At 40.3% G+C, this 288,358-nt stretch overlaps 3 protein-coding genes, 1 long non-coding RNA gene and 1 pseudogene across 5 annotated transcripts; 4 read left to right on the top strand and 1 right to left on the bottom strand.

Annotated features, from left to right (window-relative positions):
- Positions 1–35,748: 35,748 nt before the first annotated feature.
- Positions 35,749–47,226, top strand: LOC128625879 (uncharacterized). The gene is made up of 3 exons (XR_008389744.1): positions 35,749–35,876; positions 43,076–43,186; positions 47,154–47,226. It is a non-coding gene; the product is annotated as an uncharacterized LOC128625879 (long non-coding RNA).
- A 37,263-nt stretch (positions 47,227–84,489) lies between these two features.
- On the top strand, positions 84,490–227,194 carry DDAH1 (dimethylarginine dimethylaminohydrolase 1). 2 transcript variants are annotated; one of them, XM_037136541.2, is made up of 6 exons: positions 84,490–85,137; positions 185,617–185,716; positions 192,029–192,102; positions 192,874–192,993; positions 221,681–221,824; positions 223,988–227,194. In XM_037136541.2, exons 1-6 carry the CDS (start codon positions 84,835–84,837, stop codon positions 224,102–224,104), a joined length of 858 nt encoding a protein of 285 aa, XP_036992436.1. In that variant the 5' UTR covers positions 84,490–84,834; the 3' UTR covers positions 224,105–227,194. The 2 variants fall into 2 exon arrangements, with proteins under 2 accessions (XP_036992436.1, XP_053511417.1); XM_053655442.1 differs by lacking the exon at positions 84,490–85,137 and adding an exon at positions 85,595–85,739.
- LOC128625863 (ubiquitin-40S ribosomal protein S27a-like) lies at positions 91,303–91,755 on the bottom strand (annotated as a pseudogene).
- A 33,786-nt stretch (positions 227,195–260,980) lies between the features above and the next one.
- On the top strand, positions 260,981–272,373 carry BCL10 (BCL10 immune signaling adaptor). Its single transcript, XM_037163976.2, has 3 exons — positions 260,981–261,319; positions 267,849–268,137; positions 269,748–272,373. The coding sequence occupies exons 1-3, from the start codon at positions 261,263–261,265 to the stop codon at positions 270,095–270,097; spliced, it is 696 nt and encodes a 231-aa protein (XP_037019871.2). The 5' UTR covers positions 260,981–261,262; the 3' UTR covers positions 270,098–272,373.
- A 7,634-nt stretch (positions 272,374–280,007) lies between these two features.
- On the top strand, positions 280,008–287,409 carry CUNH1orf52 (chromosome unknown C1orf52 homolog). Its single transcript, XM_037163977.2, has 3 exons — positions 280,008–280,313; positions 280,947–281,145; positions 286,105–287,409. Exons 1-3 carry the CDS (start codon positions 280,038–280,040, stop codon positions 286,176–286,178), a joined length of 549 nt encoding a protein of 182 aa, XP_037019872.1. The 5' UTR covers positions 280,008–280,037; the 3' UTR covers positions 286,179–287,409.
- The last annotated feature ends 949 nt before the right edge of the window (positions 287,410–288,358 follow it).

Below are 288,358 nucleotides of genomic sequence, written 5' to 3'. Positions count from 1 at the left end.
TGAATTGACAATATTTATTAAGTTTAAAAAAATAAAATAAAACTGTTCCATTGTCCGTTGGCTTGCATATTTTTGGAAACTACTCAGCTTTCACTTTTATTTGCTCCTCCATAGCTTATAAGTCTTCCTCTGGCTGCTTCTAATATTTTCTCTGTATTTAAGCAATTTGATAATTACGTGCCTTGGTATCATTTATTTATTTTTTTATCTTGGTTGGGATTCACAGAGATTCTTGGGTTTTTAGGTTTGTATTTTCTGAAATCTGGGAAATTTCTCACCATCATTTCTTTTTTTTAATATTAAATTTTATTTAGTTATTTTTCAAGTACATTTTTTTTTAATCTATTTCTCCCATCCCACCCTACCCCCCCACCCGGTCTCCCCCCTCCCTCCCATTCCCCCCACCCCAGTCCTCATCTCTGTGTCTTTCATACTTGTTCCTCAAAATCCCTCCCCCTTTTTCCCCTTAAGTTCCCTTCCCTCTCCCCTCTGGTCCTTGCCCACTTGTTCTCTATTTCAGTGTCTTTGTTTTTATTCTGTTGCTTGTTTGTTTTATTCTTTAGCTTCCTGTCAAAGGTGAGATCATGTGGTATTTGTCCTTCAGTGCCTGGCCTATTTCACTCAGCATAATGCTTTCCAGTTCCATCCATGTTGTTGCAAAAAGTAGTAGCTCCTTCTTTCTCTCTGCTGCATAGAATTCCATTGTGTATATGTACCACAATTTTTTGATCCATTTCACCATCATTTCTTTACATTTTTTTTTCTGTCTGTTCCTTCCCTTCTGGGACTTCAGTCTCACATGTGATAGACTATTATTTTACAAGCCATAAAAGCTCTGCATAGATTTGTCTGTCCTTTTTTTTCCTCTCTGTGATTCATTTTGTATTTTGTAAATTCCCATATCCTTAAATTCACTGATCTTTTTTCCTTCGGTGTCTTATTTGCTATTAATCATATTCAATGAAATTTTTATTGTTCATCTCTAGAAGTTCTATTTGATTCTTTACAAAATATCTTCTACTTCTCTGCTCATTATATTTAGTTGTACTTCAAATATTTGCACATTGCTATAATAGCTCTTTCAGTATTATTATCTTCTGGCATCATTATCTGCTATTTCTAGGGTTTTTTTCCTATTGGTTAATTTTTTCCTGATTCCAGATTACATTTTCCTGCTTTTTGGAATGTCTAGTAATTTTTTATTGGAAGCTGAGTATTATGAATATTACATTTTTGAGTTTCTAGATTTGCTGTCATTCCTTAAACAGTGTGGGGTTTTGTTTTGGCAAGTAGTTAACATATGTACAGATCAGTTTGACTCGTTTTCAAGGTCTTAAACTCTTCTAGGGCAGGTCTAGAGCAGCCTTCACTAAAGAAAGAGTTCAGCCTTACTGCCAAGATGCGACTTCACTGGTGTCTCTGCTAAATGACCTGGGATGTCACTGAGGTCTTGCTACTCTACTAGTCAAAGTCAAAAGTCAGAGATGCAATTTAAAATGAGATGGTCGCAAATGGCTTCACCAAGGTAATAGTTTACACACAAGTGCTTTTCTTTTGCCTTTAAGAACTGGAGCAATGGGTATGAATTTTTTAATAGTATTAATATATAATGTCAAATTGCTTTCCAGAATATCACAGTATTTTGTACCTCTACTAACAGTTTAGAAAAGCACCTACTTTACAGTATTCTTGCCAGTGTTGAGTATTATGTTTAATAAACTAACTATAGTATAAGCTGTTGGAAGGAATATCATGCAGCAGTCAAGAATCATGTTCTTTTTGAAAACTAGTAACTTGGGAGAAAGGTAGCAAAACCATGTTAATTGAGCAAAAGCAGGACAAAAAACATTCCATATACATTAAGATCTCACTTTTATATAAATACATATACATATTTTTCTCTGCTAATAACATTTATCTGTTGATAATGGGATTAGGAATGATTTTTATATTCTCATTATTTTCTCTTTAGCATATCTTTTATTCTGAAAACTACCTTAAACTATGAGGTACCTGAGAAATGAGTATACAGAAAAGAAAGGGCTTTGCACAGAACATGGAAATACCTGAGAGCAAGAAAACCTACATACACAGAAACCATGTACCCACAACACACTGTGCCTGGAGTTACACCCCTCAGAGTCTGTGTGGGCCATCAGAAGGTGTGTCTTGGCAATGCTCCCAGCTAACTGGAAACTTGTAAAGGCTGCATAATTGGTCAGCCTATGTCCATGGAAGGGAAGTGGCTATCTGTCTTGGACTGGTTTTATTTGTTGGGACTGATTTGGATCATGCATTTTCCTTGATTCCCATTTTATGCATTAACACAGAATGTATTAGTTTGCTAGCACTGCCATAATAAAAGATCACAAGTCAGGTGGCTTAAAGAGCAGAAATTTATTCCCTCATAATTTTGGAGACTGGAAGTCCAAGATCAATGTGTCGGAGGGCTTGTTTCTTCTGAGGCCTCTCCTTGGCTCGCAGATGGCCTTCTTCCTCTCTTCATAGGGTCTGCCCGCTGCACAGGTCTGTGTACAAATTTCTTCTTAGAAGGACACCAGACACATTAGATTAGGGCCCACTCAGATGACTTAGTTTTAACTTAACTACCTCTTTAATGATCTTATCTCTAAATACACTCACATTGTGAGGTGCAGGGGTGTGAGGACTGCAACATGTAAATTTTGAGGAGACACAGTTCAGTTCATATTAAGTTCATATTCAGTTCAAATTAATATTGAGTAAATGTAGCTCTTGTCTTCAAACTGCTCAGGGATGTAGCAAAGGCAGAAAACTAATGTTTTGTTTTGTTTTTGTTTTCGTTTTATCAAGCATACATCCTAGATGCAAAGTGCCTGATGTCGAATTCCAGCTCTCTCATTTAAGAGTTGTTTGACCTAGGACAAGATATCTTATCTTGCCTCTCTACACTTCAATATCTTCAGCTCTCAAAAAGGGAAAATATAAACACGTATCTCATAGGTCCATTGCAAGCATTCAGTGACTTAATTGACGCAGATCTTGTGAGCATTGCTTGTCATATAGCTATGTACTAAGTGCTCAGTAAAAGTTTAGATGTTATTGTTATGTCAAATACTCATTTGTGTAGCTATTTATTAAACACTGTACTTGACAGAAAAATATATAGTGGTGAACACAAAAGATAGTGTCTGTCTTCAATGAGGAGGAATTTTGCCCCTGAATCTATGTGCTGTTTTTATTTATGTTGAGGAAGCTTTCTTTCTCCTCTTAAAAGTTCCCTGTAGGAATCTTTTTCTAAGGGATTCTGAACAGTCACAGCATGCTCAATTTCTCTGCCCTTCCCTTATTGTGGGTGCTGACTCTCACATATGGTTTGTAGATTTTAGGGAGAGGTAAAGTCCAAAAAAGAAAGCCGAAGTGACAAATCCTAAATATTCTCTATGATTATCAACTGTTTCTCTATCCCTTAAACAACACACACACACACACACACACACACACACACACACACACACACACACACACTCTTCCACCCTTTTAGATTTGCTTGACACATTTTCTAAATCCACATGCCCAGATTCTTCACCTAGATAGTGAGTGCTGTCTTGTGAGGTTGTGGTATCTACTACATTAAGCAGAATGCTTTGATGACTAAAAATATGGATGATGTATCTGTCCTTTGTCTACCAGTTCTCTCACCCTCATTTGGGAACATGTGCTTTGGGTATTTTTTTCAAGCAAGGGCTTGTACTGATCTACCTCATACATTAATTCTAGCTGAAGTAATACTTTGGGGAAGGAATATGATCCCAAAATAACCATCAGGAGAAGTGTGTCATGAAAGGTCATGGCAATGGGGCAGAGGATATTGGATGGGAAAGTTCTAAAAATAGGAAGCAAAAGATCAAAGGACTAGCAGCGACAAGGGACCTTTTTTTTGGCTTTGAGTCACAGAAGAAGGAGGCAGCGTTCCCTGGGCTGCTGGCCTTCCGCAGGACCTGCCACTCACACCACACTTGCAGAACTGCAGGGGGTGGGAGCTTGGTGAGCACATTTTTCTGTCCTGGGTGCTGACTGCCTTTAAATCATTTTGTTAAAAAATGTATTTATATAATGCTTCAAAATTTGTCAAAAATAAGTAACATTATGGAGAATTTTACCTAACTGCCCCACTCCTAATATTGTAAGAAAAAGTCTAAATGTTTCTGATTAAGAATACTTCATTTCAGCTTTCTTCTGGACTAGATCGTTAGGTTTAAAAGCTAACATTGATTTTTTTGTTGTCCCCTACATTGTGCCTGATGATTAAGTGTTTGCAAAGCCAAGCCTGAATTTTTTGTGTATACACCATAAAAGGGGCTGGCAGGTTCACTCACATCAGAGTCTATCAGCCACTTGTGTGTTCTGTGGGATGGCGTATGGGTGGATCTGGCTGCAGTTGAAGAAAGTGGTATTTTAGAAATGCTGTCCAATGCTCTCCTCTGATACATATAGCTTTGATAATAATAAGGTGGGTAGATTGAGTGATGTTGAATACATGGGCCTCTTGGGTGAATTTTGACAGACGATTGTATTTGCATGTGAGTGTGTGCGTGTGTGTGTGTGTGTGTGGTTTTGTTTCTAATTCCACAGACTAGGAGATCAGAAAATCTGGGATTACTCCCACAATCTCTCTAAAGGTCAGTTTCTTCAACAGTAAAATAAGCAATAAGCATGTTGACACTTGACTTTGAGATAATAAATGTGTGCAAAAGCTTACAAACTGTACAGTGTTGTACAAATGTCCCTTTCAAATCACATGGTTGTCAGAGAACCAGTCAATGTGTTGAAGAAGAATTCCCCTTTCCTATTCAAAAGCCTTCTTTTCATTCATTCTCAAACTGTTGACTTCACTCCAGTGTGCAAGGCACAGCGCCAGGTGCCAAGAAGTATTCAAAGGTGAGTCATACCCAGATCCTGCCCTCAAAGAACTTAGGGTATCAGAATGCAGCTAAACCACTGAAAACAACACAGCTTAATTTTTAAAATTTAGGCTTCAAGTGACTGCATACATGAGTATAATATCATATTTACAAAGTAATTTAGATTGTATGTCAACAGTAACTGAAATATAAAAATGCTTTAAGAATGACTGAGCAGTCCCTCTTAAATATTTAAGTAATAATGTACATGTTCATTAACATATATTAGCCTGTTCATAGACTAATTAACATGTATGCCATGATCAAGAATATTAAGACATTCACATAAAAGGAAAGGTGTCTTAATTCAAGCTAGGCCTTTTGGGGGGCCACAGTGATTAATGATGATTGACAGCATGCTAATCCCAGCCCTTGTAGAGTGATCAGTCTTCATTAGGCTCCCAAACCAAAACAGACCTGAAAACAATGGGTTGTCTGGCCCTACAGCCAGTTTCTCCATTTGTTTTGATTTGAGTCTTTCTTAGCCTGAATCCATGAGTGAAAGCCTCCTTTGTTTAACAGTTTAGTTGCGGTGCATTTAACAAACCTGGGACTTTATTCTAAAAACAATGACAAAGCTGAGAATTCCCCAGGAGACTGGGAATCCTAATATTTATGTCAGGAAAATTAAGCAGTTATAATCCTGAAAATTATGTAGTTTGTTGCTGATGTAATGAAAATAGGCTTTGGCTAATAAAATTTCTAGCCATTTGAAAATTGTGAGAAAATCTTACCATTGTAAAATTTTAACTTAAAGCACAGTCTCAGAAATACGGCTTCGGAAATATCCCTTGAATAAAAATATTAAACATCTTCTGAAAATAATAGAAATGAAGTGATTCTGATCTCTTCTTCTAGTAGAAGAAAGCTGCTTCAGAGATCAGAAATCTCAGTTTCCCTTTCAGGATAAGCAGGAGGGCCTGTACACTGGTCTTGAGTCGGCCGCTCCTTTGAGTATTAATAGCTTCAAATCAGTGTGAGAGATCTTAAACTGGTCCTTCGGAAAAAAGAAGCCATTGTGAGTTTGGAAGAAAGAAATGTCTCATTTAATGTTCAGAATAATGGTTGAAAACTATTAGGGTGATCTGTGGGTGCTAACACTTGGCTAATGATTACCGCAGAAGGAGGGGAAGAGAAATGGAATTCCTGTGTGAGCAACAAGGATAACCTTCAAGTGAAGATGCCCATGATAGGTGCAGAGGCTGGTTACCTCATGAGGTCAAGACCTCCAGCCAGAATTTTCAGAAAGTGCCTCCGCAGAGGGAGTCCAGCAGCCTGGATTCAACCCTCCAATCTACACGCTCTCTGCCTAAAATGCCTCAGAAGAAAGAGTTCGGATCTGCATCACAGACCCAGTTACAGACTCATTATGGCTACCCAGGATGCCTCTGTTGCCTGCTGCCTCTCGGTAACAGTACCACCCTTATTACTGCTGGTCCCTAGATTCAGCCTATTTGTACAACAGACATTTATGGAGCCTCTGGTCTCTACTGCCTGCCTGGTATGAAGAATCTCCTCAGGCCTCTAACCTCTGATTTATGCTTCAACAAAGTGCAGTGAGCTTCTGCAGGCCTATGATGGGGTACTTTCTACTGGTTAGATTGGCAACACTGTGCTTCGCTGGTACCCTCTGGGTCCCCAGTGGCTTCTGGCCGCATATTCACAGTAAGGACCCAAGCCACTCCCTGGTTCTCGCCGAGCACCCAAAATGCTTTAGGAGAGTCCAGAAGTTTTCATCGTGAATTGGTCAGTGATGACAACTCTTTCAGAAGACTGATTAGCTTTAGGAACAAAAGGCAGGATCAGGGATTCATTTCCCGGCATTTATGGCATATACTGCTGTGTACCAAACCACTCCAAAACTTAGGAACTTCAACCAGTACCCATTTATTTTATCTCATGGATCCTGTGAGTCAGGAATTTGGGCAGAGCTCATCTGGGAGATTCTTCTGTTCCTCCTGAGATGGCTGAGGTCACTCAGTTGTACTCAGCTGGTAGATGTGCTGGTCAAGAGAGCCCAAGATGATTTTATTCACACACCTGGCACCTTTGTGGGGATGGCTGGGTTGTGTGAGCTCAGCTGGGACTGCCCACCAGAGCACCTGCACATGCTGTCCGCAGCACCACAGTCTCAGGGTGGCTGGACTTCTTGCACGGAGGCTGAGCAAGCATCCCAAGAAAACAGGGAAGAAGCTGCAATAGCCTTTCCTGACCTAGCCTCTGAAGTCATGCAGCATTACCTCTGCGGCATTATGTTGGTTACAAGAGAGTCATACGCCATCCCAGATTCAAGGGGAGGGAAGTAAGCTTCATTTCTTGATGGGAGGCCACATTGTAGAAGAGCTTGAGGGATATTATTGCAACCATCTTTGGAAAATATAATCTTCCATTTTGGCTTCTAACTGTGTCTCATTCACTTACTGCCTCTGCATACCTGATTCCTCAAGTCAGTTACTGTGCCTACTCAGAAGCCAACCTTCTTCCCTCCCCTCCTTTCCCTTTTCCCTAGTAAAAAAAGAAAGGAAAGGAAAGAACCTTCCTAAAACACAAGGCAGACTAAATAGGTACTTAGTTAGAACCAGTAAAATGTTACAAGTATAGCAAGAAGAAATAATCATGACAAGAAGAATTAAAGGAAGCTTTATTGAGGAGATGGCCATAATGCTGGATTTTGGTGGGCATGTAGAATTTTGACAGATTGAGAATAGGGCAGAAAGGCATGTCATTTCTACATGAGTAAAAGTACAGAAATGTAGGAAGGTATGTTGCATGAGGAACAGGTAAGACTGCTAAAGAATTGAAGCTTTCAGACTTTGTAACCACCAAAAAGTCAGATTTTCAAACTATTTTAGGGAGACAACTCTGGTAGCAATGTGGAAGATTCATTGGAGAGGTGAGATTTTGGAGCGGGTGGGAGAAATGGCCAATGTGTATAGGAGGTAATTTAGTATATTTAAAAAGAAAAAAGGAGAAGGCTTTCTTTCTCTCCTGATCTACGGGAGAAACAGAAGCAGCACCTCTCCAGAGGTGATGGCTTACACTGTCAAGGTTCATCACTAGGCCTGGCCCTTCCTTCAGCAAAAACTTGTCCAGGTGTATTTGGATTGGGTACTTGGTAGAACTAGTTATTCCCTTGAGGTTTTGTTCCACCTGCCATCCCCCAGCCCAGTGAATCTGTGCTTCAGCAGTCTTAGAAACCCGTCTTCAATGTTGCAAGTCCACCCCAAACCCTCACCCCAGCTAAGAAGGGGTGTCCAACCTGCAGCCCATGGGCCACATGCAGCCCAGATGACTGTGAACGTGGCCCAACACAAAATCATAAATTTACTTAAAACATTATTAGAGTTTTTTGTGATCACATGTCCCATTGTATTTAATGTGTGGTTCAAGACAACTCTTCTTCTTCCAGTGTGGCCCAGAGATGCCAAAAGCTTGCACACCCCTGAGAGACTGTCTCCTGTTTGTTCCATCACTCCCTCAAGCTCTCTGCTGCAACCAGGCACAACGTCTCACCACTTCCTAGCAGGCCAAGTCCTGTCCATCTGCCACGACTTAGCATGTGATCGCTCAGCCTACAGAGCCCTTTCTGTCAGCCTGTTCTCCGCTGGACAAGTTTGCAGTCATCAGTTATTACCCAAATGAAATGTCATCTCTGCGAAGCATGTAGGCTGCTATCTTCTGGTCCCCCGTGACGTTCCGTCTTCCATTGTAACATCCATCCCATTATCATGTCGGATGCATTTCATCTTTATTTAGTGGATTCAATTGAGCCCTTTGAAGGAACAGGCCATGTTTTATGAGAGACTAGTGTTTCTCACAAGAGTTGGTGGTCAGTAAATGTTACATGAAGAAAAGAAGTAGGACCTTCATTTAACTCTCATTAATGTAAGTGTTGGTCTGTGCTTCTGATGCAGAAGCCCTGACACTCATTGAACAAGCACTTAGTACCAATCCATGCAGAATAGTGGCATGTAAGGCTGCTCAGAAGAGGCTGGGTTTCTGTTGACATAAGGTTATGAAAGTAATCTGGAAAATCAACCAGATCCCAGAGTAGTGGAGCTCTAGTCAGAAATCTGGTTTATTTTAACAAGCAGTTTCCCAGAGGTATCATGAACAGCCCAATCATGGTGTCTCTTATACACAGTAACTATTAAAACAGGCAATGCCTTGCCTGGTTCCAGAGCTGCAGATCAGCCCTGTGGAGTTGCCTGGATTCATCAGTAACATTCTCTTCTGCTGAAAGGCTAGCACTAATGGGTGGTTTAGGTCATTGTCAACTTCTGTGGTCTCCTTCTAAAACTTAAGGTCACACTTTCATAAAATTGTGGGGAACTCAGCTTACACATACACTAAGCCCTAAAGAATGCTCTGTGGGCAGAGCTCAGCTTACTTGGGAGAACTTTGTTGGCACAGTGTTTCAGGGCCTGGGTACATGGGATGTTTTTTTCTTTGGCCAAGATATGCCTTATATAACCAGAGCAGTGCTAGGGTGTCGGCGGTGGTGCTCCGCTATGGTTAGAACAGATAGATGCTGCCTTCAAAGCCTCAGACTGGTGTAAATGTGCTCATGGAGCATCTGTACACTGTACCTTTTTAAAATTTTTTACACCCTTGAGGTGTATGCTGGGCTTATTAAACAAGAGTCTGTAAAGGTGTAATGTTTTTATCCTTGTGAGTGAAAGGTTTTTATTGAATTTTATCCATTACTTAGCACCCATTCTGCCTCTTTTTGGTTTCAGATAGTTTCACTCTCTGGTGACAGATGTGAAAATGATCGTTTAAAAGTTTATCACCAATTCATCCCAACACCGAATAATCCTCCCTTACAGCTGTCCTTAAAGAGGGAGTTCCCCTATTCCATCCAAGGATCTTTAAGGACTTGAAGCACCGTAGCTGGTGGGGTCAGGATGGGGGGTGGGGCGTGGGGATGGAGGTAAACTTTAGACTGTTTGCAGCTGGCATATGTCCTAATGCTGCTGCTCAGCCATGTGACCAGAGCCTCTCTGGGCCTCAGCTTTTCTTGGGATCAATTTGATACAGATAACATGATACAACCACTAAAAGATGCTCGATTAGTTTCTGTCCTTTCTTCTTTGACAGGTTGATAGGGATGGGAAGGGAGGACATAAGAAGCAGAAACTTCAACTAAAAAGGTAGGAAACAGTTTCAGATGAGCATATCTAAAATTAGAATATGTAAATAGGATCTAAATGATGGTAATTTGACTTGCAGGAATGCATCTATTTTACCAGGCAGTGGCAATTTGGTGATACTGCAGCGACATTTATACTCGCCGTTGTTTTAAAGGGCCCTTGACTCTATAGCTTGTCAGGCATCGTAGACATTTCTGTTGTAGAAGTCAGAGGTCTAGAATTAAAGGTCTACAGGTTCCAGTGAATGAGCTCCCAGTCAAGTGTCAGTGATGTAAGACTTGTCTGTAATTACAAAGTATTACCTAATTACTCCTCAAAGAGACAAAAATAAGTTCATGCCACTGAAATTTCATCCATGTGATTAAATGAGAAATAAAAGATAGCTCTGAAGCAGATTAATACTGAATATTTTCATAATACCTTCTATTAAAGCTTAATCAAAGGCACTTCATTCTCCTAACTCCTTTTTTCATCTTTGATTTCTGAAGCTTTTGAAACTTTTCTAAGTGAATGATTTAAAGTACAAAGAAAACACCATAGATATGTATCTGGCTAAATATCCTAGAACCAAGCTTACAGAAGTAAGAGAAAAGATAACAGCCCTTGATGACGGAAGCAGAGACCAAACATCTTTCGCCTTCTACTTCATGACCTGAATCTCACACAAGAGGTGTGAGTGGGAGAGCCTCCAGACCGGCAGCATGGACACCATCTGGAAACCTGTTAGTCACGTAATTCTCAGGATCTCCTGAACGAGGCGCTCCAGGGTGGTCCCAGCCACTCTTGTTTCAACAAGCCCTCCAGGGAACTGATGATGGTCAGTCCTGAGAACTGTTAGTCCAGAAGAGATTTTGAAAAATAGAAAAACACAAACCTTCAGAGTGTCATTGTTATCGAAACTGTATTCCATGCTTAAAGAGAAACAAACAAAAAAATGAACCAACTGTAAAATTCTTAGATAAATCCACCTTTAGACCAGAGAGCTTTCCAAAAGTCAGTGCCCCTATAGAATGGTTGTATTTGGAACACTCTCAAAAAGGTCACTTCTCATACCCTACTCCAGAATGTTTTAACTGCCCAAGTTACGTTACAACCTACAAATGTTTGGTGGAAGCAGATCTATGAAATAGTTACCTACAGGTAGGGTTGGATGCCCAGGTGTTTTTAGAGTACTCTGAGTTACACAAAATGAAAAAGTTTTCCTTGCTGAGAAGTGTTACAAAAAAGAGAATGTGTTGGATTTATGCAGCCCAGTGCTGTGCAGAACTCCTCAGGGCACTTCACCCATGCACATGTAGTTTCGATTTTCCAAAGGGGGAGGTACTCTTTTGTGTAGGGTGGTTCTTTTAGTTTATCGTGTCTCTCAAACTACTTTGACCATGGAAACCTTTTTCTGCGGAGCATCCCCTGGGACCAGAATTCTTCAGAATCTACTTTGGGAAATGCTGATCTGAAGTATAGAATGCTAGACTGTCTAGCTGAAAGCATTTTCTAGAAATCAACCAGTTAAATCCCTCAGTTCTGAGCACCTTGCTTGCTTAAACAGGAGGAGCCACTTTCCACATCTTGTTGGTGCAGTAACTAACTCTTGCAGATGTGAGAATCTTTTTCCAACACCAGATTTCGGAGTTAAACCCCTCTCTCCTGCACACGTACACATGCGTGAAATTAGGTAAATTGTTTCACACTCGTCAGTTAGAAAAGCGGCCTGACAATGGATAATACCTCAAGCTTTGGAGTCAGATTCCAGGCTTATTTACTATTTATTAATAGTAAAACCAAAGGGTTTCTTAAACTATACAAATCTCACTTTCTTTTATGCAAAATTGGGATAACAGTTGTATCTGTTTTAAGGGTGGCAATAAAAGGTAAATAAAACAATCTCTATGACATAGCATGGTGCTTGCCACTCTGTGCTTAATGAATGTTAGCTGCTGTTTTATTAGTTAAAAAATTACATAGTAGACAAAAGTTACAAACACAAATACACAGTGCTTTTAAAGAATTTGTATTTTATTAGATCAAATTAAACTGCCCATGCATTTGTGAGGGGGGGATTATTATTGTACATATAGGAACAAGACATCATTTATTCATTCTATAATGTTTGATGTGCAAATCACTTTGCAGATCCTTTGCAGTGACCTCAACATTTGGGGTTTACTGATGACAGGTTAGGAACCAATGGCCTGTGTCAACCTATTTTTTGTCTAAAAATAGACTGTCTATTTTTGAAAACATTTACATGAGGGGTGAGCGTTCAGCCTTTTTCGTTCCTGTGTTTAAACTCCCTTGTGGTTAATTTGTCCTGTGTCTGCCTGGGCACACTGGGGGCCCACGCAGCCAATCAGCGGCTTCCTCATAGTCACGTCTCATTCAGAGGAAAGCTCCTTCCTGAAGAAACCTCTCTATTTATCAGTTAACACTGTTGCAGGTCCTGTATGTCAGTAAACACCTTTGGAAAGATAAGAGACCTTTGAAATGTCTTCTGTCACTGCAAGGAACTTATACTGTAGTTGAAGGAACAAATTAATTATTTGAGAGTATCCAAGTGCTATAGTGATGGCATTGGTTGAAAATGAAGTTGACATTCAGAAAAGGACAAAATCAACGTGGGAGAATTTTTGCAAAGCTCCATGTAGAAGAAAGCATGGTTAGTGCAAAGACACTGAATTGGGAATCAGAATTTAAGTTCTAATCCAGGCTTTGAAACAAATTCACTGTGTGACCTTGGCTAGGTTTCAACTTCTCTAGATCTTAGTTTTCTGACCTGTCAAGTGAATAACCAACCTGATTAGTTGCCTGCTGCCCCTCAGGGTGGGAGACATTCCTCCCCAACGTGCATTCTCACACCCAGTGCTCATCCCGCCCTCCGATGTGGCCCCATTCTTCAGATGAGAGCACTGAGGCTCAGCAAGCTTATGTAACCACATAGCAGGTAAGCTTTTCTAGTCCTCCCGTCCGGTTTTCCCCACTCTGGCCTCTTTTCTCTTAATTGAAAGGCCAAAGTTCTCTTTTGAGGGTATGGGAAGAGTTTAAGCTGGACCTTCAGAAATGGGTGAGGGCAGAGATTGAGTTGCACTGTGGGTCTAACTCAGTCCCCAGAGTACATGATAATTTATAGTGCAGCTCCCTCCTTGAATCCCCAAAAGCCTATAATATGAGGTTACTTCTGTTCCCAAACACCAGCATTATTATGGAGATCAGCTGAACAGGAAGTTAGTTTGTTGCTCATTCATTAACCTTTTCTTTTTTAAGCATTTCTTTTCTTTCTTTTTTTTTTTTTAACTCTTGGGCCATTTTTAAATTGCTTTTTTCTTAAATTCTTGCTTTTCTCAAATAAAACTCTGCCTGCTAACATGTATACAGAAAGACCATGTCTCCCCACCTCTTTCAATCATTAGCCTGTAAGTCATCCGTGTTTGGACTTTTCACAACAGGGTGACTACATTGACTTTCATTTGCTTCTACCCCACCAAGAGTTCAGACCTCTTCTATAGGTGACTTTTCTATCTCTAATCAGTGTTGTTTGCCTTCTCTCTTTGTGTGGTCTGCTTGAGGCTGATCATCTAGAGATAGAAGAGCCAGTAATTATAATCCTGAAGGTTTACTGAGCGCTCACTTTGTTTCAGGTACCATTCAAAGTGTGTCATGTTTAATCCTCACAACCACTGCCAAATTTAGAAATGACTACTGTCCCCATATTGCAAACAAGGAAATTGAGATGAAAATAATCTGTCCAAAGCTGCAGTCATTTAGCAGAGTCAAGAGTCAAACTCAGAGAGTTTGGCACCAAAACCTGAACCAACTCTTGTACCTCCTCCCCCCACTCCCCAAAAGAGAAAAGTGAGATATATGTGGGAGGGTCAGTCTCCTGCTCCTCCCCATTCCTCTTTCTGCTTCTCCTCCTCTTCCCGACCATCACCATCATCATTATCACCATCATCTTTTTCAGGCTGAGCTGATTTAGGTGGAGTTTATTTGAGTAGTGTGGGAAGGTTAATTATTTAGGCTAGGAGAAAATTAGCAGCAAGAGAAGGAAATTAAGAAAGGGAACATTCTGGATATAGACTTACATCTCATATACACCTCTTTCCCGAATGGAGAGTTGTTTCCTGACCAGTTTCTTAGTGAAAGAGGCCATTCACAGCTAGGAAAAGCTCACCCCACCGCTGGCGGGATTCGACTACCTCTATGACCACAGTTGGTAGGGTTGGAGAAATTAATAGCTTACTCTCATTTCTAACATATTTTAATAATTGACAGAATAAAAATTGATCCTTATCTTTAAAACAGCTTTAGGAAATTACTCCCTCTATCTTATTACCTCTGCTGTGTCTTTCTGTCATGATAAAATCCTGTGTCTGATGTTTTCTCTGCCCTGCTAATAGGAGGGCTTTAAATTATTAAAGGACAGGAATGTGAAAGCTATTTCTCTCCTTGCTGCTTTGGGAGCTGGTTGACTTTTTGAGGTTTCCTCTCTCTGCCTTGGAAAGGCTCATTTTCTGTTGGAAGGCTCGTCCCAGCCATGCTTTGTGCTAAGGAACATGAAAGGTAAGCGTTTAGGCTGCCTAATGAAGCAGAGGAATGTTTGGCAGGGGAAGGGGGCTGTTGACCTTACTTAAAATATTTTTTGCAAATATTTCATATAATGTAGGTTTTGCAGCTCCTTCTCCGACTCCTCCCCCACTTTTAAATAAATGGGTAGAATTATAGTGTGTGAAGAGGAAGTTAGAAAATGAACCCCACTGTTCCTATCTCCAGAGGCATCTGTGCGGGTGTGCAGAGTGAATGGGCCCTTTGGGAATTCTAAGAGAATCCTCTAGAGCCAAATTCCTCCACCAGGGCAAACTTCCATCAGCTGTGTAAATAGTGTGGCAACATGTAGAAGCCACAGGCAGTTTCCTGATAGTCAGCTACTGTGTCCAGGTAGTTAAAAGGATTCATGTTCCATCCATCCTGAGGTTTGCAGGGTGTGAGTTGAGTCTTGTAGTCCCTAATGAGAGGGTGGGTAGAAATTTTCTCTCCACTTTATTTAGTGTGAGGAAAGGCACTCTGATGAAGGAAGGTAGGTGTAGCAAATAAAACCGTTGGTGTTTGCGTGAAGTAGAAAACTGTGACTGCAAATCAGAGACAGAATTGGGCACTCACTGGCAGACTTTCATTGCAGCTCAAGAAATTCCTGGGACTAGGCTCTGAGTTGTTTATTTAGCTGTTCTTTAGAATGTGAACTTGAATACAATTCACGTACCTAGTTGCTTTTCCCTATAGCATGTGAAAGAAGGGGCAACCCTGAAGGCTTTCTGTCCCTCCAGGAGCACGGCCTGTGCCTGAGCCTCCGCTGCGTGTTAGTTTGCAGCTGCATTAACCTCAGTTCTTCCCCATGTAGAAGTCTGGATGCTTGCCCCAGCTCCTGGATCTGAAGTTGTTTTGCTTTTCTTATGCTTATTTTGCAGTCTTCATCCCTCTGACATCCAATTTGTTTAGCTTAAATGAATAGGCATAGAGACAAACAGCTAAGTACAAGCAGTCCTCTATGTACATCTGTACATAATGCATTCCTGAAAATATGACCAAATCTGCAATACTGAAATAATTGATCTGTTGCAAATAGCCTTTAATTACATGTTTCTAGCATTTTGTTTGTGCTCTTTAATTCTTCCCCTTTACCACTGGACACAGGGTATAATGACTCAAGTCAAACCATCATTCAGTTGAGGCAAAGGTTTCTCTGATTTTGGCTTGGCCACTGTTTTCCATCTTTATTTTAATTGTATTGTTTATGAGACTTACCCTTCTTTTCAATGGTATCAGTAATTTATATTTCCATTTTAAGCCCCACTTTTCTACATGTATGTAGATAAAACCCATCAAAGTATTCAAATAATTAAACAAGTACTCTCATACAAAGATGGCACCACGCTGCCCAAACAGAACCACTGTACCCACCAATCATCCAGTTTCACCATGGCTAATTCAAGTGCTGTGTTTTTCCTTTATTTAGACTTCTCTCAACTTGATTAAACCATCCCGGGCATTACTAGATGCCAGGATTGCATGCTGTGTGGGTATGTTTTTTTGAAATGGTCGATTTTTTGGCATTGGTTGAAGGTCCAGACAGCAGCAATTGGTTGAAGACAGGTGCAGATGCAGTCGCTTGCTTCCCGTGCGCGTCATGAACAAGTCTCCCTCCTCCCAGTCTAGGAGAAGCCTGTCACCCAGAGAGATCTCAGAGTGTCCTTCATATATTTTAGTTGTTGTTTTCGAAACAATAGAATGTTTGAACTGTTGTTATTGTTGTTTTAAGGCTCAATGTATTAGATATGTATATAGATAGTTATGACTAATGATTTAAATAAGAGTAATTATAGGAAGGAGAGAGGAAATGGAAACCAATGGGAGGCCTGAGTCATTATTTCCATTTTGTTACCACATTTACTGGCTCCTTAGGAGGATAATCTGGAGATATATTATATAACACATTAATGGCATATAAAAATAAATCTGAGACGCACTGTAGTGTAATCATTAACAGCATGGACTTTAAAGGAAGGCAGTTTGGATCCCAGCTCTACCACTTTCTAAGTGTATGATCTTTGGTGAGTTATTTAACCTTGCTGAACTTCAGTATCCTCAGAGAAAAAAAAAACACACAGGAATAATTATACCCATCTCTAAAGATCATTATAAAGATTAAACATATATTTTATAAACTTTTGTGAAATCACCCAGTGTTAGCCAACAAACATTGGTTTGTTATCGTGATTTTCTGCTGTGGTCTGAAAACCTGTGTTTTCCCATTTTATCTTTAATGGTTATTGGCCAAATAATAATACTAACTTTTGTGAAAGGGGAATGGAGAATGGCTAGAGGGCATATGTGTGCAAGTTACTTAGGATTAGGCAAGGTGGGCATGATTATTGGTGTTACTTTTCCTGTTTGTGAGTGACTTTTCAAAAAATTTCATCTTTATTATATTTTTTTCCATTAACATTTAGCCCCCTTACACCTCCTTTCCCCAGCAATCACCTCACTGTTGACCATGTCCATGAGTCCTTTTTCCTCTGGGCTCAGTCCCTCCAACCCCTCACCTCTAACCCCTCATCCTGTTCTCCATCTAGGAGTCGAGGTAAGGGTCAGCAGACAAGCTTTAACTGGGTTCAATTTGCACAGGAATACAGGGTGTATAGGTAAAGCTCATCAATCATTGTCAGGCAGAAAGGATTTAACAACAAATAACATTCAGAGAACTCTGAGGGCTTAGTCTGAGTCAGGGTCAGACAGTTAAAGGGCCATAAAACTTTGGTGAACAAACTCACTTCCTGCTTGGACCCTTATAATTTAAATTGAGGGTATTAGCAAAGTAGGTTTCATAGGATTTTATGCATTCTTCCTTAGGCCTGATCACCCCAGGGTGCCCACCCTTTCCAGCACAGGGCTGCACCCACCTCCAGCATTGTTTCAGGCTTAAGTCAAACAGGGGAAGTAAGGCAGCCAAGGGATTAGGAGACTTCTTGCAGACAGAAAGAGGACTCAGGCTATGTCAAAACCAAGGGGTGAGGGGCCATCACCCCCTTTTTCTATAGGCCCCCAGTCCTTCCCTCAGGGCCCCTTCATGACTGTGCCTATCTTAGGTCATCTCTCTTTTGAGGAATCTTACCCATCATTGGCTAACCAGTCATCCACCCAGGGCCAAGCAGGGTGAAGAGGAAGGGGGCAGATGTGGTGCTCCTACAAGGAAGATAAGCTTTGTCTCCTAAGTGGCTTATGGTCCCCAGGTCCTTTACTCAGCCTTAGCCATGGGGGTTACAGCTTCTGAAACCAGGCAGGGCGGTTTTCAACAATGGGGTGCTTATGTTCTTTCAAATTAGTGTCTTGGGTTCCTTCAGCTATATTCCCAGAAGTGGGATCACTGGGTCAAAGGCAGATCCATTTTTAATTTTTTGAAGTAGCTTCCTGTGTTTTCCCCAGTGGCTGCACCAATCTGAATTCCCACCAAGAGTACAAAAGGGTTCCCCTTTTTCCACGTCCTTGCCAGCACTTGTTATTTGTTGATTTATTTTTAAGTATTTTTTATCGATTATGCTGTTACAGTTTTTCCAATTTTCCCCCTTTATTCCCCCTCCACCTTGCTCCCCAACCCTCTAGCATTTCCCCCCTCCCCCTTAGTTCATGTCTGTGGGTTGTACATACAAGTTCTTTGAGTCCTCTCTTTCCTATGCCATTTTTTATCTCTCCCCGTCTACCTTATGCCTACTAACTATGCTTCTTCTTTCCTGTATCTTCCCTCCTATTCCTCCCTTCCCCCTCCCCACTGAAATCCCTCCATGTGATCTCCATTTCTCTGATTCTGTTTCTGTTCTGGCTGTTTGCTTAGTTTTTGTTTTCATTGTTTTTCTTTTCTTTTAGGTTCATTTATTGATAGTTACGGGTTTGTTGTCATTTTACTGTTCATATTTTTTATCTTCTTTTTCTCAGATAAGTCCCCTTAATGTTTCATATAATGGCTTAGTGATGATGAACTCCTTTAACGTGACCTTATCTGAGAAGCATTTTATCTGCCTTCCATTTTAAATAAAAGTTTTGCTGGATACAGTAATCTTGGATGTAGGTCCTTGCCTTTCATGACTTCAAATACTTCTTGACAGCCCCTTCTGGCCTGCAAGGTTTCTTTTGAGAAATCAGCTGATAGATATCCTATTGGGCACTCCTTTGTAGGTAACTGTCCCCTTTCCTTTTGCTTCTTTTAGCATTTTCTCTTTATATTTAATCTTGGGTAACTTAATGATGATATGCCTTGGTGTGTCCTCTTTTGGTCCAACTTCTTTGGGACTCTCTGGACTTCCTGGACCTCCTGGAAGTCTATTTCCTTCACCAGATTGGGGAAGTGTTTCTTCATTAGTCAGGTAAGTTTTCAATTTCTTGCTGTTGTTCTCCTTCTGGCACCCCTATAATTTGGATATTGGAACATTTCAAGTCATCCCAGAGGTTCCTAAGTGTCTCTTCATTTTTCTGAATTCTTGTTTTTTCCTTTTCTTCTGTATGGATGTTTATTTCCTTCTTTTGTTTCAAATTGTTGCTTTGAGTTCTGGTTTCCTTCCTGTCACTTTTGGTTCCCTGAATAGCTTGCTTTATTTCACTTTGGGTATTCTTCATTTGTTCTCTTATTTTTGACCGAGCTCAACCAGATCTGTGAGCATTCTGATTACTGGAGCTTTAAATTCTCCATCAGATAGATTGGCTATCTCTTCCTCACTTAGCTCTCTTTCTGAGGCTTTGCTCTGTTCTTTCATTTGGGCCATATTTCCTTGTCTTGGTCCAGCTGATAGATTGTAAGGGGGTGGAGCCTTGGGTATTTACCTGGGTAGGGCAACCCTCTTTGCTGTGCTGCAGTGCTGCTTGTTGGGGAGGGACCAGAGACTGAGCAGTGCAGCTCACCTGCTTGACTCTAGCACACTTTCCATCAGACTCTCATGTGAGGCTGGGAGTATCTCCCACCACAGCAACCCAAGCTGTAGCCCACAGTCAGCTCTGAGTCCCTGTTTCCCCTTAAGTCAAGCCCTTCTGTGCAGCCTGCCCCCAAGGTCCACTACCTTGCTTAGGTGTTTCTGAGTCGGCCCTCCTAGTCTGCTGCCTTACTGATCTGGTTGTTATGATTGATTTTTTTCTTTAATTCCTTGGTTGTCTGAGTTCCATACAGTTTGACTTTCTGGTACTTTTGGTTGTTTATTGATTTTAGATTGGTTGTTATCCTCCTTTTGTTTGTGTGAGGAAGCAAAGGGTTTTTACCTAAGCCTCCATCTTGGTGTGAGATGATATCTCATTGTGGTTTTAATCGGCATTTCTCTGATGATTACTGATGTTGAGTGTCTTTTCAAATGTCCGTTGGCCATCTGTATATCATCTTTGGAGAAGTGTCTGTTCAGGTCCTTTGCCCATTTTTAAATTAAGTGTTTTTTTTATGTTGAGTTCTGTAAGTGCTTTATAAATTTTGGATATTAAACCCTTATCAGATGTATTGGCAAATATGTTCTCCCACTCTGTGGGTTGTCTTTTTATTTTGGTAATGATTTACTTACTGTGCAAAAACTTTTAGTTTGATGTAGTCCTATTTGTTTATTTTTTCTTTTGTTTCCCTTGCCTGGGGAGATATATCTGATAAAATATTGCTACAAGCAATGTCTAAGATTTTGTTGCCTATGTTTTCTTCTATGATGTTTATGATTTTGGATTTAACATTTAACTCTTTGATTCATTTTGAATTTATTCTTGTGTGTGGGGTAAGAAGGTGGTCTAGTTTCATTTTTCTGCATGAGTCTGTCCAGTTTTCCCAATACCTTTTACTGAGCAGACTCTTTAGTGCATCATGTGTGCGTGCTTACTCTCCATCAAATATTAATTGACTGTAAGGTATGGGTTTATTTCTGGGTCTCTATTCTGTTCCATTGATCTATGTGTCTGTTTTTATGCCAGCACCATGCTGTTTTGATTACTATGGTCATATAGTATAGTTTGATATTAGGTGGCATGATTTCTTCAACTATTTTCTTTTTCTGGATCACTGTTGCTATGTGGGGCATTTTGTAGTTCCATGTAAAATTTTAAAATATTTGTTCTAGTTCTGTGAAATACTTCATTAGAATTGAAATAGGAATTGCACTGAATCTGTAAATTGTTTTGGGTAGTATGGACATTTTAAAAATGTTAATTCTTCTTATCCATGAACATGATATGTGCTTCCACTTATTTGTATCTTCTTCTATTTCTTTTTCAGTGTCTTATAATTTTTTGAGCACAGGTCTTTTACATTATTTGTTAGGTTTATTCTTAGGTATTTTATTTTTTTGTAGCAATTGTGAATGATATTGTTTTCTTATTTATTTATTTATTTATTTATTTATTTATTTATTTATAGAGAGGGGAAGGGAAGGGGAAAGAGAGGGAGAGAAACATCAATGTGTGGTTGTCTCTCAAGGGCCACCTCCTAGGGACCTGGCCCACAACCCAAGGACGTGCCTTGACTGGGAATCTAACCAGCCACCCTTTGGTCTAAAGGCCAGCACTCAACCCACTGAGCCACACCAGTCAGAGCAGTATTGTTTTGTTAGTTCGCTATTGGCATAGAAAAATGCAACTAATTTGTAGATACTGATTTTTGTATCTGGCTACTTTGCTAAATTCATTTATCAGTTCTAGTAGTTTCTTGGTGGAATCTTTGGGATTCTCCATGTACAGTATCATGTCATCTGCAAATAATGACAGTTTTATTTCTTTCTTTACAATTTGGATGCCTTTTATTTCTTCTGTCTGATTGCTGTGGCTAGGCCTTCTGGTACTATGCTGAATAAGAGAGGTGAAAGCTTACATTCCTCTTCTTCCTGACCTTAAGGGGAACATTTGTAGTTTTTGCCCATTGACTATGATGCCAGCAGTGGGGTTGTCATATATGGCCTTCATTATGTTTAGGTATGTTTCCTCTAATCTCACTTTTCTGAGAGTCTTTATCATAAATGGGTGCTGGTTTTTATCAAATGACTTTTCCTGTATCTACCGATATGATCATGTGTTTTTTATCCTTCATTTCATTTATGTGGTATATAACATTTATTGATTTACCAGTGTTGTACCCACCTTGCATTCCCAGAATAAATTTCATTTGATCATGGTGTATGATCTTTCCGAAGCATTGTTGTATTCGGTTTTATAATATTTTGTTGAGAATTTAAGCCTCTGTGTTCATTAGGGATATAGTCCTATAATTTTCTTTCTTTGTGGTGTCTTTATCTGGTTTTGGAATTAGGATATTGCTGGCCTTGTAAAATGAGTTTGGGAGCCTTCACTCCTCTTGATTTTTACAAAATAGTTTAAGAAGAAGAGGTGTTAGTTCTTCTCAGAATGTTTAGTAAAATTCACCCATGAAGCTTTCTGGTCCAGGGCTTTTGTTTCCTGGGAGTGTTTTAATTACTGCTTCAATTTCATTAGGTGTAACCTATATATTCAGATTCTCTGATTCTTCCTGATTTAGTTTCAGAAGATTGAACATTTCTAGGAATTTATCCATTTTGTCTAGGTTGTCCAGTTTGTTAGCATATAGTTTTGTTCATAATATTTCTCACAATCCTTTGTATGTTTTTGGTATCAGTTGTTATTTCTCCTCTTTCATTTCTGATTTTATTTATTTGGGTCCTTTCTCTTTTTTTCTTAATGAGTCTGGTTAAATGTTTGTCAAACATTCAAACATTTTGAATGTTTATCTTTATCATTCTTTATCTTTTCACTATATAAAGATAAATTCTTTATCTTTATCACCAAGCCATTCTTTATCTTTTTTTTTCTTCTTCTTAAAGCAAGCCCTTTAACATTTGTTTCAGTACTGGTTTGGTGTTAACAAACTCCCTTAACTTTTTCCTGTCTGGGAATCTCCTTATCTCTCCTTCAATTTTAAATGATAGCCTTGCCGGGTGAAATAGCCTTGGGTGTAGGTTCTTGCTTTTCATCACCTTGAATATATCACTCCACTCTCTTCTTGCCTAAAATGTTTCTGTTGAGAAACATAACATTTTTTTGTCTAGGAAAAAAGAAAATCAGATGACAGTCTAATTGGTGTTCCCTTGTATGTAACTACCTCTTTTCTTTTGTGGTTTTTAGGATTCTCTCCTTGTCTTTAAGCCTTGTCATTGTGATTATGATGTATCTTGGTGTAGGCCCCTTTGGATCCGACTTGTTTGAGACTCTCTGAGCTTCCTGGACTTGTGTATCTTTTTTTTCTTTACCAGATTAGTTAAGCTTTCAGTCATGATTTCTTCAAATAGGTTCTCAATCCCTTGCTCTCTCTCTCTCTTCTCTTTCTGGTATTCCCATGATGCAGATGTTGTTACATTTCATGTTGTCTTAAATGTTTCTTAAGATCTCCTCATTTTTGAAAAAAATTTTTTCTTTTTGCTTCTCTTCCTGGGTGTTTTTTTCTATCTTGTCTTCCAAAACACTGATTTCATCCTCTACTTCATCTTTCCTACTGTTTATTTCTTTTAATGTGTTATTTATTTCAGATATTGCATTCTTTATTTCTAACTGGTCCTCTTTTATGGTTCCTATATTTTTTTCCATGCTGTTGAGTATCCTTATAATCATTCCTCTGAACTCTCTATCTGATAAACTGCTTGCCTCCTTTTTATTTATTTCTTATTCTGGAGAATTCTCTCGTTCTTTCACTGGGGGGTCTGTTTGTTTGTCTTCTCATTTGGTTGCATCTTTGTATTTTCTACCTTAGTTATTAAACTGACCAGTGATATAGCCTCAAGCTGTATCAGTAGCCAGTTTAAGCTCCACAGGGTGGGGAAGAGTCAATTCTGTCGGCAGGGCTATTGCTTCCCCTCAGGCTGATGCCACTTGAAGGGGAGTGGTCCTCCTGAGAAAGATGGCTTCTGCAATATGGGGAATGACGCAGCACAGAGATCTTGGCACCATTTCCTTTATTTCTCTCCCCAGAGCCACCAACCCCAGACTGTCCTCCAGCATCTCTAGTCCACTCTGCTCTCCCTCTGCTGGAGCCCAGGGTATGTGGCTGCAAATGAAATTTTGTGCATTGGTCCTTTAAAAGGCTCTCTGCATCTCTAGCCATCTCTCCCTGGCAGATAGAAACCCTGCTGCTTTTCTCACGACTGAGTGTTTTCTGGATTCCTTTCTGGCTCTGGTGCTACAGGCTCTGGAGAGCCCAACCTAGGATTTAGACCCCACATTTCTCAGGGGGTACCCCTCCTGCTACTGAACTATCCCTCCAGAACATCAGCGGCTGCCCATGGGAGCCCAGCCATCTCTCCTGTGACTCCTCTGAACTCCCTCCCACTCTCATTGTGGTGAAGAAGTTTCTTCTGTCTGTCCTTGGTTTTAAGGCTTCTCCTCAGCTAGTGTTCAGTTGGTTATTCAGGATGATTTCTCTACAATTTAGTTGTAATTCCAGATTGGTTCTGGGAGGAGGTTAGTATAGCTTCCACTTAATCCTCTGCTATCTTGGATCCTGCTGAGTGGCTTTTCATAAATTAATATGTTGGCTGAGGGTCTGCATGGACAGGGAATTGTTTCCACTAAAAAACTGGAAAACCAGTAACCTGGTTCTCGGATCCTCACATCTTATCACCATTTATCTGGATTTATGTTGTTGGATGATTTTCAGAAATTGAGATATGAGGTGACATATACTGCCTGGCTTCTTGTGGCAGGGATTCCAAGCCAGATAGTTGGGAATAGAACTTGCAGAGGAAGTTTGAGAGGGTACAGAATTCTGATGTCCTCAGAACCTAAGCAGGAATGGACTAAGGAAACACATTTTAAAATTACATAGATTCTTTCATGTCTGAGCTATAAGCTCTTAGGATTGGTCACTCTTGGTGTCTTTTCAAAGGTCAAAACATAAAAGCAGTTTGTTAGACTCTCCTGTGAAATGTTGTCATATTTAAAAATGCCAGTTTCTAATACGACCTCCCTTAGAATTATGGACAATGTTTAGGCCATGGATTCAAACTCAACTTCTGATGTGATTTAGGCAAAAGGAGTCTTTATTAATCCTGAACCTCAGTTGATTCCATTATAAATTGTGTATTTAATACTTACATCCAAGAATTGTCTTAAAAACTAAATGAGAAAATATGTTTCAAATTTTTGAAAATTCTCCCATGAAAATGAAGAATTTCTGTAGTAGATCACAGGGTTTTGCTATCTTTTATTAAAAAAACATAAACAAATAAGTGAACAAACACAAACCTGCACAGCATCATTTCCTAATGTCTGAGACTATAATAATGAAGAATACAAACAAAGCCCTGTGAAATACTTTTATTTTTCAATATAACACTTTCCTGCGAAATATCTGGGCAAGGGCCAAGGCCAAGAAATATTTAGGTTTCCTTCAACAACTTCCCCTCCAGTCAATGGCAAGAACAAACTGACAAAAAAAATTTCACTTTAGCACACAGGGCATTTCTTCTATTTGTTGCTTAGGAGGTTTATTGTAGGTGGAAGGTTTGGTTTAGCTTAAGTTCTAAATTGCCTCCTTTAACAAAATTTTTAATCTTAGAGAAATACAAAGTCTATCATTCAGAAAAAGTGCAGCTGTCTAGGCCCATCAAGTTGTGCAAATATGTATGGAGTTACAGTCTGGATCTCAAAGAAACGTAACACTGGTGGAGAGATAAAGTACCCATAACCCTCTCATAAGATAATAAGCAGCGGTTTAATCTGAGAATGCAAAAATGTATGATAGTTCAGAGAAACAAGAGGTTCTTTACATCTGACACTCAGAAAAGACTTAACAGTGAGGGGGTGTTTGAGCCAGGCGTTGAAGCATAGCTGTCTTTGGACCTGTGGAGTGAGAAGGAACACGTATTTCTGGTATAGGAGAAATTGAGGCCAAGGCACAGGTGAGGGTAAAGGTAAAGAGCATGAAAGGAATGAAGTAAAACTAAAAGTTGAACCCTAGGCCAAAGGAAAAGGGAACATAGCATATAGGAAAAAGCACTGACTTGGTATAAAATGGGATGACGTATTTCTTTGAAAAGAATTACCTTTTTCCCCTCAATTTAATGTTTTTGGAATAAAAAAAATCTTACAGTCAGTATGTTTATTTAGTGTAATATTCTTTTGTTGCCTAAAAGATTATTGAATGAATGATACTGATACAGGGTGCAGCCGGGGGGGGCCCCCAAAAATATTTGGAATAGTGTCCAGAATTCAAAGTGTATAGGAATATTGAAGAGACATATAAGATGTCCCCCCCCCCCCAGGGGGAAGAAACGAATGGAGCCAGGCCATTGAGAGCTGTTTTGCATAGCAACAGTTTTGGAGCTAACCTCTGGAATGGTTATTTAACATATGTATAACCTTTAACTGGTTTCATAGATATGTTAAATAGCAGTGGCCAAGTTTGGAGCCAGGGAGAAGGGAGTAGCCAGGGACTCAGGATGTAACTAGGTGCTGCACGCCTGAGGGAGAAGGGCTTCGGGACTCAGGATGTAACCAAGGGCTGCTCTCCTGAGTGAGAAGGGCTTGGACTCAGAATGTAACAAGGGGCTGCACCCCTGAGTGAGAGGGCCTGTGTGAGAGCTTGGAGAAGACTGGCTCCGGGACATGAGGGGAGAACTGCCCAGGTGAAAGGGAAAACCACGCCGTTTGGGGCAGAATGGAGATCCCTGCAGCCAGGTGAAGAAGAAAGCCACATGCTTTTGGTGGAGTGCGGACTCCTGCAGCTTTGGTAGAAGAGGCCCTCACAGTTTTGGGGTGCTCCCTTTGGCTGCGTGGCCTGGAAAGCAGGAGAGACTTTGACTGGAACTGGGTACAAAGAACTCTTGCCAGTGGACCGTGAGAGGGTAACACAGTACTTTGGATTAACTGGAGATCCTGCACAGTGACACACCTGACGGAGCCAGTGGCCTGCAACACAGACGTGTGCTCTTTTCCTGATTTACGGTACCCGGAGTTGGGACAGTGGGAGAAGGGAGCGCTGTGTGAGTGTAGGTGTACAACCTAAAAGACTTTGATATTTTAGTGGAGGCATTAGGCCTGAATAGCATTAAATAAACATTTTGTTTCCTTTTCACAAATCTCTGGCATTGAGAGATGTCTTTCCAATTGACGGCGGACAGAAGAGCCCAGTAGATTTTAGTATTTTGTTTTGGGGAGAGGCCCCTGTTGTATAGCAGTTTTGGGCATCCCTAGGTGGGCCAAATAATTGTATTGCCCCTCCCTCGGACCTCTTGTTCGGTAACAATATATCCACAATTGGTGGAAATATTTTAATATTACAAATACCCACTTTATAAGATTTTTGGGGAAATAAGTAAAATGATAAGATATAAAGCACTGGTCACATAGTGTGTTCAATAAACTTACTATTTTTATAAAAATAAAGTTGATCTGAGTTTGATATGCAATGGAGAAGTATAGGAGGATTTTCAAAGGGAGGAGAAAATAAATCAAATTATGACATTGACACCTCCTGCCAAAAATTTCAAAAGTCAATTTATGAATGGAACCCATCTTGGACACTATTACACTATTCATGAAGGGTTAGTCTGGGGGTGAACCAGTGAACGTGACATACCTGTGATTTGCCTTGGAAATGCTGCAGCGGGACTTGCTAATGGATGGGGTTCAGAAAAGGGAGAAACAGATATGACCAAGAGGATTGTACTATTAACAGAAATAGAAGATATGGATGTGATATTGTGGTTTATAATAAAAGTAGGTATTTGTTCATTCAGACCACAGCTCCCAAAGCCCATGGAATTTCCTAAGCATCGAGAATGACAAAGGTGTCCCCTCTTATGTTAATGAGGAGGTTTTCGAGCCTCACCTAAAGATGGGGGCTGTTTGCCAGGAGTACCGATCGGGTAATTAAAGGGTTTGAAGTTTCAGTCCCACTTCTGACCTCCAGGGAGAGGAAATGGCCTGCAGGCTGAGTCGATCACCAGCGGCAAACGATTTAATCAACCACGCCTGCGTAATGAAGCCTCCATAACAACCTGAGAGGGTAGGGTTCAGAGAGCTTCCAAGTCAGTGAACACCTGGCGGCGTGGGGAGGCTGGCCCGTGCCTTCCCACCAGAAGAAGCCTTAGACTGTCTGTGCCTTCCTCCACACCTTGCCCTCTGCATCTCTTCCATCTGGCTGTTCCTGAATTATATCCTTTTATAATAAACTGGTAATCTAGTAAGTGAAATGTTTCTCTGAGTTCTGTGAGCCACCCTAGCAAATTGAACCCAAGGAGGAGGTCATGGGAACCTCCAGTCTGTAGACAGCCATTCAGAAGCACAGGTAATGACCTTGGCTTCTGACTGGCACCTGAAAGGGGGTGGAGGTAGGAGTACTCTTGTAGGACTGAACCCTTAACCTGTGGAATCTGGTGATAGCTCTTGGTAGATTATGGCATAATTGAGTTGAAGTAGGATACTAGCTGGTGTCCTGAGGATTGCTTGATGGTGTGGGGGTAATCAGGAGATTTTTACAGGAGAAACATCAGGTGTGGAGACAAAACTGGTAGGTTTGATTTCACACACATCGAATCCAATTCCAGGTGGAGATATTAGGAGGCATTTCAAAACCTGTAATTTCATTTTAGGAAAGAGATGGGGCTAAAGATAAAATTTTAGAGTCATTTTTACTTAGGTGATAGGTGAAGCCATGGATTCAGATGTTTGCTAAAGCAAGGTAATGTAGAGGGAAAAGAGAAGAGAATTAAAAATGCAAACTCTAGAGAAAAACAGCATGTAGACAGTTCATTAAAAAGAAAACAAAGGAACCAGAAAAAGAAGAATATGGGAGTTTGGAGGAGAACTAGAAAAGAACTATGATTCTGAATCCAAAGGAAAAAGAAAGAGAAAAACTAGTTAACAGTGCTAAGTATAATTGATCTCAAAGTCACACATGGACAAATTGGTATGAAGGTCTACCTCTTTTTTTTTCCATTGAGATACAATTGACATAGGATGTATTAGCTACAGGTGCACAACATGATTCAATATTTGCATATATAATGCACAGCATGGTGACTATAGTTAGTTCTACTGTCTTGTGTCTTTGAAAGTTGCTAAAGGAGTTGATCTTCAAAGTTCTATTAAAACGTACCACAAAATATACCCCCCTCCTTGCACACCTGAGTTGTCCTTGGATATCTCCTGGCCTTCAGCTGCCAGCTTTTTGCTGCTTTCACTTTTCGCTTTTCAGCAGTTTCTGACCCCTTTCATTCTGACCGGCATTTCTTTGTTTGCTTCATTAACGTGGAGTGTTTTTGTTTTGCTGGGTTTTGTTTACTCTCCTGCCTGTTTGCGTGTGGGAAAATGCAGAGCACAGACTGTCTAAGGCAGCCCCTGAAGTAATCCAACCCTGGTGCTTAGAAATATCTGAGAAAGAAGTGAAACCAAGCCCACCTGGGCCAATCGTTGGGGCAGCCCCGGGTTCTCCTTCTAGGGTAATCCAACACTAATTTAATATCATGTGAGTTAGGCTCTAAGCACAAACTTACCCTGATTCACCTTAAAATTTCCTAGAAAAGATTTTATTGCCTCTCACATAAAACCTTCCAACTCCTCCTCAGCTCTTCCCACTATTGTTGATGTTTCTATTTCCATGTTGTTTTTGGTTTTATAATTTGGTTATAATTGGTTTTGTCTTTGCCTCGTAACTCAGGGTCTTATAAATAAGCTCATCTCCACTGAATTCTGAAAAACTTTGTGTGACTTATGTTGAATGCATTACATATTTGCAGACAGTGGTAGTCTCGGATTTGTCATAAGCACATTTTCATATGACGATGTGTTATACATCGCCTGCCTGTTGGCAGTTCTAGTGTGGGAAATTTGTGGGCAGGGTTTAGGTTTGGTTTTGATTTTCCTGCTAGCTGAGATTGTGTCTCCGTTCAAGGCAGCACCACATACGGGACTCTGTGAATGCGTCAGTTTTAAGTGCAAAAGCAGAATTGGCTTTACCAAAGAGAAAGAGCACTTATTCTTTTGTTTGCTTGGTTTTGTTTCTACTTTTAATAATGGGCTTGATGAAAAAATGCCCTTGATAATGAAAGAAAATTAAGACTTTTGAATGAGAGCAGTTGGAAGATTCCAGGGCCCAAAAGTCTGGATCGAGACTTGGGCATTCTAGTTTTAGAAAGCTTCCCTAAATTTTTAATGCACACCAAAAAGTTTGATGATAGCTGTTTTTATGTTCTAGAATAAGTTACAAAATACTAGGCACAAGTAGGAAACTCTTAAAAATTACATTAACTAGATGTCCTCTAATTTACAATTACTTGCAGCATATAGGCATGTACTAAACTAATTGAGTAAAGACTTTAAAAGACGGACTGGACTTTCTGAAAATTTGTGGAAGAATAGAGAACTTTCAGATAACTGAAAAACAGCCAATATCACATCAAAGTTTTGTTGTTTTGGTTGTTTTTTCTTTTAAAGCAATAGAGGAGATCCAGGCAACTAACTGTAGGCTGTGTGCTTAATTTCCATTGCTGAAAAAAATACACAGCACTGGGAATATCCTCCCTATGTTCACTTGGTAAGTGAGCAACTGTTCTTCAACCCTACTTAGAGCGAAAGGAAATGGCTGAAAATAGAGCGTGAGGGATTTAGGTTAGAATGTAAGACTTTTTATGACTGGGAGGAATATTGGAACAACTTCGTAAGAAACATTGCGCAACCTTTCTCTAGAGGTCTTTAAAAATAGGGTAGATTTTCGTGTCTGGTTTAGATCGGGTGCTGTCCTAAGGTGAAGAAAAGCCAAAATGCTTTATTTTATGCCTCATATATATATTTTGAAGACCTTTTAAAGTCTATTTCCTCATTTTAAATACTGGAAACCAAGAATTTGTGTTGTAATGTGGCATTATTAATTTTTTAAATATTCTTTCAGCTCAAGTGAGTTTTTCATTGCAAAACAATACATTCATATCGTGTTGCATTAAGACTTTCATCTCATTTCCATGGACAAAAAGAACTGTTCATCGGACCCCACCCCCACCTCCATTTCCCTTTTGCTTTGGTGCACTGTGTTTTCGGTCACATGTGTACACAACGAAGTTCAAATGAGTGGTCACAGGAACGTTTTCTGGCAGGCTATGGCAAATCAAGTATATGCTACATAATGTATAATAATTACACACGGAGAAAAGAGGCAGAGGGCCCAGAAGCTCTTGGCAGCTGTGCTGTCTGGTTAGAAAAGGAAGCAAGTTACACAGTTTGGACATTCAGTTCTGAGACATTATTCCTGAGTCAACAGGATTTTAATTATGTATGTGGCCTAGAAGAGACATTTACGCAAGAAGAACATATTGTTGTTGAATGTGTTTGTGATTTTGTTCATGGTTAACACTGGAAAGAAGCCAAAAGTAATTTCTGAAGGTACATGACTAAATCCAAGGGACACCGAGTAAGTGGCAGAAAATAACCAATATCCTGACTTTCTCTTTCCACTCCCTTTCTCAATACAATTTCTTTTCTTTTATAGTTATCTTTTGGCAATATATATAGTTATTTGTTTATATTTATATTTCCTCCTCCCACACACAGAACATTTACACATTTCAAATCACACTATTTAGATAGAAATAAGTGTTAAATATTACTTTATTTTTTAGTATCTTGTTCCCTTGTCATGATGTTGCAGTCACTTAAAGTCACAGGTTTTTGTTTATAAGTTTGTTGTGTCCTCGTGCATATTTTAGTCTAGTTTTGGAGGACGTTTGAGGTTACTGCACTGAACTGAGATGCTGCATGAGGACTAAAGAGACTCTTCAGAATTATGGGGGGTAACTTTCACTTTTTTGGTGGATTAGAGAGAATAAAGGGACCTGAATAAGGCAAAGAATTAAGCTTTGCAGAAAGTAAGGTTTTCTTTCTGTGATTCCACTCATTGATTCATTCACCAATTCACTGATTGATTTAATTCATTCATTCATTCAATATTTACTAAACACCTACAGCATCAATCCTATTATTTAGGTCTCAGCAGTAAACCTATAATTATCTTGTTTATTTGTTGTTTTGTTTTTTGTTTAAATTTTTTTTATTCCCCACCTAAAGACTTTTTTTTCATCCTCACCTGAGGACATTTTTTTAACTTGCTCCTGGAGAGAGAGGAATGAAGAAAGGGAGAGAGAAAGAGAAACATCGATATGAGAGAGAAACATCGACGTGCTGCCTGGCATACGCTCCCAGATCGAGCACCTTACGTGCCCTGGCAGCGATTGGACCCGCAGCCTGGGCATGTGCCCTGCTCTGGAGTGAAACCCACAGTGCTTTAGCTCAGGGCAGCGCCCCCACCGACTGCACCGTATCAGCCAGGGCCCTTGTTTTGTTTTAACTTGGCTTAACTTACTTTTTCCACACCCTTTCACATGTGCTGCAGTGATAATGACATTTTCTGCTTTCAATGGCTAACATTTATCAAGCGGTTACCAGACATTGTCCTAAGGTCTTTTTATAAATTGTCTTATTTCATTTTCACCGTAAGCGACCTTATGAGGTAGTTCTTAGGAACCGCCTCATTTAAATAGAAAGGAAACAGGTTGGGGAGGACACGGTCACATCCCTAAGGTCACATCCCTAACGAGTGAGCCCAGGCTGTGGGGAGCAGAGCCTTTCCTCATACATGTGTTATACTACCTCCCATCACCATTGGTTCTATGATTTGTTTTTACTTGGAGTATTTCTTTATATACACATTCTCAAGGTCACCACTATGCCTCACTAAATGATCATCTTCTGTTTTTATCTCTTACCTCCTTGAAAATCCACCTGTAGTTTTAATGAAAACAATAAATTGCTTGAGTTTCTAGTTATTTTAGGTTTTGCAGCACTTCTTAAGGCAGTCTTAATTCTCTCTTGAAGTTTTGTAAAGTGACCAAATCCATGTGGCACATTTGTAAAGTAAATTATTTTTAGAATATAAAATGATTTCTTCCTCTAATGTCCTTATAGAGAAAATCAATCTTTTTTTGGAGTGATTTGAGTAACCAGAAATACTGAAAACCCTGAGAGATTCACTGGTGAAGGGAAGAAAGTGCAGAATGTACCGAAGTATGTACAGTATTGGTTTTCTCCAACTTAGCAAAAGATTGCAAAACAGACTTCGGGAAACTTAGAAATGACAACTATGATTTTATAAGCATGAGAACTCGAGTCATGTTTCTTAATGTCATATTATTCAGTTATATCTTTAAAAAAAACCTCCTTTCAAGATGAGCCAGATCTGCCAAACCAACATATCATCTTGGAGCAATTAAAGGCTTTAGAGTTTCCCCATCTGGACTCTTATTTCCAGCTGACAGATTTTGAAGGTTCCCCAAGGGTAACTATTTGGTAGATGTCATGTACCTTTTAATATAGGGCTTGCAAAAAGCAAATGATCACTTTGTTAGAACCTGGGGGCTCGTACTCAACCTTGCTTTGCGCACCCCAGAGTTAGCATTTAAAATGGCTGGAGACATTTAAAAACTAGGTTCTCCCTTCATATCTTAGCTCCACCACTTGCTACATAGCTGTGTGATCTTGGGAAAGTTCCTTAAACTCATAGTTCTTTGTGTTTTGCTTCTATAGAATGGGAATAACTGTCATATAAAAATTTTGTGAAATAATATAATCTATGGGAGCACATGACAGAGTGCCTGGATTATAATAAACATCCAATAAATGTTAGATCTTATCTTCCCCAATAGTGGTGAAATTAAAGGTGCCATGTTGAACTTAGTTCTTTTATACAACCTTCCTAGAATTATTTGGTATTCATACTCTACTTTGTGGTTTCAGGACCCTCAGAGACCTCAAGGCTTTTGGTATTATTATTAGTTACTCAAAGCACAAAAGGTTGTTTTTTTCTACATGGGCATTGGAGGTAAAAGTCACTTTATATTCTAATATAATATATTTTGCATTAATCTTTATGAATATGCTATGTTGAATTTGGCCAAATTCTACTGATTTTAAAGAGAATAAAGAGCACAGATGAACAGTTTCTGACTTCTAGTTCTGAAGCTGGGGGGCTTCATTAATGAGCTATGCAGACCCCGGGTCCCCAGCAGGCAGGGAGAGCACACCAGCAGAGGTCATGGGCTCTGGACTGGGAGAGGCTACACATGTGTGGATCAAAGGGAGGTTGCTGGTCCTGTGATTCCCAAACTGTGTCTCCCAAATTGTTATCTGTAGTAATAGTCATGACCTACCAATAATAATCCTCTAGGCAAACAAGTTTGGAAAGTCCTGGGTGAATTGTGGGTAAATGGCTCTCTTTACTGTACAACCGATAAGTAACTGGCCTTAGTCTGAATTCCAGCCCTGCCTCTTCCCAGCTGTGTGACTTCCAGCAGATTGGTTAACTTTTTCAGCTGGTTTCCTCAGTTGTAAAGTGGGGATACCTTTTTTGTACCGTTGTAGAATGGTACCTTTTTTTGGCTTATTATGAGTTAAATAAGTGAAAACTTGGTGCCTGACTCATAGTAAGTACTATATAAGTGTAACTCTTATTAATGTCATGCAGGGAGCATAGGAGCAGGGTCATTGAAACCAAGCTGTGGACTTTGGGCCACAAAACTTAACACCTTTGAGACACTAAAGATTATCTATAAAATGGGGGCAAAAAAACCTAATTTTTAGCTCGTCGTGAGCAATGTGATGCACACCAGAGATATTGAAAATGTAAAGCATGTTGTAGTGTGAAAAGTACATGGTAGGTATACAGTGAATGGTAGGTATTATTATTCCCAAGTTTCTATTAAGATTACTCACTGCAATACCTAAAAGCTGGATTGATGACATTATGAGACATACACAAACTGAGTATAAAATCAGTAGAAAGCAACTTGTATGCAGACATGTGGAAGATCTGAGCTCCTTTTCCCCATTGTTCAGAAACAGTGAAGAGAATTGAAATGGACTTCTGCTAGTGGGCTCTGTGTTTTTTACAGGGTAGAATGCAGGGTGGGTTCAAGCCTAAGGAGCTTGAGGATTGGGAGAGGCCTGGGTCATAGGACAGAACCGTGATCCCAAAAGGTTAACTGTGATAATAGGCATCTAGAAGTCTTCAAATAAGGCTTCACTCGTCAAATAAATTTAGAATGTCCTGGATGAAACATAGTTAAGTGGCTTTCTTTACTGTGGTAAAGACATTCAGGTTCTTTGATACATGATACTTTAATACTGATTTTGAAATTTTAGGAAAGGAATATTATTTGCAGCATTTCCTAAATCAGTCATTTTCTTCTTTCCTCATAAAATGTCATAGGAACCGGAATGCCTTAGACGCACACTTTGGAAGAACTGACCTAGAGCAGCTGTGCATCCTTCTGTCCGTTTCAGTCCTTAGTTCTCCCCAAAGGTTGTTAGTGGCCTGCTAACACCACTCCAGCTTTCTTATTATCAGCAGGATTCAGGCTTGACTTGTTTCTAGCAATAAGGTGGCACATGTAAACCTTTATCAGGCTGAACTATATGGCATGCTGATATTTGACCGGTTTGGGCCTACTAAAATGACAATATCCTATGGTTCAATCTAATAGGACAGTGACTACAAATGCCACCTGTGTCCACACGGTTCGAGTATGTCTCCCTGACAACACCTGAAGGAGGGCAATTTATGTGTAGTGACTGGGTTCTCCTGTTTTGTGTCTTCATTTAACAAATATCAATGAAAAGCTTTTTATATACCATGGACGATACTGACCATGGCAAGATCCCTGTAAAACATTACCTTTGTTCCTCTCATTTTAGCAATGAAATACAAGCTGCAAAACATTTGGAGGAAAGTACTACTAAAGAAGAGATGACATCTGAACTGTCCTTTTAGACCCTGGATGCCACTACCTCCAATGCTTCTGGGTTTTCCAGGTGCCTGGGTCAGCGGTTTCCACCCACTCTGAGACTCCCAGGGCTGCTCCCATGGAGCTGAAGCTGGAATCGCGTGCTCCCGAAGGCCCCATGGACGTGAGCTCCCTGGTAGCTTTGGGGGTGGGTGTTGTGGGGGATGTGCCTGAGCAGTGCTTGGCACTTGCTTCCTACCAGGCCAAGGTACATGGAGATGGCTGCCTCTCCAAGGGCATTACAAGTGAAAGTGAATAATTAATTAAAATTCACTCACTCATGTATTCTTTCCCCTAGTGCACCATTATGGAGTGTCCCCGAAATGTGCCCAGTTCACTGTGTTAGTTGGGGGATGCAGCAGTGGACGAGCTATGCACCCTGCCTGCCTGCCTGTCTGCCCTCTGCAATTCAGAGTCTCGGGAGGAAGGCAAAGGTCAGTAGGCACCGGGGTTGGGCGTGGTGAGCACCAGGGTGGGTGAGTCAGGGGAGGCTGTGTGAAGGAAGTCCGGTGCGGGTGGGGAACAGGAGGGCATGTTGAGAGTTGTGTAGTCAAGTTTCCTGCTCTGTGTGGGAAGAAGTATGTACAGCGTTCTTACCCCGCCTGCCAAAGGAGGGGTCCAGTCCCGAAGACAGTTCTCGGAGGGTCGTTCTTATCAATAGGGTCTGTTTCGCCACCCAGAGAATGCACGCAGTGATGTTTAGTGCTTTAAAACACTTCTCTCAACAGCAACCTGTCAGCTCTGTAGGCAGCATCAAGAAAAAGTATGAGGAGGGCCCATTTCCATTTACTCAACATGCAAAAATCTAAATTTACAAAGCAGATCTATTAAGGTGGAATACACAGTCTACTTCAAAATTAGTCTTCTCAGTGTGTTCAGCTTACTGGGTTCTGACCCACCGGTCAGATTTATCAGGTAGAAGACCTCAGTGTTAGGGAATCCTTGTTCACACTGCAGGATGATTCTCCATTTTCCCAGCTGGAGCCACCACACAGTGTCTGTAATAATTACCCTTTTGGGTAATTAGTGTCTGATCTTCTCTTCAAAAGTTAAATTTATTGCTCAGTCCCAAGGAGCCGAGGGCCCAGGGCCTGACTCTGCGTTTGCTCGCATGCTGCGCGCAGCCCGTTTTGTGACTCTGAAGTGAGCTGGGTCTGTTCCGGAAAAACCCAGACTCTCACTCTTAATGTTGCATTCTAATAAGTATTATTATCTTTTCTTTAAAAAAAATTGGGGATGGAGAGTGGGAAGCCAAAAGAAAGGAGGTAGCTTAATTTTTAAGTTGGAAAGATTGTGGAAAATGTTACTTAAAAAGAAGAAAGGGTTACATGACTAGTCTCATTTTTTAAAAAATTACTATTCTCCAGTGTAAGATAACATAAAAATGGTCATAATTTAGCTTAGGAAAAGACGCAGGGTCCTTTTATTAGCATTCATTTATTTCCTTGAATAATTTCAAATGAGTACCCATATTATTGAATTATAACATTTTATTTTTTAAATAGCATTTTGAGGTTACTTAAAGGGCCAGGTAGAATAGTGTTTCTCAAACTCCAGTTCAAGACCCATTAATGAGTACAAAAATTGTCATGATTGATATTTTATACAAATGAAGAAACAGAATAGCAAAGCCCAGAGTGTATCATCATACTTTGTAAGGGTAGGTTTTGTTTCATGAAATTTTGTTGCATATATATAGATATATACTTACACATGTATTTGTTTCATATATATATTTGCACATACTTATATATCCACATAAAGAGCATATCAATGTATACATGTGAGCATACTGAATCAAAATTTTTAAATTCTAAATGTATTTCTTACTGTACAATACAGACAAAAAGTCTGAGAAATCCTAAAATGGAGAATATTCAAAGTTCAAGGTAAAAAATAAAGTGACAATGTCACTCTACACCCTAACTGTGATTTTTAAATACTAAATATATTTACTAAAGCAGTGTCTTCAGCCTTAGCAAATTCACAGTTATAATAAACAAAAGAGGCATTCAGGCAGAATGTATTCATATATGTGTATATATATGGGCATACAGACATCTACCTATAAGTAGAATTTTAGAAACCTTTAAATATATTTAAAGCCTTTAAAATATAATTAGAAATAGAATTTCCTGATTCTATGAATAACCAACCATTTTTAATAATGTAAAATCAAAGGCCCAGTTATGCTGATACTTTAACAGTGTTCACTCATTCATATACTAAGCTAAGGGCCAGTATGAAAAAAAGCACAGGTAGTTGCTACTTGTTTAGTGTGAAGCCTATTTAGCACCTACCCTCTCATTAGCTTGAGGCTATAGAAGATGGTCTGTGTGATGCAGTTGGAATCCAAAAACATTCTGGGCTTCATTTAAAGGTTGAGAAGAGACGATCATATCCCTCATCTTAATGATTTCGGTCCTCTGAGCTCTCTCTGATCTGACCTGCTGAACTTTGTGTTACTGTTTTGCCCATTCTTCATCATGGGCCATATAGGCTTTCCCGAGAACTCTCAGTACTAAAAACATTCCAGACATTCCTTAACACAATGTCCCTGAAAAGGCTGGTTTCTTAAGATCCTGCAGGAGCGCTGCCTGCCTTCATGGTTCACGGATAGCATAGCACACGCCTTGTACTAGCCGATGGGCCAGACGGCGGCAGCTGCCTCTCTGCTCTGAAAGACTTGCGGTTCTCAATCGGGAGTCCACCACACTTGCTTTTAGAGGGCTAAATGAGGACACTTGGGATTTTCGGTAAAGAAGAATCAATCAGTGGGGCCGAGTTTCCAGCAGCACAGCAAAGCCACACAGAGATTGTATATCTTGGTATGATGGGTATTTTCTTTGGAAAGAGGAATTTAAATGAAGTTTCCTATAGCAAAGTCTTGGCCCCCCCAAATCTGAGAGTCTCAAAGTTAATTTTTTAAAAATTCAAGAAATAGAAATTCTACACTGGGACTCTTATTTGCTGCCTTTCTTATAAAAATAATTACGGGACAATTCATTTCCGTCTTTTTCCCTCTTGCTATTTCCGATTCTGCCTCCTCCCTCCCTCCCTCCCTCCCTCCCTCCCTCCCTCCCTCCCTCCCTCCCTCCCTCCCATCCTCCTCCCTTTGCTCCTCATACACTTCATTTAAGTTCTAAGTTCTGTTCTCTCCTTCCAGGGGCGTCCCACCTTTTGGCGTTTCTGGGCTATACTGGACAACGAGTTGTCTTGGGCCACACATTAAATACACAAACACTAACAAAAACTGATGAGCCAAAAAAAGTTAAGTACATTCACAGTTTTGTGCTGGGCCACATTCACAGTGATCCTGGGCCACACGCACCCCACAGGCCTAGAGCTGGACACCCCTGCTTAGACCAAGAAATACTGATATCAAACATCCCAGGGTTGCAGGTTTTCAAGAAGACAAACCAAAAACACTTTTGCCCTGGCAGGGTGGCTCAGTTCACTGGGGCATCGTCCCAATCAAACCAAAAGTTTGCAGGTTTGATTCCCAGTCAGGGCACATACCAGAGCTGAGGGTTCCACCCCTGGTTGGGGCATGTGGGGAGGCAATGAATGGATGCCTCTCTCACATTCATGTTTCTTCCCTCTCTCCCCCTTCCTCTCTCTCTAAAATCAATAAATGTATCACTGGGCGAGGATTCAAAAAAGAAACTTTTTTCTTGTATGACTGGGTCCCTTCACATTCTTCCCGGCTTATGGGGGATTCACCGATGGCCTCAGTGAATTCTCCCGACGCCCTCTTTCTTACTCAACCCCTTCTCTTGGTTTCCACGCTCCTTGATAAATACAGCCAAACTCAATATCTTTCTTGGAATCACAAAGCCCTGGTGCAAAGTTTTACACATAATTCTCACTCCAGGAAATGAGTTCTTGACCAAGGGGTATCAGCGGTGATGACCTGCGTGGATCTGGGTGACCTGACCAGTGGAGTTTGTCCTCAGGCCCTATTTTTTCTTGGTGACCCATGAGATGCTGAACAGATTACAAGTGCTCTACACTCAGCATGCATTTGCCAATGAAGTGTGACTCACGGCCCAGGGATGCCTCACAGAATGGGGAGATGATTAAGAAGCTGAGGGGTCATTTCACACCCCAAATGTACAGTCTGTAGCTGGAGGGCACACTGTCAGCTTCAGGGATAAGCACTGTTCTCTCCTCATCTCTCCCTCCACGCAGCTGTGGGCTGTGGCTCACTGAAAATGGGGCTGAAATGAGAGTGAGGAGCACCTACGGTGGTGCATGATCCAGAAATGTTTGTCGAAGGAACAGAAGTGATCAGTACCAATCCCTGTAGAACTCACAAGAAAATCCCCTTGGACTGGCTCTTTGGGGACACTGTGTAGAGTGTCTGAAATCGCAGCTGCAGTCCTGTGGCACCAGCAACACCTAGCCTCTGAGATGTCAAGGTGCAGACACGTCGCTCAACAGCAGACAGCATTTCCTGAGACCTGAATGCCACTCAGCTGTGCTTCCCATCCCTGCCCGTCTCATTAGTACCTGTCTGAGCTATGTGGGTGGCCAGAAATTATTTCAGTGTAAAGTGTTTTATTAAGTGACAGTCCCTTTCAGGCTGCTCTTCCACAAGCAGCCTGAAAGAGACAGAAACAATGAATTGGAAGAACGTTACTTTCACTCTAAAAAAAAAAAATGAGAGTGAGGCGGGCAGCACTTTTCCTACAGCATGTATAGGACACTCACATACGTGTCCATGTCCTTTGTTGCCATATTTGTCAGTCAATTTTCTAGTTCACCTAACCAGAAGGCCTTCTGACTTTGGCATCTGCCGCAGAACTTTCAAATGTCAGCTCTGAAACAGAGAAACTCACCCAGTCAAGTCCTATAAGACGTCATCACCTAAAAATACCCCTAGTGGATTATTGGGAGCAGGAAATGAAGCCGAGATAGCAAATTCACACTGACTTTTCAAAGAGTCACCATGGAGTGTTTACAAGGATCCCACAGATGACTAAAATTAGTTTATTCTGCACGGCATTATCCACTGCTGACTCAAGATGGTGAGACAAGCAGTGTTAAGCTGTGAGCTCACCAGGAAGCTCATTCCCTAAAGTTATTCTTTGGCAGGGAAAGACCCCTAGTTCACATCAGCAGACGGAGGATGGTGTATAAATAGCAACTTGTTACGCCATCACTCAGAAGCTGTGTTTTGCTTTTGCTTCTAGTTCTCTCTTTCTTGCAGGAAAGTTCTCTCTTTCCTGCTAAGTCTGTTGGTTGTCAGTGCTCAAGAGTGTGGTGTGTACGTGCAGCTCGCTTCGTTGTGCGACACTGTAATTAGAAAACAGAGATGCTAAGTGATTTGGTAAGGGTTACCCAGCAATTCATTGACACTCCAGACTGAGTTTTTAGTCCTATCATTTTCAAACACTTGTAAACAAACTGAACCTTTGCTCTTTCTCCTATGGGGTGATCTAAGTGTAGGGGGTCAACTAATTAGGAACATGTTCAGATAGGTGTGGGCAGAGAAGAATGTGCAAACACATGTGGCGTTGAGGTGGTTTCTGTGTTATATGTATACTAAAAAATGGTTTTCTGTATATTTAAGGGCAAGTTTATCAGAATGAAGCCAAATCTAAACTCTACTAAAAGTCACTGTTTTTGTTGACTCACTCAAGTAGGGAATTCAATAAAGAAAAAAAGTCATACAAATGAACTATTTCACCGAATTGGCAAATTAATAAAAGAAAGGGTTCCCGCATTTCTGTGTCAGCCCATAACCTGTTTTGTTGTTCTCTCTTCGTGGCTGATTTTATATTCCTTTCCTTACAGATTTTCCATGGCATTCACTTCAGGACACAAATTGATATTCATGTGTGCCAAAATCACTTCGATTCTAAGTCCTTTGATTTCTCAGTAGGTGCCCATTCTCTGCCGCTGATAACTTTGCCCCATCTGTTTAATCCATTTTCTGGTTTCTTAAGCACTGGGATTACTTCTTCAGTGACAAAGCCTTTAAACTATGCATCACTGATTTTCTATTTTTGAAGCCCTGGAATTTTCCTTATTGGGACACTGAGTGCTTCGTTTCTAATTAGGCTTTTCTTCTTACTCATATTTGGCTTTGCTTTATCAATAAATTACACAACCAATAATTGGAAACAGGATTGTGGAGTGTGCTGCAAACATGTTCCCAGAGATGTATGCGGGAGAAAGGAGTGTTGAGAGAGAGATGAGGTTGGAACTGCGAGGCAAGCAAGATGACGATCAGCCTTGATAATGTAATGGGAAGTCGTTAATACTTAAAGAATTTAAACCTCATTTGAGATATGTTTGTTGATTTTTTTAGAGAGTGAGGAAGCAAGGGGTGGAGGGGAAGAGAGAGCAAGAAAGAGAGAGAGAGAGAAATATCAATTGGTTGGCTCCCATATACACCCTGACTGGAGCTCGAACCCACAACCAATGCATGTGCCCTGACCCTGAGAATAGACTCCGCATTCCTTTTGGTGTACTAGATGATGCCACAATCAACTGAGCCACCCAGCCAGTGCAGAAGTTGTTCTTTTTTAAAAAAAGTATTTAATTTATTTATTTTTAGAGAGAGGGGAAGGGAAGGAGAAAGAGTGGGAGAGAAACATCAGTGTGTGGTTGCCTCTCATATGTACCCTGCTGGGACCTGGCCTACAACCCAGGCATGTGCCCTGACTGGGAATTGAACCGGTGACCCTTTGCTTCATAGTCCCGTGCTCAATCTACTGAGCTACACCAGCCAGGGCAGAAGTTATTCATTTTTAAATAATAGCTAGATTCTTATCCATGGTAGTAGTTCCATTTTGTCAGCAGATGACATTTTTAGCAGAAACTCTCCCATTTTATAGGACGTTTTGTTTAAAATAACCTTTGTACTAAGAAACATCTTTAGAAAAAGCCATTGGACCCATTAGGTCATAAAACCAGGGTGTAATGCTCCAGGAGTCAAGCATCTTCTGAGATACTGTTTTAATGCCCCCACCTCCATGACGTGTTTTCAATCACCCCACCTTGGAACCCTGCCTCCATGCTCCCAACTGTCACAGCACTTGGAGATAATCCAGATAAGGCACGAAGTACAGAGCCTGGGGTAAAGAAAGCATTCAACCAAGGTTTTTATTATTATCCCTGCCTCTTTGTAGCATACATCACCTTCTGCTGGAAAGTCTGGTGCATCGTTTTATCCTCAGCGCTTACTTGCACTTTCTTGGCACTTGCTAAGCCTGTATTGAATGAATAATAGATTTTCAGTCCTACTCAGGTATCTTTGTACCCTCAGGCCCGACACTCAGTACACATTTAATGAATGTGGGGATAATGAACACCTGATGAATGGATGTAAACAAAAATTCCATTGTAACTCTTTTGAAAGGCTGTCAAATTTCAGCCTTTGTATTCACAGGGTTAACTTTCTTAATCTCTTGTTAGCATCAAAGGCGTTAAACAACAACACTTTACTCCTGAGCCCAGTTTCTGTAAATGATGTGCTGGTTATTTAAATAACTAGCCAAGTAGCTTCATTGGATCTTCCTGTGTGTAGAGTAAAATAAAGGTTAATATTTATGGAGCATTTGCTTTGTGCCAGGCTCTGTTCTGAGCACTTTATATGCCATTACTTATTTAATTCTCTCTGCAGCCTATTCTAATGATGAGGCGCCATGGGACAATGAGGTTCAATCCCTTGCTCCAGGTCAGGCTCTTGCCAGATACTGAATTACATGCAGCCAGAGCTGGGCTGAAGTTGCAGGTGAGTTATGGTTTGATGGCACATATCTTCCTCTTCATGCAAAATGCAAACAGGAGGGCAAATGCCAGAATCAATCCAGCTACGATACTGCTGCACAGGGGCTTAATGTGTCTCTTAAATATACTCAAGCTCTCAGCTTTTCTCTTTACTGTAGGTGTCCCTGGTAGAGAAGGAAAGGAGGGCTGGAGAAGCTGTTACTTAGCTTCTGAGCACAGAAAAGTTTTACTTAGAGACTTTGACTCCATATCTTTATGAATATCTTCCCTGCTCCAGCAATAAGGATTGTCCTGCTTCATCTGCTCCCATTTCCCCTCTCACACTCATCTCTCCCAGGTCTTTCCTCAGCTTTGAAATTTCCACTGTCCTGCCCTCTGTCAGGGCCCACTCACCACTGACGAGGCAGCTTAGTACTTCTTCCTTGAAGCCTTCCTTGACCATCGTGGACAAGTGTCAGGTCCCTACAACTCCCTATATGTACTTCTATCATTATGATTGTTGGTTTAATTGTCTCTGCCGCTAGAATGCAAGCTCATCAAAGGTGGGTACCCCATCTGTTCACTGGTGTCCTGAGATGTGCCAGCACAATTCTGGACACATAGCAGGTGTTCATAAATGCCAGTTGAATGAACAAATGAATGAGTAAGTGAAAATGTTCCCCCTTACAGTCCATTCCCCTCTAAAAGTATCACATAAACCAGCCTCAGGGACCATGCACCTCCACCTTGAGCATTTAGATGCTCAAGATGGGCTGGAAGGACACAGGTTAATATAACAAGTTAAGGATGTTATTTCTTTGTCCCTGCACAACAGAGAAAAAATATCCCACTGCTATCCAACCCAAGGCCATAGGAGTAAATAATTTTCAATGAGGAAAAAAGAAAGTAAGCCTGAAGAATTTGTGGCTGGAAAAAACTGTTTCAAACAGCACTTTATGTTTTTTCTCTGTGGGCTTGTTGTATAAATTATGTGTGAAACAAATATGTGATAGAGAGATTCAGTGTAATTACTTGTTCTCAAATGTTTGGTTTACCATGCCTCTTAATACCACATACAGTAGCTTAGCACAGAATTAAATTCTGCCCTTAAGGCAGGATTAGCATTTAGAGTTTCTTGTTTCTGTAGTTTAAATGTTTTTATCCCAATATTTGTACTTTTCCATTTAGAATAAATGCACTGAGTGTGTGGGGGGAATATAAATAGCATGGAATTTTTATGATTCAACTCATCGTCCTTATTGGTTTGTGGTCGATTTTTATGGATACTAATTTTCTTTAATCACTCATCTGTAATTAGTTACAAGAACACAGAAAAATTGCTGGACCACTCTCCTCTCTAATGAATCTAGTATCCTCTCTGTGCCAATAATCAAGGTCTTTCATTTTATAAAAGAAAATAATGTCCTTCAGCCTTTACTCTCAAAATGCACAGACTTCATGGGATTGCATTATGTGGCATGATTAGAGAGAAAGGTTTTTCTCTGCTGCCACATATAGCAGGAATGAGGGGGATAAATCATGGATCTGATTAACTGGGCAATCTCTTTACCCTACATCAGTGGTAGAGCACTAATTTATTCACTCAACATCCACTAGCATTCACTGTGCCTAGAATGTACCAGAAGCTGCTATTTACTGGCAAGATAAAAAGGACTAAGACATGGTCTCCGTCCTTCAGGGACTTATGATAGAGTGGGAGACAGTTGAATGCAATTGCAACCAAACAAGACAAGTCTTATTCAGGAGTCTATTCAAAGTGCAGCAAGGCTGTAGGAGAACCATGTGCACTGGCTGAGGAAGTTGGGAATATGGATTTACAGAGGAGGAGAGAGCACTGAGCGGAGACATGCGGCAGCCAGAGTATGCCAGCAGCTGGGGTGGGCGGATCACTCTGGCAGCCAGTATGGCCGGGAGGCCATGGGGGCAGTGCCTCAGTGTTTGGGCAAAATGACATGAAGCCAGATCTGGAACAGCAGAGGTGGGAGTCAGGCTGTGAGCGGTGATGAGGAGACAAAAGCAGCGGGACCTGGTGATTGGCCAGGTGGCACATGTGACACCTTCTGTGCTATCATCCACAAATCCGGACTGACTCAAATTTCCAAGCGTGGTCATGGCCACCTATGGCCCCTCAACAGAAATTAGGTTGAGCCTTTTGCTCAAATTAATTTGAAGGCAAAAAGATGAATTTAGCCAAATGTTAGAATATTTTGATGACATTAAATGGGATATTTTCAAAATAGATTGTCCTTTTGAGGGAGGGATATTTATCTGTGTTAATCAATTAAAGCCTAACTCTAGAGAGCTAATTCTAACACTTCCAATGGAACAGGACTGAGGCTCAGTCATGGTTCTCATCCGTGTCCCCCTTCATTCTTTCAGAGCCACTCAGAAATCCCCAAGGGGATTGTCAAAGTCAGTGTAAATCTGCGATGCCAGACCTATTTTCCTATATTTCCTATATTTAGCCTATATTTTCTATTTAATTGTATATCAGCATTTATTTTTTCTGTGCTTATGTTCAAGTAAATACCTACCTATATCTGTTTTCATAACTTTTTAAAATTTCAGGAAGGAAATTTGCTCAAGCCACTTTAATCTACTATCGTCCCCTGCATTCTGCTGATGAGATCCCTTCTTTGTGCCTCAGCATGGGCCATTTTTCTCTCTGAATTGTCTCCTCTTAGAAATCCATGATCCCCTTTTTCAGAATGTGGCTCAAAATTAAATTTCTAGAAATTTAGTCATTATTCCAATTGTTCCTTTGTTTCTTGATGACATTTAAAGAACTTACTAAATCAGACTGCATGTTTCTGTTTAAGTCTTCTTAAGCATGTTCATGTACATATTTTGGGCATTTTCAAACAGTGTCATCCTTAACCTAGTTTGAGTGTTCAGTAGATGGTTAACCTTAACTGATGAACAGGAAATGGGTATACAATTTTGTCTACCCTAATTTCGAGTTTACCTTTAAAATTTTAGGATGTTTTCTACAACCCAAAATACATGTGCCATCAGGGCCTCACCCCTATCCCTAACTTCTCAGTACAGTTCTTTTAAAAAAAAAACTGTAAAGGTATTTTATATGCACAGAAAAGTAGAGAACATAACAAACCAGGATTTTAAAGGGCAAATAACCTGTCATATATTTTAGATACTTGATTTCTGTTAGAAAGAAAGAAAATATAACAGATAATCGCTATGCCTTTTGCAACCTTCTCTCACACTCTCTTTCTCCTTTTCTTCCCAGAAGCAACCATAATCCTTAAATTGACACTTTACTTCTCATCTCCACTCCTATACTTTTATTAAATGTGTACCTGTCAATAATCAATGTATATATTAATATTTGTGCTTTAAATTTTACCTGAATGGTGTCTTCACAATCTAGACTTTATTTTCTCCAATCTGAGGAACTCTGTATTTTAATAAAAAATATAATATAATCTATTTACATGTATTGTGACTATTGAGATGTTTGTAATTATTTCTAGCATCTTACTTAGAATTTTTTGTTTACCAAAACAAGCATTTTTCAATGCTTTTTTTCTTCTTCATAGTCATTTTATGACTAATTGTTTCTTTATTTCCTTTTTGTTTCCGCACTGATCTGGATAATACACACCACTTATTTTCCTAATGTTACCACTTTAGATTTTAAAATACACATTATTTTAAAAATTCCAAGTCTGTACTCACATTCTCAATTTCAATCTCTTGGTATCCATCTAAACATTTTTTTCCGTATGTGAATACAAACATCTATTTTTCCCATTTCCTTCTTTTACAAAAAAATGGCTATACTATACATGTTCTTCTATAGTTTATTTTTCTCAAAAGTATCTTTTGACATCTCTCTATGCCAGTAATATGGTGCTGTCTCAGTTTTGTTATGCATACACAGCAATGATGATCTCTAATATTTGTAGAGTTATTACTGTGTGCCAAGAGCTTATTTTATCTATAATTTACAGAAAACACATGTGGAAAAAAGCACCATTTTGGAGATGAGGAACCTGAGGCTTACAGAGGTATGAGTTAAATGACCCCCAAAGATGTCCATGTCCAAATCCCTGGAACCCGAGAATGTGTTACTTTACCTGACAAAAGAGACTTTGTAGATGGGATTAAGTTAAAACCTAGAGATGGGGAGATTGTCCTGGACTATCTAATACTTGAGTCCTTAGAAGTGGAACATTTTCCTGCTGGGTTAGAGGAATGTGATGGTGGAAACAGGGTCAGAGAGATGGCAGGGGGAGAAGGATTCAGTGCCCCCTTTCTGGTTTTGAAATACAAGGATCTGTGTGTAAGGACTAGGAACTAAAGGCAGCCCTCAGCTAGCCATCAGCAGGGAAAGAGAAACCTCAGCCCTTACAACAAGATGGAATTGGGTTCTGCCAACACTTGAATGACCAAGGAATGAAATTCCTAAACTATAAGAAGGACCTCAAGCCTTCAGACACATGGATGTTAGCCCCAGGAGACCCACTGTGGATCTTTAACTTACTGAACTGTAAGATAATAAACTTGGCCCTGGCTGGTGTAGCTCAGTGGATTGAGCGCAGGCCTGTGAACCAAAGGATTGCAGTTCGATTCCCAGTCAAAACACATGGGTTGCAGGCCAGTTCCCAGCAGGGGGTGCATGAGAGGCAACCATACACTGATATTCCTTTCCCTATCTCCTTCCCTTCCCCTCTAAAGATAAATAAATAAAATCTTTTCAAATAAATAAATAAATAAACTTGTGTTGTTTTACAACTCTAACACTGCAGTAATTTGAATGCTGCAATAAGAAACAGCTACATGTGGCCACTATTACTATTAGTGTTAGTATTTGAATGGGAACTCAGTCTCAGGTGGTTTGACTCCAGGCTGGGTATGTGGCTAAATTGTGATTTATTTAATGAGTCCATTTTGATGAACATGTACATTATTTTCAATTTACAGTATTTCAGACCATGGGGTTTTCTCATACTTGTATTTTCAAATACTTTGATAGAATTTCTATAGGGAAGTTTCAAAAAAGTGTAAGTACTGGGTCAAAGGACAATCACATTAGCCCTGGCCTCTGTGGTTTAGCTGGTTGGAGCATTGTTCCATAACTGATGGGTAGCAGGTTCAATCCTGGTCAGGGCACTTGCCTCAGCTACATATTCTGTCCCTCTTCTGGATACATACAATCTCTGGTCTGGGCATGTATGATCATCAGTACAGGTATCAACATGTACAGGAGGCACCAATTGATGCTTCTTGCTTGCATTAATATTTCTCTATTTCCTTTCCTCTCTCCCTTCTTTTCTCTCAAAAAAGCAATGAAAAATGTTCTTGGTGAGAGTAAAAAATAAATTTTTAAAGGATAATCACATTAAACTTTCTTGTTTTTGTCTAGAAGATCTACCCATTGATGTTAATACTGTGTTAAAATCCCCTATTATGACTGTATTTCTGTCAGTCTCTCCCCTTATGTCCATCAAGATTTGCTTTATATATTTAGGTGCCCCTATGTTGGGAGCATAAATATTTACCAGAGTTGTATCTTCTTGTCGGATCGCTACCTTTATCACTATGTAGTGTCTGTCTTTGTCTCTTTCTATAGCCTTTGTTTTAAAGTCCATTTTGTCAGATGTAAGTATTGCTACCCCAGCTTTTTCTTCTATTTTCGTTTGCATGAAATATCTTCCTCTATCCCTTTACTTTTAGTTTGTGTGTCTCCTTTGTCCTTAGGTGAGCCTCTCGTAGACAGCCTGTATGTGAGTCTTACTTTAGAAATACTTTCTAAATGCAGCAAATATATGATATGGGTCTTGCTTTATAAATACTGCCAGGTTGCCTTGCAAAATGTTCCCAATGCAGCTCTTAGACAAGAATTCAAATAAACAGGAAAAGCATGAACAAAAAGTATGGCTGGCTCTGGCTCATCGGTGACCATTTTAGCAAAGCAAAGAAGTGAATTTTTCTCCTTCACTTCAACTGGAGACGCTGTAGACGTCTGTTCCAAAGAGTCCCTCTGGGTTTGTCTTCTCTATATGCTTTGTGGATAAATTCAGTTTGTGCTTTTACTTTTGGGTCTTGCTTTTTGCCCTTTGAGGCAATAAAGACTGATGAAAATAAATAGCCTTTTAAGCAAGTATCCCTTGTACTACACATGCATTCTAAAATGCTCTATTACTTCAACTGAAGCTAAAGTTTCCCATGTGCACAATGAGATAGTTTAAAGTACTAATAGCATTTCATTAATTTTGAATGATAGGCTTTCCAGCAGGGCCCTGGAACCCAACTCTTGGAAGAAATCACCATTTAAAAAAAATTAGCATAGCAACCAGCTCAAGTGCATGGGCTCTGTGACTACCTGTTGTTTTATGGCAGCCAGCAAAGCAGGCCCCTTAAGATTTAATGACCAGTTCCTCACATGACTCTACATCAGAACAAACCTCTTCACATTAAGGGATCCCAGGCTCTGAAAGACAAGAAGTCTTTTTTGCTAGAAATAACTTTTCTTTGGGCGTCTTAAGTCGATTCTTTTATCTGGAAAGTAGTCTCTTTCAGTGCTGGCAAGCACCAATGCTTTTGTTGAGCTTGTAGATCTGATAATATATTTTCTTTTTTCCCACGCTCACTCTTTTGTTTCAGAACTTCTTTTGCTCTTACTCTATCTACTGCCTCGGAGATTCTGGTTTTCTCCTGAGACTGTGTTTTTCCGTCTTTAGAGTTGTGAAACCTTTTTTTCAGTTGTTATACTTGTTTCTGTGCCCTTGTGCTCTACTTCCAGGTCCAAACATTGTTATAAACATTCTCTTAGCTGTGAAATGGAGAGATGTCTCACTAAAGAGGTTTGTTTGTTTACTCATTTATTTTTGCTTCATGTTTACCTAGGAGATCAGAATGGAAAAGTTGAATTCTTAAAAGTTTTAGGGTATTTATAATGAATGTTAACACGAATATTTACTTTTTAAAAAAAAACTTTAAGTTAAAGTTCTCAGGGCCTTTCTTTCAGGTAGGTGCTATTATTATCCCCATTCCACTGTTGAGGATAGGCTTTAATCCAATCAAGGCTTTAAGAGGTTAGACAACATGTTCAAGGCTATGTAGTAGTAAATGATATGGGGGAGGGGTGTGCAGGGTGGAGGGGAATGAAGGGGGGGGAATAGAACAACTGTAATGGCATAATTAATAAAATATATTTAAAAAAACAAAACAGAATCAAATACAGGCTTGTTTGACCAGTCTGTACTCTTAACAACTATATGAGAATGTTCTTTGGTAAGCAATCATTCATAAGCAATATTTCCAAGAATATTTTTAAACAGAAAAATTAAAGCCAGGCCTACTTAGTAGTGGTGAAGTAGAAAGAACACTGGATAAGGGTCAAAAGAGGGAGCCCTCGCTGTGTCCCCAACTAGCTGAACAAGTCCCCAAGTCCCTGGGCAAGTCAGCTCACCAGCGCTGACTTTGGCCTTTGTTTTCCCCATTTGTAAAAGTGTCAATCTTCTAGTATTCTTTAAATAAACTTGATTTCCTCTTCTTTAATTTTTTCCTATACTAAGATAGATGGAACCTGCCACTCCCATGTCATTTGTGACAGTTAAGGCTGGTACTGGATGAGTCAGTTGGCACAGGGTTACTTGTCCTGAAAGAAAAAGAAAAAAGCAATGACTAAAATGCCAACCCCCTGGCAGAAAGCAAGCTAAGCATAATGACTCAAGCTCAAAGCCTAGAAAATCTTGGCAGAAATGAAGTGGATATATACTTCTGTCTCTAATTTTCTCTGTGTATGTTCATTATCGACCATGGAAATGTGGATAAGTGTGTGGCTCATCATATAATCATCATCTCTAACTTGCTCAAGCCATTGTGAACTAATACTGCTCCTGAACTGTCTTTGCCCAGTCATAAATGAGATCCAGCCATTGAGAATAGTTGTTAACTTTCTCAGGCATGTATCTTCATTCTATCGCATAGCTCTTTTAAAATCCCATGTGTTATGTACTGGATTGTGTCCTCCCCAAGTTTATATGTTCAAGTCCTAAACCCTAGTACCTCAGAATGTGACAATTTGGAGATAGGACCTTTAAAAACGTAACTAAGGTAAAATGAGATCATATCGATGGGCCCTAATACAGTCCGACTGGTGTCCTTGTAAGAAGACAAGATTGACATGTACACATAGATGGAGGGATGACCATGTAGAGAAACAAGAAGGCGGCCAACAGCAAGCCAAGGAGAGAGGCCTCAGAAGAAAACTTTTTAACACCTTGACCCTGAACTAGCCACCAGAACTGTGAGAAAATACGTTTCTGTTGTTTAAGGTATCCAATCTGTGGTAGTTTGTTATGGCAGTGAGCTACTGTACCATGTTTTAAATCCAAAGTTGTTGTAAGTTTTCTCCTCTACTTCCCCAAAGATCTTCACCTTCATTTTTTTCTTTTCTCCTTTTTTTGAGTTACCTATTCTTTCCTTAATAAGTCATAGTCAAGTGTCAAGCTTCATCTACTTATTAGGGTAGAGTGATTTTATTATTACTGTTTATAGGGTAGCCAATGTTAGATGAATCTTGACTGGTACTTACATATAGCTTATATTTCTACACCTATGTAAAATCATTGTCTTGTCGCTGACTCATCTGTGTGTGTGTCAGGTATTAAATAGATCCTTTAATTTTATAAGTTATAAAATAAAACAATGAACTATATATATATAACTGATTTCTCACCCTGGACACCCAACCCCAGGTTTTTTTCTCCTGTTTCTTACTTACCATCTTGATGCAATGGCAGCCACAGCAGCAGCCATTAGGGCTCAGGTTGTCAGATGGGAACTTAGGGAGCCGTTCCTGACCTTTTCTTTTCCTTGCCAGTGTCCTAATCATTACTCACTTCTGTTCATTCTTCCTTTAAAATATGTGATGGCAAAAGACTTGTAATATTAAACTATAATATTAAATTTAAATAGGAAATGTTGACATGGACTCATGAATAAAAATATATACAGGTATGTCTATCTTTTATCTATCTATCTATCTATATCTATCTATCTATCTATCTATCTATCCTAGCTCTCTCCACTAAAAGAACACAGAAGCTATGATATTCCTCTAATAATAAACACACCATGAAGCCAGATTTTGGGTTCTACTCACCATTACTTACTAAAAAGAGCAATGACCTTTGGAGAAATAGCTGATTCTAGGTGTTAAACAGGAGAACTACAAGGTGAGTTTAGGATATCTTTTTGTGCCAGAAACCAAGGAAGAAAGTGTTCAGTGATTTATGGGGACATGTTAAAACGACTCAGGAGCTAGTTTGAAAAGGCTTCCATTAGACAAATTTGGACAATTTGAAGATGACTATAATTAACTGTAAAACATTGAAAATCAAAAACATGAAGATAAAGAGAAAAAAGTCACTTGCATCATTGGAAATGACTATTTGATAAATCTTTATTCTGAAATTTGTAGTAAAGGGGAAATAACTAAACATTTACCTAGATTTCTAGGAGGAAATGTGTATCATCCTAGTTGATGAGGAAAAATTTCATCTGTAGAAAAGAATGCCAAAGAAGGAGTGGTAGTATTTGAAAGTCACTATTTTTTATCCCCCAATGAAATAATTGATTCAGGGTTATCAATGGTAAAGAACTGGATATTCACACAGTGACAAAGTATCACAACACAGATTACTTACTAATTGCCAAGGGCACAAATGAGAGATCTGGCAATTACCTCTTTGACCAAGTAATCAATCTTAGCATTAATAATGTGAGGTTCTTGCATTATGTTCCTTCTGGCGTGATGCAGATAAAATTCTCATAATCATTTATAAACTATTCTTGCTAAAAAATATTTAACCTGAATCTAGTTAACCCTTTAGACCTGAAACATAGGAATTATAGGGAATCAAAGAGCAATCCAATGATAAGAAAGCCTAGAGAGGAACCCAAATGTAAAATATTCTGTAAAGCAACTTTTTTGGATTTTTCCAAAGGTCATTATCAGTGAGAAAGAAGTGTAGGGGTGACTTGTTTAGATTAGAAGAGACTGAAGACTAGAACAAACAAATACAATATACAAATTTTGATTGGGCCTCAGCTTGATAAAAACAGCTAAATATTTTAGAGAGAATTGAAGGGAATTTGAATATGAACTTGTAAATTAAATGCTATAATATTATGTGATATTAAGAAACTAATATTAGTTTTCTTAAATGTGATAATGACATTGGGGTGATATAGAAAAAAATCTTATTTTTAGGAGATGAGTATTGTGGTCTGAGTATGTAGGTGTGAATAGTCATGATCTCTACAACTTTCAGACTACACACAACCTTTTAATAAGGTAGCCACAGAATGTCATTCCCATTTGAAATCTCTCAATGCTTCCCATTGTATTTAGAAAGAAACCCAGACTCCTTGACATAGCTTTGTAAGCTGAAGGTCTGGGCTAGTCCCTCTGACATCATTTTATGTCACCCACTTTCTGAATTATTACATTCTCATAACTTCATTGTCCCTCCTGTCTGGACTTCCTTTTCCCTTGGTATTCATGTTATTCAACCCAGATGTCACCTTCTCAGAAGTTTTTCTTCACCTCCCAACCAATGTTTTCCTCCCATTAGCTTATATTCTGCTTCATGTTCTTGTGATCACTTACCACTGTCTGATATTTCACGTATCAGTGACTGGCATGAGCTTATCTGTTTATTGAAAACTCCATGAGAGCAGCCATCTTGTCTACTTTATATTCTAAGTATATGTGACAGAACCTCATACATTTCATTTGCTTGGTATGTATTTGTCAAATCGATGAATGAACTTTACAGATGGACAAAAGAACACCTACAAAATTCAGTAGATTTCAACTTTTTAAAAACAGAGAACTCTTTTATCAAACATAGTATTTGGTTTTAACTTATTCACTTGTATATTTGATTACTTCTTTTTTCCTTATTTCTTGACAATTAGTAAGATTCTATACACATAAAATTCTTAGCAAATACTTAGCTATTTAGAGAGTTTTTGTTCAATAAGAGCTGCCACCAAGGGGAAATCAATCCTTTGACCATTGGCTGTGGATAGTGAGAAAGTCTGGCTGGAGAAGAAGCAGACCTAACCCCAGGGACAACAGCAGATGAGACTTGCTGAGTGTTCTGGCAGTCTGGCTCCTCTGGGGCTTCCCTGCAACTCTGCAGGAAAAGACGGTAGGAAGCAGGAGAGGCAGGGCCATCATCTGGAGCACCCAGAGGAGAAGCAGCAGAAGAAGGCTCTTTAATACTGGCCTAGGCTGCAGCAAGAAGTAGTTCTGGGCCTGTGGCTGCAGCACTACAGAAAGGATGGTGGCGGTGGTGGTGATAACAATGGTGTTGCCACAGGAACAATACTCAGGAAGGGGCTGACCTGTGAAGCAGCCTCCCACCATGCTCAAGCCATGGAACCTGGGAAGGAGGCAGTGGTTGCAGAGGCAAGTAAGCGGTGGAGAGGTGTGTGACCCCTCACACTCTCCCAGGGGACATGAAGGGACGTGGGGACCTGTTATGTCAGTAGTAGGGCATGTGTAATCTCAGCCCAGGCAATTGATCGTGTTGTTATTTGGGTTTTATTTATTTTTCAGCATCATTTTCAAGAAGTAAACATACCTAGAGATAATAGAGATGTTGGAGTTAGCAAGCAAGAACTTTATAGCTGCACTTATATATGTGTTTAAAGATTTTTTATTCAAGCAAGCAGAGAGTAAGCTTAGGTAGTTTTCCAGGATGGTCAAATATTGACTTTATTTAATTGATTTAAAAGGCAATTAACTATTTTAAGCAATAGTAGTAACAACTTATTGTGAGGCTTTTAAAATTTGTAGAAATACATTGTATGAAAATAATAGGGCAAAGGACAAGTTGAGGAACAGAAAGTATCCTTTTTAATACATGTACTGATACAATATGAAATCACAATGGACTACTAAATTAAGTATGGATATTGCAATAGTTAGATCAGCCATTAAAAATAAAACAAAAAGATACAGATTTTTATCTAACAGAGGCATAGAATAGAATATTCTGTTCCAAAGACGAATTGGATTCTTAACAAATCCAAAAGAAGGAAGGAAAGAAGAAACAAAGTAACAAAAAGTACAGATGGGAGAAAACAAATAGCAATGTATTACATAAATTAAATATTAAAAAATGTATTAAATGTAACTGGACTAAACATCCTAATTAAAATTCAGAGATTATAAAACTGAACAAAAAGATAAGAAAGAACTCTATACAATTTATAATTGCCCAGTATTAGCACAAAGATATAATAGGTTAGAAGCTACAGGGGAAAAAGGAATGTATTTCTATTTTATTCCACTGTTCTATTTGTCTATCCCTTTACCAGTACCACAAAGACTTTATTATTGTAGTTGAATTTAACAAGGTACTCAGTCGACTCATATGCATATTAAATTTGAGGAACAGCGGGTATATAGCCCTTTTGAGGTGTTTAACAGTGATAAAAGGAAACATTTATTACATATGTACCAATGAATGAGGACATGAAGCATTAATGTCTACCAAAAACTCAGCTCTATAATTAAGAGGAAAAAATAACTTCTGTTTACCCACATGTTTGCCATTTCCCCGTACTCTTCACTTTTCAAGAGTACTCTCCTTTGGTCTGAGTTTCCATTTGGTACCACTTTCTTCAATCTAAAGAACTTCCTTAAACATTTCTTATAGCACTGGCCTATGGTTGACAACTTCTGTTGGCTTTTGTTTATTTGGCAATGTCTCTCTCTCTCTCCCCCCTATTTTTAAAGGATTAATTCACTAGTTTTCTAATTCTAGGTTAAGAGGTTTTAGTTATTATTTTCATCACTTTAAAGATGTTATTCCATGGTCTTTAGGCTTGTCGAGAAGTCAATATTATTCTCCTATGTTTTAGACAGAATGCGTCTTTTTTTCTGTGGACGCTATTGAGAATTTTTTCTTTGATCCTTGCTTTTCAGAAATTTGACTGTGATGCACTTGGTATGTTTTTTATAATGTAGCACGTGGGGTCCTTCACAGGCTCTACCTGTGCGTTGGGTGAGCCAATCCTTCAGTGAAGTCACAACTGCTGTCCCAAGGGCTGTTCCTCAGGATTGCTTCACAATTCATACTAGAGAAAAAGGAGAATAGGATGCTTAGAGAGGAGGGCAAATACTAGCAAGGGGGTGGGGGAAACAGAATTCTAAGTCTGTTTTAAAATCTCATTAGGCTTCACTTTTTATGAAATATAATTTGAAAAGATATATTTATTTTTAGAAAGAAAGTCATACAACACTTATGGGTTAGTTCACCTAGGGAGATGCTGATAATTATATTTGATTTGCCAGTAATTCTAATTCTAGCTCCAAAAAGCAAAATGCAGGCACTAAAGAATAAAACTTTACTTGAAATTTCTGGGCAAAGAAAGACCTTCCTGTCTCTCAGGTCACCTGGTATGGGAATACAGGCACTTGAAGAAAGGATATCATTGATAATTTTTTAAAAATAATATTCGGGTTGAGCATGGGCCTGTAAACCAAAGGGTCATAGTTCGATTCCTAGTCGGGGCACATGCCTGAGTAGTAGGCCAGGTCCCCAGTAGGGGACACTTGAGAGGCAACCACACACTGATGTTTCTCTCCCTCTCTCTCCTTCCCTTCCCCTCTCTCTAAAAATAAATGAATAAACTGTAAAAAATTTAAAACTTAATAATAATAATAATAATATTTGATATAAGAGATTATGTTTTTGTAATCTTAAGGGTCTTTTTGTTTGCTTGTTTTACATAGAAAACTGAGCTTGCCTTGAATCTACAAATGATATTCGGGTTACAATTGCATTCAACAATGTACCATACACTTCCTAATCATCTAAATATTTGCAGTCACTATGTATCTTCATTAAAATATATGTTTACATTATACTTTAAATATGTATTTTGAGGGAATGTTCTCATATTTCACAAGAATAGAAAGTTTCTCTAAGGTTTCTCAATAATGAGGATGGAAACCTTGCTAACATCTGAATCATGTTCATTGTTAAAAAGAAAACCGGGGCCGTTTCAACTCTCAGTGCCCTTTCTGAGCATAGAATGATAGAGTACTGATGTGAGAAAGACTGCTGTTTAAAAAAATATTCAAAGTGTGGCTAAGTATCATAGTCCTTCGTCTTTGGAAATACTGTGGCTTTCAGGGTCACTGGCCGTGTGTCACATGCCAGCAGAGAGCGCAGTTCATCAGCTGTGGATGTTCTTTGCACTCTTGGTGTTGTTCATGGCTGTTCCTCTATCTCCTGCGCTGTAGGACACTTTTCATTTAGAAAAACCCTTGTGTTTACAATGACTGTGCTTCATTACTGGGTCTGTGGTTGGCCTTCCAGCTGTCCCCCAGCCTGAGCTCACGGGAAAGAGGCCGCAGTCGTCAGTGTCATGGTGCTGTTTTCTTAGGTTAAAGTAAAAAAATGGGTGGTATCCAAGAAACTTCTAGTTTCAAAAAATTATTTTTGCCTGTTTTGAATTAACAAAGCTGAAGCACAAGCTATGAGTAATGTTTATAAATAGCCTTGCATCTTCTATGAGGACTGTGCTCAATGTTCACACCTGTAAGAAGATACCATGTGTCATATTAGTTTGGTAGTATTAATGTTTCTACAGAATGATGGCAGGAAGACAAACTGCTTTTTGCTTCTTATTGGTTATTATTGATTGATGATCCTGTGAGGGCTTATGATAAGCCATTTGAAATTGCTATTTGTGCAGGCAATTTTATATGGCTCTAGGTAGGAGATAAGATATACTTTTTATTAGTTCTCTCTACTTCATTGTGAGCCCGCCACAAGTATTCTAAGTTAATACATGTACTTTAAAAATTGGAACTTGGAAGGCAAGATTTGTTTGTTCTCACGCTTGCTCTGTTTTTACTGTTCATTACTGCTCCTTCACCCTCAAGGAAATGAAGCCTCTAGAATCGGGACATCTCCTGACATTTGCCATTCTGTAGCCCCTTTGAGGTGAACAAGTGCAAATACAAACATTACTTACTCTCTTGTGTGATCAAGTCATCTTTAGCTCAGTCTAACAATAATCTGAACTTGCAGCTGCTCCTTTATGGGAGTTTATGACTTGTTTTGTCTATAAAGAAGACAGCCCCATCCTAGAACTACATTAGAAGAATTGAAATGCTTCCCCCCTCTCCCTCTTCCACATTTCTCCAGTTGCAATTCCATCTGCACAGAGAAGGAGCTCTGGCAGCTTCTGCCAAGACTTTCAGTAGGAAATGCCTTTAAAAGAGCAACAGCTATGTTGAAGACCAACTTTCTAAAATTGTAATTAGGTACATTAAATTTTAGATGTTATCCCTTACAGCTAAAAGTAAACATTTGGTTTAATCATGTTGATCAAAATGTATTTGCATTCAAGTGTTCCTATATATCAGTACTTCTGGGTGGATTTAAATTATATTGACAGAAAATATCCATTTCCTCACATATTCAAATACAAAGTGGGTTTTAGAACCTGGTCTACAGCGTGGTTATTTTTTTTTAATGTAATTCAGCCAAGGCTGATCTTGGTTTTCCTTTATTCTTTAAGCCAGAAGCAATTACTTTTCATTTCAGGATTAAGCAGCTATACCACTGCCACTCATTGCTGAGGCTCCTGGTTTCAGCATGTCTCCTTGGTTCCCAGCCAGGCCTGGGTGTGCAGGTAGCAGCTGTGCCTGGGAGTGCCTCTCCAGCCCGCATTCCTTGGCTATGAATTTTGCAACCCTGTTTATCTGATGAAGACCTCTCTATAGAGAGTTGCTCATGACATTGTCACACAGACCTTAATGAATGATATGGAAAGATACTGAGTATTTTTCCTCCTGGAATGCCAACCAATCCTGACTTACAAGTCCCTTCACTCTGGCTGATTACCACCCAGGCCTGGTACTAAGATCCAAGGAGACCTGGTGTGCATAAACCAAAGTCTGACAGGAAGCCCATGACTTCTCTCTGCGAGGCTGTCACCCAGGCCCGTTTGGAAATTTTCAGCAATTACGTTTGCTCAAGCATTGACTCTCATGTCTCTGCACTAATTATTTCAACGTGTACTTTTAATTTCCAAGTGTCATCACCAACTTCAGCACATGGAGACCCCTCTTCCTTCTCTTGAAACTCATGACTGGGGGGTAGCTGGGGATGATGGCTTCTGAGCACACTTTCTCACTATTTCATGTGTCCTCATTTTGCTTTCCCAATCCAAACGCTAAATTCCTTGAGAGAAGAGACCCTGAAAACTGGTATCCCCTTATGTAGACACATAGACAGAAATAAAATTTGGACAGAGAAACCTTTTGTTGCTCCTAATAACCCAGAAAATTTGCTTTGACACGTTCAGAAGACTCTAGATCATCTGCTGTAATATATAACTCCTCTCCTTTTCCCTGCCTGCCCTCTGCTGGAACTGCTAATGAGCAAAAAGATTGTCAAAGCAGAGCATTGTAGAAGGAAAGTAGGAAAACAAGAGGCTTTTCTTACTGAAAAGCTAGGTGAATAACTGTGGTTTTTGAGTTCACAATATGGATGTTTGAAGCTCCTCATTATGTGCCTTGGATAACTAGCAGCCTCAACACAAGACTCCTTATTGTTTCAACTATGCGCAGGGATGTGGTTCTGCCTACTGATGTGAGATAGACCAAATGACCTTGCACGTCCTCCTCTTCCTCTGGGCTTGTTTCATCTCCAGAACCATCCAATAGATGGCAGTTGGCTGAGCCAGGCATGTAGTATCCCTGCCCACACACAAATGCTCTCCCTGTTCACCAGACTCCCAAACCTTTACCACCTCATATATAACAGGCATTTGTTTACAAGGATCCGGCAAGACTGCCAGTTTGGTAATGCAATGCGGCAGATAAGTTTGAAACTCTAGACTGGTTTCCTGTATCAAAGGGCAGCAGGATGTAACAGCTGCTGAGGCAGCCCATTTGCCCTTGGAGAAAAGGAAGAGTGTCCAGTCACAGGATGACCTCTTCCTCCTGCTGGCTCAAGGGTGTTGTGGGCAGTCCACCTCCTGCTCTTGGCCAAAACAACCTTGGTATCTGGCTGTTACGAAAAAGAGGGGAAAAGGGAAGAAAATATGTGTGGAAGGGTTTTTTTTTTGGCCTTTTTATTATTAAAAGAGGGCACTCTCTGGAGAGGCACAATCCATTAGCTGGATCCATTTCAGTATCTACAGTTAATTAACTTAGGCAGCTTTAATGCGCTTTTATTATGTAGCCTTTAAGAGCTGTTCTGGTAACTATTCATCCCATAAATACTAGAACTACTTTACATGTAGAATATCCTTTTTGGAAGAGTGAATCTGGATTATTAACCAGATATTAATTTGCACACAACCCTGCCCAGACAATGCAAAAATGCTTCTATACGTTTCAAAGAGGAAAAAAAACTGCTGAACTATAACACTGCATTTTAAGTCAATGGATAAGTCAGTCTGGTTGCTACTGAAAACATAATTTTGAAAATCAGTTTTACAATACTATGGATGGAATAATTGATTTCCTCATTTCATTCTGCAAGTTAAACACTAGACTTAGAATTACTAGAAGAAACAGCACAGCTAGCCAATGAAACCTTTCTTATAAAATGATAGCACTTTAATTTGTTATATGCATTAGCATTTGTTCATACCTAAGATTTCATCAGCCAATTTTCTACTTAAAAAATAAATCTTGGGAAAAAACAGTGGAGAATGCTGAGTTCCAAAAGCAATGTTGTGAAAGGCGGCAGCCAGTCTAGCATGTTGGGCGCATGTTTAACTAAAATGCAGTCAATAACTATGTGGCCACTTGTATAAACCCACATTTTTTTACATGTCTACCTTATGAACTGACTCTCTTGGAATGTCATACTTTTAAAGAAAAAATATTTAAATTTCACTATTTAAGAGGTGTGCTGTATTTGTTCAAAATTACAGCAACCTCTGATATTATTTTAAAATATTTATTTTGCCACTTTGACAAACTTCTAACTACTCTTAGGTTTTAATTTTGTTTACAGTAGTACATTTCAACAGCTGGCTGCAGATTAAATGAGTATTAGTACTTTGTGATTCTTTTATTAATTAGTTGCTTTTGAAAAGTATTCAAGTAAAAGTCACTTTAAATTTGAAATTTTAAGAACCACCAAATAAGTGTTCATTTTACATCATTCATTTATTTCATTCATTCAAGAAAATTATATGTAACACACACCAGGACTGACTTATTCATGGACAAGGTAATGTCGCACCTGGGGCCCGCAGTACATTTAGGGCCTGTGCAGATATTTTAATGTTTTAATCAGAAGAAAAAAAAGAGATTTTTGGTTAAAGAAAGTGTTTATAAAATATCCACAAAATATGATTTTTAATATTTTTATGGAGGAAGACATCTATGAAAGCTAAAGTTTCCAAGACCATAAAAATCACAATGCAACTTATGCCAAATTTCACTAAACTAGATTTTACAGATAAAAAAATGCTAAGGCACAATTTTTATGTCCAAAGCACTTAACTAATGAAGAAAATAGACATAAAACAGTTCCTAATGTGGTTTGTTTAAAGTTGTTTGAAATAGTAATTATAGCTTGAAGAACATGAGTTTCACTACAAAATGTAGTGAAGGTTTCATCCTTGTTTCAGTTCAACTTATACAAAAATAGGGTTTGCATGTATTTTAACGATACATAGCACGGGTATAGATCTGTTTATTTCAAATGCTGCTGATATTGCCATCCAGATCTGTGAGTCAAAATGTCCATTTTTTGAAACACATTTCCCCACCGTGGCCACAGAGGACATGGCAGGTCCTAGGGACTGATGGTCCAATGAGGAAAATGAGAATTAAGGTTTGATTCTTCCTAGCTTAGCAAGGCTTACTTATGTCCTTCTGAGTTTTACTGAGGCCTCAGAAATGAAACAGAATCTTGGCTGCACTTTCTGTCTTCATAAAATTTCTCATTTATGTGAGAGTCGACATTTATTTTTTCACGTGCTGTTTCGGATGCTGTAATTGGTGTAGTCAGAATGTTCTTCACAACCTAAACCTTCCTTGTTAATGTTTGGGTCCACTTCCGTATTTGTTGGTTGTCAGTTGAAGAATGATTTTTGATCATTTTTTTGTTTTTTGGGCAACTTTACCTGCATCATCTTATGCACACCAAAGCTTTTTGAAGAAGGCATTATAGGAGATTAGAAAAAGCACTACTCAGAGGCTCAGACAGACCTGGGTATGAGTCAGAATTCTGTCACTCAAACTGTATGACCTTGGTCAAGTCATTTATCTCATTTCATCTCAGCTTCCTCATCTATAAAATGGGGGCTGTTACAGAGTTGCTGTAGGAAATGGAATGATGTGTGTTATTCTACTAGACTATAATAGAGGCTAAGTAGCTAGATGATATTATTATTTTTCATATTTCACAAATTAGGAACCTGAAACAAATATATTAAATGACTTTGGCCACCATCAAGGGGCTATGGCACCCAGTTATTACTGAAAAATTATAGCCTTAAACTGATCAAGATTTTCTGAGAATGAGGTTGTAGGACACAAAGGACAGAAGCAAAGTGTACAGGAAAAGCACTGATACAAAAGCAACCCGATAATCCATCTGTATCTATTGAGCACCTTGTAAATATAAGGTACTGTGTGCACAAGTGGGCCACCTTGGGTTGCCAGGGACAGAATTCCAACTTGCCCACACAAAATGAAATTTTTGTTGGGTGCTATAAGCCAAACACAGGATGCAGGGGACTGGTCCTGGTGACGTCTGTATTCAGTTGCAGGAACACTTTTAGGGCTCACACTCTCTATTTTTGACTCATGTTTCTGGCTCTTATTGCAGATGGCTTTTTCCATGCCATGGAGAACCTGCTCCTAGCAATTTTGTTCTTTCATCCCCCCTCAGCAGCAATTCTACCAGCAGTGAGAGAGGATTTCTTCCTCTTGGGCTCCAGCTGGAAAACAATCCAGAGTTACTTGCATTGGATCAATCTAGGTCACTACTTCTCCCAAAGCCAATTACCAAACCAACAAGATGGGGTGATATGACAGGTGTGATCAAGAGCCCGTGTCCACTCTTGTCATTAGAGTGTGTGTGTGTTTGGCTGTTTTATGGAGGGAGGTGAATTGAGAAAACATAGATAGTAACCTTTACTTTCTATGAAATGTAATAAAGAAATCAGTATTTTCATGGTAGGGTTGATTTAAAGGGTCAAATGGCTAGAATCTCCAGATGTCTGGTTAGGGTACTACCAGGCCCAAGTGGACATGTCACATGGGTTTTGCATCCAAGAAGAAAAGCCTATCACACTTTTGTCTCCCAATATGTTAGCTCATAGAATACAAACTTAAATTTATTTCCTAGTATGTATATCTTTTAATGGAAAAAGTTATAAACACTTGGGTACTATCCCAGAAAAATCAGAACTCTACAGAGGACGACTGGAGGCTGGACCACAGACTGACATCCCTGTTGTTTGAGGAACTGCAGGATGTTTCATCCTGTGGGAATGCATTATTTTAACAGCTTGCTTAATGCTTTTCCTTCCTGTGGAGTGGGCTGGGGATGGGAGCTCTCAGCAGCCTTATAAATTGAATTATATAGTAAATGAACTTCTGTTACAGTCCTCGCTGGGATTATTTAAGATATTGAACTGTTTGCTCTTGGCTCCAGTACTTCAATGTCCACTCACCATTACATTAATGGGAGAACTATTGCATTAGAGATCTGGGGAACCTGTGACTGGGTGAAGAGTCAGTGTTTTGACTTTTTTGCCAACATCATCACTTCCCTACTCATTTCACATTTCTCCTGCCAGCTGGGCCCTCAACTCAAGGTTACCTTGATTACTTTCAGGTTGTAAATCTTTTTAAACTATTATTTACCTCAATATGTCCATGTCTTTCCAGAGTGCCCAGCCCCACCCTGATGTTTCCAGTATGCACCCGGCACCATGAATAGTTATTACAATATTATCTGCTGTATTCCCTATGTTGCACTTATATCTCTGTCACTGTTTTATGAAGTGTACGATTGTCTGACCACTCTGCTGTACACCTGAAGTGTATATTTTTCAATTAATATTGAAAAATAAAATTTTGAAAAATTTATTTAAGTTTGTCTTTTTTGCCAACTTACTTGTTCTTCTTTCTGTCTGAAAATTAGAGGTATCCCTACTCTTTTTCAACACTAAATTCTTCCCTCTTTCACTTTCTTAGAGAACTAACTCCAGCCATTACTTCATCTTCTATTTGCATCTTCCACTATCCCTCTCCTCTGCATCCTTCTCCACTTACCTACCTCTAAGACCATGCCCTTGAGATATTATCAAAAGAGATAGCATTATGTGGAGGTACTCTGTTACTCTAAAGTGGAATATAACTACGGAACAGCATTGTTATCCTGTCTTTCTTTTTCATCCTATAATCATCTCAAAATATTTTGACTATAAAGTATATATATTCAATATACAGATCATGCAACATAGAAATGTACACTTGAAACCTATATGATTCTATTAACCAATGTAGATGCAAGAAAAAGGCAGTAGACAATAAGAACTGTCTACATTGTCACAGGGATTATTAAAGAACCAGCTGAGAAAGCAATTTAATACACTGCTCATACTCCTTCATCTTCTTCAAATTGTGCCTGCACAAATGTCAATTTATGCTGTAATTATTGTAATCAGCAGTCTTCTTTCAGTATAACCAGTGATTTCAATATAATCTTGTTTTCTAAGTAAAATAGAAAACAAGATTATAGCTCAGTTGGTTAGAGTGTTGTCTAAGCACACCAAAGTTGTGGGTTCAATCCTTACTCAGAGCACATGAAAGAATCAATCAAGGAATACATAAATGAGTGGAATAACAAATCAATGTTTATCTTTCTCTATTTCTAAAATCAACAAATATTTTTTAAAATTTTTATTTATAATTTCTTGAAGTGGTAGCACATTCACATAGTTCAAGTATCAAAAAGTATAAGAAGATAAACAACAATACCTTCTTTCCACTTCTGACTTTAATCTGCCAGGTTCTTATCCCCCTAAACCAGGTTATAACATTATTAGTTTCTCAATTACTTCCCTTCCTCTCTCTCTGAATTTAATAAATGTATCCTCAGGTGAGGATTAAAAAAATAATAACAAAATCCTGGGGTATATGATATGTAATGTTCCTAAAACAACTGGATGTTTAATTGGCTGAAGTAAATTGTTGAAAAAGTTATTATCTTTGCTCACGGGAGAGGCACTGACCCCTTTCAAATGAATGACTAGGTCTTCTCAGTGGTTGCTGGCCTGGACCACCAAGTGAGGAAAGTTGAAGGAGAGAACACTGATATTACCGAGAGAGCACTTCTGAATCTGTGGCCATTATCTTTCCATCAAACGTATTTCATGCAAGGTACTTTAGCTCTGAAAGTTCAGATTCATTGAACTATGAAAGTAAAGAATACGTATGAATGATGTTTAAAAAATTAATTTAAAAATAATAATAAATAATAAAGTATTGCTTGATTTTTTACTTCCTCACCATTGAACTTGTATAATATCTTAAAATGTATCTCCTAATATACTATTTTGGGGTCCATATCTTTGTTTATTATTCTTTTATGTACTTGTTCTTTCCTGCCAGATTCAAGAAGTTTGGGGGCTGGAGCACATTCATTTTGCATCTGCAGTGCTGGCATTCAGTAGGCACTTGATGGTTGAATGAACGAATAAATATACAGTCTTACTGATATGTTAAAGGCAAAAATATCATGGTGCCCTATAAGAAAATCCTAACCAATGCTTATAGAAAATGCTTCACAGGAGGTTTCAAACTCTGAGTTGCAAGTGTGTTTGTTATTCAGCTCCTGATTGACTTGTAAGAGCTGGATTCTGTCAGGGCAATTCTCCGTGAGCCTTTTGATTCTTTGGAAAGGTTTCTATTTTGTAGATTTTTTGGTGTAAGTGGTTTGAAAACTCTGCTGGACATTTTCATACTAAGGCATGTCCTTGAGGATCTTTTGTGTTTAAGAGCATTTTATGTCCTACATTTTAAAGTGTAGATGACAGCTCTCAATTCAATGAACTTTTAGGCTTACTTCCAGAAAGCCACATTTCTTATGCTTCGTGGTAAAGTTACATAGCTATAGAAATGGGCCCGTGGAAGTCTGCCTTCAGCTAGAACCTCAGATCCACACTTGCTTGCCCTCTAGAGAGGCAGAGAGACAGCAGGGTGACCTCTACCCTTCTGTAGTTACATCTCTTTCTCATGTGTCTTTCCAAAACCTGTTCTTTTACGATGAGAAATTTGCAGAAAAAAATCATTAATATTTTTTACCTGAAAGAATTCACTTTCCAAATGAAAGGGGCTAATTTTGGAAGGTTTGGGTTGTGTCAGTGAGGCACTAGTGAGACAGATTTTGTAATTAGACCCATTATCTTTTGTTAATTTGGTTTACCCTGAACAAAGTAGATAAAACAAATGCTTGAACTGCAGCTATTCGAATGTGCTTACATAAATATGGCCTCGTAATAATTTGTTTTCAGAGTTCATTGGCTTTAATTGTCCTACGGGTACTGTTAAAATGTGTCTGTTGATATATCTAATGTGTTAGTATTCATATTCTATAGTATCTTGAGATCCAATGTACAGCATGATGACTGTGCTTTTACTGTATTGTGTCATGGAAATTTGCTAGGAGAAAAGACTGCAGATATTCTCACCACAAAAATGAAATAGTAATGTGTTAGGAGATGCATATGTTAACTAGCTTGATTGTGGTGATCATTTCACTATGTACATGGATAGCAAAACATCATGCTTTACTCCTTAAAAATACACAATTGCCATTTCAAAAAAACAACAAAATTTGCAATAGATTGATTGAATGCAGAAGGAGATGTGAAAATCTGTCCTTCACTTTGCAAAAATGCAAAGCAATGCCACTAGGTACATGGGTGGGTTTTTTGTGGGTGAGGCTATGTTTAGTTTTTCACGAAAATGCATTATTTGTGTTCACCTTAATGAGCATTGTCACAACTCTGTATTCAACACATAACCCTGATACTTCTCTCAATATAAATTATACATTGCTCTTAGTGACATGTGGCTGAAGGCAAAATTTAAATCCAAGAGAATTTGCTGAACCTCAGTTCTGATGCCATTTCTTGTAAGGTTTAGAGAGAAAAATAATAGAAGTCCTGGAATATTTCTCCCAGCCCAGAACTTTATAGTTATTTTGTAGTCACCAAATCTGTAAAATTTCTGAATATGCCCTCCTGCAGAAAAGTGTCTTAGTTAAATAATTAATTAAGCTCTTTTAAAAACCAGCAGTTCCCTGTGGGTTGCTTCTATAATTGTCTCTTCACTCATCAGCTAAAGGTCTACCTAAGCTAACTTGTTTCACAATGTGTTGTTTTACTTCATTCTTGCGATTGTTTACTATATAGCTCATGTGTCTCTGTTTTGTGTTAGCATCTGCTCAGAACTGTAAGGTCCCAGAAGACAAGACCAGAGTGTACTTAATTTCTTTTCCATGGAGCCTACACTGTATCATATAATACTAAATAGGCAACTATTTTTAGTGTGATGATGATAAAGACATGAATCTGTAGCTGTCTGATAGGATGTGAAGTTAACACACAAAAAAGCAGCTTATTGAAGCTCTGGTTGTTGTATCAATTGCTAAGTAGAGCTTAGTATTATGTGAAGGCAGTGACAAAAATGTTCAAAATAGCCAATGACTTCTGAGGCACAGGTCCATGTCCCCTAAGTAGCCTGCCTGCTTTTGCCCTAGGGCCATTCTTCTTCAGAGGGGCTGAAAAGGAGGCCGGATCAGCCAGTTTTCTAAATACCTATAGTTCCGGTAATAAGGGTACCCAAAGAGAAGCTGGCAATGATCACTAAATCATTATTTTGATGGCTTATTGTGGACTTTAAATCTTGATGGTCAATTTGCATTAACAAATCAACATTCACTGAATGCATGGTTTGTAGAACCATGAGAGATTCCTTTTCCTCTCAAAAGCTCAGTATGGTATGCCTGACTGCATCCACAAGAGAAAATTAAATAGTTCATCTTGATGCACTAGCAGAAGTTGGAGGAGGCAGCCTTAAAGACAAAGCAATTTCCCGGAACTGAAGAATTTAACTTTTGTTCTAGCCCTCCCTTCTTTCATCCCTGTCAGCAGGAAAACTGTCACGGTTGATTCCAAATGAATCATCCAGGCCTTTCCCCCTCTAAAGTCACTTATCTGTCACTTTGTGAAAATTGCCACTGGTCCTCAGTGGTATGCAGTATTAGCTCAGATGTCCCACACAATTCATCGTATACCACAGAAGTTGAAATAAACACATTATATGTAATGTATGTGCTAAATAAATAAACAACATTTCTCCTAAACTGGCTATGTATCAATAAGCTCAGCAGTGTTATAGTTAAGGTCTGAAGCCACAGCCTTTGGTTACTTTGCTGCCAGTGTTCTTCCAAGAGAAACTAAGAAATGTTTGGCTTAGAGACAACCTTGAAAAAGTACTGAGAAATTCATTTTGCCAAGTCTATTAATATTACCTCTACTTATAAGACCCACATATTCCTTGACGTTTTTAAAATATTTGTAAAGTGTGCTTATGATAACATTACTTTCTGCTCTAAAACCACCACAGATCCCTTAAGTACTCGTGTCTTCAGGATAGAGGCAGAGCATGTCTACCCCTGGAGTGCTCGTCTGTGACCGGACGTGGTCACAGTCTAACGTGAATCACGATCAGGGTTATGACTCCTACAGTCAGAGCAAGTGGTAGGCTTACCGACCTGGAGCTGAGCGATAGGTAAGAAAGGACACCTTGCACAGGTGCTGGTACTGAGTCCCCACATTCCTTATTCAGGTTCATAATCCTTTACCTGTAATTCAGAAAGCCAGAGGGCTCTGGAAAGCAGAGCTTTTAGTAACAAATTTGGTGGCTTAAATTAATGAGAAGTTTGTAATCCTTATTTTACTAGCCCCATCTCACTAAATGGGAATGTTAATCTATGGGATTATGAGGTCTGCCCCAGACCCCCTGGGAGGGGGTGTTGTATAACTATATATACTCACCATATTACCTTTCAAAAATCCAAAATGTCTAAGTCTCAAAACACATATGGCACTAAAGGTTTTAGGTAGGGAATTGTGCATTGTGCCTTCCCTTTCAATATTAAAGACTTTTACAAAATCCCCAGAAGAAGTAGTATATTGAACCTCCCATCACCTCTGTGGGGTAGTTAGTTGTTCTCATAACACCTTGATCAAATTATATTATAATACTTATGAAATACTAATAGGTTTATTTAAACTAGTGTCTTCTAGATTAGACGAACAACTCTTCCAGGGAAAAAAACTATCTATCTTTAGAAATAATGTTTATGCTCCTTGAAAAAAATTGGAAAGTATATAAAAGTTAGAAGAAAATAAAATTTGTATCTAATCCCACTACTTAAAACTAACCAAAGTTACTATAATATTTTGTTGTCTTTTTTCCTATGTATAATTTTATTTTTTATAGATTTTATTTATTTATTTTTAGAGAGAGGGGAAGGGAGGGAGAAAAAGAGGGAGAGAAACATCAATGTGTGGTTCCCTCTCATGTGTCCCCTACTGGGGACCTGGCCTGCAACCCAGGCATGTGCCCTGAGAGGGAATCGAGCCTGTGACCCTTTTGTTTGCAGGCCAGTATTCAATCCACTGAGCCATACCAGCCAGGGTCCTATGTATAATTTTAAAATGCAACTGGTATCATAAATACTAAAGCACTATTGTCTTTTTCCCCAGTTTTATTGGCATAATTGACATACTATATTGTATTAAGGTTAAGGTGTATAACATAATGACTTGATATATATATATATATATATGACTTGATATATATATATTTTCTTATTGTAGGGCTGCCTTCTTGTTCCCAATTAATTAAGTAGAAAAACTGTTTCTTAAGCAGATTATTAACTATAGTGCCAAGCATACTTAGTCACTCAATAAAAAGAGAATTGAATTGATTCAAATTATTTTCATCAACTAAGGTCCTAGCTCAAATTGGTTTATTATGTTTGATTGGACACTTAGGAGTAATCTGAAAGAATAAACTCCAGAGCAGTACATCTTGGCTGTGGAAGGGAGCAGGTTAAGCCGAGGCTGACAGGGACAATGCAGTGATGGGAGTTGCTAACCAGTGTGTGAGTTAGGAGGGATGTGAAAGAACTAAGATGAATTTCAATGATGTTATAGTTTGACCTACTGATGGAAGTGTTGAGCTGTCTGCAATGGTTTCATTCTCCTACCCTTCTGAAGAAGTTGCTGTTAAGTCACATGTTCTGTTTTCTCTTTTAATTGTTCACAGTTGTTCCTATGAGAGCAGACATGTGCTCTTTGAATTTAATTGAGTGTCTGCTTTAGAACAATGTGACAAAGAAATATTATCTTCTTAGATTCCAGTATGTGTTAAGATGAGTATACTCATTTCTGGAAATTCCCAAGTCAGATCTATGTGAACTCTTCCAGGAAATGTGATTAGGCCAACCCAACAACGCTCCCCCAAGCAGATGAAGCTGGAAACACCACTTTACCCTGAAGGTAGTAAGACAAGACTCAGCAAACTGAATGAGCAATATTTAATTGTCTGGCATTTTGCTGATGCTCACATGGCTCTACCGCCAGAATGCCTGTTTTGCTCTGTGGCCAAACCTACTCTACTTTCACACTGTGTGAACATTGCCATAATTCTCAAAAAACAATTAGTGGTGCAAACACTGGTCATGGTAATATTAGTATTCAGCTAATTTAATTTAATTAAGCATTTAATTTCCTTCTGGTGTTTTTTTTTTCAATGAAAGGGAAGCAAGAGGGAGGGAAAATAATCTCAGGTTTTTAACTATATTAAGCTTTTTATTTGCTACCTCTTGGGTTATAGCAAACCACAAATCTTTTAAAAGCAAAATTAAAGTAAAACAGAAATTATGTTTAAACTTTCAAAAGGCAATGAAACTCTAACTCCTTTAGCAAGGTGTATTAGTTTCACTATATTCCTTAGAATAAATATTATAAAAAAATATAAAATTATATAGACTACAGCCCTGGCTGGTGTGGCTCAGTGGATTGAGTGCCAGCCTGTCAACGAAGGTTCACTGGTTCCATTCCCAGTCAGGGCACATGCCTGGGTTGCCAGCCACATTCTCGGTAGGGGGCGCTTGAGAGGCAAGCACACATTGATGTTTCTCTCCATTTTTCTCCCTCCTTTCCCCTCTCTAAAAATAAATAAATAAATAAATAAATAAATGATTTTTAAAAAATTATATAGAATGCCATTTTATAGAGTAATATAATTGAGGATTATTCCCCAAAATGTTAGCAGCCCCTTCTTTATCAATTATATTCATCAGTCTTTCCTGGAAATGCTCAGCTTCTTCCCCTGATGTCCTCCTCACTAGTCAGTGATAATTTCTGATGAGAATCAGAACAATATCACAATAAAGCAGATATTACAATATTGTAAAGCTCAAGAAATATTAACTAACTCATGAAAGTGAGTATAAAACTAAAAAGATAATCCCTAATTTTAATTAGGCTGTCAGAGAAAGTTCTTGGCCAAAAGCAAATTGAAGTTGAAACCTCTTCCCTTTTTTGTTAAGATGCATTGTGTGGCCTTTTGTGGGAACTCATAGGTTTTCCATAACAGCAAAATTCTGATTTTTTTTTTATGTAGTAGTCCCTCTTTACATGTGAGGATATGTTCTAAAACCTTTCGATGTGTGAAATTGTGGATAATAGTGAACCCTATATACACTCTTTTTTCCTATACATAGCGTACCTTTGAAAAAGTTTGATTTACAAATTAGGCACAGTAGGAGATTAACAACTAGAATAAAACCACAGCACATGGGCTCTACCTCCAGAATGCCCGTTGGAGCCCATATTGTAACAATATACTATAATAAAGTCATATGAATGTGGCCTCTCTCTCTGTCTTTGATAACTGATCTGATCATCAGGATGATGCTAAGTGACTAAGGGGTGGGCAGCCTGCGGAGATGCTGGGCAAAGGGATGATTCACATTACGGGCAGGACGTAGCTGGATGGTGCAAGATTTCACTACACTATTCAGAGCAGCTCACAATTTTTAAATTGTGGTAAAACGTATGATATTTTTTAATTTCTGGAATTTCCATTTAACTTTTTTGGATGGTTGTTAATCTCTAATCACTAAAATTGCAGAACGTGAAGCCATGGATATGGGCATGGGGGGACTACTTGATAATAACTAAAGGGATGCATCTATCACAGGAAAATAATTGTTTTCCAAGATATTTATCTTGGGTTTTTTCTTTCTATATATTTTTAAAAGTCTTTTTTTTTAAAGATTTTTAGTTTTTTCCACTTTCAGGTTGACAGATGGCATAGCTCATCAGTTTTTTCAATTATACTAAATACATTAAAAATAACAAGAACTAAGCAGAAAACCGAAGTCTGTATACTACTAGAGTATAAACATATAAAACATCCCATACCAATAAATTATAGATAATCTGTGCTATATTTTATGTTAATGCATGTACTAATTTGATGAGGTGTTTGAATAAATTCTGGAAAATTTAGCAAGTAGCTACTTATGTGAGCTATATGAACACAAATTACCATGTTCCTCCACCTGTCACATAAAAGTTGAAATATGTATAATGGAGATAGTAGTGTGAATCATATATCATTTTTAAAGAGTTAGAAAATCTTGGCATGGGTTGGTCTTGATTTACATTTAAACTACACTTTTGTCTGTACTATGTACAATGTGTTATGTATATTTTCTGCAGATAATGTTTCCTTAGGGTGATTTCTGAATCTAGATGATTCTCACATAAGACATCATTAGGTCTGTAGCAGGCACTCTTCTAGGTGTAGAAAACCCTGGAAGAGGCCAGAGGGCAGGCTGCTCCTTAGTGCACTCCCCATCGTTGGGGAAACATGGCTGGTGGGGCCCTTACGCTGTATCAGGCTCTCAGCTGGGCGCTGACCCTCAGTTTCCTCACTTTTAAAATGAAGTTAACCATGTCACCCACTTTCCAGCCGTAGCATGTGGATTTTTTTCTTTTATTTCCTCAGACACATTAAGCTCCCTCTCACCATTTGCCTTGGATCGTATGTTCCCATAGTTTGGAATATTCTCTCCAATTTTAGTTATACCTACCAATACTTCAATCTCAGCTCAAAAGTCACCTCCTTAGGGAAGTCTTCCTTGATCTCCCAAATACATGGAATTTCTGTTATATATGCTCAGGGTACCCTGTTTTTTGCCTCTATAGCACTTAGTTTATAGGTATTTAATTATGTGATTGTTTGCTTTATAGCTCTCTTCCCTACTAGGCCTAGCACTAGTCGATAAGTAGTGATAGTTGTATAAATAAATATGTATGAATGGACCCCAATTCAACTCATAAAAGATTAGCAAAACCTCAGGAAATGAAAGGCAAATTCTCTGGAAGAGTCCTATAACTACTCTATTGGAATAATAACAGAACTTGAAGAGTAAGAGTGTGTCTGATTAATGATGGGCACTCCTTTCATCAAGAGGCATTGTCTGCAGTATGGCCATTACCAGAGGGAAAGGGATGGGGGGCGAGGAAGAGGAGGGCAGTGACAGAAAGAAGACTAAACTTGGGGTGGTGAGTACACAATACAATATACAGGTGATGTAGTATAGAATGATACCCCTGAAACCTATATAATTTTATTAACCAATGTTGCCCCAAGAAATTCAATTTTAATAAAAAGAGTGTTCTCTATTTCCTCTCTCTTTGGGTCTGGACAGGCCTGTGACTGCTTTTGCTGATACAGAATGGCAACAGTGATGCAGGCTAGTTCCCTGCAGCCCTTAAACGGCCTGGCAGCATCCACATCTCATTTCTGAGACGCCAACCACCACTCCAAAGTGAGACTACTCTGAGACCACTCTGAGACCGCCTATAATGAGAAGTCCAAGCCACACCCAGGCCCTGGAGGAAGAGAATTAAGTGGAGAGAGAGAGACCAAGGAACACTGAGGCCCAGGAGATGTGAGTGAGGAAACCACTGTGGGAGCGAATCCTCCAACTTCAGCTGCCCCAGCTGATTTCTTGTGGGTCGGAGATTTCTAGACAAGCCCTCCCCAAATTCCTGATCCACAAATCATTGGTAAAATTAAATGATTGTTTTTAACCATTAAGTTTCAGGGCAGTTTATTATGCAATGATAGATCACTGGAACAAAGAGTGAGAATAGTAAATTCATAATGAAGAGGAGCTGAGGAAAGATAATTCAGAAGAGAAAACAGGTGAAATAGGGAAATGTGTAAAAACCACCTCAAGGTGAGAGTTCAGGTAATGAGGATAGTGAGGCTGTCTCCCTAAAACCAGTAGAACTTATAAATTCCCTATTTATTCATTATGCAAGTGCTAATTTACAAGACCCCTACTATTGGGTTGGCCAAAAAATTCATTTGGGTTTTTCCATAAGATGGCTCTAGCAGTGCTTAGTTAGCTTTAACTTTATTCAAAACAATTTGGTTAGACTGTATTGTGACAACTATCATATTGGCATGATTTTTTTAAAAAAACTTATTGAAATTGGTAAGTTTTTGTGTAGCCAGTTTAATAAAAAAATGAAAATATGCAACATTTTCAGCATAATATGCTTTATTACTTCAAGAAAGGTAAAAATACAACTGAAACACAAAGACTTGTGTGGTGTATGGAGAAGGTGCTGTGACAGATCAAATGTATTGACAGTGGTCTGCAAAGTTTCGTGCTGGAGATTTCTCACTGGACGATGTTCCACGGTCAGGTAGACCAGTTGAGGTTGCTAGTGATCAAATGGAGACCCTGAGAACAATCAATGTTATACCTTGTGGGAGATAGCCAACATACTCAAAATATCCAAGACAATAAAGTTAAAGGGGAAAACAAAATATGTGTCTTTTATTTTATGGAAAAAACTAAATGGACTTTTTGGCCAACCCAATATAATTTTGTAGTGGTGCTGGCAAGAAAAAAATGTGGCGAAATAATCTGACACTATTTTTTATATGACCTGTATTTGTAAGAGCTGTGCCTCTACTTTGTCAAGCATATGGAATATAGGTAACCTAATTTGTTAAAGTGCAGTAAATGTTCACCAACATTCAATACAAGAAAGTTCCCATTTATCAGGGGACATTGGGCAACAATTTTTGTTGTAATGGGATTCGACCCTAGAATGGATAAGTAAAGCTTTCCACAGCCATGAATGAAATGGGAGCGAGGAAAGGGAGTATTGCCTGGCTTTGCATATTCTCTTCCTTTTCTCCTTCTCCTACTTGTTCTTGTTCACCATCATTATCACAGAAGCCAGTAACATTTGTTGAGTACTTATTCTATCTGTACACTACAAATCTCTACATGGATCATCTGATTCATTTTTATAACACCATAAGGTAGGTGTCATCTTTATTTTACCAAGGAAGGAAATCAAAGTTCTGTGTATAAAACTGATCGGCTAGAATCATACGGGAGTAAGTGGTAGAGACAGGATTTGAACAAAAGCCTGGCTGATTCCTCAGTATCTTAACTAGTGGGAAGGAGAGAGAAATCATGTTTCATATGTTGTTTAATTTCTATTTTATTTTTATCCTCTTCACATCCATCTGAGATTGGGATTACTATATTCCCATTTTACACATGAAGGTCTGAGTCACAGAAAGGTTAAACAGAGTGTGCACTGTCACACAGCTGTGGTACAGCCAGGATTCAAACCCCAACTGTGAACTCTCTACAACCCCAGGGCAATTAACAGGCTTTTGGAGCAACAGAATCATAGACTCTTGGAACTGGAAGGGGACTTGGCATAATCCTCTTATTTTGCAAGAACTGAAACCCATTCTTATGAAGGTGGGCAGATGAAAGTAGGGAGAAGTGAATGCCACTCATTGCTTTAAACCATTCTCTAAATATCTGAATTGAGGATTCAGCAGTAAAAAGATGTGTTCCTCAGACTAGCAAATAATACAGTACCGTGTGATGGGAGGGCAGTTAGGGACACGGTGATATCACATGCATGCTGGGGGACCCGGGGAAGGCTTCCTGGAAGGAGTGAAGCCTTCACTGTGTCTTAAGGGGGATTAGGAGTTACCAAAGCAGGGATGGCTCAACTGCATTCCGGGCTACAGAACAGCGCATGCAGAGGCCCACGTACGAGATTAGGGCAGTGACCAGACTGAGGATGGGGGAGGGAGTCTTGTGGTCCATGGTAACACACTGGGACTTCATTATGAGGGTACCGAGAAGCCACTGGAGGATTTCGCTGGAGAGTGACATGGTCGTACTTGCAGTTTAGGAAGACCATTCTGGATAGGCAGGTTGTTGAAATAATCCAGGAGACCGATAATTATATTCCAGACCAGGTGGTGGCAGAGTAGGTGAAGGGTCATGGAAAGATTTGAGTCATTTTAAGGAGAGTAATTTGTCAGAACATGACGAGTGATTAAATGGATGCAAAAGAGAAACTGAAATTAAGGTAACACTCAGATTACTGGCTTGAGCAATTCTCTGTGTGAATAGAAGAGAGAATAGAAGGGGAGAAGGAGCAATTCTGGGAAGAAAAGCATAAATTCAGCTTTGCGCATGTTGACTTTGAAGTTCCTGTGGGGCAGCCAAGCAGGGGCATCTTCTAGGCTGTTCTGAAACTCAGAAAAGAGCATAGGACCACAAACGAAGACTTAGGCATTGTTAGGATGGGTGTGGTATTTGAAGTCACAGGCTTAGATTAGTTCTCCCACAGGAGGGAGTATGTAATGCTACAGGAAGGGAAAATGAGAGAAGGTGGAGAGAGCAGTATTGCTGATGTAAAAGAGGAAAGCAGGAGGCAGGGTGCCCAGGACATGTGTGTGCTGATGCTGTGTTAAAACAACTGTGGGTTCAAACCACGAGAGCAAACCTGGCAATGCCCTGGTATTGCAAAACTCACATTTCATTGTTTTTCATGAGGAAACAAAACAACTTAATTTCATAAGGAAATGAAGAGGGCTAATCAGAACCCTGGAGGAGTGCATGGACACACACACATATATATAACAATTTCAAATGTAAAGAACGTTTTTCTTTTCTTCATTTAGACTATTTAAAAATTGAAAGAGCTTTTCCCTTAATCTATTTCCTCCCCCACAGACATACATTTGGGTGAGAAAAAAATCATTAAAAATACTTCTGGAGAGATAATGCTGCAAAAAGCTCTGAGAAACTGAAAAGAATTATAAAAGTTCAGGGCTACATTAACCTCTGGATACCATCATAATCCATCACAAACTTGTTGTTCAAACTCAGTACATGTACACAGTACTTCGTACTTCCCAGTATACTTGGATGATCTCATTAGCCCCTAATGTGGTTGCAATGAGATAGATGGCTCTGGCATCCACGGGCTGTTCCACTGCTAAGAGAAAGTAATAGGCAGCATAAGAGAGGCAGGCAGGAAGTGTTACAGAAATTCAGAAAAAAGAACTATTGCTTGTGTAGGAGGGTGTGCAAAGAAAAAAGGCTGAGCTTTGAAGCGCTAAGAGCACTTACTGAGTGCTTTCAATGTGCACATTACTGAGGTAGACACTTTATTTGTTATCTCATTTGAAGAACTTGGGTGTGTTTTGAGTGATAGGAGTGGGCATTTTACCCAGAGGGAGGTGGAAACTTTGGTATTCATCATAGTGCTTGGCACTAAATACACAATAGCTATTAATATTAAGCTAACCACTAATATTAATTGAATACTTGCTGATGCCAGTGTATGCAATGACCTTTGGTACATGCTGCCACTTTTCAGCCTCAAAACATCTCAGAGAACATGGTATTGTAAGTCTTACTTACACATCAATTCAAGTGAGTCACCCTGGTAAAATACAAATGGCATACTTGCTAAGAATTTCAAAAAGAATGTTTAATAAAGGATATAAGGGGGGCCCCCAAAAGCTGGGGTTATCTTCCAAAGGGCAGGCCCCCTATCACACGGCCTTCCCCCACTAGGCGAGTGTTCCAGAAACCCACCTGTATCAGTGTGCAAGCTGGTGGTGTTCTGAGAAGCTGCACTCGGCTTCAGTGCATTTTTTAAAAAGACTCTTTCAACACGTTTGCCCATTTCATGATGGGTGATTTATGAACACACCTGTCCACACTGCACTGAGTGTTCAGAAGTTTGTAACCAAAAATGGCATCACCCCCATGCCCTACCCTCCCTATTCGCCCAGTCTCGCCCCTGAGAGAATTTTTTTTGTTGCTGTTCCCCCAGATGAAAAAAGTCCTCAAAGGGTAAGATTTCACCAATGTGGAAGCAGTGAAACAAAAAACAGCAGAAGTACTAAAAGGCAAAGAAAATCGACAAGTTCAAAACCTGTTTTGAGCAGTGGAAAAAAGTCTTGATAGGTGTATTGCATCGAATGGAGAGTACTTGAAAGGTGAAAATTTTAAACATGTAAGAGTAAATACACATTTTTAATAAATAAATTCTGGGCTTTTTAGGTCCTCCCTCATATGTTTTTGGAGGCATAGACAATATAAATATGCCCAAGGGATGTCAGGGCACCCAGGACTAGCAAAAACAGGGAGTCACTGCCACGCCTGGGTGTAGATAATTCAAGGAGCATCATCAAACAGTTCAAGCTGAAGTGCAGTAAACTGACCATTTCTTTCCAGATCATAGAAGTTAGGAATTCTAACTTCACTGCTTGTCAACATCTTTACATCAAACTTGTACTGGATGGGTGTTATGTCAGACCGGATGACCACCTCTGCAGCTACTCTGATCAACATTCAGAATGACAGCATTTGCAATACAAGCAAACACTGTGAGGAGCTGGAGAGAGTGGATGGCCCTGGTGGAGCCTCCTTGTGCACTAAATATTGCTAAATGCTGTTTCCGAAAACAGAGTTGCCTTTTTTTCGTTGCATTTTTTAAAGAATATTCAGCCCTGGCTGGTATGGCTCAATGGTTTGAGCATCGACCTGTGAACCAAAGGGTCACTGGTTCCATTCCCAGTCAGGGCACATGCCTGGGTTGTGGGCCAGGTCCTCAGTAGGAGGTGTGTGAAAGGCAAATGATGGATGTTTTTCTCCCTCTCTTTCTCCCTCCCTTCTCCTCTCCCTAAAAATAAATAAATAAAATCTTTTAAAACAAGAATATTCATAATATCTTGTGCTAAAAGTGGACTTGGAAATATGTGCTACTTATTTCCATCAGGTGGTTGCATTGGGTTATTAGAACCCAGCCAGAAACCACCAGCAAGAAGCTGTGATTATAGGAGGATGCAGCTGTTGCTAGAACCAAGAAAGAGCAGGAATGCAGTGAGAGGAATTAATATGTTGACCTTTCCCTCCTCTTGCCCTCTAATCTTCTGTGTCTCCCATTGGCCAAAGCCAGCAATAATGAGATCCCCGCTAAGACCGTCCATGAAGGTCTGTCCTCCAGGGTTTACAGCAAGACAGAAATGGTGGAGCATGAGTCCACCACTGAGTCCACCATGAGTCTATGGTGGAGCACAGCAAGTTTATACAACTAGAATGGAGGAAGGCCAGGCGTCAAAGTCAGGTACACGATGCCTTAGTCACTGCTTTTACAGATTCCTCTGCCATACACATTTTAGGGACTTGGTAATTGTTTGTTTAATGAATGAATTCCCAGATGGAAGTTGAGGAAACCAAGGTTAGGAGGCTACATATCTTGACTTTAGGGACCAGAGCCCTGGCTACCATGAAAGCAGCTATCTTCAGGTCTGTAACCCAATGCTTGCACATTCGACCAAACATCACTCACCCTTTGGAAGTCAAAGGAATTCTGTGCCAATGGGGTTCTGTCACAGCAAAGGTTTATGTGTGAAATTTAATGACTCTCATGTGGGGACACTTAGGACTTAGTGTCAGATTACAGACTCATGGTGCTTACTTGATTCAGTATTTCTAGCACTTGGGATGGATAAGCACACCCTTGAGTCCTTGATCTCTTTCAGGATTCCCACCCCAAACACCCATCACCAATCAACGTAAATCTTGCATTTACTTCAAGAAAGCAATAAGGCAAGAATGTCTCTGTTAAATCCTGAAATAATTGTTACTTAAAATTGACTTCAAAGGCAGGTACCAGCAATATTATCAATGAAAAAGAAAAAAATATTTATCAGTCAGTGTTCAGCCAGGAAAAGAGAACAGCTCTAGTTATTTCAAATAGAAGGACTTTAAATGGGGAATTAATCACAAAGGTTTTGAAGTGTGTGGAAGAGCAAAAGAAGCAATCGACCAGAAGCCCCACACTCTCATTCACAAGTACACGCAGTGCCTAGCACAGTACCTTGCATGTAGTAAGGGCTCAGTTAATGTGTATTAAATCTATGATTAAATATATGGGTGGGATTTGGTCTGTCAATCCAGGAAGACAATTGGTTCTGTTGAAAGCATCGAGATGCCCGTGTGACTCTGATTATTCAATAAATGTGTGGATATGTGGTTTGGCCTTTGGTGGAAAATCGTGTTCAAAGCCATCTGTTTTGTCAAAGAATGATACTCATTAAGTACCTACTAGGTGCTAGGTACTATTATAAGCACTTCTCAAAACACTTTGAAGTATTGATTTAGCCTTTATAATAACCCTAGGATGATGTATTAATCATTTCCCATTTTACAGATGAAGATTAAACTGAGGCAAAAAAGCTTTTAAGTAACACGTCTAAGATCATACAATAATAAAAATAGGAGAGCCAAGCTTCTAGCCACAAAGTCAGGCTCCAGAAGCTGTACTCATTCTCCATACCATGAGTTTCTCCATTGCTCAAGTGATAAAAGCTCAGGGCACCTATCTACCTTTACTTCTCATTTTCCCCATTGCACTCTGGGGGAGAAACCAGCTATTTCCATGACCTCTTTCATCTTCCTTCTGGGCGCATGGAGGCTACATTTTCCAGACCTTCCCCATGGCTATTATAGCTATGTCACTGAGTTCTAGCCAGAGAATGTGAGCAGGGGTGATGAGCATCAAGTCTCTCACACATAGCACTGCCTGTTCTTTCTCATTCTTTCAGCCTGAGGAAAGTGAGCATAGTGAACTTGATGCCAAATTTTGAAGAGCCAGAGCCACCATATGGAAGAAGGCTGGACCCTGAATGTTGGAGAAAAGTTGAGAACCAATTGGGAACATGTGTGTGAGAACTTCAAGAGAACAAGAGATGCCCTTCTATCAGCCGTGTGCCATGTACGTGTTGGAGTTGTTTTGTTATAGCAGCTAGAGTTACCTTAACTGATACATGCATGAATTGACTTGATCTATTGTTCTTTGAGCATGTGTATGGCTTTAGCCCTTGCTTTTCATTAGAATTCCTAATTATTAACATTCTAAAATTATTCAATGCCTAAATAAAGTCCAATTGCCTTTAAGTAGCTTTCTTCCATTCCCATTAGCCACAGTGAGCATCTTTCCCCCAACTTCCTGTAGCATTTTGCTGCCTCTCCCTGTTATATACCCTATTATATCTCCAATTTTGGGTATCTTGTTTTCCCAGTGAGATTGTGAGCTCTTGCTTTTATGCTTGCTGGTCAAGGATCATGTTTATATGCTTTTTGTGTAATTCAGAAGCACATATTATGCCTTGGGAATTTTCAATAAGTATTTGTGGGGGAAATAAATTTATAAGTATATTAGACTAAATGAAATCCATTTTCCTAAAAACAGTACTTCATTGCTCAAGCAGGAAGGCATATAAATGATAATTGACTGCAGTTGGTGTTTTTATTATTCTCTTCACTGATATACACATTCTAACGATTTTTGACAACTGCTTGGAGGAGACAGAAGGCGTACTTATCAAATTCCAGATGACACAAAGTGAGAGGTAATAAATAATGCACAAGAGGACAGAATCAAAACTAGGCAAGTTGGGATGAACCAGATAACATTTAATAGGGATAAGTACAAATTAAGACTTTTAAAACCAGCAGCCCAATTTAATATGGTCGACATCAATGTTTAGGGAAAAACTTGCAGATCTTAATTGGCTTCAAGGCTGACATGAGCCCAAAGTGGTATACAGGACTGTTCATAGTTAGGCTCAGGGCACTGGGTGTCAGCCAAAGCATTAAGGTTGCCAGGTAGAGGCCAACTGGTAGAGGCTCCATCCAACTGGAGGTGGATGGAGCCTCAATTTGGGATAGAGGTGTGAACAAAGTTCCATATTTTAACCTGGGGAAGCTCAGCACATGGCCAATGTTCCCCTGCAGCACTGGTTGGAATGCACTGTCTGAGCACACCATTCAGTGATTTCTGACACTAAGTTGGTGCCAGTGGGGAAGCCTGGGTCCCCTTAAGTTTTGCCTCAGAAGTAGAACCTAGTAAAAAGGTTCGTTATTTTCCTTTTGGTCCCATTCCCCAGTGTTGGGGTCAGAGCTGTCCTTCACTTATGACCCTTAATTTTTTTGAAGATTTTATTTATTTATTTTTTACAGAGAGGGGAAGGGAGGAAGAAAGAGAGGAAGAGAAACATCAATGTGTGGTGGCCTCTCGCACACCCCCTGCTGGGGACCTGGCCCACAACCCAGGCATGTACCCTGACTGGGAATCAAACCAGCAACCCTTTGGTTCGCAGGCTGGCACTCAGTCCACTCAGCCACACCAGCTAGAGCAAGACCTTTAATTTTTGAAGGCCAGAAATGTCACATAGTCTGGGTAAATTTAAGTTTTACCCTTGGGAAAAGGGAGAGAAAGCGGATTACATCTCCTCTGGGCTCACTTGGCACAACTGTCCCAACATCCTCAGATAGATCTGCTTCTAGAAACCCTTACTTCCCAAAATCTAGGATTAAGGTTCTCGTAAGAAGGTTGTGACCTGATTCTTGACACCAGACCACCAAAAAAGCAAATACAATATTAGTCAGTACTATTAGAAGCCTAGCATCTGGAACAAAGTTTCTGCTGTAGTCTGTGTGGTGTCAGACCACACAGGGAGAATTGTTTCTTTTCAGGATACCATGATTTAAAAGTATTATTGGTGTGTATCAAAAGGAAGATGACCAGAATGTTGAAGGGACTTAGAAACCAAATATCTTCTTACTTTTTGCTGGTTCCAGCTCAAGGACTGGAAGGTGTCAGGATGGTGGGTGGGAAGAGAGTGTGGTCCAGGACATCCAAACCGTCTTCAGACGTGTGAGTGGGCTCTGGTGAGGGAAAACTAGCATGTTAGGTAATGTCAGGAGGCAGAACTCGAACCAGTGGGATATAAGCCCAAAATGAAGACTCTTCAAAAGTGGAATACACTTTCTAAGTACATGAGGTTTAAAATGCTTAAGTAAAGATCAGTGACTGCCATAGATGTTTTCACTGTAATTCAAGGAGTAGGAAGTTAGATGAACGGGTTCCCAGGGTCCCATTCGAATCTAATGTTCTAGCATCCAATCAATCTTTAAATTAGAAATGTTCTACAGAATGTGAAGAAAAGATGACCACCTGAGATTATTTTGTAGTTACAATCTGGTTTTTAAAGTGGATATCTCTCTCATCCCCCCAAAAATCAGAACCCATGGGTTATTTAATCTGGGGCATGTACGATGTGAAAAAAGTTTAGTGCTAGTAAGAAGGGAAAGGCCCTCCTCGCGGGCTATGGTAAAAGAAACTTTCAACAGACACCACGGGAATTCCACAGAGTTGTCCAGGTGTGAGAGGAAGGTCGAGGAGGAGGTTAGAAACCCTCTCACTCAATGAGGAGGAATTGCGATGCTGCTACACCTACCTCAGACACTGCACAAGGTGAGCACGTGTCTATTGGGACGAAAGCACGTTTGGTCTTTGCCTCCCTTCCTCTGTGGGTTCTGCAGACAAACATGCCAGAGTCACATTGTTTGTGATTGTCCTTGAAATACTGTTGAGTATCTATGCGTCTTTTTTTCTCTTTGTATGTGTTTCGTGGACTCTTCCTCTTTCTCAAACACAGGAATTCAATCTTTTCATAACCTCGCATCTCATGTGGGGTAAGGGGCCATTTGAAAAGAAAGTCAAGATAATGTGAACTTGGGTGAGGAGACAGTCTCACCTTAAGAACTGGGGGGTGGAGGGTTCTACGTGCTGGGCAACCTGAGAACAGGAGAGTAGGGAGAGAGGTCAAAGTATGTACCCACAAAAGAATAATTCCATCGTTTGCCACCTGACCACCAAGAAGCCCTCCAGCTGCCATCTCCGAGTTCGCCTAGGAGAGGTGTAGTGTGCACCTGCGCCGGAATGCGGGGAGCGGCAGGTCCGGGTTCCCGGACTGTTAGCGAAACAGGTTCCCGCACCTGCGCCCACCTCTCACACTTCCCGCTCCACAGTGGCCTCCCCCAGCCCCACGCCCGGAGCGGTGCTCGCCACGTCCACTCCCCCGCGGCTGCAGCAAAACCCCGGAGCGCGGGGTGGGCGCGCGGGCTGCGCCCGGGGCTCTGGGCATGCTCAGTCGCGCGGGCAGGGCTCCGGGCGCGAGCGGGCGGCTTTAGCACCACGTTCGCCGGCTGCCAAGCGGAGCCGCCGGGCGCTCGCAGGCTTGGCGCGCGCTGCTCGCGGGAGGACCTGCCGCTGCCCGGTGCCGCCGCCTCGCCGCTGCCTGGAGCCATGGCATCTCTCGGCCATCCCGCCGCCTTCGGCCGAGCCACCCACGCCGTGGTTCGGGCGCTGCCGGAGTCCCTCTGCCAGCACGCGCTGAGACGCACCAAGGGCGACGAGGTGGATTTCGCCCGCGCGGAGCGGCAGTATCAGCTCTACGTGGGCGTGTTGGGTAGTAAACTGGGGCTGCAGGTGGTGACGCTGCCGGCCGACGAGAGCCTACCGGACAGCGTGTTCGTGGAGGACGTGGCCGTGGTTTGCGAGGAGACGGCCCTCATCACCCGACCAGGGGCGCCGAGCCGGAGGAAGGAGGTAACTGCCCGCCGGGCGACGCGAGGGGCGCGGCCGGGGTCGCGCGCGGGGCGCTCCCCTGATGCTCCAGATGGAGCTGCCCCGGGAATCTCGGAACCGGCCCCCCCCCCCCCCCCGCCGGCTAGTTCAAAACTTCCCAGTTCGGGGCGAGGGTGTGTATAAGCGAGGTAGAGAGAGAGAGAGAAGCTCCTTGTTCACGCCTCCCTGCAGCTGGCGCAGCAGGGGTGCCTTGGAGAGGACCCGATTGAGTGGGGTTGTGCAGACTCGGGCAGGTGGGTGGGGTGCGGAATCCATCTTACGAACATTTTTATTTGTAAAGATTACAAAGCAGCAAAGACAGTACACCCCAGAGTGTTTGCCAGGGAAGGGCGCTGCTCTAAACAAGCGGGTGGAGGCTGGGCGAGGACTCCAGGGAGTAATGACGCCTGGTGACACTGGACCCCCCAAGTCCTGCCTAGAGCTGGGAGTAGGGCGGGTCAGATGAATTAACGGGGTGTCGGTGCCCACGGACGTAGGATGCCTCAAGTTACTTTTCAGTGGTTGAGAGCGAGTCCGAAGATAGGGACTGGGAAGTGAACGAATACGAGGAGAGTGGTTTGCTGGTGAGCGGGGGTCGAACGTGAGCATGAAATAGGCGAAGTTGAAAAGCTGTGCTAGGCTTTCAATGTGTGCGCGCGCGTCTGTGTGTGTTTAATTAGAAATGGTCGTTTTGCAAATTCCATAGTTTTCATCCTCAATATTTTTAAATTCGTAACAATTAGATCTTTTTGTGTTCTCAAGGGATAGTGACTACTTTAAAATATTGCAGCTGTGAACATGGCCGTGATTGCTTTAGACACAAGGTAGGCTTGTGGGAAGAGACAAATAGGGTGAGATTGGATTTAAAAATGCCATATGGGCTGGGATTTCTCTCTTTGCCCCTGAGAGCTCAGGCTCAAGACTCTGTGTTGCTATTGGCATGAAGTGGCATTGCAGAAAGCTGGTGGTTTCTTTCATATCTGGAGGGTTAGAGGTTTTTTTCTCCTATTTTGCCTTTATTCAGTTCACTTTGCAAATGCCTCATAGAGCATATTCTACACATGCTTCATTGCTTGGTTGATAGAACCTTACATGTTCTGAGGGAAGCATATTCCATTTATTTCTCAATGAGATAATCAGCATTTTTTTCACTGTGGCCTTAGCAGAAAACCAAAAGAGTAACAGGTCTGATTCTCCTAGTTCTTTTATCCCCTTTGCCATGCCTCTCCATCTTTGTCTGTGAGATGACCCACTCTGGTTTAAAGTGGTAAGCATACAACTCCATTTGAATACTTTCTAATGTGTCCTAGGCCATATAGCAGAGCTGTGGTTTGTACTTAAAGGGGTAAAATAGATTTGAAAAGCCCTCTCAAAATAGTACTCATTTAATGAGCATAGTAGTTCAATTTCATGTTAAGAGACTGTCACGTATTTAATCATCCATTTCATTTTATTCCTATAATAAAACCTTCCAAATTTGGGCCTTCCTGATAACTAAAGTGGGCAATAATCTTTCTTCCCTGTCAAATTTTTGAGGCATATATTTTAAATTGAGTTTACTCTTACATCAGCCTGATGGTCCACTGCCAGAGGCCATGTAATGTAGTGGATAAGAACATGAGACTGTATCTAATTCTGTGATGTTGGGAAGTATCTCCTGCCTCAGTTTTCTCATCTGTAAAGTGGACATATACCTACATGATGGAGTTGTTGTAATGAGTGTATTGATACAGTTGAAATTTATAGGACAGAACCTTTTATGAACATTAGTTATTGTTCATTTAACAATGGGTCATGGAAGATTTACATTCTTGAGCAGTCAGAAGTCTCATGTACACCAATGTAACTAACAGGACATTTTCCCGTCCCAGGGTGAAGGGGAGTCATCTTCATGACTTAAGTTCCAGCCTAATCTATGTAGCGCTGCCTCCCAGTTCGAGTTTCCTGCTGGTGTGAGGTCTCTCCAAAAAACACCTTTGCCATTGCGCGTGATCTGGGTCACCAGAGTAACAGACCTTCCGGCCAAGTCAGTTGGGCATGGGTGCTTCTGGAAAGCAGGCCAGGCAGGGTGACCAGCTCTGTTTGAACTCTTTCAGAGCACCAGGTCTCATCCTCAGTGGTGTTAATACATGCTTGTTGAGTGACTGAATAAATGAGTGAATGAAATGCTAATTAGCTAATACCAACAAGCTGATAATAATTAAGGCCCTTGTTGGAGTGTTTTTAGGTATATTTTTAATGAGACACCTGCCTCTCTGCCTGTGAAATTCCACAGCCAAGCATTATTTTCAAATTATTATCATTGATCCCCTTGCCTACTGTCTCCTCACTTTCCAGTCCATTCTCCATATGTGGCCAAGCTGGTTTTCCTAAAACTCAAATCTGATCCTGTCCCACCTATGATTAAAAGTCTTGAGGGGCCTTTAATGACCTTGACAAACCCATTGAGCTTAGTTCTCTTTGCTCTTCCAGCTTCAGCTGCACCTCTGACCCCACCCCAGGTGCCTCAAGCTCACCATGGTGTTGCTTTTCTGGGTATGCGTTTGTCCTTTGCCTGGGATGCTCTTCTCCCCTCCTCTCCTCCACTTTACCTCATTGTACTCGTGCTTCAGTTCTTCGTTTACTATTCCCATTAATGTTATTAGCAAATCTTTATTGGGTGCTTGCCATTTACCAGACATTCTGCCAGATTTATGACATGAATTTCAATGCGTGCTCACATCATCCCTTTAAGCTCAGTATAGCATTATTCCTATTTTAAAGTTAATGAAATTGAGACTTAGATTAAATAAATTGGCCAAGGTTGTATAGATTGAAACCAGTGAAACCATGATTTGAACTCAGGTTTGTAGGACTGTAAAGCTCTAGTCCCAATCAGTGTGATATTAGATATCACTTTCCCAAACATGAGATTCGTTCTCCTTTGACGAGTGCCTATAACCAACCCTTTGTCCTCCATTTTATGGTACTTATCACACCACATGGTAATTGCCTGCTTACCTTTCTGTATCTCCCACTATTAAGAAAATTGTGAGGGCAGGGGTCATGTCTGCCTTGTTCAACATTTTATCCCCAAGGCCTTGCACACAATAGCCATGCAACAAGTACATTTTTGAGCAAATGTGTCGGCGATTTTAGACCAACCTAGTTTTTCTTCATCGTGACATAGCTGGTGTTTTGCAAGCATTCCCACGCAGTAGAATCCCAAAACTTTCATTACAAGTGTAGATGTTTCTCTTTCTCTCCCTTTCCCTATCTCTCCCTTTTGTTGTTGTTTTGTTTTAATAAAATCGCTGAGAATTTTCTCCTTAATCAAAGCATCATGTTATGTTTAACGACTTTTCTTCTTCCTTGGAAGAAAGGATTGAGAACAGAACTTCTTCGCCACAGTCAGGCCTCCAGAGGTTAGTAGATCACAGGTCCTGTCTGCAGGAAGCTTGAGTTTTAGTGAAGAAACTGCCTATCCAGAAAGTCAGCAAAGGTTAATTGTCTAATAACTTTGTATCTCCAGGCATATGAATATTTTAATATGTTTAATACTTTGGAAATAAATACATTAGCCTTGGTAAACCAATCACATTTTAATTGATTCCAACTCACTTTTTGGAGAGAAAGTCAATTTCTAAATGTCAGAGTCCTATAAACAAATATCTAAATACTGAAGTAAGATAAGTGACAGGGTGTGAGGATTTTTTTTAAACTAAAAATTTGAGATAGATTATACCTGCCTGAAGTACCAAATTTAAAAGGCACAAGAGGACATGCCTCTGGAAATTATGCCTCACTCTCCATCCCCCCACTCTCGTACCTGACTACTCAGTTCCTTTCTGCAGAGGCAACTACTAATGACATTTGCTTCACTTTCCTTCTAGAAGGTTTTTAGTGCCTAATACATGACCATCTGACAAAGCTTACGCAGGCAGAACTGTGAAATAGATCCTGTGCCCTCTCGCCCTTCTTTCACAGCTCTTCTGTCCTTTCCCGGGTACCAAGTATTAGTGTCAGATACTCCATCCAAGGGGAAGAACACACAAACTCATCCTTACAAAGTGATAATGGCTTTAATTACCCTTTCCCAGAGCATTTGCATCATTAGGGACCTCTTAGGAAGAAAGCAGTGTCTAGCACAAGGTAATAAATTTCCAAAGTAGATTAGACATGGGGTGGGGCATAAGGGCATAAACGGAAGGGATGAACAATACATATTTGGATAGAAAGTCCCCTTCTTAAGGGGACTTTCATATTTTGGTCCTACATATTTTGGTCCTGGAGCCTGAGCAAAAATCCACTTCCTAGTAATATTTGTATTATTTCTTCTTTGGTCAGGAAAAAAGCATAATTGTGCTGATCCTAGAGACAAGGTGAGCATCAAGATCATGTCTAATGACTAGTTAGCATGTGGCAAGTTGTATGTGTGTGTGAATCCCAAAAGGTGGTACTTATCATTATTAAATCTATTTAAAAGACAACAAAACTGAGACTTAGGTAACAAAGGTTAAATAACTTGTCCAAAATCACATAGCTAATAAGTGACAGATCTGAGGTCTTCCTGAGAATGTGAAGGTCATTTTTGTTTGAAGTACTTATTTCCAGTTGTGGTTAATCATTATAGAACATTAAATCAATATATTAAAGTAGCATAACTAACCGAATCTCATTTTACACATTAACAATATAGGATCTAACTTGGATATTAACCAAGTGAATTATTTTACTTCCATTCTCTAGGTTGTTTCCATTTTAGTTAAAAATAATAATTCAGTCATTTACCTGAAACCCCCAAATTGCCTGGGCACAGTTGTACATAGTTGTGTCTTACTTACCAGAAGACTGGATGACTGCTTTTTTAAATACACATACTTCCTTAAACTGCTGTGTAACTTCAGGTGAGAAAACTACCATGAGCTATAGTTAGAAATCACTTTCTCACCAGCATGGAAAGGGAATCTGCTGGAGGCTCCTCACACAGCAGCAGATTAGTGCTCCTTGATAAATGGTCCCCTCCAGCCGGTGAGAACAATTGCTGCCTTTCGGCTTATTTTTCAGCTCTCCTACATGGCCTTAGCAATAAGCATTTGCAAATTGATGTCTCTTGAAAACTGGGATGCATCCAGTAATGTAATCTATTCCCATGCAGTTGATCTTGAAAGCCTTGAAATAAAGAACATGATGAGTAGGGAGTAACTTCTATTAGATACTATTAGCGAAAATGAGCTTTCTGCAGGGATTCCTAGAATCATTAGAGAATCATTATAAGACTAAGGAGGCAGGGATGGATCTCTTGTAATTCAGATATGCTGGAAAATTGGTTTTGCATGTTTTTTATTTCTTAATGAGCTCGGATTTTTTCAAAATTAATTTTATTATAGTAATGGTAGGTATCCATCTGTTAATATAAACCACAACACACAAAAATCTACTTAAGATTTTTCAACAAATAGATTTACTTTCTACTGTCTTTCATCATAAATTAATTATTCATGGCCTCTTATGAACCTCAATATAAATTTGGAGATGCAGGTTTAAAAAGTGAGTTGTGGTTATTATTTATTTTATGGCGTTCATTATTAAAATCCGTAGCCACTTCAGAAAGCCCAGTTTTCTGACTGGAGATCTGGACATATGTTACAGTTCATTCCCCCATGAAGACAATTGTAACCAAAGGTAAAATAACTGAAATCTAATGAGAGAGTGAAAAGTTTCATTTATATCTTCAGCAGAACACAGTGTGTTCATTGTTCACCCCAAGTGGTCAATAAATATTTATTTATTGTAACGAAGTCCCTGATGTTTCATCAAAATGCTCCCCTGATCTCTGAGGCTGGCTTTCATTGCTTTCTCTAAACTGGTATTAGGTATTAAATTGTCAGCGTCCTTAGGCTCATTTCATAATCAGGCACTTTTCTTTCAAATGGACTGGCAGATTCGTAATCTCAAACAACAAATTCCATTAAAAAATGCATGTATGTAATGCCATCTTAAGTTCACTTCGTCGTTGTCAAATAATTTAATATTTGAAACTGTGCAGTGTCTTCCTGAAGCTGAGTGCTGCAGAGGCAGTGGCATCACGTGGAAAGGAATAAATCACCAGGCTTCGTTTATTTATTTTTTAATTTTTAGTTCATGTGCTTTGTTAACCTACACACAATTACTTGTCCTCAAGTTCGTCCAAGCAGTAGGTCAGACAACAGTAGCTGCAATAATGGCTGGCAGTAAAAACTCCAGCACCACATTCATATGAAGGGCACCCCCAATGAAGGCAACTCATTTTGCCATTTTCATTCACTTTGTAGTATTTCGGAACAGCCGGCTTAACCTTCTTTCTCTTATGCTTATTCTTCTTGGGAGTGGTATAAGACTTCTTTCTTCTCTTAGCACCATCACGAAGTTTCAGCACAAGATGAAGAATGGACTCTTCTGAATGTTGTAGTCAGACAGAGAATGTCCATCTTCCAGCTGCTTGCCAGCACAGATCAGTCTTTGCTGCTCAGGAGTTCTTTCCTTATCCTGGACCTTGGCCTTTACATTTCCTATTGTATGTGAGGGTTCAGCTTCGGGAGTGATGGTCTTCCCCATAAGGGTTTTCATGAAAATCTGCATCTTGGTGGCAATTTCACTGCAGATGGTGGATCAGAAAGGAAGAAAAATCACCAGACTTTAAAATGTCTAGATCATCCAGGCAGATATGTCCAGAGAAATCAGCGCAACAGAGTATGAAGATAGAAGTACAAAATATTACAGGGTTGGTTTGATTTTTCCCAACAAATTCATGTGGGCAAATGTGACTTAGTTATATTAGCAAATTAAAGAAAAACAACTTTTAAGCACACCCCTTTTTGCAGCTGGATGGTCATATAGTGGTAAGTTCTCATTCAAGTGAAGGTGAACACATCAATATTTTTCTTGATTTGAATATGTATAAATAAATAAACCTTTGCTTCATTTAAAAATTTACCTTAATTCCTTTGTTCTTATTTTGTTTAAAAATATTATAGTTTTCTAATTTGCTTATCGCAGTAATTATGAGTGCCATGATTGCATTAAAATTACTGTGCTCTTTAAAGGTGAAGGAATAAGAGTTGTATCACTCATACATGTTTGTGCATTCAGCAACTGTCTACTACCTGCCAGACTCAATGTTTGGAGCTGGGGAGATGTAAATGAATTAGATTTGACTGTTGCCCACAAGGACCTCACAGTCAGGGAGGTAGACTGATGGCAGACGCTCACAGAGCAAGAGGACTGGTTTCACGACAGAGCTCTGTCTGGTGCTATGGAAACTGCAGTAAGTGTGTCTGACCCATGCCAGGACTCCTCAGAAGAAGCAGCTTTTGAGCTAGAAGTAACCAGGGGAAGGCAGAGAGGGGCCTCCTTCGGAGAGAGAGAGCATTATCAGATAGGATGAGGGTGATAGTACAGTAAGGACTCTAATCTCATTAAGGTTGGGAAGGATGAAGGATTGAAAAAAGCCCTCCCATACCCTCTCAGATCTCTGAGATTTTTGGATACCCAGGTCCAAGTTCACCAAGAGAACCTCATCTTTAACTGTATTTCCTGTTTTGGGCCTAGAGAGATTAGGGGCCTAGCACACCTCATTCCTAACTGTACTCCCATCTTTTCTCTTCTTGCCCGCTCCATAAGGGTCTGGCACCCCTTCCATGATTCTTCACTAGCACAGTCTGGAACGGTGTAACCAACCCTGAGGTGGACTCCAAGTTTGAGACTCATTTCCTGAGGTTGTAGAATGATGTCATTGGACTGGACAGTAGTATTTCCCCTTTGGTCACAATTTGCCACATTAGGGCATGTCAGGCAAATCTGGCATCTGTAATATGTAGGTATACAGTTGACCTTTAAGCACTGGGGGAGTTAGAGGGGCTGACCCCTGAGTGGTCGAAAATCCATTTATAACTTTGACTCCCCCCAAACTCAGTCATCTCTCAGTGTCTGCAGGGGATTGGTTCCAAGATGCCTGTGGATGTCAAAATCCACAGATGCTTCAGTCCCTTTTTTAAAATGGCATACAATAATGCATATAGTCAGCCCTCTGCATCTGCAGATTCCCAGCCATAGATGGAAAATACTGATCTGTGGTTGATTGAATTTACAGACGCAAAACCTGGGGATACAGAGGGCCAACTGTATATTTATTGAAAGAAATCCACATACAAGAAGACCCACACTGTTCAAACCCATGTTGTTCAAAGGTCAATGGCAGGCAAGGGAAACTATTTTCTATTTGATATTGAAATGTATTTTATTCACAAGTCTTCATCTTGTCAGTAGACATCACTGAATCTCACACTAATAAATCAAGTGCAGCCTAAATTAAGCGTGAACCTGTAATTATGGGTTGCATTTTGTACTTGCTAGAAAGCAGCATGGTAGGGATAGAACACTGTTCTAGGGGTTAGGGAACCATAGTTTGGGTTTTTTTTTAGTGATATGGTGTAATATTCATTCCAGCTGGGAGAGGCTATGCTTTCGCTTTGGAAACACAGGGTGTGTTTGGGGTGGACATGGAAGGTGAGAAGGAAAAAAGGAGATGGGGAAAATGGAAGAAGAAATTATGATAACTTATGTTCACAATGTGGGATTATGGCTTGATGAATAAAAATATTGAATTTTATTCAGCCTAAGACATTATACTTATCCTACTTAATTAACCAGTTGTATAAACTCATGCCTTACTAATGATAACCCATTATGAAATGAAGTTGAATTTGCTAACTCTATTTCAAAAGCCCTGCTTGCTCAGCTAATTATAGCTCATCTAATAAATAACTTTTCCTGTAGAAAACTTTAAGTAAAAGTCATTGAAAGAGCATGAGTCCTAGACCCACAGAATTTCTACCATCACACACCACTTTCGTCAGTGTATCCTGCTGGATGTTTCTGTGGTCAATTTAAATCAGTGGCTCAAAGGAATGAAGAGCAAGTGGGAACAAGTTATGTGCTGTAAGTTGTGTTTTTCTGTTGTAACTAAAAGGTTCAACTTGCCCAGGGCAGTTCTTGCTTATAAACCCACCACACATGTGCTGATTTCCATTCCTGGAGCTAAAATTGAGTTCCATTTTCAAGTCAAAAACTTTGACTTGGGTCTTCCAAAATGCGTAAAGTTATGTTTCTGAGTGAACACAAAAAAGTAAAAGATAACTGTTTCAATGTCAGCTTTCTGTAGTAAGCTCTGCACAAATTAAATTGTGAACACAAGTTTGATGTAATTCTTTTAAACTTGCACATAATGCTTGTGGTAAACATAGACATTTTTAGCCTGAAATGACTAGGAAAACCTGGAATTAATTAAATTATCTTGTTGCAATTATAAGATAATAATAGAAAAAAATTCATTTTATTTTCTTAATCATTATTTTTTTAGTCATAAAGGAACTTTCACTTTATGAAGAAAGAACAATATAACTGCAGTTTGATGTCATATTTTAGGCCATTTGTGATGTAAATGTACTTTACAGTTCAAGAGGTTTATGTGGAGAAATTGAAACCTAGTGCTTTATTTTGGGATACTCAAACCATTTTGCCCTTGCTTTTGGTGACTCCTCCTGCAGGTCCCTCAACTTCCAGCTCCCCTTTCTCTGAGAAAATGGTGGTAAGGAGAGGGACCCTAGTTCAAAGGGGGACTGACCAGAGATAAACTGCCATTTGACTCTGAATGGAGCACAGCTTCAAAACCAGTTTTTTTGTATGGTTGTGTTTCCTGTGTGTTTTCAGATTGCTGCTTTCCACCGCTATAGTGGGGTCATGAAATCAGTTTAGTGGATCAGGACCAGCTCGTTCATTTTTAATGCAATAGAATCAATAGAAAATGTCATAGTTGGCTCAGTACTGTTTTATAAAACTCTTTTCATTTGTATACAAATGTGTTTGTATGTGTACTGATTGGGTATGTAAAATACATTTGTTACTCTGGCTCATGGGTGAGAAGAAAACCATGAAAAGCCTTTCAAACACATGGTGCCACTTGGCTTCTCCATAGAAGTTCTAGAGGGCCATGCCCATTTCCCAGCATGCCTGCGTGTTCTGGGAATCGTGCTCAAAATTGCAAATGTTTCTTTAGCATATCAGGTCATGCTTGATTTCTGCTTGCCTAGGTTCACTCCTTACAGTGGTGATATCCTGGCCATTTGGACCCCTGCCCATCCAGCAAAAAAAAGAAGGAAAGAAAAATAAAGGAGGAGGAAGATGGTGGTCTTTATCATTTGCTAGAAACTGATTCTAACTCTGCTTCTTTGGTGACATTCTAAACCAATTAAAGGAAGATTACATTGATTAAGACAGGAAAGCATAGTTTCCATCTGAACTTGCATCTTTCTTCTTTTTTTTTTGAGGGTCAGTGCAAGGGAAGCAGCACATCCTGAACCCCACGCCCCCTTGCTTCAGGATGGGTTGCGTTCTTACATCTTTCTACCAGCAGCCTGCGGGTCCAGGGTCAGGATTTGGTGATGCGCACTCTTGGAATCTGGGTGGAAACTCAGAACATTTTTTTGTTGTTGTTGTTTAAAGAAACCCAGAATGTGTGAAAAACACATAATGTGCTAAAACAATTATAATGTTTGTCATTCTCAGACCACACTGCCTTTAGGCCTAGGAAGGGACCTTGAAAAATACTGTTTGTATCATATCTCTTTACACTTCTGCAATACTAAATAGGTGGAAATCCACCGCTAAGCCTTTACAGGAGAACGCCCGAGGGAAATTCAATTTTTTTCCCCAGGTAGCCTATTTCAGCTATATTTGATGGTGATAGTGCTCATCAAGTGTGAGACATTTAGACTGATGTACAGGTTGTGGTTCATTCTCACAGTGTATTTGACTGGTTATAACGAGTGGGTCTGTGGCTGCGGGGAAACAGCATCAATTTTCAGTGTAACCCCCTTTCCATAGCCGAGCAGCCATTACTAAAAGTGGAGTGCACTCCTTCACACGTGCTCTTTTGGCCCCTGTAGAAGGAGTGGTTTGAAGATTTTGGTAAGAGAGTTTAATGACTGGCAAACAAGGTGTGGCTGTGACTGGAGAAATTGTGAGTTTGTAGGACAAGGGCTCGGAATTGTGTGTCTTGGAGCTATACTTGCCTGAGGTAAAAATGGGGAGTGAGATTGTCATGTCTGTGTCTGCATTTTTCTTTGTGAGCACTGAGCTGGATAACCGAGCCCTCTGAGTGGTTTGCAAGAAAAATGAGGATTAATATTGTTCTGAACTGGACTCCAGAGAGAAGCTTCTTAGGGAGGGGGAGGGTGACAGGGATTTACATTAGAGCATTTTCTTGAACTTAAATGCAGAAAAACATACAAGATCTAGCTTGCTGGCCTCAGCACGGCCGAGAGCTCCATTGTGATCTGGTACACACTCCCTGAAACACTTGCCTGCCCTGAGGTCAGCCTGATGACTGGGAATTCTGCAAATGTGACAGCTACCATCCTTTGGCCTGTTTTTAAAACACACACACACACACACACACACACACACACACACTCACAGAATTTATATTCATTCTAAGTAAGGTTTGGATAAAATCAGTTTTCTCACAATACCTGCCTTGTGAATGATGCCTGGTAGTAATGTGGGTCATCAAAAGTGATTAGAGGGGTTCTTGAGTTACATTGTCTTGGTGGGTCACTCCTGGGCCAGGAGAAAAATATTTTACATAAAGTGCACTTTTTCACTGTACTCTTTCAGTCTGTGGTCACCTCCATGTTGCCCTCCCTTCCTCTTCACCCTTTTCTGGAGCTGTCAGTGGAAGAGAAGGAGAGCAGGCAGCTCCTGGGCCTTCCCTACCCTCCTCTGCTCACCTGTTCGTGGGTGTTCCTCTAACACCATGGATTTTTTTTTAGCTTTATTCTTTTTTTTTTAAGATTTTATTTATTTATCTTTAGAGGGAAAGGGAAGGGGAGGCTGAGCTTTATTCTTTTTTTAAAAAATTTTATTTAGTTATTTTTCAAGTACAGTTTTTTGTCTATTTCTCCCATCCCAGCCTCCCCCGCCCCTTGCTCCCCACCTCCCTCCCATTTCCACCCCCCTTAGTTCTCATCCCTGTGTCCTTCCTATTTGTTCCTCCAAATCCCTCCCCTTTTTTCCCCTTAACTTCCCTTCCTTCTCCCCTCTGGTCACTGTCCCCTTGTTCTCTATTTCAGTGTCTTTGTTTTTTTTTTTTTCTGCTTGCTTGTTTGTTCTGTTGTTTAGCTTCCTGTTAAAGGTGAGATCATATGGTATTTGTCTTTCAGCACCTGGCCTATTTCACTCAGCATAATGCTTTCCAGTTCCATCCATGTTGTTGCAAAAGGTAGTAGCTCCTTCTTTCTCTCTGCAGCATAGAATTCCATTGTGTATATGTACCACAATTTTTTGATCCATTCATTTACTGATGGGCACCTAGGTTGCTTCCAACTCTTGGCTATTGTAAATTGTGCTGCTATGAACATTGTAACACCATGGATTTATCCTTACATTCTGGGTCTGCATTGCAATTGTCAAATTAAGACTTTCAACTCAAAAGTGGATCATGAAGTCCACCTAGTGGGTCACTCCATTTTTTATTTGCTTTTTTGTAAATGAACTAGAATCAAACTGAAAAAATTGCAATATCAGAGTGCATTCATTACTTGTAAGACAGCCAGGGTTTTTTTGTGTATGTGTATGTGTGTGCGTGTAACCTTTGTCCCTTTTATACACATACATGCACATACCTGTTCCCTTGGGCGTTGCAGATTCCAGTGCAAAGTGTATTTCTTACTGTGCGTCATTGTCATTGAAGTCTGCTTATCTAGGAGACCAAGATAAAACTTACATAAATGCTATCTTTAGCTTTTGTTGACAATCTTTGCCAGTTGTTGCAGCAACAGTTGAATTTTGGTGTGTGTCAGTGTCTGAGACACTTGACTTTTATTGAGTAAACAGACAGTTTGGTCTCAGACACTCCTTTTGTTACCTAGCAGGAGGGTAAAGCCACCTGTCTCAATGCAGCAAAATGCAGGAAATGGAGAGGAAGAGAAGGAAAGTGAAGGGTGGAAACATGGTGAAAAATAGGTGGGAAGTCTCAGGCTCTTTTCAGTGAATAGACATTTTCAGGTATGAAGGATTCCCTTACATAAATGTAATAGAGTATTTACATATGCTTAGAAGTGATATGTTCATTTGTAAACCAAATTATGACATTGTGTTATTACAGCCCAAGATGGCAGCTGTTCAGAAAGCTGAAAAGGGCCATATCAGACCCCAGAACATGTTCATGTTTTGTTGACCCCAGCCTCATTTCTCCCGACTCTGCATACCCGTGCTCCCCAGGATCTGCCCACTTGCATCCGACTCAGCTCGCTCCATTCCCCAAGTCCATGGTCACTTGAGGTGTCACATTATCTCAGGCACTTCAGTCATCATCATCATATCCCCAGCATGTGCACCTCTCTCACAGAGCCTGGTATCTAGAGACACACGCTCTGAAACTGGCTCTGGAGGCAGTCTGACTCCTGTGCCACACTCCTTGAGCTGTACTTCTTCTTTCCTTGTGTGTACCCTGCGGGGTGGAAGAGGACAGCTGTGAATTCAAATCGTGGTCTCACTGCTTATTAGCTGTGTGGTCTTGAGTAAGTTGAGCTTCAGTTCATCATCAGTAAAAAATTGACATGGTTTTGACTGTCCTATAACTTAGTTATGATGATTAGAAGCATTAAATATGTTAAAGTGCCTATCAGTACCACGCAAAAGTAGCTCTTCCGTCTGAGGTCAACCTTCCTCTTTCTGCTGTTATCCACTTTGCTGTTCTAGAGGGCAGTCATTCAAATCCCTAAGGATCAAGGCTGTGATCTTGCTACTTTCTCTCCCTTGGAAACTGGAGATCTCTATCCCTTTGTCTGTGTGGCCTTGCTGCCTGTGGCCTGCCCAGACCTTGAGACTCTGCCCAGCAGTCGGGATTCGTGGCTCTTATATTTTGGACTCCTGTGCTCTACCTGGGGGGTTGGCCACATGCTGGGGGGTTGTTTAGCATCTGCTTGAGCCTCAGTGCACAGTCAGGCCAGTTCCCCAGCACCCGTACTACCCTAAAAGCAGATCTAATGTGGGCACTGGCCTTCTCTCCACCTCACCTTTTTAGGAGTAAGTCATCACAGTCATCTGAATCACCTTCTCTATCATTTCTCTTCATACTTCTACTCTTCTCAGTGAATGAATACTTATAGAATGTTTGCCTTTAAACTTATCATTGATCTTGAACTGGTTGTTCACAGGTGCTTAGGTTTGAATTCACATTTCTAACTTTACCCATTTAATATGTTTTCCATTTTTAAGTACTTTAAAAATTCTTCTTACATTGCAAGGTGCAATTCCACCTGGACTTCAGTCTTGGTTCCACTTCTCAGTTATATCACCTTGGGCAATTTACAAGTTTCAGTTTCCAGTAAAATATCTTTCTGCCTGCTTCCCAAGGATATTGGACATCAAAGTGTTCTGAGTACTGTGATGCCCTATATAAATGTGATTACACCAGTAACATTGTTGCAACAACTGCTAGATTGTACGTAATGGCAGTAGTAACATTATTATTTATGGACTGGAGATGGCCAGCTTATTCTTGATGTTCCTGACTGACTAGATATGACCAGTGTCCCTCTAGCTATTATTACTAAGCTCTGAAAACCCTTTGAGAGGGGCCCTGATGGAAACAGGCTACTCTTAGAAAGCTTCATCATCTCTACAGTCCAGATCTTCCACTTATTAGCAAGGTGAACTTGGGCAAATAACCTTTGGGTATAGTTTTGTCATCTGTTAAGAAAGAATAACATGACTTTTACTCATCCAACAAGCAGTTATCGTTGAGTGCCTGCTATATATAAAACTAGTTAAGTAAAAAATGTGACACCCACCCTAATGGATCCTACAATGTAATTGTAGAGAGAAACATAAAATAAATAATCACAATTGTACATGTAACTTGAAAACAGCCCTAAGTGCCATGAAGGAAAAAGATGACTTACCTCAGAAGGTTGTAAAGAATTAATAAGAGACCTTAACTAGAAAGGCCCTTGAGCATTAGTTCTTAAATAAGACTTCTTCTTAAAGAGTAAGCAATAAATGCTTGTTGACCACACAATAAATAAGTGGCCTAATGTGGTGTTACCAGGGACCCTCTCTCTCAGACAGTGAAGAGGTAGGTTAGCTTCGAACAGGACCTGAACTAGAGTCTTAAAACTTCTATTTAAAAGCTGTGTAGTTGAGGTTTTTGCTGTGGACTTCAGGATTCCCATCCATAAACTGGGGATCACACTGCTGCTATTCAGCCTCTGTTGTGCTGATGTTTAAATAAAGAAATGAATGTGAAAGCCCGCTGTAAGGATCATAGTTGTGGGTATTACGTAGTGGTTGCTTCTAATTGCTAAGCTCAGCACCCATTAGGAATTGGGCCACAGACCACCTGCCATGACAGCTAGAGATGGGTCCCTGGACCCATGGTCTTCTACGGAAGCCTTCGAACTGACACTTGGCAGCCCCCATCCTGCCTCAGGTGGCTCTCAGGACTCTAATAGCAGGCTCTACAGAAGTGGCACAGGGTGTGCCTGGCTTTTTTCCCATGTTAGGGGACTAGCTAGTTTATGGGACTCCTCGAAAAGAGGCCTGCTGCTATGAGAGACTTGGGAGACTAATCATATCAGAATGCGCACTGTATAAGTAGAGTTTGGGAGCGAGGTAGGCTCTGTGAACACACGTGACTACCACTTCATCGTGTGCTGTGTGTGCTGCTTTGTTTGTCCTGCTTCATCTCGCCCATACACTTGCCCCCATTTTACAGATGGGGAAACAGATGAGCAGAGGTGACACAACCTGCCTAAGGTCAAAGAGTTACTAAGTAGTGAAGCTGAGATGGGGAGCCAGGTCTTTCTGATGCCCAAGCCCAGGCATTCGACCAGCATACTGCAGAGAAGGCACAACCAGCAGGCCAGTCACTAGAGAATTTGAGACCGTATGGATACAAATACCACAGCCACAAGCTTGATGCCATCAACGGACAGCTGTCCCATCTGTTGGTGAGGGCACCAAGAAGATTGTGAGACAAAGGCTTTTCCTTCTGAAGACAGGGTTTCAGCTTAGCAACGACTCATCCCTGTATCCCTCATCCATGAGGCTAGCCCAGAAATCTCCCCACCAAGGAGAACATAGAGGGGCTGGCCAGTATCTCCAGCCATGCTGGAGCTTAGTCTGGGCTTAATATTTGGTGGCAGGGTCCCTTGCCAAATAATTAAACAACCAATGGAGAACCTTGACCTTAATTTGTACACACCAGAGAACATGCTGAGTAAGTCTGAACAGGAATCCTGGAAATGGCCCCAGTTCAAGGTGCTCCCTGGCTCTTTGGAGTGGAAAACAAGAGTTAATCTTATCCATATACTTACACTTAAGTTTTTCTCAGTCTCCCCAGAGTGTAATCAGGTGAAAATTACATGAAAAATATATACACAGATTGTCACTATTCTGAACATAGATGTTACCCTAACTCTGTGTGTTTCTTAGTTGGTAACATAGACCCTCTCCAAGTCAAAAGACAAACTATATTACAAGCCACAATATCAGGAATAACAGAAGCAAGCTGCACCTTGTATAATTCCTGTCCACCTGTGTGTTTGAGGGAGTGGGGATGCACAGAGTATGCCTAGATGCTGTTCTCCCTGTGTCTTAGAGCAGGGAAGGTAGGATAGCATGCCTGGCTTTGGGTCCCAGATCCCTTAACCTCAGAACCAAGACACTTAACTCTTGTTGAGTTGGCTAAACCCTTAGCTTCTTACCCTTCCTCTCTCTTCAGTCTTGCTGTGGGGACCAATGTTACCCATATTTAAGAGAAATCAGTGTACTACCCATGTTGTTGCTCTTGTTTGTCCAGCTATTTTGCTCACATGAATATTCCCTCTCCCCTCTGGAGAGGACTAGAGTGCTGCCCCATGGGTTCCTGCCTCTGCATGACCTTGGATCCTGCCACAGCTGCCTGGACTTCTACCCACCCAGCATGTTGTTCTGTGTGCCTCGGTCTAATTTTGAGGTTCCCTTCAGGACCCCATGCAGTGTGTGAAGCACAATATATAACAGCAATAATAAGATCACCTATCATGTATTTATTGTGCTTCAGCACTTTAAATTTATTATTCTTACCAGTTGTCTCGTTCCTGTTCCAAGCTCTTGGAGCACTCTGGCTATTAGCAGAGGAAACGAAAGGACCCCTTGATCACTAGGTCACTGGATAAAAGCCTGATCATTTCTGCTGTTGACCTTGCTCTGATAATGACCCTTCTTCATTTCATATGCTGAAGTTGTGCCCTGGTCCCATTAACTGGTTTATGTCTTGACCCCCTTTGCTGATATTTTTGCCTAGATCCCTCCACAAAAGACCTCAAGGGTGACCTCTAGTCCTTATGTGAGAGAATCCCTGAAACTTACTGCCATGCTATCTGGGGTCATGTCATGCCAGCCCTCTCATATATCTGCTCGGAAAATGCATCAGGCCGAACACCAGCCTGCCTTTTGCTGGGGTCAATTCATCAGTCTGGTTGCTTTTGCTGGGACCTTTGATGCTGGTGTCATTCTGACTCTTCTTCCTTCTGCCCACACTTGGAACCATCCCTGGTCACTGGCCTTGCCCTGGGAGACCATTCTGCTGACTGGAACTCAGACGCAGTATGTGCTCATATGTTTTAAAATATGTATTAGGTTCCACTTATTAGGAAGTTTGGGATAAGGTGACTTGACTACATAACCTTAATTTTCCTTCTCCTTCCCCACCTCCTCAAATAATGAGCTATCAATTAACTGCTACTTTTCTGGCTCAATTTAATAAATTTGTTCATGAAATTTCTCAGTAAATCAACTTTAGTATAGTTTAATAAATTGGCTTTTGCTGGTAGAAAGGTAATCTTACTGTGTTTAATTAGACAAATTAAAAAGCGATTATCTCAATTGTCAAAACTGTTTGTATAGATTTCCTGTGTTTTGTGCTGTTTTTTTTGGTAGAAGAAAAATCATTCACATTATTGTAATTCCATATAGTTCAACAGTAGAACAAAGGAAGTGATGCAGGTCCCTTAGCAGAAAGGTCATTTGAGTCATTAGAGGGGACTTGCACCACGTGGGACTTAGAGCTGCCATTGATGCACGGCACATTTCTCCAGGTTAGGACACCACTCTCTTATGCAGATGTTTTTCACGTGAGTATTTGCACTCAAGGAGCGCCATAGAGAGACATTCACTTATAAACAAAGGCCAGTGGTGTGAGAAGGAAATGAATCCTTCGTAGAACTCTAAAAGAAACCAGATTCTCAGAACCTCTCACTCAATTCCTGCCATTCTTTATCTTTTAGAACAGACGTGATTGAGAGAATTAAAGGGCAAGATTAGCGATAATAAAAAACATGAGTTTTGATAGGTGTTTCAAGGATAACAACTTCAAACTAATAGACCTTGGTATTCTCACAAGAAAGGATGGTGAAGATTCTGGCTGCTGAGCATAATTGGTTGATGTTTACTGCTGAACACATAGCACCATATAAGGTCCATGTCTTCCTCAGGCTGATTATAAGTGATGGTCATGGGGCACAGCCAGCTTGTTTTAATGATTGAATGTGAAGGAAGGAGGTGGTATTGCAGAGGAGAAATCTTTCCAGTATTTCCATTGAAAATTAACCTGTTGATGAGGAACTTCACAAAGCAAAGGCCAGTGTAACTTTTGGTTAGCATTTTGCGTAACTCAGACTGACTAAACCTACAATTCCTAGTCATTCAATTTGAACCTTTGGCAAGCTTTGGGACTAACTTGATAGAGAGTGGTCAGATCTATATCCAGGCTAAGACTAGCAATCATATTCTTGGGCCAGTGATTTTATATTCTAGTCAGTTTTTTTTAGGGTTGTAGCAATCACCTGAGACCTATCCACATCTACTGCAAGAAAAAGGAGGAAAAATGCAAGGATATACTCAAACTGAAACCACAAAATCGTTAGGAACATGGAGTGTCTCTTCTTCCTCATGCTCCCTCTCTCCTCTGTGGATCTGCTTCATTCTGTCCTGTTTTCCCGTAACTTCAGCTTCTTTGTGGTCCAGAATTTACCTCATATCCCAATGACTTAGTTGCCATATCAAGCTGACTCAGACTTACGGTTCCTGAATTTCAGATTCCCAGATCGGGAGTCTCATGGGCCTATTCTGACTTTTTGAGCCAGACAGCCAAGTCATAGGTAGCTGGCCAGCCTAAGAAAAAACTGGATTTGTGTCAGGAGCCCAGTATTCAGTCAGCTGTGCTTCAGGATCAAAGACCAGAGTAAGTTTGCTTAGAGCAGCGGAGTCTGTGAGTGGAGCAGATTCCTGCATAAGAACAGGCAGGCAATGGCCGTGTCTCCGGTGTAGCTAGCTTCCTCCTGCTAGTGAGTGAATCTGAACACTGAACCCTTGTAAGAGAAGAAATGCTCTGGGTACCACAGTCTTGTCTTTCTACCCTTTGAGTTTTGAAATTCAATGATGATAACCTTTTTTCCCCTGTTGAAGGTGACCTGCCTACCCTGTATCCCTTTAGTGAGAAGAACACTTCTGTCCTGCCCCCAGGTAAAAATTAAGACATAATATAAAAGAGTGGAAACTGAGAAGAAAAAAAGGCAAATGGGAAGTGAGAAAGAGAAGAACGGGGGTGAACTAGTTGGAAATGAGATCCCCAGTTTCCACCCAGAAACTTGGTGCATCTCCATGATACTGAGCCATAAATTACATGATTGGGGATGGTGATACGAGCTTTGAGGGAAATGAAGGTGCGGAAGGTCGGGCCAAAACAAGTGGGGGAAGAACCTGAAGGAGAGTTCGGGATAGTGGGCCTCAGAGGGTGGGAATTCCCCCTGAATGCCTTTGAAATGACACTGCCCAGGGACAGGACAAAAGGTGGGCTTGAGACGGAGATGAACAACTATGAGTTAATCTGGCTTTCAGCTTTCCCTCTTCCTGAAAGCACCACTGTAGGCAAGTTCATGAACAATCTCTGGCGTAGTACAGCTCAGCATGTCTTAACTTCTAACAAGCACCAATTAGAGTTACAGCAGAAAACAAAGCATTTGGATATTCCAGACATCCGTACTGGGTGGTAATGTCTGTTTGTCATTTTAACAAATGATCAGAGTTGAAGATGACATTTAACTGTTGAGATAAATTTATCTGGCTTTAAAATATAACATGGTATTTTCATGAGCAATACCTGTTAGGAAGAAGAGATAGATTGCTTTATTCTTTTTTGTATCTTTCCTTGCTTCTAACATTAACCATTTCTTCTGATTTGATGTCCATGGTCTGGTCTGCAAAGCAACATATGTCAAGTTCCTAAATATTTGGCCTTGGGCACAGTGCTTATGTTGCACAGATCACCAATCTTTGCCCTTCTTTTCTGACAATTAAAACAGAGTCTGCTTGCTCAACCCCTGAATTCAACCTACTAAGTCTAGCTTAGACATCCCTCCTCCTTGAAGCTGTCACAGACTCCTACAATTACTGTGTCCCTGTACTTTGGTGAGCACATACCACTCTGTATTGCAGTTATTTGCATGACAGTCTCCCTCAGTAATCTAGGAACTTCTTTCCTGCATCACCTGTGACTTTTTCACTTCTGAGCCTCCAACACTGAGCACAGTGAGTGGTACATAGTCAGTAATGGATGAATGTTAGTTGAATTGAAGGCACTATATATGTTCAATATGCTGTGGCGTTCACAATATTCTCAGGGCCCGTTGTCATGGGTGGCGACGTCGGTGTAGGGGGAAGATCACAGGAGTTGGACTCAGAACACCTGTGTCCCAGCCCTTGGCCTTGTTCCTCATGAATGTGTGTGTCTTTGGTCATAGTCTCCCTTAGCTTTAGTTTTCTCATATGTAAAATAGGAGTGATGATTCCTGCTGCTCAGGGCTTTTGTGAAGATGAAATGAAAAAAATGTGAAAATTCTTTGTAATGTAAATGTATATATATATATGATATCATCAAAAATCATCTTATTTGGAATTTCAGAAAATAATCCTCCTTAGATGTGTGATCCAAGACAGACCTTAACTCTTGCTGAATCCTACTCCATAGCAAAAATGTCATAGAGTTGCAAGCTATGCTGTTGGGAGAATAATAAATACAAAATACTAGTCCAGCACCTGGCGTATAGTAGGCACTCCGTGAATGAGAGCTGCTGTTGCTGTGATTACTACTATTAGGATAATGTAGCATCTTCTCGGCTTGCTCCCAGGAAAGCAGTAGGGTGATCTGAAAAGAGTGGCAAATTTTGGTCCTTAAGTAGTTCTGTAACCCTCCATCCCCGAACAGGCAGCTAGTTTCTTGTCTCCTTTCTCCACTCTCTAATCTTCCCTTTGTGTGCTGTGAGGATGACTTGAGCGCAGTGACGAGGAGCTGTAAGAATCAGGTAAGCGTTGCTATTTTCTTGAGAATGCACTTAATGCTCTTATTTTCTGTGTCTGTCAGACAGTGGAGCCTCTACTGAGAATGGTGAGGCTATAAAAATGTCTGCATTACCTGCAAGGCCAATGAGCTACTTTATTTGGAAGTCGAGGGGAAGATGGAAACCTTGCAAAATATTTGATGCCATTGAGCCTTGTTAATTTGCAAAAGGGTTTTGTACTTGCCCTTTCTTTCTTTTTTTTTTTAAACCATTCTTAATTTTCCAATCCTGCTTTTTGTTGGCTTCAAATGTGCTCACCAGAATCCTGCCAGCTTTAGTTGGAAGGAATATATTTCCGAGTTTAGCTGGACATGAGTTATTTTTGGGCTGTGCCCAGACTTTTGACAGAGAAGGTAGTGTAAAGGGAGTCGATGGTGTCTAGACAGTAAAATCAGAAACTGTGTAATTTATGTTGTATTACAGACATCCACTTCCCGGATTGGAAAACGGAAATAGGTTTTTATCTAAGGAAGTTACATTAAAAACCAAAACCCCTGGGTATTTCTGACCTATGAAAAGTTGGAGCTGGTATAGTTTTACATAACGTTCTCCAGCCCCTTCAAAGACAGAAGTTATTGAGAGTATTACTGTGTAGAGCTAGAGATGAGAAATAAACTTCCAAGTTTCAGGGACAATTCACAGAACTATATATAGTGATCCTTCCTGGCTACCCACCACTGATTAGACCCCTACAAACTCACGATACAATCTTGGTAATACAGATCGGTTTCAGGGGAATATTGGAAAGTTGGAGAGGAAAGAGGCTAATAACCAAAAGAAATGGGGTTAGAGTTGCTTAGAACTGCAGAGAAGATTAAAGATTTGACTCAGGAATCCATATATAAATAAATAAATAAATAAACAAACAAACAAATAAATAAATAAAGCTCTGGCCCAGTGGCCCAGCTGCTTGGAGCATTGTCTTGTACACCGGAAAGGCTGTGGGTTCGATCCTCAGTCGGAACAGCAGGCAACTGCTTAATGTTTCTCACATAGGTGTTTCTCTCTTTCTCCTTCTCTCCCTGTCCCGCCCTTCCTCTCTCTAACATCAATAATAAAAAACATCCCCCCCACCACCAGTGTGACTCACTTTGTTGGGTGGGCATCTTCCGCAAAGTGAAGCCCAGGTTGGTTTCCTGGGCAGGAACTCTTGCCTAGGTTGTGGTTTCTTCCCAATCTGGGCGTGTACAAGAGGCAACTAGTCAGTGTTTCTCTCTCACATTAATGTTTCTCTCCTTCTCTTCCTTCTTCCCTTCCCCCTCTCCAAAAATAAATAAATGAAGTTCAAAAAATATGTATGCTAGTGTGAAGATTAAGAAAAATTTTTAAATCAGACTTTGACTTAAAAAAACATGCTCTTCATTAGGAAAGAGTATAGTGAACAATTTAATAAGCCTCAATTATACCACAATATTTTATTTTTCTTTTTTGGTTATAATGCTTATAAACCTCAGAGACTCAATAGTCATTACTCTGGACTATAATAGAAAAACAAAAGTCTTCATAAGCTAGGCAATATGTATGTGGATCTAAAAGTTTTTAAAGCCCATGGTAGCTTTTGTTTTATTTTGACCTATCCAGTGTTCAATTTTGACCTATCCAGTGTTCAATTAAAACTTGGTGTTTCTTTCAGAAAAGTATAAATTTCTCTGCGCGGAGCTACAAGACATCATATCAAAGGCTGCTATCTGAACTGTTTGCTAGCACATGCACTTAAAATTCTCTGGTTGTCCTGGCTGGTATGGCTCAGTTGATAGGAGCATCTCCCTGTAATTGAAGTGTTGTGGGTTCAAATCCAGGAGGCTATGTAAAACTCCCTAGTCTGCATGTGTCGGGAGGCAACCAATTGATGTTTCTCTCACACAGCTACATCTCTCGCTCTCTCTTCCTTCCTCAGTCTTTAAAAAGGCAACAAAAAATGTTCTTTGGTGAAAATAAATAAACAAATAAATAAATAAATATGGAAATAAATAAATAAATGCTATGATCTTATTAGCATTGTGAATTAAACTTTGCTTTTCTATTATTGTTAAAAATATCTTTTATTAACATAGAAAAATTAATTATCTGACTTTATTTATTGCCAAGGAATTGTCTTATTATTCTTATCAGGTCCTAGATTACTATACTGAACTTATATTTCAGTTTAATTGTATTTTTCTTTTTTAATTCTCACCCCAGGCCATTTTTTCATTGCTTTTACAGAGAGAAGGAGAAACATCGATCAGTTGCTTTCTTGTAAGTGCCATGATCCCAGGCTTTGGGTTTGAGCCCTGAATGGGAATCAGACCCACAACATCTTGGTGTATAGGACGAAGCTCCAACCAACTGAGCTATACTGGCCTGGACTCAGTTTAATAGTTTTCGCTGAATTATACCTGGGTCTTAATAGGCATTTAAATGTTAATTGAACTATATGTTGAGTTCTTTCTAAATCTTACATAGAAAGCACTTTATTTTTTTCTTTTAACAAAGGCCCAAGGAGCTTAGGGGGAGGGGGAGGTAGAGAGAGACCACTCCCTGGAGAAAGAAGTGGGTGGGGAGAGGTGTGGGCAGAGGGCAGGGAAAGAGAGCTGAAAAGTGCCTTTTAATGTGTAGTAGCTAGCCAATTAAAATTTTTTTTAAAAACAACAGTTTCAGAAATATTGATATTAGATATTAATATTGGGTATTAGAAAATAGAGAAAAGTATATTGCACGGATTACTAAACACTCATAATATGTATAATATGCAGAACTCTCTGTGGTGGGCAGGGATTGTGGTGAAAGCCTTTTCCACAGGCTGTGTCTCTCAGGCAAGAAGACTTGGAGATTAGAGTTGCATCAGACCCTTGGCAAGCTGAATTCACTTGGTCAACAAGTCACCTCAATTTGGGATGTTTGCATTGCTGACTTCCCAGGGTGACAGTCTACATTCTTCTATAGTTTATTCTATAGTTTTTTCTTTAGTTTCTGGAGTTTTAGCACAATGCCCAGAACATAGAGGATACAGTGGGGAAATTTTTCATTCATTGGTGAATTGTCTGCATAAAAGAATGCTTTCGTAACTGGCATGAGCTGAAACACGAGTGTTCCACCACCGCTAATTATGGTAGAATGCAATGATGGGAAACCTGGAAATAATGAATGTCATCATTACTTAATGGTAATAACAATCATCATTAATTAAGCACTTACTATCAGTTCACTTAATCTCTCCAACAACTCTATGAATTTGATGTTATGATCACAGTTTTCTAGATATGCAAATTGAAGTTCAAAACACTTAAGTAACTTGACTAAGATCACAAACTTAATAAAGACTGAAGTTATTTAGATTCAAACTGGTCTGTCTTGGGTCCAAAACCCATCCTCTTAATTATCATCCTGTTATAGAACTTTTTACTCGCCTTTTCCACTAGTTCCTCCTAAGAAGTTATATTCTGGCCTACTCTAGTCTGCTCAACAGAGCTCTCCGGGTGGGTATTCATATATTGTATCTCCAAAGCTAAGGGCCCTTTGAAAATAGATCTTCCCCCATTGTCACCTTGATTCTTGTTCTGGTTATTTAATGCTGCATAACAAATCGTCATACAACTAGTGGCTTAAAGCAGTGACAGAATTTAATTTGCTCATAAATCTGCAATTTGGGAAGGACTTAGTGGGGATAGATTGTGCCTGCTTTGCTTGCTGTCAGCTGGGGTGGCTCCAAGAGGAATTGAATAATTATTTATATTTCTGGTAGTTGATACTGATAGTCTCAAACAGCTGGAGGCTGGTACAGCTGAGACTCCCCCAGCCTTTCCATCTCTGTGTGGACTTTCCACTGGTTCTCTCCACACGGTCATATCAGAGTTGCTGGGCTTCCTACACATGGGCTCAGGACACCCGAGGGACAGAGTCAGAGGACAGAGAAAGAAAGACAGGTGCACACTGTATATTGCCTAGTCTCAGAAATCACTCACCATCACAGTTCTTTTTTATTAGAAGCAAGCAAGCTACAAAGAAAGGCTAACCCATGTTCAAGGGAAAGGGAAATAGTCTTTACATTTTGCTGGAAGAACGTCAAAGAACTTGTGAACTTGTTTTAAAACTACTGTGATACCATGAACCTTGCTTGAGTAGCTTCTCCTCTGTTTCAACTTTGGGTGACAGGGCCCGCTGTTGGCAGAAATATGGAAGAAGTATGTGTTGCCAGAAACATCCATCATTCCACAGTGTGGCCTTCACTTCCTTTCAGGATCTCTTCCCACTAGTAATGACCCTGTGTGGCCATAGAGCTTCTCTGCTCCCCCAAGCTCAGAACTTTCCAGCTCAGTTAACCCACACCCCTCCTCATCTCCACCCAGGACACTGACACCCAGAGAGATGCTGGGCACCATTACCAATGCAATCAGCAGAGCTCCTCCTGCAGCCTTAGCACCACCAGGTGCCTGAGCCTACTCTGACCAGAGCTCACAGTGCACTATCTCCACAGCACACGATATATTTATTACCTTCTGTTCATTTGTGTGAATGATATGCCATAGCTTTCCAAAAATATTTCTGCCAAAATCTTCATGGTCCACTTTGGCACACTACATTCTTGTGATTCCTAAAATATTAAATCAACATGATTGGCATTAGTAGAAGATATTAGCTCTGGTCTGGCAAATACCTGTTCAATGGCATAGAAAAGAGATGGGTTTGCCCTTCCAGGGAGAATACAGTGGTTGCAAGGACAGAGCGGGAATTTTCTTCTCTGGCTCTCTCAATGATTTCAATATGCCAGAAGATAAAATGCAGCACCTCAGTATTTTCAAAATTCTTGCTGCATATTTCTCTCAATTTTGTGAAAATTCATTTTTAGAAAATAAAATTTAAGTACTAAACCATCTTAGAGCTTTGAGAAATAATAGGGAATGCTGTTTCATGTGCTACCAAAGGAAATTATTTTATTATAATTTTGTTTATATTGTCTAGAATGTCCTCTGCTTTATTTCCCAAATATATTTTCGTTGTGTTCTCAAAGCTGAAGTCATCTGCAGGATTTATGGTGTGGGGTCCAATGACTCTCCACCTGGATTTTAATCATCTTATAAATTGTGAAGTGGTCTATAAAGGCACCAGCCAAGTACATTTTCTGATTTTAAAATATGGCACTTGGTATAGGCAGTGTAGACATGGCCCTCACTTCCTAATTCTTAATAATTTTATCATGCATGAGCAGTGGGGTCTAATGCTACTTAATCTTACTTCCATAAGCAGCTGTGTCCAAGCTCTGCTCTCCAAGAGGATGCAGTCACCTACATCAGGGGTCCTGGTGTGTTACCACAGGCCAGGTGGTGAGGCCGAGTTCAGCCACAACTGACTATGACCATCACTAGTGGCTACTTAGTGAGTGATTATTTGCCAGGGACTTGAAATATTTTATCTCATTTAATCTTCTGAGATAGGTGTTAATATCCATATTTTACAGGCAGTAAAACCAAAGCCTTGAGAGATTAAATGATGTGCCCAAGATTGCCAGCTAGTTCATGATGAAAACTTGATTCTAAGCTGAGCCTTTTGACTCCCCACTCTGCTTTTAGCCAAGTATTCTATTGTATAATAACCATTACTAATGACTAATTACTAATTCTTTGTCCTTTACCTCCCTCCCACTACTTTATTGTCATGCAAAATGCTCCCTCTTTGCAGTGGTTTTGCTGTAGATAAATTCTCTCTCTTGCACTGGAAGAACACATGTATAGTAAGAGAACCCAAACAGAAGTCAGAGCTTGCAGTTTTTATTTGCTTGAGGGCCAAATAAGCCTCGGAGGGCTCAGTGACTTTGCGCTGCCACATAATGAATGCTTCTGTAATTGAACTGAACTCATGGGAAGCATTGGAATTGATAGTTAGCCCTGCATTGAGACTGTGGATGAAGGAGGAAGGACCCAGGCAGGCTGCTGCCCACTGCTTTGTGTTAATTGGACAATTTTATGAGCAAGCCTGTGGGAGACTTGTGCATCGTTCAGTGAGATGATAAATTATGAGAAACTGAAAGAGAAACTCTAGTAAAAGGAATAACAGTGAACAAGAAATGCCTTAAAAAATTAAAAGCCTAGAAGGCAAAGGGGGCTTCTTCCACCTCTCCAAAAGGTTGCTGAGGAAAGAAAGGCGAGAGCAGAGACTCCCAGACTGGCACCCACCTGGAGGCAGTGTAGACAGGATTCAAGCCTTGTCAGCTACCTGATGGCAGTGATGACAAGATGAGTCTGCTCCACAAAAGTTCTGGTGGCAGTTCCCTTTGGACATTGGCTGGTGGTGTCATCCAGCCAGCTCTTATGATAAAAGGCCTACATGAATTCAGTGTGCTAGGCACTAAACCATCATTGACTGGGGTTGGGGAAGGGGGAGGAAGAATAACCAGACAACTATAAAAGTTTCCTATAGATAATCTTTATCGAGTTGAAGAAGTTCTCCTCTGTTATTACATTACTTGGGTTTTTGAGTGTTTTTATCATAAATGGTGTTGAAGTTTTTTCAACACTTTTCTGCATCTATTGGTAGAATCATATGATTTTTCTTCTTAATCTTTTAATATGATAGATTATGTTGATTTATTCTTGGAATATGGAAGCACCCAACTTGGTTATGATACATATTTCTTTTTTATATATTTCTGGATTCTATTTGCTAATCTGTCATTATGGAGTTTTGTGTATATGTTTATGAGAGATATTGGTCTGTAGTGTGTGTGTGTGTCTGTGCTTTGTCTGGTTTTGTTATTAAAATAATACTAGCTTCATAAAACAAATTGGAAAATGCTCCATCTTTTATTTCCTGGAAGATATTGTATAAATTTGTTGTAAAAATCTTTAAACATTTGGCAGAACTCTTCAGTGAAACCAGCTGGGCCAGAACAGTTCTTTTTTTAAGTTTTAACATGATCAATTAAATTTCCCTAATAGTATACAACTATGGAAATGATAGATTAATCTTGAGTGAGATGTGACAGTTCATGTTTTTTAAGGATTATTTGGTTCCTCTAAGTGTTGATTTATGAGTGTGGAGTACTTTGTAGTAGTCCCTCATTTTTCTTTGTCTTCAGAATCTGTAGTAGTATCCCCTATTTCATTTTGTAATTTTTATCGAATTTGTCAGGGTGACCTTGGTTAATAAAATTTTATAGGTTTCAGGTATACAATTTATAATATGTATATTGTATAGTATATTCATCCCCCAAAGTCGAGTCTCCTTCCATCACCGCTTATCCCCCCTCTTTTCCCTCTCCCACCCCCTTTCTCTCTAGTAATATTGATATGGTAACTTGTATCTTCTCTCTTTTTTTACTTGTCAGTCTTGCTAGATCATTGTCAATTTTATTGAGTTTTTCCCAAAGAACCAGCTTTGTTTTTAAAGTTAAGCATTTTTTATTATTTATGTTATTGCAGTTGTTCCAATTTTTCCCCTTTTGTCCCCCTCCCCCCAGCCCACCCCCCATTTGAATAGTTAATTCCCACACCAGTTGTTCATGTCCACGGGTCATGCATATTAAAGAAACAGCTTTTTATAACAGCATTTTCTCTCTTTTTTCTTTTCAATGTCATTGATTCCTGTTCTTGTTTTATTATTTTTCTCTTTATGTTTGCTTTGATTACAGAGGGTTTTTGCTGCTCTTATTCTGTCTTCTTGAGGTGAAAGCATAGATTATTGATTTGAAACTTTTCCTCTTTTCCAGTCTAAGCCTTTAGTGCTATAATTTTCCTTCTTAGCATTGTTCTAGCTTCATCCCACAAATTTTGATATTTTGTTTTTTCATTGTTCCTCATTTCAATGTATTTCTCAGTTTCCCCTAAGACTTCTTTTTTGATTCACTGTTTAGAAATGTGTCATTTAGTTTCAAGTAAATGAAGCTTTTTCTGTTATCTTCCTGTTATTAATTTCAGGTGTGATTCCATTGTGGTTAGCACACTCTGTGTAATTTCAGTTCTTTTCAATTTGATGAGGTTTGTTTTGCAGCCCAAGGATATACTAAGTTAAACATGTCTTGAAAAGAATGTGTATTCTGATATTGTTGGGTGTTTTATAATTATCAGTTATAATTCTATAATCATAATTAGCTGGTTCGGTTGGTTGCTGTTGCTAAATTCTTCTGTATGCTTCCTGATTTTATGTCTAGTTCTACTAATTGTTGAGAGAGGGGTAGTGAAGTCTCCAACTATACTTGCTGATTTGTCAGTTTTTCTTTTCTGTTCTATCAGTTTTACCCCACATGTTTTGCATCTCCATGGTTTGGTGTATAGCCATTTAGAATTGTTATGTCTTCCTGGTGGATTGGCCCTTCTAACATTTTATAATGTCTTTCTCTACCACTGGTAGTTTTCTTTGTTCTGAAATCTACTTTATCTGACATTAATGTAGCTACTCCTGTTATCTTTTGACAAAAGTTTGCATGATATGACTTTTTCTCATTCTTTTATTTTCAACCTTCCTATATTATTATGTTTGAGGTGAGTTTTTGTTGACAGATAGTTGTTTAATTCACTTAGGTTTTTAATCCATTTTATCAATCTCTGACTTTTAATTGGTACATTTAGAGCATTTGCAGTTAGTGTAATTATTGATGTTTTAGAGCTAAGTCAGTCATTTATTTTTTGTTTTCTGTTTTTTTAATATCTCTGCATTTTTACTGTCTTCCTTTTTATTTATAAGTGTTTCTGAGTGTATCTCTTTGTATAGCTTTTTTAGTGATTGCTCTAGGTATTATGTTACATATACATAACTTACCACAGTCTACTAGTTTTGACATTTTATCAGTTCAAATGAAGTATTGAAACCTATCCCTCCTTCACTTTCCCTCATTTATAATGATTATCTTAATCGTTTCTTCTACATACATTTGGAATAATATCAGATGGTATCATTTTTTCTTCAAATGTCAAGTATTTATTTAGGAAACTCAAGAGGAAAATTCTATTGAATTTACTCATATTTTTTTATTTTCTAATGCCATTTCTGCTTTCCTAATGTTCCAAGATTCCTTTCTTTATTATTTCCTTTCTGTTTAGAGAATGTTTTTTAACCTCTTTTTTTTAGGTTAGGCCTGGTGATAAATTCTCTTAGTTTTAATTTATCTGAGAATGTCTTCCTTTTTCTTCATTGCTGAAGGACATTTCATGTATATAGGATATTTGATTGACTACTTGTTTTAGTACTTTAAAACTGTGTCATTTGCTTCCAGCCTCCATAGTTTCTAATGAAAAGTCCACTTTTATTTGAATTGTGTTTCCTCTGTAGATAAGTTGTCATTTCTCCCTTGCTGCTTTCAAGATTTTTTTTTATCTTTAGTTTTCAGAAGTCTGACTGTGATGTATGTGTCTTGGTGAAAATTTTGTTTTTAGTTCATCCTGGTTGGAATTTGTTCAGCTCTCTGAATCTGTAGGTTTGTGTCTTTTGCCAACTTTGGGAAGCTTTCAGCTGTTACAGCTTCAGTAACCTTTTCAGCCTTAGTCTCCTTCACCTCTCCGTCTGGGATGCTGATGACATGAGTGTTAGATTTTTTGATATAGCTCCACAAATCCGTTTGGTTCTTCTTTGTATCTTCTAGTTCTTTGCTTCAGCTTTCTGGTTTTTTAAATATGTTTCAAGTATGTGTGTAATTCCTCATTGAAGCATTTTTTATGATGGCTGCTTTAAAATCTTTGTCATATAATTCTGACATCTCTGTCATCTCACTGTTAGTACCTGGTGGGCTTTTTTAAATTTTCAAATTATGGTTTTCCTTGTTCTTGAGATGATGCATCATTCTCAATTGAAACCTGAACTTTTACGTATTATATTTTGAGATGCTGGACCTCATTTTAAACCTCCTGTGTTAGCTGGCTTCCTCTGACACTGTTCTGGCAGGAAAAAGATGAAGAAGGCACAGCTTCATTCTGCCCGGTGAGGCTTTTTCGCGTCTGGCTTCTTTTTGTCAGAATAACCTTTGAAATTCCTTCAGGTCATTGCCTGTATCAGTAGGGTGTTAATTTTTTTAAATTTCTGAATAAAAACCCACTATATGCATAGTATTCCTAAGTACCTATGGAAAAGTTTAGCAATTTTTTTCATTCATATTTACCTATTATATTGAATTAGTAGATCAATTTTAAGAGAAATTACATCTTAACAACATTGAATCACAAAAAGAAGACTCAAATATTTATTTAGGTTGTATTTACAGTGCCCCTGCAATGTCATGCTCTTTTGTAGTTTACTTATTTCATTGATATTTTTGGCACTATTATAAATTTTATTGTTTCTGAAAATTAATTTTCTTTTCCAGTTGTTTTTTGCTAGTTATAGAAATACAATTGATTAAATAGTATATAGTGCCCTGGCCAACTGTGGCTCAGTTGGTTGGCGTATCATTCCATAAACTGAGGGGTCCCGGGTTCTATTCCCAGTCAGAGCATATGCCTAGGTTGCAAGTTTGGTCCCCATTGGGGCATGTGCTAGAGGCAAGCAGTTGATGGTTCTCTCTTACATTGATATTTCTTTCCCTCTCTCTCTCCCTCCCTTTCCCTCTCTCTAAAATCAATAAGCGTGTCCTCAGGTGAGGATTAAAACAAAACTAGAAAAACAAAATTGTGTGTGGTGACCTTGTGTCTGCAACCTGGCTAAATTCACTTATGTTTTAATATATTTTTTAAGATTTTATTTATTTTTAGAGAGAGGGGGAGGGAAGGAGAAAGAGAGGGAGAGAAACATCAATGTGTGGTTGCCTCTCATGTGCCCCCTACTGGGGACCTGGCCCACAGCCCAGGCATGTGCCCCGACTGGGAATCAAACAGGTGACGCTTTGGTTTGCAGGCCAGCACTCAATCCACTGAGCCAGTTCTAGTATGTTTTTCTTTGTGGAATTTGTAAGATTTTCTATGTATGTGATCATGTCATATGAAAAAAAATATTGACTTTACTTCTTCCTTTCTAAACAATATGCCTTTTCTCCTTTCTTTTTTCCTTCCTTTTATTTTTCCTTCCCTTATTCTCCTCCTCCTCCTTCTTCTTCCTCTCTCTCTCTCTCACTTACTGCTCTCTCTAGGACCTTGATTACAACATTGAAAGAAGTCACGAGAGTGAACATCCTAATGGATTTCCACTCTTAAGGAGAAAGCATTCAGTTTTTCACCATTAAATGTAATATCAGCTGTAAGTCTCTCACAAATGCTCTTTGTCAGATTGGGAAAGGTTCCTTCTATTCCTAGTTTGTTGAGAGTTTTTATGATTTCATCTATAGGTATTCAATGTTTTCATATGGCTTTTCTATAGCCATTGAACTATCACCTGGGTTTTTTTTTATTCTGTTAACATTGTGAACTGACATAATTTTTTAAATGTGATAAATAACTATTTAAATCAGTGATTAGCATAAACCACAAAAGTATTCCTATTAACAATTATCGCAAGTTAAGAAGACCTATTTTTACCTTTATTTAATATTGTTCTTAAGTTTCAAGGCAATCCAATAAAATATAAAATGCAAGTAAGAGGCCCAAGCACAATCAGATGTGTCATTACTTCACAGACTTTTACGTCCTGTGCTCACTCCCATCTGGTCGCTGCCCAGAAGCACTGCCTCCTCAGGGTTTCTCACTGCTCGTTCTGTCTGCCTTGACCGCTTCTCTCTCAGGTGTAGGCATGGCGCGCTCCCTCTCTTCGTCAAGCTACTCGGGGAGGTCTGCTCAGACCACCTTATTTAAAATTGCAATACCTTCTTCCTTCTTTATCCCTTATCCTGCCCTATTTTTCCAGTAAAAATATCATCTTCTCACATACTATATTCATTTATTGTTTTATTTATTGTTTTTATCCCCCACTAGAATGAAAACCCCACTGGAGCAGGACTTTTTATATGCATTACTCACACAGGTATTCCCATTGTCTAGTATCATGCCTAGTATAGTAGATGCTCAACAAATATGTATGGAATGAATAGATAATTATTGGAAAGGAAGAGACCAAAATCATGATTATTTACCTTGCTAAATTGTCTAAAAATCCCAAGGCAATTGGGTAGAAAACAACACTCATAGGCAAATCACATGGAAAGATCATTTGTTATTTATTCTCTCACATCATATTAATAATCTATTAGTAAATATGTTTTTTAACTTTTTTAAAAAGATTTAAATTTATTGATCTTTAGAGGAGAAGGAAAGGAGAGAGGGAGAAAAATATCAATGTATGGTTGCCTCTCATGCATCCCCTGCTGGGAACTGGCCTGCAACCCAGGCATGTGCCCTGACTGGGAATCGAACCGCAATCCTTTGGTTCACAGGCCCATGCTCAATCCAATGAGCTACACCAGCCAGGGCTATTAGTAAATATTTTTAAATCTTCTGCAAATATCAAATGCCTGGGAAAAACTTTTATTAAAAAAATTATAGGATGCACATAAGGAAAATTGTAAAACTTTATGTAAAAACATAAAATAAGAATAAGATAAAAGTGTATGTTTCTGGGTGATTACTAAATATCACTATATGTTGAGAGAATTTCTATTTTTCTAAATTAATTTATATAATGAATCTTTAATGTTTGGGTTATTTAATAGTATATATCTAATATTATTCCAGTTAAATCCCAACAGGATTTTTTTTGCCTTCACAAATGAGTTAAAGTGTAAAGGTCTAAATTTAAGAATAAGTGGGTAGAATAGCCAAGAACACTTTTAAAGAAGGGAGGATTATGTTTGGTTAGAGAATTCCCCTATTATAAGGTATTAAGAAATAATGTTATACAGTGATTCAAGTGATACTGCTGCAAAAATAGACATAAAAATTAATGAAACACAACAAATAGTCTAGCACCAGACTCAAGGGTACCTAAGAATGTAATAAATGTGATTGATAAGAGGCATCACAAATCAGTGGGCTAGGCAACTTATTAATCATTTCTTAAATTAGAGATCATGTGACACATCAAAATAAATTCTAGATGGTTCAAAACGTTAAATGTCAACCTAAAAAGCAATCCCCAGAGGAAAAGAGAAACAAATCATTTTTCCTTGCTGTCAGGATAGGGAATGGAGAGAACAGGGTAAACATAAAACAGGGAAAGGTATCACAATGGGAAAAATCAATCATTTTGATATACTTTTCACCCTAATAACATCCTTTAAACTAATTTTTAATTAATAAAAATAAGGTATACGCAAATGTTGAATTGTTACATTTTAGCTCTACATTAGCTCTGAATAACTGAAATAGTTACCTGAAGTTTATGTGTGTTTCTTTTCTACAAAATCAAATTTCAGAAACGTCTAACATTATACCTGAATTTTGAATTAAGTAAATCAAGAATAATAAAATATTTTATCCTCAGTTTAAAGTTTCCCTAGGATTTCCCTTCATAATTAACACAGCTTTGGCCACAAATAATATACCTAGATTGTACGGCATGGTTGTTAGCTTGTTGACATTGTTCTTTTTATGATAGAACATGGATGGTTTAAATGATATTCTTATTAAAGAATGGTGTTAAATATGTAAGCATGAGATTTTTAAAAACTAGCTGATTGTTTTTCGGTTTAAGAATTCAGTACAAAAAAAAGAATTCAGTACAAATTTTATGTATATTATCTTTTTGCCTAGTTCTCAAATTACCAATAATATCTGTGAAATTCCTTGTAATTTTGTGTATTTATTAGCCTTCTCCAGGAAATTCCAGTGATATTCTCAGACTGTGTGCTATGTGTATATTATTGCATTTGTCATTGTTTAAAATTAAGAACAGGAATCTGTACAGATATCAACAAAATACTTGATGCATTTTCCGGAAACCATTGAAGGGAAGTAGATTTTGTAAGCAGGTGTGAAGAAGAAAACTCTCCCCAGCGCACCAGCTGAACTCAAATCCACGCTCCTTCCCTGCTACTCCCTTCCTCTGGGTCTGCCAACTCGGGTCCCTTGCCAGGCCCTTAATGTCTTACCTCCTAATTACAACTCTTCTTGGCACCACAGCCTATCTCCAAACAATCACTAGGTGGCACATACAGGGCCTTAAACAAATGAATACTCTGTGTGTGTACAGTCTTCCCCAAAACCAGTTTTTACATGGATTGCTATCACACAGTATAAATATCAGTGTCCTAAAGTGGATTCCATGGTTTGGAGTCATCTTCTGTGAGCCAATAAGTTTAAGCCAAAGCCAAATGGAGAATTATAAGGTCTGCAGTGTTGTCATGTTTTTTTGGTTTGGGTTTGTAAGAGTCACTGCAAGTTTTGATCAGCTCATGACCCCAGTTGGCTGTCACCACCCCATGCCTTCAAGATACTAAAATATACTAGATTTAAAAGTGAGAAATTTTGTTGGTTTTGTAGATGCTTTAAATACTAATCATTTGAATTCACTAATAGAAGGTGGAATAAATAAACTAAATCATCATGTAAACTGAAATTCATTTATGAGTGTATCATGTGACAATGTCCTGGGAAGAGTTACATTCTTAATTATGTTTGGTTTACAATAATATTAAAATAACCATATTTCCTGAGTACAATTCAATTGTGACATTAAGGGGTGTGGTATTCTTTCATCATTCTGGGCAGGGTGGAACCCAGTGGGAATAAAAATTGGCCATGAATAATCCACACAAAAATAAAATAGACTTGACTATATTTAGAAGCATCTGTAACAACAGAATTTGTGTTATCTCTGTGTCGTAATGTTGCTTAGACATCTCAGAATCATGCTCCGCTTTGGGAGGGATACTGGGGAGTCTTCTCACTAACTTAGCATAGGTTAGCTGAGTATCTACTTTATACCGTGTATTGTGTTAGCCCACTGGGAAAGGAAAGTGGAAGATGGAGAGGTCATGTCCTCTGGGAGTTTCTGTTGGGCGGTTTTCAATGTAGCTATCTTGAGCCTTTGTTCATTCACTCACATTCCAGGACTACCAAACAGAGTTAGTCAAGGAGAGGTTAGGCAAAGGACATGAAACTAAACTGTGAGTCTAATTCTGCAAAGTCACCTCACATTTCCTGAGGCTTTCTTAGGACCACCTTTTACTATACTTGGAGATCAATGAAATATTGAACCATAATGCTTACAGTGTTTGAGTTACCACAGATAGTGCCTACCGGGGATATTAGCACAAATTAAGTGCCTGAGATAGTGGGAAAGTAAATCGTCCTCTGAGTGCCCTGCCTCCTCTTGTATTGATTCCACAAGCAACCTCATGGGCACTCTGAGGCCATTGACCTCACCTACTTTAACTTTCCTGCTCCTTCTATGAGGCTGTAAATGAATTACATAAGGAAGATTGCTTATGCCTCCACACATCAGCTTCATCAGGATGGAGGTGTTGCTCACCCACTAACAGATCAAGAGATGCCTGACAGGGTCATATGTATTACTGTACAAGGGAAGATGTAAGGAAGTGTTTTTAAACACTATCCTAGAACTTTGTGGAACAAAAGAAGGAAGGAGGGAGGAAAGTTTTCCTGGTTAGTAGACACAAGAGGAGGATTCTAGCTTAAGGAGTAGCCTAGGCCAATTCAGTCCCTGGAACTCGGTCTTTTTGCTTTCATGCAAGGAAGGTGAGGCATTTGCCCAGGGCCCTGCTCTGCAGACCCCTCCTAGCTATCCTCAGCAGAGTTCAGAAGCTTTCTGTCCCTGCAGCTCTCCCCAGCTTCCCAGCCTTCTAGTCTGTAGCTCTGGACTTCAGCGATTGCCTCCTTTGCCTGCTTCACTCCTCTCCATGTTGCTCTCTCTTGCCATGTGGCCACAAATTCTCATCCTTTATCACACATACTCAAGAGGAGAACCTTTCTCTAGAAAATTGCAGTCCAACAGCGCCCTGGCCCTCTGGGGCTAAAATGCTTCATCATCCTGAATAAAGTGCTGCTTTCTTCACTGTCCAGGCAAGCAGCAGTAAACAGGCAGGCTCAGATATCTGCTCACTGACCTGGCAACAGTCTTACTCTTCTGGAGTAGCATTTGTCTCCAAGCAAACCTCCCCACGTGCAATAAAACCTCTTTTCTGGGCCTTGATTCTAAGAAGCCTGGAAAGGCAGATGGATAACTTCAAGAATATTGGGTGACACAAATGATTTGGGTTCTTAATATGGACAGAGAACTTTGCGACAGTTCACTGGGACTCAGCTGCTTAACACCTGGCTGCCACAGCAGTCTGGACTTTCTATAACCAGTTAAGACTGGGATATGGGTTGGTGCCATGAATACAAGAGTTGGACCTCAGATTATACTTTTCTTGTTCATGTTCAGACCTGAGTGTTGGAGGAGATGTTGGACACCTGAGGACCAGACTCTTTCCCATACCCACCCTCCCTCCCTCCCTCACCGAGGATGTTTGGGGCACAGTGCATCAGGAAACACATCATGTGAAATGGGAAGATGCAAAAAGAAAAAAATATGCTCAAATATCAGGGGCCCCTGTTGTGACCTTTTCTATCTCTTCTACTTTTTTCTCTTATTTCTTTTGTAATATTTACACCATGTTTATTTGTTTGTTTTCCAAGAGCAGTTGACAACAGTCAATGTAAATACACCCAGTTTTAACGGTCATATAAGACAGATGAGTATTCCAGTATGTCTGTTTGAGCTGGCCCTGCGTGGACTGGCAAGACACAAGCATTTTGCACATGCCATTTCTATACACAGATCATACAGCTGTAAAAGTCTTGCTTAAATCCAAGTTATCGTATGAACCAGCTGGAATTAAAAAAAACCCTAAACAAAGTTTTATAACTAGATTGTTCCTTCTAGGTAGACTCCTTGACTGCTAGAAATCTGAAGCTTCACATTAATAAATTTCAAAAGATGGCCCTGGCCAGATGAATCAGCTGGATGGAGCATCCTCCCATACACCGAAAGGTTGTAGGTTCAATCTCCAGTCAGGGCACAAACAGGAGGCAACCAACTGATGTTTCTCTCTCTCTCCCTTCCTCTCTATATAAAATCAATAAATGTATCCTCAGGTGAGGACTTCAAATACATTTTTTTTTCAGAAAATGAACAAATTTTTTGATATGCCATAATATGGACTGCTCTCTTCTCCAGGTCCTTTTACATGGTCTCTTCTACTTTTGGGGGCGGGGAGAAAGAAAGAAAGAAAAACCCCTAGAACTATAAGAATAATCAGCTGCGTACACCCTGGTAGGGTTTGAGTGGTAACAGGAGAACTGTATCTTATTTTATATGTGGACACACCCAGCACGTACTTATCTTCAGTCAAATATAAAATGGAAACTGGCACTGAATCACTGTGATCCTGAGGAAATTACTTGGCCTCAGCTGTTTATAAGGAACTTGAACTAGAGCATCCAGAAGATAACAAGGAGGTTTAGAAGCTTTATCCCAAGTGGGTGTGCAAAGAAAATTTACGTAATGATGTTTCAGCACCTTTAAGATCTCAGGTAATTTGAGAGCCAATATTAAATTAGCCCACCCCTGTATATCACTTGATTTTCACACTCGCGCTGTGGAGTGGAAAGGGCAGATATCATCACCATTTCGCAGATGGGGAAATTGAGACTCAGTTATGTACATGAACACTAATTTCTATCCATTATTTCTGGGTTCCAAGGAGACAAGGAATGGGGAGAATATGAAAGGAAAACTTTTAATGAAAATTAAATGTCCTCTGATGATGAAGAAGATGATAATGATGATGGCAGCTAATATTTCATGAGTTCTCACTGTGCGCCAGGCACTGTTCTGAGTGTTTCATGTGTATTAACTAATGTAATTCTCACAACAGTCCTGTGAGGGAGGTACTGAAATTATCCGAACTAGTGATGAAGGCAGTGTAAGCTCCACTTACACAGTCTCATTCACTGCTCTGTCCTCAGTGGTTAGAATAGCACCTAACATGAAATGGGCACTCTATAAGTATTTTTTGAGTGAATGAATCAGTCATAGAGAAACTAAGGTGCAGGATAATTAAGTTACCGTCGTTGCCCAAGATCACTTAGCTGATAAAAGGTGGATGCAAGATTTGAATTTACACAGCTTAATCCAGAATTTTTCAAGACTATAAACTATCCTCATATTAAAACAAAATAAGCCACCAACCAAATTAAGTGTGTGGTTTTATAGAAGTTTTAAGCTACCTGGAAAATCATGATAACTTTTTTATTTTAGATTTAGGTTCTTGCAAAGAAACAGTTAATTGTTGTAAAATTCCAGACTTGATATATAATCCTTATGTACTGATAGACATTGGGCTTGGAAAACAATTGTCTAACAAAGTATTCTGACACTTCTATTTACAAATGTATGCTCTGATTAAGAATGTGATGTTTTATGTTTATGTTGGTTGAGGTGCTCATTACAAACTAGGAAAATCTAGCTCTAATTTATCCATCATAATATAGACGTCTGAGAGATGGTGTGACTGGCCATAGAAGCTTGAGATGTGGGTGGAGAGGAGGAATGCAAATTCTGGTCACTCAAAGTAAAATACTTAAGAAAAACTGAGTCATCTGCAAGTTGCTAGTTTATAAAGATGAACCAGTGAACATCTAGAAAGAAAAATAAAACAAGAAAGGAAATGATGGATTGCCTTTGAAAACTACAAATCTAAAACATGTAATTTCAAAGTGAGATTTTGGTTTCAACATAAAAGAATATTGTGAAATGTAGCACCTAACTTCAGCCAGTAGTTAATGTGACATGACAGCTCACCTGGAAATGAACTGTAAAGGAATGCTTAATTTAAAAATGATAGTACAGATCTCAGTAGTTGAAACATTGAAGGCTTCTTAGCAAAGCATAAGTAAATGTTTCAGTAAAAAAGTATGTTCTCTCTGACAAACAGCTAACAGCCTTTGACAAACAGCTAACAGCCTAATAGACTATAGGCCCATGATCATTTTCATTGTTTATAATCACTAATGCAATTTTTACCTCTTTTCTATATGTTTATATTTCTTGTTTTACATTGATAAACTGGAAAGGAAAGCCACAGATAGATTCCTCTTTATTTTTTTTCTAATTATAAAACTACTAAACACATACTCATTAGAGACTATATGGAAAATGCAGAAAAATGTAAAAAAAGATTAAATCTCAAAAGAGCTTAGAAATTTTCTTTGGAGAGGTATGTTTCTGTTAAGTCCTTTAGGAATTAAAAAACAAACAATTGACTGGTATTTTGTAATTACACACTCATGTGGGAAATACCCATTAGGAGGGAGAGAATGGTATCCATTTTTACATTTGAGAATATGAAGATGCTGGCTAAGGAAAGAAAAGATGGATTGTTTTTTTTAAAAGTCATGTTCACTGAAATCTTTTCTGATGCATATGTGTGTATATGTGTTGACAGATAACATCTTAGTTCATATTTATGCAGAAAAATGTGTATGTCCAGTTGCATAATCTATACTATACCCTATTCTCAATAGTCTTATAGTCCCTTTACGAGCTTAGTCCCAATGTAGTTAATAACCTTCAAAAGAAAAGAAAAGGCAAAGCACCAGGCCCAGTTGATTTTGTTGATGAATTCTCTTCAACATTTAAGGAAGAAATGACACCAGTTCTCCATAATCTCTTCCAGAAACTCATGCCTAACTTCCTAATTCATTCTATGAGGCCAGTATTACCCTAAAACTAAAACCAGATAAAGACACTACAAGTAAGGAAAATTAAAGGCCAATATATCTCATGGGTGTGGATTCAGAAATTCTTAACAAAATATTAGCAAATTGAATTCAACAATGTATAAAAAGAATTATAAACTATGATCAAGTGATATTTATTCCAGGTGTGCAAGGCTGATTCATCATTCGAAAGTTACTCAATGTCATCTATCACATGAACAGGCTAAAGAGGGAAAATCATATGATCACATCAATAGCTATGAAAGAAAACATTTGATAAAATCCAACACTAATTGATGATTTTAAGAAAAAATCTAAGCAAATTAGGAATACAGAGAAACTTTCTCAAACTAGTAAAGAACATCTGCAAAATACCAACAACTAACACTTAATGGTGACAAACTAGATGTTTTGTCTAAATTTGAGAGCAAGGCAAAGATGTTCTCTCTCACCACTGTAATTCAACATGTAGTGAAAGTTCTGGCTAGTTCAATAAGACAAGAAAAGGAAATAAAAGATATACACATTGGAAAGGAAAAAATAAAACTGTTCTTTGTTCACAGATGACATGATTGTCTACACAGGAAAATCCCAAAGAACTGATCAAACAAAAGCAAACAAAACAAAATGAAACTAATAAGGAAGTATAGCAAAGTCTCAGAACACAATGTTAATACACAGAAGTTAATTGCTTGCCCTGACTGGTATGGCTTAGTTGAGCCTAGCATTATCAGACAAAGCTAAAGATCACTAATTCAGTTCCCAGTAGGGCACATGCCTGGGCTGCAGGCACTACTCCCTGGTTGAGGTGGTCCCTCATGTGGTGTATGCAAGAGGCAACCGATCCATGTTTCTCTCCCTCTCTTTCTCCCTCCTTTCCCTGCTCTATAAAAAATAAATAAATAATATCTTTTTTATTGTTGATTGCTTGCCTGTATACCAGTAATGAACAATTTGAACTTGAATTTTTCTTAAAAATACTAGTTGTAATAAAATCAAAAAAGAAAAATGAAAAGAAAGAAGAAAGGAAGACATAAACCTAACAAAATATGTACAGGATTTACATGTCAAAAACTACAAAATTCTTGTGAAAGAAATTTAAAGAGACCTAAATGAGGGATTCTTTCTTTGTGCATCAAAGAGTCAATATTAAGAGGTTAATTATTCTCTAGTCAACCTATATATTTGATGCATTCCCAATCAAAATCTCCAACAAGCTATTTTGTAGATATCAAAAAACTCATTCTATGGAATATATAGAAAGGCAAGAAACCTAGAATAGCCAACACAATACTGAATAAGAAAAAAAAATTGGAGGACTCACAACTCCTGGTTTGAAAACTTACTATAAAGCTACAGTAATATATACACCATGGATCATAGACCTAAATGTAAAATACAAAACTATAAAACTTATTTTTAATCATAAGTTTTCTTGATTATGCTATTACAGTTCTCCTGATTTTTTCCCGTTGCTCCCCTCCACCCAGTACCCTCCAGTCCCTCGAGCTAATGCCCATGAGTCATGTGAATAAGTTCTTTGGCTGCTCCATTTCCTATACTGTACTTTACGTCCCCATGGCTATTCTGTAACTACCTATTTGTACTTCTTAATCACCTCACCTCTTCACCCATCCCCCCAAACCCCCTCCCATCTGGCAGCCATCAAAATGCTCTCAATATTTATGATTCTGTCTCTGTTCTTCTTCTTTGTTTTTTAGATTCGGTTGTTGATAGATTTCTATATCTTGCCATTTGATTGTTCATAGTTTTGATCTTTTTCTGAAATAAGTCCCTTTAACATTTCATATAATAATGGTTTGGTGATGATGAACTCCTTTGGTTTTCTTTAGTCTGGGAAGCTCTTTATCTGCCCTTCAATTTCAAGTGACAGCTTTGCTGGGTAGAGCAATCTTAGCTGTAGGTCCCTACTTTTCATGACTTTGAATATGTCTTGCCAATTTCTTCTAGTCTACAAAGTTTCTCTTGAGAAATCAGCTGACAGTCTTATGGTAACTTTCCTATACATAACTAACTTTTCCTCTTGCTGCTTTTAAAATGCTCCCTTTATCTTTAACCTTTGACATTTTAATTATGATGTGTCTTGGAGTGGGCCTCTTTCCATCCATTTTGTTGGGGACTTTCTGTGCTTCCTGGACTTGCATGTCTGTTTCCTTCACCAAATTAGGAAAATTTTCTTTTATTATTTTTTCAGATAGATTTTCAATTTCTTGCTCTTTCTCTTCTCCTTCTGGCACCCCTATGATGCAAATGTTAGATCTCTTGAAGTTGTCCCAGAGGCTGCTTACATTATCCTCATTTTTTTTGGATTCTTTTTCTTCTTGTTCTAATAGGTTGTTTTTTGCTTCCTTATGTTCCAAGTCATTGATGTGATTCTCAGCTTCATCAGTTCCAGTGGATGAAGCAAATTTATTTTAATTAGTGTATCCTTCATTTCTGACTATACCTTTTTTTTATGTTGTTGAGGCCCTCACTAAGGTCCTTGAGCATCCTTTTAACCAGTGTTTTGAACTCTGCATCTAATAGATTGCTTATCTCCTTTTTGTTTATTTCTTTTTCTGGAGTTTTGATCTGTTCTTTCATTTGGGCCATGTTTCTTTGTCTACTCATTTTGGCAGCCTCCCTGTGTGTGTGTGTTTTTTTTCTATGTATTAAGTAGAGCTGCTTTGACTCTTCATCTTGGTAGAATGGCCTAATGTAGTAGGTGTCCTGTAGGGTCCAGTAGCACAGCCTCCCTTATCACCCAAGCTGGGTACTCAAGAGGCAATCTTTGTGTGGGCTGAGTACACCCTGCTCTTGCAGTTGAGCCTTGGTTGCTGTTGGCAGATCAACAACCAAAGCCAGTCAGTTGAAAAAATTAACTGTGACCACTTACTACCAATCTCCACCATCCATGGAGGATCAGCTGTGCAGGCGTAGGGTGGCAGTGCTTCATTATGGTCTGTAGCTATCCACTGAGTGCATTGGCCCTGGAGTTTTCTGGGTGGTGCAGGCCAAGGTCAGCCCCCATCTGTGTTTTCCCCAAGGCCACCCTGCCTGAGCTATAAAGCAATCTGAGATGGCTGCTACTTGTGTTGGGCTTGGAGATTCCCAGGCAAAGCAAAGCTGTGAAACTAGGCTGACTGCTGCTATTGCTAGGCCTGAGGCTCACAGAGGCCACATGTTTTTTGTTTGAGAAGATATAGAAAGTTTCGAAGCATGAGCCAAAGACCAGCTATTCATATGGAAAAGCAGCTTGGGTGGGACAGGGTCTCTGGGGATCTCCAAGACAAGTCAAACAGTGTTAGGTTGATGGAGTCTCAAATATGGTACCAGCTTGCTGGCTCTATGGAGGCAGGGTTTAGAAAAGGGACAATGGCCTCTGCTCACCTTAATGCCAGATACTTCAGTCTCTCCCTGTATACTATCAATGCCTTTCGAGCTGCTACCCTAGTGCTGGAGCTCAGACAAATGAGTCTCAGTAGGTGAGTCCTTGTGTGGGTTCTTTAAGAGGAACTGCATGGGACTCCAGAAGTTTCTTCTACCAACTCAATCCTTGCTGGTTTTTGCCGCCAGAAATTGTGGGGACTTAACCTTCCTGGCATTGGAACACTGGGCTAGAGGGCCTGGTGTGGGGCTGAGACTCTCCACTCCTGAGATATCCCTCCTGAATTTTTATCCACCACACATGGGTGAGGGATATGCCCCTTCTACATTTGCATTCCTCCTACCATTCTGGATGGATGTGGTTTCTTTAATTCCATAGTTGTCAGGCTTCCATTCATTTCAATTTCTGACAGTTCTGAGTGATGGTTGTTCCATATTTTAGTTGTAATTTTGATGTGGTTGTGCAAAAAGGCGAGCCATGTCTGCCAGCACTGCCATCTTGACTGAAAGTCTAAAACATCTTGAAGAGAAACATAGGAGAAAATATAGGAGACTTCATGGTTGGCAGCAAGTTTTTAGGTATAACACTAAATGTATGATCCATGGGGGAAAAGTGATAAATGCACTTTATTAAAATTAAAACTCCTGCTCTGTGAAAGAAACTGTTGAGAAAGTAAGACAAGCACAGATGGGAGAAAATATTTGGAAAACACATATCTGATAAAGTATGTTCAACAATTCAGAGAGCTCTTAAAGCTCAACAATAAGAAAACATCCTAATTAAAAAATGGGCAAAAGGTCAGAACACGCTTTTCACCAGAGAACATATGTAGTCAGCAAATAAATATACTATGTAAAGATGCTCAATATCATTGTTAATGAATTGCAGTTTAAAATGAGATAACACTGCCCATCTATTAGAATGGTGAAAAAAATGATAGTGCAAGTCACCAGCAAGGATACCGAATGACAGAAACTCTCATTCATTGCTAATAGGAGTGGAAAATGCACAGCCATTTGGTCACTTCCTTTCAAAGCTAAACATAACAATCTGGCAGCCATGCCCCAAAGGTATTTACCTAACTGACTTGAAAACTATACCACTTAAAGCCCTGCATATGACTATGGCAGCTTTGTTCATAATTATTAAACCTGGATGTTGTTCTATGGGTGAATGGACCTTTATATGGTACATCCGTATAATTAATCAGCAATAAGAAAAAAGTGAACTATAAAGCCCTAAAAAAGACATGGATGAATTTTAAATGCATATTGGTAAATGAAAGAAGCCCATCTGAAAAGGCTCCATACTGTATTATTCCAATTATACGACATTCTGGAGAAAGCAAAACCCTAGGGATAGTGGAAAATCATTGGCTGCCCAGGGATGAGGGAGAGAAGAGTGTTGAATACATGAAGCACATGGGATCTTGTGGGACAGTGAGACTATTCTGTATGATACTGTAATTATAGATACATGACACCACGAATTTGTCAAAAGCTGTAGAAAATTACAACACAGAAAGTGAACTTTAATGTATGTAAGTTTAAGAAAAAATCATTTCAGACTTCCGCCAAGATGGAGGCATAGGTGGAGACGCCGTGCTTTCTCACACAACCAAGTTTAGAGACAACTAAATATTAGCAACAGAAAACACAGCCAGAACACAGAAAATTGAACTTTTCGGAAGTCTGATAACAAATTCTTCAGCCTGACCGGTAAGGGGCGAAACTAGCAGCTGGCGGAGCGGGGTAGCACAGGAAAACTTGGTCAGACGGACTCAGGTGCGCAGAATCCAGGTGCAGGGTTAGACCTAGTGAGAGACCCAGTGAGCGACCGGGGGAAACAGCGAGGGAGCAGGGCTGCGGGTTGACTGTGGTCCTGCAATCTTGAGCGCATAGACAAGCAAGGGAGTGGGTGATTGGACCGGGACTCAGCGGGTCCCTGCGGTGAGCGGCAGCGGAGGGCTTCGCCATTTCCCCGCTCTGACCCCACCTCCACATACAGCATCATAACCCAGCGACCTAAGTGGCCCTGCCCTGGTGAACCACCTAAGGCTCTGCTCCTCACCCAGCAGCCAGAAACAGCAGAGGGGGACGCCATTTCCCCGCTCTGACCACGCCCCCACATGCAGCATCACAACCCAGTGACCTGGGAGTCCAAGGCCCCGCTCCTCATACTTAATGGGAGCAAATAGACCAAAAATGGCTCAAGAAGATCTCAAAGCCCCAGAGCCTATAAATCTAAGTGATGAAGAAATAGCAAAACTCTCAGATGCACAGTTTAAAACACTGGTGATCAGGATCCTCATAGAACTGGTTGATTATAGCCACAAATTAAACAAACATATGAAGGCAAAACTAATTGAAATGAATGGAATTGCACAGGAAACCAATAGCGATGAAAAGGAAACTGGGACTCAAATCAATGGAGTGGACCAGAAGAAAGCAAATAATGGCCAAACAGAAAAGAGCGAAGAAGCAAGAATTCAAAAAAATGAGGAGAGTCTTAGGAACCTCCAGGACATCTTTAAACGTTCCAACATCCGAATTATAGGGGTACCAGAAGGGGGGAAAGGAACAGCCACCAGTGGAAAACTTATTTGAACAAATAATAAAGGAGAATTTCCCCAATCTGGCAAAGGAAATAGACTTCCAGGAAATCCAGGAAGCTCAGAGAGTCCCAAAGAAGTTGGACCCAAGAAGAAACACACCAAGGCACATCATAATTATATAAGCCAAGATTCAAATGAAGGAGAGAATCCTAGAAGCAGCAAGAGCTAAGGGGACAGTCACCTACAGAGGAGTTCCCATCAGACTGTCAGCTGATTTCTCAAAAGAGACCTTACAGGCAAGAAGGGGCTGGAAAGAGGTATTCCAAGTCATGAAATCCAAAGACCTACAACCAAGATTGCTCTATCCAGCAAAACTTTCATTTAGAATGGAAGGACAGATAAAGTGCTTCTCAGATAAGATCAAATTTAAGGAGTTCATCATCACCAAGCCCTCATTATATGAAATGTTAAAGGGACTTATCTAAGAAAAAGAAGTTAAAAAAAACATGAACAGTGAAAGGACAACAAACTCACAGTTATTAACAACCACACCTAAAACAAAAGCAAACTAAAAGGACAGCTAGATCAGGAGTGGAAACATAGAAATGAAGATCTCAAGGAGGGTTAGCAACAGGGGCGTGGGAGGAGGAGAAGGGGGGAGAAGGTACAGAAAATAAGTAGCATAGACAGTAGATAGAAAATAGATGGGGGGGCAAGACTAGTATGGGAAATATAGAATCTAAAGAACTTGAGACACATGGTCATAAACTAAAGGGGGGGGTAATGGTGGGGACAGGGGGTAGGGTGGAGGGGAATGAAGGGGGAATAGAACAACCATAATGGCATAATCAATAAAAAATAAATTAAAAATAAATAAAATAAAAATTATTTCAGAGGTTGAGAGCCCAGAATTGAAAGCAGAATGTAATGTAAGAAAAAATGTAACTACTAACAAACAGCCTCACTGAAGGGGGTAGAGGAGAGAGCTGCTGACATAAGTAACTTTGGAAGTAATTGGAATCTATAAGATTAAAAGCAAAAGAAAAAGTACATAAGCACTGTGGTTGACAAAATTGTTGTCTTTGGAGGTATAGGTTAGTAATTCTGATGCTGCAGTACACATGTCCTGGAACTGAAGAAAAGGACGGCAGATGGTGGAAGCTGGTAGAGTAAGAGTTTACAGATAAGAAGAAGAGCTACAATGATTTCTATGGTAATAGAGTCAGAGACATTAGTGCGAATTCATGTTGATACAGATGGTTACATAGGGAAACATTCATACATACATGGGTTAATATATGCAAATACATTTCTCGTTCTATCAGCTGAGAGGACCCAGACTAACACCACCCCAGCAGCAATGATTACACCTATCCCCAGATCTTGGTTTCTAATACCATTCTCCGATAAAGGGAATCAGGGCTCCCTAGAGAAAGAGCTGATTCTAGGACTTGATCAGGAAACATACAAGATGAACCTAGAGCCATGGTCTAGTGCCAGAAAATTTGGAAGCGCTTTTAAAAACACACACAACAATAGAGTATGTCAAAGGGACACAGGAGCCAATGAGAGAGCTCCAATGGCTGCTGATGGAACCATCTGTGCAACAAAGCGAATAAAGTACTATTGAATTATATCTGAGTATAAAGTGAATATACTCAAATCCATACTAGTGTAAATAAATGACTGAATAAATAAATACATATGTGAGGAAAGACAAATCTTCCATGCACAGGGATGCCAAATAATTTATGTAGATACCATGCTTTCAAAGAGTTGGAGCAAAAACTCCCCAGAGCTTAATTGTGATTGGTGCATAGTGACTTCCTCTCAAAGGAACAAAATAGAAAGAGGGAGAAAAGGTAACCTTACAAAGCAGAAACCTGACAAACCCTGTCATAACCAGGTGATCAAGGTCAGTATTGATAATGATAAGTCATGCTGACAGTATATGCTCTTGATATAATATGATGAAAATGGCACTTTACCTCTGTGGTCTTTGCCCCCCAAAACCACAGACCCAGTCTAATCATGAGAAAAACATCAGGCAAGTCCAAATTGAGGGAGATTCTACAAAATACCTGACCAGCAGTCCTCAAAACTATCAAAGTCATCAAAAACAAGGAAATTCTGAAAAATCATCACAGTCAAGAGGAGCCTAGAAGACATGATGACTAAATGCAATCTAGCATAGTGTCCTGGACAGGATCCTGAAACAGATAAAGGACAGTAGGTTAAAACATGAGCAATGTGAGTAAAGTATGCACTTCAGTTAATAAAACTGCACCAGTTCATTTACAGTGCATTGACGTATGGTAACAGGTGTGCCATGCTAATGTGTGATGTTAATTGAAAAGGAAATTGGTTACAGGGATGCGTGGGAAGTATGTACATGGGTAGCTTCATAATTTTTCTGGAAATCTAAAACTGACCTACAAAGAAAGTTTATTTTTTTTAATGTTACCCAGATTTTCCTGTGCTGCTGTCCAAAGGGTCGCTGCATTACACATCTCCAGGAAACACCATTTTTACACAGTTCACTGTGAGTGGTCTCTCCTGCAGTAATTCTCCAACTTTAGTGGCTATTTCCTAACAATGATGATGTTTGCCATGCATCAGTTTACCTTTTCCCTGTGTAACTTTTCATGGATTGATTTAGGTCCTACTGCACTGGTTTCCTTAGCAGGGGACAGTTGGGCTGGATGTGTGACTGGCATTTTTCAGGAAGAGGCAGGAAGAGCATCACTCGCACTCTTGTGTGACATCCTCAGCCCAACCACATATGCACAGAGGCTGAGGATGGAGCCAAGTTAGGTAGCTCTGACTGGCTTCTCCTGTCCTGGCCTGTGACCTGCACTCCAGACCTCTCCCCACCCCTGACCTCAGTTGTGGGCTGGGACCCACAGAATGGCACAAACGGCAGTACTGATGCTCCAAACTTCTGAACCAGGAACCAGTACAGATGGGCCAAGAAAGCCCTGGGAATATGGGAACTAGGGTGAAAATGTCAGCAGCAGCATCTCTGAACACTTTCCCAACATCTGAAGAAATGCTGTGTTTTCCAGCTAACTGCAGAGAGAATCTGAGAGAAAAACTTTTGTTGACTACTATAAAAATTTGGGTATATAACTGAAATATTAAATGAAATATTAAATCCCCATGAAATGTGAGACCTTCTCCTAGTATTTGGTCCATTAGTTGTGTTCCAGTAGATTTGAGACCATCAAGTTCCCTCCATTCCAGACCAAAGCAATGCTCTTTCACTTTTTGTTCCTATGAACTATAAACCCCAGATGTGTCAAGTTGTGTAATGAAAACCATACAGAAAGAAATTTGAGTTTTAAGGAGCTTCATAAATTTTTTGTTTTACTGAGGTTTATTGGCTTTATTTTAATAGGACAGAAGAAAATTTGAACCTTTCATGTTTTTGCTTTTTTCAAGCTGAAGGAAGATCCTGAATTGTTAGGGCTAAAAGGAAAAATGCTTTTCTCGGGCCAATTTTTTTTTCTTTTTTCTAGCAGAGTAGGTCCAGTTGCTAAGATAAGCCTCTTGCTGAATCAAATGTATGTTTTTGTATTTTGTCTCGGATCTTATCTGTCTGCAGCAGCAGCAAGCTTAATAACAAATGAAGTTCAAAGAGATGAAGCTGCTGTTTTAGCCTCTTACCCTGGTGTTTTCAAAGAGCCCTGCAGACTTGGTCATTCTGCCCATCCTAATCAAACGCTTTGAAAGCTTATCTCATGCCACCATTTCCTACAGTCTTTCCGCAAAGCACCCATAATTTGTAGTCATTAGTGGAATGGTATGTGGTGTGTAAATATACTTGATAGTTACATTACTAAGACATTGTTAAAGACCATCTTTTAAAGAATCTCAGCCTGATGTGAGGTTTTTAATTATTAGTGCTTAAATCAGAGTTTTTTGCAATTATTTTGCATATATTCCAGCTGACTTCCTAATTTCCTCTTTAGTTCAGGAGCAATATGGCTTTTATAGTGCAAATAAGTTAAATAGATGCCATTTAGGGGTATAGATGATGGTAGAGATGGTTTTATTTCATGGGTGTAGGATAATGCTGCAGGAAGATGCTACAGATTATAGGGAGAGCTATGTATGTGAAGGTTGATAAAGAGAAACATTTTTAAGGCTTTAAGATTTCCCCGGGAATGCATGGAATTCAGGCTACCCTTGGTTTTCTTCAAAGGACCCTCTTTGTTTGCTTAAACCCTCAGAAAATATGATTAGACTTTTCATTCAACTAAGTTGTGAGAGTGGTCGGGTGCCCAGCCCTGAAGAGGGGGCCTATCAACCTTTGGAGAGTCTGGAGCAGTGATGTTGGGAATGAGACTGGCATGATGGGAGGGATGGAGACTAAAATTCCTAGAACTCAATCATATTGAACCCACTTGCCTCTCTGTGAATGGGGCTCTTGACCACAGGCCTGGCTTCCCTCTCCTCCCCTCCCACTTACTCAGCAGAGGACGGACCCAGGCCGGCCAGGAGACAGCTGTCCTTGGCTAGAGCCAGCTCCTGGCTGCACACAGTGCTCCACACAGCCTTCCAGCCCAGCCAGCTTGGCTACGGAGGTCTCAGATTTCATCTCCAAGTACTAACAGAGTCCCTTCACTAAAATCAGATTTTTTTTCTGGTAATTTGATTACTTCTCAGTTGGTGGAGTTCACCCATAAAAATTGTCTTCTAGAAAATGAAATATACTCCAGTGTTATCTCGCATGGTGTTACATGTCAGAATGTTACTCAATGAAAGCTGCCGAAGAGAGCGAAGTTTGGTTAAAATACCGGTTCAGTTGTCTGATCCACTCCACATCTAGCCACACCAATCTAAACTCTCTTCCTTTGAGAAATTAGACCTAACTCTTTAAGAGCAGTATCATTTGGGGATGTTACGCACTTCATGAGCATGGTCACACTAATGAGACACTATCTGTAGAAGGAAACCAAAATCACAGTCATACACAGACTGTGACAACATGAGTGACTTGCTTAAAGCAAACAAAAAAAAATTCAAGAAAGATCTATTGTTTTTTCATACGCTGAGGTAAATTTTATGTAAATATACCCTAACATAAGCAAGCTCAAAACCCAAAAGTATAAATATCAACATAGATAAATCAGAAAATTATTTTATTTGTTTTACTAAGGCTTTTGTGATAGAATTTAGAGAAGTAGGTAATTCCTGTTGTAGGATTCCTGTAGAACTTGATTTATTTAAAAATGCAGCCCACATATCATTTTTAATTATTGAAATATGCTTAGTGAAATACAGTCAGAGCAAAAAAATACCATATGATTTCACTTATATGTGGAATCTAAAGAACAAAATAAACAAAGAAAATAGAAACAGACTCCTATACCGATGACTTCCAGAGAGGAGGGGTGTCAGGGGACTGGGTGAAAAAGGAGATGGGATTGAGAAGGACAGCATAGAAGATATATCCAATAATGGTATAATAAATACATATGATGCCAGGTGGATACCGGAAATATCAGGGGCAATATTTTGTAAAGTATATGATTGCCTGCTATGCTGTACACCCGAAACTAGTACAAAGCATTGTAATATTGAATGTTAACTATAATTGAAAGAAATTTTCTTAATTAAAAATGTTCTTGAATTAAAAAAATACTTTATACAGTCTGAAGAGTGTTATAACTGAACAGCTTAAAGAAAAATAATAAATGAATGTGTGTATTTATTACACAGATTATGAAATCAAAGACTCCCATATGCTTCTTCTCAGTCACAGTCCTCCCCACAGAGGTAACTACTCATCTGAATTTTATGTGAACCTAGTCCCTTGTTTTTCCTTATGACTTAGTCACCTATGTATTTTTCATCCCAAATATGTGTTTAATTTGTTTGTTTTTGACCTTTGCATCAATAGAATCATACTTTATGTTTTCTGTTTGACTTATTTTGCTTATCATTACTGTGTATTGTATTCCAGAGTATGAATGTATACAACTAATTCATCCATTCTACTGCTGATTTACATTTGAGCTGTTGCCAGCTTCTTGCTATTATGAGCAGTCCTGAAGTTAATAGTCTTGAACAACTCTCCCTGGCCACATATGCAAGAAATTCTCTCAGTTTGATACCTAGTGAGCTTGGATATCGTTTCACATGCTTACAGACCATTAGTGTTTTCATTCATTCATTCAACAGATACTGTTTGAGTACCTCCCATGTGCCAGACACTGTCTGGGTCTTTTCCCCTTCTTAATCTGTACCTATTGATTGCCTGTTTTTCTATTGGGTTGTTTTCCTTTTTCAAAGAAGTTCTTTATGTGTTCTGGAAACATCTTTTGTTATATGTTTTGCCTTTTTATTCTGTGGTATTTTTTTTGGAACAGTAGCTCTTAATTTTACTGTAGTGGGGTCCTCTTTCTTATATTATCTTTTAAAAAGCCTTAGAATTCTGTCTTTCAAATTTAAGACCTTACTTCCACTTGAAGTGTATTCATATATATTATATGAAGAAGGCATCCACTTTCTTCCTTTTTTCCCCAAATGGAGAACTAACTTTTCCAGCGTCATTATTGGATGCTCTGTCCTTTACCTGCTCATCTACACGCTCTCTTTGCCATGAGTCACATCCCTATAGGTATGTGTGGGTCTCTTTCTGGGATCTCCCTTCTATTTCATCATTCTAGTTGCTTCTCTATGCCAGTTCTGTGGCACCACCTTGTATTAATTGCTCATCATAAAAAGAACAGGATAGTAATTGTTTTGGAAGTTAAATGCATAGTGCCTAACACATATTAAGCACTTGGTAGATGTCATTTTTTATTATCTTACTACCGAACACATTTTAATATGTTGTTTTAAGTAATATCTAGAACTCTGTAGAGAATTAGTGAATAGTCAGTAGACATAACCACTTCTTTTAGTACTTGATCTGATCAGAGACTTAAGACATATACATGCACAGTCATTGCCTTTGCCTCTTCCAAAGCCTGTTGGTCAAGGTGAATGATGAACTATAGCTTCTTCACTCATCCTCCATCTGCAGTCTCTTAGAAAGGCTAAATGAGGGGGACTTGACTTTGGTAGTTTGTTTTCTTTCAGAATTCAGTTTTGAAAGAGAAAATGATGTGAAAAATAAAGAAGCATATCCAGGAAAGACTTTCCGTGAGAAGTATCTGGGACATCCAGTGTTCTACACCGTGCTTCCATTCTGTATTTTACTTTTTATAAACCACCTCAGAGTCTTCATAAATAAACCCATTTATTTGATGAAGGAGAGGGAAGTGCCACAGTTTAACTGTTACTGAAAGCAATATTCTTTGCTCTGTTGGTCTTGGACTTCCACAAACTACTTGATTCCAGATGTTAAACTGTTTTTTCAGAAGCTTTGTTAAAGTGCCAGAGCATTAGATTTTTTAAGGCATTTCCAAACCCCAGCTGATTATCACAACGCGCAGGAATCCAAGCTTTCAAAGCTCAGCTTTGGCTCTGAAGTGTATCAGCAGCTGCAAAAAATATGTGCGAAGGCACAGGTTCACAGGCCTGGGATCTAGTGTCCTTACGTGGTAAAACTGTAAGTAAGTTTCCTTTACTTCCTGAGTGTCAGAGATTTAGTTCAGTAGTTTAAAGAACTCTGAATTTTCTCAATGCCATCAAAATGAATTGCAGTTTGATGATGGTAATAGTCATGTCACAAGGTGATATGTGGGCTCTGAGTAATATTATAGATTGTTTAAAAATTCTTTAATTTTATTACTTCTACCCATGTGTACACAGTGATGAATTTATTTTACATCTCACTCCAGCTGTATATTTCAAAATACATGAACAAAATAACCTTTCCTCAAATTATTTTGCATTAATACACATTTACCACTTGTATTTTTCTTGAGAGGCTTCATTATTCCCTAGGGAACCAAATTTGTGCTTCCCAGGAATGGAGAGAGTGTCTTTTCCTTCCACCCCATCTCCCTCCAGCATATGGCAGAGGAATCGTCAGTGATGCCTTCCACATAATGGATGTGGGAAGAGGTGGGATTAGGAAAAAAACAAGGGTGACTTTGAGCCTCATCTTAGCAACTGATTGATAGTGAGGAAGAGGGGAAGACTTTTTAAATAGGGGGATGACTAAGCAAACACATAGAGGCAGCAATAACTAAGAGACTATAGCCATAGGAAGGCAGTTTTCCCTAAGTAAAGGGGACAGGTTTGCTGAGAGGGGAAACAATTGGTAGAAGATCCTAAAAGGTGAAATTCAGTGTTCCAACAGCAGACTATTTTTGTATCCATTTGTATCATTTAACAAATTAGAACATCTAGCATGGTATAGTAGACTTCACATTCAATAAATTCTTGTTGCCAGATGGAGTTGAATTATAATGAGAGTTTACAGTAAATGAGAGACTTCCAGGCCTTAAACCCAAATGCTTTAAGATCAGTTTTTAAAAAGTTCAATTTCCTACCACTAATACTATGCCTGGAATCTGTTACATTAAGGAATTTTTTCTTAAATTCGTCCAATGCCTCTTTCTTTCCTAAATTCTGCAAGTACATTCTACATTGGCAGGATAATTTAGAAGGAAGTCCTGATGATATCAGTGCAGAAAATTCCTCCAGGCCTGGGTAAGATAAAAATTCTGCTTTTTTCCCGGCCTAATTCCTTTTCCAGCTATAGATTGGCCTGTACAGTGCAGAGCAGAAGCCAGCATGGCCAGACTACTTCGAAGGATTCCTCAGCAGCAGTCTCCAGGGGGAGCCTCAGATGGTAGTGAAACACCGCAGTTCCCCCTCAGATGGCTCAGCGGTTGTCATCATGGCCGCTCTCAGGAACTGCAGATGTCTTTCTCACAGTCATTACATTTTGGGCCCACTAGAATCCATTTCTGCTGCCATGGCATCTGGATCTAGACAAATATACTCTGAGCAGTCATTTTGCGAAGGGCTGGGATCCAGAAATGAAAGACAGACACCATGACAGCACAGTGGGATAATCAACACAGCACCAATCCCCCCATCAGGGTCAACACTGACTTTGTCAGTCAAAGGAGCATCCTGCTTAAGGCAGGTCCCTTATCCATCTAATTGGTTTTCCAGCTATTTGAAGTCTTTTCTTTGTCCTACTTGACCTGAATATGTGTAGTTGGTTTTAAAAATCCTCCTCAAAGCTACTTATTGCAATTGTTTCAGATGTTTAATTTGTATTTCTTCATTCTAGTACCTCTAACTGCTTTGTGAAGGTACCAGTGATTATTTTTAAAACCATGCAAAAGCAACAACAACAACAAACCCTCAAGCCTACTTTCTCTAGGCAGTAATTCTCTCTATTCTAATAAGCTGTGTGAAAATTTGATTTGAGCAATTCATAACAATTTATTGCTATTTCTTGGACTCCTGCTTCTCTGTGAAACTGTTATTGATCTGTTTTATGGGTGACGGTGGCTGAATAGTTTCACATGGCCCACACTGGGTTCTGCGATGCTGTGAGCTAGACCAAAACTGGCTGGTCTGGGTCTCTGCCAGGCACTCAACTGGAAGACCTCCGGTGAATATAGTTGGATAGAACTGGGTCTTAAGACATTATCTCAGCCCCATGATGAGTAATGCTATCTACAACAGCCCCGCCACCCTTTGATGACTGTGCTAATGTGGTGTCTCCCTGCACTGTTGGTCCATATTCCCCAAGGTTGTTACATCAGAAGTAAGGGTTTTATTCTCTCACTACTTTATTTGCTTTGGTGTTCCATCAGAGAAGCAAAGAATTGATTATTTATGAGATAAAGTTAAGTAAAATTGATAATCAAAATATTCCTGGGACTAGGTCATGCCTATCACTGCAGAATTATCTTTTAAAATGTAATCAAATTACACATTCTAAACTAAAATCACATTCAGTACCTAAACCTAAAAATATTCAATATTAATTTTATTTTTCATTTTTTCAAAAGGAGATAAACATTAATTTGAGGGATTTATAGGTCTATCTTTTTATATTCTCTTCTGTTATATATGTAAAGGAATTTGTATGATTACAATAGGCATTGAATCTGCCCAGTTAACTTTTAATCCAACATCTCAAGTAGGGATAAAGGCTAGTGCAATGAGTCATGTCCGATAGTAAATTTTTATAAAAACTTCAGCATAAGACCCTCAAAATTGGTTTTAGCCTGTAAGTAGCATTTCCTGTACACAGTGTTGAAAGCTCATATACGCATTACAAATAGTGCTGAAATGACATGAAGTACCATCAAGGTGAACACACACTGCTTTGGGAGCACAGAAGTAAATAGCTGCTGTGGGAGTTCAATAACCCTTCACGAAAGAGGCGGTGTTTAAGCTGGGTCTAGGAGGATGAGTAGGAGTTCCAGATGGAGGAAGGTGGAGGATATTTTTGGCAGTATGTAAAGAAAAGCATAGAGGTGTGACAAAGAATCTCTGTAGGACTGTAGGTAGTTTGATTTGACTAGAACTTAGAGTAACAAGAGACTAATTAGGAGGTTAGACATATGATTGCCATGAGATGGTTAAGCTTTGTTCTGTATAAAAGGGGACCCCTGGAAAAAGCAGAATTGTCTTCTGGAGGGTGGGGCCCCCTGTAGTACAGGCTTCTCCTGCTAGGTGAGTGTTCTGGGAACCTATCTGTATCAGGGTACCAGTTGGTGATGTTGTAAGAGGCTGTGTTCAGCATCATTGAATTTTTTTAGGACTTTTTCAATGCATTTGCCCATTTCATGATGGGTGACTTACCAGTACACCTGCCCACACTGTGCTGAGTATTTCCTGTTTTGTTTTGTTTTTTTACCAAAAATGGCATGACCCCCATGCTCCATTCTCCCTATTCACCCGTTCTCACCCCAAGTGACTTTTTTTGTTTACTGTTTCCTCAGATGAAAAAAAAATTCTCAAAGGGAAATGTTTTGCCAATGTGGAAGAGGTGAAATAAAAAATGGCAGAAGCACTAAAAGGCATCAAAATCAATGAGTTCAAAAGCTGTTTTGAGCAGTTGAAAAAGAGGTGTATTACATCAAATGGAGAGTACTTTGAGGGTGACTGTCTTTAAACATGTAAGAATAAATACAGCCCTAGTCGATGTGGCTCACTGGATTGAGTGCTGGTCTGCAAACCAAAGGGTCACTAGTTTGATTCCCAGTCAGGGCACATGCCTGGGTTGTAGGCCAGGTCCCCAGTAGAAGGTGCATGAGAGCAACCACACATTGATGTTTCACTTCCTTTCTCCTTCTCTTCCCCACTCTCTAAAAATAATTAAATAAATAAAATCTTTTTAAAAAGAACAAATATACAATTTTCAATAAATAAATTCTGGGTTTGGGGTCCCCCCTTGTATTTTAGTTTAAGGGAAAATAATGAAGGTGTTTTGTTAGTCCCACAGCATGGTCATAACATGATGTTTGGGGATATCTCTGCTGGATCAGAGGATTAGAAGGTTAAAATGCTAGACTCAGGACAACCACTTAGGGGATCCTGCAATAATTCATCCTAGAAATGTGAGGAGTCCAGACTAACAGTGATGGGGGGATGGAGAGAAAGAGATGAAGATGGAGGGTATGTACAGTTTGGCTGTTAGCTCCATGATGGCAGGAACCATCATGGATTCATGCAGTTTTGCTCCAGAAAGCTCTCTACACCTGTTGTGATCCCCCACTGGACATGGCCCCTTTCTTGCAAAATTCCCATCCTCTTAACTGGTGGGTCCAAATTGTCCAATGTAACAAGTTCATTTATCGATTCTACTGCTGTCAGGTGCATAGAATTGTCATCAGCGAAGAAGGTAAAATATTAAATATCCTCAGTTATCTATACTTCTTCATACATTTCTGCTTCATTCTGTTCATCTAGCTTGTGCTGAAAGAACAGCTACGTTTTTAGTGGATTATATAGTTTGCCCCATTGCAGAAAATAAGGTACATATTACGAAATATTTTGAGGCATTTTTAAGTGAAGTAGATTTATATGTGCAAGTATGAAAGTTTCCAAGAAGTGTTTTTTGTTGGTTTTTTTAACTACTTAGTAGATTGAATGTCGGGGGTGGGGGCAGTGGGTCGGGCAGGGCAGGAGGTACTGATGGGGGAAGGATGGGGACAGCTGTAATTGACTGACAATAAAAAATTTAAAAGAAACTAATTTGTAGAACAATGTGACGATATATTAGAGAAAAAACAAATCAAAATTACATATCTAAGAAACGTGTGTTTATATAATTATTTAAATGCCCAGAAAACAGTATGAAAGAGAATATTCCAAATTGATAATATGGTTACCTCTGACGGAAAGACCAGAAATGGAGAGGGAATCTTTTAATTAATCTTTATTGTTTGAATATTTTACAAAAAAAAAAAACAATGCAAGAAAAAGAGCAGAAGAAGGAGAGGATGCTGAGGAGGAGGAGCAGGAGGAAGAGGAGGAAAGAAGGAGCAGGAATGTCTGTTAAGAGCAAAACAAAGTATGTCTTTGTCTAACACTGGAAAAAAGGACTTAGTTTCATTGATTACTTTTAATATTGCTGCTGAAGTTGTGATTGGTGAGGTAGTGCAATCGATCTAATCCCCAATCTTGAACTAGAAAATCTACATTGTGAACTTGGACCTGCCTTTGAATAACTGTGAGCTCAAGCAAACAATTTAAATTCCATGTGCATCACCTTCCCGCAGGAGAAATAATATTTACCCTTAAAGAGGATGCTGGAGAGACAGGTGGCAAATGTGAGCAAGAGAACTGAACTCTTTTGAGTTTTATGTAAATGTAAAACAGGATATTCTGGTATGAATCTCTTCATATAAGCATAAACTAACAGATACTTGGTATCTGTTAATAATATTTAACAATTTTAAATGTATAAATTATCGTTTAGGGTAATCTTGCATAATGCTTGAGTCAATATTGTAAAAAACTAACAATCAGTTCTTTCAGTTTCAGATTTCAAAAAGCCTCCTTTCAGATTTAAATGGAATGGGCAGCCATTATTTTTAGTGCTTATAAACACGGTGGTGTTGTCCCCTTGAAATCTTCAATTAGTAGCATCTACTATTTAATTAGGTGAAAATGATAATCTAAGAAGGTCTATCGGTTATTGTAAAAGCAGATATTATAATTCAAGTGTATTTCCAGATGCCAGTGAGTTGCTGGAAAGCTGTAAGTTTGACTTTCCGCTCTGATAGAGTTTTAAAAGAGGTCAGGGTACATTTTACCATAGTGTCTAGCAATGTGAGTTTATTCAGACCTTTTGGCAGACATTCCTGCACATTCAAGCTAAATCAATGAATCATCCATTGTTGGCCAGCTCCACTCTCTGTTGCTAAGAGATTTTTCAAGCATACTGAGGCTTCATTCTACATGGGCTGTGTAAAAGGGCAAAATGCATTAGATTTTAAAATGTCTCCTCTTTCCCAAATTAGTAATTAAAACTTTGCCACATCTTTAATATTGAGGCAATGGGAAAGTTGATGAGCAGCTAGAAGACTTTCCACTTGTGAAAATACAGGAGAAAACTACCTGTTTTTAACTCTTCAAAAATATGTGTGCAGTGGGAATGGAAACATTTAAAAAGTGGACACAGCCCTGCCTGGTGTGGCTGAGTGGATTGAGTGCCAGGCTGAGAACCAAAGGGTTGCTGGTTCAGTTCCCAGTCAGGACACATGCCTAGGTTGCAGGCCAGGTCCTCACTAGGGGGGGCGCATGAGAGGCAACCACACACTGATGTTTCTCTCCCTCCCTTTCTCCCACCCTTCCCCTCTGTCTAAAAATAAATAAATAAAATCATTTAAAAAATAACTAAAAATAAAAAGTGGACACAGATACTAAAAACAAAAATTCAGCTAGGAAGGATTAAACTCTTAAAGACAAATAATGTGTGTTTGTTTTTATATGTTTCAAGTGAACATTTTCTTTAATTTTTATTAAATACATTCTAATTTTTATAATTTCTCTTTCAGTCATAAAGATATTCTTTGTAATTTAGCATTGTATTTTAAGCTTTGATATGGTTTTTTAAATGTAAAAATAAAAAACCACCATAAAAGAATGGAATGGAATTTTTTCAACTTACATTTGTGAATGTATAAAGTATATTATGTTCTCTCTCATATATATATATATACATATATACATATATATATGTATATATATATATATGAGAGAGATTGTTCCCGAATATATATATTATTACTGAATATTTCAAGTTTTAAAATATATGAATTGTTAAAAAATAAAACAAAATGAGCCCTGGCTGGTGTAGCTCAGTGGATTGAGCACGGGTCTGTGAACCAGAGTATCACAGTTTGATTCCCAGTCAGGGCACATGCCTGGGTTGCAGGCCAGTTCCCAGCAGGGGACACATGAGAGGCAACCATACATTGATATTTCTCTCCCTCTCTCCTTCCCTTCCCCTCTAAAGATAAATAAATAAATAAAATATTTTTAAAAATAAAATAAAACAAAATGTATAATAGTCATTTTATTTATGTTCCTTTTGGACTCATTGATAATTTCACATTATTGAGAATCTTAGTTTATTATAAAGGTTAATCTTTTGTTTTGATGAAAGGAAAGGGATAGTTTTGACTAAAAATTTAAAGAAGAAAAAGCAAGAATAATATATCTTAACTGAAAAACAAGTTTTAAAAACACATATTGGATTTGGGTGTTTTTCATAGTTTACCGGATAAAATTCTATTCCATGCATCTCTCATGAAGATGCAGCTTTGGAAACAGAATGCGGGCTTTGAAGTTCAACGGGCCTGCCTTGCGTTAAGATCTGGCCTTTCCATGTTGTAGACGGTGTAACCTCGAGCAAGTTCCGCACCTTCCTGGGGCCCAACCTCCACACCTGTGTCATGACGAGGCACACCACACCAGGTTGCCGCAGGGTTCATGAGGAGACACGCTAGCCCTGGCACGCAGTGGGTCCGGATAAATGTCAGTTCTCAGCTTCTCTGAAACTGTTGGAGTCTAATATCAATATGCTCTTAAATGCCCATATTTAAACCCTTTCTGTTTGAAGTTGGCAACATAAGTTTTTTGTTGTACTTCTCATGTCAGCAGAAATGCATTTGGGTGAGTGGGGCAGATCATTCATCTCTTGTTGGGGAACTTGGGATAACAGCACATGGAAGAGTCTCACACCTTGGCCTTCTTTCTCAACGAAGTCTTGTCTGTCCCCTTGTGGACCCTGGCTTCTTTGAAGACTTCTAGTCCACATGGCATCTCCAGTTTACTATTTACTGCTATAAAGCAGGACTTCATCAAGGGCACCTTAATTTCAGCCAAGGGGCAGGTATTCCCTAGCCAACTGTGGAGCAGGGAATGAACCACACCTTAGTACCAGCCCTGTTCTGTCAATCAAGAACATTACTTTTTTAAGACGTTAAAGCAAACTTACCAAAAATGAGTGACCCTGTTTATATGCTTAAGCTTCCTGACACCTGTGTTTGTTTAGAGGAAATATTTCTGTGTCTGTACTAACAATCTGATGATGTACTCCCATTATACAACCAAGTACATTATTTTTACAGTACAATTTTTAATGTCAGGGAAAAACAAGATCTTTTCCTCAGGTGTTTGACTATTTCCTTGTGTAATCTTAGATATAGTCTAAACCGTGTTTCTTTTAGGTAATCTTTGTTATGCTAGATGGTAGACCAAATGGAACCAAACCCTGTTTGGCCTGTCTACTGAGTTAAACTGAAGAGACTTGCCAGAATCTCTGCCCGTGGAAAAATGTGAAGTGGCAGCTGTATAAAACTGATAGAGAACCTAGTAGGGCTCCATACAAAAAAGAGAGGGGCTCATGTAGCTTAACCATGGTATCAGCAAAAGAGCCTGTCTGCCCTCACCAAAGGAAGATAAAACAGTTGAAAATGGCAGTGAGGGTGCAATATCAGGTTCTCCAAGGCAAGATTGTAGAGCCAGTCATTCCCTGGAAAAACAAAAACAAAATGAAAGAAATACAATCTTAATGCTTAAAGAAATGATGTTCCCCACAAATAAAGAAAATGGCCTAAAGTGACTTAAATTACAGTGACAGCATTCAATAAGAGCACTAAATGGCACAATTCTTGTGGCTTCCTATTAGAATTTCCCTTTGTAACTATAATTTTTGTATGATTCAACTTGAGAGAGAGAGAGAAAGGAAGGGAGAAGGAGAGAGAACTTCCCTCACTTTCTAAATCATGGCTCAGTAGTGTGTTATAAAACACCAAGGACGGAAAAGCCATTACGTGGAATATAAAGAAATACTTGAGTCTACAGTATCATTGAACTCTTGGAGTCAGTTTCAACAGACATGCTCTGTATTCCCACAAGAGTCTGGAAAATTAACTTCCATTTTTTTCTGTCTGGAGTTGCAGTTAGTGTTATTATTTGCTCCATGGCTCAATCCGGGTCAGACTGTTCTGCAGTAACACAGGTGGATGTTAAAACAGGGAATCTGTTGAAAAGATTGCGGAGCGACTGCTTCCCTAAAGCAATTTTGGATGGCAGTTTGATGGCAGTCAGCTATGGTAAGGACAAATGAAGCTTAGCAGTACCTTCTAGAATGTGGTCTTGCAGCATTTGTCACCTGCTGTCCTACAGGTAGAAGTTTCATGTATAACAGGTGTTGATGTCCCAGTGGCTTCCTCTGAGAAGGGGAGCCTAGAAATGGAGATCATTGAATTCTTAATACTAGTGAATTGTAATGTTGCTCTGAATTTTTTATTAGCTTTATTTGTGGAATACAACATGCAGTTCTTAAAGGAAAATTTCATAAAGCTTTATATTTCTCTGTGAGATTTAAAACATATTAGAAATTTACTGTTAAAACTAGTATAAGTGTGATTTTTTTATCTTACTAAAAGTAGCAGGAGGGATATAGTTATGATTTAAGATACAGAAATTGTTTTTGTATTAACTTAATGTTTTATCATCAGCAGTTACATTGTTAAAATGTAACATGTAACTTTTGCCAAGAGTACACTATGTATCTATTTATTAGCAATCACACAAAGGGAACTATGTTTTACGGTTCTGCCCATTGAACTATTCTTCTAGTAAACAACCTGAAAAAATACACCAAATTTTTCATTTTTTAACAACTATGTTAAATTGCAGATCAATGGTCCAAAATAAAATCTGAACTGATTTAAATCATAAATCCACATTAGATGGAGGAAAATAGATGTTTTTCCAACTGAAGAGAGATACAACCTTTTTTTGTGTGTGTGGATAACTTATTTTTCCCTTTACTAAGTTTAGGACTTGCCTGAACCACAGCCAGCCTTAAGAATCCCTTCGTTCAGAAATGTTCAATGTTCTGTTGACTAAGGAGCAACTTGGGGGTTGAAAAATAGATCAGTACTTCAGTTTCTGACTTTAGGCTATTTTTAAAGAAAAGTACTGAGAGTTCCAACTGAAGAATTGCAAGTGCTCCAGGACACTGTGCCTGGAAACAAGATTCCTGAACAGTGGAGCGGGGGATGTTTAGGCTGCCCTCACAGAACTGCGCCTTTGAGTACATCTTAACTGTGGTGTGTCTCGCACGTTTTGAATGGTTCTCAGATTTTCCTTGGATGTAACTTTCCTATTTCATTTTACTCCTGTTCTGCAATTCTGTTTCATTAACCTGGAAGTTTACCTCTCCAAGGGGAAAATTCCCTCACACTGGCTATCGTCAGTCTCCAGATCCAACCCTCAGAAGCCCTAAGGGAAGGAGGGTCCCAGCCCACTGCCAACACACACAGATCCCTTCTTATCACCTGCAGCAGGCATTCCTCCAGGGCACACACACACAGCTCTCTTAAGAAAGCAGGTATCTGTTGGGGTTAAGCTAATATTTTTGGAGGAAAAACAGGAATTCTAAGATCTTTATTAGTTAGTTGTTTTCTAGAAACAAAACTTTCGGTCACTTGTACTTACCAGAAAATCTACAAAGTGCTTGGTATTTGTTAATGAAATTATAGATTTCAGAAGAAATGATCAAATTAATCTGAATCTAAAATAGTGTGGGAAATTCATATATACTGTCTTTTTAAAAATAGTTTGTCTATAAGAGAATTGGGGAAGTAGACTCATGTACTGTTGGGTGAAAGACTGATTAGGGGTAAGGGGGGCCATCAAGGAACATGTAAAAAGGACACACAGACAAAGCCACAGGGGTGGGTTTGAGGTTGGGAGGTGGGGGTGGATGAGGTGGGGAGGTGTGTGGGGGTGTGTGAAAATGGAGACAACTGTACCTGAACAACAGTTAAAAAATAAAAGTTAAAAAGAAAAAATAATAACTCACAATGGGTAAGCCTGAAAAAATAAAGCTGATTAAGGAAAAAATTTCATATTTAAACTCTGGAAGAGAGAAATATGAGGTAAACTTTTAAAATACTTGATTTTGAAGACATTAAAAAACAACTGAGTGCAGAACAATTTATGAAAATGTTTTCTTTCAAATATGATATTAATAATGCTTCTTTATGAAAATTCATATAGAGCCATATCTGATTGTATAATTCAATCATAGAAATGTTAAAATAGCTCAAAAATTACTTCTCTTAGAATTCAAAGTAAAATTTTATTTAAGCCTCATCACATACTTATTTCCTTAAGATATATATCAACCATGCTATTCTCTATATGCTGTTATCTTTTGTATTTCTGGTTTATTTAGTCATTCCCAGAAAGCGAGTAAATCCACGTAAAAAGGTGTCAATAACAGAAGATTTCAATTTTAATAAATTTTAAAGTTTTCATAGTGGTCTCTTTTCTCTCTTTAGCATTCTAGGCTCTTGGAAAAAAGGAAACATTTCTGTCATGATCTTATTGTTAGACTGAGTCAACACGGTATATTATCATAGTTACTTTTCAGTACTCAACGGCAGTTTGTACACGGCACCAAATTTTACCAGTGAAAGAGCGTGTTAGTCTGGTGTACCCAGAAGAGTTCACTTTGCAGCCCAAACAGTCTAGAAACCCCAGATAATTGCCTGCCACAACATTGAAGAATGTAATCACACATACATTTTTATGTTTTTCATTTACATGTCATTATGCTGCACAGATAGAAAACAGTTTAGAAGGATATGTAAAATGCAAAGCAGAATCGATCAAAATATAGGTAAAGGAGAAAATAAGAATAATTACCATCAGAAAGAGCTTGGAATGAAATTAATGAAATTCATGATTTACACACTGCTACAGACGGGTCACAGATTTCACTCTAAGCTTTCTGTTTGCATGAAGAGGTGAGCCTAGTAGGTGTTTTAGCCTTTGAAGACCCAAAGGTTAAAAAATACAGGAGTTACTGAGGAGAAGTGGAAGTGTTCTTACTACTAAGCTCAGAGAGGAAGTCCCTGTTGGGGACCCCACGTGGGCAGTGTGTGATGGACATAAATAGCACCATCTATCCCATCCCTGTTGTAGGTACAACGCCCCGTGAATTATTAGAGTAGGTACATTTTTTATTGAATTTATTGAGTAACATTGACTAATAAAATTATATATGTTTCAGGTGTACAATCCTATAATGATCATCTGTATATTGTATTTTGTGTTCAGCACCCCAAGTCAAGGCTCCTTCCATCACCATTTGTCCCCTCTTTCCCCTCTCCTACTGGCTCCCCACGCCCTTTTCCCTCTGGTAATCACCATACTGTTGTCTATATCTAGGAAGGTTTTTTCTTTTTTTTTCTTTTCTTCTTTTTTTTTTTTTTTGGCTTAATCCTTTCACCCTTTTCACCCAGCCCCCCAAACTCCTCCCTTCTGACAACTGGGAGTTTGTTCTCTGTATCCACAAGTCTGTTGCTTTTTGTTTGTTAGTTTATTTTGTTTATTAAGTTCCACACATAAGTGAAATCATATGGTACTTGTCTTAATTCAAATGTGCTTTTCAGAACTGGATGAGTAGACTGTGTGTTCTTCAGGCAGTCTTCCCTGATTGTTTTCAATAAATAATGACAATGAGCCCAAGATTTTATTATGAAAAAGTGGCTGGGATACAACAGAACAAGGCCAAGATTTTTCCGAAGAGGAAAAGATATATGTGGGCCTTCTTCAGGTACATAGGCAGAAAAAAAAAGTGTGGGAAGGCTTTCATGACCCCACAGTCTGTTTCTTTAACAGGGCTGACATAGATGCAGTCTCAAAAAACTGTAAGGCTATATATCTGGAATCCTCATGACCAAAATAAAATCTCAATAAAACACATATTGAATATGGGCAATATTTTTTCCTTATGTTCTCTCTAAGATGAGCTATTCGAGAATGCACTCCCAGGCAACTGAACGATTCCATTTCCCCCAGACTATTACTTATAAGGCAAATTAATGACAAAATGACTTTGGTTTTAGAATATTTGATTTGTAGTCCCTTATTTTGGTTATTACTTTATCATTAGTAAGTTTGTCTTAACAATCCAGTCCTAATTAGGGGGTAAAATAAATCAAATCAGAATGCTTGGCTTTCTGCTATCTGCAGCAGAAGAATGAGCATCTGTTTCATAGTAAAACAATATAGGATTCTCTCTCTCCTGAATAAAAAATTGCATGTGGAGTGCAAGAGGCAGGGACCTTTATTTCTTTTTCTCATGTTTCCTTAAAGGAAACTATTTCAGTGAACCATTCTGGTCCTTTGATCCATGCCAGGAAGTGGCTGATCCCCTTGATCAGCCACATTTTTTAGTGGATTGGCAGGTCATTTGCTTCAAAAGGGGGAAGCAGTTTCCACCATTTTCTTCTTGCTCAGCAGAGCATGTCCTGTGCCTCTGTTTCCTGTTTCCTTGTGGAATGTCTTAGGACAGGTGGGTGGAGTGAAGGAAGGTTCAAATGGGTTTTTACATTGTATTCGCCCTGCTGGAGGAGGCTGTACAGTTCTCACTGGAAAGTAGAAGACCTTGCCAGTTCTCCCATTTGGTCATTACCAGTGGACCCTGATTTAAGCTGATATCTGATCCCTATTTGTCCTGTCTTTTCCTAACTAGCCCTAGGGTAGAAGAGAGGAAGCAGGTAGTGATTGACATCCCTAACCAAAGGCGAATAGGGCCACCAGGGCGATTGGGTGACCTAACATAGAAGACTGTGACAGTATATTCCTTTCTATCCTTTGACTTGAGGAATAAAATTGACCCAAGTTTCTTTTTCTATGATAAGTAATAAAGATACTTCTGTGTTTTTTGTTAGAAATGTCAAAATTTGGTTCCACATTCTTTTGCCATTATTGCCGAACTATATTAGCATAACCGTAATACAATTTTGTGGTATTTTACTCATGGTGATCCCCCTGCATGAAATTCCCTCCTTATCTTCCCTGCTTCCATTTCCCTTTTGGGGGCCTAATTCCAACTCCAGCTAGAATATGTGTTCCCTGGGGTCAAGGAATTCATCTTAATCATCCTTGTATCATATCATTCATTCATCCCTTACTCATTTATCCATTCAAAAACACCCAACATCTTGTTGGCATCTCTTGTCTGGTAGGACCATGCCAGGCCCATAGTGACGCAGCTGTCCACAGGAGAGCCAAGGTGCTGTGCTCACAGGGCTCACAGTCTCCGGGGAAGATCTCATGACAAGAGGATTTCAAGGAAGTTGCTAAAGCATTGCACACAGACCTGACACAGCATCAGCTACTCTGCACACATCCCTTCAGTGGATGAGTAAGTCAGTCATGATGGAAGTGGCACATAGTCCGTTCTGAGTTTTTCATGTGGATTTTCTGGCTTCCCAGACTAAAATGTAACAGATAGTAAGTAATATTTAATGAACATTTGCTGTGAGTAGACACCATGATAAGTGCTCTGTGTGTACCATTTTATTCATGACAACAACCCTGCCAGGTAAAAACAGCTTTTAACACCCACTTTACAGAAAAGGAAACTGAGTCTCAGTGCAAGTAACTTGCCCAAACAATGAATAACTCTCAAAACAAGGATTTGAACCAAGGTGTTCAATTCCAAAGCTTGTGAGCTTAAGCACTTGGCTCTACAGCCTCTAGGACTTGTCTATTTGAGTTCCTTTTAGTGAATCCTAGGCCAGTGGGACCTTAACAAAGAAACATCTATCAGTCAGGAAAACAAATACTCTACATTGAGAGTAGAAAAAATCTTCATCAGGAACACAGTGAAAGTGATGCTTTCTTCTTTTTGCCATTTAGAGAGTCATTGATTGTCCTAGAATGGTACTATCTGCTAGGATTTTTCCTGGGTGTTACATCCAGGAAATAATTGTTGTGAAGTTATTTAATAAAAGTGTGTCTGTATAAGAAGAGATGCCTATGGATTTTTATAATGAACGTGTCATGAATTCTTAAAATAAAGTATAATTTTATACTTTATTCAGGGACTTAATGGTTCTGGACAACACATTTATAAATGGAATGAGGGGTAGGGAGTCGCAGCAGAGAACCAAAGCAAATGTAATGCTTTGCTTCCAATTTCATTTCTAAAGGAAAACAGTGAACATGGTTGAAATTATTTGTACATAATTACTTCTCATTCAACCACTCAGATTATTTGTATAATATCATAGTTTATAATATTCACTGTCTATTTGTGTAACTTGGATTTACAAAGCTAGTGTTCTTCAGGAGACAGTTTTTTTCCTTAACAATAGTAGTAATAGTTAACAGTGCTAAAATTGAGTTTTCTGTGTGTCAGGCATTGGACTAGGGCTTTTACATGCATCAATACATTTAATCATCAAAGCAATCCTATGAGACCATCACTGTTATAATCTCCACTTCAAAAACAAGCACCCCAAAATTTGGAGAAGCTGAATTCCAACCTAGGTCAAGGGACCAGAAGGACCAGAGGTTGGAGAAGTAGATTCATATTGCAAGGTCACACAACTCATAAGTGTTTGATCTTATACTTAAAATGCAGTGTTGTAACAGGGTACAGAGCATAACCTCCATAATCCTTTGATAAGGGGAAGGGAAGAAGGATGGTCCTGTATTTAAGACACATTGCATAACAATGGCAAGTTAATATCTGTGCCTTCCTAAAGGGAAGAGGGCTGCTACCCAGGACAAATTATGTCTGTGACTGTGAAAACATGAGGGAGTGAGGGTCACACTATACCTGTTAAAGAGGCAGGGGGCAAATGCCCACCCTGGGTGCCCAAACACCTGTCTGTCTCTGAAAACTTTTGCCCTGACTGAAGACGGCAGCCAAAAGAGGGTAAAAGACACTGGAAAACTGGCAAAAATGGTGGATACTAATACGCTATAGGAAGGGCTGGATATGAAGTCACACAGGAATTTCTGGGCTGAGCATTTAAATGAGGGTGGGCTTAGATAACTTCCAGCCAAGATAAGAGGGGTAGGTAGACATACTGTGCCTCCTTGCACAACCAAAAGTAAGGACAACAAAGATTGAGAAACAAAGAAACAACCAGAACTGACAGAAAATTGAACTGTACAGAATTCTGACAACCATTCATACAGACTGGTAAAAGGGGCAGAGTCGGTGGCCGGCAGAGAGGGGTTGAGGCAGGAAAAAGTGGCACAGGCAGCGGTTAACAGATCCCAGGAGCACAGGCAACATCTGGCAATGAGGAGACCCACTGAGGCAAGTGAGATGGCTGGCTGACCACGGACACACATTCGTGCACAGATAAACCAGGCAAAAATGGGGAGCGAGACAGACTATGCAACGCAGGACCCCAGCACTGGGAAATAAAGCCTCAAAACACTGATTGAAAACACTTGTGGGGGTTGAGGTGCCAGGATAGACTCCCAGCCTCACAGAAGAGTTCGTTGGAGAGATCCACAGGGTCCTAGACCATACACAAGCCCACCCCCCTGCCCCGGGAACCTGCACCAGAAAGGCCCAATTTGCTTGTGGGAACCTGCAGAAGGGACTGAAATCCAAGATAGAGCAGAACAAGTGCCATTGTTCCCTCTCTGACCCCACCCCCACATACAGTGTCACAACCCAGTGACTGGGTTGCCCTGCCCTGGTGAACACCTAAGGCTCCACCCTTCATATATAACAGGCACACCCAGACAAAAAAAATGGCTCAAATGGAAGAACAGATCAAAGCCCCAGAACCATACTTTTAAGTAACCAAGAGATAACTAACCTATCAGACTCACAGTTCAAAGCACTGGTGATCAGGATGCTCACAGAACTGGTTGATTTGGGTTCCAAATTAGATGAAAAAATGAAGGCTACACTAAGTTAAATGAAGGAAAATGCATAGGGAACCAATATTGATGGGAAGAAAACAGGGACTCAAATCAATGGAGTGGACCAGAAGGAAGAAAGAAACAACCAAACAGAAAAGAATGAAGAAACAAGAATACAAAAAAATGAGGAGAGGCTTAGGAACCTCCAGGACATCTTTAAACATTCCAACATCCGAATTATAGGGGTACAGAAGGAGAAGAGGGACACCAACAAGTGGAAAACGTATTTGAACAAATAATAAAGGAGAACTTCCCCAATCTGGCAAAGGAAATAGACTTCCAGGAAGCTCAGAGAGTCCCAAAGAAGTTGGACCCAAGAAGGAACACACCAAGGTACATCATCATTCATTATATTACCCAAGATTAAAATGAAGAATAGAATTCTAGAAGCAACAAGAGGTAAGGGGACAGTCACCTACAAAGGAGTTCCCATCAGACTATCAGCTGATTTCTCAAAAGAGACCTTGCAGGCAGGAAGGGCCTGGAAAGAAGTATTCCAAGTCATGAAAGACAAGGACCTACATCCAAGATTGCTCTATCCAGCAAAGCCTTCATTCAGAATGGAAGAGCAAATAAAGTGCTTCTCAGATAAGATGAAGTTAAAGGAGTTCACCATTACCAAGCCCTTATTATATGAAATGTTAAAAGAAGTTATCTAAGAAAAAGAAGATAAAAAGCATGAACAGTAAAAAGACAGCAAACTCACAGTTATTAACAACCACACCTAAAACAAAAGCAAACTAAGCAAGCAACTAGAACAGGAACAGAACCACAGAAATGGATATCACATGGAGGGTTAGCAACAGGGGAATGGGAGAAGGAGAGAGGAGGAAAAGGTACAGAGAGTAAGTAGCATAGGTGGTAGGTAGAGAATAGACAAGGGGAGGGCAAGAATAGTAGGGGAAATATAGAATCTAAAGAACTATGACACATGGACATGAACTAAAGGGGGGGAATGTGGGTGGGAGGGGGTGTGCAGGGTGGAGGGAAATGAAGGGGGAAATGGGACAACTGTAATAGTATAACCAATAATATATTTTTTAAATAAAAAAATAACTGAGGCTGGGCTTAAAAAGAGAGAGGGGGGTCAGCCATTAGGTCTTGGAGTGAGATAGCAGGTCTGCTGGGAGGTCTGACTTGAGAGGATGGCAGCAGAGCAAATGGAGATACAGGACCTGCCTAGCCACCCAGACTTGTGAAAGATGCTTGGAGCTGAACTGTGACCAGGAATGCTGAGTTGCAGACTTCTGCTTTTCTTAAAGATGTACGGGGAAGTCACTCTCTTAGGAAGTGCTTCCCTGGAATCCTCCATGACCCTGTGTAACACAGCACATGTTTTCCTGAACCACTACATGGAGGCTGAGAACAGCGCACCCCAGGTCCTGAAGGAGAGCCGCTGTGAGAGGAAGGTGATGCTGGAACCCACAAGTGCCCATTCCAGAGAGGATGGGGATCAGTTTGTGGGACCAGCTAATGGACAGATAAGGATGTGGGGGACTTCTGGGCGTGGTCTTGGCTTGTAACCTATTGGGAGGCAAGGGAGGATCTGGGTCTTGGAGGACAGGAGGGCTTTGAGCCAGAGTGCTCTTGGCCCCCCTGAGGTTGTAACCCTGTAATTAAAAACCTGTTTCCTTCAACACTGATAGTTGGGTCATATGTAAAGGCACCAGGTGGTCCATCCCTGGTTTCCTCAGTAACAGTCTGGCTGATTCCAATGTCCATGAACTCAATTACTCTCTTAGGCAGCATCCATGCAGGGCTGTCTAACTGACACTAAACTGCCCTTATGTAAGGCCTTGTGGTCCAAATATATAGGTTTCCTGGTGGCAAAATGATTTAAGAAAGAGACTTGTACATTTTCCTATTTGATATTTTTAAATGTGTTTTGAAATGAGATAGCTCTCCTAAAAGCAAATTACTAAAGAACCATTAATGACTAAAGAGTCATTAAGATAAAATTTAGTACCTGTTTTACTAATCCTTTCTCTTGTAAGATGTTCCTGGTTTTCTTCACCAGGCCTAAATGGAATATTTTTTCCTCAGCCATTCTGAATTTGTTATTACTTCAAGTTAAAAGAGCTCCCTGAGTATAGTGATAGTTCCATGTTTCCAGCTGCTCTGCTCTGTGCCAATGTCTTTGACTCCCTCAGCAAAGCTACTCTGGCACACCAAGGCTGTCTTACACAGGAGCTTAAACAGGTGTTGCAGAGGAGAAGAGGAAAAGAATCAGCAGCACTTACTAATTGTGCTCCTGGGTCTCTTTAAGTTTAGTACAATAGTTAAATTTGATTATTAATCACTTGCTACAGGTCCATCTCCCAAATACATTCCAGAAAAAAAAGACTGCTGTATAGATACAGATGGCCTCCTTAATTAATTCCCAGGCCCCATTAGTGTTGATAGTTAAATTAGAGCAAAGCATTTTAAGTAACATTGAAATAAATACTAAAAGAGTATCACACTTTCTGCCCACTTCCTCTCATGCCAACATCACCAATGTCATCAAGAATCACTATACAATTTATCAAAGCAGGGCACAAAGAAAGATCACATTTTCAGAACTGGCCTTAAAAGTAATTGTTGTGAAATTATTTAATAAAAGTGTGTCTGTATCTAATATTGCTTTAACTGTTTGGCTATTGGTAAAAATTTTAAGTAAAGCCAGTGACCTGGATGTCTGATACAGATAATTTTTGTTTACCTTGTAAAAGACACAAAGCAGCTAAATTGTGATTATTTCAGTGATACCACTGTAAAAAAATCATACTTCTTTTAGTACCAGATATAATATAGAAGGTGTAGTTAGTATAACTGGTGTTTCTGAAAAAATATTTTCTGCTTTTGAACACTGAAAACATTGATTTGCTATAAATGATAAATTTGGGCTTAACTAAATAATGGTAATAATTTCATTAATCCAGAAAATATTCAAATCTTTCAACATTTATGTTCCCAATTTATTTAGTTTCAAGTAGGGTCTGTTTTGGGAAGACAGAAAACCTACAGATTTCATAATTGGAACATTATCTTATTATCTTTTGATTATTGTGTCAAATTGACCTAAGCTCGTTTGTTTAGTTGGTAAAATGTTTATAGGTATTCTGTATCTCTTTGCTGTTTGATCATAGTAGCTTCTCCTGTGAAATAAATATCCCCTGAAAAAGGTTCATAGTAGGTCTAGAATCCTGGGGCAGGGTGGGGCGGGGTGTTGCAGAGCTGAGAGCCACTCTACTCTGCTGCTTGGTCTCACAATTGATAGGAAATTAAAATGAGAAATTAAAAAAGGAATCATGCTACAAAGTAATTTCTAGATAAAGAAATAAGTGTATTTATTTGTTAAAGGGGGAAATATTGGTCTTCATTATTTTAGTGCAAAAAAACATTTGAGCAGGAAGAAATTATATAACGTTGGCACAGAATTTGTCAAGGAAGCAATAGGACACTATTTAAGTGTGTGGAAGTGTACGTTCCACTTCTGTCCCCAAAACCTTTAGGAATATCCTTTTTTTCTGTAAATGATTAGGAAACTGGGCCAGTTGTATGGAATAATAGTTTTCAGACAGTGTACAAGAGGAAGTGCAGGACTGTCATTCCTGATGGAAGAAAAACAAGTGAAGTGAGATCTTCAGTCATCCCAGTTCACTGTCTGGAGGCAGTTTCCAGCCACAGAGGGAGAAAGGCAACTGAATAGAGCCTGATGGTGTTGCTGAGTTGAGAGGACAAGGGTCACAATTTGGAGAGACCAATATCACAGAATTTTCAGAGTACTAGAGATGAGGGAACTTCATAGAGAGAGCATTTTAGAGACCTATAGAATTGATCCTTCAGTCTTTGGCTAAGAATTAGGCTGTGCATGCATAAGAGGAACTACCTAAGACTGGAGAAAGAACCATGAGAAAATAGGTCAAATAATTTCCAGAATTCACACATGGATGGGAATAGTTTATATTCCCACCAGCCAGAATGGAGCAATCTCAAAATATACAGGGCACCACATAGAGCCTCAAAAGAGTAATGCCTATGTAGTGAGGGGAAAATCAGTATCAGAATAAAGATTCGTCTGAAGGCACCGTAAGAAAACCTAAAAGTAATTCTCAGAAGAATCAAACAGATGTGAAAGTTATTTAATTCTATGTCAAAAGAAAAGTTGACAATATTTAAAGGAATACAGTAAAATCTAGTACCCAATAATATAAAAGTTTACAGTGTCCAGAATCTAATAAAAATTAACAGTTATGCAAAAAAGTAGGCAAATATTTTCTTCTCCCCATATTCAGGAAAAAAAATCAATTTAATAGAAAGAAACTTGTAAATAATAGAGATGATGGAAGTAGTAAGCAAGAACCTAAAAACAGCTATTGTAAAATCTCATAAATATGCTTAATGATGTAAGAAAAACTCAGCAAGATATTAAAGACTCAAATGAAATTTCTAGAATCTTAAATGGGAAACTCACTAGATGGGATTAACAACAGATCAGATACTACAGAAGGAAAGATCTGTGAACTTGAAGACATCACAGTAGAAACTTTCCAAAATGGAACAGAGCAAAAAAAAAAAAAAAAAAGAGTCTGAACAAAGCAATAGACAGCTGGAGGTGGGGATAGGACATGAAAAATACTTAAAGAAATCATGTCTGAACATTTCTCAAAGAGGATGAACAATGTAAGCCCACAGACAAAATGCTGAATGAATCTCAAGCAGAAGAAACATAAAGAAAGCCTACCCAGACACATTATAATCACACTGCTGAAAACCAGTGATGAAGACAAAACATTAAAATCAGAGATAAAAAGATGTATCACATATAGAGAAATAAAAAAGAATGACAGCAGAATTCTCATTTGAAACCATGCAGGCCACAAAATAATGTAATAATAATCTTTAAAGTCTTAAAAAAGAAAAAATGTCAGCCTAGAATCATCTATAGCCAGAGACAATATCTTTCAGGTCCACATTCCTTCTTTGAAACCCCTAAAGCCAGAATATGAGTGAGATAAATAAATCTCTAAATACCTTCACATCAGTTGAAGTCAGATTTTGCTACCAATTAAAAAATAAGACTCCTGGTTTAGAATATTAGTATATCAGAATTGTAGGTGATAGTTTTTGTGCTAGTCACTTCTCTAGATATTGTGCCTGTATTATCTCTAATTCTTATCAAACATATGTCACTATCCCAGTTTTACCTAAGTGGAGACTGATTAAGTAAGTGATCGAGTCACTCTCCAGTAATTACTGGATTTGACTGCATTTACGTGGATTATTTTCTGTCTCTAGAAAATATGAAGTTTTAAGAAAATAAAGTTACACTTTCATATAACAGAATTGTGGTTTTTAAAATTATCTACTATACATATGTAGTACTTAATGTCATGGGGCCTGGTTCATCACCTTTGAAACAGGGAAAATAATACCAACTTCAGACAATTAATTGTATGAGATTTTAAGGAGTAATTTGTGAGGAATAAACTTTATACGCTTTTGAGAAAGTTTCAAATGTGAAAATAAGGTAAGCTTAAGTTTCTAAACCAATGAGGTTTCTGTTGTTTTAGAAAATTACTAAATTTCACTACTAAAATTACTAAATGTTGTCAGTAAATCTTATTATTACTCTGGCTACAGTATGTATAACAAATTGGAGAAGACAAGGCATTATTAGGAGGAGACCAGCTTCTGTGAAGCTTCTGCATTGTTCAGGCAGCGGGGAATGAGGCCATGTTTAGGAAATGGCAGTGCACAGGGATTCAAGAGCTGTTCCAGGGGAAGGGTGAAGAGTTCAGGAGGAGTCAGAGAGGACTCCAAGGTTCCAAGCTCAGTGACTAAAAGAACAGCGATGACAGTAACTGAGTTGGAAATTAAGAATGTCAGCAGGTTTGTGGAAAAGATGAGTTCAGTTTAGAGCACACTGAGTATAGGGTACCAAAAAGAAAAAGAGAAGTCAACAGAAGTATAATAGTTTAGAGCAGAGGCATTGCATAGCTGTAGAGGCAGATGCTTGCAAAAGTTACTTAAGCGCCCAGTGCCTCAGTTTCCTTTTCTGTAGAACGGTGGTGAAAAGAGCATATGCTTCACGGATTTTCATAGAGCTTGAACATACAGTCATCCAAGCGGAGCACATAGAAGGGCACCATCGCTGCATGTAGTGATCCAGCCATTGGTGGTGCTGGGAGGACAGTGCAAAGGACACGATGGGGAGAGCACTGGTCACGGCCCTGGGCAACAGAAGACACCGCTCTGAGCTATAACAGCTGGTGACTTTGAACAAGAGATTCAGCTGGACCTCAGTGTGTTCACTGAAAATGAGGGATGGGATAATCCTTTATGAGGCCCTTCATAGCTTGCATACCATGATTGTGTTGAGGCTAAAAGAAAACTTTGCTACAGATAAGCCATAATGGAAATAATTTATTCACAGATAACAGAGAAATCAATGGCATTTAACATATTTTTAGTATCTGTGGGTCCAGCCAAAGGCATATTTCTGCTTTCAAAGCACAGTAAGAAATTTAGACATGGTAAAAGTAAAAAAGATTGTTGATCCTTGCCTCTGGAGATTTCTTTAAATTTATAATTTCAAATATATTCCATTCTAGTGGCCCTTTCTGTTTACCTGTCACTATAAATTTTCTGCAGGGTTCAGATCAATGCAGGGAGACTTCTGTCATGCTTGGTTTACTGATGCCATAAACCATCTGCCTGGATGTTTACTTCATTTGCACAAATAGGGTATTTCATTTTCCAGAATTTTCACTTGTTATAAAGAATTCCAGGTTCCAAAGACAAGGTACTAATTTACTATTTTTGATAAACTTTTGAGAGTAAACTGCAACCCTCTTCCCATTAGGCTTCTAGAAATTTTTATTAGTAAGAACATGCTAAGCACATAAAGGAAGCTTATTTGCATTTGGCACATTTGAGAAAGAGTTTATAAGAAAACAGCCTTTAAGGAGAAGAGAAGATACAAAAAGTACTCCCTCATAGCTTATACCTACTCTATCACTTTGCCTGTAATAGGGAGGATTTCACTCTCATTAACCTCTTTTATCCCTTCAGGTTATCAAAATTTGAATATTAAAATCACCCACCCATGTGGACGAAACAAAATTATTTTTCACTTTTGTTCTTTTTTAATTGCAAATATGCATAATATGGTTGAAATAACAAGATGGAATCCAGTGGGTCACTTATAAAAATCAGTTTGATTACTTTATTACCTCGTGTTCATGCTGACAACAACTTTCATATGACATGTTTTATATTCTCTTTAGATATAGTTTCAAAATGTTCAGCTATCAGAAATTAGAAACAATACAAAAATTTTGTCACAGTTTATATTTTCTGATTTTCCATGTGGGCAGGCTTCAAATATTAATGAAGAAGAAGAGAGGTTGTCACTTTACTTGAGAAGCCAAGTCTTCAGTTCTCAGATTACTCAGAAGTATGACCGTGTGTGTATGTGTGTGTGTGTGTGTGTGTGTGTGTGAGAGAGAGAGAGAGAGAGAGAGAGAGAGAGAGAAATGGTTTCTTTTTTATGAAATAAATTTTTAGGGAAAATCTGGCACACATTGTGAATAACTTTGATTTTTAAAAATTTTTATCATTTGAAAAACACTTGGACCATTAACTCTGCATTGTGTAGAAACTAGAACCACTGGCGTGGAAACATGGAACAGGCTGAAAATGACCAGGGGAAGCAGGGAAGGAGATAATGGTGGAAAGAAGGGAAAGGACTAAACAAAGAACATGTATGAATGACCCACTGACATGGACGACAGTGTGGGGATTCACTGTGGGAGCCTGGTGGGGGGGGAATGGGCAAAGGAGAGTGAAGGGGGGAAATAGTACAACTATAATAGAATAACAATAAAAATGAGTTAATAAATTAAAAAATAATTAAAATGTCACAGGGGAGAATATCCTCACTCTTGTCTTCCAGTGCCAAGCCACATTTGTTCTGAAGTCTTTGGTTTTGTCAGGTGGCAGAAGCTTCCTTATTTGATGACATGAAAGGTGAAATCCCAGCCAATATGAAAAGTTTTAAGTTTTCATATTGTACTTCAAATCTGGTCATTTGTACTTCAGTCTAAGAAGATGATTTAAATGTATATGTATATATTTAATAGTATATTCATTATTCTCAAGCATTTTACAATAGAAACAACGATTTATTATTGGTCTTAATCATGAATTTTTGTCTGAAAAACATTTCTACTGAGTCAGAAATTTTCTTATACTTTAAGTAAGTTCTAGTTCTGCTTCTGCCCCCCATGACTGGGGAGAATTACTTAAACCCGATGGGACTCGGTCTCCTGATCTGTATGACCACTGAGACCTCTTCTGATCTTAATGTTCCATGATTCTGTGGGTTACATATCCTGTGCAAGTTCTCTTTTTCATTTAATTCTTCAAGCTAGAAATTTACCACATATATATATCTTCATCTACCTTTGACATCTATTAGGTGATCAATAAATATTTGTTAAAGTAATGGTGTGTTTTGCTGTTTCTGATGGATTGTGAAATTACTGTAATTTCTCAGCATTTTAATGTTGGGCTATTACTCATTTTTATTTTTGTTGAATCACATTATTGTTGCTTTAACATTTACTTTTTCTCTACTCTGGCTTTGTGCGTGATTTAGAGTTGGTTTTTATGTGTTCTCACTAAGGTGTTTCGGAGAGGAAAATTCTTTCACTACACCTAATCTCGGTCACTCTGAAAAGATAGACACAAATATTTTTATAATCATAAAATAATCAAGAAAATGAATTTTACTTTTATTCAGCTTGACTGTACTGGTGGGGAAAATAAAAGCACTTTGAGTGCATTGGCAGGTTATTCCAAACCAGCAGCTCTATGGAAAGAAATGCCACCCCAGTGTACCCTTTGGAAAATGGTCTGGGTGGATATAAACAGGGATACCCTGAGCTCATGGAGACCTATCCTTTCTTCAAAGGCCCTTCGATGGATATACCAAATAGAAAAAATATAGGAAAATAATTGCTTTCTGTGTGATGAATTTTAAAATTAAACATTTTCTCTTAATTTTAATGTATAATTCCCATCATAACTTTTCAATTAATCTTTGAACGAGGAATAAACTAATTAGTTAGCAGGTAGGCAATGTATGTAACATATTACTTATTTTAAAAGTGCGCAATTCTGTAGTATAGATTTAGTTTTATACATTTTCAGTATTTAATAGTCTAATATAACAGTGGCTTAATATACCATTTATAATGGAGAGACAGTTGTGCTAGTGAAAAGCAAGCTGTGAAGCATTTAATTCATTGTATATTATTATTTGTTCTGAGAAACTAACTCAGGATTTATGATGTTCAATTCTGAACCCCAGAATAAATAAAGGGAAAGGAAGCCAAAACTTCCCTGGTGTTGAGGAAAACCCTCGCTTTCTAACTTCCTATGAATGGCAGTATTGTTCACCACCATTAGTACAGGGGAAATGGGACCTTGCCATTCCATACTTAAGCGTGTTTTTATTTTTAAGGAATGTCGGAAAATTGTGGAAATTAATGTTTTTTTTCTTTTTTTCCCCTTAATATCTCATGGATTCTGACCTTTTCCTTGAAACTGGTTTAGTATGTGTTTCCTTTAAAATTGGTCATCGACCCAAAAATAAGTTTGATTTTCTTTTTCCATGATTTTCTCTAAAGAATTCTGTTAATAGAACACTAAATTGAATTACGAACTTACTGAATAAGTGCTTTGAATTCTGGGCAACTTTGGACTAAAGGGCACAGAAAGAGTACACTGTATAGAATGAATTTGAGCAAGTTAGTATAAAGGAAAGGAATGCAACTGTATGGTTGATGTGATCAACATCTCCTAGTAGGTCATTAGCAATTTAATGGAATATGGTTATTCAAGCACAATAATAGCTTCAGCTGAAATGTCTGCTCTACTCTTTTTTCCCATAGACTTTGGAGTGAGTTGAATGTGACAGTTGAGCTTTCAACAAGCTTCATGAATTTTAAAGCCTTTTCGTTCATAAAATGGGGTACACGGCATGCAGTCAGTGTGGACAAGGAGTTGTCAGCCTCACCGGGTGTAATGGGATATCAGGTGTCTTCAAAATAATGAGGACCTGGATTGAGCAGGTGCATTCTGGGACTGCTCTGCATATCCACAAGAATAGAGGACCCCTCTCTGCCCACATTTGTTAATCATTCTGCAGTCCTAAGGTCACTTTCCCAGCACTTGGTTCAATACTTAAACTTCATGTCACAGAAGTCTTTACTGATGCCTCAGGGAAAAAAGTATTTTTGATAACTAAATATTTCTTTTTTGTTTCTTGCATCTGATTCATGAATATTCAGAGAAGAAAGGCTCTATGAATTCTGACATAGATTTGTAGACTCAAATTATAACATGTATCCCAGTTGATCCTAAAGTATTTCTTCAAATACTTAAGTATTTTAAAAAATTGTTCCCATATTCTCTTACCACAGTAAAAATCTGAATTTTTGTTTAGGGTTAAGTCTTAAAGTATTCTGAAATTCAATACGAGGAGCTTTATTTACTGTGTTTGGAATTACCTAACAACAAAAGACTATTTCAGAAGATCATTTTTCAGGAAGTCCACTTTAAAGCAATCTCAACTTGTGGGAATTTATTTTTTCATTACCTTATAATAATGTCCCGTGTTTTATTAAATGTGGAATATATGAACATATAGTATAACTTTGTAATAGTATGAGAAAAATATTTTCATAAACGTGGGGCAACTTTGCCCACAAAGTCCCCCCATCCACCATGAATGAAAGTGAAACTACCAAGACATGATCTGCTTGGGGAGGAGAGGTGACCAATCTCTCAGAGGAGAAAGGCCAAGAGCCCCTTCCTCAATGGCTTTTATTGGGTTGTAATACACAGGAATATACTCGGCAAGGATCAAACAGTAGATAACATTTCAAAGAAATCTGAGGGCTTAGTCTAAGTCAGTGTCTGTCAGGTAAGGGGGTTGCAGAAACTTTGGGAGACATACTCATTTCCTGCTCGGACTCTTATCATGTGAATGAAAGTACTTTTAGCAAAGCAGGCTTCACAGGACTTTAGGAATTCTTTCATATGCCTGATCACCCCAGATCCCACTCTAGCTGGCAGAGGGCTGCACCTCCCTCCCCGTCATAGGTTTTCAGGCTTACGTGTATTAGAGCCAGGAAGCACTTGTCCCAGATGGAAATGGGGACTTGGACTATGTCAGAATAGCTGGGGGGCAAGGGTCCATCACTCCCTCTTTTTTGCAGCCCCCCCCAAGTCCTTCCATGATGGCCTCCCAAGTGATCGTGTCTGGATTAGGTTGCCCCCCCCAGGGGTCTTACCTGTCACTGACTAACCGACCAAGCACTGGGGGGTGGGGAGGAAGCAGAAGCAGCACTCGCTACCAGAGACAAGCTTTGTCTCCTTAGTGGCTCACATTCTGGAGGTCGCTCACTCATCCTTAGCCATGGGGGGCAGTTACAATTCCTGAAACCAGGCAGGGTGGTTCCCAACACATAAACATAATAGAAAATTCTGGAGGTTTATGTGACGGTTTGTTAATGGTGGTATTTATGCATGATGTTGGGATTACAAAGATTTTTAATGGCTTCATTTTTACTTATCTTTAATTTTGAATCTTTCTACCTTGAGCGTGTGGGATGGGATGTCAGGAGAGAGTGGGCTTTAAAGAGACTGCCTCAGAGAGTTGATATATATTTGCTGCAGTTGGAAAACACCATGAGCAGGAGTCTAGAAGATCCCGAGGGCAAGAAACTGAGTGACTATTTAGATAGGGAGCCAAAGGGGCGCTACTGTGTTGGGCATAGCTGTGCTTCCAGAGTTTGTGGAAGTGTTTGCATGGACTAGAAATAGGTCGTGCAGGAGCAAAAGCTGTGCTGGGTCTGTTTCAAGTCCAGTACAAGTGGATAATCCAGGGAAGCAAGGGGGACTCCAATAACGGGAGCCTAAATGGAGTGAAACATAGATGAACCAAGGGCTGATAGCCCAACCAAATAAGACTTGTTCAATAGAGCAGTAAGCAGTCTATGCTTCCTTATGCAGAGGCACTTGAGTATTTGGATGTTTAGAGTAATAGAAAGCATGCATTGACAAGCTGTGTCCTTTGTGCACAGATCTGCCTTGGGAGCCAGAATGGGCAGTATTACTGTTGTAGGTAGTAGATGTTTTATAGGTTCAGGTATTTCTCAGCTGCTTCCAGTGACACAAGAAGCATTATCTTCCAACTGACCACAGCTCTGTTTTCACACATTTCCTTTTAGTTTTTATTAACAGGCATAATTTTTAAAATCATTGTGATTTATTTATTTATGCATTTTTGCATACTCTTACAGCTAAATTTATCCACATTCTTCTTATTCTTCAAGACATCTCTTAGTTTTTCCTTGGTATTTATAAAGATACTCTTCAATTCATTTACCAAATACCAAATGACAATGATCACTAAAGAGACAGTATGTTAAATTGTGCTCTGTAGACCTGAAAGAATTTATCTACTTTTCAAAGTTCCTGAGTTGCTATCTTGGAAAAACTAAACCAACAAGTAAATCTAGCTACATATACAATGTCAATAAAAAATACTATGGGAGTGTATTTGCGTAATACTAAAATGCTTTTAGTTTTGACAGCATAAACATTAGTGTGCTCAATGGGGATATATTTTCAGATTTGCGTGTCAACTTTTGTCGTGTTAAATTTAATTTAGGTACATTTGAAAACTTTCAAACTATACTTACTGTTAAACAAAGTACATTTTTTGCCAACAGATTGTGTGCTTTTCCAGACTGTAAGTTTTGTATATTTTATAATAAGTACATTCCTGTTGTGAAATGGAATGCATATCCAAAATAAATCTGGTAGAGAGACAATGGATCCCAGCCAGCTCAGCCCTGGTTCAAGGGAAAAGACAATAAACAGGGGCAGTGACATTTATGAAATCTAATTTCATCATGCTCTGCCTCATGAGAAGAGAATCTAGATGCCATTAAGTTTATTTTACTTTGAGAATTACTCAAAACCAGATATGAAGTTTCTTCTGTGTTATATCCTTGGTAGCTATTGCTCAAATGAATGTTTTATTTAAAAATTAGTTAATACTTAGTGATAATTGAAAGCAGAAATAATTTTTTCTTTTTTAAGGGAGGAAAAAACATAAGGGCAAAAAGGTTACCATCTTTTGCTAAAGTAATTTGGGAAAGGCAAAACTCATTAGTGAGGTGATAATTAGTTTTTCTTGGTAAAACGTTGACTGGAACTTTTCTATTAGGAAAATAGGATCAAACTGTTTCAGTCTCAGTCCAGCCGAGCATGCTCAGATTCAATAACAGATGAGAAATTACTCACTGTTTTTGTTATGATCATGTTAGAATATGGACAAACTGCTTTAAAAAAGGGCAATTTATTGACCCTAACCACTTTGTACAACAATGGTTGGAAATAAGACTTTACTTCATATCCATAAACATACAAATATTCAGCTGGCGGTTTTCATAACTTTTAAAAATAAGCTTAAAGAGAAGCAAATGTTTGAACACATGACAGAGAGTGAGTGTTTACTGAACTGCATGCCACACTGTGGCCTGGCATCAGAAGGCAACTTCTCAGAATGAATGGCTGTGTGCTCTGCTGGCCCTGACGGGAGCCTGTCACGTCCATCTCTAATGAAGGCTTTAACCACAACACACACACACACACACACACACACACACACACGACTAGGAAGGAAAAAATTAAAACCAGCATTCCAAAAAATAATAATAATAATAATCCCAGCATTCTAAAAACCATCCTAAATATTGTATTGAGGCACTGGGCAAAGGGGTATAGTTAAAAAAGCACCAACTTGCATCTTGAAACATGCACCAACAACTTCAAACATGAAAAAAGCATTATTTCAATTGGTAAAAAAATTAGTAAGTATAATATTTTTAAAAGAAATGCAGCCTTACTCACGTTTAGTACATACAGCAGTCATTGAGGATAGACTGATGAAGGGCGTCTGAGCCAAGGGCATTAGGAGACCTACTTGAATAAGGAAATAAAAATGTGTTTTAATTAGCACAGCAAGCATTTATTCAGCCCTATAGTGCTGTAGTGTGAATGTATTTTTGGACCAACTGACCTGAAACATGTTTGTTGTTCTTCCTATAGCTTTACTTACTCTTATTTAATTGCTTAATGAGTTTCACCTTATATCCTATGCAAGTGATCACAATTTCAAAGTTGATGGTTTCTGAAAGAATGAAATCTTCTACTACTGTTATGTTTTATAGTTTTCACAAAACTAAGTTTAAAAAGAAAATGTAAGTCAGTTGGCAAGGAGTAGTACACATACCTGTTAAATCAGGAAAGTTTATGACAATCCATTTATGTGTTCTCAGGTCTTTATCTGTGCAATTATAATGAATGTGCATTAAGCAGTTCTTCCCTGTCAAAGGGAAATTTTTCCACCCATTGCTGTAAACAACCACCATACCTTGCAGTAGCAATGGACCAAAAACGTATCATGGAGTGTCTTTCTTGGAGTACTGTGAAGAGGAATTGTCAAGGTCAGATATTTCACATCACTTCCTGCAGGCCACAGTTTGAGAGTCCCTAAGTTTTATATACTGTTCTTATGTTATTGACTCCCAAATCTTACTTTCAGTACTAAGTACTCTCCAGAAGTCTAGATTAATAGATTCAAATATGACTTCTCTATTTGAATATCTAGAAGGTTTATTTGTTTATTTGTTTGTTTGTTTGTTTGGAAGGCATTTTAAACTCAACATGGCCAAAACAGAACTCCTGGATTTCCTCCCCAGACATGCTTCCTCCCTTTGCCTTGTCTATATCAGAGATTGGTCCGCCATCCACCCAGTGGCTCAAGACAAAACTCTGAGTCATTCTTGATTCCTTTCTCTCCTTCATCCTCACATCGAATCCATCACCAAGTGCTGTCAACTCTTCAAAATACATCTCAAATTGAGACACTATTCTTGTCTCTGCTGTCACCACTCTTGTCCAAGCCACCATTGTCTTTCATTTGGAGTACTACAACTGCCACTTAACTCAGTTCTCTGCCTCCATTCTTGCCTTCCAATCCGTTTTCACAATGCAGCTAGGCAGAATGTCTTTGTAAATTAGATTATGCCACTCCCCTCCTTCAACCTGCCAGAGGCTTTGCTAACATTGACAGTTCCGACCCTTTGTGCTGGTTACCTCATTCTGTATGATTTGTCCTCTTCCTGAATCCCCAGCTTTACCTGGTACTTTGCCGTGTTACTTTACTAGACCTGCCATGACAAAGTACCACAGACTGGTGGCTTCAGCAATAGAAATTTTTTGTCCACGATTCAGGAGTATAGGCGTCTGAGATCAAGGTGTTGGCAGCGTTGGTTTCTCCTGAAACACTGTCCTTGGTTTGTACATGACAGCCTTCTCCCTGTCTTCACGTGGTCTTCCCTCTGTATGTGTGTGTCTTAATCTCCTCTCATTACAAGGACATCAGTCATATTAGATTAGGGCCCATGTTAGCCACCTTATTTTTTTCATTAATATTCCTCACCTGAGGATACGTTCATTGATTTTTGAGAAAGAGAGAGAGAAACATGAGTGTGTGAGAGAAACATCGATTCATTGCCTCCCATACCTGCCCAACTGGGGATCAAACCCACTATCTAGGTATGTGCCCTGACCGGGAATCAAACCTGCAACCATTTGGTATATGGAAAGACACTTCAACAGCTGAGCCCCCTGGCCAGGGCTAGGCACCTTATTTTATCCTGCTTACCTCTTTACAGGCCCCATCTTCAAATTCACTCACATTTTGAGATAAAGGGGGTTAGGACTTCATCATATGAATGAGGTTAGGAGGAAGACTAACACCTCTGTTCCTTGAATAAACTGTCTTTCTGTTCCTTAAATAAGTTAAACTTATTCCCACTTTAGGACTTTTGGATTGGCTCTTGGAGCCTTCAGTCATTTAGGTCTCTACACAAATGTCGCATTTCGGAAAGGTTGCCCCTGACTTCCCACTCCACACTTGCCACTGATTCCTTTCATATCACATACCCTGAGTTAAATCTCTGCATGGTACCTAGCACTGTCTAATATATCTAATAATTTTTCTGTTTATTATTTCTTGTCTATCTTGCCACATCCCCACTAGAATACATACACACAGAATCTTCTCTCTTCCCTGATGTATCCCATGGTGTAGAATAGTGCTAAATATATTTAAAAGTTCTGAATAGTTACTTATTGACTGACTAGGTAAATGAATGAAAGTATTGGAGAAGGTAAAGAGAAGAGTGGCAGTTAGTGCTTATTGTGATGAATAGATCCGGGGGGGTTCTTACTTGCAGTTATTTAGAAATAAAGATGAGTCTGGTCACCCTTGAAACACTGCAAGAGTTGTCCAGAGGAGGTCACCCCACCTGCTTACTGTGCTTTGACTAAACAAAGTAGATCATTTTTTTCTTATGCATAAGTTTATTAAAACATTTCCAGAAATTATGTCTCACTTGCGGAGTTGTTCAGCTCTTCATTCAACACGTGTAAAGAGAGCCTACTGGGGCCAGAATTGTAACTAGTAGAATACCCAGGGGGACCCAGGAGCACACAGAAGGTGTATCTAACCCAGCCAGGGCCCATAGCTGGAGTGGGCACAGGGGTATGTTGGAAGGTTTCTAGGGCAGCTTAATGCCTACAGTGTATTAATTGTGTGCTGAACATACGAAGTAGTTCTCATACTTCAAGGCTGTTTGCCTTTATAAATGGCAGCATGCAGCTTCTCCCAGTTCATGGAAATTGTGGGCACTTCAAGCTATATGGTGCTTACTTTGGACTACATGCACAGCAAATTGTTATGCTTTTTGACTTTCAGGAAAATTAGTTTTAAAATTTGTCAGTTTCATAGTTCTCTAACATACTAAATTTTGTGAGCCTTTTGACACATTTTTATTTGGTATTTGGTGAAAAATCGTATTTTTATCTGTACTCTAGAGACAGAATTTCAGTTGATCTTAGATGCTCAATACATGTGTTGTATCATTAACATCAGCAAGGAGATGGACCACTTGAATTACTGCATTATATGTCTAGCGTGACGAGACCAGCAGAGCACCTGCCCATTTTTCATTTTAAATGCTGAATGTTGGTTCCAGCCTTCTAGGGAATGTCTTGCTGCCACCTCAATCTGGAGCAGCCTTTGAGCATCCAGCACTTTGTTGTTGTGTCCACTCCAGGCACTGAAAGGGATCTTTTCCAGCTTTCTTCAGAGCTGTTTTCATCCTCCTTTGTACTCTGGCCTCATAGGTTTTCCCTCTTCATTTCTGTCTAACCTTCCCGGTCACGTGTCCTCCAGGTCTGAGCACTGGTTCAGAGAGAGGTGTGGCAATGTTAACTTCCAGCTCTGACACATGGAGCTGTAACGCTTGTGCTTCATCTACAGAACTGTGGTGTATATTACTTCCTGGGGTACTTTCGGCTTGCAAATTATTAGTTACAATCTGCTGTTTTCTGTGAGCAGGATTGTCTTAGTATCGTGTCATTTGATCAACATTCTTATCAGCCACCATAGTAGGTATTATCGGTTAAAATCACATCTTAGACATTGTGTAATTTGTGTATAATTTGTGGAATGGCAAGTCATGGTGTGTTTCTAAAGACAGAAAAGCCCTCCATGAAAAGTTGTGTCTACATCAGAATTTAATGAGTTTTAGTAATATGGCCTCTTATTACTCTTTAGTTAAGGACTCTTCAGATACTGCTTGTCAATTCTGTTGTATAAGTAAATTAGTTGCTTTTAACTGTAACTAACAGAAAATTCAGTTAAAAGTAGTTAAGGAAATAAAAATTTCATATACAGGGTGGGGCAAAATGTTATTCATGTGGAAAAGAGTACTATAACTAATCAATAATAATATAAGAATGAACTCTGTTTACCATACTCACAACTATCAACCTCCTTTGCCCACCTTGTTTTAAGGACTCCAAGGCTCCAGGGTTGGTTGTTTCGGCAGCTCAACAATGACATCAAGGTCCCAGGTTCTTTCCGTCTCTCCACCCTGCTGTCCTTGATGGCTGTCTCAGAGCAGCCCCAGTTCCAGGTACCATATTTGACAGGACAATGTCCAAACGAACCTTAGTGTCTTCAGGAACCTCTCAACAGACTCCCCCTCAGTGGCCAAAATTACGTCATTTGCATCAGTCCCCAGCCATGACCGATTTAGCCTAGGAGGTACCTGAAGGTGTAATCCATGCAAAATCGCTGAGCACAGTGCTTCACACCTAGATAGAGCTTAATACACTTTACCTAATATTAATGATGATAAGTTCAATCTGTGGCATTAAAATGATAAAAGATGGCCAGAGTTGTGAGTTGTGAGGAGGCGGGTGCCCAGATTTTAGGAATACTGATTCTGTGTTGAGGAGATATAGAGAGATGACAAGGACCACTTGCACATAGTAGGCACCTGGAAAGCTCACCTACAGTGCTGGGTTGTAGGAATAACACTCAAATCTTTAGGGAGAGCACAGAGAAGCACCCTTCTCATCGGATGAGACTGGGATAAATTAGTAGAATAGGACCCCAGTGAAAATAACCATAGGTAGTGCCCAGGAATATGATTAAAGCAGGACAAAGCATGAAGAACAACTTCATGCTGAATCCCAGAGCATGAGTCTGGAGCTTATTAGCTCCTTTCTCAGGTCATGATTGATCCCGGGAACTGGGCATGGGTGAGCCCAAAATTTATGAACCCTATTATACTATATACAGATGTGAGGAAGTATGCAGAGGTTAGCAACAAAACAGGCCTGACATCTCTCTTCTCATGGATAGGCATTATGGGTGCTCTGTATAGTATAATTATATGCACTGTTGGCAGGTAATTAGAAGTACCTTGGATTATTCAAGAAAAAAATAAAATAAAACATAAGTATCATCAGTTAGTGTTGACACTCACACACCTCGTTTTCTAGATGTAGTTTTTCTTTAATGCAGCAGAGTCCCTCTCTGTTCACCTCTGAGGATTTCCATCCTTCTCGGGGGGTTTTATCCACTTTGGGGTTTGTCGTGTCTTCCCCCCATCCATATACCCAACTTCATTGCTTCTGATTGAATTTCAGTAAGCACCAGAATACTTTACTCATGAATAATCACCTGGGACTTTTCAGTAAACTCCATGAGAGGGAGATAAAATTACAGTTAGAGTCATATTTACAAATGCCAAAAATTGTTTTGGGACTACAACTCTCAGAGATCTAGAATTGGAAATGACCTCATTTTTAAGCTCTGCCCCCTCATCTGACAAATACGAAAACCAAGATGCTAAATATCCTGGTTCATTTTTAGAACTTATCACTAGAAATAAACCAGTAAGTTTCGAAATCCAAGAAGCCAGGGGGAAAATGCAATGGATATTTAGTAGTCTGTGGGAAATGTTTCAGGAGATCATACCCATGTACCAACAACAGTTATTGTTATAAAAGTACAGTAAGAGGAAAATGAGGTAAGTAGCTATAAAAACTTTTGTACATGTTAACTGTTCTATAAATATCATGAGTTCAAAGAATGATTACAGGATTAATGACATTTACTTGACTCTGATAATTTTTGAAGATTTTAATATACCAAATAATTTCCCATTCTGTTGACCATTTTCTTAACAAAGAAGCCTTTCACTACATTTTCTAATAGACTAAGGTGCACCATTTATGATCTGTCATCCAGAAAGTTCCTCTTCTTCTAAGGAAGAATTCCAGATGACCCACCAGCAGGAATAGGTAACTACTATTAACATTTTGATTTCTTAGCTCAGATGTTACCTCCTTGGAGTGGCCTTCTTTGCCCCCCTGAAGCATGTACCCCCCCCCTTATTTCCCAAAGCACACTATTGCTCTCCTTTAAAGCCCTTATTATAATGGATAACTGTATTCTGACTTGTGTGAATCTTTCATGTCTGTCACCCTAAGGACACTGTGTGGCTGGGGCCATGTCTGTTTTCGTATGGTCATTGACCACTGTCTAGCATCATGTCTGTCCCTAGACACCCAGTATTTACTGAATGAATGAATGAGAATAAGAATAAGGTTGGGATGGTTCAAGGCACATTTTTGCTTTGGGTCTCTATTTACATAAACACTTTTTTCATGTTAATTTTTGTGAGTATGTACTAGAATTGTAGCAAAAAAAACCAACATTGCAACTTGTTTTCAGCATTTGAAAGTGTAACTGTACAACATTTTAATAAATAACAGATTAAGGAAGTTGGGGGGTCTGGTAACCCAAAGTCATTTAAAACATTGTATTTTTTGGTAATTTTTTAGGAAGATCTTAAGAATCATTGAGCTGTGTTTTGAACAACTTGAAAATGAATGTTTAGTTCAACTTTTTTGCTTCTAACAACAGGCCTTTACAAATACATTTTTAAAAAATAGTCTGTATAAATTTGGGCTTTCTGTATTGATTTTCTGTTGCAGTGTCACCACTTAACCGTAAGCATAGCAACTTAAGAAAACAGCTATTTATGATTTTATGGTGTGAATGGTTGCTACCTGGGCTGTGTTCTGATGTAGAATTTAGACCCCTTCCCAAGTTCATTAAAGTTGTTGGCAGAATTCAGTTTTTTGTGATGGTAGGACTAAGGCCACTGGGGTTTTTTGCTGGCTATCAACTGGAAGTTACTCTCAGTTCCTCGAGGCTGGCCTGTAGGCCCCCTACATAAACATTCCCAATGTGGTTGTTCACTTCCTTCCATAGAGTAGAAGATCTATTTGACTTCCTCCACCTCTGACCGTGAAACCCTCTTTGAAAGGCTCGCCTGATTAGGTCTGGCCCACCTAGGATCATCTCCCTCTCAATTAACTCAAGTCAACTGACTAGAAAACATATTTACATCTGCAAAATATCTTCCCTGTGCCATGAAATGTAACCTAATCACAAGAGTGATGTCATATTTGCAGTTTCTTCTTACACTCAAAGGGAGAGATTTGCACTCAACATGTACATTGAGGTGTGGCAGTCTTGGCACCATCTCAGAATTCTGCCTGCCATATTTCCCAGTGTGGCAGCATCCCACCTCCCCCCCCCCACTGCCTGTCTCTCCAGATAAATTGGCTTGGTTTGAAGTGTGTCTACAAGTCCACATGCTTTTGTAATCCCACTGTAACTTAGATACATTGTTGACTGTTTATTTTTTCCATTTTTAAAATTTTATTGTTGTTTGAGTACAGTCTTCTGCTTTTCCCCCCTTCCACTCCTCCCCCACTCCAGCCTTCCCCACCTCCCTCCCCTGATTCCACCCCCAACCCTCGGGTTTGTCCATGTGACCTTTATAGTTGTTTCTGAAAACCCTTCCCCCTTTCCCCCCTTTTTCCTCTCCCATCTCCCCTCTGGTTACTGTCCATTTGTTCTTAATTTTAATGTCTCTGGTTATATTTTGCTTGCTTGTTTTGTTGACTAGGTTCCACTTAAAGGTGAGATCACATGGTATTTGTCTTTTCACCATCTGGCTTATTTCACTTAGCATAATGCTCTCTAGTTCCATCCATGCTATTGCAAAAGGCAGGAGCTCCTTCTTTCTGCTGTGTAGTATCCCATTGTGTAAATGTACCATAGTTTTTTTATTCATTCATTTACTGATGGGCACTTCTATTCAATATAGTATTGGAGGTCCTAGTCACAACAATCAGACAAGAAAGAGAAATAAAAGGCATCCAACTTGGAAAAGAGGAAACAAAACTGTCATTGTTTGCAGATGACATGATAGTGTATATAGAAAATCCTATTGACTCCACCAAAAAAAGTTCAACCTAATAAATGAATTTGGCAAAACAGTAGAATACAAAGTCAATATTCAGAAATCAAAGGCATTTTTGTATACCAACAATGAAATATCAGAAGCAGTAATCAGGGAAGAAGTCCCATTTGATATAGCAACAAGAAAAATAGAGTACCTAGGAATAAACATAGCCAAGGAAGTAAAAGACCTGTACTCAGAAAACTACACAACACTGAAGAAAGAAATTAAGGAAGACACAAACAAATGGAAGCCTATACCGTATTCATGGGTTAGAAGAATTAACATCATCAAAATGTCCATACTACCCAAAGTAATTTATAGATTCAATGCAATCCCTATTCAAGTACCAATGACATATTTCACAGATACAGAACAAACATTTCAAAATTTTACATGGAACCATAAATGACCCCAAATAGCTGCAACAATTTTGAGAAAGAAGAACAATATAGGAGGGATCACAATACCTGATATCAAACTGTATTGCAAGGCCACTGTAATCAAAACAGCCTGGTACTGGCATAAGAACAGACACATAGACCAATGGAACAGAATAGAGAGCCCAGAAATGGACCCATGGAAATTTGGTCAATTAATATTTGACAAAGAGGGCAGCAATATAAAATGGAGTAAAAGTAGCCTCTTCATTGTTGATTGTTTAAAGATTTTTTTCACAAATAACTCCTTCTCATAAGCTGATCTAGATGTTGGAAAGATGAAGTATTGGCCCCCAAAATTCATTAGCCTTAGTTTGTGTACTCTTGGGAAAACAAAATTCAGTTCAAATTGCTGCCATGTGTAGTCCCTGTACTTCATTCTCCCAAAATGTCTGAGTCTACATTTTGCTCAAATAAATTAAGAGGTATCGTGGATCCTCATAGTCATTTCAACCTTTATTTTCATTTGACTGCATAGTGGATATCTAAATTGTATTTCTGATAGTGACAAATTGTGTAGACAAGAACAACACAAACTTCAGAGCACAGCTGTCTAGGTTCAGATCTCAGCTCCGCTGCTCGAAGACCTTGGGCTTAACTGCCCTTCCTCAGTGTCCTCATCCATAAAAGAGAAATAATGTTTGTGCTTGTTTCATCAGCTTGAGGGTCAGATAAGTTAAATATGAGGTCTTAGTCGAGCGGCACATAGAAAAGTATCTTAGTGTTTGCTGTAATATATTGCTAATGAAATTCCTCCTAACAGCTTTGTCCTAAAATTAGAGTTTAGAAGAGGGTTCCAGTATGTTTTCACTTAGGAATTTTTACGACTGAGTCATTTAGTATGTGAAACCTCTTTTTGATCCTCTTTTTTATTTTGTTGGTAGTGTTGGTTAGTTTGGGTAATTTAATCAGCACATGAGGAGAAGTTCAGGAATGAACCACTGAACATTCCTTGAAGATGAACCTAAAGCATCGCCCCAGATGAAGTGTGGTAATTAATATGCAGACCATCCTGGGTGACCATTCCCAGTGTGGTTTGTACATTCTGTTCGTATTACTTAGCATTTTAATCACATGGTACCTTAGTATCCTAAGACCCTCACTTACAGAAATGTCATTCTTCTCTGATACAAATGTATCATGGAAGCCACAATTACCTTGGCATGGGGTCTTGTAATACCCGGGGGACTTAAATGTACGGAGCTGGAAAACAGAAGGCAGGAGCTGCGATCCTGACGGGGCTGTGCTCTGTGATGGGGCCTCGGGAGTCATCATTGCACCGTGCAGTGGAAGTGCATGTGGGCGTGGGCTCGAGAGACCACTCGGCAAGCCAGTCTACCTCCCTTAGCTGCAGTTCACCCCTGTAAAATGGGTATATTAGTGCCTACCATTGCTACCCCGTGGAGTTATTGTGAGCATCACAACTATTTCATTTTATCATCACTGTGTACTGATAATGTGTATCTGCCCCACTAGATTGTTAACTTCTGAAATGTCGATCAAGTGAGAAAATAGACATGAAGGCATGATACGGGCATTAGGTATTCCTATAAAATCAGCTAAATGTGCCAGTCTGTGTGGCCACAGGAGCAGAGATGTGCTGGTTAACAAAGAACATGAGGGTGGCATGACAAGTGAAACGTGGCCTTCTGAGTGTGACTGGGACAGTGAAACTGCAATGCACCAGCAAGTTCCAAGCCAGCTGTCCATTGACATCCAAGAGTCATCAATCACCTCAGCTTCTCGAGTGGCTTCCTCAGCATTATCTGCCTTGTCACACTTAATACTAAAGGCAAAACAAAATCAGCAACAAGTGGAGAAAATGGAACCGCCTCATCACCAACAAAGCTATGTTGCTGCTGTGCCTCTCTTTAGAATTAGATAAGAACATAAATACATGAGTGTGATTTTAAAGCTCTTATAACAGGATGGGTTAAAAGGGGCTCAGAACATTTAAAGGGCATTGGAAACCGAGTGGTGCTGGTGGTAGCACAGCCCCGTGCAGGGCAGACCTGCCGCAGCTGAGACACAGCAGCTGCAGGCAGGCCAGTGCCGAGGGCCTCGTGTGTGGTCACAGCATCTGGCAGCTCAGTGAGCAAAAGCAGCTAAAGGAAGGCAGGTTGGCAAACAGAGGTTGATGCAGGTTCTTAATGGAACCTCAGCACGGACTGTTCCATAGGCCTCGTGAGAACATACACAGCCTTCAAACGGAACCTGTGAAATGTTCAAAGTGGACATTGTTCAAAGTGTGCCACAAAGTCAACTTTGGATAAGGACAGTGGGACAACATTGGCACCTAAATAAAGTATTAAACTAATTATGCTGCTATTACAAGCTATTTTGTATATACTTCCCAATTAAAAATATATAAGGTTTTATATTTGTTTTGTTATGTTGTTTTGGGGGAAAACTTTGCAAGAACAGAAAAATTGGGAATAAAAGATGTTTGATTTAACACAGCATATGGCTATGTTTTTATCTTTTATTTCTTTTTGAAAGTAATTCAAACTAAGCACTGACTTAATTTAGGACAAAATAATAATGATCTCAACCACTACTGGTTTGTTTAATTGTTTGTTTTTAGCAGCTACTGGTTTTGATCCTCATGGACCAGGTACTGAACTAGATGCTTTTCATTTGTTAGCTTATTTGCTACCCATATGATCCCTGTTAGAGAGAAAATATTACCTCGTTTTTGGATTAGGAAACAAGGCCCTGAGAGGTTAACTCATCCTGAGTCCCATAGCTAATAAGTAACAGAAACTGTATTCAAACTCCCAGTTCTTTCTATTTACGATGAGGACCCAAAAGGAGTGAAGTGGGAAGATAGTACGATGGTGTGAACAGGTCAGTACAAATAAGGAACAAAACTGAGGACCATAAAGAGGCGAGAAGAGAGGAGAGCAGGAGAGGTGAGAAAGGGAGACCAGGCTTTACGAAAAGGGGGAAATTCTTTAGACCAAGTCCTGTTGAGTGGCAATGCCGTTAGTGACCGTAATCATTCTGTATCATCTTGGTTGAGGCCTGTAGGACATCTTACCAGACAGGCCCATTTGCCGCCCAATGTAGTACCTCCAGGGGCTATTTCAAAGCAGAGAAATACAAGAAATAGCCTGACAGCTTCCAGGAGTGAGAAGGAAATCAAATTGGAATGCTTTAAATTTAAATGTGTTCTCCGTGCTTGGGCTCTAACTTTACATCGGCTTTGCAGAAAAGACTAATTTTGGTTTACAGGAGAGCACATGGGTTCTGTCACAGGATGGCACAACTCAAGAAAATTGTCCAAAGGTAAAGACAAAAAGAAACCATTTTCTCCTGTGGGTCGGTTTCATAGAATGAGTATTTATCACTGGGCACACACAAGCTGATATTCATCCAAATAAGAGAAATATCCAGTGTTTACTGAGTGATTACTATGTAGTAAATGCTTTTCCATGTATTTAATGGTCAGGAGGAGCCTGGGAAGTTGGTACCATTATGGTTAACCACCCGTTTTAACACCGAGAAAACTGAAGTTCTGAAAGTTCGACAACCTGAGGTCACTTGGCTAGAAAGTAGCAGAGGCCCTTCGTCTGAACACCACACCATACAAGCGTTTTCAGTGGTGGGCTGGTGAGTGTGTAACTAGTAACTCTGCTTTTTTTGACGTTATTACTACAGAAAGAAAAGGAGAGAAGGAAGAAGAACAGAAAAAAGTAATTACCTCAGAACTAGTACCAGCTCTTGGAAAGAAAGCTGATTGAGTTGGGTGAATAGAAATAGCAGAGGTCGTCTGAAGCCGCTGCGGCCAGGAAAGGAATCTGCAGCAAAGGGTGAGAGGAGAAAAGACGGGACAAGAAGAAATACAAGTAGAAAAGTGAAAAGACGAAACAAAGTGAAAAGGGAAGGGAGAGAGGTCTTGTTTACAATGGAGGATGAAAATTTCATGGCTAATTTTTTAAATTAATTAAGGTCATTTCTCTAATTTACCCTTTTTATTTCTAATTTCATGGGCTAAACTGACCCATTCAACTCAGCCTTGGGAGGTAATACTGTTTGTTCTGACAGGTTTCCCCACTCTGAGTAATGCTAAATTCCACTCTGTAAGGTGTCTCCGCGAAAGGTGGGTGTGTCGCTTGGTCTCTTCTTTTCCTCTCTTGGAAGTTGATTAAGTCAACATTAGCCATGGCTATGTAACCGCAGAGTGAGCAGTTCTAAAGGCTCATGGTTTGGATCTTCTCCTGTAAAAATTCCCACGTCCATAGTTATATTTAGCGTTTTAACTGCCCCGGTAGCTGGCTTCCGACAGGCCCTGTGTCAGGGCAGTGCTGGGCCTTGTTTACAGCCGAGTTGGTCGGCTTTGCGGAGCCCCTGTGCCAAGAGAATGCGGTGCTCCGCGGGCAGCTGCCACTCCAGGATCCCTCGTTTCTTCTCCAGAAACCTCCCCGTGGGTAGCATTGCTGATTTGACGCCATGTGGCCCTGCAGTTCTCAAAACTGTTTACTTGACCTTTAATTTTTTTGTTTTTACTTGTCCATACCCTTAACTCTGAAGGTAATACAGTATCTTCAGTGTTTGTGCGACGGACCCATCCTGATGACTTTGTTTATATAGATGTGAAGGAATATTTTTAAAAAGTACTGCCCTTGCACAAAAGCCAGTTTTTTTTATGTCAGTGCAGCTGTTTTAACTTTTAAGAAACCGCAAGCATTTTATCCTCTAAAACTTTAATTTGAAAGACATAGGACTTTTAAAGAAATACAATGTTTGTTAAACTGGTATGTACATTGGCCTCCTCTGCTCTCTTTAAACTCTTAAGAGTTGAATAAAGTTCCTGAGTTGAGATATTATATTAAACTTCGCACACCAAAATGTGTTACTGCTGAATTCTTAGTAGTCTTTGAAATGTTCGTTATAACAGGAACAATTGCAGCCTTAATAGAAACAAAAGGTATCAGTAGCTCAGTTCTCATGATCTGTCGAAGCTGAATGAATTTTCCATAGACACAGAGGCAGAGGTCAGAAGGAAACAGTCGGGTGTTTTCCTGGGTTCACCGCAGCCCAGTGAGCCATGGTAAATGTTGCTTCCCTTCTTTGCTATGCTATAGCAATGATTTCCACTTCCTGGTTCATAGTAAAACCTATTCCGCTGTTAAAAGAAGTCACTGGGTGTATTTATTACAATATTAAGGCTATTTCATCTATGGAAATAATTTTTATTGTTCTGAGTCACTCTGGTTTGTGGAATTTTTACATGAGTTCCAGGACAAGGATGACATGATATATTTATTTTATTTTGTATCCTTTTCATTGTTTTAACTGCATGAGTGTCAGGGTTGTTCTCAAAGTATTTCCATATTTTTATTACCTTAGCGGTTACTCTGCTATATTTTATGTCTCCAAAACTCTTCATTGACAGCACACTAGGTGAACTGGGAGTGTATTTCAGTAGAACTACGTACTTTCCTCAGTGTCACATGACCTCTGGTTTTTCTCATAGCCCTATTCGTGTCTTCTCCACAGATGTCTCTACCATGCTAAAGATTATACGGACTTCCAGAAATATGTAAATTCGTTTTACATATGGGGGTGTTTGTTGAGCCGCTGGAAGGATTTGAATTAAATTGTGAATTTCAAAGGGCATTTGTTATGTCTTCAGTTGTTTTCTTGTATTAAACTAGACCTCACTAAAAGTATTCCCTAGTTTAACCCAGAATATCTCTGTGTTTGAGACTACAGCCTGGAATTACAGGCCCTAAAATTCATCTTCAAGTATTCTTTGGTTTGATTGCAATTATTGTATTTGTTAATCACCTCTCAAGACTTGGGTTAAGTTTAAATAATAGTTCAGATTACAGAGAAGCTTTAGATGACAAATATATTTTTAAATATTTGAATACAAAAATAATGGCTGTTTCATACGCTAAGATTTCAAGGTACTGGTTATTGACATTGATATTCCTTCCACATATTGCTCTGTGTGTGTACAATTCTTACAGACTTACTTAAAGTTCAAAATTAAATCTTGTACTTTCTGGCAAGGGCAGGAGGACTGGCTGTTCTGCCTCCCACCTTTCTTGACTCATGTGCCTTAACTAGTTGCTATTCCAACAATGTCCTAACTAGCTACCCTCCCAACAAAGGGACTATAATATTGACTTGAGTTTAAACTAGAAGAGGACAAAGTGGACCATTTCTAACAGACAATTTCTACTCTTATGGCTGCAGTAGTTCAAACTATGAGGTCTGTCTGGAAAAAGCCCTGCCATTGTTAACATAACGAGAATGGTTTGCACGACACTGATGTAACCTGGCAGCCAAGGAGAGTGGACTGGAATGTGCACATATGTGAACCATGATGACTTCACTGTACTAGCCAGTGGGGGTGGTGGGCACCATTGAGTGAGCATGTGTAGTGTGTGGACATGGCATTCAAAATGACTGAGCAAATAGAGCAACAAATCTGTATCAAATTTTGTGTTAAGCTTGAACATTCCTCCAGGGAAACTATTCGGATGATTCAGAAGGCTTTCAGGGATGATGCAATGAGTGCCGCACAAATGAAAATGTGGCAGAAACACTTCAAGATGGTTGAGAATCTGTCGAAGTGATCCACACTCTGGAAGGCGTGCAACCAGCAGAACACTGGAGAATGTTGCACGTGTACGTACTGCAATCAACAAAGATCAGCAACTGACAGTGTGAGAACTAGATGCTGATCTGGGGTTCCAAACACTACTGTGTCAAGTTTTTGATGCAGGATCTTGGCATGAAACATGTGATGGCAAAATTCATTTTGTGGCTTCTGCTACCACAGTAGAAGGATCATTGTGGTGCAGTTGGGAGAACTGTGTGAGGTCCCAAGGTGCCTACTTTGAAGGGGACTGAGGCGTCATTGTCCTATATACAATGTTTCTTGTATGTTGTATCTTCTTCAATAAATGTCTCTATTTTTCACAGTACATGGCGGATACTTTCTGGACATACCTCACCATTTACTTCATATATTCATGTATCACAAGGGGTGTGTGTGTGTTTTGCATCTGGGAGCATGATTCAGTATTCAGAAGGTTTAGATAATTAGTTTTCTTTTTAGAAAATGGTAAGATATTAATCTGAATCATTTTCAACAGGTTGACATGATGAAAGAAGCATTAGAAAAACTTCAGCTCAATATAATAGAGATGAAAGATGAAAATGCAACCTTAGATGGTGGAGACGTCTTATTCACAGGTATAATTGTATTTACTTTTACCTATCCAAAAATATATCTAATACCTGGCTAATATTCATATGTTTAATTATAGTTTTTTTAATTACCAAAGTAAAAAATGCTTATTTCAAAAAAATTGGAAAATATACAAAAGCACAAAAGGAAAAAAACAAAAATGAACTTTCATTCAAAGATAAACATTTTAATATTTGGGTATATGTCCTTTTAGTACTTTTGTATGTATGTATTTGCATATTTTTACAGGAATGTTATCAGCATGTACATATCATTTTGTAAGTTTTATCTACTGTGTTCTGCAATGTGAGTTTATGGGTTGCATGGTTTTACATGGTGTGACAATATATCTAATTTGTGTTTAAAAGATTCTTAATTCAAGATGTGTCATTTATAAATAATTTTCTTCCCAGTTAGCAAGATGAATTTAAATAATTATCAATGCACATTTACTTGGCTTACTGCCACATGGATAATAGTAGAGCTTAACAAAGTATAAATACCTAATATTATTACTGATCTAACTGGAATCAGTTTTTACACTAGGTGTAGTATATCTACTAAAGAGTAATTTTAGCATTTAACTTTTCCAACTCTATATGATCACATGGTTTTGTAAACTCATGGGCCAATCTCTGGATGCCCAGATTCATCCTGGTTCTATTAATAAGCATGACAGTCAATAATAATTTTAAATTTATAGCAGTATTCTTCTCCATATGTCAGTGAATACATACGTGTTTCACAAATGCAGCCTGAACAACAGAGGCTGATCCCCAGGGATCTGGGAATGTAGCCCCAAGTGGCCCACTGAAAGCGTGAAGCTTCTTGGAAGTCTCATATTTTAGCTGATGTGAGTCTTATATTGAATACCATGTATATAGGCCACATATAGCCATCTTCATTCCGATATAAAAGTTTCTTAGCCCCGCCCAGCCAGGGTGGCTCAATTGGTTGGAATGTTGTCCCATACACCAAAAGGTGGGGGTTCATTTCCCAGTCAGCACACACCTAGGTTGTGGGTTTGATCCCCCATCCAGGTACATGTGGGAGGAAAACAAACCAATTGACGTTTGTCTCTAACATCGATTTCTCTCCCCTCTTCATCTTTCTCTAAACTCAATAAGCATATTTTTAAATTTATTTTAAATAAATCTGGTAATACTTACATTTTGATATAATTAACATTCCCGGAGGAGGAAATTTCTCCTCTGACCCTTGGATAGTTCCTTGCTGGGTATCACATCCCCGTGGGTGGGACCACTGTGTTGCTGAGCTCCAGGGGGCACCATTCTCATTGGAGGTTTGTGAGCAGTACCCCTGGAGTTATGCACTGCACAGGCAGTGCCCTGCCCCTGGGGTGTGGTGTGCATCCCGTGAGCCATAAGGACACAGAGTGAGGAGCCAAGGGGGCCTGCCCTGCACTGCCAGTTCTGGCCTGCCCTGCACTGCCGGTTCTGGAGTGTCCATGCACACTCGGGCGTTCTTTGAACCTGCGTAGTCAGTCCTCTTAGCATATTCTTTGTGTCTCCCATGGGTGGCACTTCCATTCCTTTTGGCAGCATGGAACAGCAGCCTGGTTCTCTTAGAAGTTAGGCTTTTGCAGAAAGATAGATGTGTAAATCACACCTCCTCACAATAAAGCTCATTTTTTTTAACCAAAACATAGCCATGTAATAAATAATTTGTATGCAGGTACTGATAATATTTGAAGCAGGTTTAAAATAAGCTGTGTTCACAACTATTTAGTTACCCTAACAGCTCAGCTGAGCAGACTCCCTAGAAGCTCATCAGTGTCGTACGGCACAGCTTGTGCCAGAAGCCTCTCCACAGGTCAAAGGTCTTTCCACAGCCTCTCAAGACTAACATTTTTGCCCCAATTTCTGATTAGGTGCCAAGCACTGAGGCTCGCCTTTGACACCATCTGTATACATTTGTGTAATATTAAATACTTAAGTTAGTATCATGAAAGTTCTTTTATTCAAATCTGCAGTTGAGTTAGGATGTTGAAATCTACCTGCTCAGCACCTCATTCATACCCAACACCTGGGCCTGCCTTCTATTTCCTACTTCTCATTTTTTTTTCCTTTTTAAAAACTGTGGTAAAATATATATCACATAAAATTTGCCATTTTAACCATTTTTTAAATATTTTATTTATTTATTTTAACCATTTTAAACGTACATTTCGAGTGGCACTAATTACTTTCACAACATCATGCAACCGTCACCACTGAAATTTTGAATTAGACAGAGTTGGGCAAGAAACAAAATCTGCAGTACGTCCCTGTGCTCTGCATCCTCTTCCTTCTGTGACTCAGAGCTTCCCTAACAATATCGATCAGGAGACGCAGGCGGAAGGCAGCTCTCCAGCTGCGGTCCCGCTGGGAGATCTGTCGCCGGTGTGCTGCTGCTGGCAGAAATCGTCTCAGTCCCACTTCCCTTCAATAGACACCAGCTTACCTCTCTTTTCACGTATTTATTTTTGTGAAGCAAGGGGCATATAAAAAGAGTTATAAAATGTTTATGTACTGTTTAAAGAGCAATAACAAAATGAACACCTGGGTGCCTACCACCCTGCTGCAGACAGACAGCATTGCCTGACCCAGGGCCCCAGGCCCCGCCTCCCTCTCCTCCCAGCCTGAGGTAACCACTGGCCTGGATGGCTGTTAAGCACTAGCTGTCTCTCTTGGAGTCTCGCCTCAGTGCATACATTTCTAAATTATATGTGTGATTTTTCTGCTTTCAAGCTAATTTGAGGCATGTAGTTCATTTTTACTGTTGTGTGGTATTTTGTGGTAAGAATAGATCATGATGGATATGTTCATTGTACTACTGATGTCCACTTTATTTTTTTTCTGGTTTTTGTCTATTATCTTCAATGCTGCTGTGTACATTCTTGTGTTTGTCTCCTGGAGACATGCATAAGAGTTTCTCTATACAGCTAGAAATAAAATTCCAGGTGAAAAACTTTTTTTTGCTTCAGTGTGACTATATATATGATTTTCTTCTTTAACCTATTGATGTGGTTAATTACATTAGTTGATTTTCTGGTGTTTGACCACGCTTCCCTCCCTGAGATGGACACAAACTTGGTCATGATATATTCTCTTTTTACTGCAGCATTAGTTTGCTAATATTTTATGACTTTTGTTTTTGAGACCTATCATTTTTCTTTCTTATTAAAAGAGCTGTGTTAACCTCATAAAATGTACTAGGGAATACTTCCTATGATTCTGTTCTGTACAGTCAGTACTGCTTGAATTGTGCAGTCCTGGAACTGTGATATAACTTACCAATAAAAAGGCCCTGTGGGCTGGTGCTTTCTTTATGGAGGGCCTTTTAAACTCATATTGTTTCTTTAATGGTTGTATGATTAAGGTTTTTCTGAGTAAGTTTTGGTGAACTCTGTTTTCTAAGATTTTATGTATTTTATCTGAGTGTTCAAATGTTGGGCATAGTTATTCATATCTCCTACATATCCATCTTAAGCTTCACAATAATTGTAGAAATGTCTCCTTTTAATTTCATAATGTTTATTTGTGCCTTCCCTTTTTTCTTTCCAGAAATCTGTCAATTTTTTTTAATCTTTTCAAAGATCCAACTTTTTGTTTTGTTGAACCCTCTCTCATGTATATTTTTCTCCATCGTTTTTCTACCTTTATTTCCTTCCTTCAATTTTGTTTTTATTTTGTCCTTTTTTCTTTTCTTACATTTCAAGTTGGAATTATGTCTCTTTAATTTTGAAACTTTTCTTATCTTAGGGTAAACATGTAAAACTATGCAACTTTCCCTCCAGGTGCTGCTTTAGCTAAATCTTTCATGTTTTGAGAGTAATATTTTTGTTATCATTACTTCTAAGTGTTTTTTTAAATTTCCATTGTGATTTATTCTTTGACTCATTAATGGATAAAAATGTTTTTTTAAAAAACATATTGGTCATTATTTTAGATTGCTGGGACAAAGACTGAGGCATGTAGCCAATCTTTCCTTCATAAATTTAATTTCAAGTAGACCAAAAACTTGATTGAGGAAAGTTTTTCTTTACAATTCTAACCAGTAAATGTAGATCCCTAATAAATTAATGGCTCTGTTCAGTGATTAGCAAGGGATGTTAAAACCTTTCTGTGAAAGCTTCACGGGGAATTCATGATGGAACAAGCAGGCTGACACCCCCTGAATGCACTGATCAACCCAGTGCCTCTGAAAACGTGAGTCGGCCGTGTGCTTCAGGGTGAGATGCAACAGCAGCATAGCCCCGCCTCTGAAGTGGTCTGATCCCCCCCCAAGAAAATTGTACAAGAATCTAATTAAGTAGCGCCATAAAACTTTTTGTTCACCAGAAATACCAAGCATAGAGGAAGAATTTAATGGTAGATGGTACCCACGCACAGAAGCAATGGGCCAAATCTGGAGTGTAGGGTAGTCAGGAGGATCAGCAACCTGGTTTCTCCTGCAAAAGAATGATGTGAGGGAGGAAAAGCAAAAGAGGGCGAATTGGTAGAAGAAAATGACATAAGAAACACACAACCAAAACAATTTTTTAAATATTTCCATTTCAGCACTTTTTATCAGTTCATTTTACCAAGAAGGCCATTTGGGGGATCTAGTCCACCAACTAGAAACAGAAGGGATTAGCCAAAGAACATAAATGCATAACCCACAGACACAGAAAACAGTGTGCCAGTGGCCAGAGGGAAGGGGAGTGGGGGCTGGGGGCAGGGAGGTAAATGGGGGGAGGGATGGGAACATCTGGAACAGTGTCAACAATAAAAACAAAGGAAAAAATCAAACAGAAGTCTAACTTACTTTTCAGAGGTAAACACCGTGCTTCTCTTTGTACTTCTCTATCTTTCCTCACTTAGTCTTTAACAATAGAAATAGCATGTAAGCCCTATTGTAAATACGTTTGAATTTGCTTAATGCATTAAAGGTTTTTCTTTATAAATTAAGTACAATTTATAAATCTATCTGTATCTTAATTAAGGAAATTTAATGTTGTTTTTAATTGCAGCTAACTTATTAATAAACTGAGGCATACTTTTGTCATACAAAAGGCCTTTGCTGTACTTAAGTTTTCATTTGTATGTATGTAGTGAATTTTCTCAAGGGACAACACAATAATACCATTACCCCCAAAATGTCAATCTGCCACCAAAGATCCCTGTGTCTGCCCACCCACAAGTCGTTGCAATTGATCATAACATCATTTGACCTGTGTTATTTAGCCCTTTGATAGGGACATCATGAAAATCAAGGTAATAGCATTTATAAAATCTATCAAGCATTTTTTTCTTTATGGCTATTCTTTCTATACTTTACCCTACTCTTCGAGGGCAAAAAATATATACACTGAGTTCTATTTGAATATTTTTTCTCCTTTCATGTAGAATTCTTTTTTCAAAGAATTAAGGGAAGATAAAAAAACCCACACTTATGTATTACCTAAGCCTATCTACTATAATTTTTGTCTATAACTAGGAGACCATTTTTCTTTAGTGTTTTGTTTTCAAAGAAGAAAAATTGTGGAATTTCAGAAAACCAAAAATATCTGAAGTTTTATTTTTCTAAACTTTAGTACTTGTAGATAGGCACCTTTGATGTTTTTGTTTGAAATAAATGGATGTGTATAGTTTTTTAAAGACAGTTCTCAGAGTCAGACCTGAAAACCAGTTGACACTAAGCTCACTTTATGCCCAGATGGTTTCTTCAGCCTTTATTTCATTGTCACAAGAAGAGGACTCCAACTTCATTAAGAAGTCTAGAATTGTGCTTTTAGGAAAAGAAAGAGGAAGGACTGCTAACTTGCCATCCATACTACTTAATTTCAGATGGCAGATCCGAAATTAATATCTTTAATTCTACTGTTTCCTAAATAAAAACTTAATTTTCTTAATGTGGTAAACTACAGTTACCATCCAATCTACCATTTAACTATTTTTCAGTGCCCAGCTCAGAGGCGCTAACCCCACTCCCGTGGCTGTGCCGTGGTCATGGCTGTCTGTCGCCAGCCCGCTTCCCTGCCCCCAGCTGAAACTTCACCCCCACTGAACACTGGCTCCCCGGTGGCTCTTCCCCAGTTCCCTGGCAACCACTGTTCTACTTTCCATCTCTATGAATTTGAAAAGGCCTATTTCTAAGAGTAATGGTTTGATATCAGATTTGTGTAAAAAGAGCTGAGGTCAGAGTAAAAGCACACCCACCCTCTAGGGTAGGAAAGAGCTGTGTGGTGCTTTAAGGTCATTATTTACAGATAAACAAATAGTGTGCTGTCACTGGTGCCACCTACTCACTATGTCCCATGACATTTATTATAGGCAGAGAATTTTTTGTGGGTCTTTCCAAAAGGACAAATCAACGGGGTGCTGAAATCTTGGCTGATACATTTAAGGTAAGTGAAATATAATGTATGCCTGGCACAGAGTAATTAATAAATATTCATAGACCCACTGGGTCCTTAAGTCATGAGTAATGGTATTTATGTGTCACCAGCTTTGCAAACTAATTCCAAACATTTGTATGTTTGTTAGATGTTTTAGAACCTATCACATTCAGGTTTCTCAGTAAGTAGGATTTATTGGGCTGCCACAGCTGCAAGAAAGTTATCACTGACATCTGTTTTCTCCCAGTGTTTAACCATACAACCACAAATGTTCAGGGCACAATCAGTGACAAAAAAATTTGGCGACTCAATTGACTTTAACCTAAAATGTGGAATTTTCAGTTTGGAATCAAAATCACCCGTACTTCATTGCCTACTATGTGCTGAAAACTGTGCTAGGTATTGCACATACCATTCTCTCAAGTTCCCTTCACTCTACCAACCACTAACAGGTTGGCTGAGAAAGAGATAGAACCCCCAGAAAGCTCTCTTCCCCATGAAGAGGGGAGGCTCTAGTTTGCACAGGATATTTAGACACAACCTTTCAGAGGAGCCCACTCCATAGCTCGACAATCACACATCTGGAATACAGCTCTGCACTTTCTTCTTAGAAGCAGTCTGCATTCACCTGGCAATACTGAAACCTACAAATCCCACTTTTCCTTCCAGACATGCAGGCCCCTGGCAGCCTCCAGAGAGGCGAGCATGACTCAGGCAGGTTTAAATATGTTTTAGAAGGATTCTGCAATGCCAAACTGCTTGTTTCTATTATTTGCATAGGACTATGCGGTCTCCACAGTCCCAGTGACTGAAGCTTTGCACTTGAAGAGTTTCTGCAGCATGGCTGGGCCTAACCTAATCGCCATTGGATCCAGCGAATCTGCACAGAAGGCCCTCAAGGTAAATGCAAAAACTAGGTACCTTCTAAGTGCAGTGGGTGACGTCTGCCAAGTGGTTTTCCTGATTCTGTCTGCTGGGTGGGCAGGGAGAGAACAGGCTGACACTTGAGCTTTCTCTGACAGACATTGTCAGGACTCCTTGTTCATCCAGCACCAGGAACACCTAAGTGATGAACCATTCCTACAGAAAACAGCAGGCTTCCTAGAAAGGCCGTGAATCAGAAAAATAAACATCAAACTCATCGCAGTTGTTTCCCCTGGGGAAGAGAGGCTGGCTTCAGTGGATCTCCTTGTAATGTTCCTCTTATGTCAAGTAGTTGGTACAAAGAGCAGGGGGTCTTATCCTTTTCTGTTTCATAACAGTCTTTTAGAGCCATGATTCAGAAATACCTAAAAACTTGAACTTCTTCATATGTATTTGGAATACTTATGTTTTAGGACAGGAACTTTTCTCATTTCATGGATGAGAATAGGAAAGCCCAGAGAAAATATGACTTGCCCAGGTTGCACAGCTAGAGCAGGAGAGGAGCCATTGATAATGAAGAAGACCCCCCATGTTACGGTGCTGTACAGCCCAAAGGCACTCTCCTTCTTCTCTGTAACTAACAACCCCATGAGATGATCTGGAACCACATAAGGGTGAAGACCGTATCTGTTTTGCTTACCATTTGTGGTCCCTTGTGTTCAGCCCATAGCGGGGCCTTAGTAAACATTTGGTGAATAGATGAATGAAGGAATGAACAAATGAATAGGAGAGGGGGGTGTGATCTCTATTTTTCACAGAACTAGATCAAGTGACTCCCCAGATAACAAGGCTAATACTAAATGCTGGCTTGCAACTATTGCCCCCTTCCTCTCAGGTGGTCCTTCACAACAATAAGCATGACTTACCAAAGGACCAAAGACAGAAACTCCTTTTAGGCAAAGAGAGGAAATGTGTGTGCTCCGAGGCACACAGTTTATTTCTTTGCCCTTTCAGAGCTTTACTTTACTCTTCTACCTCAGTGCTAGACTTGCTGCGGTTTGTGTGGGAAGCAATCACTGCCTCCCAGTTGCTGTTTTCCCTCTGCTCTGTGTTATCTGCAATTTCTTCAGCCAGCTCACCTGGCCTTTCTGTCTTTCTATTCTCAGACTGTGTGTCTGATTGTATTTCTGGGACTTTTCACAAGTGTTGCTGAACCATCTGACTCAGAAATTGAGTTTGTTGGCTTTTTCTTTGCTTCCTTGCGTTCTGCTCTATCTGGAAGGCTTTGTCCACTTTTAGCATATAAAAAAGAGGTGTCTTGAAAGAGAGAATTTGATGAGTGGTGTCGCTCATGGGGTTCTAGGGAGATTATTTTCCCACTGGGGGACTGTCTGTGGTATCTGCCCACAGCAGCCGGGTTGGTCTGCTCATATCTAAAATTGATTACAAGGGAAGGAAAGGGATGGAGCTGGCTTATACTGTGCCTTTGTGTGCATTAGCAGAGAGAACCTATTCCGGTAGACAAACTGGAAAAAGTAGCCTCATCTGCCATTCTGGGTAGACCTGATCCCTAACTCAAATAGTCTGGAAACACTAACACATACAAATGAAGAGATAATCCAATATGGTTAACCAGCGCTATATTACATAAAATGGCCCTGTTATTCAGAGGAGAGGAGGGAGCTCCTGGAGGGCTAGGTATTCAGAGAAAGCTTCATGGAGAAAAACGGGGCTAGCTGTCAGTCATAAAATTCTGGGATTCAATGAGAGAATGTTTCTGGTAGGGACATAGGATAAACAAAGACTGAGCAAAGGACATACATGAGATGTAAACAAACTAGTCCAGCTAATAAAGGGTTTTCCAGTGGGCTCCTGGAAGCACAGCTGGATGGGGTAGGTGAAGTCTGAAGAGGTAGGGATTTAGAAGTCTGGAAGAAGATGAATTTACATCCATGAAGCAGTAGTCTGGGTACCCACAAGGCTCTGAAAATCAGGGTCTATATTGCTTCAGAGATGTTGGACCATGATTTTTTTTGAAAGAAAAAAAAATCAAAGGGGGAAGACCCTGCAGTCAGAAAGGAGAACCAATGATGACCTAAAAAAAGGCCAAGACTTTACAGTTCTGTTTCCTGTAGAGCTCATTTGAGTTAGTGTTAATAGGGATATTCGCTCTATACTTGAAACCTTCTGTGTCAGAAGCTATAAATAATCCTCCCTGACTACAAAGGCATTCTTTGGAGATCGTATTTTCTATCAGTGAATGTGCTTCCTAAACCATGGGCCCGTGGAGCCAGCAGATGCCCACCTGTCATATTTCTAGCATCAAAAAAGGTCCTCTTACCTTGTAATGAGAGCAGGAGGACAAACAGAACCGACGACTAATGAGATCTGTGTGAGGACCTGTTCTCAGGTTAGAACTAGGTGGGCTAGTGAAAGTCAGATTTAGTGAACAGCACTTCTTATTTATTTGAGAACAGCTTGGGCTCCCATATAAGAACTATCAATGAAATCGATAGTGAGGTAAGTCCTACTACTAATTTGCAGAGATAAAATCTGATGTAGGTAGGCAAGAAGACAAATGGGTAGAGACAGATACATTATTTGCAAACAATGAAAGCATACTGGTTTTACTTTTTCCATTTCACAAGTGAAAAATACTGACATCTGATTAAATAAAGCATTTTGAATAGAAACTTACAGTTTCAGAATCAAATTTCCTGGGCCCTGATTCCCCTCTCTCCAACTGTCCACCCATTCTTTTTCTATTCAAAGCCTTTCCTGTTATTTTCCCATGGATTTGTTCTAAATAATCTTCCCCTTTCCCCTGCCTTCTCTCCAGCTATTCCCCTCATCTCACCACCCCATTTGGGGGTAGGGGTTCGCTTGTATCCAGGATCTGACCTGTCTCAGTGAAGATATTAGTATCTGTTTTCCCCTTGCAAATCCTGATGTCTCCATCTTACCTCTGTGGAGAAGCCTCCAGCCACTTGGGCGTGTCTTTGAAGGGCAAGGCATTAACCAGAGGTGAATTGTGCCTTCCCGCACCACATACTGAAAGCTTGATTACTTCCCACATCTGTCACTGCTTGCAGCGTACTTGCTTCCTTCAGAGTCTGAAAACCACATCTTACATATTTATGCAAAGCCGAGAGCCCAAGGGCTTCTTACTGCCTTTAAAAGACTTTGTAATGGCTTGCAATCTATTCTTGGATAATGAACTGGGCTCTTATGGAGATATCATCATAACTGTCTAAGGCTGTAGTAGATGCAGTAGTGTGTGCATCAGATATTTCAATGAAATCATCCATCCAGGAAGACTTTAGCAACTCTGAGCTAAAAAGCCCAGAACACATTTAATGCAGGGTACATTTAATACAGAGTTAACACAGACTATATTTAACATAGGGAAGGAGGGAAGGAGGACATATTGTTACTGCATTTTACTGTTGATACGGCCCAGGTCCTGGAGGTTAGACTGACCCACAAATTCCTAAAGATATTTGACATCGAGTCTCATCTTAGAAATACTATTATCTAAGCAAAATTAGTCCTTCAAGCAATATGTTTTTTCTATAGTTTCCCCCCCCAGATTTTTTATTATTCCCTTCACAACCTTGGGCAACTGCCACCTTCACCCTCCCTCTGCAACCATAAAAGAAAATAGCATACAATTAATGCATGCACAGACATACATGTGTCTTGCAGAAGAAATGTTTGCCTTCTCAAGACATGAGAAAACTCCAGTTGCTGCACAGCTAGAACACTGCCCACAAACATAATTTGAGCAAAAGAAATCAATCTCAAAAAGAAACCCACGTATTCTAATATTTCATTTATTTAAACAAGAGACAAAACTATTCTGTGCTGTTAGCCGTCAGAATAGTGGTTACTTTAAGAAAGAAGGAGAGAGTTGTGGTCCAAACGGCCACTTTGTATGTTCTACTTTAATTTTTAAAGCTTGGGGGGAATGTGTGTATTAGACCATTGGAAATGGGCTATGATTAGCTTACAGAAATAATTTTCCAGTAGCTAAGGTCCATCTCTCAAACCTCTGCTTCCCCATCTACATAATGCCTGTCTTTTCCAGACTAGCCTGTTTTTATTAAGGTAAAAAAGACTGGAACTTTGTACCCCTTATATAGCATCTTCCCATTCCTCTCCCCCAGTCCTTGTACACCTTAAATACACACAATTTGTAATCGTTAATGATACCTCAGTTAAGTCGGGAGGGAAAAATGACACAGTACAGAGCAGATCTGCCCCGCATGCCACCCATTCTTTTTCTAGATGCATTCCCAAATGGACTTTGTTTCCAGGAACCTGGATTAATTACACGCTCTCTGTCACAGGAGGATGGGTTGTAATTCCTGCCCTTGGGAGAGACTCACAGTAATGATTTTTAATTCAATCTCCTTGAAAGTATTCATCCTTCCAGTAAATGAAGGGCAGGGGTGGGAGTAGAGAAGAAAGGAAGGGAGGGAGGCAAAGAAGTAAAAAGGGGGGACTCTTAGAAAAACTTTCCTGAAACCGATCAGACGAAGAAGCTGCTGACCTACCTGGGCTCCGAGGGGGACTTCGAGGGGTGGTGGCACTGACAGGTTGGGGGGCTGTGCCACCTGCTGGCCGGGCCACACGTGGAGCTTTCGCACTGACCTCACCCCATGCTGGAGACCGGCTATTTTCTCCTTTTGGCCTTGGCAGTTTAATTTAGTGGCCTTTCTTTTATTAATAATTCTATTTTCTTGTATCACAGGCAGTGATTATTTTTAGATAGTTTTCATAGAAATACTAAAAGGACATGGCAAGAAAAGAATTATGGGATCACCACTCCATTTTTTGTCTCTTGGTCAGGTAAATAGAGCTGAAATACAGTAAGTAAAATTCTAACAGACTTGTAATTTTCAATTAAAATGCTCACAATTCATCTCAGTGGAAATGTCTTATAGGCTTCTTATCTACTTCCTGAAATAACTAACTGGCATTTGTAAGATTCTTTAAACGAGGACATGGGCTGCTTTGCAACTAATTTCAATTGCACAGTACACGGGCGTGTTTTTGTTTTAAATGACTACATAATAGAGGTCACTCAGACAGCGTTTCCTCTCATTTCGACTCAGCTTCAGCATTGGTTTTATGTCCAAAAATGTCCATGTTATTTTATAGGTGGTCATATAAAAAATGAAAATGGAAAAACCCTCAGTGTGTTTTGGTTTTTGTATGTTATTTCATTGCCTGGAATTTCCTTTAATGACAACTGGAAGGGCAGTAGCAAAGACCGAAAGATGGAATGCGAGTTAACTGGTATCGACGGGGTGAATGAAATGGAAAAATAAAGACTGAATTGTCAGCCGTTGTCCCAGGGAGTCGTGCTGTGTAGCCACGTGCTTTCCCGCCTTCCGTCTCCACTGCGAACGGCACACCGCCAATCCCGCTGTGGGTTTAATTCAGTCTCATTATCTGGTTGTCTGTTCCAGTTGTAGTCACCAGCTCGACAAAACAATGATTAAAAAAGGAAACTACCATGTCTGAATTTAAAAATTAACATAAAACGAAATAGCATTTGAGTTTGGAACAAGTGTTTATGCTCCTTTTCCTGGCAGCCCTCCCCTTATCTGACACTATTCCCAGAGCTGTCTGCCAGCGAGACTGGGGGGGCGGGGGGGGGGGGCAAAGCAAAACTCCTTGGCATAATAGAGCCATAAATAACCTGAAGCTGTGAGACCAAAACAACCATGCTGAACTTCAGCCCTAGCCTCAAGGCAGGAAGAAGGCAAAATTGGCCAAGTGGGAGAAAGGGAACAATAACGTTATTTTTTCCCTTGAGCTTACAAGAAACATGTCAGAGGGGGGAAAGGGATGGAATTATTTAGTTTTAAAGCGCCGTTTATTTTGTCTGTGATGTGATTGGATACCAAAAAGTACTCCACAGACTCTGGGATGTTGTAGGAGGAACTCCAGCATCTGTTGGGTGGTTGAGCAAATGGCCTTTAAGGGGCCTTTTGATCTCAGACTCTTGCTTACGAAAAGGAAAGTCTCTAAGCGACTTTAAATGAGTGGTTCCTAAGGAGAGGTGCAGTTTCAAATCACCCAGGGAACTGCTGAAAACACCCTGCCCCTGGGCTCTGTCAGAAAATCCTGATGCCCTGGGTCTAGGGTAGATTCCAAGCGGCCTCATTTTTTAAAAGCTCCACCAGTGATTCTGGTGTGCAGTCTAAGTTGAGAGCTACTGCCTTCAAGGCCTCCTGCAACTTCCAAGAGCATCTGGCCCAGAATCCCGACTAGTGTACCCCAAAGAAGCCGACCACCGTGCACTATAGGTATGTCGGAAGAAGCACCCTAACCTGTAGAGAATTTTTATGAGTTTATTTGAGCCACACTGACAATTGCCAGGAAACAAAATCTCAATGGATTGCGAAAATTCTCCAGAGAATGGCAGTTTTGTGTCTTATTTTATATATTAGAAGCAAAGTAGGTGATGTAAGGGGAGTTACGTGAAGTCCATCGGTGGTAGATTAGGGGGCAGGAGAAAGCAAAGTGGAGAAATCTCTGGGGTTGGATAAAAAGTAAAACAGAGAAACACATACTTCCTTTACATTGGCAAGTACAGGATAGTTAATGATTAACATTTCCAGTACATGGAGATGGGGAGTGGGGGGACAAGATAACAATGAGGGGTTCCATGGTCTCTTGCTCTCATGTGGTAGGTGTGTCCTGAGTCTGGAAAAGAGGATGACATTTCAAAGATATGTTATCTTAAAGAAGACAATAGGCTCAATTAAGGTAGAGAGTGACCTTTGTCAAGGAAGGTAGAGGTCTAGTTAGGAGTTTTATGTTCAGATCATCCTGTGTGGTTACTTTCAGTCTTGAGTTTGTAAGGCCAACATTCAGGCCTCCCCAACTCCTCAGGCTTAGGATTGGGCCTTTTTTCATCCACAGGTACAAAATAACATATTCCAAGTAGCAGTAAACGTAATGAAAGGATCCAAATTAAAGCCATAAAAAGCTAGACACTCCTTACCTTTTTGTGGCTTAGAGTTCAACATTGCATAAACTTATAATACTTAACTGAGTAATAACTTGGATGCCATCATTCAGTAATTTGGCATGCTTATATTTATTATTAAAATATTCTTAGTTACAAAAAATTGCTAATGTTATCATTTTCTGAGAACAGGATATTTGCACTTGACTCAGGTTTCCATATCCCCTTCCCCAACACAAACAGAAGAGAGAAAGAGAAATCTACCATGACCTGATCTTAATGTGCGTAGATCTGTGCCAGAGGAAAAAAAGTGGTTACACGGCATGCTATTACTGATACTAGAGAAGAACTTATTTTTTAAAATAATCACGTTGATTCTACTAAAGAAGCACAATTGTCTAGAGGGCCGAAATGGCTAAGAGGGCAAAGCAGAGAATTCAGGATCCAAATTCACGGGCTGTCTTCCTGGCTCTGCCTCCAGCTCTCCCTGCGTGACCCCTGCCTCCTGTACTCAGTCTCGTCCTGGAAAAACAAAGTTGAATCAGCCTCACTAGGGAATGAGAGCTTCATTCCTGTCCATTGGAAATTTCATGGCATGCAGTCAAGGTGAAAAGACTGTGTCTTGAGCATGAGGGTGAACAAGCACTTGGCAAAAGGTAGCAGCTGTTTAATTATAATACAGAGCACCTGTGATAAGGATAGTTCCCAAGTGGGTTCACTGTAGACCCTTGACCACTGTGATATCATCCTCTCAGGGCAGAGGATGGTAGAAGATGTGCGTACTGAATATCACCACGCCTCTCTGAGGACAGAAAGCTGCAGATGACTCCAACCAAGCTAGTTCCATTTTTCTTTGAGGAGGCTTCAGTGACATATATAACTATTAAATTGGTTATCTAACAGATGACATCATTTTCTAATTCCCACATAAAATTCCGATAGGAAAAAGAGGTAAGGTTTCCGAAACCCTTTATTACTGTCTCTTCAGCAAGAAGACTTTTTAAAAGCAATTGAAAAGAGATCACAGTTGAGCTTGAAGCTTGGGCTGTTTGAACACGATACATTAATCTTTACTGAGCAGCAACTCCATGAAAGGTCTGTCCTAAGAAACAGTCTCTGTCCTCAATGCCCCTTCAGCTTAGCTGGATAAACAGGATGGAACATTAAAAGATAAATAATGTCACAGCGTCAATGACTACTAAACAGTACAGGGTCCTAGTAGAGGATGGGAGTCCCAAGGAGGGAGTGATCACAGAGGCAGGAAGCAAAGTCTGAGTGGACCTGAATGAGCAGCAAGCCATAGACGGGTGCAGAGGAGGAGAGATCACTGCAAACAGGACAACTAGGAGAACAGCTATTCTATAAGCAAAACACAGCAGCTAGCCCTGGCCAGTGTGGCTCAGTGGGCGGGACCATCATCCCACACACCAAAGGCTGTGGTTTGATCCCTGGTTAGGGCACATACCTAAAATGTGGGTTCAATCCCTGGTCAGGGCATAAACAGGAGGCAACAGATCAATGTTTCTCTCTCTGTCCCCATCGCCTTCTACTCTTTGTAAAAAATCAATGAACATATCCTCAGGTGGGGATTAAAAAAAAACACAATGGCTAGACAAGGGGTGTGTGTGTGGGGAAAGAAAGAGATATAAGGTCTGGATAAGTTGATCCTGGTCCAAAGATGAAGACATCGGCATTTTCTTATCTGCAGGCTGCGGGGAGCCACTCAGAGTTTCGGCAGAGATATAAAGCTGCAGATCCTTCAGAAAGATCTGTTTGGCCTAATGCCTATAATGATTTAACAGGAGAAGGATTAGGAGTGATAAAACTAGTCAGATACAATCATACAGTCCATAAATACAGGTAAGAAGGATTTGGACTGGGAAGGTAGCTATGACCATGGAAATGTCCGTGCAAGATGAAGACCACTTAGAGAAGTAACAAAACATTGTGACTGATGGCCTTGAGCGGACAAGGGAGCAAAAGGGAGCAGAGCCACACTTTGACAGGTATTTGTAGAACTCTTGCTCTGCACCAGGCACTGTACTAGGCCCTGGGGGACAATGATGAACAAAATGACTTCAGAAATCACTACCACACAGGGTGCCTTTGGTAGAATGTTTGCAAAAAAGTTCAAAGTCTCCCTTTCACCTCATCTCCACAGGAACAAGCCATAAGAAATCAGTGGGCAGAAGGGTTCCACTGACCTAGGTTTGTATTTTGGGAAGTGACCTGTACTCAGACACATCCAGCTGACAGCAGCTCTGGGAGACTTCTGCAGGCTCAGCCGTGCAGGACTAACGAGGCTGGCTCCCACATCAGTTTCCACTGGCAGCAGTCAGTGGCGCGACAGAATTCGGAGTCTCTGTCCTTTACCCTTTCCCATGTATTCGTTATTATCTTAATCTACTCACTCTCAGGGCACACCAAAAAGAAAAGATCACTTCAACGTTTGCGTGCACTTCATCTCCAGCAGTGTCCCCTTGTTTCTTGGCTAAATTGAGTTGGCAAAAGAGCACAAAAAAAGAAAAAAGCCAGGATGATTTCTGCCTCGTGGGCTGAAATTGCACATCGCAGGACAGCCGGCGGCGTGACACTCTGCGCCCTGCCAACACCAGCGCCCGGGATGTTGAAGGGATTAGGAAATGTGTCAGTTGAGCTGGAGGAAGGATGGTTGAGTTTTGGGTTACTGTTTTGCCGCAGAAATCACATGTATTAAATACCCTAGTTGTTGATGAGTATCCATTGCTTGGCTGAAGGTTAATAAAGGGTAAAATGTAGACACTGAAGTAGAAGTGATATTTTAATTGTGAATTATCTATAGCCTCTCAGTAAAACATCCACACTGCCGGATACAATACTGGAATTCGAAGCATCCTTAGAAATACTGGCATTTAAGAGAAACAAAGTGGATTTGCCTCTACTTCCCTGCAAAACCCTTCCACGAGTATCGTCATACTCTTAATAAGCACTTGTTTTCATCTTTCAAAATGCCACATGGATCCAGCAACCTTTAAGAATCTTTGCAAACTTATTTTTTATGTGCGGTCACTGGACACTGTGGTTGGGGCCCAGTGTTACTCAAACACTATCTGTCTAAAGTGTGAAGGTCAGCTTTGGAGACAGGTCGCGACAGCCATCCCCTCTTACCTCCTTCCCAAGGGAGGCCAAGTTCGAAGCTGTGACCACTTACCCAGAGATGACTCATGGCTCAGAGTTCAAAATGAAATTTAGAAGTTAGATTAAAGGTGTTAAATCTATTACATTTTGTGCATTTTCTAGTCAACCATTTCTTTTTCATCTATACCTGGGCAAGTGATAATAAGAGCTTGATATAGGTGAGTTACTAGGAGTCATAATATCAGTAGCAGAAATAATACCTGTGAGGTATGAAAATCATGTTTATTTAACCTGAAAAGTCTAAGTGCTTTCAAACTTCAGTGTACCCAAGAATGACGTAGGGTGCACGTTTGAAATGCACATCACATTCCTGGGGTTCACCACGAGACTTTCTGTGTCTGCAGGGCTGGGGCGGAGGTCAGAGCGCTGTGTGGTTCGGAGGCAGGTGAGGCTCCACAGACCAAGCTGTGAGACAGGCCAGCTCGGTCCCTACACTAGCATTTGAGGGCAGGGGAATAAAATTCATTCCCAAAAGTAAATTACGTCCTTAAACAGGAATTGCCACCTAATACCATTCAGAATAATACTGTATTGAGTGAAATAACTGGCACTTCAATGAAATAGCTCTCATGTGGAAGAAAACCATGCAGGACTCTACTAGATTATTGAAATACAAATACTTCTGAAGAGCTAATTATTCTTTAAAATGCTGTGTCTTGTTAGGGAAATGCTTACAGAATAAAAGTTATTTATCATGTGTTCCATCTAGTGCCTTTCTCTCTGTTGATAATATCTGTATATTAAAATACAGTCTCTCTGCAGTGAGTACTTATTGCTCTAATTCTCATTAGGCACATAGATCCTCGGACTTGAACAGAAAAGTCTGAGTTTCTGCCCTGGCTGAGCAGCTCAGTTGGTTGGAATGTCAGCCCATTTGCCAAAAGGTCGTGGGTTTGATTCCTGGTCAGGACACAAATCTAGGTTGTGGGTTTGGTCCCCAGTCAGAGAGAATAGAGGAGGCAACCAATCGATGCTTCTCTCTCAAATCAATGTTTTCTCTCTGTCTCTCTCTCCCTTCCTGTAGCTGTCTAAAAAAATGAATAAAAACATACCCACAGGTGAAGATTTTTCTTAAAAAGTAGGCATTGCTTCCTAACTTTGAAGTCCTGTGGCTTGAAAACAAACATGATACTAAATTCTTCAAGCAGGATGAACAGTGGAAGGAGGAAGGAAACTCAGATCTCTCTTTCTGTCAGAACTTTGCCTGGTCCCATCCCTGAGTTTGTCACAGAGAATTAGAGAAGGGCCTTTTGAGAGCAGCCAGAGCTGACAAAAGTCCAACATGGAGGGACCAGTATTGATGGTGCAGAGGAAACGGCCCAGGTGCTGGTTAATGGCTCTTCTCTGCTCTTCACTGAAGGGTGAGCTCTGAGTAAGTGTGTGTTCTAGAAAATCATATCAGGAGATTTTAGAAGAGTGTTAGGAGGTAATGAAACGCTGAAATATACGGCTAAGAGATCACTCACTCATTTAACATTCAAGCAGCATGACTCTGGAAGGGGAGAAGGCACAACTGCCTTTCATATCCAGGCTTCCTGTGCTTCATAGCCAGGCTTCAGGTGGGGATTGAGCACCTCCCACATGCCCAGCACCGCTGCACAGCGCTGCACAGCAGGCCGGCGGCGGGACTCTGCCTCCCTGGAAGCTTTCCTCTAATCATCTGTCCTTCTGGGGTGACTTGGATACCTTGACTCAACTGAGTTCAAACAGTATGACAATTGCCTAAAGGAGCAAAGGTCAAAATATGTACTGTATTTTTCGGACTATAAGATGCACTTTTCCCCCCAAATTTGGGAGGAAAGGGGGTACACGTCTTATACCCTGAATGTAGCTTACCTGGCTCGCTGTGGGTGGGGTGCAGGATCACAGGTTATTAAATATTTTACCACATTTTCTTATTTTCCTCCTCTAAAACCTAGGTGTGTCTTATAGTCCTAAAAATACAGTACTGTAGTGGTGATATAAAAAATGTGTAGACGTTACTCTCTGAATCAGTTGATGTCAGGCAGCTACATGCCTTCTAACTTCCGTTCCCTCTTTCCTTCATTTTGAACTGAACTTTGAGTTGCAGAGGAGCACACTGGCACTAGGAATGAGGCTCAGATTCCTCTGGTTTAGGTACGACATTGAGAGCAAGTATTGCTCACTGAGGCGAAAGTCGCAGCACTGGGTGTGAAACCCAGGAAGCCTGGAATGAAAGGGAGTTGTGCCTTCTCCCCTTCCTGAATCACACTGCTTGAAAAAAGGACGTGATGGGCGGAGCTCCAACAGCTAGTTCGTATCATGAGGACAAGGGCTGTATCCCAGGTAAAGGAGAGCAAAAAGCTAGAAGGACCCTGGACTCCTGATGCCTGTCAACTCACTACACTACACTGGGATCTCAAAACTCCTTTCACATGAGAGAAAAACAAAGTTTTTAAAGTCTCTTTGGGGGGCAGGTAGTTTCTGTAACAGCCAAATGTAGTCTTAATTGGTAAAGGCTGTTTGTCTTCACTAGTCATTAACAGGAAACGCAGTTCAAGCCGACCGAAACAATGGAGGAGATTTATCGGTCCACGTAGTTCTAAAGTAATGCAGACTTTAGGTTTGATCTGTCTGCTCAGTGATGTCATCAAAGAACCAGATCCATTTATCTCTCTTTTTTCACAGATGAGCTTCATTATAAAGCTGGCTCCCATTCAGGGGAGTACAGTGACTGCCAGAAGCTTCTGGCTACATGTTCCCTCACCCACATTCAGGGAGGGGGGCAACAGTCCTTCAGAAGAGTAAGGAAGCTTCTTTCAGATCTCATTCATTCTCATTAGTCAGAATCTGTCATCTGCCCATTCCTGAACTGCTGACTCCAAGTCAGGAGTGGACTCTACCAGAGCAACAGCCCTCTGACCTCACTGAGGCCCTTGGGGCGCCACAGCAAACTCCTAGACCACTGTGGCGTGTTTTAAGTGTTCAGAAAGAAAGGATGTACCTGTCAGGTACCACACACAATTCTGCTATTCAGTTGTGTGGACCTAACTGCTTAATAAATAAAAGTGTTAGATTGTAGGGGGCAGGGGGAATTGCGGGGGCTTAGTTTATTTGTTTGGGTTAGATTTTGGGGTTTTTTGGTTTTTTGTTTGTTTTTTGGCCGTGACTGTATTACTGAGATACCACGGGTACTGTGAATCAAGGAAGGAACTTCTGGCCTAGAGCCTCAGTCCTGGAGTCAGGGGTAGAATTAGCTTCTCCCCAATTATGTGGGCTGCACAGAGAGGTGTGGGTATACAGATGAAAATTGGGGTGGTTACTGAGAAAGTGGGGAGCTGTTGTGGGGGAAGCAGCCACAACGTCCATTAGACCCTTGGAAGAGCTAAACCCTCAACCCCTCTTAGCCTGAGAATTATCTTAGTTTAGGAAAGTACAGGTCCTTTGAGGTCATGGTGAGACCCTTGAGGGCTCGGGGTCAGTGGGAGACAGTGCAGCAGCAGAGAAAACAGAAATGCCTTCTGTCGGGCAGCAATAGAAATGTAGAGATTGGGAAAGCGGAGAGAAAGGGGAGTGGGGAGAGGTCTGAACCACAAAACAGAGTTGTCAAATCTTTGACCACACCAGTGTTGTTTCATATTCTGTGTTTCTATAACTGCAGCACTCCAACTGCCAGACTTGAGAAAAGTCTATTATCCTATGTGAATAGGGGTTTTGGTGGGGTTGGGCAATCAAGGAATGACCGAGGTTTCTGGGTATGTTGGCATGGTTTAAAAGAAGGATAGCACCTGGAACATAATCGTCTCTACATGAACCTAATTCAGTGGGCGCTCGGGCCAGAGACGACATGAGAATATAAACTGTCTCCTTTCCTCCTTCCACCTCTACCCCCCAAATAGGTAGAAATTACGGTGAGGGCACAGGGTAGTGGTTCTCAATCTTGTCTACACATTAGAATCTCCTGGGTGAGGAGAGAGTTCAAAAAGAAATACCAGTGTTTTGCCCCACTCTGGACCAAGTAAATAAAAAAAAATCTCTGTAATTGGGGCTCAGAAATGTGTAGTTTTCTTTTTTGAAAGCTCCTCAGATTATTTCCATTTATAGGCAAGCCTAAGAGCCACTGGCCTAGGACATTCAAGGAATACAGGTGCAAGACAATCTTATCTGATCTTTAGGAGAACAGGGACCCCTTAACTTGGGAGTGGAAGAGGGGTGTAGGGAAGAGCTGACGCTGCCCCTCTGTGTTTCTCTTAAATTCTCTCTACCAAACCGAGACCAAGAGAAAGGGTCTGAACTGAGTCAACTGGGAGTAGTCCTCACTATACAGTTCACTGCCTTTTCATGATTTTAGATAAATCACTTAATTTTTCATCTCTCTAAGCTTCTGTAAAAGAGAAGTGGGTGTGATCATTTCCAAATCCCTGCCTAATTCTCAAACATATAATTTTTAGTTTTTTGTAAAATGACATCACTTTCCTGGTGCTCAGAGTACTTGATCATCATTCCCCAGATGACACTAACAAAGACCGTATCCACTCGGAAAACAAGACTTCGCTTCCCCACTTCAGAAACGTAAAACTTGAAATGTATAGAGCTCTGGTGACTCCGCACGTGAGAGTAGGCCAGGTGGGGATGGCTGTTTGTTAGCCATGGTTTAGTCGCAGTTGCTTGGGGGGGGGGGGGGGGGGGGTGTTGGTTTCTTGTAAGAAATATGTGGGGACAACAGCTGTTTCTTAAACACCAGTCCATTTCTCTTCAGCGATCCCATTAATTCCGAGGAAGCATAGAAGAGTAAACAGTATCTTTACTGGGAAACTTGATTTCTTTCTCTTTCTTTTTCTGTTTTTTTTTTCCCTATTTCCCATAGGTATCTACTCTTCTCCTAAAATATGAATATATTTTGTGGCTTTCTCCTAAAGACAGTGGTTCTTAGCCAGCAGCAGCTTTGTCCCCCAGGGGCATTTGGCAAGTCCAGATATACTTCTGTCACGGCATAGGAGATGGGGTGGGGGGGAGAGAGGCTACTGGTGTGTGGTAGGTAGAGACCAGGGATGCTGCTGAGTACCCTGCCAAGCACAGGATGGCCCCCAAAACAAAGGCTTATGCAGCCCAAAATATCAGCGATGCTGAGCGTAAGAAACCCTGTCCTAAAATATGAAGGAGATCTGTCGACCCTGTTTCACGGAAATTTCCATTTCTGAGCACATCCGAGTAAGATGCTCTCCCTGATGCTTTTAGGGGCAGCGGTGACTGTGGAAAATCACAGAACCCCTGCCAGCAAGAGTGCTTTTCAATAGCAGGGAACTGTATAGCTATACACAGTCCCCATACGTATTGGATCTTTGTGTAACGTATTATTTTCAGGCATTGGGACTATTTAGTATACATGAGCAAAAATTTCATGAATGTGAAGTAATCACAGAGATTGAATAACAAAGCCACACAAATTGCCTCTGTGGGTGCAGAGCCTCCAGAGGCTTTTGTGACCAGCCTGTGAGAGAAGCAGAGTTTGGAGACTCTGATCGGGAGGGATGTTGCTGTTCGGGCTGCTTCACTACCAATTAAGTGGAGGGGTAAACAAGTTTTGTTTTGAGTGTGTATGTGTAGCAAAAAAGATCTGAAAGACCCATATCAAACTTCTTCCCTATGGTTACCCTCAGGGAAAGAGAAGAGATAAAAGAAAGATGGGACAGAGTAGGGAAGAAAGAGTACTTCCACTTTTTTAATTAGTTTTATTGAAATATAACTTTTATGCAATACAATTTACGAATTTTAAAAGTACAAATCAGTGAGTTTTGTCAAAGGTACTCAGCTGCGTAAACTTCAACAAGAACTTGAACTTTTTGTATCTGAATCTTTTACATGAAGCTTATAATCTTGTTTATAATTTGTATTTTTGTTTTTAGTTTAATACATGTTTTTAGAAAAACCGTTTGAAATTATATAATCATATAATTTTATTATATGAAATTTTGTATTTCCTCACTTCGTTTTGTAACAGCGGCTTACAAAAAAAAATCATGAAGTATAGCAAAACAACAACCAGAAAGGAAGGAAAAGATTCTGTAGGGGGGAAGCGATGATTTGAGTTGTTCATTTCCTCATTTACCCACGAGACCATCATACTTCAGCTTCCAGTCAGTCCATGTCGAGAGGGATCCCAGTCATCTTCTCTTCCATGTTCGAGGGCTCTGACTAATTTAGGCACCTGTTTAGCAAATCCAATTGCCATCATTCCTTCCTAGGAATGATACCTCATACCATCAGTTTATTTCATAAGCCCATTGAAGGTTAATCCTCAAATATTATCTGCCTATAAGGAAGCAAAGGTTACAAGAGGCAAATTTTAAAGCTAGCATTCTCCATGGCATTAATAGAGTGTGGAGGGCGACTTAAAGTAATTTCCTATGTAAGGCAAACTTACTCTGAACTCCAGGAACCAAGTACCATAAAACCACAAAATCTGTGTACTTCAGTGGCTTGCTGAAGCCAGCTTCTCCCAGCTTATAAGGACCAATTGTCAAATTTTCAGGAATTTGCCAGCTTGTTGTTAAATATAGCCATTATTAAAGATTAAATTATGTGAACTTACAGTTAAATAAATTATACAAAAAAGGCTACAAATATTTAAAACTCATTATTTCCTAAGTACATTACATTTTACCACTAGCTGTGCTCTTAAGGTTATTCCTAGTGGTTGTATATGTGTGATGGTAACAGTATGAATGGCATACCATTGCACATCTCTTCCCAACTCCATATTCAAGAATGTCATGTTGGTAACTTGACCTTGGCCATGGTGGGAATATTTCATCACAGAAATCAGCAAATGCTATAGGACTCGATTTATCATTTTATTGATCGTCTAAACATAATAAAGTAATGGAGAAATTTTATTTTATTTTTTAACATTTAATTTACTTTAATTGCTGTTCAAGTACAGTTTTCTGTTTTTTACTCCCATCCCAGTCCACCCCCGCAGCCCTCCTCACCTCCCTCCCATTTCCACCCCCCTTAGTTTTTATCCATGTGTCCTCTATACTTGTTCCTGTAAACCCTTCCCCTTTTCCCCTGAAATTCCCTCCTCTTCCCTCTGATCACTGTCAGCCTGTTCTCTATTCCAGTGTCTTTGTTTATATTTTGCTTGTTTGTTTGTTTTATTGTTTAGGTTCCTGTTAAAGGTGAGATCATATGGTATTTGTCTTTCACTGCCTAGCTTATTTCACTCAGCATAATGCTTTCCAGTTCCATCCATGCTGTTGCAAAGGGTAGGAGTTCCTTCTTTCTTTCTGCTGCATAAAATTCCATTGTGTAAATGTACCATAGTTTTTGGATCCATTCATTTACTGATGGGCATCTAGGTTGCTTCCAACACTTGGCTATTGTAAATTGTGCTGCTATGAACATTGGGGTGCATAAGTTCTTTTGGATTGGTGTTTCGGGGCACTTAGGATATAATTCTAGCAGTGGAATTACTAAATCAAAAGGCAGAGATCCATTTTTAGTTTTCTGAGAAAATTCCATACTATTTTCCATAGTGGTTGTATCAGTCTGCAGTCCCACCAGAAAAGGACTAGGGTACCCTCTTCTCCACAACCTTTCCAACACTTGTTGTTTGTTGCTTTGTTTATGATAGCCATTCTGACCAGTGCAAAGTAATATCTCATTGTGGTTTTAATTTGCATCTCTCTGATAGCTAGCGATATTGAGCATCTTCTCATGTGTCTCTGGATCCTCTGTATGTCCTCCTTGGGGAAGTGTCTGTTCAAGTCCTCTGCCCATTTTTTAATTGGGTTGCTTGTCTTCTTAGAGTCATATAAGTTCTTTGTATATTTTGGAGATTAAACCCTTGTCTGAGGTATCATTGGCAAATATGTTTTTCCATATAGTTGGTTCTCTTTTTATTTTAATACTGTTTTCTTTAACTGGTACTGGCATAGAAACAGACACATGGACCAATAGGACAGAGAGCCCAGAAATAAACCCAAGTCTCCTTGGTCAATTAATATTTGACAAAGGGGGCAGCAACATAAAGTGGAGTAAAAATAGCCTCTTCAACAAATGATGTTGAGAGAACTGGACAGCTATGTGCAAAAAATGAAACTTGAGCACCAATGTACACCATACACAAAAATAAATTCAAGGTAGATAAAAGATTTAAATGTAAGCTGGATGGAAAAAATTTTAAACCTGCAGATTAAACTTGAAAGTGAGGGATGTGTATAGCCATTACATGGAGGGAAAAAATAAGGTAATAGTTTTCCAATATTTAAAAACTATTATGTTTTAAAGCAGTCACTCACATCATTGCCAAACAAGCAAAGTTTGAATGTATGTCTTCATTGTTTCACTTGTCTCATTAGTGTAAAAAATATTAGTCAACAGCAATGTTGAAACTACACTGGTTTTTCCGTTGCCATAATATGTTGGCTTCAGATACATGAGCTCTGAAAACGTGCATAAAAAAGCTTCCTATGAGAATCAGCTGGCAATATAACATTTATAGTCAAGTGTATTGAACATTATAAATTGTATGCTACCCACCCTTTCTATTAGTAAAATGTATATTAAACTTATGTGGATATATCATGCTTATATTTTCCCCCACACTTCCTAGCCTGGAACTGAGGATCTCATGGTGCTGCTGCACATGTGCTGAAGACAATTTTCTTCATCCTATTCCGGAAAAAAAACCAAAAAAGAATGGTCTTAACATGGGTACAGATTGTTCCCTAATCCTTTCACAAATGGCAATGCAGACCAAGAGGAGGATTTTGAATGACTCAATACAAAGCAATCACAATTATTGCAAAAAAATTGTTAATGCATGCCCTACTGATAGCCAAGGAATCACTTGTTCATACAGAGGACAAGCATTCATCCATCAGCAGCAGCTCAGAGTGAACAGGGCTGGTCCTGGACATCACTGTGAGGGTGTTTGGCCATTTCTCCTCTCTCACCTTGGAGCCTGCTCCTCTGATACTCAAGAAACAATAATGCATTGCCACCCTCTGTCTCTTTCAATTCCCAATGAATTTGCTCCTTTTTTATCTTTTTAAAGGACATAATAGCTAGCTTTGAGGAAACCAGCCCATGTAGTCCAGAAGCAAACTCAGGTGGCTTCAGGGGCCAGGTTTTCTCTAAAATTAAGTGCAAACTCTAGGCCCTGGCCAGGTAGCTCAGTAGGTTAGAGCATTCTCCCAATATACCAAGGCTGGGTGAATCTCCATTCAGGCACATACAAGAATCAGGTAATGAAAACATAAATAAGCAGAATGACAAATCTCTGTCTTGCTTGCTCCTTCTCTTTCTCTCATTAATTAAATGCAAACTTTTAAAAAATATGTGCATGTTAAATAAATTGAATGTATAGGGAAAATTAGCCCATACGCTGCTAGTTCCTGAACCCAGAGTCTAGTCTCTCAAGGGATATTAGCAACATGGTAGTTTGGGGTGAGACGAAAAGGTGGGCATTTGGAGGCTGATGTACCTGGACATCAGATTCTGGATTTACTGCCTTAATATGTGACCTTGAACAAATAACTGAATTTCTCTGGACCTGGGTTTTCTCATCTGTAAAAATAGATTGTTTTGAGAAACGAATGAAGAATAGATGAACCATCAATAAATTAAAAATAACTCAATAAGTGCTACAGGTATTTCTTGTCATTAAATGCCCCCAGGAGACCAGAAAGATCACCAGGAATTATCCAGAATTAATGTTTGATGATGACATTTAGTGCTGTAAATTTAGGATGCAGTTATCTGGGGAAGCATAACCAGGACTTGGCTTCTATAGACAAGTAGGAGGCTGTGTACTGTACAAAACGTAAGAATAAGGCCGTGGGTGATTTGCTTCTGCCATCGTGCCAGTCTTAGAGAACACATGGGCGGGAGTTCAAAGGGAGGGTAGGATCCCCGATTTCACATTTTGGAAGGGTTGCTTTGGCCCGAATTTCTTTCTTCTCCTCCCCTGAAAGTGGAAACTTGGAGCTGTGGCTTTACTCACCCAGGGAGCCTCCCCTGTTCCTCCTGCCCCTGCCCCCTCCCCAGAATGCTCAGAGTGGTTCCCTAACAGGGCGCGAGGTTCCCCAAGCCCTGCACAGAAACCATCATATTTGAGGGCCCCTTCCAGAAATGGGTCGTGTGAACTCCGGTCTAGTTTCAGTGACAGAAATTATTCTTCCACGTGTTCAGTGGATTGTGTATCTGAGCGAAAGGAAAGCAGCAGTTCCAAATATGAGAGAGAATTTGTGGAGATGACTGCTAGCTTTGAAGGGAATATCTGCCATTGACAGTATGCCCAGATTTAACCAAAAGGAACCAAATAACGTCATCTTAAAATCTGTACAGCCCGTCAGTTCAGACCGGATGTTTAAAAGACAACCTCTCTCAAATTCTGCTCATTTTGACCTGATTTGCAGGACTAGGAAAACTGAAAACCTGATATAAATTCTAAAATTTTATCCATAGCTATATTGACTCAGCCTTCACAGGACTGCCCGGGCTTGATGCCTACTCTGTTGTCAGGCTCTCAATAAACCCTTGATGGATGACAGATAAATGCATGAGTAATTTTAGATAGCCAGTAGCAATGAAAAGTGTGCTCAAGCATCATATATTATATATCTCAATACAATCTATAATCTGTTACTTTTAATATTGGCTCAGATTTGATATGTCGAGATGGGTGCATATGTATATTTCATACAAAGGCCAATCATGAGCAAGCCAAAGATGTGCTCTGGATTTCTCTGAAGGCCTTCTATACACCTTCACTTCAGCATTTGACCAGTAACTCCTAAATTGGTCTGTGAAACAACATAGTCCAAGATTTAAAAAAAAAATAACCTATGTGATACAAAGAAGCCATGAGTAACAAGCAAGTGGGAGAACGGAGCTGCCTTCCAGTCCTTTGGATGAGAAAATTCCCAGAAACGTTGGGAACTGCCGGAAATGCCTGCTTGTGAATGCAACCAGCTATGTAAATTCTCTTGGGCGGAAAGCCAGGCGTTTCCCACTCTGCTTTGTGACAGCTCCACTCTGGGGAGCAAGTCCGGTTCCTCCAAACCGCCAGCTGTGTAACAGACCACATCGTGGCCAAGCTGACACTCACAGCCATTTCCTCTCTATTGCGTGCCTGCTTTGTTAAGGAAGCGCCTATGACAGAAGTGAGGTTCACTTTCTTCTTCCTACTAGCATTACCCTCCACGTGCTCATCCTGTCTTAAAGTACAGACTGTCTCCTGAAGGCAGAGCCTGCAACTATCTTACCCTTCCCACCTTCCACCACCATGGGTCCTGTCCCAAAGTGGAACCTCCATAAAGAACTGTCGAACTGAACCAAATAATAATTATATCTAATTCCAATAGTAATTACTCTACACGGAACAATTTCTTCAGGGAAATGGCAAAAGTCAGAAAGGGCATTTAAAGCAGCATCTAGCCCTGGCTGGGTAGCTCAACTGATTGGAACATCGTCCTAGTACAACAGAGTTGCAGGTTCAGTCCCCAGTCAGGGCACATGGAAGAGTCAGCCAGTGAATACATGAATGGGTGGAACAAGAAATCACCATTCCTCTTCACTTCTCAGATCCTCCTCAAAGTCCAGACTGTGGATCATCCGCAGTCTGGGGCCTCCGGGGAGTTTGTATTGCTGTGGAAGTTTGGGGCTTTCTTCTTTTGGTTCTGTCCTGGGGCCCAGTGTGAAGCCCAAAGCGCAGTCCCTGTGGTTAGAAGAACCCTTTACGTAGATGTCTGAGGCAATATGCCTCCTTCACCGTTTTTTAGGAAAAAAATGTCGAAACACAGAACTAAACAGCCCAACAGCACATTCTTGGGATATTTGAAATGGTGCTCGTCTTTTAACAAAGGCTTCTGTGCATCCACAAAGCAGAAACAAAGCCCATTCCTCCACCTCGCCTCTTCGGGAGCCTGAGCTCTTTGAGGGGACGCCCTGCCAGCCGGGCCGTGTGAGCGCGTCCTGCCAGTGTCCGTTTGAACACGACAGGGGAAGAGCGTTGGAGATGTACAGTCTCAGGAATCTTTTTCTGTGCCTTTGTTCCCCGACAAATGGCCAGCGCTCTGCATTGTGCATATAAATGTATCTTTTGAACCCAGCTATAAATAAGTGGCAAGCTGGTTTATTCAGACAGTAACATATAAGAGAAAGGAAAATAATCGCTCTGACAAGAACAAAGAAACCTGTTCTTTGTCCCAAGAGATAGAAACTCTTTGTGTTTAAAACAAACCCGTTGAAGTGGTGATGGAAGGAGACTTGGCTCGGGGTAGTCAACACACAATACAACACACAGATGACGTGTTATAGAACTGCACACCGGAAACCTATATAATTTTATCAACCAATGTCACTCCAACAAATTCAGTAAGAAGGTAAAAATAAATAAATAAAATAAATGCCTTTAGCTTTTTCATGAAAAACGGGATTTTTTTCTCTATTGTCTATCATTACCACTTCCTAAATCTTTTTCACATAGAAAGCCGATGCCTGACAGAGCTTTTGTGTTCTTTATTTCCACAGTCAAGCAAAACTACTCACTGTTCCAAATGGGGCCTGTTCTATTATTAAAAGTCATTTGTTTTGCCACATTTTCTAACCTGTCTTAAAATGATAACCCTGGGGCCTTGATAAATTAATTGAAAAATTTCTAAGGTGGCTTTAGTGGTTTTTGTTAAGACATTTATTTTAAGAGTAACTCTCAGTAGAATTTATCATTGAATTACTTTATGTATTCCCAGCACTAAATTATTATAATTCTTTGCAGTAATGAAAAAAATTAAATTATCCTGAAACAATGCCAGGTTGAGTGTGCATTCTGTGCAGTTCAGTCCTGGCTGCCCCGTGAATGAATGAATGAATGAATGAATGATGACCACAATGGCCTGTCCTCAGTACTCCTGCTCAGAAGCCTGTGGCTTCTGTAATGGAGTCAGCCCATCTCATCTGTATTCTTTCTCTTTGCCTGCTGCCTTCTATTTTTCCCGGCATGACCGTGTTTTCCAAGGAACACTGCCTTCTCATGATGTGCCTGAACTAGGACAGATTCCATGTTGCCATGTTTGCTCCCAGCGATGTCTTGGGCTTCATTTGCTCTCGGACCCACTTGTTCATCTTTCTGGTGGTCCAGGGTACCCGTAGAGCTTCCTTCCAGTGCCGTAGTTGGAAAGATTCCTGGCCCTTATGTCAGTAATTTTAGGAATGCTCCCACTAGAAGCTATAAATTCTATCTTTACAGCTCAGAAAATAGAGAAACACTAAAGGGTGATGAAAAGCAGCAATTATAATGTCAAATCAATGCCCTTAACTGAAGAACAGAGCCAACACAAAGGAACTGGGGAGAGGGGTGGGATTGTTCACTCAAGGAACTGAGGGTGGCCCTGGCTGGGTGGCTTCATTGATTGGAGCATCATCCCATAAACCAAAGGCTGAGGGTCCCACCCCCTGTAGGGGCACACACCTACGTTGTGTGTTCAGTCCCTTGCTGGGGTGTGTATGGGAAGCAGCTGATTAATGTTTTCCTCTCACATCCATGTCTCTGTTCTCTCCTTCTCCCTCTCTCCTTCCCTTTCCCTTCTCTCTCCTTCTCTCCCTAAATCAATAAAAAGCATATTCTCAGGGGAGTATTAAAAAATAAATGGAGGTGAGGGTAAGAGATGGGAGGGAGCATGGTGAGAGCTCGAGCCCTAGTACGTAAAGCACACAGGGAAAGGCAACACACGGCTTCCGTTACTCCAAAAAAACTAGGCACTTTCTGAGGTGGGCACAGCCTTGGAATTTTAGTTAGTTCCCTCGCTGATAAACAAGATTTCAGCACTGATAAGGATCCGTGGTAACACTTCCTCTGGAATGTACAACATTCCATGTTTCTGCTTCATAGTCCCCACCGGACATGCATGAGTCAGATGAAGAGGTGGGAAGTTTGCCCAGGCTGCTGATGGGGCCATTGAAGGTATAGTCAGGCGGTGAGCTGTGGTCTTGCCACACTCCTTTCTCTTTCAGCTCATCTTGTACATAAGTGATTTCTTTATCTAGGAGAAAAGAGTGCAGTGAATCACCTGTGGGCCATGAATTAACTTGGAAAAACAACTGGCAATTATCTAGTGCTTATGAATGCTGGGAGCGACTACCCTGAATGGGTTAGGCCAAAATATGCGACCCACAATGTTCTCAATTGCTTAGAAAATTAAGTCAATGGACATAGGAGATTTTCTAGGCTTTATTTGTGTCTACACTTGACCAGGTAATGGCTGTATATACCATGTTTCAAGGATCTTTGTGAGGCCCTTGGATCACTGGGGTTCAACTTAGTAGGCATCTGGCCCAGGGGACTTTCTCCTTCCTGGTCTGGAAGAAATCTGGAACTCCTGGGTAAATTAGGGCCGATCCCTGAGAGAGATGACAGTCTGGTCTGACTGCAGACGTGAGCACACTGACCGTCTTGGCCCACCTCCAACAGGACACAATAAGCAGAGATTCAGACATAGTGCATTCCTACTCCCTGTACCAGGCAAGAAGCATGCTGGCCAGACAGACCCAGAGTAATTGCTGAAGTCACACAAATCCTAACTTGTGTCTTGGATTTAGAAAGAGCCTCATTTATACCCTGAAGAAACCAATCTGTTTTTTGGGTTCCTATACCATGTTACTAAGTTAGGGGTTGCAAACTGACACAGGCATATGTATTTAGTTTGCTATACACCAAGTTTTTTTCTTTCCTTCCTTTGGTTTAATGCTTTAGGTGCTGTGCACTCACCCCAGGTCCACCATTATTGTCTTACATCCAAGTCCTTTGGGTTCGGACCACAGAGCATAGTGCCTTTCTGTACAGCATAAACAAAGACAAAGCTTGGCCTCATTGAGTTTAGCCTGGTGTACTTTAAGTAGTGAATCGTATTTATGTTTCCGGATGTAGACCATATCTTGTTTTCCTGAGGGAATGCAGCTGTTCACATGTGTAATTGATTGCATAGTCCATCCCAGTGAGTTTCTAAAGTTCCCTATATCCTTTGAAAGGAATGAAGAAATTAATCAATTAGTTGTAAACTTATTTCAATCACCTGCTACATGCCAGGCGACTTGCAAGAAACAAAGATGGAAGAATGCTTAACATTTATTACACACTTCGTGTGTGCTAGGAACTTGTTTAAGCACTTTATGTACATGATCTTTTTTGCTTTGTTCTGTTTTAAAAAATAATCTTCAATGTTGCCCTATTTTAAAGATAAGGGAATGGAGGCTCAGAGAGCTTAAGTAACTTGCTCAAGGTCACAGGGTTAGTGTGTTGCAGAGCAAGGCTGCAGACCCTGACCTATCTGACTTGGGAGCCCACGCTGTGCTCACGGCTTTAGGTTTGTGCCTAAACCTGCATTCAAGGAGTTAGCAGTCCATTTGAAATGAAAGAGAAACTTTATAAAAAACTCTCGTAATAAAATTTGTCCCAGTTTTGAAAAGTCTGGGAACTTTCTAGCAATTATCTCTAGGGGATCCAGGCAGAAAGGATGCTAACCCTGCAAGACCATTGAATTACCTCTTAAATAATGTTTAAGAGCGGCCTTAGAAAGGAAGATGCTAAAGAAATCACCATAGGAATATGACAGATACAGTGTTATGTGGCTTTAAGTATAAAGATAGACCTCCAAAACAAACTCTTTTAAGACTGAAGTTAAAAGTTAAACTTTGCCAGAAGAGTAGATTGTAGACTAGAAACTTGAACTTTGTCTATTCATGCTGTCATAAAATACTAGTGGATTATTAAGGGCTTGTTACTGTGCCTTATTATATACATTATCTCCATTTAACTGTCACAGTGAGTATAAAAGACTATTATTATCCCAGTTTTATAGGTGAGGAAACCAAGAACTCAAGAAAAGCTTAAATTCACATAGCTCATAAAGGTTAGAGCTGAGACTGAAATCCAGCTCTTTCTCCAGAGTTGATGGCCTTAATGTGCCCCCCCACCAGACAGTAATAAATAGAAACTACTATTACTGTGTTTTGAAAACAGCCAAAAAGGAAGTCTGCATTAAATAGTAATTCATAATAGAAGAGGGCTCTTTAGGTCTGGATTTTTTTCTCTTATATTAGCCTCTTCATATTATTTTTGAACATATCCATTTTATAAAAAGGGCTACATTGAATATGTTATTTGCTTAGAATAGTTCATCTTAAGGAGTGTCATTAAGTTCTTATTTGTGCACACATTCAAACAAGTCTAAGACTTCTCTATCAGGGCTCTAAAGGAGCCACCCCACAGCTGATCTACTCTGTGGACCTGCTGTTTTAGAGAACAACTCAAATTAGAAAGTGCAAGAGAGACCTTCAGTCAAATCCTGTAGCTACACCAAGCTGTACCATATCCTAATAGGATTACAAATGAAAAAAGAATTCATGGTACCACCAGAGAATAAATAAAAGAATAAGTACTAAAAAAAATTTTAAAGTACATGCTAATAGCAGTTTAGAGAGAGTGAGCCACCGCAGCTTGGCAGGTCAGGAAAGAGAGCAAAGTGACAGGACTAATAAAGAAGGTTCCGAGTTGCAGAAATCTGGGCTTGGATTCACCTATATGGCCTCGAGCAAGTTATTTGACCTTTCCAAACCCAGTTTCTTCCTCTATAAAATGGAAATTTTGAGATTTGATAATAAATGTAAAATATTTAGCATGGTGCCTTGCTTATTCTTATTGTAATGTGATCTCTATTTGTCAGTCTCCTCCATTAGACTATGGCCTCTCTAAAAACTCTATCTAGACCCCGGCCCAGTACTTCAGTTGATTAAAGTGTCGTCCCAAGGCCCGAAGGTTGCAGGTTCCATCCCCAGTCAGGGAACCTACAAGAAGAACCAGTGAATGCATAAATAAGTGGAACAACGAATCTTTCTCTCTATCTATCTCTCTCTTCATCTCTCCAATCAACTTTTAAAACACTGGATCTATGTCCCTCTCATCTTTGTGTCTCTCAGTCTTTGATGTAGTGCATAAGCTCATCTCATTCCTAATATTCTCTATGAAGGATCATAATAATTCTAGCCTCTCTCAGCCCTTGACATATTTCACTAGGAGAAATGAAGAGTTTGCCTGATTGGTGAGTCAGGAAGGGCTTACTACATACCACTCTTCACATTCTCTTGTGAGCATGAAATCTCTTCCACACTTCCATCCCATAAATCTTACCGTCCAATGCCACCATGACCAAGTGGGCAAGTCTGCCTAATTCTGGGGTCTCGTAATGTGAAACACCTTTTCACACAAATATTGAAGGGTAAAGGGACACGTGTCTGGAAGGGAATATTAGAACCACCATGTGGAAAAGGTCTTAATACCTTCATTACATGACTTTTGGATAGATTCCTTGAAACAAATGGGTATTGCCCTGGCTGGTGTGGCTCAGCGGATTGAGCACTGGCCTGTGAACCAGAAAGTTTGCCTGTTCTATTCTTAGTCAGGGCACATGCCTGGGTTGCAGGCCAAGTCCCCAGATGGGGGTGTGGGAGAGGCAACCAATCAATGTATCTCCCACATATCAGTGTTTCTCTCCCTCTCTTTCTCCCTTCCTTCCCCTCTCTCTAAAAATAAATAAATAAAATATTTTTAAAAACACATATGGGTATTGATAAAGAATGAAAGATGTGAATGACTAAGCCCAAAGTACTACTTGCTTTGCTTCAGTGTTTGGACATTTTTGGTATGTGTGTGGTTTGGGGAGGGCGTTATTTTGGGGGGTTTCATTTTGATTGTGTTGAGGAAGTGAGGAGGAGGTGTCAATATTTTAAAATTTGTGCAGAATTCACTTTGTGTTATTTTTAAAGTTATTTATACTAAAACACTAATAAACCTGTCATTTGACAAATAGTCCTACTAGACCAGTTTTTAGCCAAGTGTGGTCCAGGGGTCTGCCTCAGAATTGCCTGGAGGCGTTTCAGAGTACAAATTTCTATTCCTCACCCCAAATCTTCAAACCGCAGTCGGGCGGTGGGAAGGTGGGAGAGGATGAAGCGTAGGAATATGAGTTTCATATTCTCTCCAGATGATTTTTATGCTAATTGTACTAAGAGCATACCTGCGAACAGAGAGGTATATTGAATTTAAATGTTCATAGAAGAGGAAAGTGTCTCTCTGTGTGTGTGTGCATGTGTGGTTACTGTGAAATCATATTTCTGACCATTCTGATTACTGCTCCAGTCTTTTTTTCCTACAAACCTGGTCAGCTCTCCTTCCTCAGTCAAGCATATCAAAATGCTGGTGAGCCTTTTATGTATGTGGCTATTTTGTGTCTTACTGATAGGTCTTATGAACAAAAACTAGAAAAATTATAGACAGTTTTAAAACTTTTTTAAAAGTTAGAGACCAAACACTTTTAAAAGATCAACAACAGGAACCCTTACAATTGTGCTAGAGTCATAACAGCTTCATCGAGCTTTCCTCTTGTGGCTCTAAGTGACTGAAGGTCACAGGTGGGAGCTCCAGCACAGAGCAACACTTCTAGGCACTGGCGGCAAGCTCCCGTCCCACAACATGGCCTTGCTTGTGTTAGAAAGTGGGGGGGCGGGACTCTAGGCTTAATCCTGTCTTGTTTCTCTTTGTAGATCATGCAACAGATGAGTGACCACCGCTATGACAAACTCACTGTGCCTGATGACATAGCTGCAAACTGTATATACCTAAACATCCCCAGCAGAGGCCATGTCTTGCTGCACCTAACCCCAGAGGAATACCCAGAAAGTGCAAAGGTAAGAAATGATCCTTTGTGGCCACAGCTGCCGGGTAATCTTCCTTGATAATTTTCCTGTTGGGGTGGGGGGTGCAGTTCAAGGTAGAATAACAAGGGTTTCTCTCTCCTCTATACACATCAAATTCTTAGGAAAGCAGAAAGTATAATATAATTGAGGGCACAAGGAAAGTGCGTAGAACTCACTCTTCTCGTTCATATCATTGGTCACTGACGCATACACAGTGGTTGAGATGATCACGCCTGGTATTCAGAGCTTTTCAGGTAAGTTTTTGCACTCCAGCTCTGATTCAGTGTGCTTCCCACACCCACAGACTCGCTAAGCACAGACCTACAATTAGATGGTCAACCGTGGCATTGCTTTCTGACAACTCTGGCTGCCCCTTATCAGAAGGTCGTGTGTCGCTCAAGGCAGAGGCATATGAATGACCCACAGAGGTGGGTGCTCATTGTCAGGGCTGCAGAGAGAAGGGGCTGCACGTCCTAGGTAGCATCATGAGCATTAAAATACTCTTTGTCAAAAGTGTAGAGCAGGAAGAAACACAGTACACAGGAACCAACTGGTCCCTCTAAAAGTCTGCATTTGTGTTCCAACAAGGGAATTGTGCCTACATACGGAATTCTTTCCTGGTCTAACAAAATCTTCTTTGTCTTTAGGGCACTCTGCCAGTCTCATGTGTACACTTTAGTATTTCAGTTTAGTCCTACCAAGCATATAAAACTGCCCATCCATAGGTGTTTCAAGTATCTCTATTTTTTAGGCATTCGGCATCTCATCTCTGCCCAGAAGAACGAGCTGTTTATACTAAACATTGCAGAAGAGCCTGAAGTGACCATTTGTCTTATTTTTTTACACCTTAAACTTTAAAATTTTTAGTTTTTTATGCCACCTTTTAAATATGTAATACTGTTTAATTTCTAGGCTTATCTTCATAATCTGCCTCCCTCTTAACACGTAGAAAGAGAAGGGCAGGGCATCCAGAGGCAGTTTTCCTCTGTTTTTATGGCTGAGTGTGAACCTGAGAAAAACATAGGACTCCTGGTCCCAGACTGGGCTTCACCAGCTCCAGATGAATTGTGGGCCTCGTGCTTTAATGCACATCAGGGTTGTTAAAACTACAGGTGCCTAGACCTCCACCCCAGAATCTGTGATAACAGCAAGCACTTGTATCACCGAAGTCACTTGGAGCTTCACAGCTCTGGATCCTTCATGCCCTTTCAGCCACGTTGATCAGCTGACAACTAGATGATCATTAGCTGTTTCTGACTGTAGCCTTCGTCATCACCGGGAAGGCTAACATCCATGTCTGTGGAGGCCTCCCTGTGCCAGGCACTGCCCAGCACGCTACATGCATTAGCGTACATAGCCCTGCGAGGGCGCTGTTCTTATCCCAGCCTTTCAGAGAAGTAATCCGGGGCTCAGAGAGGGTGTCACCCGACTGAAGTCCCACTTCAGGTAGTCAGTTGGCAGAACTGTGTTTGGAACCCAACCGTATTCAGCTCCAGCCCTTGCTTAACCACAGTGTGAATTTTAAGGAGCAAAGTGCTTCCTAAAGAAGCATGGTAGATTGTTTTTAGTTGGTGTGTTTTCAAGTGATTTTTTTAATGTTCTTTGTTTAATCATCAGACAAAAATGTATGGACTGTTAATTTGAAGTTTTGGCACATGCTTTCTGAGTGTCAGAAAATGCTATAAAATTCTCACTTGTAATTAAAAGGCAATTTGACCTAAAATGCTTCACTTAAATTATATTCTCTCCAGTGTTTTTTCTGAGTGGTGTTGATAAGGAAAGAAACATTAAGATATAGCTGAGGGTTTTAAAAGTGTGAAGAGAGAGTAACTCAGACTGAAAACATGGCCACCGCTTTTCACATGTCACTGAGTCTAGCAATGACAGCATCTCCAGTTCCAACCACATTCTGACACATCTCTGACTTTGAGGTTAAAAGCACAGAGCTAGCGGTTAACCAGTATGCCTAGCACTATGGGTATGGCTGTGGGCACATGTGGATTCTAGACCGCATGTGCATCTTGGGGCTAAATGGGTGAAAAGCCTAAATTCACAATCAGATTACCAGTAATTCTCTATCCCAGGAGGGGAGCAGGTGGTAAGACAGAAGCAGGAACATAAGTCTTCTCTCTTCTTCCTTGATTCCTGCTGTAGGTTTATGAAAAACTGAAGGACCACATGCTGATCCCCGTGAGCCTATCTGAACTGGAAAAGGTGGATGGGCTGCTCACCTGCTGCTCGATTTTAATTAACAAGAAAGTGGACTCCTGAGTGGCAGTGCCTGCCTACAGCCAGCGATACTGCACTCACAAGGCTGACAACTGTCCCCACTCCTGTTGTTTTCATTGACAATCTACTGTGGCACTGTGCTACTAACTCTGATGTACAAAAGTTTAATTTTAAGTTTAATTAGTTCATTCTGCACCTTTCCCTCCTTCCCTCCCCTCATGGTGGCAACCTAAACTATGGATTTGCTAAATGAATTAAGTAACCTAGAAAATATAAAGCAAATGGATTATTGAAAGGTGATTAATGATCGTAAGGCAACACACAGTTAGTGTTTGCATTGTCAATGGGAAAATCATGTAGTTGCCCATATATGCTGAAGAATGTCTTGATCAGTCAGATAAGCTGGGTTTTTTCTTGATGTCATTATTCATCATTGCTTCCTGTGAAATGCACTGGTCCATGGATTCTTCCTCTTTTTTTCTTGCAAACTTTGAAAAATTTTTTCCATTTATTTTCTTCTGCTTTTCTCACCTCTAACACAGTCAGCTTGACCTTGGGTCAAGTCAGGGGTCTCACCTTCTGTATACCTTCCCACAAGTTCCCCCTGTCTGCCATTGGTCTCCTCTGCCTCATGACTGCATCTCCCAGCACCCCCCACTCTCCCTCAGAAGGGCACCTGGGTCCCCCAACAGAACCATGGTCAAACCCAGAGCAGCTGTTTGGAGGAGAGTTAACCATACAGAGGCACATCCCGACAGGGTTTCCCAGAGATCTAAATTCCGGAAGCAGGGCGCCACCCCTAAGGACGTAAACTCAGCACCGGGTGGTTGCTACAGAATCATAGATCACAGAGCTTGGAAACACCTCATGGGCACAACTCTTAGAAAGTCTTTAAGTCACATTCCACAGATTTTTTGCTTCATTACTGGCCATATACAGACCTTGAGGAAGAGTCTTATTTTTTTCCTCAGCTCATTCCCATTTCCCCCCATTGTGACTCACCCTATTACCAGCCTTCTTCCTTTGGCAATTATCCCAGCCAAGCAAAGTTATTTGTTTCAAAAGAGATCTCACATCTAAAAGTGGTTATTGCCCCTGACCGGGTAGCTCGATTGGTTCAAGCATCATCCCAGTACACACAAGGTCACAGGGTCGATCTCAGGCAAGGGAGGCCACAAACAGGAACTAACCGATGAACGCATCAATGAGCAGACAACAAATGGATATTTCTCTCTCCCTGCCTCCCTCCCTCCCCCTTCCTCTCTCTCTAAAAATCAATACATTTTAAAATTGTAATGATTATTAATGGTCTAGTGTGATCCTAATGAAGCGTGCTCAGGAAGTGACAGTCTGGGTGCTTGAAACCAGCTGCTGACAATGGCCAATTCTTTGAAATACCTGTGAGTATTTACTGTGGAATCCAGTGAAAACTTCTTTCTTCCCCAGCCTTTAAGTTACACAATCTTACACTGGCGCAGAGTTCTTTCATAAAACAATGCCACAGCAAAGGGAGAGGTCATTGTCTTTCACTTAAGTCTGAAAGAATTGGCCTTTTAGCAGGCCAGGGAAAGGGTACTTTCCAAGGAATGGTGGCTGATCCAGGCATGTTATTGAATTTTCTAGTCATCGCCACCTGTCCTACATTGCCTGTGGCTTGTCTTTCAAAAATAAGAATCAGGGAGATTAAGAAATACTACTTCAAGCCTTGTTCTGCTCACCTACATGTTCGTAATCAAACATTCCTTATGTCTGACGATCAAGAGAGAATTACCTTCGGTCATTTCATCTCCCCATTAGTAAATGAGACATCCTTAGCCGCTCTGTCTTTTTTATTGATTTGATGATTTTTTTTGCTGGAATTGGAAGAAATTCCTTCTCCTCCTTCTCCTCCTTGTTGCTTAACTTCAAAATTTATTTCACATGCAAATATCTAATTATATACATTCTATGAACAAATGGTCAATGTCATGTTCCCACCTGCCTTGTCATGGGTGAGCAATACGGTTTTACCAGAGAGAGCACGAATGTTGCCCACATGACCAAGTTAATAAAGAAAAATTGTCCTCAGCAGTTATGGTTGCCCTTGGGGGTTCAATGTGACCTTCTGCTGGCAAAAGCAGAAATCCCCTTGCGAAAGTGCTACATCTCAAAAACAACCATGAAAAAATTAACCCAATCAGCTGGTTTAGGCACATAATTTTTAATGTCTTTATTTCTATCATCTCAAATTAAAGAACTACTGTCTATTATGTTTCATCAACTGCAAGCAAATAGATTTTTCCCTTGAACAGCTGGTCCTACAGAGGCCGTTTTCGCTTTTCCCCTCCTTTGCTTCTTTCCCTCTTTCCTTCACTTTGTCCCAAGAAATCACGTAGAGTCCGTGTGCCTCTTCTACAGAACCTCATTCCACTGGGCTGGTGGCGCCGGACTACCTGCGCGATGTGATGATGTGCAGCATAGCATTGGTACTTTTTTCACCTTCTCATCAGCATAATGTCATCCTAGCAGAAGAAAAATAACCTGTGGCGTAGGTCCCCCTCTTGTCTGTTGTGATTTATAGGGATAAACTAACAAAAACTGCTTTGTGACATGATAAAGACATTAGTAGTTGTATTTAGGTAGGTAAAAGTTGAATTACTTGGTCAGTCGGATTCAGTTTAACGAGGACAGTATAGAGAAAGCACATTATTTAGCATTATTTCTTCAACTGTGATGGATTGCTATAGAAATCAACAGGCAGATCTCACTAATGTGTCCTGATTGCTCTTTTAAACTACTGTGAACTGATAGATCACTGAGACTGTCTCCTCGTCTCCAAGGGGAGGAAATAGTCTGTAGATGAATACTGCGACTTATCTAGAGCTGCATGTTAGTCCTGGTAATTATTTACTCTTAACATTCTACAGAGCTCAGATATGATTTCCACATGGTGTTAGGTTTGTGCATTTTCTTTCACTGACCATCTCGTTCCAGCCAGTGTACGGTCACCCACTCCATGTGCCAAAACCAGTAATGCCTTTCACAGCCCTTTAGTCCACAGAAGTTATGCACTGAGTTAGTCCCTTGCTGTCCTAATCCCACAAGTATACCAATCACAGTGGAATAAAGTGTCAGTTGTACTGTGACCAACCACGTATGTCTCTCTCTCTTTATTTTTTAACAGACACTGCAATGGTGAATTCAGTTGTCATTTCTTTGCTATCAGAGATGGAAAGTTTTCTCTCTTCTAAGCTAAGGAGTTAGAAATACCGGACCTGTGAATCAACTGCCATCAGTGGCTTCCATGGAAATGATAGTTGAAAAGAGACTTGATACTTCAGGCACTTAAACAGGATGCACTTCCCCCGCGCTAGGACCGGGGCTCGATTTCACACGTGCGCCTCCTTAAAAAGGCTGCTCTTGTCCGCGTAGCTCCTAACTGTGGTCGATACATCGTGTGGCTCGGTTATGGAAGCAGTTAAATAATTATTTTCTTCTCTCATACAAGAGTTTGAGGGGGTTGTTTTTGTTTGATTTACAGGAAGCATCTTGTAGGAAATTTGAAGGCTTTTTTGGGGGGGGGGTTAAAGCTTTTTTTTTTTTAATATTTTATTTACTTATCTTTAGAGGGGAAGGGAAGGAGAGAGGGAGAGAAACATCAATGTATGGTTGTTTTGTGTCCCTGGAGGGGGGGGCTTTATAATTTAAATTTTATTTTTCAATTACAGTTTACATCCAACATGATTTTGGATTAGTTTCAGCCCTGCAGCGTAATGGTTAGACGATCATGGACTTTATGAAGTATTTCCCCTGGTATTTCCAGGACCCAGCTGGCACCACACACAGTTATTACAGTATTTTGACTACATCCCCTGTGCTCTACATCCTTCTGTAACTACCAATCTGTGCTACTTAATCCCTTCACCTTTTTCACGCAGTCCCCCAACCCCCTCCCGTCTGGCAGCCAGCACTCTGTCCTCTGTATCTAGGAGTCTGTTTCTATTGTGTTTGTTCACTTACTTTGCTCTTTAGATTCCACATATGAGTGAGATCAGATGGTATGACAAAGGAAGCAAGAACATACAATGGGATAAAGACAGTCTATTCAATAAATAGTATTGCAAAAATTGAACAAATACATGCAAAAAATAAAACCAGAAGGCCTTCTTATACCACATACGAGAATAAACTCAAACTGGATTAAAGACTTAAATGTAAGATTCTAAACCATAAAACTCTTAGAAGAAAATATAGGCAGTAAAATCTGACATTTCTCTTAGCAAAATTTGTTCTGCTATCTCTCCTCAGACAGGAGAAACCAAAATAAATAAATAAATAAATGAGACTACATCAAAAGGGAATAGGAAGGTTTTTAATAAGGCTTTTTTGTTCCCAACAATTTTTTCTAGCTAAAAGTAGCTTTGTTTTCTTTTTCTGGTCTTCACTGCCCACCACAAAAATAGCTGCCCACTACAAAAACAAAATTCAAACAATACAAAGAAACTATAGGAACAAAAGTAAAGGAAAAGTTACCCAAAATAACTTCTGGGTTATTATAACTTTTTCATCACCTAGAGATTAGCTGCTGTTAACATTTTGGAGAATATCCACACATCCGTGAACAGGTATAGATGCAAATATGAGATAATTTTACGTAATTATGCTGTTTACAGCCTGCTGCCTTCACTCACCGATACATTGCGGGCATCTTCCTTTGTCAATAAATGCAGATCCACAGCATCAAGTTTACTAGCCCTGAATATTCCATGATATGGTTGTTGAAGCAGCTCTTTCTAACTTCCATGGAGCGTTATAACACAGATGTTCAGTATGCCTGTGTTGCCAGTAGCTGGGGGAGTGGGGAGGTGGTCTTCAAGCTGCCAAAAAAAATGTGTTGCTTCTAAGGTTTCACATATACCCAGAGTTAGTTCAATCTGGTGTCTTCTTTTCATAACCGAACGGTGCCTGCAAATGCTCCCCATTTGTTAGCACAGACCAGTACTAACATTCCTTGGAGAGGTCATTGATTTACTCACATCTTCTCAGTTGAGGTTGCACTGATTAGTTCTCCCATATTTAGGTTGGTAATGAATGATATGGACTATAGAACGAAAAAATGCCAACAGCTACCCCTGCAAACTTGCTCTGGGCCCCAGTGGGAAATGCAACCCTCCCCCCAGGTGCCAGAGTGCTCCTCAAAGAGAAGGGAGAGACTTGGTGAAGGAAACCCTTTGTAGCAGGGTTTCCCTGGCTGACCTTCCTCCCAGCCTTCCAGTTGAATGGAGGAAGATAAAAATGAGAAAAATTTCCTTTTGTGATGAGCTGCAGACTCTGGAAATGGGAATTTTTCTGAATGAAGAAAGCTGGCCAGCGATAGTTTTCCACAAATGAAAACATGTTCGACACGCTCACACTGTACCCGGCTCCGGGTACAGCTCCTGTCTTTCCAGAGCTGACAGTTTGGGCAGGGCGGGGAAGGAAGACTACACACGGGCACAAGTGCATGGGACACAGAAGAGGTGAGGGGAAAACCAGAGAGGAGGGTGCTGTGGTGGCTCCCAAGGAGGAGTCGGGTTTGAGCTGAGCTTGATGGACTGCTCTGGCTTCAACAGGCAGAGATGGGAGTTCAGGCACTGGAAGCTGAGGGAAGAACACAAGCAAAGACATGGCTGTGGGTGTGCACTTCAGAAGCACCTACTGTGTACCAGTTAAGTCTGCTAGGCCCTGGGAATGCAATGGTGACAGCCCCTGCTTTCCTGGATATTTCGTGCAAATAGGAAGACAAACATGAAGCAAGTTCATTCCAAGTGTATTGAACATTACGAAAGGAGAACAGGGTGCTCAGAGCAGGTGGTCAGGACAAGTAAGTGGATTGGTTTGGCCAAAACATGGGGACATATAAGAGCATAGTGAGATCATGTAGGTTGGAGTGTCCCAGGTGGCGTCTGCTAAGGTAGACTGAATTCAGCAGTCTGTGAGCAGCCCCTGAAGACTTTGGGGCCAGGGAGGGATGTTACTGGGAGCTCGGTAGGGCAGCATTGTATTGGATGAATGGGAATTGAGACTGGCGTTTCTCCTGATTAATTTCTCCAGGTTTAAGGTGTCCTTTAAGCATCTCTTCTCACTAAAATGGAACCTGAAAGCTGGGCAATTAACTCTATATTTTCTCTCCCGAAAAACAGATTAATCATACCTTTCCCTCCTCCAAAGGGACATTTTCAAGGCAAATGAGATAAAAGAACTGAGAGGTTCTTTGGAAGAAAGGTGTAATGTAAATATCATTATCATCATCATTATCCTCATTAACTCCTATCCTATTGAGCCTGGATCCCATCAAACTGTCATCTTCTTTGTGAAACATCAATCAACCTACTCCAGAAATAGCTCAGGATTTCATCACTGATGCCTCTAAGCTGACCTGACAGCTTCTGTGGTAGTCAACAGGGCTGCTCCAAAGACACACTTCCATTAGGAAACTGTAGGCAAATTGGAATGTTCCCGTCTCCCATCCCCCTCCACACACTCATTTCTAACTCAGTGAAAACTGGGCCACTTACAGCGCGAGATAACTGGGCTTATCGGGCTTTCAGGAGGATGTGTAAGCACCAGATATGTTACTGTCACTATAAATAAATAAAAGATTCAAGCCAGTATGCCAGCGAACCACTTGGTAAAAATATAGCCTGGGCTAGCTTGTGACATGATGGGTCCCTAGGTCTTGGGAAGCCCCCTCTATTTATAAACAGAAGGTTAGTCATTTGGCTGAGAATACAAAAGACAAGCTTCGGAGAATTAACACAACCTTAGAAGGCAGTTTGCTTTTTCCTCTGCTTAAACATTTTTTAAAATAATACTTTAAGTTCTTGCTCAGGAAAAAGGAAACATAATGATTAGCTCAGATTCGGGGACAGAATTCAGAGGAAAGCTGCTCCAAATTAAACAAGGATGCCATGCTCTCTGTGCTGAAATTTTCCCCTATTCCGTGATGGTACAAAGACTGCATATTTCACACTGAGGCAGGGAAAACAAGATCTGACTCCAAGTAAAAATGTTAGCTCTTCTACCTCCAGAAGAAGCATGTGGAATAAACAGACTCGTGCACCCAAAAGAGGCTTGAAATTCCAGGGTTGGATATGTACAGAGTCATCTGTCTTGTTTACCTGGGACCCAGATGGGCCTATGAGGTCCCCGGAGTTAGTGCTGGGACAGTGACACTGGGCTTGCTTTCCCCATTGGAGGAGATGGAAGGAACATCGTTACCATGGCAAGATAGTAACAAGGAATCTGTCAGATAGGAGATGGGATTACCCCCGGCTCCAATTGAATTTAATAGAGACTTCAGTGAAGATCTATTTCAAAGGTATGGATGTCCAGGTACAAAATAAGAGATGGTGAGACACCCAGAAACCAGCAGCCAGCAGTACTCCTAGGCCCAGCAGGACAAGGACAGGAAATTGTGCTGCTAGATTTGGGACAGGGTAGGGGCCACAGCTCCAGCCAGAGGTCGGGTTCCAGAGCCAGGAAGCAGTAACTCAGCCTCTCTCTTCTTACTCTCTGATTTGCTGGTGCCCCCCATAGACTGGCCACAACTGCAGGCTTATGTCCCAGCTGGATTCAGCCTTCTGGAACCAAGAGCTGGCAGAGGAGGGCAGAGGAGGGATCTGGAACGGGTAGGGGCTCATCAGCACAATGCCACCACGAAAACAAGCTCTTAGCCCATCAGAGAGTGGCCATCACCAGCTCTGTCTCTCAAGGTTGGCATTTGAATTCTATTTCTTGGCAAACCTCTCAGGCACATGCCAGTTCCATGGTCTGGTTCTCCCCCTTTCAATATCAGAAAATGATGGAAGTGGGATGAACAGCAGGACAGGAGCCCGAGGGTGAAAGCACATCACATTCCAGACCCATGAGTCCTGGACCTCTTTAGTAAGCACTATGTTAATTCTAAAATTAGAGCAGTCTCTCTGGCACCTGGTGTCCAAGAACAGCTAGCTGCCTTTTCACAGCGTGCCCAGGACCTACTGGTGACATGAGGTTGTTTAGGATTCCAGAGAACCTATTTTCTGTGGCTCCCCTTTTGTTCATACCTGCAGCAGACCACGTGCTATTTTGGTTTTACCGAGTTATGTTGCTCATGGGGCTCACATTTAGTCTGAACTAATGGTATTGAGTTCCTCGTTCCTGGGGGTGTTCAGATAGAGACTGAGGGACCACATCTAAGGGCGACTGTGGAGAGGCTGCTCTGTCCAATAAAATCTGGTACAGGTAACACTGAACGCCCCTCACCACCCTGAAATCCCACGATCGGGCATGTGTACTCTTCTGATCCTGAGCGACTGTCCTTCCTCCGCGCCACCGCCAGGCTCCCAGGTAGAGGAGCGCCGTTCCCATCTGTTAAATAACAGCGGTAAGGGTTCCATGACGGCCTGAGGAGATCTGCGAACTAGGTCCCCAACCAAACGAATGAAGACTACTTTGAAAAAAACCTTTCAGATCTCTGGGAACTTGTCATCAGAATTGAAAATGTTTATCCTTCAAAAGGAACTTTCCAAAAACTTAGTAGACAACCAACCAAACGGGAGAAAATACTAGTAAATCATATATTCGATTAGGTGTTATATATGGAATATATAAAGAACTCTTACAGCTCAATAGTAAAACAGGCAACCAATGTTAAAGTGGACAAACGATCTGAAGAGACATTTCTCCATATTTCCAAAGAAGATATTCACATGGTCGATAAACATATGAATCAATGTTTGACCTGTACAAAGTGCAACTCAAAATCACAACGAGAAGCCACTTCGCACCCATTAGAATGGGTAGAATGAAAAAGTCTCATAATAGCAAGCATTGGCAAGGAGTGGAGAAGTCAGAACCCTCCTCTGCTGCCGAGGGAAATGTAAAATGCAGCCCCTTTGGAGAAGAGTCGGGAGGACCTCAAACACGCAGTCACCACAAGACCGAGCAACTCCACCCCTAGGCACATGCGCAGGAGAAACGAAAGCACGTGTCAATGCCCAGACCGCATTGAGCGAGAATGTCTACAGACACACTATGCAAAATAAACAGAAGGTGGAAACAACCTACATGGACACCAACTGACGAGTGTGCTAGCTCCACGCCTGGACTATTACTCAGCCATAAAAAACGAAGGAGCCCTGACGCAGGCTACAACGTGATTGAACCTTGAAACCATGTCGCTAAGTGAAAGAAGCCAGCCACAAAAGACCATATAGTGTATGAACACGGTTGTACGAAATGTCCAGAAGTGGCAAATCTATGGAGACAGAAAGGGGATTAGTGGCTGCTTGGGGCCGGGAGGAGGGGGAGAAGGGTATAGGGGGCAGACAGAGGGAGTGGCAGCTAACGGGCTTTCTCTTCGGGGTGATAAAAATGTTCTACAATTAATTGTGGCGATGGTTGCATATATCTGCACATGTGCTTGAAACCATGGACTCGTAGGCTTTAAATGGTGTGCTGTTTGGTATGTGACTTATATCTCAATAAAGCTGTTCTTCTTAATGAAGGGAATAATCCTTTGTCCTCTTCGTCTGGCAAAGGGTGGTTGGGAACATTGAGTGAGAGAGTTTCTATAAAAGTACTTGGTACCCTATGCAGTGCTAAACAAATGTAGCCTATTATACTCTTGAATGGGATTAATCAGCTTTTCACCAGCACCTGTCAGCACAAAACTCCTCAGCTGCCATTCCTGCAACCACCTTAACCCCTATCAGATTTCCTTTTCTTTAGTGGTTGAAACACATCGACAGAGCCCAGCCCTAAAACAGTGCGGCAGAATGATTGCTGACAGGATGCTTCTTGCCATCACAGACTTTTTAAAGGAGGAAATAATGTTTCTTTTATATGGCTTTCTAAAACTCAACTCAAGTGTGCATAATTACCACGCATACCAAGTTCCTCGTTATACCAACCCTGCGGTCCACATGGCTGTGTCTACAGTTTGCTAACTGATCAGTTTGCTAACTGATCATTGTTCCTTTCCTCTGAAGTTCCCAAACCTGCATTATATTGTGGTCACCACTTTGCCCTTCTGGCTGGGTGAACAGCTGTCTGAATAAGCAAAAGGGGGCCAGAGGGAAGGTCACTCAAGGTGACAAGGTTGAGAGCAATACTGAAAGAAGCTGGGTCTTGGCCAGGCAAGCCGACTGATGCAGAATGTTATGCGGGAGAAGGAGGAAGAAGTACTTTTGCTGGTGGCACTTTCTTTGCCTGGCCCGACCTGGCTGATCCCTCTGTCTACACACTCCTTTCATTTTCATCCGGTTGTACAGCTTTGAACTCCAGTTCCACCTCCACTTGCTTGGCAGGCAGCTGTTACCTTCTTGGTCTCTTTTTTATTTTGGTGAATAGAATTTAATCATAATAGAGTTGGGTTCTTTTTTAGCTCTGTGCCCCTGGCAGGATGCCAGGAAGTGATCTGTGCCTCTTTCCCCTAACCTTCACCAGTGCCCTTTGAAGCAGATGACAAAGCTGAAGCCCAAAGACCAGTCACTGGACAAGCCACCCAGCCAGTGGGTGTGCCACTGGGACCCACACCCCGACTTGACTTCGTCTGGGCGTCAGGGCCGGCGCTCACCAACATCACTCCGTGCTGCACAATGAAGCAGGTGCCCGATTAAAATTTCAAAACCATCACACATCAAGGTATTTCCAGAATATATAGTTTTTCTACCTCTATTTTTCCATTTCGGTGAGTATTTGGGGACCATGTGTTGCCCCTCTTTGCACCAGAGGCATCCTTTGGTGGAGCCCCCAAAACAAAGGAAATCTTAGATACCCTCGTTAGCTGACTGAAGTTTGTACAGAAAAATTGTGGAGTAATAGCGCCCTCAGCTGGCCATTTGAGTTTTGTCCGTGAGCCTTCTTAGAGGAGTACAGGGGAGAAAGAGGTAAGAACGCTGTGGCGGCTGACTTGGTGTTGGTTATGGTACATGTGCCCCTCGGGTAAACTGAGCCTTCCTAGGATCTGGCTGTGGACCTGACCTGAACAGATCCTGTGGCCCGGCCTCTCCTTCTTTGGCTGAAACCAGAAATGGAGTCAAGTCTCTGCCAGGGTATTTAAGGTCCATACATGCTGCGATCTGGAAGCTCTGATGGCTCCATAGCCAGGAAACTAGCCCCCAGCCACCCACCCCATGGCCCACATCTGCATTCTCCCATGTAGCATCAGCTCTTTAGCTAAGGATTTGTTTCCTTGCTGAAGAAAAAAATCACCCATCCTAGGGTAGGGGGTAGCAACACTTTAATTCTTACTGATTATTCTCATCTTTGTGTGAAATATTTCTATCTGGCCCTAACCTGTAACCTGCGTTTTAAGGGAAAAACAAGAATCTAAGAATAAAGAGAGCCAGAAGTAGGTGTGGAGGCAAGAAACAAAGAAAGGGACAGGAATTGAAGACAGGAGAGAAGAGGAAGAGAAAGAGGGAAGAGAGAGGTGGAGGGAGGAGGGCAGGGGAGGTCAAAAGAAAAGAGGAGAGGGGAAAGAACAGGGGAAAGGAGGGCAGTGGAGGAGCCTGGCCCAGACGGTTTTGCAGTTTGAGTCAGTCCTCAGTGCCCCAGCTTCCCAAAGCCCGAAGAACCTGCAAGCGCACTTAGTTCAATGCACCAGACATTTCAAGGGCTCCCATAATTGGGCGGTATATAATTGTGGTTCACCAGAGAAACAGAATTAATTAGATAAGTAGATAGATAGATAGATAGATAGATAGATAGATAGATAGATAGACAGACTACAGGGAGCTGGCTCCCACAATTATGGAGGTGGAGAAGTCAAGACCTGCAGTCGGCAAGCCAAGTGTGAAGTCAGAAGACCAATGTCTCAGCTCAGACCACCAGGTAGAGGGAGAATTCTTTCATACTCAGCCTTTCATATTCTATTCAGGTGCTCAAATAATTGGGAGAGGCCACCACTTTGATGAGGGCATCCTGCTTAATTCAGTCTACCAGTCTAATGTTAATCTCACCCAGAAGCACTCTAACAGACACACTCAGAAATACTCCTCAACCAAATATCTGGGCACCCTGTGGCCCACTCAAGTTGACCACGCAATGAACCATTCCACTTGGCAACACCACCTGGCAGCACCCAGCTTTTTGGTTGTTTGTGCCCAGGTTGTTCCCGCCTCAGACAGTAGAGGCTAAGAGCAGAAACAGCTTTCTTGATGTCGTGTCCCAGCGTCTAGCTCAGCAAGTGCTCAGGATGCATGAAAAGTGCAAACACAGATAAATGAACAAACTCCCAGACTTGGGCCCAATACAAAGAAAATACAACACTTGTCTCATTGCACACCTGTGTTCTCCACAGAGGACAGTGAGCCCTGAGTTAGGAGCTATGCAAGTCACCACATTTCCAGCTTAGGTGCTGTTTCACACAAAGTAGGTGCTCAGTAAATACTAGTGGCTGAGGAATGAATGGATCTGACAATGAGAGAGGCTGGAGCCAGCCATCTGTCTCCCTCAGGGCAGGACTGGCTTTGTCTTTCACTCAGAGCTCATCAAAAAACCCGCTCTTAGCTCTGATCAGAATCTGACCAGGCTTTTACATACTGGTGTCTTTGATATTCCATTCAGATTTGCGAAGCCTTCAGTTTTGTAAAGCCCCAGCCTTGCCTGTGGTTAGCCAGAAACTGTCCAACACTATAGAAACCTTAGGGGAAGCCAGGAAGGCTGTACAATTACTGCCTCCAGCAGATGAGAGCACCTTGTGCCCTTCCAGAGGAGAATGGAAATTCTGATTATGCGGAAACTGTCACAGCCAGGAAGTTTGCCGGGCCGACAGCAGATTTGACCTAATGGTGAGAGACAGGTTTCCAGAACCCTTTGGAGAATGGTGACGAGATCCAGTCCAGGTTCATTTTATGTGCTGGGAGTGTAAGAAATTCACAAAAGAAGAACCAGGCTGGCGCAGGCCAGGTCCAGGAGTCCACAGAGGCAACCACAGGGGTAGGGGACATGGGAATGAGGTTTGAAGGTTAACAATGTAAGGACTCAAGAACAATCTGGGCAGTGAGGAAAGGACTAAAGGAGGGTGATGAGTCTGGGAGTTATCCAGCTGTATCCATTCTCCCCTCCTCCTTTCACTAACAGGCCCTGGAAACTTGACCTGGCACACAATCACTCAGCTGAAGACTACAATTCCCAGCCTCTCTTAAAGCTAATTATAGCCATGGGAGTAAGTTCTGGCCAATGGGACGTGAATGGAAATAATGTGAACAATTTATAGGTCATATGCTTTCCTCTTTCTTTGCTACCTTCCTGTGGGCTAAACCCAGACCTGGTCCAGGTGAGGCAACTTCAGCCATGACGACAAAGGCAAGGCCCTAGAACTGGTGATGCAACAAGACAGAAGGAACCTGGCTTCCTGGATGACCTCACCCTAGGCCACTCACTCATCTGTGGATTTTTCCTTAAGAGCTCTAGAAACTTCTGATTATCTGGTTGGTCCTCTGGTTACAGCATCATAGCTCATACCCATTTGTCAATTGTCCAAAATGAACCCAAGATCTAGATCCAAGAATGGGATTACTTTAGCCAGAATCCTAGCCATCGGGCCCCCAATCCAAAGAAATCGTGATCACTGCTCTAGGCCTTCTCTGAAGGACTGGTCTTCAGGGTCTCAAAGGAAAGAGCATTAGTTTCTAAGGCTCAGGGGAAGTGAACTGCTCCCATCAGAGAGAGCAGAGAGGGCCCCTCCCCAGACATCTGGGACCAAGGGCAAGCTGATGCCAATGGTGTTTCCCAACAATCATAGAACAGCTATGATGTGCAGAATAGCTCATTCCTGGGGAAAAATCAGGACCTATCTTTTCCCGCCATTGCGTCCCCAGTTCCTGGCTTGGCACACAGAAGGAGCTCAATAAGAATTGGTGTGAATATTGATTGAATGAGTAGTGAAGCTTGTAAGGGTTGAGCTCTCCAAAACAAGAATGGTTCTGGCGGCAAAGACCAAGAATTGTGAACCCACAGACAGGCAATGGTTGGCGCTGTTTGACCAGCTTCTTCACGAAATGGTGCTCTGGAAACCAAGGGACTGCAAAGGCTCTTCTTCGGCTCTTTGGGCCGAAGAGCAGCCCTGGGCCACTTCCCAAACTTTAGAAAGCAGGGAGTTGGAGGACTCAGAAAACCTGTTTCAGGAAAACTGACTTGGGGAGACTGCCACTGGGCTGCTGACGGTCCAGGCTGAAAAAGTTGCTGAGGAAATGGCACAGAATGGAACAGCCTTCCTTCATCATTCGTTCCTTCTTTCAAACCAGTTTTACTGAGGCTCTACTAGGTGCCAGCACTCAACCAAGTTCTGGCTTTATAAAGATCACAGATTACAACACTGCCCCTGTCCTCAGTGACTTTATGTGGTGTCCCACACCTGTCCTGTACTCACAACCTCTAAAATCCCCAGACCCACTTCGAAGAAAAAGCAGACTGACTGTGAGGAGCACAGCCACCCTGCTTAGGAAAGATTTGAGGATGGAAGCAGAGAATCAGCAATACTACCATCCAGGGAAAGAATGGAAGTGCCAGAACTGTCCTCATCTATGAGACAGCCCCGCCCTTTGGGCCTCCATTCCCTTCCCTCCCACCTGCTGAAAGACAGGCGGGGCTGCCCTTCTTACAAGGTCATACCACTCAGAGTCCAGCCCACTGGGAACTCCTGCTCAGGTTGCTGGCAGCGAGTAGGTACAGAAACCACATCACAGGCTCTTCTTGTCAGAGCCCAGAAATGACAATTTACACAGCCCACTGCCATTGGAAGTGTGGTGGTCATCATCTCCCAAAGCTTCCTTGACCTTGACTAGATCGGAAGTAGGGAGTAGCCTGGTTCACTTGAAAAGGGAAAAACTGGAGGCACAGCCCCAGGCCTGCGGGTTGGGGGCAGAGCGGCAGAACAGGTAAGAGTGGGAAGCAGAGTACGCAGGAGACCGGCAGAGAAGGAGGGTCTCTAACAGGAAAGACCTGTGCGGGTGGGGGTCTCTAACAGGAAAGACCTGTGCGGGTGCCAGTCCTGATGGTGACCATGGGCCGGATGTGCAGCAGCACACGGTGCCCGGAGAGGTGGCCGTGATCTGTGCTGCCCACACATCAGGACAGCCAGCATCCAAAAAAAAAAAAAATGACATCCTGGCTGGTTGTTTAAATAAAATCCTGGCTTGCCTCAGGCTGTAGGAGCTGTTGAACATTTATGGATGATTTTATAGTTGCAGAAACCAACACATACATTAAAAGAGTATGTCAGACTTCTTTTTTTAACTTTATTTTCACATAGTTTTAAATTTGGAGAAAAGTAACAAAAATAGTGCAAAAAATTCTTATATCTCTTCTCCCTTTTCCCTTACACGATCACAGTATAATTATCAAAAATGGGAAATTAACATAGGTACCATATTATGAACTAAACTATAGGCCTTACTTGAATTTCACCATTTTTTTCCATTAACATTTTTTCGGGTTTCGGAATCCCACCCAGAACCCCACACTGCGTTTCGCTGGCATGTTTTCTCATCTCCTGCACCTGTACCAACTTCTCAGTCTTTCAGGAACTTGACACTTTCCGAGAGTTCTGGTCAGTTGTGTTGTAAAATTTGGGCTGGTCCAATACTTCTGGAATCATGTTACGTATTTTCTGATATTGTGTTCTTCTTATCATACCCAAGGGTTCCTAATGGTGATCTGTCTTATGATTGGCATGGTTTCATTGACCCCTCTGTCAAGTCTGCCGAGTTTCTCCACTGTCACGCTACCTCCCCATTTGTAGCTGGTATGTAGATTGGGTACGATGCTTTAACTTTTTTCTCAAAATCCATCACTTTAAATTAATTGCAACTCTTAAGCTCTTCGCATGTTTGATATCCTAGCGTGGTATGGTGATTAGCTTGGCGATAGCACCCTGACCCTGAACACTGGTTTTAGAAGTGCTCAGAAAGTATTCAGCAGATATGGGTGAGGAACTCCACAGTGACCCATGACCACCACATGCAATGTGTGGGCCCTTTGTGCTCTTGATTCAAACTAATCAATTGGGAAAAAAAAGATTTTTATAAGATAATTCAGCAAATGTTCATGTAGCTTGGATATTGACTAATATTAAGAAATTAAGAATGACACTAAGAAACTATTGTTAGTTTTGCTAAGTGTGATACTAGCATTGCAACTGAATTGAATTACCTCTTTCTCATAGCTGTGCACACTGAAGTGCTCACAGGTGCAGCAGCGTGATGACAGAGACTCCTCTGAAACACTCCAGCGAAAGCTGCTGGCCAGTCTGAGGATGCCGGAGCGGCAAATGTGGGCCATCCCTGAAGCAGGGGCGGGCACAAGGTTTCCACGATACTTTTCTAATTCTATTTTTTTATTCCCAAAATAAAACACAAAACTTATTCTTTAAAAACTACTTTGTTATCTCAATTAATCTGCCTCACAAAACACTCCACTCCCATACTACTCTAATTTCATTCTGCGTTCTACGGAAACTGGTGATTTCCCATATTATGATGCCCAGAGCAACACTTTATTCCCTTCTCTGTGCCTGGGTGGCCGCTGCCTTTGGGCTCCTCGTCCATGTGGGACTCACTTCTCAGGGGCTTTTCTCAGGAACACTTCCCTCCTGAGCAGCTTTCTTCTCAGGGAGACACTTCGCTGAATTGCTGCAAACTCGGTCAGTCCTTGGCAAGTACTCACATGGCTCTTGTCCCTGGTATGTCAAAGCACAGCATCGTATTTCATGTACCTGCACCTTTCTCTCTACCTATTCTACCTCTGTCTTCAGCAAGCCTTCTCCTTTGCTAACTCCTTTTGTTAACTTGAACGTTTGCCCAGTTCCTTCTAGACATTTCAGAAGCCATTTAAGGCCAGAAATGGATTGGGTTAGTCAGGCAGCCTCTGTGAGTCTCAAATGCTCCATTTACAGGGGTGGGCAAAACACAGGTAGGGGATGATTATAGTAACAATACAAGAATAAATGCTGTGTTTTGTGTACTCACAACTGCAAAGTTACTTTTGCCCACCCTTATATAAAATTGCATGTTCCTACCACATAGGTCATTAAGAGTATTTCAGAAGATAATGTACGTGTTTCTGTTCTGTTGGAGGTGCTCAATGAATGAAATTATTTCTTTTCTTCCACCCTGACCAGACTGCCCCAGGAAGCTCCATATGGACACGTATGGGGAAAATCTCCTTCTGGTGTGCAAGCCCAGATAAGGAGAGAAGCCCCGGGATTGTCACCCCAAGACCTTTGGCGCCCTGTGCACGAAACCTGGGCAGTGTAACTTGCTGAGTGCCGGAATCATTGCTTCACTTGGTAGTGTCGCTTATTTCTGGAATCTACTGTGGTTAGAGATACGAAAGACAAAAACATCATAATTCGGTGATCATTGTAACCTGGCTGTGTCTCTAAGACCACCCTACATGACGAGGTAGCACACAGGCAACCACAGCTGCACATGGTGGTCTCAGGCATACCCCCCATGATCTGGTCTAATTTCCTGCCTCCCTCTCTCTAGCCCCCCTCTGTTCTTTTCCATTTTTCTTCCTCTTTTCACCCTTTCATGCAAATGGAGATAGCTGTAATACTATCCTCCAAGGTTAAGCAGGGCAAAGTAGATGTGTCTGAAGTGCTTCGTGAACTGTGAAGTGTATACAGAACTTACCTTTCGCTGTTTTGTTTCTCAGCACAGGAACTAGCCTCCTGTGTGCATGTCACATACTATCAGTTAAAGTGTTGGATTTATTTATTTTGGGTTTTGTTTGTTTTGCTTTGGGACGAGTGTGGGGGTTTGTTTGTTTTTGTTGTCGCTGTTCTTGTTTCTGTGCCATTCCAGGCCATGCGGGCGTTAGTGGGTGTTTTAAAACCTAGCTGGCCTCCCAGCAGGGCTGACTCTCCTGGGCCCCCTGAGAGCTCGTCCTCACCCTGCGGCATGCTACCTAGACTTACTCAGGTGAGAAGTGCTTCAACTGCCAACTCACACCTGGCTCTCAGAGTGTCTCTCCCTGCGACTGCAGAATATATCAGAAACCACAGAGTGTTTCCTTTGTTCTAACAGGTAAGACTTGTCCCTGAAGAAGGGCAGGCACATGGGCCTCTGGCTGAATCTCAAACGCAGCAATTCTGGAGGACTCTTTGAAATTCCTCTCCGGGACTTTGTTGGGGTCTCGGTAATGATATTTTTGCTTCCCAGCCTGAGTTCTGAACCTATTGAGAAATAAGACAAAAGACTAAGTATTTAGAGGCCAAAATATTTCATTTATTACTGATAACGTTTAGGAGGATCTAAACTGTGTCTACTGCTGGACCACAGCAAGCCTTCAGCTGCAGGGACACAGCCGGCCCCTGGGGAGCTGGGCAGAGCTGTGCTCACAGCACATCAGCCTGCGTCCAAGAGGGAAAAATGCATCACTGAGCCAAGCTCCCAGGTTTTCCTAACAAATTGACCAACTAACAGGAATGCTGCCATAAAGCAGACCTAGCCAAGTCTTTTCCCTCAAGGTCTTCTTGAGGCAAATGTTTATAGAATGACTATTTCCTTTAAGAGGGACATCTGGCTACCCTATAATCCATCCTATTCTGACATAGTAATTAAAGAGCCTCTATTCCATGCTCTTTCTGGTGTTTACCGCAAACCCCAGTTGCGTTCTGACATTCACACCTCCTACCACCAGTCACTCCTTCCGTTTACCTAACACCCAACACCTACTCACCACCAGCTGGAGTCTGAGGACACGCAGAATAGTGGCCTGAGTTAGCATTTCCTCTGACACTATTAAAATGTTACAACCTGTCCTTCTTTTGTCCTTACAGAGACACATTCTGTTGGCGGTTCCCATACTTTTGGATTTCAATGTCATTGAGTATCATATGAACCCACAACACCAATAAATGGAAAACCTAATCACTGTGGGTTTTTAAAATCTGTTCCATTTAAGTGAGTCATACCATTAAATAAATACATAGTTTCCTTTAAACCTTTAATCAGTTACATAACTACCAAAGAGTTCACTCTGACCCTGTGCTATGTTAAGGTTTTTTCCTTGTTCTGCAGAACTTTTGTTCTTGGATTACGCATTGTCAGGGATGACTGCCAAGTCCTCCCTTTGCCCGCAGTCCTCCTGAGTGCTGTGTGTGTGTGTGTGTGTGTGTGTGTGTGTGTGTGTGTGTGTGTTAAATGTCAGCATCCTAGCCTTGCAAATAAATGCCGCCTTTCCTGTTTTCTCAGCAGCTTGAATCAATTCCAATTTTCTACTGAGCTTCCCTGTGAGTGTGCGGTACGGTGCGCTTTGTTGGCTTGTTCCAATAAGCTTCCCACTCTGTTTCAAAGGCAGCTAAGGTAAAGAGCATTACACTGGAACTAAACGACTTTCTGGTCCTTCAGAAGCTCAGCCTTCTTCGAGGACCCAGCTGCTGGCAGGTGTTCAGGGAAACTCGCAGGTAGTTTCGGCCTCCTGTGTGTTCCCATCGTCTTTCCAATAACACTTCATACTTGCTTCTGCCCTGGACACAACTGCTGTATTTTAATGGCTTGCTTCTCTTTCTCCTTATCCACTCTGTGAATTCCTCCCGGGCAAGATGCTGTCCTATTCTCCTTTTGATCTGTTCCAGGTGGCTCCTGACTCCTGGTGGGAACTCATTCAATATTCGAGGAAAGGAAAGAAGTGAGGGAGTTCAGAGGGGAGGGACAGGGTCCCAGCACTCTTGAAGTACTAGTTTCCCTCTCTAGCAAGCTGTTCTCACACGTTTCCATGTCCAGTTCCTTCTGTCTCTGCTAGCCCCATATCCATCAGATGTCACACCCTCAAAGTGCCCTTTCCTGACTTCCCTTCTAACGGAGCCGCCACACTGGCACACATGCACGCACGCACAATCACGGTCTACCTCCCCTGTTTTATCTACTTCACGGCTCTTCACTATCTGAAATTAATTTAGCTGTATGTTTGTTTACTGCCCGTCTCCCTCCGCTATGATGCAGGAGGTCCTATAGCGTCTTCAATAGTGCCTGGCATGTAAGTGCCCCAGGTTTCAAATGAACGAGTAAATGGAAAAAGAGAGGCAGGAAGGATGCGTTTCCCCTCGCCCTTTTGCCCAATTTAATCAACTTTAAAATGTAGAGCGAAGGGAAGCTGTCCTGCTCTTTGCTGCCCCCTGGTGCTTCCATGTGAACTGCAGGGTCCAGAAGACAGCGTTCGTGGGGGAACCCGTGAGGGAAGTGAGAAATGTCTCAAGCTAATTGCCCTTCAAGATATAAAGGAAGAACGCTATAAGGAATGTGGCGATCCAGAGATGCAGAGGCTTCCTAGTGATGTTTCCAGTCACGTCACTTGTGAGCAGTAAGAACAGGCCGAGCTTCTGTTACAATAATAGGACATGGTTCACACAGACACAAGCCTTTAAGCAGAGGGGAGGATTTATTTTAGATACATCATGGCACCAGGAACACTCAGGAGGGCCTGGAGCCAGACCTGGGAAGCCAGGGCTCCTCGGGCCACACCGTCTTCGTCTCTCCTTGAACCCACCCGCGCGTCTCCTCCCTTCGCTCTCACAGCAGACCAGTGCGTAGGAGCCAAATGTGGCTCTCAACAGGCTCAGAGGCTCCATTTTTCAGTTCCCAGGGGCTGGACTCTGAGGGGTCCAGCTTGGGTCGGGTGTCCATGCCCATTCCAATCAGCTATGGGGGTGGGGTCACATTGTATGGGTGTGGCAGCTGGTGCTGAGAAGCAGGTGTGTTCATCGGATCAGCACCCAAAAAACATTTGCCTACATTACTTTCATCAGCAGATGGTGTGCTTCTGTGATAATACCCGATAAACAGTTTATGCTCATTTCCTTGCAAATATCCAACTATTTTCCATTTATCTTCTCTGTCATTAACTCACAATCACCTAGCACTGAAATATATTTAAAAGACTGGCCTCTGAAATATTTGCTGGGTCACTAGGGCATTAAACACTTGTTTCCAGCATCCGTGGGTGGAAAGCGGCAATCACGAGTCAGTGACAGAGGAAAGCACACTGCCCCAAATCAGCCTACGGACACCAAATGTTGCAGAGGTCCTGGGGGTGACTTCCCACCTTCTTCTTTCACCAGTTTTGGGGGGTGAAAAAACAACACTGAGTCCAACCACCTCGACAAAACAAGACACTGCATCCTGAATCCACCCAAAAACACACCTCTCCACATGTAATCGTGAGGGCAGCTCACACAGCCCTCTGCCCCTCCCTGACTGTTTCTGACTCATGCAGTGGTTTTCCAGCGATGTGGTCTGGGTGCAGGTGATACCAGATGACACTGGGTGAGCTCATACCTCCGGGTTTTTGAATACTTGGTATTTTTCAGTTGATTTGCCTTTGAGCAAACTTCTCTGCTGTGAGAAGCCTGTTTAACAGATTGTGGTGGGACAGAAAATGAGGGTTAAATGAGGGGGCTTCAAGGAGAAGAGCTGCCCTGCACGTTAATGTAGGATTTGTCCTAACTATGCACAGAGACATAGTTCCAAGGAGGACACACTCCCTTCGGGGAAATATTCCTGCTCTCAGAGGTGTTACACAGTGTGTGTCCACCACTGTCCTGGCTTGCTGAGAGGTTTAGGGTCAGTTCTGTTTGGTACTGCCTGCCCAGGTACTACTTTATGAAAACCCTCTAGGCGACCAACATTTTGATCTTGAAGCTTTTAAGTGCCCTAGGTTGTTGGAAGAGAGCTGAACGAAATCCTGGGACACAGGCAATTGTCTTCAGACCTAACTAATCAACACGAGCAATCCTCACCCTTGGTGAACAGGATGCCTAATGTAGGTCTTTGGGACAGGTGGACGTCTCCGGGGCTGAGCTGATGGGCCACGTTCCAGTGGCGTACAGCTAGCTCTCTGTCCTTGAGGCTCTTCCTCTCTCCCCACCCCCCAGCCTGTGGAATCTCTAGTCTGGAGGGCAGAGCACACTTTGCAACTATGCACTTGTGCATCTGGCTCTTTGTCCTGTGCCTGCACCAGTGACTTTTGAACTTAAACACTATAAACCTGCCTTCTTTATTATCTAGTTCAAGAGTGACATCCTTCCCCTAGAGCAGGGGGTAACTCATATCTAGTTTTCTGGGCCAGGAGGAAGATCCCCAGGGTATGACTGCAGGAAATCAGAAAGCACAGAGTTGGAGGGGTTGTGTAGATGTGTGGGTGAGTGAGAACATAGAAATAATTATTTAAAATATTATCCCACTCCATATGGGTTAGGCAATTATGCCCATAATATAAGACTTGTTGTTGTGGAGTTGTGCATCCTTGGCCACATGGTTTCTTGCAGGGCTGCAGGACAGACGTGGGGACCTGACAGGAAGGAGAAAGCAGGAAAAGTAGCTGGACTTGGGTCGGTCCAGCACAGTTTGGGCCGAGCTGTGATGCCCTGCTGTAGCATTCACTGAGGAACCCAGATCTTGGGAAATGTACTGATACCAAGCCTTGCATTCTTTTGTCCCTTGTCTTTTGAAGACCACCATGCCAGACCTCACCATCAGAATGAAGGTATGTTTCTCTCTCGAAGGGATGTCCCTGTCAAGCTTTTCTTAATTAAGCTGCCCTAGAGTTGAGTGAAGGGGAAAAGATAAGCAAATACCTTCTCATACCTCCTGGGGTTAGTCAGGCCTAGATTCTGAGGATAAACATGAGTGAAGCCCATGACTGTGTGTTTGGGGAGGCAGGGTTTGTTCATGAGGATGGCCTTTGCTATAGGAGATAGGAATGAGAGAGTGTACCAGACACCAGCTCTGCCCCCGCCCCCAAATGCCTGGACACCCACTGCTTCTTACTGACTCTCTGCCTAGGGCTCTCTCCAACTCCGAAGCACACTCTGCTTTTGCACGTGGCTGCCAGAAACGCCAGGGAGTTAACACTCCCAGAGAACAGTGTTTGTCAGTGATGGTTTGGAGCAAGTGGGTAAATCCAACCAGTTTCTTCAGTTCTCAGGTAAGGTGACTCGTAGGCATGTTCTATACCAGAGCTGTCCAATAGAAATATAATGTGAGTCACCCAGGTAATTTCACATTGTCTAGTAATCATGTTATAAAAAGTAAAATGAAACAAGTGAAATGAGTTTTAATAACAGGTTTTGTTTAACCCCATATACCTAAAATATCATCACAATATGTAATCAATATAAGAATTATCAATGAGATTTTTTTTAACCAAGTGTTAGAAATCCAGTGCATATCTTGCATTTAGAGTACATCTCATTTCTGAGTAGACACATTTAAATGCTCAGCAGCCACAGGCAGCTAATGGTCACCATATTGGCCAGGGCGGTTCTATATTGTGTCTCGACGGTCCCCAGTGGGATTGAGCCCCAGGTGCCCACAGTGGCATGCTTATTGGTGCGCACTGACTAGACTTCCTTTCTGAATGACCTCTCCACTCTCTTACCAGTGCTTCCTGGGATTCTCTGCCAAATGAACCACTGGCTCATGCTCCTGCGGCAGCCTCGGGAGACACAACATAAGACATATGGGTCTAAGCCTGCAAGCTCTTAAGGGTAGCCACCTCTATTAGTTATTCTCAATTTTGAACTTTCCTTCTGCTATTTTTACATTGAGTAAATACATGCTAAAACTTACAGCAAGGTATGCTCTAGGCCATGACAACCTAAGGGAAGTGTCTGTTCATTCTCAAGCCCAAATAGCAGAGGACAGAGCAGTAGGAGTGCCCTCCCCTAAGGCCACAATGGTGGTAGCAGTAGCAGTGCCTCTGGAGACAGCTGTGCTTAGCAGATGAGACAATGTCATGAGGGTCACCAGCAGCCACGTGGACTGAATGACAAGGAGGCTGAGGCAGAAGAGCACAAGAGACACACTTGCTCTCACGCAAGATGGCCCCAGGGACCCTCAGACCAGCCAGAAGACCTTTTCCAGCCACCACACCAAAAGGAGGGTATGCAAGCTACCACAATTGTATATTTAAAAGAAAATTTAAATTTATAGGCATGGGTGGTAAAGTCAGGACACCTGGACGGCATGCAAATCAAGTCTCAATCAGCTGTTTCACCCAGGATGACTTCAGAGAATACTCCAGGTGGGCTTCTGAGAGCAACTAAGAAAAACAATGGCCGATTTATTTATTTTATTGTATTTTTTATTTTTTAGAGAGAAGGGAAAGGAGGGGGAGAAACATCAACATGAGAGAGAAACATTTATCAGTGCCTCTTGCAAGAAATGGTTGCCTTCTTGCACGCACCCTGACCAGGATCAAACCAGCAACCCAGGCATGTGCCCTGATCCGAAATTGAACTGGTGACCTTTCACTTTGCAGAACTATGCCGGACCAACCGAGCCACACTGGTCAGGGTTGGCCAGTTTAGATGCAGACTGACTTTGGCACTTTTCATAAATTCCACCAGAAGAGTTGCATGCTTCTAGGAGTTGGAGCATGACTTACAATGATGTCAAACAACACTCACTGCATAAAACAGCTCTATCAAGGTATGAATCAAACATGAGAGAGCAATTTTGTATGAGTGAGCACTAAAATATGTCTTGAAAAAAACCTGACTCCAAAATATCTACATAAAATGTTTTGTTGTGTATTTACTTAATTAAAACTGGAAATTCCTTTGTGTTTATTTGTATTCTGTCTTCAATTTTCTTAGGCAAAGAGGAACAGTCCTCTGAAAGAGAACCTAGCTGTACATTTCCAGACACAGGTTTTTTTCAAGTCATCATCCCCTCCAAATAAAGGTCAGTATATTTCAACCTCCACGAGCCACACATAATAAATGAACAAAATATCAGCCCTGACTGGTGTGGTTCAGTGAATCGAGCACCCACCTGCAAACTGAAAGGTCGATGGTTCAATTTCCAGTCAAGGCCCAAGCTTTGGGTTGCAGGCCCGGTCCCCAGTAGGGGGCGTGCAAGAGGCAACCAATCGATTCATCTCTCCTTCTCTTCCTCCCTTCCCCTCTCTCTAAAAATAAATAAAAATCCTTTTTAAAAAATCATAAAGAAGACTACTCTATCCTTGCAGCTTTATTTTCTTACCTCACAAAACTGTGTGCCTCCATTACCTTTTACAAAAATCATTTTTAAAATAATATTTCATTTTGCCTTCCACAACACACTCTACTAAAAAATACTCTCTCTATGGGCAGGGGTGTCAAACTCACTTTCACCAGGGGCCACATCAGCCTTGTGGTTGCCTTCAAAGGGCCAAAATAATTTTAGGACTGTATAAATGTAACTACTCCTCAACTGTTAAGGAGGTGAAATTACATTCAGCCCTTTGAAGGCAACCACAAGGCTAATGTAGCCCCCAGTGAAAATGAGTTTGACACCTCTGCTCTACTCTCACCAATAACCTACTCTCCTAAAACCCTCTCTGTTCTCATTCGATTTGAATTTTTTGTAGCATTCAACATATTGAACAAGCTTTACTTTGCTCATTCTATTTATTAGTACCTGCTATAAACCGAGTACTATTACAAGTACCTTGGATACATCAGAAGACAAAAAGACCTTTTCCTTGCCCTGACCCATGTGACTCAGTTGGTTGGGTGTCTTCCTGCAAAGCGAAAGGTCACTGGTTTGATTCCCAGTCATGACACGTGCCTGGGTTCAGTCCCGGTCAGAGTGGGTACCACGGGAAATCGATGGATGTTTCTCTTTCACATCAATGTTTCTACCCCTTTCTCCCTCCCTTTACTTCTCTCTAAAAATAAATAAATAAAATCTTTAGGAGGTCTGCCTTTATGGAGCTTACATTATACCAGGGGAGACACCATAAACCATAAGCCTCAGTACATGTATGTTGTGAACTGCTCTGCCTGGTTTCAGGAGTTGTAACTGCCCCCCACATGGCTAAGACTGAATGAGTGAGCTCTGGAATGTGGGCCACTAAGGAGATGAAGCTTGTCTCTGTTTCCTCCCCTGCCCCCAATGCTTGGTCAATGAGTCTATGACAGGTACAACCTCCTCAGAGGAGGGGCAACCTAAGCCAGACATGATCACTTGGGAGGCCATCATGGAAGGACTCAGGAGGCTGCAACAAAGAGTGAGTGTTGGGTCCTCTCCTCCTGGCTATTCTGACAAAGCCCAAGTCCCCATGCCCTCTGGGAGAAGCGATTCCTGACTCTAATCCACTTAAGCCTGAATACCTGTTGGGGAGGGGTGCAGCTCCTTGCCTGGCCAGAGTGTCCAGGAAGGAAAAATCTGGCATCGCAAAGACTTCCTCACAAACCTGTGAAATCTGCTCTGCTAAGAGTGCTTTCATTCATATGTTAAGGGTCTGAGCAGGAGATAAGTATGTCTCCCAAAATTTCTGCAACCCCCTTTCCTGACAGACTCTGACTCAGACTAAGCCCTCAGATTTCTTTGAAATGTTATCTACTGTTTGATCCTTACCGCCTGTATTCCTGTGTATTACATCCCAATAAAAGCCATCGAGGAAGGGGATCCTGGCCTTTCTCCTCTGAGAGATTGGCCACCTCTCCTCTCCAAGCAGATCATGTCTTGGTAATGTTACTTTCATCCGTAGCAGATGGGGGCACTTGCTGGCAAAGTTGCCCCCACACATGTATAGAGCTTATTAGAAGTTGAAGACTGAATCACGTTCTGAGCAGCAAGGAAAGGACTTGGACTTTGGAGGCCAGAGAGTGTGAGTCAGAGACTTGAAGACAACAGCTATCAAGGAACAAAGTCTCTTCAGTCAGTAAATTCCTAAGGATCACAAGATGTCAAGTGTAATTGGATTTCTTATGGAAACCAAATTTGGGCTGTTGCTTCATATCTGGCAAGTTTCATTGATTCTGTCAAGCCCTAACTTGCTATTTCTCACCATTGCCACCCACTTTATGAGTTCAGGCTCTCAGACTTTAAGCTGCCCTCCCTCCTGGGCTCCAGTCCTATTCTTCTCTACCCCACCCCACTCCCCACATTACTGCCAGAGAAATGTTTCCTTAAGATAAAAATCAAATCCTCTTGCTGCCTTTTTCCTAAAATAGAGCTTCTGAAATTGGTAATGTGCTTACAAGAGATCCCCTGATAATAGACACCCCAAGAGACACCAGTTCATTTCTCAATAATCGTACCTAGAAAAAGCACAATAAAATCATTTTTTCCTTTGCAACAAGGGCAAAATTTCTATTCCAGTTTTGAAATGCTTAGGGCACTTTCACTGCTGTTGTAACTAAGCACAATTGAAATAAACAGCAAAGATTCTACAAAACTGCTGGTGGCTGATAGAGCTAAAAATCTGACCACAACCCACATCATCAAAAGGAGTTGGTTTTTGGTTTTTAGAGTTGGTGCCAAGCATGTGAAGCTAGCTCAACTAAATGCACAGTGCCCAAGCAAAATCACAGCATCAACTACTGAAACAGAGATCTGATCAGATCACCAGGGAAGAATAGGGAGCAGGGAGAGGCCAGGGGAGGAGGTTGCCTGGGGCACTGGTAAACAGTCTAGGACTGCACTGGCTGACGTGTGGACCAACTCCAGGGCACATGGAATTATGGGCCAGAAGATATAAAATAAAAGAAGGGCTCCCTCTCTTCTTCCTCGGGGATGCTTGGATGATCGTGCTATAGCTGCCTGCATCTCCCAACAGACAGTATATTGGATGGGAAGGATCTCTGGGTACAGCCTAGGATTGGGCCGGCCTGGCAGAGGGTGGCAGGGTTATTCTCTGGGTGTTATAGAGGGGACAGGCTCTGAGGCAGAAGCCTGTCGTTCTTCCAAAATTGGATAGTTTCTGTATATTATCTTGTTTTAGTTTGTCAACTAACCCTATAGAATTAAGATAATTCAAAACTAATGGGAGAAATGATAGGAGAACTCAAGTGTTTAAAAGTTTAGCCTTAATTGATAGGTTTAAGTGATTAATGCATGTGGAAAGCTGTTATTTCAAAATTGTGTAACTTTTGAATAAAGACCCCTTTTTTATCACCAAACCTTGCCTCCAGAACTTTGCCTAGACGGTGGTGGTGGGCAGCAGCAGGACCCCCTTGCTGCTCCGTAACACCACTAGTCCTTGGTGACAGAGTTCTCTCTCCGCTCTGAACGCAAGTGCAGGGTGTGGGTGCTGCCGAGAGGGAACCAGAGTCTCGGGAGGTTGCCTGGGGCTCTCTCCTCAAGGCAGCACAGTGGAAGGGAGAAAATTCACTGTGGCCAAGGAAAGTCAAGGTCATCATCGAGAAGAAGGTGTTGACAAGCATCAGCTCTGAAGCATGAGTTACTAAAGACCATAAGCCTCAAGAATAATAAAAGTGGTCATTGCTAACAAATACTGCCTGCATGGCAGATGCAAGAACCTAAGCTCTTCACATGCTGCTCAATTGATCTATGAGACAAGATGCTGCTATTTCTGATCCTTTATATAGTAGCATTTCCCAACATTCTACATTTACTCCTCTTCTTTTCACAGATTTAAAACTTTTTGTCTTGAGTGAATAAGAAACCTGGGGCACAGAGCAGTTAGAAAACTTGCCTGAACTTGAACACGCAAGGACTAATTCAAATCCAGGTGAAGTAAGACTGAAAACCAGAGAGCGAGATGTGAGTCAGAGACCACGAAGCTGGAGGTCAGGTTAGAGGATGGGCAAGGGATGGGTTGCAGCAAGTGGGTTAGAGCTGAGGCCGGGAAGAGTGACAGAACACTGCGCCCTGTGTGTCATAAAAGCGAGAATGGCTGCTGAGAGAAACCATGAAGGACTGCATGGGGGTAAGGGAAATAGTGTGCAGACGCAAAGAAGTTAGAAATGATATTTTATTCGATTGCGATAAGAACACTTAACATGAGCTCTACCTTCCTAATAAAGATCTAGGTATACAATGCAGCAACGTTAACTATGGCACAGTGTTGTTCAGCAGATCTCTAGAGCGTACACATCTTGCTTAACTGAAACTTTATACCCATCCAATAGCTTTTATTTAGTGGTATTTATTGTAAAATAAAGACATGTATTCAACATGTATTTATTGTACCCTACTAACATAGTCCACTCTAACAAATTACCACAGACTGGGTGGCTTACAAAAACAGAATTTTATTTCTCACGAATGCAGCTCTAGAAGCCGCTTAAGTCTAAGATCAGGGTGCCAGCCTAGTCTGGTTCTGCCGAGGGCCATTGCCTGGGCAGCAGACTGCTGACTCATCTCATAAACACGTCTTCACATGGTAGAAAAAGGAAGAGAGCTCTCTGGAGCCCCTTTTATAAGGGCACTCATCTTATTCAGAAGGGCTTTGTCCTCTCCGCCTGATCACCGTCCAAAGGTCTCACCTCCTAAAGCCATCACATGAAGGGTTAGAATTCCGTTAATATGAATTGTGGGGAGATACAAACATTCAGTTAATCGCACCTACTGTATGCGAGGTACTCTCCTAGACATATCACTGAAAAAAAGCAGAAAAAATGCTGGCCTTATGACAGTTACAATCTAGTTGGAAAATAATAGATTAAATATTAAAACAATAAAAATAGTAGGTCTGAGGTACCTTGTGATCATTGCCAGCTTTTTTCAAGGCAAAACCCCAGTGGAGCTGGATTAGGAAAATTGGGACAAAGATAAAGAAGAAAAACAACTTCCTATCCTGCAGGCCAAGCCCCACCCCTTCTAGCAGAGACCCTCTCGATACAGACAGCTCTGGCTATATGGCCACGGTCTTCCAAGGGCATAAGGCTGTGGCCACCATCAAAATCACGAGGCCAGCTATCTTGTTTTCTGGCTTTTGAATCCTTTCCTATGACATCTTTATAGAAAAGTTGTCTGCAGTATGCTTAAATACCTTGCAGGAAAGAAAACATTTCACTTCTCCAAGCAACCCACTCTGGAGAAGTTCAGTCTGGGTTTGGTTTTACCTGATACTGATCTTTGGGAGAGTTCATCTTGACCCTGAGTCTGTCACTAAAAGCATTTTATGTTCTCAGTTTTGGGTTATCCACAAACCAATTAAAATGTGTCCAGGATTACAAGTTGTCAAACAACACTCTATAAAGCCCTGGGAATGGTGAGGAAAAGCTCAGAGCAGTGGGCGGCACAGGGGGAGGTGGGCTGTGTGAGGAGCATCTAAAGGCCCAGCAGTCAGGACCTTGAGAACCCACCCTCTTCTTGGTAGTCTCTGGAGCAGCTCCTCTTCATTGGTTTTATCTTTCCAGCTTCCTCAGAGGATTTCACTGGAAGAAAGGATTGCATGGTTAGAAAAAGATGAAAAATTCTTGTTTCAGATATTCATCCCATGTCATTGGTATAACTGAATGAAGTAGGATTAAGAGCAGGGCACTAAGGCACACTTCCCTGCATGCCAACAGTGATCGCTAGCATCTTGGGTGCAGCTGGAAAACCATCTATGAGCCAGATTCGCTGTTCCACAGGGACCGCCAAGGGTTATGAAATGTCTCCTGTGAAGCTGTCAGAGTATGTTCCTCTGTGTTTCACCCTTTTGTTGGTGTCAGTAGTTCTGATTCCAATGATCTCATTGGGATGAACTGGGATGTTGCACCTCACAAGGTTAAACATAGAGTTACCATGTGACCCAGCCATTCCACTCCTAGATACATCCCCAGAAGAAATGAAAACACATGTCCACAAAATAACTTGTACACAGATGTTTGTAATAACAGCATTATTCTTGGTAGCTAAAAAGTGAAAATAATTCAAATGTTCAAAGTTTATGAATTCAGAGTTTTGTATGTATGTATACAAACTGTAGGATATCCATAGGACGGGATATTGTTCCACCACAAAAAGGAATAAAATACTGATTCCTGCTGCAAAATATATGCACCTTCAAAACATTATGCTAGTGAAGTCAGGAACAAAAGGTCATATATCATTCCATTTATATTAAATGTCCAAAACTGGCAAATATATCGGGACAGAAAGTGACTGAATGGCCACCTAGGGTTATGAGAGATGGGAGGTATGAGGGTGAAGGCTGAATGGTACGGTTTTTTTTAGGAATGATGAAATATGGGACAATTCTGTGTATTTTTACACTTTAAATAGGTGAATTGTATGGCATGTGAATTAATCTCAGTGAGACTGTTAGGAAAAAAGCCTACAAATGCTCAGGTTTTCAAGAGATTTTTTTTAATTGTTCTGCGATGGGACTTGGACATCAGCACCCAGGTGATTCTATTAAAGAGCCCAGACTGAGAACCACTGATTCTAACCGTGGTTAATGGGAAGGGAAATGGCTGATTTTGAGGAAGGCCACACTGTCTCTCAGTGATCACCCTACCTTTCTAGAGAGGCACTCATAATTCTGGGATATTCTTTCCCAGATATTCCTTCTCAGAATTATGCCTTTGATGGAACCCACCCTGAAATTTGCAGGTACCACCTTCTCCCTCCTTGTGCAACTTGTGTTATTTAACCATTCCTGGTTTTCAGCCCTCCTCACTATTGCCCACAATGCCTCGTGGATCTTCAGCAGGAGCTGTCATTCTCATCTGCAAGGTTCCTTCTGTATCCCGGGGTGCCATCTGACAGAACTTCGAACCTCTGAACTCATAGGAAGCTGCTTTGTTACCACCTCTTCATTCACCAAAGGAGAATCCATTTGCAAAACCTCACTATAGACTAAAGTCCTTTTACTGGGTTCCAGAGCTTCAGCTTCAGCTTAATTAGGTTGATGTTACTTCTTTGGAGTCCTGCTCCCTCCCTTGCAACTGTAGGCCTGGGACAGGGGGTCCATGCCTTGGCCTCCTCCATCTTGGCAGATGCTCTTCTTACCAAGCTGCAGTTCAGGGTCCATCAAGAGCCTCAGAGCCCCCTTTCCTGCAGTCTTGGGGGGTTCTCTTCCACATTTACGGAGCTGGGAAGTCCCATGATGTTTCCTGACTTTGTTTTTACCTACTTCAGGGACAGAGAACAGACCTGAATGCATTATACCTTTGCCTGGCCCCAGGGAATGTTTAAGAAAACTCCTCTTGTTAGAGGAAATTGGCAGTTATTTTAAAACATAGCACAGCACCCAGGGAATGACTTGTTTATGGCTTTTTTTTCCTTTGTTTCTTGCTTGCCCCTGTGTGCTACAGATAACATTTCGCTTCTTGGCTCTGTAAGCTGCTTCTTGCTTTCGCGCCAGAAGTAACAGTCTAAGTGACAGACTGCCCCTGACCCTATATAAGCAATTGTTCCCTGCTGATCGGGCCCAGAATTTGGAGACTGCCTCCTCTGGGTCCGCATGTATAGTAAAGGTTCCACTTCGCTTCCTTCAGTATTCGGTCCGAGTCTTTCCGTAACACTCTGAATTACTATTCCCTGACTCGGTTAGCTCAATCTACTGCTAGTCATTAAGAACACTGGCCTTGTTATCAAACAGAGGTGAGTTGGAGTCCCTATTCTGCTACTTGGCAGGAGAGTGGCTTTGGGCAAATCGTATTTTCTAAATCCTATATTTTTCATTTGTGAAGTGAGGATCATAAAGCCCACCTGGAAGAACTGTTCTAGGGATTAAATTACAACAGCAGATGCAATGTGCTTGGCTCAGAGTAGATATTAAATAAATTGCTAGTGATTATTTCCCCCAGGCAATTGTAAGACTGGGAGATCTAGCCCCTCGTTCAAGATTTCCCTCCTGATATACAGATATTGCCTCCCCTCAATTATATTCAAACTATCTTGTCCCATAAACATGCAAGCCTCTAATACCAAATTCCTGTCCATACTCGCCAAACCAACAGTCTTCTAGAGAAAAGGGAGAGAGAACAGTTCCTTCCCTCAAGGTCCCTCATCAGCTCCAACAATGTCCTAGTCTTAAGGTACACTTGCAAATGTCCTCAGAGCATTTGCTAAGGCCACCACTCACCTCCCCACACCCTCTTGGGAGCCAGTCCTGGGGGCGGGACCACCTGGAGTCTTCACAAAGTCCCTGAGCTGAAATGTCTGAATTCCACCACATACCACCTTGCCACTAAAACCCAGGAATGTCTGTTCAGTACTGACCACTCCCCTACCCCCAACTATTTACAGGAAATTTATAATTCACAATCACTTGGAATAGAACTCACTGCAATACAGCACCTGGTATCTGGCAGAAAGTTTTGGAATAAATCATCGACCAGCAGTTAAAGCTCCACCTATTAAAGTCTTCTGGCCTGCTTTAAACATACCTCTTCCATGTTGTCCTATCAGTCAGAACTGGTTTCCTCTTCCTTTCTTCTGCATTCTTACAATACCTATCTTTATTGAAAGCTTATGTGTCTTTCCTAGGTCATGCAGTCAATAATTGGCAAATCTAGACTCCAACTATACAAGTTAAACAGTGTCCTCCCAAAATTCATGTCTACTGAACCTTGGAATGTTGACCTTATTTGGTCAACCTTATTTGAGCAAACTAAGATAAAGTCTTACTGGATTAGAGTGGTCCCTAAATCCAATGACCAGTGTCCTTATGAGAAGAAATTTGGAAGCAGAGACATAGGAGGAAAACAGGAAAGAAGGCCACATAAACATGGGCGCAGAGACTGGAGGCAGAGATTGGAGTTAGGCTGCCACAACAACAGAATACCAAGGGTTGCTGGCAACCACCCCACGCAAGCAAGAGATAAGAAGATTCTTCCCTAGAGCCTTTGGGGGGAGCATGGCCCTGCCAATATTGGCCTTCCAGACTCCAGAACTGTGAAAGGATACATTTTTGTTGTTTTAAGCCTGCCCACTTTGTGGTAATTTATTACGGCAACCCTAGAAAACTATTATTGTACCAGCCTAGGTCTGTCAAGTGCCAAACATCCTCATCTTAACCACTATGATATGCTGCCTTATGTGTGCAGCACCTAAACTGTCCTTCAACTGTACATTAATCAAGTGCCTCGTATTTCACAGTAGGAGGCAGATGGTACATTTAGAAGTTGCAGAGGGGTAGGGTGGAGGGGATGAGGAGGAGGTAGAATTATGGTAAGGTCGAGAATGGGAAGGACTACTTTCTTGAAAATATGCCCAACCTTCATTATAGTCTGAATGTGTGATTTAGAAGAGAAAGGGAAATGATTTTGCTTACTAAGGAAGTATGATATGCTAGAAGAAAAGAAGGAACTACAATGCCGACCATGAACTAGTTCTGTGATAGGTACATGCCATTCAGGCATAGCTGCTTCAGCACAATTTGACTTGAGAACATTAAGACATAGCCTCAAAAACAAACTATTAAACTTTCAGCGGTTAAAAATACCTAAGCTCCTTACTCAGCTGTGCCTCATTCATAACTCCCATTATGACACAGAGCAAACACAACTTTTTAGTTGAATAAATGAATAAGAATATAAATACTGAAGATGGAAGAAAGTTAGAGGTGTCAGAAATGACATGGTCATTTTCCTGGTGGTCAACAACCAGGAAAATCAGATGTAATGTAAGCATCACAAAAGAAGGCTGAAGAACCACAGATATCTGCTACTGACATTTGGTAGTCAAAAGCCATAAGAGAAGCAAATGCAGCAAAATATCAATATTTGTTAAATCTTAGTAATGAACATAGGGTGTTTGTAATGTTATTCTTTATAGTTTGGTGTGTTTTTAATGTTTCATTTTAAAAATAACAGTAATTGATCAGCAACATCACAATTGCTGGACCAAAATGGGTCTGTCAAATTGACATTGTTGAAATCACTCTACCTTGATGGGTTCTGAATCCCCTACTTCATCAGCAGAACTGGTATAGTTATAGCAAAACACAGTTCATTGCTACACATGAATGGGCCAATACTTTGGGTGGAACCTATGGAAATATGTTTATGAAAGGACAAAAAATAAGCATTTCCTTGGGGATCTATATGCCTACTCTTGGAAGTTTATGCAAAGAAAACAATAATTCAAAAGAAAAAAAGATGGGAAATATGGAGGTGAAAATGTGAAGAACAAATGTTTTATAACAATAAAAAAATGGGAATTACAAGGTAATCATGGAGAACTGTTCACCACTGCCCCCACTCTAATCACAGCATGCTCAGCTTTGCCAGGCTCACTGTGGTAGCCTCCCACTGGTCTCTCCGTTTCTGCCCTTACACCTACAATCTACTCTCTCTACTTAGCAGCCAGAGTGATCTTTTTGAAAGGAAATGAAATCACTTCCCCACTTCTCACCACCCTCACAGCTATAAACCCAGTTCTGAGGCATCAAGTCCTAGGGCCTGAATTATGGAAATAGCTCCCTAACTGATCTTCCCTGTTCCATCCTCCTTCCTTCAAGGCAAGTGTAAGATCTCCTTTTCAAATCATAAATCGGATCCTGTCACTCTTCTGCTCAGAATCTTCCAGCGGCTTCCTGCCTGACTCAGAGTGAGCTCATATGACTCAGAATAATGTCAGAGTAAACTTGTATGTTGGCACAAGGACCTCCTACCCTTCCCAGTCACACTGAACCCTTTGCATTGACTTTTCTCTCTACTCATATGTTCTTTCTCCGTATGTCCACATGGCTCATCCTCTCACTTTTCTCAAGTACTAATGCAAATCTCCCCTTTTCACAGAGGTCTTCATTAACCACTGTATTTTATTTTTTGGTTATAAGTAAATAACATTTATAATCTTATACCTATTTTCTTATTCAATATTTTTCAGAATTTATAATTCATAACCACTGTATTTTACATTTTACCACGTCATAAAGCCTCATCGTACTTCCCTGTTTTATAGTTTCTTTGTGCTTATCATCTTCTAACATAATAAATCATTTACATAACATTTTTAAATGTCTATCTGCCCTGCCCCAAACACACATACACTAGAATTTAAACTCCAGAAGGAAAAGAAAATACATCTATTTTGCTCACAGCTGTTTTCTCAAGTACCTAGAACAATGTCTGGCACTTAGTTGACATTTAGTAAATATGCATATTTGTAAAATGAAAGAACAGATAGTTAAGTAAGTTGGGTAAAACCAAGATGATGGAAGATTAAGCAATCAGAAAAAATACAGTGTATGAATGTGGAAAAAGACATATGGCATTAAGTTAAAGTTAAAAGCAGAATCCCTGTGTTGTGATCAAAACTACCTTGGTGTGTCTTTGGCAGCATTTTTCTTTTCTGGTTCTTTTGCTTTCTCTTTCCTTAAATGTTGGGGTTCTGAAGTTTGTTTTTAGTTTTCTTGTTATTTTTATCTACCCTTGTAGCTTCAAATACCCTCTAGTCCATTTCTAGTTTAGTTAGCATATTGTCCAAACAATGGTTGGACCCAGAACTGTTTTGAGAGTCACCCCTATTACTCACGTTACTTTGTTTACAGTGGTATTAGAATAACATTCTGAGACTAGCTGTCTATTCCTCAGTATCCCGCAGTAAAATGCAGGATAAGATGCCTAGTACATACTAGTAATAAATGTTTAATACAAGATCATAAATAATAAATTAGATGCCAACTGTGTGCCAAGTACCTCTAAGAAACTTAACTTTTATCCTATTTAATTTTCACTGCAGCCCTACTAAGGTAGACGTAATAGCTTCATTATACAGGTGGAAAAGGAAATACGTTTATAATGAACAGTAACCAAAATACATGCAAACGTTAAATTAGGTGTTAAAGCGGCGGGATTGTAGGTGGTTTTTCTTTTAAAAAAAATGTCTTTAGTATTGTGGTTAGGCTGCGTGTGTACATTTGCATGCATGTCAGCGTGTGACCAAATAATTTAAAAACTTGAGTTGGAAAACACATCAGGGAATTGTAGGGCAGGGTCAGGGAAAAGGGAGGAACGCAAAGGCTACAGTCAGCCGAGAACAGACTCCACCAGTGAGCAGTCTGCGAGGGCGGGGAGTGCCTACGTTCTTTGTAGCTACGGGTTCCACCCACGGAAACGATTCCTTTCCGGGAGGCCTACCCAGCCACAAGCAAAAAAAAAAAAAAAAAAAAACCTGAGGGAGTGGGCGGGACCACTCCTGAAAGGCTTCAGCTGGAGGGGCGGGACAGGATTGGCCCGTGGGCTGGCACCGATTGGCTGCCGCAGAGAAGGGGCGGGCTCTGCCTGTGGCCCAGCCTCACCGAGGGAAGGCACCCGCACCGGACCTTGTAGGCTAGGGAAGGAGTGTGGGTTCCGAGGGCCCCGTCGGACACTTAAGTTTGCACGGTTGTTGCCCTACTGGCAGGGCCGGAAGCAGTTTGACGCCCGCACTCCTCTGTTTTCGAAGGGGTAACGCTCTTCCGATCTGGACTCGGCTTCTCACCCCTCCCCCCGAGGCCGAAGCCCCCAGCTTAGGTGGGGCAGCGCAGCCAGAGCTCCTGAACCCGGAAGAAGCGCCATCCGCCGCCTTCATGGAGCCCACCGCGCTGTCCCTCACCGAGGAGGACCTGACCGAAGTGAAGAAGGACGTGAGTAGCGCTGTTTTGCCCAGGAGCCCTGCGGGCTGGGGGCGGGCAAGGAACCCGGAAACTCGGGGTCCGAATGGGGATCAGAGGAGGTGCCTGCGGGCGGGAGGAGCGGACAGGGTCTCAGTGAGCCCAGCATCGGAGGGTTCTTAGTGTAAGTAATCCCCCGGCGATTTGTTAATCCGCGTTTTAAATCGCTAAAAGCAGGACTTGGGTGTCTGAAACCTTTTTGGGTGGGGCGTCTCTTCGCAGTCTGCTTCTTGCCCACTCTTCACCTACCCCCTGGTGATTAAAGCCCCTCCCCCTGCGCTTTGGACCCGCGTTGTTAGGGACAGATGGCTCGCGTTCTCTCTTTAGCTTGACTCCCCAGGCTGGTTTTACCAGGAGCAAAAGCTGAACCAGATAAAGTATCCCAAACAGTGGAGTAAATATGTAAAACTCTTACAGAGGGGGTTGGGGGAAGCTCAGCAGCTGAAAGCACAACCTGGAATTCCCCGAGCAAGCTAACGCCCACATATTTAAATTGAGGGGAGGGGGGTGAATACCTGTAGCCGAGAATACTTTACAAGCAAACGTTGGAAATATTCAGTAGTTAAATTTTGTTCTTCTGCTTGGATGCTGCAGAAAATCTAACACTTATTCATTAACGGTGGCTTTGTTGAGATATGACTTGTTTCTCTTTTTCTTATGCCTTTAGTTGTTTTGCTGTTTGAGACTTATATGAATGCCTGCCACTAAGAGAACTTATATCAATTCAAATTAAAAATATAAACATGAAGTGCTCTCTGGCTTAACAACACATAACTTACAAAGTCATCTTTGTAACCTGGACAAGACAACGGCTTTTTAAATGTTCATCTACTTCAAATTTCCTCTTTTTCTCTCTCTTGTAATGTTTATTATGTTATACTCATGATTACGGTTAGAATTCCGTAGCAGAAAGAAATTGGACATGATTGGGACTTACTTGTGCCTTAGTTTTCTCATTCAGCAGATATGTAGGGGACACTTACTGTGTGGAAAGTACTGTCATCTGGCCTGGATCGGACTCACGCAAAAAATAACAGTCAGGCCCCTGCTTTATAAACAGGTTGAGAAAAGGCTGGAACGTTGATAATTAATATGTAATAAATGAGTGCTGTCTTATTCAAGATGTGTGCCAGTAAAACCATGAACTTGAAGCACTAGGCTTGCTATGTTCCAGATGCTGTGTGACACAGTTTACAATGTTCCCGTTTCATCTTTACAACAAACTGTGAGATCATCGTCGTTCCCATTTCATAGCTGGTAAAATAGGCAATGTGAGGTCACAAGTGGGAAGATATAAAGCCCGTACACAAACACAGATGTGAAGAGTGGCTTCTGGGCCTTATTTTTTCCTATGAGATTGTTGATGCTATCCATCTCCATAATTTCATTTTATAGCCATATCAGAAATTCATAACCTTGGGGAATCACAGTTGGATTTCAGGAAGTCTATGAAAAAAAGTATGTGCACATATTTTTCTTAGAAATTTTTGTCATGGTATTTTCAAAATGGTTTATGACCTTAGAAGGTTTTTAAATTATCACCCATGTATTTGAACTTCCTTCTCTCTCAACTATAGGCACTTATTTCCAAATATCTGCTGGAAATCCACTTTTATATCCTGCAGATTCCTCCCCTTGTCTAAAATGAACTTTTTATCATCCCTCCCCCCAAGGCCCCTTGCTATTCCTGCTGTGTTCTCTGTCTTGAATAGTATACCACTACCCATTGTCCTTCACTGTACTCCTCCCTCCCTTCTGCACCATCTAGTTTACTTTGTCTTTTTGGTTGAATTTAGTTCATTTTTATGAATATGGATTACATGCTGCTGTGAGGCTGATGAGTGCAGTTGAATCTCATAGTTCAAAAATCTAAAATTAAGACACAATCCTAGTTTGAAAAAAAGCTTGATTTCTTAGGAAGAGGGAGATAGACCTAAAATGATAATATCAAGTTACAAAATATATTCATCCAAAAGACTGTGTACTTAGCATTCTACTAAGTTCAGGATACACAGTCGAACAAAACATACCTGGTTCTTGCCTACTTCAAACATGTAGATCATTAGGTTTGAAAACAAATAAATGTATAATTACTAATTATGGTAAATACTATTAAGGAGACAAACAGATGTTGAGGCAATAACGGGGGAATCTACTTGAAATAGGATGGTCAGGGAAGGTTACATTTAAAGTGGTTCCAGCCTGGCCAGTGCCTCAAGTTAGTTGGAGCATCATTCCCTATACCAAAAGGTCGTGGGTCCAGTCCAGTCAGGGCACATACCTAGGATGAGGTTTGATCCCCAGTCAGGGTGCATATGGAAGACAACCAGTTAATGTTTCTCTCTCACACAGGTGTTTTTCTCTACCTCCTTTCCTCCCTTCCTATTCCCCTGTCTCTAAAAATAAACATATCCTCAGGTGAGGATTTTTAAAAAGGTAAAAAAAAATAATGTGGTTCCTAAAGGATGTGATAGGACTGGGGGAAGAACATTCTAGGCAGAATAGAATTTGCAAAGGACCTAAGCAGGCAACACTTGGGTGACTTGGGAAAACTGGAAGAAGGCAGAGGGTACCCTGAAGTGAAGTTAAGAAGGTGGGTTAGAACCAGATTACAAAGGGTCTTATAATTGTAGTAAAGTGTTTGGATTTTCTTTTCCCCAAGTGTAGTAGGGACCTGCACACTTGGGGAAAACTAATGACATTTTTAAAAGATCCCTTTGCCTATTGCATAGACTGAGGAGAGCAAAGTGAAAAGAGGAAAACCAGTGAAGAGACTCTTCGAATATATATAGGTGAGAGATGATGTCATTTGGATCAGGGCAAAGGCAGTGGAAATGGTTGAAGCAAGAGAATTCCACATTCATTTTTGAAGCAGAACTGATAGGCCATGGTGATAGATTGATAAGAGTTGAAGAAGAGAGTGGAATGAGATTAGTAAGTGGAAGTGTCAAATCATCAACTTGACCTACAAGTCTGAAGATCAGAAGACAGATCTGACAGCTGGGGACATAGGGGAGGGGGCGCTTAGGGGGTGGAGGGGTCAGGGGAAAAAGGACTCATGGACACGGACAACAGTGTGGTGATTGCAGTGGGAAGCGAGTATAAGGGGCACAAATAGTAATCGGGGGGAAAAACATAAGAAATAAATTATTAAAAAGATGAGAGAGATCTAAGCTGGAAATACAAGTGTGCAATTGAATGAGTTCATCTAGGAAGTTGGGAGCTAGAAGGGAAGAGGGAGATCATAGAAGAGTTTTGAAAAGTGAGAAGTTAAGCCATAGAAATGGGAAGCAAGCCAGGAGATGCATGTTAGACAAGAAAAGAGTATTTCCAGGAAGTAGTGGTCAACTGTGTCCATGCTGCTTAGAAGTAAGGTGACTGAAAATGATCAGATGTAGCATGAAGAAGGTCATTGGTGACCTTGAGAAGAATGGTGGGACATAATGGAAATGCCTGGGAATGAACTGGGAGATGGAAAGTAGAGTCCTGCTGTATTGAAAAATGGAGTGTATACACAGGGTACTGCACAGGTAGAGGGGAGGGTACCTAACTAATTCTGGGGAGTTTAGGTAAAGCTTCCTGAAGGAGATGACCACTGTCCTGGATCTTAAAGGATGAATAGCAACTTGGAGTATAGAGAAGAGAAAATAAGACAGAAGTAACAACGGAAAGAAATACAGAGTGACGAACAGCAGTTTGAGGTACAACATAAAGTACTAGGACCAGTGGAGGTGGTGATGGATTAAACTACAGAGGTAGGTAGGATCCATACTATGAAGCACCCTGTCCACTATTATCAAATATCATTCATTGAGCACTTACTGTGTATCAGACTATATCAGGTCGTTACATGCACTGTCCCATTTAGTTCTAGAAGTCCTCCAAAGTAATATTATTATTTTATCAATAAGGAGCAGGAAGTATAGAGATAAGTAACTTACCCCAGCTGTTGCAGAAGTACATGGCAGATTCAAGATTTGAATTGAGGTGGTTCGGAGACCAGAGTCATGCTCTTGATTTCTCTACTCTTCTGCTCTTATTTGATTGAGGAATTATATCCTTTTAAGTCAAGGGTGGAATCGTGTTTTAAATTTTGAAAAAATCAACGGATGGCATTTTAATATTAGACTTTTTATAATACTCCATATTTCCATTTTCTCTTGAAAAATTGTAAGATCTGATAGATGTGTAAAGGAGAAATTTGAGGGGGAGGAGAGAAGTAGGAAGCCCATTGTGAATAGTCCATGCAACATATCATAAGGACCTGAACTGGAGTAATACTGATAATAGAGATGAAGTGAAGGGGCAGGTTAGGTCAAACATAAGGGGTAGAGTGGCATGTCTTGATGGGTGGTGATCGGAGGTGGAATGTGAGTAAAAGAGAAAGGGTCGAGGATCAGTTGTGGATTTATAGCATTATTGGATGCTGGTACTCTTAAATGAGAACATCAAAGGAAAAGAAGAAAGGAAATAAATTTGGTTTTGGACATGTTGAATTTGAAGTACCTTTGGGATATCTAGGTGGAAAGTCTTGATCACACACACAAATTTGGGAATCATTAGCATATAGGTTGTGGAAATGACAACAGATTAGGTTTTTCAAGTTCAAAGTTCATTTTATAGCTTGTCCCTAAATCCTCACAGCTTAAATTTATACACTCACCGTATCTTATATAAGATTTTGCAGCAATCTTCTAATTGGTTTCTTTTCACCCCATTTTTTGCCCCCCCTTCTCTACAAAAGTTTTCTTAATTGCTTATTTGTAAACCTTGGATGATTCTTTTGGTTACAGGGAAATGTGTGTTCCTCGACATGTTATAAAAATTCTCCCATGATTCCACCCCAATTTTCCTTCCTAGCCACATTCCTCACCACCCTGTCATATGCAGCCTGCGTTCCAACTACCCCAGAATGCTCAGCATTTCCCCACGTGCACCTTCATGTCTCTAGTAAAAGTGTAGCCTCTGAATTCCCCAGGCATTGGAAGTAGTCAGTTGCTCACTCTGTGCTTCCCCAGTACTTGGCCAATTGTCTTTTTTGTCTGGGTAATATCACATCATCTTACAGTTATTGGTTTGTATGTGATATGTACTCTCTACTTACACCATGTGCCCTTCGCATGAAGGATTCAGGTCTTACTGATCTTTGCATGCTCCACTCTTGTTATATTATGTATTTAGATATTTGAAATGTTGGTTGTATGAATATATAAATAAATGAATGTGGGGGTTCAGTGGACTGTGAACTATAAGAACCCTTCACCTTCACCTTCACCTAGCCCGCTTTCCTGCCAGCATATACTAGGGTATTTCTAAGATTTGCCATTGCCTTTTTATTCATAATGATAAATGTGAGTCAAATTATTTATCATTGTGATTGTCACTAACATTTATTGATCACTTACTGTGTGCCAGGTACTTTTCTAAGAACTTTACATGAATTTATTCCTCATAATACTTACATGAGGGAACTGAGGTATGTAGGAGTTAAGTTACTTACCCATGATAATGTGTAGTAAGTGGAGGGACTGGAATAGTCATTGGCATCAGACTATTAATGCCATTTATTAGGACCCATGTCATTATTTTGTTATGCAAGTCCCCTTAGCTCTTCTCAGATATAGGCCTGTTTTCTGTGATTTGCTGTTCTTTGTTTCTTTAATATCTTCCAACATTTCACCATACCTTTAGGTTTCTTCCCCCTACATTTTTCTACCTTCCTTCTACTAACTGACTCAGTGAGTTACAGTCTTTCTGACTGACTCCAAAGATAGACACATTATGGGCCCTTTTAGGTTAGTGGGAGGGGAGGTTCTAATGGTTTTACTCTAGGAAGATGGATAATTAACAAACATGTGAGTGAGTTACAAGCTATGAGACCTCTCACCAAGTTATTGACTGTGATCCTAACTAATCCTGGATGCCATGATAAATAGTAACTAAAATGAATGGAAGCCTCTACCCTCATCTTTACCCCCAAAGGTGTCCCTCTGCAGACCTCCCTGTTTCCACAGAAGTTGAATGGCCCCTCTAGATTACAGTGGCCCCTCTTCACAATAGTCTGGTGTTTGTTTATAGGTGTGAAAATGAGATCAGAGCAGGACAGAAGATGTGAGGGATTTCTAATCTAGGACTTTTTTTTTTAATCCTCAAGGACATGCTTATTGATCTTAGTAAGAGGGGAAGGGATGGAGAGAGAGGGAGACAAACATCACATGACAAGAAAATCAATTCCTTGCCTCTCCTACGTGCTCTGACCACACCCACAGCCTTTGGGTTTACAGGACAATGCTCCAACCAACTGGGCTACTTGGGCCGGGGCTAGTCTAGGATCTACCTTTGTCTACTTGGACCTTTATCTTAATCGCATGCATTTTTAGGAGCCTGAGCCTCATGACTTCAGGATGTTTTTCCCACCAGTTAAGATTCCTAATCAGTCACCTGCATAATTTCCTGAGGTGTCAAAAAAAAGTAACATTGAAGCACATTTTATGTTTTTCAGGCTTTAGAAAATTTGCGTGTATATCTGTGTGAAAAAATCATAGCTGAGAGACATTTTGATCATCTTCGTGCAAAAAAAATACTCAGTAGGGAAGACACTGAAGAAATTTCTTGCCGAACGTCAAGTAGAAAAAGGGCTGGAAAGCTATTAGATTACTTGCAAGAAAACCCCAAAGGACTAGATACCCTTGTTGAGTCCATTCGGCGAGAAAAAACGCAGAATTTCCTGATACAGAAGATTACAGACGAAGTGCTGAAACTTCGAAATATAAAACTAGAACATCTAAAAGGTAAGTATGTTAGGATATGCGAGTTCATTTAAATGTAACAATGCTTCTAAAAAGTAAAATTAAATGAACAGTAAAACTCCAAAATGATCATTTTGCATTTATTCAAAAATTTAAGCTTCAAAATTGCATTCATTTACATTTTTAACCCTATAGGGTGTCTTTACATTGGAAAAGTGGAATATCACTTAATGTTCTGTATTTATATTCATTTAACAATATCATTTCTAGAAAATTTAACTGTAATAAAGTCCCAGGCTATTCAGTGGTTTCTTTCTAACATCAGCAGAATGTCAGGTAAATCTATTCAAAAGTAACCCCTGAAAATGCACTTAACACATAAAGAATAGTATGTAGGCAAAGTATTTTAGTAAGTCCAGCTCTGTTGGTTTTTCTTCTACCAGTTGATCTAAGATGAAGTAGTTGGCTGTGTTGATAAGAATTATGTTACATAAATTTTACGTAACTTTTAGCACTAGAATCAAACTCAGTGTGGCAAAATGAGAGAGTCATGAGAACTGAGACTGATGAAGGGAATAGCAAATTCACCTCTCCTGTTTCGTTTTCACCCTAGAGCACACACACTCACTGCTTGGAATGCTGTGTAGACTTGCCTATACCATTTAAATCCCCTGCCCCCGCTTCCGGCAAACTCTTATCTCACCGTCTCTCTCTCTCTCTCTCTCTCTTCAGAGCACTTAATGTGAATGTGACATGGTTTGGTTCCAACTGTTCTAGGCGCTGGGGATACAGAAATGAGTAATGTAGGGCTCTGCCCTTAAGTACATCACAGTCTCTAACACATTGGAAGTGTCCCCTTTTGAACCATATTTAAGAAAATAGTTTCTGTAGCATGGAATAAATCCCAAATGTATTGTGAACTTGAAAAACTAGTGGGAAAAAATGACATAAATGTACTTCATACACTTTGCAGGTTTTACATAAAATTTCTCGACTCTGAAGGTTCTGTGCCTATCAATAGTTACGGGTAGAATATTTGCTAAGCCTAACAGAAAGATAAATTGTGTCTGTGTTTATTCTTTCTACACTTCGGTTAATTATAGCTACATTCTTTAGATATGGTAAAATCCTTACAGCAGAACAACCACCATTTAAGTATATTGTTTGGTTGAGAACCAGGACATTACTTAGTGGGAGGAGGAGGCCTGGAATCTTGTTCTCTCTTTCCATGAAGTGGTCCTAGAATGGTGGGCGTGACTTAACTGTTCCGGGCCTGAGTGATAGTTTGTGTGTGTTCCAGTATGCTAAAGAATGTTAGTAATGACAGCCATTTCTTACTTTATGAAAGATTTTAGGCTACTTTATTTTTCCCAAGTCTTTTAATGGTTAAGTATATAAATATGCAAATTAAGTTTATAGCATGTCATTTAGCTTACTTGAGACTATTTCCTTATCTAGAAAATGTAAATAATAGTATGCATTTCATAGTTGTTGGGAAGAGCAAATCAAATATGAAATAGGTTATGACAGTTTATAAATTGCTATTTAAATTTTGTTTGTGTGGTAGCTTTTAATCTTTAAAAAGTGACAGGATGGCATGCACTCAATTTTTTTGTTACTTTTTTGTTGACATCTATATAATTTCATTGTAGGACTAAAATGTAGCAGCTGTGAGCCTTTTCCAGATGGAGCCACAAACAGCATCTCTCGATCAAATTCAGATGAGAGTAATTTCTCTGAAAAACGGAGAGCATCCACTATCATGTACCATCCAGAAGGCGAATCCAGCACAGCTCCCTTTTTTTCTACTGATTCATCTCTGAATTTGCCTGTTCTAGAAGTAGGCAAAGCTGAAAATCCCACCTTCTCTTCAACTACACTTCCCAGACCTGGGGACCCTGGGGCTCCTCCTCTGCCCCCAGAACTGCAGTTAGAAGGAACTTGTGGAAACTCTGGTGAGATGTTTCTCCCCCTAAGATCGCGTGCTCTTTCACGGCAATGACAGTTCACAGCCTTTTAATGTTTTTAGTAATGACTAATATTTGAAAATATATGAATCTTTTTACAAAACTGCTGTAATGACTTATTAACACCAATACACGTCTTTTAAAATGCAAGGTAAGCACACTTTGTAAATAGACTCTTCTGAGGAAAAAGAAGCGTATTTTTAGATAGCTAAAGTAAATCATGTGGATCATGTACTTTTCAGAATTTTGTATTTTTTTAATGGTTTATTTTTTATTATATTTTTTCCCATTACCATTTATCCCCCTAATACCTTCTTTGAGGTATTTAGTGTTTTCACATTTTTTATGTTTTGAGACCAATTTTAATAGGGAACATTTCTCTATTTAATAATGGAGTCTTAGACTGGGAGTGATGTTGTTTCTCAGTGCATTTATGCTGGGAATTTTCACAGTCTAACAGTCCTTTCCATCCATCCAACAGTAAATTTTCAGTATTAAGCCATTTGTAATTGCTAATAAAGCCAATTACTGATGGGGAAAAAATACCAGTATGCCAAAAAAAAACCTCTTTCCTGCTCAGTTTGGCTTACAGACACTTACAGAGTCCCCTTCTGATGCAGAAGAACATCTGACTAGTTTGAGCTACCTAAGGTCTCAATTAGCCAAAATACATTTATTAACCTTACTAATTCATGCCACTTTCTTGAGATTTTCACATTCTTTAGCATTTTCATTCCAAAAGACAAATCTTTACAAAAACCCATTATTACCTGTAATTTGGTGAAATTCTTAAAAATATTTTTTCTGTACTTTCTACTCTCTTTTACTGAGGACCACTGTACAAGTTTTAAAAACTGGCACGAGGTGTTCTTTTCTATGTGGGTATGTGACAGTCTGTTTTATATAATGTTTGGAACAAGCAGGCCATTAGTTTGATTTGACTTTTTGTTATATCACAAAGTGTGACTAAATTTATGCATTTATAAATTAGGTGCCCATTGTGTTCATTTAAAGTATAATTCTCTGTATTTCCTGATATCCCTCAAAAATATTTCCATTACTTAAAGCAGAGATGGAAACATGCTATTAACAATAAAAATGTTTGAATTGTTGTGCTGTTTTGGAAGTTTCAAACTTTTTAATAGGAAGTAAATATCTAGAATACTTATTTTATATGTACTAATTTTTATAGAAGATATTTCAAGTGTGAGATCAAGTTGCATTTCTGGATAAACCAGTGAGGCAATCAATCCTGAAGAAGATTGGCATATTGGTTTTAAAGACTGGATAATTTTTCTAATGTAAACATCTTCTAAGGATTATGGAGAAACATGTTTCACATCTAGTGTAGCATAAGAATATAATGGTATTACATTTAAAGATCTTATTTTTAGAGATAGGTGTAGGGAGGCAGAAAGAGAGGGAGTGAAACATCAATCAGTTGCCTCTCCTGCGCCCCAACCAGGACTCGGCCACAGCCCAGGCTTATGCCCTGACTTCTCAGTTTACAAGATGATGTTCAACCAACTGAGCATGCGTAGCATTACATTTAAAGAAATCTTTTTTAAAAGCAAAAGCAGGCTTTTCACTAATTAAAACAATTTAATATGCAGTTATTGTTTTAAATAGGATCTACTCAGACCATAATGTTAGATAGGTTAGAGGACCTATATTTATAGTTAATAACACTTCATTTTCTTTCAGATTGTTGAATACCTATATAGACAATAAAATGAAGATTTTAACAAATTGAGGCTTTTGGGTTTTCTGAATCCTATAAAGTTTTTTAAATACTGAAAACCAACCATCGCCAACAAATGTTTAACTTTGAATGATTGACATGATACAGTGCAACTGGTGACTAGGCTAATGAGTGCAGCAGTGAAAAAGTTACTTTTCACAGATACCGCGTTATCACTTAGTCCAAAACATCTTTGAGCTCAGGTTTGTATTGCTTCTTTGGAAAACTAACAGACTTTATTTTTTAGAGCAGTTTTAGGTTTATAGAAAACTTAAGCAGAAAGGACAGATTTCCTGTATGTTCCCTCTTGTCCTGTTTCCCACATTAACATCTCTAATTAGTATGATACATTTATTAGAATTGATGGACCAGTCTTGATACATTACTATTGACTAAAGTTAATAGTCTTTGTTACAGCTCATTCAGTGTTGTGTAATTCTGTAAGTTTTGACAAATGCGTGTGTCATGTATTCACTATTATAAAATACCATACAGAACAATCTCACTGCTCTAAAAATCCCGTATTCCACTTACTCATTCCTTCGTTTTTCCTCCCCTTCCTATTTGGTAACCACTGATTTTTTTAAATTGTCTCTCTAGTTTTATTGTTTCCAGAATGTCATGTAGTTGGAATCATACAGTATATAGTCTTTTCAAATTGGATTCTTTTACTTAACAGTATGCATTTAAGATTCGTCCATGTCTTTTCATGGTGAGCTCACGTTTGCAAGAGGTAATTTCATCTTTGTCAACATGTTACTCTTAATGTAGTGACATGCATAGCTGCTGTCTTTTTACCTAAGCGACGTAAAAAGGAGCAGGAAGTTTTAGGCTATGGCCTTATCTTGTGTCTTGTGTATATATTAGATAAATATGTACACTGTTAACTGAAAAAAAGCACACCAAGAAGCAAATCAATCCATAGTTGTTAAATGTAAACTGAGGAGGGCTTTTTGGAAGGAGAGCTGAAATTAAGCACAAAAATACATAAAATAACTTGAGTGCTCCTCCTAAAATCCTTACCTTGAATTTACCATACTGTTTATTAGACAGTTGTTCTTTGTTACAGTGGTTCCTAAACTTTGCCGCACAGTTTAGAATCACCTGGAGGGCTTTTAAAGATCCTGATGCCCGGGATGTACCCCATACCAATGAAATCAGAATGTCTGGGTGTGGAAGGCAGACATAAGTTTGTAAAGATTTCTGGGTGATTCCAGTGTGCAACAGTATGTGGAAACCACAGCCATATTGTGTGCCAAATAACTGCTCAGAGTTTCCACATGTATGGTCTTATTTATATTTTTAATAACATTTTTGCACTGTAGGTTTTATTTTCAGCTTTTTTAACAGGTGAGAAACAAGCAGAATAAAGCAAATGACTCAAAATCACATAGCTCATTAGCATTAAAATTCAGGGCTGTATAACTCTTAAGATCGATGTTCTTTCCAGGACTCTGTGCTTTCTATTTATTTCTTAAATAGCAAAAGGGTAAGTGGAGATTTTCTATATATGTTATTTATTGAATACCTATTATTCTAGGTGCTGGAGATACAATGATAAAGTCTATGTTCTTGTGGAACTCACATTTATATAAATAAACCAGGAAAACCAGATCGTTCTAGTTACACAAAATAGTGCATGTCTGAGCTAAAAAGTGACTTGGAAAGAGTATTGATAACATTGGGAAGGAAGTCCTCTCAGGACAGGTAACATTTGAGCTGAGATCTAAATAATAAGAAAGAAGGAGCCAGTTACATGAAGTTCTTGGGCTTCAGGCAGAAGTAACATCCATGAGGCAGGAATGAGTTACTGAGGATCACAGGTCTGTGTGGCTGGAACAGAAGTATGAGGGGTGAGTGCAGGGAATTTAAGAGCCTGGTTTGACTTGAGGTTTCGTAAATAGCAAGGACCAAATACGGAAGGGCTTATAGACCCTTGTAAGAAGTTTGGAGTTTCTTCCAAGGTGGGAAACAATTGGAAAGGTTCAAACAAGGGAGTGATACAGTTTGATTTGCATTTTAATAGTTCAGTGTGACTCTGACTGGTATGGCTCAGTTGGTTGGGTGTCATCCCACAAACTGAAAGGTCATGAGTTTGATTCCCAACCAGGGCACATACCTGGATTGCAGGTTCAGTCCCCAGTGGGAACAAGTATGGAAGACAACCAATCAATGTTTCTCTCTCATATTGATATTTCTCTCCCTCTCCCTTCTATTGCCAAAAAAAAAAAAAAAAAAGTGACTGATTTATGAAGAATAGATTGGAGAAGGATAGGCTGGAAGGAGAGAAAAAATCAATTTTATCTGTTTTTCTTTCCCTTCCTCTAACCTTTCATTTCCTTCTCCGTAATTCAACAACTCAATCCATAAGCCATTATCTGGGGCCAGGCTAAGTATTTGCACCAGTAGGTCTTAGGGGAAGTAGGAGGAGTCCACGCTGGAGTGTAGGATGCTGAACAGGATCTGGGTGGCATCAGGATGAATACAGAGCAGTGATTTTTAACCTTTTTCATCTCATGGCACATAAACTAATTACTAAAATTTTGTGGCACACCAAAAAATACATTTTTTGCCAATCTGACCACATAGGTATCGTTTTGATTCATTCACACCAGACAACTGTTGTGTCGGCTGTTGTTACTTTTTTATTTCGCATTCTAAGAGTTGAGTGCCCTTGACTAAGTAGGTATGGCATGTTTCAAAAAGTCTTGTAGCGCACTGGTTGAAAATCATGGAGAGTATTGGGACTCAAGTGGAATGAGAGCATCAGTACAGATGAGCAGCCTGGTGTGAGCTCTCAGGGCCTGAGTGCGGTAAGAGTGGTGTAGACATGCTCAGCAGGGTGTCAGGGCCCAGAGTAAGGTGTCCACTCAAAGGTGTCAGGGCCTGAGCTGGTGAAGAAGGTACCTTTAGGGATGTCCAACATCAGGCCCTGAAGTAGAAGGTAGGACCAGGGTGAGGAGGGCGTCTGTAGAAAGGCAATCTAAAGCAGTATGTTGGATCCAAAGTAGGGCGAGCAGGGCATTCACATGAGGGAAGGGCCAGCAGCAGTGATGGAAGGCTGGCTGTATACAAGGAACTGATCAAATAAAAACATTTAGACTAATGGGAGCCAGATATCTCATTGTTGGAAAATGGAGCTACATATATGGAAAGAGAAAATGAAAAGTAATTCTGGATTAAAATTAGAGGTATCAGTGTGAACTTCCGGTTTTCAATAGAGATAGAAATAAATATATTCTCTCCACCGAGTTAGGGCAGTTTTCTGTCATTTTTTCAAAAAGGCTTTCAGTGTCTTGTTCTACTTCCAGCAACCTCATGATGCAAATGCTGGTACACTTGAAGTTGCCCCACAGTCTGACACTATCCTCCTTTTTTGGATTCTTGTTTCTTGCTGTTCTGATTGTGTGTTGTTTGCTTCCTTATGTTCGAAATCACTGATTTGAATCTCAGCTTCATCCACTCCACTGTTGATTCCCCGTAAGTTGTTCTTCATTTCAATTAGTGTATCCTTCATTTCTGACTGGTTCTTTTTTTATGGTTTCCATGTCTTTTTTTATGATGTTGAAATTCTCTCTGAGTTCACCTGCTCTTCCTCTAAGTTCATTGAGCATACTTATGACCAGTGTTTTGAATTCTGCATCTAGTGGATTGCTTGTCTCCACTTTTTTAGTTCTTTTTCTGGAGTTTTGTTCTGTTCTTTCATTTGGGCTATGTTTCTTTGTCTCCCCATTTTGGCAGCCTCCCTGTGTTTGTTTCTGTGTAATGGGTAGACTTCATGGAAGGAAGCACAGAAAATCCCAAACAAGATGGACACAAAGAGGTCCACAAGACATACCATAATTAAAATCCCAAAGGTTAAAGACAGAAGGAGAATCTTAAAAGCAGCAAGAAAAAAGCAGGTAGTTACCTACAAGGGACTCCCAAAAGACTTCCATCTGATTTCTCAAAAGAAACTTCGGGCTAGAAACGATTGGCAAGAAATATTGTAAGTGATAAAAAGCAAGACCCTCCAACCAAGATTACCCAGTAAGGCAATCATTTACAATTGAAGAAGAAAGAAAGATCTTCCCAGGTAAGAAAAAGCTGAAGGAGTTCATTACCATGAAACCAGTATTGCAACAAATGTTAAACAGACTTCTTTAACAGGAAGAAGACCAAAAATATGAACAATAAAATGGCAATAAATACATATATATCAATAATTGAATATTAAAAAAACAAAGAACAGCCCTGGATGGTGTAGTTCAGTGGATTGAGCATGGGCCTGCAAACCAGAGGATTGCAGTTCAATTCCCAGTCAGGGCACATGCCTGGGTTGCCAGCCAGTCCCCAGCAAGGGACGCACAAGAGGCAACCACACATTGATATTTCTCTCCTTCTCTCCTTCCCTTCCCCTCTAAAGATAAATAAATTTTTAAATAAATAAAATCTTTTTTAAAAAAAGAACAATCAGAACAGAAATACAATCATACATACAGAGAACCCATTGATGGTTGCCAGATGGGAGGGGGTCAGGGTGATGGGTGAGAAAAGTGAGGGGATTAAGAAGTGCAAATTGGTGTTACAGAATAATCATGAGGATATCCAGAACAGCTTAGGGAATATAGTGGTCAAAGAATGTATACACATGACCCATGGACGTGGTCAACAGTGTGGGGATTGCCTGAGGGAGTGGGGCAGGTCTGAGTGAAGGGGGGGCAAAGGGGAAAAATTGGGACAACTAATAGCATATACAATAAAATATAATTAAAAAAAGTAAAAATATACATTCTCTAATTTTGTCTACTGAGAGAACCTGGAGCAATAACACTACATTAGCAATGAACACACTAAACACCTAAATCTGCACTGTGACTTCTACAAGAGGGGGACCCCCCCAAAACCAGAATTTATATAAAACAATTGTGTATTTATTCTTACATGTTCAAACTTCAGTCACCTTCCAAGTACTCTCCATTTGATGCAATACATCTATCGAGACATTTTTTCAACTGCTCAAAACAGTTTTTGAACTCGTTGATTTTGATGCCTTCTAGTGCTTCTGCCATTTTTTTTTTTTTTTTTTCAGTTCTTGCACATTGGCAAAACATTTCCCTTTAGGGACTCTTTTCACCTGGAGGAAACACACACACACAAAAAGTAGCTCAGGGTGAGATAGAGTGAATAAGAAAGGTGGGACATGGAGGGCATGCTATTTTTGGTCAAAAACTGCTGAACACTCAGCACAGTGTTGGCAGATGCACTTGTAAATCACCTGCTGTGAAATGCACAAATGCGTTGAAAGAGTCTTCATCCTGTTCATCAAAGCAAATGACAAAGTCAGCCCAGCTTCCAAGACAGAGGAAATATTCTCCACCTCAAGGAGTGGCATACGTGCACAGGGTACATAATCTTTGTGGATAATCTATCACAAACATGTTAAATTTGAGTGACTTGTTGGACAGTAAAGGTGGAAGTTAAATGCAAGAGTTAGGTGGTCAGTTGCCCTGGCTGGGGTAGCTCAGTGGATTGAGTGCTGGCCTGCAAACCAAAGGTTCACGGTTTGATTCCCAGTCAGGGCACATGCTTGGGTTGCCGGCCAGTTCCCATCAGGGGATGCACAAGAGGCAACCATACACTGATATTTCTCTCCCTCTCTCCTTCCCTTCCCCTCTAAAGATAAATAAATACATTTTTAAAAAACTAAAAAAAAAAAAAAAAAGAGGTGGTCAGGGAAGACTTCTGCACTGGTTATATAAAGATGTGAGTTATTAGTAAAAAATATTTAAAATCATAGGACCTCATTAAATCACGTTGAAATGAAGGACTGATAGAAAAGAGAGGAGAGTCCAGGGCTGAGGCTGAGGCGCTGTCACATTTAGATGTAAGACAAGAAGGCAACAGAGGAAACTGAAAGGACCCTGTGAAATCAGAAAACTAAAGTGTATGATCTAGTGAAAGGCAAGGTGGAAAAAGTGTTCCAAGATGGAGGTCTTTCTTGTCAAAAGGTCAAGTCAGAAGTGGCCCTTGGGCCCTGACCAGCGTGGTTAATTTGGATAGGTGTCATTCCCTGCAAAGCTAAGGTAAGCATTTTGATTTCCAGTCAGGGCACATGCCTGGGTTGCAGGTTCGGTCCCCAGTCAGGGCACGTATGAGAGGCAACCAATTGATGTCTCTCTCCTCTTTCTTCCTCACTTCCCCTCTCTGTAAAAATAAATAATTTTTAAGTGGCTTTTGAACTTGGTTACATGGAGGCTGCTGGTGACTGATAACAGGGACTTGCATTACTCAAACTGGGTAACCAACCCCAGAGGCACTCAACAGTGGGCCAGTTTGAAAAGCCACAGAATAAAGGTGGTCTATTACAATAAAAGAGCTGCATTAGGGACTAATATATAACATCGCATACATTTTCAAGATACTATATTCCCCAAAAATGCTATGCTCATGGGGTTTTGGATCACACTGTATCAGTATCACCTCTGGAAGGACTGAGAATGAGTTCAGCCACATGGGAATCAACAATGTGTACATAACCTCTCCCCATTAAAATCTCTGGATATCAAGGCTCAGGCGCGCCTCCCTAGATGGCAATGCTCCATGCATATGGTCACATACTTTTGCCACAAGAAGTTAGTACTGTCTGCAGTTCCACTGGGAGATGCCAACTGGTCGCTCTGCGTGTGGAAGTCCCTGTAACTCTGCCCCATGTACCTCTTCCCTTGACCAATTTTAATCTGTATTCTTTTACTAAAATAAACTGTAGACATGAGTAAAACAACTTTCAGTGAATTCTGTGAGTCCTACCAAACTATCAAATCTGAGGTTGGTTTGAGGGACCACAAACTTGCAGTCAGTAAGGATGCAGAAGTAAGGATGGACCCCAAACTTTGCACCTTGGGACCATCATTTTTCTCTATCAACATACATACTTGGATGAAAACAACATCTGAGAAACATTCATCTATACCTACACCCTCATAAATTATAACCTGCAATATTTATTGACCATCTATTCAGCGGCAGGCACTGAGCTGAGTACTAGGGATATGTAAGTGAACAATGCATAATCCATCTCCTCCTCCCTAGGAGCTCAGACACTGCTACAGGACTGCAGAAGAGAAGTGAATGAGACCAGTTCTCTGCCTTATGGAGAGGAGTGTGTGGTGTAAATGTGCAGGCATCCTTTAGTGGGGTCTGTAAATGTTTACACGGATACCAACTTTATCACTTTCACTTGGGTATTGTTCCCTCTTAATTCACAAGGAGTAGTTAAGGATTTTTAGTTTCCCTGATGAGTAGGGACATGGTTATGTCATTTACTAAATGCAGAAGCCAGTTATATGGAAAGACAAGTTACTCATCCTATAAGTGGATGTTTGAGACCCCAGCAGGATGTCCATATGTCAAGTTTAAGAGGCCAGTGGAGGTTCTGTCCAGAGCTTGGAATGGAAAGATTGGGGCTGTAGGCCCAGATTTGGGAGTCAAAAGTGTAAGGTAGTTAATGCCATAAAAAGGGATGGGCTGACTTGCAACTCTGTACCCTGTAGAAAAATGTAAGTATTGCTGAAAGACGGTATACTATGTAGGGAAATACCAACATTTAAGGGCCATACAGAGCAAAGCAGGCATGAAAGAAAGCGGCAATGAGAAGCCAGAGAGTTTGCATGACCCCAGCGTGGTGGGATGTAATCCGGTAGGAGGTTCATCAAAGAGAGGTTGCTCAGAGAAGCTGGAATGAGGTCAACTAGGAAAGGACTCAGTCTGTGCCGTGATGAGTCCACCACCTACAGATGTCTTCCAAGACGACTGAGGAAAGCACATTGTTTTTTGTTTGTTTGTTTGTTTTCTATTTTGAAAATGAGATGCAGCAGGATCAGAAAGAAATCCTGGTTTTCTCTGGGCAAGAGCTAAAGTGAGATGGCAGTGAAAAAACAACGTTCTTGGCTTTCCTGTGCCTTTAATAATTTCTTATTGAATGCTAAAGTTCAATAGGAGGACCTGTTTCTTCAGTGCACCTCAGACAGGAATGAGCAAAAGAAGCCCCCCCCCCCCCCCCCCCCCCCCCGCTTCAATATGCGCAGCCTCAGAGCTTCCGCCCGGGCAAGGGCGGGGAGCAGTAGCGCAGCAGAGCCGCCAGGGGACGCAGTCTCCCAGATTATGTGCGAGTCGCGGGGCGGGGCCAACAAGGGGCCGGACTTGAAACAGCTTCCGGCTTCCGGTGTAGCCCTCAGTCTTCGTGCATCGCGGTCATGGCAGCGGAGGAGAAGGACCCCCTGAGCTATTTCGCAGCTTACGGGAGCAGCAGCTCAGGCTCCTCGGACGAGGAGGATAACAGCGAGCCGGAGGAAACGAGTCGCAGAGCTCCGGATCCGGCGAAGTCGGCGGGCGTATGTGGGAAAAAGACGGAAAAGCGGCTGCCTGGACCCGACGAACTGTTCCGGAGCGTGACTCGTCCAGCCTTTCTCTACAACCCTCTCAACAAACAGATAGACTGGGAGAGACACGTCGTCAAGGCGCCTGAGGAGGTGAGGTCCCCGACCCGGGTTCTGGATCTCGGTCCCGGCCTCCGCCCCCTCCCACCTGAGTCGCATCCTGGGGACCGGAAGTCCGTTCCAATACACGCAGTCACCCCCTGCGGGAAGCTGCATCAGCCCCTTCCACATCCAGCCCTGGGAAGCCCGGCCCCCCTCCCCCCTTGGTGGGTGTCAGATCTGACCCGCAGCCCCCGCCCACTCGTGAGGAGACCCAAACCTCCGCGCTCGGTGCCCCGACCTGCGTGGTCAGGACTAACGGTGGTGACTCCCCCCGCCCCCCCGCTGCAGCTTCTCCCTGAGACCCCTTCCCTTTGACGCCGAAGTGCCTGCGGTGCTGCCTCCAAGACAGTGTCTGCTGCAGCCTCCTGAAGGGGTCAGCCTTGGCGTAGTATCTCTGAGACTGGATTCTTCTTTGGTAACTAAAAGTTATTAGCTTTATTCATATAGGGAACCCTTTGGCTTTTCACTTAACAATATTGTGATTTTGATGGAAAAAAATGTATCTTTAAACTTAAAAGAAAAGTCATCCTGAACAATAATCGAACGGCAGGGAGGTGCATGTGCCCATACCGATTATAGGAACCTCGGTTCGTCACAGTGTTTCTTAATGTGTTTGCTTAACAGCCGCCAAAGGAATTCAAAGTCTGGAAGTCAAATTATGTTCCACCTCCAGAGACGTACACTACTGAGAAGAAACCTCCTCCTCCAGAGCTGGATATGGCAATAAAATGGTCTAACATATATGAGGACAATGGTGATGATGCCCCACAGAACGTTAAGAAAGCTAGGCTTCTCCCAGAAGGGGAGGAGACGGTGGAATCAGGTAAGAAGAGTCAGACCTTTTGGTCCCTGTGATGCGTTTAAGAAGATCGTGATAATGAGTGAAATTTAAATCTAGCAAGTTAGATTGATTACGATGGTCTTGGAATACTTTTTACTGCGTTTTTGAAAGAAATAGTATATAGTCAGCTTTAAAACTTATGTCTCAACCAGTAGTAGTTGCTGTGTTTTAGAGAAAGATCATAAATTATTCAGGCTTCAAAGTGAAACCTCTGATAGTTCAACCAGTAGTATATGTGATTTATGAACAGTACGAGTTCATTTATGTATTCTTTTCTTGTGACCGCAGCTGTGAAGGCTTTATTTTACAATAAAGCAGTTGTGTTTTAGAGTCAAAAGTAGTGTGACAAAATGAATTTAACTGAATATTACTATGCAGTAATTAAAAATAGCAATAGAAAAAAGTAATGATTTAGTTGTCTTGCCTTCGTTTGTAGTATAATTTTATCTCTTACTTGGACTATAAGTAATCACAGCAATCTCTGCTTCTGCAGTTTTACCCCCCAATTCCATCCTTCACACTGTGGCTAATGTTCATTTTCTAAAAATCATCCATGATTATGTAACCCACCTGCTTTAACATCTTTCATCAACAGCATAGAGTCAGAGCCTTCCGTGATGTTCTGCCTTTCTCTCCACCCTCATTTCACATGGCCTTCTTTCTAACACTTTAAGATCTTAAAATTCAAAACTGAATAGACCATGTTATTTTATACTTCCATGCCTTTAGTGTATCTTGCACCTTAGTGTGGAACATTCTTCCCTTCCTCTTTGGCTGGTAAACTCCCTTATCCTTCAAAATCCAACTCAAAGAGGAAAATCTCAGATCCACCTCCCTCTAATTTCCTTCTCTGTTCCATTTTTGTTAAACAGATTTCTGATCTTTTTCCCACAATACAAGGGCAACCTACTGAACTTTAGCTTCTTTTGCAACCACACAGTGTTTTGTTTGTTTAGAGAAAGGGTAACTAACTAACTGGTAGTTCTTATTCCAAATGGCTTTTTCATTTCTTTCATTTATTTCCCAAGGTGGATTAGAAATTACTAATTAAGGCACATCTTCAGTAAATGGCATCTTTTTGAAGGTGCCAAACAAAGGGGGCATTTATAATACCTCATATCATATGGTACTTTATATAATTGGTTAAAGACACTTTCACATAACTACTCTTTAATTCTTGCAGCACCTTGTGAAAAACAGGGAAATGTGAAAATGAGAACTTGTGTGACTTGTCCAACATCACAGAATGGCAAACTCTAAGATAGGTACCTTTACAAATTCAGGTCCTTAAATGGGACTGATGCATTATTAAACTGGAATTTGTCTCTTTCTGTTTTTCTAGCTAGAGCACTTGAGAAATACTCTGTAGGAAGAATGGCACTAAAGCCACTAGAGTTGATATTCTAACTAGGATGTCATAGGCAGCTGCAGCCCTTTGTTCCTCTATGGAAAAGGCGAGGATTGTATATCCAGGACAGACAGTAGAGAGTTATCTTTCTCCACCCACCCCGCCCCCAGCTTGCCTATTGAGTTCAGATAGAAGGAATTCCAAATATGTGGCAAACAGTACTGCTGTTGCCATAGATGATTTCTGACCTTTGATCACAGGGTAGTCCTCTATCAGAAGGTGAATGTTGGCGACATTAAAAAAACAAAAGGACCAGTTTAAAGCTAGATTACAAGGTTAAAAGATAATCCTTAAATCTTAAATTTTAACTTTAATATTGGTATTGAATATAACTATCTTCTTTCTGTGACACATGTCTTTACAAAAATTTTTTTTGCTATCTCAGAGTCCTGTGCCACTGGTTTATTTGATCTCTATGCTGTATTACTTGTAGAGCATATATTTTCATGTATACATAACAACCTACTGATTAAAACATTGGTTTGTAAATTCCTGGGATGATTTTCCTGACATAATTTTTTACCTTTTTTTTAAATTCATAAATTATCTTGTATTAGAAACTCCAAACTCTTTAAGTTATCTAAGTTTTTAAATTATCCAATTACTTTTCCACTGCATTTTTGCCCTTTTTTGTAAGTTAACTTCTTTCAGATATTTTAAAAGAGAAGCTGGGAAAGATTCAAGACTGATCATTGAGTCTTGCTACTTATTACCACCTATTGTTTAGTGGTTGTAAAATGTAGACCAGTGAGCCCTGGCTGGTATGGCTCAGTGGATTCAGCACCAGCCTGCAATCCGGTTTGATTCCCACTCAGGGCACACGCCGCCTGGGTTGTGGGCCAGGTACCCCTGGTGGGGAGCGCGTGAGAGGCAACTGCACATTGATGTTCCTCTCTTTCTACCTCCCTTTCTCTCTCTCAAAAAATTAGTAAATAAAATCTTTAAAAGTAAATGTAGATCAGTGAGCCTGACTTTAATTGTAGCTTTACTAACATGTAATTAATCATGAAAGCTTAGCTAAAGTAGTGAATGCTCTTTTTTAATTTAGAAGATTAATAATTTTAACTTATGTATGTCTAGTGACATGGATTCCATAATAGAAGGATTATTTTCTTGCTGGTGTATCTGTAGTATATGGCACAGAGTAGTAAAGTGGGGAGTGAACATTTCAGGGTTTTGGAGGGTGGTTTTTTTGTTTGTTTTTTTTCCCCTGTTCTGGTGCTCAAGGCAATGCCTTGTAATGTCACTAGATGGCATTAGCTGTTCGGTTCAGATAACTTGATAAGAACCTGTTTTTCCAACCTCAGTAGTTTGTTTTTGTTTTTTTGTTGTTGTTCAGTAAATATACTTGTAACAAGTGGTAGATTAAAAGCAGAAGTGTCTTAAGATCATCTTTAAAATAGACATTAACAGTAGATTTTCTAGAAGAGTTAGAAAGTAATATTTTTATTTTTTCACTTAATTTTTGTTATATTTTTTCCCATTATCATTTAGAACCCTTATGCTCCCTCCCCCAAGTAATCCTCACACTGTTGTCCATGTCTCCTCTCTCCTTTTTTCTCAATTCCTGCGCCCCTTACCTCCCTGCTCCCAGAGCTGTCGGCATACTCGCCGAGTCTGTCTTCATTTTCCTTGTTAGTTCAGTTTGTTCATTACAATCCACATATGAGTGAAATTATATGGTAGTTGTCTTTCTTTGACTAGCTTATTTCAACTTAGCATGATGTTTTCCAGGTCCATCCATGCCATTGCAAAGGGTAAGATTTCTTCTTTTTAACGGTCTAGTAGAATTCCATTGTGTAAATGTCCCATAGTTGTTTTATCCACTCATCTACTGATGGACACTTGGGTTGCTTCCATATCTTAATGATTGTAAATAATGCTGCAGTGAACATACGGATGTTTATGTTCCTTTGAATTGGTGTTTTGGGTTCCTTCGGATACAATCCCAGAAGTGGAATCACTGGGTCAAAAGGCAGTTCCATTTTTAATTTTTTGAGGTATCTCCATATTGCTTTCCACCTGGCTGCACCCGTCTGCATTAAAAGTAATTTTAATCTTTATATGTCTGAAAATAATCTCCAAACCCAAACTGGATGATATTAAACTCCAATTAGAAAGCAAAGCCCTTGGTTTATTTGAGCTGTATGCTGTATTAGTTGTAGAGCATGTATTTTCATGTATACATAACAAACTACTGATTAAAACGTTGGTTTGTAAGTTTCTGGGATGATTTGTTGATGTGAATTGTATTTTATTGTGCTGTCTACATAAATAAATAGTGCTTTATGAAATGCATGAATAACATCTCCGTGATGTGTTGGAAGATGAATGAAGATGAATCACCTGCTCTTGATACTAATTATTGTCCATCTCAACAAAGGAGATATAGTTAGCAGTAGGAAATTGAAGGCTTAAGGCTTTAAATATATTTCCTGTATAGTTTATGATCTTATGTCAGTGGCTTCCCAAATTTTTTAATATGAAGGATTCTTTCAACATCAGAATATTTTGTTTATAGATTATCACATGATAGTCGAACTAGGAGTATCTGTTGATTGAGAGAATAAAGTCCGAAATACAATGAATTCAGTAACGTGCTTAAAATAATTTTTTATGAGTCATGACATCTTCTGCAAGTTACTTATTACATCTATATGGAAGTCTAAAAATAAAGCCACGTATTTGTTTCCAGAAATTGAAAATTAGCAGCCGGTCTATAGTACCCGGTGTTTTATTAAAATGTGTACTTGGATATTTTAAATTGAATAAAAGGGTCCACCTTTTCATTTTTTACAATATTTATTTTGGACATTTTCTGTGGCTACAGACAATAATATTTTTGAAAAGTTTTAAAGGTCATGGTTTTAATATAAGGGTTCTTCTCCATCTTCCCTTTTCAAAATTCTTCTCAATATGGTAGAGAAGATGCCTACTCTTCTGTTACCACTGGAATATCCTCACCCTCCCAGGAATGGGAGAGTGAGGGAGGGGAGGCAGAACTAACTGTATAGGACAAAACCGAAAATACAGTTCTGTAAACTACCTACTTGTGAGTGATTTATTTTTTGTACTGCAGAATGTGAGGGGTCAAGGAGTAAGATGAAGAGGGTAGTTGTTCGGCTGGGAGAGAAAGCAAATTGGACAGGAAAGATTATAGCTGGCAGCCACTTCAGTAATGTGGTTAAATTGATAGCTTTTTTTGTTGTTGAAAAATAGACAGTGTGTTCCATTTGTAGAAAGTGTAGGTTATCTATTTAAGTATCCATAATGTGTACACTGTAGGGTACATGAGAATAGCTTTTTCAAAACAAATTTGATTTTATTTTAAGCTACCTCAATATAGCACTAAAAGGGTCTGTGAATTTTGTATTACACAATTGGAAAAAATTCCTTATTTTTACTTGCACTTTAAAATCAGTTCTAAAAATTAACTTTTGGTTTTTACTGGGAAACTTTGAAAGAAACATTAGTATTCTAATGCCCAAGTTTTTTTAAATTACTGATTGAAATTCTTCCTTTTCTGTTTAAAGATGAAGAAAAAGATGAGCATACTTCTAAAAAGCGCAGAGTAGAACCAGGAGAACCAACGAAGAAGAAAAAATAGAAAACAACAAATAACAAGAAATTTTGGACTGCAAATCTTATCAGAATGGTTTTTTGGCAGTTAATATTGTAAATTACTATGAAACATCATCTTCATGAAAGTACGTGGATAAACTAATAAGTATTGCTGCAGGAACTTTCCACTGTAGAATTCACTTTTTATTTAAAATTTATATGTATTTAAAACTCAAATGGTGACTTGTGATTGTGAAGTTGACAACACTTGGAAGCATTCTTGTCACAAAATCGGTGACATGCTTTGAGAGTTCTGTCACATGTTGACATGCCAGTGTTCTAGGAACCTTTTATAAAGGAATGTATTTTTAAAGTAAATATATTGTATCATACTGTGAACTTGTAGGGTGCTTTTCAACAGTGTTTGTACAGTGTAAATAGATCATGGAAATAAAAGTACTTCTTCAATATTACTGTTACTGCATAACATTAACATTTGAGGATCTGTGACAGACACCCTGTTTGCCATGTGATGTTATAGTAGCTATTACCGTTTAGGGAGTGCTTCCTGTGTCCGGGTGCTTCGTGCGTACTTCTCTGTGACCCGCAAGCAGCCTAGTAAAGTATGTATCAGTAGCCTCGTCTTATAATGAAGAGTGATTAATTTATGCAAGGTTACATAGCTAGTGAGCAGTGAATTTGGGATTCAACGCATGATACTTGAACTCTAAAATCATTACACTAAACCACCTATCCACCAATCAAAATTTAGGAACTGCAATTGGTGGCTCTTCCAGGTACTCTTTTGTGGTAGTTACGGAGATCCTCTCCTCAGGTGGATGTGTTACTGCACTTATCATACACATACACTTTATATTATGAAAATTTGTCAGTTTCCCTGTTAAATAGTAAGTTTGCTGAAGATAAGAATCGTCGACAAAGAGTTGCCAGATGTCTCAAATAAAAATACAGGACATACAGTTAAATTTGAATTTTAGATAAACATCAAGTAATGTTTTAGTAGAGGTAATATTTAGGACCTATTTCTACTAAAAATATATCAAAAATTAAAATTTAACTGGGCATCCGGTATTTTTATCTGCCAAGCCTACTTCTATGTGTTTGCTACCCAGCTCCACTTTTAATGCTTTGCATATAGTAATCAAGAAAATCAACAAGGTTGTAGTCAGGAAGATAATCTTTGATTTGACATCTACAGTCCAAAATGCAGTGCTAGTATTTGTGACATTTCGAACAATAAAAAGAAATACACTACATCAGTCTTCTGTGATCATTACGCCTTGAAGAAGAAACAAGTGTTAATTACGAGACCCTGTACATTTAGTGTATGAGAAAAAGACTTTAGTTTTTGAGTTTTAAAAATTCCCTGGTCCAGTTGTTTCCCCCATACTGGAAGCCAACATTTGAAAAACTATACAGTTTGTTTAGCTGGGAACATGATCAAGTAGATGAAAGTTTTTAAGTCTTTAAAAATAGGCCAGCAGTGATGTTTTGTGGGATAAGGAAGGAACACAACAATATGATGGTTGCTAGTATATCTCAAAATTACAAAAACCAGTTTTACAGCTGCTTATCCTCTAGGTTTACAAATGTATGAATCCCCAGGCTGAAGAAATTAATAAAGCAAGAAAATGTTTAAGGTTGAAGTCTTTATATGTGAGTAATTTTGAGGGCTATCCTATCGTATACTGAGTGTCATCAACTGATAACGCATGACCCCAATGTGACACCAAATTAAATTAACAGATGGAATAATTATGAGGCGAAATCTATGGTCTGGATGCATGTATTAGTAGAGCAGATAGAATGTACTGGAGTGTTACAAGATGAAAACATTAGCATGAAAGCAAACCATAACCTCCACAAGAAAAAAAGGCCCAGCAAGCCACTGTCTGGAAATTTTTTTAACCTCTGTTCAACTCCCAACTTATACCCATTAGTTTTAAGACAGAGAACCACAGGTCACTACATCAGTCCCCAGTGGTGCTTAGAGCCTCCTTTCTAGAAGGTAACAGAATGGAGGGGAAACACTTTGTGGAGGGGTTGCATGTCCTGATATTCTACTCAGACAGGGCAGGTAGTGGCTACACTTGTGAGACTATTAAGCAACTGCCTGGAGTTGTGCACCTATGAAATACAAGTCAAGTACTAATTTGGGGGGGAGAACTGAGGGTTTAAGGAAGGAGGCTAAGTATTTTGGAGCAG

Source organism: Artibeus jamaicensis, unplaced genomic scaffold, assembly GCF_021234435.1.
Source record: "Artibeus jamaicensis isolate MK-2021 breed Jamaican fruit bat unplaced genomic scaffold, CSHL_Jam_final scaffold_1019, whole genome shotgun sequence".
Classification (NCBI taxonomy): domain Eukaryota; kingdom Metazoa; phylum Chordata; class Mammalia; order Chiroptera; family Phyllostomidae; genus Artibeus; species Artibeus jamaicensis.
The sequence above is the reverse complement of the archived record's forward strand: the minus strand, read 5'-3'. Positions and strand labels throughout refer to the sequence as shown.

Excerpts from the sequence above, each read along its gene's own strand:
- DDAH1 (XM_037136541.2), top strand. The coding sequence starts at position 84,835 with ATGGCATCTCTCGGCCATCCCGCCGCCTTCGGCCGAGCCACCCACGCC. Across the intron at positions 185,717-192,028 it reads TGGAGACGTCTTATTCACAG|GCAGAGAATTTTTTGTGGGT; the intron begins GTATAATTGTAT and ends CATTTATTATAG. Across the intron at positions 192,994-221,680 it reads CTGCACAGAAGGCCCTCAAG|ATCATGCAACAGATGAGTGA; the intron begins GTAAATGCAAAA and ends TTCTCTTTGTAG.
- BCL10 (XM_037163976.2), top strand. The coding sequence starts at position 261,263 with ATGGAGCCCACCGCGCTGTCCCTCACCGAGGAGGACCTGACCGAAGTG. Across the intron at positions 261,320-267,848 it reads TGACCGAAGTGAAGAAGGAC|GCTTTAGAAAATTTGCGTGT; the intron begins GTGAGTAGCGCT and ends TATGTTTTTCAG. Across the intron at positions 268,138-269,747 it reads AAAACTAGAACATCTAAAAG|GACTAAAATGTAGCAGCTGT; the intron begins GTAAGTATGTTA and ends ATTTCATTGTAG.
- CUNH1orf52 (XM_037163977.2), top strand. The coding sequence starts at position 280,038 with ATGGCAGCGGAGGAGAAGGACCCCCTGAGCTATTTCGCAGCTTACGGG. Across the intron at positions 280,314-280,946 it reads TCGTCAAGGCGCCTGAGGAG|CCGCCAAAGGAATTCAAAGT; the intron begins GTGAGGTCCCCG and ends TTTGCTTAACAG. Across the intron at positions 281,146-286,104 it reads GGAGGAGACGGTGGAATCAG|ATGAAGAAAAAGATGAGCAT; the intron begins GTAAGAAGAGTC and ends TTCTGTTTAAAG.